This window comes from Corythoichthys intestinalis, chromosome 1, assembly GCF_030265065.1.
Source record: "Corythoichthys intestinalis isolate RoL2023-P3 chromosome 1, ASM3026506v1, whole genome shotgun sequence".
Taxonomy (NCBI): Eukaryota; Metazoa; Chordata; class Actinopteri; order Syngnathiformes; family Syngnathidae; genus Corythoichthys; species Corythoichthys intestinalis.
In genome coordinates this window covers 83,134,121-83,422,478 of record NC_080395.1, presented here as the reverse complement: position 1 = coordinate 83,422,478, position 288,358 = coordinate 83,134,121, and the positions used below count along the sequence as shown (strand labels likewise).

The 288,358-nt window shown below is 41.0% G+C and overlaps 1 protein-coding gene across 4 annotated transcripts; it reads right to left on the bottom strand.

Annotated features, from left to right (window-relative positions):
- Positions 1–90,594: 90,594 nt before the first annotated feature.
- LOC130921088 (adenylate kinase 7-like) lies at positions 90,595–257,842 on the bottom strand. Of its 4 annotated transcripts, XM_057844733.1 has the most exons (18): positions 257,694–257,842; positions 257,492–257,611; positions 257,190–257,298; positions 214,311–214,405; positions 206,119–206,229; positions 203,140–203,223; positions 196,115–196,203; positions 173,848–173,938; positions 152,462–152,539; positions 146,559–146,708; positions 137,205–137,333; positions 127,487–127,598; positions 122,564–122,692; positions 122,388–122,453; positions 96,738–96,935; positions 93,621–93,823; positions 90,795–90,953; positions 90,595–90,717 (listed from the first exon to the last, which is right to left on the bottom strand). In XM_057844733.1, the coding sequence occupies exons 1-18, from the start codon at positions 257,769–257,771 to the stop codon at positions 90,688–90,690; spliced, it is 2,031 nt and encodes a 676-aa protein (XP_057700716.1). In that variant the 5' UTR covers positions 257,772–257,842; the 3' UTR covers positions 90,595–90,687. The 4 variants fall into 4 exon arrangements, with proteins under 4 accessions (XP_057700716.1, XP_057700725.1, XP_057700743.1 ...); XM_057844742.1 differs by lacking the exon at positions 203,140–203,223; XM_057844760.1 differs by lacking the exon at positions 257,190–257,298 and having other exon boundaries at positions 257,694–257,706.
- Between the last annotated feature and the right edge of the window lie 30,516 nt (positions 257,843–288,358).

The window sequence follows — 288,358 nt, the reverse complement described above, 5'->3', positions numbered from 1 at the left end:
AGGACATTTGGTTTGAGCGCAATCCTCAAACTTAGTTTAAAAAAAGCCATTTAAGCCGTTTGACAATGAGATCTACGCGATTCGGCTGAGAAATGTAATTTTGATGTTAACTCCCAAACCGCTGCGCAGAAGTCAACCAAACTTCACCCAATAGTGTATTGTATCACAATCTAGTAGTTACATTTGGAAATTTGATTCTAGGACATTTGGTTTGAGCGGAATCCTCAAACGTAGTTAAAAAAAAGCCATTTAAGCCTTTTTACAGTGAGATCTACGCGATTCGGCCGAGAAATGTAATTTTGATGTTAACTCCCAAACCGCTGCGCAGAAGTCAACCAAACTTCACCCAATAGTGTATTGTATCACAATCTAGTAGTTACATTTGGAAATTTGATTCTAGAACATTTGGTTTGAGCGCAATCCTCAAACTTAGTTTAAAAAAAAGCCATTTAAGCCTTTTGACAGTGAGATCTACGCGATTCGGCCGAGAAATGTAATTTTGATGTTAAATCCCAAACCGCTGCGCAGAGGTCAACCAAACTTCACCCAATAGTGTATTGTATCACAATCTAGTAGTTACATTTGGAAATTTGATGCTAGGACATTTGGTTTGAGCGCAATCCTCAAACTTAGTTTAAAAAAAGCCATTTAAGCCTTTTGACAATGAGATCTACGCGATTCGGCTGAGAAATGTAATTTTGATGTTAACTCCCAAACCGCTGCGCAGAAGTCAACCAAACTTCACCCAATAGTGTATTGTATCACAATCTAGTAGTTACATTTAAAAATTTGATTCTAGGACATTTGGTTTGAGCGCAATCCTCAAACTTAGTTAAAAAAAAAGCCATTTAAGCCTTTTGACAGTGAGATCTACGCGATTCGGCCGAGAAATGCAATTTTGATGTTAACTCCCAAACCGCTGCGCAGAAGTCAACCAAACTTCACCCAATAGTGTATTGTATCACAATCTAGTAGTTACATTTGGAAATTTGGTTCTAGGACATTTGGTTTGAGCGCAATCCTCAAACTTAGTTAAAAAAAAGCCATTTAAGCCTTTTGACAATGAGATCTACGCGATTCGGCTGAGAAATGTAATTTTGATGTTAACTCCCAAACCGCTGCGCAGAAGTCAACCAAACTTCACCCAATAGTGTATTGTATCACAATCTAGTAGTTACATTTGGAAATTTGGTTCTAGGACATTTGGTTAAAGCGCAATCCTCAAACTTAGTTAAAAAAAGCCATTTAAGCCTTTTTACAGTGAGAACTGCGCGATTCGGCCGAGAAATGTAATTTTGATGTTAACTCCCAAACCGCTGTGCAGAAGTCAACCAAACTTCACCCAATAGTGTATTGTATCACAATCTAGTAGTTACATTTGGAAATTTGGTTCTAGGACATTTGGTTTGAGCGCAATCCTAAAACTTAGTTAAAAAAAGCCATTTAAGCCTTTTGACAGTGAGATCTATGCGATTCGGCTTAGAAATGTAATTTTGATGTTAACTCCCAAACCGCTGCGCAGAAGTCAACCAAACTTCACCCAATAGTGTATTGTATCACAATCTAGTAGTTACATTTGGAAATTTGGTTCTAGGACATTTGGTTTGAGCGCAATCCTCAAACTTAGTTAAAAAAAAAAGCCATTTAAGCCTTTTGACAGTGAGATCTACGCGATTCGGCCGAGAAATGTAATTTTGATGTTAACTCCCAAACCGATGCGCAGAAGTCAACCAAACTTCACCCAATAGTGTATTGTATCACAATCTAGTAGTTACATTTAAAAATTTGATTCTAGGACATTTGGTTTGAGCGCAATCCTCAAACTTAGTTTAAAAAAAAGCCATTTAAGCCTTTTGACAGTGAGATCTACGCGATTCGGCTGAGAAATGTAATTTTGATGTTAACTCCCAAACCGCTGCGCAGAGGTCAACTAAACTTCACCCAATAGTGTATTGTATCACAATCTAGTAGTTACATTTGGAAATTTGGTTCTAGGATATTTGGTTTGAGCGCAATCCTCAAACTTAGTTAAAAAAAGCCATTTAAGCCTTTTTACAGTGAGATCTACGCGATTCGGCCGAGAAATGTAATTTTTATGTTAACTCCCAAACCGCTGCGCAGAAGTCAACCAAACTTCACCCAATAGTGTATTGTATCACAATCTAGTAGTTACATATGGAAATTTGATTCTAGGACATTTGGTTTGAGCGGAATCCTCAAACTTAGTTAAAAAAAAGCCATTTAAGCCTTTTTACAGTGAGATATACGCGATTCGGCCGAGAAATGTAATTTTGATGTTAACTCCCAAACCGCTGCGCAGAATTCAACCAAACTTCACCCAATAATGTATTGTATCACAATCTAGTAGTTACATTTGGAAATTTGATTCTAGAACATTTGGTTTGAGCGCAATCCTCAAACTTAGTTTAAAAAAAAGCCATTTAAGCCTTTTGACAGTGAGATCTACGCGATTCGGCTGAGAAATGTAATTTTGATGTTAACTCCCAAACTGCTGCGCAGAAGTAAACCAAACTTCACCCAATAGTGTATTGTATCACAATCTAGTAGTTACATTTGAAAATTTGATTCTAGGACATTTGGTTTGAGCGCAATCCTCAAAATTAGTTAAAAAAAACCATTTAAGCCTTTTTAAAATGAGATATACGCGATTCGGCCGAGAAATGTAATTTTGATGTTAACTCCCAAAGCGCTGCGCAGAAGTCAACCAAACTTCACCCAATAGTGTATTGTATCACAATCTAGTAGTTACATTTGGAAATTTGATTCTAGAACATTTGGTTTGAGCGCAATCCTCAAACTTAGTTTAAAAAAAAGCCATTTAAGCCTTTTGACAGTGAGATCTACGCGATTCGGCTGAGAAATGTAATTTTGATGTTAACTCCCAAACCGCTGCGCAGAGGTCAACTAAACTTCACCCAATAGTGTATTGTATCACAATCTAGTAGTTACATTTGGAAATTTGGTTCTAGGACATTTGGTTTGAGCGCAATCCTCAAACTTAGTTAAAAAAAGCCATTTAAGCCTTTTTACAGTGAGATCTACGCGATTCGGCCGAGAAATGTAATTTTGATGTTAACTCCCAAACCGCTGCGCAGAAGTCAACCAAACTTCACCCAATAGTGTATTGTATCACAATCTAGTAGTTACATTTGGAAATTTGATTCTAGAACATTTGGTCTGAGCGCAATCCTCAAACTTAGTTTAAAAAAAAGCCATTTAAGCCTTTTGACAGTGAGATCTACGCGATTCGGCCGAGAAATGTAATTTTGATGTTAACTCCCAAACCGCTGCGCAGAGGTCAACCAAACTTCACCCAATAGTGTATTGTATCACAATCTAGTAGTTACATTTGGAAATTTGATTCTAGGACATTTGGTTTGAGCGCAATCCTCAAACTTAGTTTAAAAAAAGCCATTTAAGCCTTTTGACAATGAGATCTACGCGATTCGGCTGAGAAATGTAATTTTGATGTTAACTCCCAAACCGCTGCGCAGAAGTCAACCAAACTTCACCCAATAGTGTATTGTATCACAATCTAGTAGTTACATTTAAAAATTTGATTCTAGGACATTTGGTTTGAGCGCAATCCTCAAACTTAGTTAAAAAAAAAGCCATTTAAGCCTTTTGACAGTGAGATCTACGCGATTCGGCCGAGAAATGCAATTTTGATGTTAACTCCCAAACCGCTGCGCAGAAGTCAACCAAACTTCACCCAATAGTGTATTGTATCACAATCTAGTAGTTACATTTGGAAATTTGGTTCTAGGACATTTGGTTTGAGCGCAATCCTCAAACTTAGTTAAAAAAAAGCCATTTAAGCCTTTTGACAATGAGATCTACGCGATTCGGCTGAGAAATGTAATTTTGATGTTAACTCCCAAACCGCTGCGCAGAAGTCAACCAAACTTCACCCAATAGTGTATTGTATCACAATCTAGTAGTTACATTTGGAAATTTGGTTCTAGGACATTTGGTTAAAGCGCAATCCTCAAACTTAGTTAAAAAAAGCCATTTAAGCCTTTTTACAGTGAGAACTGCGCGATTCGGCCGAGAAATGTAATTTTGATGTTAACTCCCAAACCGCTGTGCAGAAGTCAACCAAACTTCACCCAATAGTGTATTGTATCACAATCTAGTAGTTACATTTGGAAATTTGGTTCTAGGACATTTGGTTTGAGCGCAATCCTCAAACTTAGTTAAAAAAAAAGCCATTTAAGCCTTTTGACAGTGAGATCTACGCGATTCGGCCGAGAAATGTAATTTTGATGTTAACTCCCAAACCGATGCGCAGAAGTCAACCAAACTTCACCCAATAGTGTATTGTATCACAATCTAGTAGTTACATTTAAAAATTTGATTCTAGGACATTTGGTTTGAGCGCAATCCTCAAACATAGTTAAAAAAAAGCCATTTAAGCCTTTTGACAGTGAGATCTACGCGATTCGGCGGAGAAATGTAATTTTGATGTTAACTCCCAAACCGCTGCGCAGAAGTCAACCAAACTTCACCCAATAGTGTATTGTATCACAATATAGTAGTTACATTTATAAATTTGTTTCTAGGACATTTGGTTAGAGCGCAATCCTCAAACTTAGTTAAAAAAAGCCAATTAAGCCTTTTGAATGTGAGATCTACGCGTTTCGGCTGAAAAATGTAATTTTGATGTTAACTCCCAAACCACTGCGCAGAAGTCAACCAAACTTCACCCAATAGTGTATTGTATAACAATCTAGTAGTTACATTTGGAAATTTGATTCTAGAACATTTGGTTTGAGCGCAATCCTCAAACTTAGTTTAAAAAAAAGCCATTTAAGCCTTTTGACAATGAGATCTACGCGATTCGGCCGAGAAATGTAATTTTGATGTTAACTCCCAAACCGCTGCGCAGAGGTCAACCAAACTTCACCCAATAGTGTATTGTATCACAATCTAGTAGTTACATTTGGAAATTTGGTTCTAGGATATTTGGTTTGAGCGCAATCCTCAAACTTAGTTAAAAAAAGCCATTTAAGCCTTTTTACAGTGAGATCTACGCGATTCGGCCGAGAAATGTAATTTTTATGTTAACTCCGAAACCGCTGCGCAGAAGTCAACCAAACTTCACCCAATAGTGTATTGTATCACAATCTAGTAGTTACATTTGAAAATTTGATTCTAGGACATTTGGTTTGAGCGCAATCCTCAAAATTAGTTAAAAAAAAACATTTAAGCCTTTTTAAAGTGAGATATACGCGATTCGGCCGAGAAATGTAATTTTGATGTTAACTCCCAAAGCGCTGCGCAGAAGTCAACCAAACTTCACCCAATAGTGTATTGTATCACAATCTAGTAGTTACATTTGGAAATTTGATTGTAGGACATTTGGTTTGAGCGCAATCCTCAAACTTAGTTAAAAAAAAAACATTTAAGCCGTTTGACAATGAGATCTACGCGATTCGGCTGAGAAATGTCATTTTGATGTTAACTCCCAAACCGCTGCGCAGAAGTCAACCAAACTTCACCCAATAGTGTATTGTATCACAATCTAGTAGTTACATTTAAAAATTTGATTCTAGGACATTTGGTTTGAGCGCAATCCTCAAACTTAGTTAAAAAAAAAAGCCATTTAAGCCTTTTGACAGTGAGATCTACGCGATTCGGCCGAGAAATGCAATTTTGATGTTAACTCCCAAACCGCTGCGCAGAAGTCAACCAAACTTCACCCAATAGTGTATTGTATCACAATCTAGTAGTTACATTTGGAAATTTGATTCTAGGACATTTGGTTTGAGCGGAATCCTCAAACTTAGTTAAAAAAAAAAGCCATTTAAGGCTTTTTACAGTGAGATCTACGCGATTCGGCCGAGAAATGTAATTTTGATGTTAACTCCCAAACCGCTGCGCAGAAGTCAACCAAACTTCACCCAATTATGTATTGTATCACAATCTAGTAGTTACATTTGGAAATTTGATTCTAGAACATTTGGTTTGAGCGCAATCCTCAAACTTAGTTTAAAAAAAAGCCATTTAAGCCTTTTGACAGTGAGATCTACGCGATTCGGCTGAGAAATGTAATTTTGATGTTAACTCCCAAACCGCTGCGCAGAAGTAAACCAAACTTCACCCAATAGTGTATTGTATCACAATCTAGTAGTTACATTTGAAAATTTGATTCTAGGACATTTGGTTTGAGCGCAATCCTCAAAATTAGTTAAAAAAAGCCATTTAAGCCTTTTTAAAGTGAGATCTAAGCGATTCGGCTGAGAAATGTAATTTTGATGTTAACTCCCAAAGCGCTGCGCAGAAGTCAACCAAACTTCACCCAATAGTGTATTGTATCACAATCTAGTAGTTACATTTGGAAATTTGATTCTAGGACATTTGGTTTGAGCGCAATCCTCAAACTTAGTTAAAAAAAAGCCATTTAAGCCTTTTGACAATGAGATCTACGCGATTCGGCTGAGAAATGTAATTTTGATGTTAACTCCCAAACCGCTGCGCAGAAGTCAACCAAACTTCACCCAATAGTGTATTGTATCACAATCTAGTAGTTACATTTGGAAATTTGATTCTAGAACATTTGGTTTGAGCGCAATCCTCAAACTTAGTTTAAAAAAAAGCCATTTAAGCCTTTTGACAGTGAGATCTACGCGATTCGGCCGAGAAATGTAATTTTGATGTTAATTCCCAAACCGCTGCGCAGAGGTCAACCAAACTTCACCCAATAGTGTATTGTGTCACAATCTAGTAGATACATTTGGAAATTTGGTTCTAGGACATTTGGTTTGAGCGCAATCCTCAAACTCAGTTAAAAAAAGCCATTTAAGCCTTTTTACAGTGAGATCTACGCGATTCGGCCGAGAAATGTAATTTTGATGTTAACTCCCAAACCGCTGCGCAGAAGTCAACCAAACTTCACCCAATAGTGTATTGTATCACAATCTAGTAGTTACATTTGGAAATTTGGTTCTAGGACATTTGGTTAAAGCGCAATCCTCAAACTTAGTTAAAAAAAGCCATTTAAGCCTTTTTACAGTGAGATCTGCGCGATTCGGCCGAGAAATGTAATTTTGATGTTAACTCCCAAACCGCTGCGCAGAAGTCAACCAAACTTCACCCAATAGTGTATTGTATCACAATCTAGTAGTTACATTTGGAAATTTGGTTCTAGGACATTTGGTTTGAGCGCAATCCTCAAACTTAGTTTAAAAAAAAGCCATTTAAGCCTTTTGACAGTGAGATCTACGCGATTCGGCCGAGAAATGTAATTTTGATATTAACTCCCAAATCGCTGCGCAGAAGTCAACCAAACTTCACCTAATAGTGTATTGTATCACAATCTAGTAGTTACATTTGGAAATTTGGTTCTAGGACATTTGGTTTGAGCGCAATCCTCAAACTTAGTTAAAAAAAAGCCATTTAAGCCTTTTGACAGTGAGATCTACGCGATTCGGCTTAGAAATGTAATTTTGATGTTAACTCCCAAACCGCTGCGCAGAAGTCAACCAAACTTCACCCAATAGTGTATTGTATCACAATCTAGTAGTTACATTTGGAAATTTGATTCTAGGACATTTGGTTTGAGCGGAATCCTCAAACTTAGTTAAAAAAAAAGCCATTTAAGCCTTTTTACAGTGAGATCTACGCGATTCGGCCGAGAAATGTAATTTTGATGTTAACTCCCAAACCGCTGCGCAGAAGTCAACCAAACTTCACCCAATAGTGTATTGTATCACAATCTAGTAGTTACATTTGGAAATTTGATTCTAGAACATTTGGTTTGAGCGCAATCCTCAAACTTAGTTTAAAAAAAAGCCATTTAAGCCTTTTGACAGTGAGATCTACGCGATTCGGCTGAGAAATGTAATTTTGATGTTAACTCCCAAACCGCTGCGCAGAGGTCAACTAAAATTCACCCAATAGTGTATTGTATCACAATCTAGTAGTTACATTTGGAAATTTAGTTTTAGGACATTTGGTTTGAGCGCAATCCTCAAACTTTGTTAAAAAAAGCCATTTAAGCCTTTTTACAGTGAGATCTACGCGATTCGGCCGAGAAATGTAATTTTGATGTTAACTCCCAAACCGCTGCGCAGAAGTCAACCAAACTTCACCCAATAGTGTATTGTATCACAATCTAGTAGTTACATTTGGAAATTTGATTCTAGGACATTTGGTTTGAGCGCAATCCTCAAACTTAGTTAAAAAAAAGCCATTTAAGCCTTTTGACAATGAGATCTACGCGATTCGGCTGAGAAATGTAATTTTGATGTTAACTCCCAAACCGCTGCGCAGAAGTCAACCAAACTTCACCCAATAGTGTATTGTATCACAATCTAGTAGTTACAATTGGAAATTTGGTTCTAGGACATTTGGTTAAAGCGCAATCCTCAAACTTAGTTAAAAAAAGCCATTTAAGCCTTTTTACAGTGAGAACTGCGCGATTCGGCCGAGAAATGTAATTTTGATGTTAACTCCCAAACCGCTGTGCAGAAGTCAACCAAACTTCACTCAATAGTGTATTGTATCACAATCTAGTAGTTACATTTGGAAATTTGGTTCTAGGACATTTGGTTTGAGCGCAATCCTCAAACTTAGTTAAAAAAAGCCATTTAAGCCTTTTGACAGTGAGATCTATGCGATTCGGCTTAGAAATGTAATTTTGATGTTAACTCCCAAACCGCTGCGCAGAAGTCAACCAAACTTCACCCAATAGTGTATTGTATCACAATCTAGTAGTTACATTTGGAAATTTGGTTCTAGGACATTTGGTTTGAGCGCAATCCTCAAACTTAGTTAAAAAAAAAGCCATTTAAGCCTTTTGACAGTGAGATCTACGCGATTCGGCCGAGAAATGTAATTTTGATGTTAACTCCCAAACCGATGCGCAGAAGTCAACCAAACTTCACCCAATAGTGTATTGTATCACAATCTAGTAGTTACATTTAAAAATTTGATTCTAGGACATTTGGTTTGAGCGCAATCCTCAAACATAGTTAAAAAAAAGCCATTTAAGCCTTTTGACAGTGAGATCTACGCGATTCGGCGGAGAAATGTAATTTTGATGTTAACTCCCAAACCGCTGCGCAGAAGTCAACCAAATTTCACCCAATAGTGTATTGTATGACAATATAGTAGTTACATTTATAAATTTGTTTCTAGGACATTTGGTTAGAGCGCAATCCTCAAACTTAGTTAAAAAAAGCCAATTAAGCCTTTTGAATGTGAGATCTACGCGTTTCGGCTGAGAAATGTAATTTTGATGTTAACTCCCAAACCACTGCGCAGAAGTCAACCAAACTTCACCCAATAGTGTATAGTATAACAATCTAGTAGTTACATTTGGAAATTTGATTCTAGAACATTTGGTTTGAGCGCAATCCTCAAACTTAGTTTAAAAAAAAGCCATTTAAGACTTTTGACAGTGAGATCTATGCGATTCGGCCGAGAAATGTAATTTTGATGTTAACTCCCAAACCGCTGCGCAGAGGTCAACCAAACTTCACCCAATAGTGTATTGTATCACAATCTAGTAGTTACATTTGGAAATTTGATTCTAGGACATTTGGTTTGAGCGCAATCCTCAAACTAAGTTTAAAAAAAGCCATTTAAGCCTTTTGACAATGAGATCTACGCGATTCGGCTGAGAAATGTAATTTTGATGTTAACTCCCAAACCGCTGCGCAGAAGTCAACCAAACTTCACCCAATAGTGTATTGTATCACAATCTAGTAGTTACATTTAAAAATTTGATTCTAGGACATTTGGTTTGAGCGCAATCCTCAAACTTAGTTAAAAAAAAAGCCATTTAAGCCTTTTGACAGTGAGATCTACGCGATTCGGCCGAGAAATGCAATTTTGATGTTAACTCCCAAACCGCTGCGCAGAAGTCAACCAAACTTCACCCAATAGTGTATTGTATCACAATCTAGTAGTTACATTTGGAAATTTGGTTCTAGGACATTTGGTTTGAGCGCAATCCTCAAACTTAGTTAAAAAAAAGCCATTTAAGCCTTTTGACAATGAGATCTACGCGATTCGGCTGAGAAATGTAATTTTGATGTTACCTCCCAAACCGCTGCGCAGAAGTCAACCAAACTTCACCCAATAGTGTATTGTTTCACAATCTAGTAGTTACATTTGGAAATTTGGTTCTAGGACATTTGGTTAAAGCGCAATCCTCAAACTTAGTTAAAAAAAGCCATTTAAGCCTTTTTACAGTGAGAACTGCGCGATTCGGCCGAGAAATGTAATTTTGATGTTAACTCCCAAACCGCTGTGCAGAAGTCAACCAAACTTCACCCAATAGTGTATTGTATCACAATCTAGTAGTTACATTTGGAAATTTGGTTCTAGGACATTTGGTTTGAGCGCAATCCTCAAACTTAGTTAAAAAAAGCCATTTAAGCCTTTTGACAGTGAGATCTATGCGATTCGGCTTAGAAATGTAATTTTGATGTTAACTCCCAAACCGCTGCGCAGAAGTCAACCAAACTTCACCCAATAGTGTATTGTATCACAATCTAGTAGTTACATTTGGAAATTTGGTTCTAGGACATTTGGTTTGAGCGCAATCCTCAAACTTAGTTAAAAAAAAAGCCATTTAAGCCTTTTGACAGTGAGATCTACGCGATTCGGCCGAGAAATGTAATTTTGATGTTAACTCCCAAACCGATGCGCAGAAGTCAACCAAACTTCACCCAATAGTGTATTGTATCACAATCTAGTAGTTACATTTAAAAATTTGATTCTAGGACATTTGGTTTGAGCGCAATCCTCAAACATAGTTAAAAAAAAGCCATTTAAGCCTTTTGACAGTGAGATCTACGCGATTCGGCGGAGAAATGTAATTTTGATGTTAACTCCCAAACCGCTGCGCAGAAGTCAACCAAACTTCACCCAATAGTGTATTGTATCACAATCTAGTAGTTACATTTGAAAATTTGATTCTAGGACATTTGGTTTGAGCGCAATCCTCAAAATTAATTAAAAAAAAACATTTAAGCCTTTTTAAAGTGAGATATACGCGATTCGGCCGAGAAATGTAATTTTGATGTTAACTCCCAAAGCGCTGCGCAGAAGTCAACCAAACTTCACCCAATAGTGTATTGTATCACAATCTAGTAGTTACATTTGGAAATTTGATTGTAGGACATTTGGTTTGAGCGCAATCCTCAAACGTAGTTAAAAAAAAACCATTTAAGCCGTTTGACAATGAGATCTACGCGATTCGGCTGAGAAATGTAATTTTGATGTTAACTCCCAAACCGCTGCGCAGAAGTCAACCAAACTTCACCCAATAGTGTATTGTATCACAATCTAGTAGTTACATTTAAAAATTTGATTCTAGGACATTTGGTTTGAGCGCAATCCTCAAACTTAGTTAAAAAAAAAAGCCATTTAAGCCTTTTGACAGTGAGATCTACGCGATTCGGCCGAGAAATGCAATTTTGATGTTAACTCCCAAACCGCTGCGCAGAAGTCAACCAAACTTCACCCAATAGTGTATTGTATCACAATCTAGTAGTTACATTTGGAAATTTGATTCTAGGACATTTGGTTTGAGCGGAATCCTCAAACTTAGTTAAAAAAAAAAAGCCATTTAAGGCTTTTTACAGTGAGATCTACGCGATTTGGCCGAGAAATGTAATTTTGATGTTAACTCCCAAACCGCTGCGCAGAAGTAAACCAAACTTCACCCAATAGTGTATTGTATCACAATCTAGTAGTTACATTTGAAAATTTGATTCTAGGACATTTGGTTTGAGCGCAATCCTCAAACTTAGTTAAAAAAAAAAGCCATTTAAGCCTTTTGACAGTGAGATCTACGCGATTCGGCCGAGAAATGCAATTTTGATGTTAACTCCCAAACCGCTGCGCAGAAGTCAACCAAACTTCACCCAATTATGTATTGTATCACAATCTAGTAGTTACATTTGGATATTTGATTCTAGAACATTTGGTTTGAGCGCAATCCTCAAACTTAGTTTAAAAAAAAGCCATTTAAGCCTTTTGACAGTGAGATCTACGCGATTCGGCTGAGAAATGTAATTTTGATGTTAACTCCCAAATCGCTGCGCAGAAGTCAACCAAACTTCACCTAATAGTGTATTGTATCACAATCTAGTAGTTACATTTGGAAATTTGGTTCTAGGACATTTGGTTAAAGCGCAATCCTCAAACTTAGTTAAAAAAAGCCATTTAAGCCTTTTTACAGTGAGAACTGCGCGATTCGGCCGAGAAATGTAATTTTGATGTTAACTCCCAAACCGCTGCGCAGAAGTCAACCAAACTTCACCCAATAGTGTATTGTATCACAATCTAGTAGTTACATTTGGAAATTTGGTTCTAGGACATTTGGTTAAAGCGCAATCCTCAAACTTAGTTAAAAAAAGCCATTTAAGCCTTTTTACAGTGAGAACTGCGCGATTCGGCCGAGAAATGTAATTTTGATGTTAACTCCCAAACCGCTGCGCAGAAGTAAACCAAACTTCACCCAATAGTGTATTGTATCACAATCTAGTAGTTACATTTGAAAATTTGATTCTAGGACATTTGGTTTGAGCGCAATCCTCAAACTTAGTTAAAAAAAAAAGCCATTTAAGCCTTTTGACAGTGAGATCTACGCGATTCGGCCGAGAAATGCAATTTTGATGTTAACTCCCAAACCGCTGCGCAGAAGTCAACCAAACTTCACCCAATTATGTATTGTATCACAATCTAGTAGTTACATTTGGATATTTGATTCTAGAACATTTGGTTTGAGCGCAATCCTCAAACTTAGTTTAAAAAAAAGCCATTTAAGCCTTTTGACAGTGAGATCTACGCGATTCGGCTGAGAAATGTAATTTTGATGTTAACTCCCAAATCGCTGCGCAGAAGTCAACCAAACTTCACCTAATAGTGTATTGTATCACAATCTAGTAGTTACATTTGGAAATTTGGTTCTAGGACATTTGGTTAAAGCGCAATCCTCAAACTTAGTTAAAAAAAGCCATTTAAGCCTTTTTACAGTGAGAACTGCGCGATTCGGCCGAGAAATGTAATTTTGATGTTAACTCCCAAACCGCTGCGCAGAAGTCAACCAAACTTCACCCAATAGTGTATTGTATCACAATCTAGTAGTTACATTTGGAAATTTGTTTCTAGGACATTTGGTTTGAGCGGAATCCTCAAACTTAGTTAAAAAAAAGCCATTTAAGCCTTTTGACAGTGAGATCTACGCGATTCGGCCGAGAAATGCAATTTTGATGTTAACTCCCAAACCGCTGTGCAGAAGTCAACCAAACTTCACCCAATAGTGTATTGTATCACAATCTAGTAGTTACATTTGGAAATTTGATTCTAGGACATTTGGTTTGAGCGCAATCCTCAAACTTAGTTTAAAAAAAAGCCATTTAAGCCTTTTGACAGTGAGATCTACGCGATTCGGCCGAGAAATGTAATTTTGATATTAACTCCCAAATCGCTGCGCAGAAGTCAACCAAACTTCACCTAATAGTGTATTGTATCACAATCTAGTAGTTACATTTGGAAATTTGGTTCTAGGACATTTGGTTAAAGCGCAATCCTCAAACTTAGTTAAAAAAAGCCATTTAAGCCTTTTTACAGTGAGAACTGCGCGATTCGGCCGAGAAATGTAATTTTGATGTTAACTCCCAAACCGCTGCGCAGAAGTCAACCAAACTTCACCCAATAGTGTATTGTATCACAATCTAGTAGTTACATTTGGAAATTTGTTTCTAGGACATTTGGTTTGAGCGCAATCCTCAAACTTAGTTAAAAAAAAGCCATTTAAGCCTTTTGACAGTGAGATCTACGCGATTCGGCCGAGAAATGCAATTTTGATGTTAACTCCCAAACCGCTGCGCAGAAGTCAACCAAACTTCACCCAATAGTGTATTGTATCACAATCTAGTAGTTACATTTGGAAATTTGGTTCTAGGACATTTGGTTTGAGCGCAATCCTCAAACTTAGTTAAAAAAAGCCATTTAAGCCTTTTTACAGTGAGATCTACGCGATTCGGCCGAGAAATGTAATTTTGATGTTAACTCCCAAACCGCTGCGCAGAAGTCAACCAAACTTCACCCAATAGTGTATTGTATCACAATCTAGTAGTTACATTTGGAAATTTGATTCTAGGACATTTGGTTTGAGCGCAATCCTCAAACTTAGTTAAAAAAAAGCCATTTAAGCCTTTTGACAATGAGATCTACGCGATTCGGCTGAGAAATGTAATTTTGATATTAACTCCCAAATCGCTGCGCAGAAGTCAACCAAACTTCACCTAATAGTGTATTGTATCACAATCTAGTAGTTACATTTGGAAATTTGGTTCTAGGACATTTGGTTAAAGCGCAATCCTCAAACTTAGTTAAAAAAAGCCATTTAAGCCTTTTTACAGTGAGAACTGCGCGATTCGGCCGAGAAATGTAATTTTGATGTTAACTCCCAAACCGCTGCGCAGAAGTCAACCAAACTTCACCCAATAGTGTATTGTATCACAATCTAGTAGTTACATTTGGAAATTTGGTTCTAGGACATTTGGTTTGAGCGCAATCCTCAAACTTAGTTAAAAAAAAGCCATTTAAGCCTTTTGACAGTGAGATCTACGCGATTCGGCTTAGAAATGTAATTTTGATGTTAACTCCCAAACCGCTGCGCAGAAGTCAACCAAACTTCACCCAATAGTGTATTGTATCACAATCTAGTAGTTACATTTGGAAATTTGATTCTAGGACATTTGGTTTGAGCGGAATCCTCAAACTTAGTTTAAAAAAAAGCCATTTAAGCCTTTTGACAGTGAGATCTACGCGATTCGGCTGAGAAATGTAATTTTGATGTTAACTCCCAAACCGCTGCGCAGAGGTCAACTAAACTTCACCCAATAGTGTATTGTATCACAATCTAGTAGTTACATTTGGAAATTTGGTTCTAGGACATTTGGTTTGAGCGCAATCCTCAAACTTAGTTAAAAAAAGCCATTTAAGCCTTTTGACAGTGAGATCTACGCGATTCGGCTGAGAAATGTAATTTTGATGTTAACTCCCAAATCGCTGCGCAGAAGTCAACCAAACTTCACCTAATAGTGTATTGTATCACAATCTAGTAGTTACATTTGGAAATTTGGTTCTAGGACATTTGGTTAAAGCGCAATCCTCAAACTTAGTTAAAAAAAGCCATTTAAGCCTTTTTACAGTGAGAACTGCGCGATTCGGCCGAGAAATGTAATTTTGATGTTAACTCCCAAACCGCTGCGCAGAAGTCAACCAAACTTCACCCAATAGTGTATTGTATCACAATCTAGTAGTTACATTTGGAAATTTGTTTCTAGGACATTTGGTTTGAGCGCAATCCTCAAACTTAGTTAAAAAAAAGCCATTTAAGCATTTTGACAGTGAGATCTACGCAATTCGGCTGAGAAATGCAATTTTGATGTTAACTCCCAAACCGCTGCGCAGAAGTCAACCAATCTTCACCCAATAGTGTATTGTATCACAATCTAGTAGTTACATTTGGAAATTTGGTTCTAGGACATTTGGTTTGAGCGCAATCCTCAAACTTAGTTAAAAAAAGCCATTTAAGCCTTTTTACAGTGAGATCTACGCGATTCGGCCGAGAAATGTAATTTTGATGTTAACTCCCAAACCGCTGCGCAGAAGTCAACCAAACTTCACCCAATAGTGTATTGTATCACAATCTAGTAGTTACATTTGGAAATTTGATTCTAGGACATTTGGTTTGAGCGCAATCCTCAAACTTAGTTAAAAAAAAGCCATTTAAGCCTTTTGACAATGAGATCTACGCGATTCGGCTGAGAAATGTAATTTTGATATTAACTCCCAAATCGCTGCGCAGAAGTCAACCAAACTTCACCTAATAGTGTATTGTATCACAATCTAGTAGTTACATTTGGAAATTTGGTTCTAGGACATTTGGTTAAAGCGCAATCCTCAAACTTAGTTAAAAAAAGCCATTTAAGCCTTTTTACAGTGAGAACTGCGCGATTCGGCCGAGAAATGTAATTTTGATGTTAACTCCCAAACCGCTGCGCAGAAGTCAACCAAACTTCACCCAATAGTGTATTGTATCACAATCTAGTAGTTACATTTGGAAATTTGGTTCTAGGACATTTGGTTTGAGCGCAATCCTCAAACTTAGTTAAAAAAAAGCCATTTAAGCCTTTTGACAGTGAGATCTACGCGATTCGGCTTAGAAATGTAATTTTGATGTTAACTCCCAAACCGCTGCGCAGAAGTCAACCAAACTTCACCCAATAGTGTATTGTATCACAATCCAGTAGTTACATTTGGAAATTTGATTCTAGGACATTTGGTTTGAGCGGAATCCTCAAACTTAGTTAAAAAAAAGCCATTTAAGCCTTTTTACAGTGAGATCTACGCGATTCGGCCGAGAAATGTAATTTTGATGTTAACTCCCAAACCGCTGCGCAGAAGTCAACCAAACTTCACCCAATAGTGTATTGTATCACAATCTAGTAGTTACATTTGGAAATTTGATTCTAGAACATTTGGTTTGAGCGCAATCCTCAAACTTAGTTTAAAAAAAAGCCATTTAAGCCTTTTGACAGTGAGATCTACGCGATTCGGCTGAGAAATGTAATTTTGATGTTAACTCCCAAACCGCTGCGCAGAGGTCAACTAAACTTCACCCAATAGTGTATTGTATCACAATCTAGTAGTTACATTTGGAAATTTGGTTCTAGGACATTTGGTTTGAGCGCAATCCTCAAACTTAGTTAAAAAAAGCCATTTAAGCCTTTTTACAGTGAGATCTACGCGATTCGGCCGAGAAATGTAATTTTGATGTTAACTCCCAAACCGCTGCGCAGAGGTCAACCAAACTTCACCCAATAGTGTATTGTATCACAATCTAGTAGTTACATTTGGAAATTTGATTCTAGGACATTTGGTTTGAGCGCAATCCTCAAACTTAGTTTAAAAAAAGCCATTTAAGCCTTTTGACAATGAGATCTACGCGATTCGGCTGAGAAATGTAATTTTGATGTTAACTCCCAAACCGCTGCGCAGAAGTCAACCAAACTTCACCCAATAGTGTATTGTATCACAATCTAGTAGTTACATTTAAAAATTTGATTCTAGGACATTTGGTTTGAGCGCAATCCTCAAACTTAGTTTAAAAAAAAAGCCATTTAAGCCTTTTGACAGTGAGATCTACGCGATTCGGCCGAGAAATGTAATTTTGATGTTAACTCCCAAACCGCTGCGCAGAGGTCAACCAAACTTCACCCAATAGTGTATTGTGTCACAATCTAGTAGATACATTTGGAAATTTGGTTCTAGGACATTTGGTTTGAGCGCAATCCTCAAACTCAGTTAAAAAAAGCCATTTAAGCCTTTTTACAGTGAGATCTACGCGATTCGGCCGAGAAATGTAATTTTGATGTTAACTCCCAAACCGCTGCGCAGAAGTCAACCAATCTTCACCCAATAGTGTATTGTATCACAATCTAGTAGTTACATTTGGAAATTTGGTTCTAGGACATTTGGTTAAAGCACAATCCTCAAACTTAGTTAAAAAAAGCCATTTAAGCCTTTTTACAGTGAGATCTGCGCGATTCGGCCGAGAAATGTAATTTTGATGTTAACTCCCAAACCGCTGCGCAGAAGTCAACCAAACTTCACCCAATAGTGTATTGTATCACAATCTAGTAGTTACATTTGGAAATTTGGTTCTAGGACATTTGGTTTGAGCGCAATCCTCAAACTTAGTTTAAAAAAAAGCCATTTAAGCCTTTTGACAGTGAGATCTACGCGATTCGGCCGAGAAATGTAATTTTGATATTAACTCCCAAATCGCTGCGCAGAAGTCAACCAAACTTCACCTAATAGTGTATTGTATCACAATCTAGTAGTTACATTTGGAAATTTGGTTCTAGGACATTTGGTTAAAGCGCAATCCTCAAACTTAGTTAAAAAAAGCCATTTAAGCCTTTTTACAGTGAGAACTGCGCGATTCGGCCGAGAAATGTAATTTTGATGTTAACTCCCAAACCGCTGCGCAGAAGTCAACCAAACTTCACCCAATAGTGTATTGTATCACAATCTAGTAGTTACATTTGGAAATTTGTTTCTAGGACATTTGGTTTGAGCGCAATCCTCAAACTTAGTTAAAAAAAAGCCATTTAAGCCTTTTGACAGTGAGATCTACGCGATTCGGCCGAGAAATGCAATTTTGATGTTAACTCCCAAACCGCTGCGCAGAAGTCAACCAAACTTCACCCAATAGTGTATTGTATCACAATCTAGTAGTTACATTTGGAAATTTGGTTCTAGGACATTTGGTTTGAGCGCAATCCTCAAACTTAGTTAAAAAAAGCCATTTAAGCCTTTTTACAGTGAGATCTACGCGATTCGGCCGAGAAATGTAATTTTGATGTTAACTCCCAAACCGCTGCGCAGAAGTCAACCAAACTTCACCCAATAGTGTATTGTATCACAATCTAGTAGTTACATTTGGAAATTTGATTCTAGGACATTTGGTTTGAGCGCAATCCTCAAACTTAGTTAAAAAAAAGCCATTTAAGCCTTTTGACAATGAGATCTACGCGATTCGGCTGAGAAATGTAATTTTGATATTAACTCCCAAATCGCTGCGCAGAAGTCAACCAAACTTCACCTAATAGTGTATTGTATCACAATCTAGTAGTTACATTTGGAAATTTGGTTCTAGGACATTTGGTTAAAGCGCAATCCTCAAACTTAGTTAAAAAAAGCCATTTAAGCCTTTTTACAGTGAGAACTGCGCGATTCGGCCGAGAAATGTAATTTTGATGTTAACTCCCAAACCGCTGCGCAGAAGTCAACCAAACTTCACCCAATAGTGTATTGTATCACAATCTAGTAGTTACATTTGGAAATTTGGTTCTAGGACATTTGGTTTGAGCGCAATCCTCAAACTTAGTTAAAAAAAAGCCATTTAAGCCTTTTGACAGTGAGATCTACGCGATTCGGCTTAGAAATGTAATTTTGATGTTAACTCCCAAACCGCTGCGCAGAAGTCAACCAAACTTCACCCAATAGTGTATTGTATCACAATCTAGTAGTTACATTTGGAAATTTGATTCTAGGACATTTGGTTTGAGCGGAATCCTCAAACTTAGTTTAAAAAAAAGCCATTTAAGCCTTTTGACAGTGAGATCTACGCGATTCGGCTGAGAAATGTAATTTTGATGTTAACTCCCAAACCGCTGCGCAGAGGTCAACTAAACTTCACCCAATAGTGTATTGTATCACAATCTAGTAGTTACATTTGGAAATTTGGTTCTAGGACATTTGGTTTGAGCGCAATCCTCAAACTTAGTTAAAAAAAGCCATTTAAGCCTTTTTACAGTGAGATCTACGCGATTCGGCCGAGAAATGTAATTTTGATGTTAACTCCCAAACCGCTGCGCAGAGGTCAACCAAACTTCACCCAATAGTGTATTGTATCACAATCTAGTAGTTACATTTGGAAATTTGATTCTAGGACATTTGGTTTGAGCGCAATCCTCAAACTTAGTTTAAAAAAAGCCATTTAAGCCTTTTGACAATGAGATCTACGCGATTCGGCTGAGAAATGTAATTTTGATGTTAACTCCCAAACCGCTGCGCAGAAGTCAACCAAACTTCACCCAATAGTGTATTGTATCACAATCTAGTAGTTACATTTAAAAATTTGATTCTAGGACATTTGGTTTGAGCGCAATCCTCAAACTTAGTTTAAAAAAAAAGCCATTTAAGCCTTTTGACAGTGAGATCTACGCGATTCGGCCGAGAAATGTAATTTTGATGTTAACTCCCAAACCGCTGCGCAGAGGTCAACCAAACTTCACCCAATAGTGTATTGTGTCACAATCTAGTAGATACATTTGGAAATTTGGTTCTAGGACATTTGGTTTGAGCGCAATCCTCAAACTCAGTTAAAAAAAGCCATTTAAGCCTTTTTACAGTGAGATCTGCGCGATTCGGCCGAGAAATGTAATTTTGATGTTAACTCCCAAACCGCTGCGCAGAAGTCAACCAAACTTCACCCAATAGTGTATTGTATCACAATCTAGTAGTTACATTTGGAAATTTGGTTCTAGGACATTTGGTTTGAGCGCAATCCTCAAACTTAGTTTAAAAAAAAGCCATTTAAGCCTTTTGACAGTGAGATCTACGCGATTCGGCCGAGAAATGTAATTTTGATATTAACTCCCAAATCGCTGCGCAGAAGTCAACCAAACTTCACCTAATAGTGTATTGTATCACAATCTAGTAGTTACATTTGGAAATTTGGTTCTAGGACATTTGGTTAAAGCGCAATCCTCAAACTTAGTTAAAAAAAGCCATTTAAGCCTTTTTACAGTGAGAACTGCGCGATTTGGCCGAGAAACGTAATTTTGATGTTAACTCCCAAACCGCTGCGCAGAAGTCAACCAAACTTCACCCAATAGTGTATTGTATCACAATCTAGTAGTTACATTTGGAAATTTGTTTCTAGGACATTTGGTTTGAGCGCAATCCTCAAACTTAGTTAAAAAAAAGCCATTTAAGCCTTTTGACAGTGAGATCTACGCGATTCGGCTTAGAAATGTAATTTTGATGTTAACTCCCAAACCGCTGCGCAGAAGTCAACCAAACTTCACCCAATAGTGTATTGTATCACAATCTAGTAGTTACATTTGGAAATTTGATTCTAGGACATTTGGTTTGAGCGGAATCCTCAAACTTAGTTAAAAAAAAGCCATTTAAGCCTTTTTACAGTGAGATCTACGCGATTCGGCCGAGAAATGTAATTTTGATGTTAACTCCCAAACCGCTGCGCAGAAGTCAACCAAACTTCACCCAATAGTGTATTGTATTACAATCTAGTAGTTACATTTGGAAATTTGATTCTAGAACATTTGGTTTGAGCGCAATCCTCAAACTTAGTTTAAAAAAAAGCCATTTAAGCCTTTTGACAGTGAGATCTACGCGATTCGGCTGAGAAATGTAATTTTGATGTTAACTCCCAAACCGCTGCGCAGAGGTCAACTAAACTTCACCCAATAGTGTATTGTATCACAATCTAGTAGTTACATTTGGAAATTTGGTTCTAGGACATTTGGTTTGAGCGCAATCCTCAAACTTAGTTAAAAAAAGCCATTTAAGCCTTTTTACAGTGAGATCTACGCGATTCGGCCGAGAAATGTAATTTTGATGTTAACTCCCAAACCGCTGCGCAGAGGTCAACCAAACTTCACCCAATAGTGTATTGTATCACAATCTAGTAGTTACATTTGGAAATTTGATTCTAGGACATTTGGTTTGAGCGCAATCCTCAAACTTAGTTTAAAAAAAGCCATTTAAGCCTTTTGACAATGAGATCTACGCGATTCGGCTGAGAAATGTAATTTTGATGTTAACTCCCAAACCGCTGCGCAGAAGTCAACCAAACTTCACCCAATAGTGTATTGTATCACAATCTAGTAGTTACATTCAAAAATTTGATTCTAGGACATTTGGTTTGAGCGCAATCCTCAAACTTAGTTAAAAAAAAAGCCATTTAAGCCTTTTGACAGTGAGATCTACGCGATTCGGCCGAGAAATGCAATTTTGATGTTAACTCCCAAACCGCTGCGCAGAAGTCAACCAAACTTCACCCAATAGTGTATTGTATCACAATCTAGTAGTTACATTTGGAAATTTGGTTCTAGGACATTTGGTTTGAGCGCAATCCTCAAACTTAGTTAAAAAAAGCCATTTAAGCCTTTTTACAGTGAGATCTACGCGATTCGGCCGAGAAATGTAATTTTGATGTTAACTCCCAAACCGCTGCGCAGAAGTCAACCAAACTTCACCCAATAGTGTATTGTATCACAATCTAGTAGTTACATTTGGAAATTTGATTCTAGGACATTTGGTTTGAGCGCAATCCTCAAACTTAGTTAAAAAAAAGCCATTTAAGCCTTTTGACAATGAGATCTACGCGATTCGGCTGAGAAATGTAATTTTGATGTTAACTCCCAAACCGCTGCGCAGAAGTCAACCAAACTTCACCCAATAGTGTATTGTATCACAATCTAGTAGTTACATTTGGAAATTTGGTTCTAGGACATTTGGTTAAAGCGCAATCCTCAAACTTAGTTAAAAAAAGCCATTTAAGCCTTTTTACAGTGAGAACTGCGCGATTCGGCCGAGAAATGTAATTTTGATGTTAACTCCCAAACCGCTGTGCAGAAGTCAACCAAACTTCACCCAATAGTGTATTGTATCACAATCTAGTAGTTACATTTGGAAATTTTGTTCTAGGACATTTGGTTTGAGCGCAATCCTCAAACTTAGTTAAAAAAAGCCATTTAAGCCTTTTGACAGTGAGATCTATGCGATTCGGCTTAGAAATGTAATTTTGATGTTAACTCCCAAACCGCTGCGCAGAAGTCAACCAAACTTCACCCAATAGTGTATTGTATCACAATCTAGTAGTTACATTTGGAAATTTGGTTCTAGGACATTTGGTTTGAGCGCAATCCTCAAACTTAGTTAAAAAAAAAGCCATTTAAGCCTTTTGACAGTGAGATCTACGCGATTCGGCCGAGAAATGTAATTTTGATGTTAACTCCCAAACCGATGCGCAGAAGTCAACCAAACTTCACCCAATAGTGTATTGTATCACAATCTAGTAGTTACATTTAAAAATTTGATTCTAGGACATTTGGTTTGAGCGCAATCCTCAAACATAGTTAAAAAAAGCCATTTAAGCCTTTTGACAGTGAGATCTACGCGATTCGGCGGAGAAATGTAATTTTGATGTTAACTCCCAAACCGCTGCGCAGAAGTCAACCAAATTTCACCCAATAGTGTATTGTATGACAATATAGTAGTTACATTTATAAATTTGTTTCTAGGACATTTGGTTAGAGCGCAATCCTCAAACTTAGTTAAAAAAAGCCAATTAAGCCTTTTGAATGTGAGATCTACGCGTTTCGGCTGAGAAATGTAATTTTGATGTTAACTCCCAAACCACTGCGCAGAAGTCAACCAAACTTCACCCAATAGTGTATTGTATAACAATCTAGTAGTTACATTTGGAAATTTGATTCTAGAACATTTGGTTTGAGCGCAATCCTCAAACTTAGTTTAAAAAAAAGCCATTTAAGCCTTTTGACAGTGAGATCTACGCGATTCGGCCGAGAAATGTAATTTTGATGTTAACTCCCAAACCGCTGCGCAGAAGTCAACCAAACTTCACCTAATAGTGTATTGTATCACAATCTAGTAGTTACATTTGGAAATTTGGTTCTAGGACATTTGGTTAAAGCGCAATCCTCAAACTTAGTTAAAAAAAGCCATTTAAGCCTTTTTACAGTGAGAACTGCGCGATTCGGCCGAGAAATGTAATTTTGATGTTAACTCCCAAACCGCTGCGCAGAAGTCAACCAAACTTCACCCAATAGTGTATTGTATCACAATCTAGTAGTTACATTTGGAAATTTGGTTCTAGGACATTTGGTTTGAGCGCAATCCTCAAACTTAGTTAAAAAAAAGCCATTTAAGCCTTTTGACAGTGAGATCTACGCGATTCGGCTTAGAAATGTAATTTTGATGTTAACTCCCAAACCGCTGCGCAGAAGTCAACCAAACTTCACCCAATAGTGTATTGTATCACAATCCAGTAGTTACATTTGGAAATTTGATTCTAGGACATTTGGTTTGAGCGGAATCCTCAAACTTAGTTAAAAAAAAAGCCATTTAAGCCTTTTTACAGTGAGATCTACGCGATTCGGCCGAGAAATGTAATTTTGATGTTAACTCCCAAACCGCTGCGCAGAAGTCAACCAAACTTCACCCAATAGTGTATTGTATCACAATCTAGTAGTTACATTTGGAAATTTGATTCTAGAACATTTGGTTTGAGCGCAATCCTCAAACTTAGTTTAAAAAAAAGCCATTTAAGCCTTTTGACAGTGAGATCTACGCGATTCGGCTGAGAAATGTAATTTTGATGTTAACTCCCAAACCGCTGCGCAGAGGTCAACTAAACTTCACCCAATAGTGTATTGTATCACAATCTAGTAGTTACATTTGGAAATTTGGTTCTAGGACATTTGGTTTGAGCGCAATCCTCAAACTTAGTTAAAAAAAGCCATTTAAGCCTTTTTACAGTGAGAACTGCGCGATTCGGCCGAGAAATGTAATTTTGATGTTAACTCCCAAACCGCTGCGCAGAGGTCAACCAAACTTCACCCAATAGTGTATTGTATCACAATCTAGTAGTTACATTTGGAAATTTGATTCTAGGACATTTGGTTTGAGCGCAATCCTCAAACTTAGTTTAAAAAAAGCCATTTAAGCCTTTTGACAATGAGATCTACGCGATTCGGCTGAGAAATGTAATTTTGATGTTAACTCCCAAACCGCTGCGCAGAAGTCAAACAAACTTCACCCAATAGTGTATTGTATCACAATCTAGTAGTTACATTTAAAAATTTGATTCTAGGACATTTGGTTTGAGCGCAATCCTCAAACTTAGTTAAAAAAAAAGCCATTTAAGCCTTTTGACAGTGAGATCTATGCGATTCGGCCGAGAAATGCAATTTTGATGTTAACTCCCAAACCGCTGCGCAGAAGTCAACCAAACTTCACCCAATAGTGTATTGTATCACAATCTAGAAGTTACATTTGGAAATTTGGTTCTAGGACATTTGGTTTGAGCGCAATCCTCAAACTTAGTTAAAAAAAGCCATTTAAGCCTTTTGACAGTGAGATCTACGCGATTCGGCCGAGAAATGCAATTTTGATGTTAACTCCCAAACCGCTGCGCAGAAGTCAACCAAACTTCACCCAATAGTGTATTGTATCACAATCTAGTAGTTACATTTGGAAATTTGATTCTAGGACATTTGGTTTGAGCGCAATCCTCAAACTTAGTTAAAAAAAAGCCATTTAAGCCTTTTGACAATGAGATCTACGCGATTCGGCTGAGAAATGTAATTTTGATGTTAACTCCCAAACCGCTGCGCAGAAGTCAACCAAACTTCACCCAATAGTGTATTGTATCACAATCTAGTAGTTACATTTGGAAATTTGGTTCTAGGACATTTGGTTAAAGCGCAATCCTCAAACTTAGTTAAAAAAAGCCATTTAAGCCTTTTTACAGTGAGAACTGCGCGATTCGGCCGAGAAATGTAATTTTGATGTTAACTCCCAAACCGCTGTGCAGAAGTCAACCAAACTTCACCCAATAGTGTATTGTATCACAATCTAGTAGTTACATTTGGAAATTTGGTTCTAGGACATTTGGTTTGAGCGCAATCCTCAAACTTAGTTAAAAAAAGCCATTTAAGCCTTTTGACAGTGAGATCTATGCGATTCGGCTTAGAAATGTAATTTTGATGTTAACTCCCAAACCGCTGCGCAGAAGTCAACCAAACTTCACCCAATAGTGTATTGTATCACAATCTAGTAGTTACATTTGGAAATTTGGTTCTAGGACATTTGGTTTGAGCGCAATCCTCAAACTTAGTTAAAAAAAAAGCCATTTAAGCCTTTTGACAGTGAGATCTACGCGATTCGGCCGAGAAATGTAATTTTGATGTTAACTCCCAAACCGATGCGCAGAAGTCAACCAAACTTCACCCAATAGTGTATTGTATCACAATCTAGTAGTTACATTTAAAAATTTGATTCTAGGACATTTGGTTTGAGCGCAATCCTCAAACATAGTTAAAAAAAAGCCATTTAAGCCTTTTGACAGTGAGATCTACGCGATTCGGCGGAGAAATGTAATTTTGATGTTAACTCCCAAACCGCTGTGCAGAAGTCAACCAAATTTCACCCAATAGTGTATTGTATGACAATATAGTAGTTACATTTATAAATTTGTTTCTAGGACATTTGGTTAGAGCGCAATCTTCAAACTTAGTTAAAAAAAGCCAATTAAGCCTTTTGAATGTGAGATCTACGCGTTTCGGCTGAGAAATGTAATTTTGATGTTAACTCCCAAACCACTGCGCAGAAGTCAACCAAACTTCACCCAATAGTGTATTGTATAACAATCTAGTAGTTACATTTGGAAATTTGATTCTAGAACATTTGGTTTGAGCGCAATCCTCAAACTTAGTTTAAAAAAAAGCCATTTAAGCCTTTTGACAGTGAGATCTACGCGATTCGGCCGAGAAATGTAATTTTGATGTTAACTCCCAAACCGCTGCGCAGAGGTCAACCAAACTTCACCCAATAGTGTATTGTATCACAATCTAGTAGTTACATTTGGAAATTTGGTTCTAGGATATTTGGTTTGAGCGCAATCCTCAAACTTAGTTAAAAAAAGCCATTTAAGCCTTTTTACAGTGAGATCTACGCGATTCGGCCGAGAAATGTAATTTTGATGTTAACTCCCAAACCGCTGCGCAGAAGTCAACCAAACTTCACCCAATAGTGTATTGTATCACAATCTAGTAGTTACATTTGGAAATTTGGTTCTAGGACATTTGGTTAAAGCGCAATCCTCAAACTTAGTTAAAAAAAGCCATTTAAGCCTTTTTACAGTGAGAACTGCGCGATTCGGCCGAGAAATGTAATTTTGATGTTAACTCCCAAACCGCTGTGCAGAAGTCAACCAAACTTCACCCAATAGTGTATTGTATCACAATCTAGTAGTTACATTTGGAAATTTGGTTCTAGGACATTTGGTTTGAGCGCAATCCTCAAACTTAGTTAAAAAAAGCCATTTAAGCCTTTTGACAGTGAGATCTATGCGATTCGGCTTAGAAATGTAATTTTGATGTTAACTCCCAAACCGCTGCGCAGAAGTCAACCAAACTTCACCCAATAGTGTATTGTATCACAATCTAGTAGTTACATTTGGAAATTTGGTTCTAGGACATTTGGTTTGAGCGCAATCCTCAAACTTAGTTAAAAAAAAAGCCATTTAAGCCTTTTGACAGTGAGATCTACGCGATTCGGCCGAGAAATGTAATTTTGATGTTAACTCCCAAACCGATGCGCAGAAGTCAACCAAACTTCACCCAATAGTGTATTGTATCACAATCTAGTAGTTACATTTAAAAATTTGATTCTAGGACATTTGGTTTGAGCGCAATCCTCAAACATAGTTAAAAAAAAGCCATTTAAGCCTTTTGACAGTGAGATCTACGCGATTCGGCGGAGAAATGTAATTTTGATGTTAACTCCCAAACCGCTGTGCAGAAGTCAACCAAATTTCACCCAATAGTGTATTGTATGACAATATAGTAGTTACATTTATAAATTTGTTTCTAGGACATTTGGTTAGAGCGCAATCCTCAAACTTAGTTAAAAAAAGCCAATTAAGCCTTTTGAATGTGAGATCTACGCGTTTCGGCTGAGAAATGTAATTTTGATGTTAACTCCCAAACCACTGCGCAGAAGTCAACCAAACTTCACCCAATAGTGTATTGTATAACAATCTAGTAGTTACATTTGGAAATTTGATTCTAGAACATTTGGTTTGAGCGCAATCCTCAAACTTAGTTTAAAAAAAAGCCATTTAAGCCTTTTGACAGTGAGATCTACGCGATTCGGCCGAGAAATGTAATTTTGATGTTAACTCCCAAACCGCTGCGCAGAGGTCAACCAAACTTCACCCAATAGTGTATTGTATCACAATCTAGTAGTTACATTTGGAAATTTGGTTCTAGGATATTTGGTTTGAGCGCAATCCTCAAACTTAGTTAAAAAAAGCCATTTAAGCCTTTTTACAGTGAGATCTACGCGATTCGGCCGAGAAATGTAATTTTTATGTTAACTCCCAAACCGCTGCGCAGAAGTCAACCAAACTTCACCCAATAGTGTATTGTATCACAATCTAGTAGTTACATTTGGAAATTTGATTCTAGGACATTTGGTTTGAGCGGAATCCTCAAACTTAGTTTAAAAAAAGCCATTTAAGCCTTTTTACAGTGAGATATACGCGATTCGGCCGAGAAATGTAATTTTGATGTTAACTCCCAAACCGCTGCGCAGAAGTCAACCAAACTTCACCCAATAATGTATTGTATCACAATCTAGTAGTTACATTTGGAAATTTGATTCTAGAACATTTGGTTTGAGCGCAATCCTCAAACTTAGTTTAAAAAAAAGCCATTTAAGCCTTTTGACAGTGAGATCTACGCGATTCGGCTGAGAAATGTAATTTTGATGTTAACTCCCAAACCGCTGCGCAGAAGTAAACCAAACTTCACCCAATACTGTATTGTATCACAATCTAGTAGTTACATTTGAAAATTTGATTCTAGGACATTTGGTTTGAGCGCAATCCTCAAAATTAGTTTAAAAAAACCATTTAAGCCTTTTTAAAGTGAGATATACGCGATTCGGCCGAGAAATGTAATTTTGATGTTAACTCCCAAACCGCTGCGCAGAAGTCAACCAAACGTCACCCAATAGTGTATTGTATCACAATCTAGTAGTTACATTTGGAAATTTGGTTCTAGGACATTTGGTTAGAGCGCAATCCTCAAACTTAGTTAAAAAAAGCCAATTAAGCCTTTTGAATGTGAGATCTACGCGTTTCGGCTGAGAAATGTAATTTTGATGTTAACTCCCAAACCACTGCGCAGAAGTCAACCAAACTTCACCCAATAGTGTATTGTATAACAATCTAGTAGTTACATTTGGAAATTTGATTCTAGAACATTTGGTTTGAGCGCAATCCTCAAACTTAGTTTAAAAAAAAGCCATTTAAGCCTTTTGACAGTGAGATCTACGCGATTCGGCCGAGAAATGTAATTTTGATGTTAACTCCCAAACCGCTGCGCAGAGGTCAACCAAACTTCACCCAATAGTGTATTGTATCACAATCTAGTAGTTACATTTGGAAATTTGGTTCTAGGATATTTGGTTTGAGCGCAATCCTCAAACTTAGTTAAAAAAAGCCATTTAAGCCTTTTTACAGTGAGATCTACGCGATTCGGCCGAGAAATGTAATTTTTATGTTAACTCCCAAACCGCTGCGCAGAAGTCAACCAAACTTCACCCAATAGTGTATTGTATCACAATCTAGTAGTTACATTTGGAAATTTGATTCTAGGACATTTGGTTTGAGCGGAATCCTCAAACTTAGTTAAAAAAAAGCCATTTAAGCCTTTTTACAGTGAGATATACGCGATTCGGCCGAGAAATGTAATTTTGATGTTAACTCCCAAACCGCTGCGCAGAAGTCAACCAAACTTCACCCAATAATGTATTGTATCACAATCTAGTAGTTACATTTGGAAATTTGATTCTAGAACATTTGGTTTGAGCGCAATCCTCAAACTTAGTTTAAAAAAAAGCCATTTAAGCCTTTTGACAGTGAGATCTACGCGATTCGGCTGAGAAATGTAATTTTGATGTTAACTCCCAAACCGCTGCGCAGAAGTAAACCAAACTTCACCCAATACTGTATTGTATCACAATCTAGTAGTTACATTTGAAAATTTGATTCTAGGACATTTGGTTTGAGCGCAATCCTCAAAATTAGTTTAAAAAAACCATTTAAGCCTTTTTAAAGTGAGATATACGCGATTCGGCCGAGAAATGTAATTTTGATGTTAACTCCCAAAGCGCTGCGCAGAAGTCAACCAAACTTCACCCAATAGTGTATTGTATCACAATCTAGTAGTTACATTTGGAAATTTGATTGTAGGACATTTGGTTTGAGCGCAATCCTCAAACTTAGTTAAAAAAAAGCCATTTAAGCCGTTTGACAATGAGATCTACGCGATTCGGCTGAGAAATGTAATTTTGATGTTAACTCCCAAACCGCTGCGCAGAAGTCAACCAAACTTCACCCAATAGTGTATTGTATCACAATCTAGTAGTTACATTTAAAAATTTGATTCTAGGACATTTAGTTTGAGCGCAATCCTCAAACTTAGTTAAAAAAAAGAAGCCATTTAAGCCTTTTGACAGTGAGATCTACGCGATTCGGCCGAGAAATGCAATTTTGATGTTAACTCCCAAACCGCTGCGCAGAAGTCAACCAAACTTCACCCAATAGTGTATTGTATCACAATCTAGTAGTTACATTTGAAAATTTGATTCTAGGACATTTGGTTTGAGCGCAATCCTCAAAATTAGTTAAAAAAAGCCATTTAAGCCTTTTTAAAGTGAGATCTACGCGATTCGGCCGAGAAATGTAATTTTGATGTTAACTCCCAAAGCGCTGCGCAGAAGTCAACCAAACTTCACCCAATCGTGTATTGTATCACAATCTAGTAGTTACATTTGGAAATTTGATTCTAGGACATTTGGTTTGAGCGCAATCCTCAAACTTAGTTAAAAAAAAGCCATTTAAGCCTTTTGACAATGAGATCTACGCGATTCGGCTGAGAAATGTAATTTTGATGTTAACTCCCAAACCGCTGCGCAGAAGTCAACCAAACTTCACCCAATAGTGTATTGTATCACAATCTAGTAGTTACATTTGGAAATTTGATTCTAGAACATTTGGTTTGAGCGCAATAATCAAACTTAATTAAAAAAAAAGCCGTTTAAGCCTTTTGACAGTGAGATCTACGCGATTCGGCCGAGAAATGTAATTTTGATGTTAACTCCCAAACCGCTGCGCAGAAGTCAACCAAACTTCACCCAATAGTGTATTGTATCACAATCTAGTAGTTACATTTGAAAATTTGATTCTAGGACATTTGGTTTGAGCGCAATCCTCAAAATTAGTTAAAAAAAGCCATTTAAGCCTTTTTAAAGTGAGATATACGCGATTCGGCCGAGAAATGTAATTTTGATGTTAACTCCCAAAGCGCTGCGCAGAAGTCAACCAAACTTCACCCAATAGTGTATTGTATCACAATCTAGTAGTTACATTTGGAAATTTGATTGTAGGACATTTGGTTTGAGCGCAATCCTAAAACTTAGTTAAAAAAAAGCCATTTAAGCCTTTTGACAATGAGATCTACGCGATTCGGCCGAGAAATGTAATTTTGATGTTAACTCCCAAACCGATGCGCAGAAGTCAACCAAACTTCACCCAATAGTGTATTGTATCACAATCTAGTAGTTACATTTAAAAATTTGATTCTAGGACATTTGGTTTGAGCGCAATCCTCAAACATAGTTAAAAAAAAGCCATTTAAGCCTTTTGACAGTGAGATCTACGCGATTCGGCGGAGAAATGTAATTTTGATGTTAACTCCCAAACCGCTGTGCAGAAGTCAACCAAATTTCACCCAATAGTGTATTGTATGACAATATAGTAGTTACATTTATAAATTTGTTTCTAGGACATTTGGTTAGAGCGCAATCTTCAAACTTAGTTAAAAAAAGCCAATTAAGCCTTTTGAATGTGAGATCTACGCGTTTCGGCTGAGAAATGTAATTTTGATGTTAACTCCCAAACCACTGCGCAGAAGTCAACCAAACTTCACCCAATAGTGTATTGTATAACAATCTAGTAGTTACATTTGGAAATTTGATTCTAGAACATTTGGTTTGAGCGCAATCCTCAAACTTAGTTTAAAAAAAAGCCATTTAAGCCTTTTGACAGTGAGATCTACGCGATTCGGCCGAGAAATGTAATTTTGATGTTAACTCCCAAACCGCTGCGCAGAGGTCAACCAAACTTCACCCAATAGTGTATTGTATCACAATCTAGTAGTTACATTTGGAAATTTGGTTCTAGGATATTTGGTTTGAGCGCAATCCTCAAACTTAGTTAAAAAAAGCCATTTAAGCCTTTTTACAGTGAGATCTACGCGATTCGGCCGAGAAATGTAATTTTGATGTTAACTCCCAAACCGCTGCGCAGAAGTCAACCAAACTTCACCCAATAGTGTATTGTATCACAATCTAGTAGTTACATTTGGAAATTTGGTTCTAGGACATTTGGTTAAAGCGCAATCCTCAAACTTAGTTAAAAAAAGCCATTTAAGCCTTTTTACAGTGAGAACTGCGCGATTCGGCCGAGAAATGTAATTTTGATGTTAACTCCCAAACCGCTGTGCAGAAGTCAACCAAACTTCACCCAATAGTGTATTGTATCACAATCTAGTAGTTACATTTGGAAATTTGGTTCTAGGACATTTGGTTTGAGCGCAATCCTCAAACTTAGTTAAAAAAAGCCATTTAAGCCTTTTGACAGTGAGATCTATGCGATTCGGCTTAGAAATGTAATTTTGATGTTAACTCCCAAACCGCTGCGCAGAAGTCAACCAAACTTCACCCAATAGTGTATTGTATCACAATCTAGTAGTTACATTTGGAAATTTGGTTCTAGGACATTTGGTTTGAGCGCAATCCTCAAACTTAGTTAAAAAAAAAGCCATTTAAGCCTTTTGACAGTGAGATCTACGCGATTCGGCCGAGAAATGTAATTTTGATGTTAACTCCCAAACCGATGCGCAGAAGTCAACCAAACTTCACCCAATAGTGTATTGTATCACAATCTAGTAGTTACATTTAAAAATTTGATTCTAGGACATTTGGTTTGAGCGCAATCCTCAAACATAGTTAAAAAAAAGCCATTTAAGCCTTTTGACAGTGAGATCTACGCGATTCGGCGGAGAAATGTAATTTTGATGTTAACTCCCAAACCGCTGTGCAGAAGTCAACCAAATTTCACCCAATAGTGTATTGTATGACAATATAGTAGTTACATTTATAAATTTGTTTCTAGGACATTTGGTTAGAGCGCAATCCTCAAACTTAGTTAAAAAAAGCCAATTAAGCCTTTTGAATGTGAGATCTACGCGTTTCGGCTGAGAAATGTAATTTTGATGTTAACTCCCAAACCACTGCGCAGAAGTCAACCAAACTTCACCCAATAGTGTATTGTATAACAATCTAGTAGTTACATTTGGAAATTTGATTCTAGAACATTTGGTTTGAGCGCAATCCTCAAACTTAGTTTAAAAAAAAGCCATTTAAGCCTTTTGACAGTGAGATCTACGCGATTCGGCCGAGAAATGTAATTTTGATGTTAACTCCCAAACCGCTGCGCAGAGGTCAACCAAACTTCACCCAATAGTGTATTGTATCACAATCTAGTAGTTACATTTGGAAATTTGGTTCTAGGATATTTGGTTTGAGCGCAATCCTCAAACTTAGTTAAAAAAAGCCATTTAAGCCTTTTTACAGTGAGATCTACGCGATTCGGCCGAGAAATGTAATTTTTATGTTAACTCCCAAACCGCTGCGCAGAAGTCAACCAAACTTCACCCAATAGTGTATTGTATCACAATCTAGTAGTTACATTTGGAAATTTGATTCTAGGACATTTGGTTTGAGCGGAATCCTCAAACTTAGTTTAAAAAAAGCCATTTAAGCCTTTTTACAGTGAGATATACGCGATTCGGCCGAGAAATGTAATTTTGATGTTAACTCCCAAACCGCTGCGCAGAAGTCAACCAAACTTCACCCAATAATGTATTGTATCACAATCTAGTAGTTACATTTGGAAATTTGATTCTAGAACATTTGGTTTGAGCGCAATCCTCAAACTTAGTTTAAAAAAAAGCCATTTAAGCCTTTTGACAGTGAGATCTACGCGATTCGGCTGAGAAATGTAATTTTGATGTTAACTCCCAAACCGCTGCGCAGAAGTAAACCAAACTTCACCCAATACTGTATTGTATCACAATCTAGTAGTTACATTTGAAAATTTGATTCTAGGACATTTGGTTTGAGCGCAATCCTCAAAATTAGTTTAAAAAAACCATTTAAGCCTTTTTAAAGTGAGATATACGCGATTCGGCCGAGAAATGTAATTTTGATGTTAACTCCCAAACCGCTGCGCAGAAGTCAACCAAACGTCACCCAATAGTGTATTGTATCACAATCTAGTAGTTACATTTGGAAATTTGGTTCTAGGACATTTGGTTAGAGCGCAATCCTCAAACTTAGTTAAAAAAAGCCAATTAAGCCTTTTGAATGTGAGATCTACGCGTTTCGGCTGAGAAATGTAATTTTGATGTTAACTCCCAAACCACTGCGCAGAAGTCAACCAAACTTCACCCAATAGTGTATTGTATAACAATCTAGTAGTTACATTTGGAAATTTGATTCTAGAACATTTGGTTTGAGCGCAATCCTCAAACTTAGTTTAAAAAAAAGCCATTTAAGCCTTTTGACAGTGAGATCTACGCGATTCGGCCGAGAAATGTAATTTTGATGTTAACTCCCAAACCGCTGCGCAGAGGTCAACCAAACTTCACCCAATAGTGTATTGTATCACAATCTAGTAGTTACATTTGGAAATTTGGTTCTAGGATATTTGGTTTGAGCGCAATCCTCAAACTTAGTTAAAAAAAGCCATTTAAGCCTTTTTACAGTGAGATCTACGCGATTCGGCCGAGAAATGTAATTTTTATGTTAACTCCCAAACCGCTGCGCAGAAGTCAACCAAACTTCACCCAATAGTGTATTGTATCACAATCTAGTAGTTACATTTGGAAATTTGATTCTAGGACATTTGGTTTGAGCGGAATCCTCAAACTTAGTTAAAAAAAAGCCATTTAAGCCTTTTTACAGTGAGATATACGCGATTCGGCCGAGAAATGTAATTTTGATGTTAACTCCCAAACCGCTGCGCAGAAGTCAACCAAACTTCACCCAATAATGTATTGTATCACAATCTAGTAGTTACATTTGGAAATTTGATTCTAGAACATTTGGTTTGAGCGCAATCCTCAAACTTAGTTTAAAAAAAAGCCATTTAAGCCTTTTGACAGTGAGATCTACGCGATTCGGCTGAGAAATGTAATTTTGATGTTAACTCCCAAACCGCTGCGCAGAAGTAAACCAAACTTCACCCAATACTGTATTGTATCACAATCTAGTAGTTACATTTGAAAATTTGATTCTAGGACATTTGGTTTGAGCGCAATCCTCAAAATTAGTTTAAAAAAACCATTTAAGCCTTTTTAAAGTGAGATATACGCGATTCGGCCGAGAAATGTAATTTTGATGTTAACTCCCAAAGCGCTGCGCAGAAGTCAACCAAACTTCACCCAATAGTGTATTGTATCACAATCTAGTAGTTACATTTGGAAATTTGATTGTAGGACATTTGGTTTGAGCGCAATCCTCAAACTTAGTTAAAAAAAAGCCATTTAAGCCGTTTGACAATGAGATCTACGCGATTCGGCTGAGAAATGTAATTTTGATGTTAACTCCCAAACCGCTGCGCAGAAGTCAACCAAACTTCACCCAATAGTGTATTGTATCACAATCTAGTAGTTACATTTAAAAATTTGATTCTAGGACATTTAGTTTGAGCGCAATCCTCAAACTTAGTTAAAAAAAAGAAGCCATTTAAGCCTTTTGACAGTGAGATCTACGCGATTCGGCCGAGAAATGCAATTTTGATGTTAACTCCCAAACCGCTGCGCAGAAGTCAACCAAACTTCACCCAATAGTGTATTGTATCACAATCTAGTAGTTACATTTGAAAATTTGATTCTAGGACATTTGGTTTGAGCGCAATCCTCAAAATTAGTTAAAAAAAGCCATTTAAGCCTTTTTAAAGTGAGATCTACGCGATTCGGCCGAGAAATGTAATTTTGATGTTAACTCCCAAAGCGCTGCGCAGAAGTCAACCAAACTTCACCCAATCGTGTATTGTATCACAATCTAGTAGTTACATTTGGAAATTTGATTCTAGGACATTTGGTTTGAGCGCAATCCTCAAACTTAGTTAAAAAAAAGCCATTTAAGCCTTTTGACAATGAGATCTACGCGATTCGGCTGAGAAATGTAATTTTGATGTTAACTCCCAAACCGCTGCGCAGAAGTCAACCAAACTTCACCCAATAGTGTATTGTATCACAATCTAGTAGTTACATTTGGAAATTTGATTCTAGAACATTTGGTTTGAGCGCAATAATCAAACTTAATTAAAAAAAAAGCCGTTTAAGCCTTTTGACAGTGAGATCTACGCGATTCGGCCGAGAAATGTAATTTTGATGTTAACTCCCAAACCGCTGCGCAGAAGTCAACCAAACTTCACCCAATAGTGTATTGTATCACAATCTAGTAGTTACATTTGAAAATTTGATTCTAGGACATTTGGTTTGAGCGCAATCCTCAAAATTAGTTAAAAAAAGCCATTTAAGCCTTTTTAAAGTGAGATATACGCGATTCGGCCGAGAAATGTAATTTTGATGTTAACTCCCAAAGCGCTGCGCAGAAGTCAACCAAACTTCACCCAATAGTGTATTGTATCACAATCTAGTAGTTACATTTGGAAATTTGATTGTAGGACATTTGGTTTGAGCGCAATCCTAAAACTTAGTTAAAAAAAAGCCATTTAAGCCTTTTGACAATGAGATCTACGCGATTCGGCTGAGAAATGTAATTTTGATGTTAACTCCCAAACCGCTGCGCAGAAGTCAACCAAACTTCACCCAATAGTGTATTGTATCACAATCTAGTAGTTACATTTAAAAATTTGATTCTAGGACATTTGGTTTGAGCGCAATCCTCAAACTTAGTTAAAAAAAGCCATTTAAGCCTTTTGACAGTGAGATCTACGCGATTCGGCCGAGAAATGCAATTTTGATGTTAACTCCCAAACCGCTGCGCAGAAGTCAACCAAACTTCACCCAATAGTGTATTGTATCACAATCTAGTAGTTACATTTGAAAATTTGATTCTAGGACATTTGGTTTGAGCGCAATCCTCAAAATTAGGTAAAAAAAAGCCATTTAAGCCTTTTTACAGTGAGATCTACGCGATTCGGCCGAGAAATGTAATTTTGATGTTAACTCCCAAACCGCTGCGCAGAAGTCAACCAAACTTCACCCAATAGTGTATTGTATCACAATCTAGTAGTTACATTTGGAAATTTGGTTCTAGGACATTTGGTTAAAGCGCAATCCTCAAACTTAGTTAAAAAAAGCCATTTAAGCCTTTTTACAGTGAGATCTGCGCGATTCGGCCGAGAAATGTAATTTTGATGTTAACTCCCAAACCGCTGCGCAGAAGTCAACCAAACTTCACCCAATAGTGTATTGTATCACAATCTAGTAGTTACATTTGGAAATTTGGTTCTAGGACATTTGGTTTGAGCGCAATCCTCAAACTTAGTTAAAAAAAGCCATTTAAGCCTTTTGACAGTGAGATCTACGCGATTCGGCTTAGAAATGTAATTTTGATGTTAACTCCCAAACCGCTGCGCAGAAGTCAACCAAACTTCACCCAATAGTGTATTGTATCACAATCTAGTAGTTACATTTAAAAATTTGATTCTAGGACATTTGGTTTGAGCGCAATCCTCAAACATAGTTAAAAAAAAGCCATTTAAGCCTTTTGACAGTGAGATCTACGCGATTCGGCGGAGAAATGTAATTTTGATGTTAACTCCCAAACCGCTGCGCAGAAGTCAACCAAACTTCACCCAATAGTGTATTGTATCACAATATAGTAGTTACATTTATAAATTTGTTTCTAGGACATTTGGTTAGAGCGCAATCCTCAAACTTAGTTAAAAAAAGCCAATTAAGCCTTTTGAATGTGAGATCTACGCGTTTCGGCTGAGAAATGTAATTTTGATGTTAACTCCCAAACCACTGCGCAGAAGTCAACCAAACTTCACCCAATAGTGTATTGTATAACAATCTAGTAGTTACATTTGGAAATTTGATTCTAGAACATTTGGTTTGAGCGCAATCCTCAAACTTAGTTTAAAAAAAAGCCATTTAAGCCTTTTGACAGTGAGATCTACGCGATTCGGCCGAGAAATGTAATTTTGATGTTAACTCCCAAACCGCTGCTCAGAAGTCAACCAAACTTCACCCAATAGTGTATTGTATCACAATCTAGTAGTTACATTTGGAAATTTGGTTCTAGGACATTTGGTTAAAGCGCAATCCTCAAACTTAGTTAAAAAAAGCCATTTAAGCCTTTTTACAGTGAGATCTGCGCGATTCGGACGAGAAATGTAATTTTGATGTTAACTCCCAAACCGCTGCGCAGAAGTCAACCAAACTTCACCCAATAGTGTATTGTATCAGAATCTAGTAGTTACATTTGGAAATTTGGTTCTAGGACATTTGGTTTGAGCGCAATCCTCAAACTTAGTTAAAAAAAGCCATTTAAGCCTTTTGACAGTGAGATCTACGCGATTCGGCTTAGAAATGTAATTTTGATGTTAACTCCCAAACCGCTGCGCAGAAGTCAACCAAACTTCACCCAATAGTGTATTGTATCACAATCTAGTAGTTACATTTGAAAATTTGATTCTAGGACATTTGGTTTGAGCGCAATCCTCAAAATTAGGTAAAAAAAAGCCATTTAAGCCTTTTTACAGTGAGATCTACGCGATTCGGCCGAGAAATGTAATTTTGATGTTAACTCCCAAACCGCTGCGCAGAAGTCAACCAAACTTCACCCAATAGTGTATTGTATCACAATCTAGTAGTTACATTTGGAAATTTGGTTCTAGGACATTTGGTTAAAGCGCAATCCTCAAACTTAGTTAAAAAAAGCCATTTGAGCCTTTTTACAGTGAGATCTGCGCGATTCGGCTGAGAAATGTAATTTTGATGTTAACTCCCAAACCGCTGCGCAGAAGTCAACCAAACTTCACCCAATAGTGTATTGTATCACAATCTAGTAGTTACATTTGGAAATTTGGTTCTAGGACATTTGGTTTGAGCGCAATCCTCAAACTTAGTTAAAAAAAGCCATTTAAGCCTTTTGACAGTGAGATCTACGCGATTCGGCTTAGAAATGTAATTTTGATGTTAACTCCCAAACCGCTGCGCAGAAGTCAACCAAACTTCACCCAATAGTGTATTGTATCACAATCTAGTAGTTACATTTAAAAATTTGATTCTAGGACATTTGGTTTGAGCGCAATCCTCAAACATAGTTAAAAAAAAGCCATTTAAGCCTTTTGACAGTGAGATCTACGCGATTCGGCGGAGAAATGTAATTTTGATGTTAACTCCCAAACCGCTGCGCAGAAGTCAACCAAACTTCACCCAATAGTGTATTGTATCACAATATAGTAGTTACATTTATAAATTTGTTTCTAGGACATTTGGTTAGAGCGCAATCCTCAAACTTAGTTAAAAAAAGCCAATTAAGCCTTTTGAATGTGAGATCTAGGCGTTTCGGCTGAGAAATGTAATTTTGATGTTAACTCCCAAACCACTGCGCAGAAGTCAACCAAACTTCACCCAATAGTGTATTGTATAACAATCTAGTAGTTACATTTGGAAATTTGATTCTAGAACATTTGGTTTGAGCGCAATCCTCAAACTTAGTTTAAAAAAAAGCCATTTAAGCCTTTTGACAGTGAGATCTACGCGATTCGGCCGAGAAATGTAATTTTGATGTTAACTCCCAAACCGCTGCGCAGAAGTCAACCAAACTTCACCCAATAGTGTATTGTATCACAATCTAGTAGTTACATTTGGAAATTTGGTTCTAGGACATTTGGTTAAAGCGCAATCCTCAAACTTAGTTAAAAAAAGCCATTTAAGCCTTTTTACAGTGAGATCTGCGCGATTCGGACGAGAAATGTAATTTTGATGTTAACTCCCAAACCGCTGCGCAGAAGTCAACCAAACTTCACCCAATAGTGTATTGTATCAGAATCTAGTAGTTAAATTTGGAAATTTGGTTCTAGGACATTTGGTTTGAGCGCAATCCTCAAACTTAGTTAAAAAAAGCCATTTAAGCCTTTTGACAGTGAGATCTATGCGATTCGGCTTAGAAATGTAATTTTGATGTTAACTCCCAAACCGCTGCGCAGAAGTCAACCAAACTTCACCCAATAGTGTATTGTATCACAATCTAGTAGTTACATTTGGAAATTTGATTCTAGGACATTTGGTTTGAGCGGAATCCTCAAACTTAGTTAAAAAAAAAGCCATTTAAGCCTTTTTACAGTGAGATCTACGCGATTCGGCCGAGAAATGTAATTTTGATGTTAACTCCCAAACCGCTGCGCAGAAGTCAACCAAACTTCACCCAATAGTGTATTGTATCACAATCTAGTAGTTACATTTGGAAATTTGATTCTAGAACATTTGGTTTGAGCGCAATCCTCAAACTTAGTTTAAAAAAAAGCCATTTAAGCCTTTTGACAGTGAGATCTACGCGATTCGGCTGAGAAATGTAATTTTGATGTTAACTCCCAAACCGCTGCGCAGAAGTCAACCAAACGTCACCCAATAGTGTATTGTATCACAATCTAGTAGTTACATTTGGAAATTTGGTTCTAGGACATTTGGTTAGAGCGCAATCCTCAAACTTAGTTAAAAAAAGCCAATTAAGCCTTTTGAATGTGAGATCTACGCGTTTCGGCTGAGAAATGTAATTTTGATGTTAACTCCCAAACCACTGCGCAGAAGTCAACCAAACTTCACCCAATAGTGTATTGTATAACAATCTAGTAGTTACATTTGGAAATTTGATTCTAGAACATTTGGTTTGAGCGCAATCCTCAAACTTAGTTTAAAAAAAAGCCATTTAAGCCTTTTGACAGTGAGATCTACGCGATTCGGCCGAGAAATGTAATTTTGATGTTAACTCCCAAACCGCTGCGCAGAGGTCAACCAAACTTCACCCAATAGTGTATTGTATCACAATCTAGTAGTTACATTTGGAAATTTGGTTCTAGGATATTTGGTTTGAGCGCAATCCTCAAACTTAGTTAAAAAAAGCCATTTAAGCCTTTTTACAGTGAGATCTACGCGATTCGGCCGAGAAATGTAATTTTTATGTTAACTCCCAAACCGCTGCGCAGAAGTCAACCAAACTTCACCCAATAGTGTATTGTATCACAATCTAGTAGTTACATTTGGAAATTTGATTCTAGGACATTTGGTTTGAGCGGAATCCTCAAACTTAGTTAAAAAAAAGCCATTTAAGCCTTTTTACAGTGAGATATACGCGATTCGGCCGAGAAATGTAATTTTGATGTTAACTCCCAAACCGCTGCGCAGAAGTCAACCAAACTTCACCCAATAATGTATTGTATCACAATCTAGTAGTTACATTTGGAAATTTGATTCTAGAACATTTGGTTTGAGCGCAATCCTCAAACTTAGTTTAAAAAAAAGCCATTTAAGCCTTTTGACAGTGAGATCTACGCGATTCGGCTGAGAAATGTAATTTTGATGTTAACTCCCAAACCGCTGCGCAGAAGTAAACCAAACTTCACCCAATACTGTATTGTATCACAATCTAGTAGTTACATTTGAAAATTTGATTCTAGGACATTTGGTTTGAGCGCAATCCTCAAAATTAGTTTAAAAAAACCATTTAAGCCTTTTTAAAGTGAGATATACGCGATTCGGCCGAGAAATGTAATTTTGATGTTAACTCCCAAAGCGCTGCGCAGAAGTCAACCAAACTTCACCCAATAGTGTATTGTATCACAATCTAGTAGTTACATTTGGAAATTTGATTGTAGGACATTTGGTTTGAGCGCAATCCTCAAACTTAGTTAAAAAAAAGCCATTTAAGCCGTTTGACAATGAGATCTACGCGATTCGGCTGAGAAATGTAATTTTGATGTTAACTCCCAAACCGCTGCGCAGAAGTCAACCAAACTTCACCCAATAGTGTATTGTATCACAATCTAGTAGTTACATTTAAAAATTTGATTCTAGGACATTTGGTTTGAGCGCAATCCTCAAACTTAGTTAAAAAAAAGAAGCCATTTAAGCCTTTTGACAGTGAGATCTACGCGATTCGGCCGAGAAATGCAATTTTGATGTTAACTCCCAAACCGCTGCGCAGAAGTCAACCAAACTTCACCCAATAGTGTATTGTATCACAATCTAGTAGTTACATTTGAAAATTTGATTCTAGGACATTTGGTTTGAGCGCAATCCTCAAAATTAGTTAAAAAAAGCCATTTAAGCCTTTTTAAAGTGAGATCTACGCGATTCGGCCGAGAAATGTAATTTTGATGTTAACTCCCAAAGCGCTGCGCAGAAGTCAACCAAACTTCACCCAATCGTGTATTGTATCACAATCTAGTAGTTACATTTGGAAATTTGATTCTAGGACATTTGGTTTGAGCGCAATCCTCAAACTTAGTTAAAAAAAAGCCATTTAAGCCTTTTGACAATGAGATCTACGCGATTCGGCTGAGAAATGTAATTTTGATGTTAACTCCCAAACCGCTGCGCAGAAGTCAACCAAACTTCACCCAATAGTGTATTGTATCACAATCTAGTAGTTACATTTGGAAATTTGATTCTAGAACATTTGGTTTGAGCGCAATAATCAAACCTAATTAAAAAAAAAGCCGTTTAAGCCTTTTGACAGTGAGATCTACGCGATTCGGCCGAGAAATGTAATTTTGATGTTAACTCCCAAACCGCTGCGCAGAAGTCAACCAAACTTCACCCAATAGTGTATTGTATCACAATCTAGTAGTTACATTTGAAAATTTGATTCTAGGACATTTGGTTTGAGCGCAATCCTCAAAATTAGTTAAAAAAAGCCATTTAAGCCTTTTTAAAGTGAGATATACGCGATTCGGCCGAGAAATGTAATTTTGATGTTAACTCCCAAAGCGCTGCGCAGAAGTCAACCAAACTTCACCCAATAGTGTATTGTATCACAATCTAGTAGTTACATTTGGAAATTTGATTGTAGGACATTTGGTTTGAGCGCAATCCTAAAACTTAGTTAAAAAAAAGCCATTTAAGCCTTTTGACAATGAGATCTACGCGATTCGGCTGAGAAATGTAATTTTGATGTTAACTCCCAAACCGCTGCGCAGAAGTCAACCAAACTTCACCCAATAGTGTATTGTATCACAATCTAGTAGTTACATTTAAAAATTTGATTCTAGGACATTTGGTTTGAGCGCAATCCTCAAACTTAGTTAAAAAAAGCCATTTAAGCCTTTTGACAGTGAGATCTACGCGATTCGGCCGAGAAATGCAATTTTGATGTTAACTCCCAAACCGCTGCGCAGAAGTCAACCAAACTTCACCCAATAGTGTATTGTATCACAATCTAGTAGTTACATTTGAAAATTTGATTCTAGGACATTTGGTTTGAGCGCAATCCTCAAAATTAGGTAAAAAAAAGCCATTTAAGCCTTTTTACAGTGAGATCTACGCGATTCGGCCGAGAAATGTAATTTTGATGTTAACTCCCAAACCGCTGCGCAGAAGTCAACCAAACTTCACCCAATAGTGTATTGTATCACAATCTAGTAGTTACATTTGGAAATTTGGTTCTAGGACATTTGGTTAAAGCGCAATCCTCAAACTTAGTTAAAAAAAGCCATTTGAGCCTTTTTACAGTGAGATCTGCGCGATTCGGCTGAGAAATGTAATTTTGATGTTAACTCCCAAACCGCTGCGCAGAAGTCAACCAAACTTCACCCAATAGTGTATTGTATCACAATCTAGTAGTTACATTTGGAAATTTGGTTCTAGGACATTTGGTTTGAGCGCAATCCTCAAACTTAGTTAAAAAAAGCCATTTAAGCCTTTTGACAGTGAGATCTACGCGATTCGGCTTAGAAATGTAATTTTGATGTTAACTCCCAAACCGCTGCGCAGAAGTCAACCAAACTTCACCCAATAGTGTATTGTATCACAATCTAGTAGTTACATTTAAAATTTTGATTCTAGGACATTTGGTTTGAGCGCAATCCTCAAACATAGTTAAAAAAAAGCCATTTAAGCCTTTTGACAGTGAGATCTACGCGATTCGGCGGAGAAATGTAATTTTGATGTTAACTCCCAAACCGCTGCGCAGAAGTCAACCAAACTTCACCCAATAGTGTATTGTATCACAATATAGTAGTTACATTTATAAATTTGTTTCTAGGACATTTGGTTAGAGCGCAATCCTCAAACTTAGTTAAAAAAAGCCAATTAAGCCTTTTGAATGTGAGATCTAGGCGTTTCGGCTGAGAAATGTAATTTTGATGTTAACTCCCAAACCACTGCGCAGAAGTCAACCAAACTTCACCCAATAGTGTATTGTATAACAATCTAGTAGTTACATTTGGAAATTTGATTCTAGAACATTTGGTTTGAGCGCAATCCTCAAACTTAGTTTAAAAAAAAGCCATTTAAGCCTTTTGACAGTGAGATCTACGCGATTCGGCCGAGAAATGTAATTTTGATGTTAACTCCCAAAGCGCTGCGCAGAGGTCAACCAAACTTCATCCAATAGTGTATTGTATCACAATCTAGTAGTTACATTTGGAAATTTGGTTCTAGGACATTTGGTTTGAGCGCAATCCTCAAACTTAGTTAAAAAAAGCCATTTAAGCCTTTTTACAGTGAGATCTACGCGATTCGGCCGAGAAATGTAATTTTGATGTTAACTCCCAAAGCGCTGCGCAGAAGTGAACCAAACTTCACCCAATAGTGTATTGTATCACAATGTAGTAGTTACATTTAAAAATTTGATTCTAGGACATTTGGTTTGAGCGCAATCCTCAAACTTAGTTAAAAAAAAGCCATTTAAGCCTTTTGAATGTGAGATCTACGCGATTCGGCTGAGAAATGTAATTTTGATGTTAACTCCCAAACCACTGCGCAGAAGTCAACCAAACTTCACCCAATAGTGTATTGTATCACAATCTAGTAGTTACATTTGGAAATTTGATTCTAGAACATTTGGTTTGAGCGCAATCCTCAAACTTAGTTTAAAAAAAAGCCATTTAAGCCTTTTGACAGTGAGATCTACGCGATTCGGCCGAGAAATGTAATTTTGATGTTAACTCCCAAACCGCTGCGCAGAGGTCAACCAAACTTCACCCAATAGTGTATTGTATCACAATCTAGTAGTTACATTTGGAAATTTGGTTCTAGGACATTTGGTTTGAGCGCAATCCTCAAACTTAGTTAAAAAAAGCCATTTAAGCCTTTTTACAGTGAGATCTACGCGATTCGGCCGAGAAATGTAATTTTGATGTTAACTCCCAAACCGCTGCGCAGAAGTCAACCAAACTTCACCCAATAGTGTATTGTATCACAATCTAGTAGTTACATTTGGAAATTTGATTCTAGGACATTTGGTTTGAGCGGAATCCTCAAACTTATTTAAAAAAAAGCCATTTAAGCCTTTTTACAGTGAGATCTACGCGATTCGGCCGAGAAATGTAATTTTGATGTTAACTCCCAAACCGCTGCGCAGAAGTCAACCAAACTTCACCCAATAATGTATTGTATCACAATCTAGTAGTTACATTTGGAAATTTGATTCTAGAACATTTGGTTTGAGCGCAATCCTCAAACTTAGTTTAAAAAAAAGCCATTTAAGCCTTTTGACAGTGAGATCTACGCGATTCGGCTGAGAAATGTAATTTTGATGTTAACTCCCAAACCGCTGCGCAGAAGTAAACCAAACTTCACCCAATAGTGTATTGTATCACAATCTAGTAGTTACATTTGAAAATTTGATTCTATGACATTTGGTTTGAGCGCAATCCTCAAAATTAGTTAAAAAAAGCCATTTAAGCCTTTTTAAAGTGAGTTCTACGCGATTCGGCTGAGAAATGTAATTTTGATGTTAACTCCCAAAGCGCTGCGCAGAAGTCAACCAAACTTCACCCAATAGTGTATTGTATCACAATCTAGTAGTTACATTTGGAAATTTGATTCTAGGACATTTGGTTTGAGCGCAATCCTCAAACTTAGTTAAAAAAAAGCCATTTAAGCCTTTTGACAGTGAGATCTACGCGATTCGGCCGAGAAATGTAATTTTGATGTTAACTCCCAAACCGCTGCGCAGAAGTCAACCAAACTTCACCCAATAGTGTATTGTATCACAATCTAGTAGTTACATTTGAAAATTTGATTTTAGGACATTTGGTTTGAGCGCAATCCTCAAAATTAGTTAAAAAAAGCCATTTAAGCCTTTTTAAAGTGAGATCTACGCGATTCGGCTGAGAAATGTAATTTTGATGTTAACTCCCAAAGCGCTGCGCAGAGGTCAACCAAACTTCATCCAATAGTGTATTGTATCACAATCTAGTAGTTACATTTGGAAATTTGGTTCTAGGACATTTGGTTTGAGCGCAATCCTCAAACTTAGTTAAAAAAAGCCATTTAAGCCTTTTTACAGTGAGATCTACGCGATTCGGCCGAGAAATGTAATTTTGATGTTAACTCCCAAAGCGCTGCGCAGAAGTGAACCAAACTTCACCCAATAGTGTTTTGTATCACAATCTAGTAGTTACATTTGGAAATTTGGTTCTAGGACATTTGGTTTGAGCGCAATCCTCAAACTTAGTTAAAAAAAGCCATTTAAGCCTTTTTACAGTGAGATCTACGCGATTCGGCCGAGAAATGTAATTTTGATGTTAACTCCCAAACCGCTGCGCAGAAGTCAACCAAACTTTACCCAATAGTGTATTGTATCACAATCTAGTAGTTACATTTGGAAATTTGATTCTAGGACATTTGGTTTGAGCGGAATCCTCAAACTCAGTTAAAAAAAAGCCATTTATGCCTTTTTACAGTGAGATCTACGCGATTCGGCCGAGAAATGTAATTTTGATGTTAACTCCCAAACCGCTGCGCAGAAGTCAACCAAACTTCACCCAATAATGTATTGTATCACAATCTAGTAGTTACATTTGGAAATTTGATTCTAGAACATTTGGTTTGAGCGCAATCCTCAAACTTAGTTTAAAAAAAAGCCATTTAAGCCTTTTGACAGTGAGATCTACGCGATTCGGCTGAGAAATGTAATTTTGATGTTAACTCCCAAACCGCTGCGCAGAAGTAAACCAAACTTCACCCAATAGTGTATTGTATCACAATCTAGTAGTTACATTTGAAAATTTGATTCTAGGACATTTGGTTTGAGCGCAATCCTCAAAATTAGTTAAAAAAAGCCATTTAAGCCTTTTTAAAGTGAGATCTACGCGATTCGGCTGAGAAATGTAATTTTGATAACTCCCAAACCGCTGCGCAGAAGTCAACCAAACTTCACCCAATAGTGTATTGTGTCACAATCTAGTAGTTACATTTGGAAATTTGATTCTAGGACATTTGGGTTGAGCGCAATCCTCAAACTTCGTTAAAAAAAGACATTTAAGCCTTTTGACAGTGAGATCCACGCGATTCGGCTCAGAAATGTAATTTTGATGTTAACTCCCAAACCGCTGCGCAGAAGTCAACCAAACTTGACCCAATAGTCTATTATATCACAATCTAGTAGTTACATTTGGAAATTTGATTCTAGGACATTTGGTTTGAGCGCAATCCTCAAACTTAGTTAAAAAAAGCCATTTAAGCCTTTTGACAGTGAGATCTACGCGATTCGGCCGAGAAATGTAATTTTGATGTTAACTCCCAAACCGCTGCGCAGAAGTCAACCAAACTTCACCCAATAGTGTATTGTATCACAATCTAGTAGTTACATTTAAAAATTTGTTTCTAGGACATTTGGTTTGAGCGCAATCCTTAAACTTAGTTAAAAAAAGCCATTTAAGCCTTTTGACAGTGAGATCTACGCGATTCGGCTGAGAAATGTAATTTTCATGTTAACTCCCAAACTGTTGCGCAGAAGTCAACCAAACTTCACCCAATAGTGTATTGTATCACAATCTAGTAGTTACATTTAAAAATTTGTTTCTAGGACATTTGGTTTAGCGCAATCCTTAAACTTAGTTAAAAAAAAGCCATTTAAGCCTTTTGACAGTGAGATCTACGCGATTCGGCCGAGAAATGTAATTTTGATAACTCCCAAACCGCTGCGCAGAAGTCAACCAAACTTCACCCAATAGTGTATTGTATCACAATCTAGTAGTTACATTTGGAAATTTGATTATAGGACATTTGGTTTGAGCGGAATCCTCAAACTTAGTTAAAAAAAAGCCATTTAAGCCTTTTTACAGTGAGATATACGCGATTCGGCCGAGAAATGTAATTTTGATGTTAACTCCCAAACCGCTGCGCAGAAGTCAACCAAACTTCACCCAATAATGTATTGTATCACAATCTAGTAGTTACATTTGGAAATTTGATTCTAGAACATTTGGTTTGAGCGCAATCCTCAAACTTAGTTTAAAAAAAAGCCATTTAAGCCTTTTGACAGTGAGATCTACGCGATTTGGCTGAGAAATGTAATTTTGATGTTAACTCCCAAACCGCTGCGCAGAAGTAAACCAAACTTCACCCAATACTGTATTGTATCACAATCTAGTAGTTACATTTGAAAATTTGATTCTAGGACATTTGGTTTGAGCGCAATCCTCAAAATTAGTTTAAAAAAACCATTTAAGCCTTTTTAAAGTGAGATATACGCGATTCGGCCGAGAAATGTAATTTTGATGTTAACTCCCAAAGCGCTGCGCAGAAGTCAACCAAACTTCACCCAATAGTGTATTGTATCACAATCTAGTAGTTACATTTGGAAATTTGATTGTAGGACATTTGGTTTGAGCGCAATCCTCAAACTTAGTTAAAAAAAAGCCATTTAAGCCGTTTGACAATGAGATCTACGCGATTCGGCTGAGAAATGTAATTTTGATGTTAACTCCCAAACCGCTGCGCAGAAGTCAACCAAACTTCACCCAATAGTGTATTGTATCACAATCTAGTAGTTACATTTAAAAATTTGATTCTAGGACATTTGGTTTGAGCGCAATCCTCAAACTTAGTTAAAAAAAAAAGCCATTTAAGCCTTTTGACAGTGAGATCTACGCGATTCGGCCGAGAAATGCAATTTTGATGTTAACTCCCAAACCGCTGCGCAGAAGTCAACCAAACTTCACCCAATAGTGTATTGTATCACAATCTAGTAGTTACATTTGAAAATTTGATTCTAGGACATTTGGTTTGAGCGCAATCCTCAAAATTAGTTAAAAAAAGCCATTTAAGCCTTTTTAAAGTGAGATCTACGCGATTCGGCCGAGAAATGTAATTTTGATGTTAACTCCCAAAGCGCTGCGCAGAAGTCAACCAAACTTCACCCAATCGTGTATTGTATCACAATCTAGTAGTTACATTTGGAAATTTGATTCTAGGACATTTGGTTTGAGCGCAATCCTCAAACTTAGTTAAAAAAAAGCCATTTAAGCCTTTTGACAATGAGATCTACGCGATTCGGCTGAGAAATGTAATTTTGATGTTAACTCCCAAACCGCTGCGCAGAAGTCAACCCAACTTCACCCAATAGTGTATTGTATCACAATCTAGTAGTTACATTTGGAAATTTGATTCTAGAACATTTGGTTTGAGCGCAATAATCAAACTTAATTAAAAAAAAAGCCATTTAAGCCTTTTGACAGTGAGATCTACGCGATTCGGCCGAGAAATGTAATTTTGATGTTAACTCCCAAACCGCTGCGCAGAAGTCAACCAAACTTCACCCAATAGTGTATTGTATCACAATCTAGTAGTTACATTTGAAAATTTGATTCTAGGACATTTGGTTTGAGCGCAATCCTCAAAATTAGTTAAAAAAAGCCATTTAAGCCTTTTTAAAGTGAGATATACGCGATTCGGCCGAGAAATGTAATTTTGATGTTAACTCCCAAAGCGCTGCGCAGAAGTCAACCAAACTTCACCCAATAGTGTATTGTATCACAATCTAGTAGTTACATTTGGAAATTTGATTGTAGGACATTTGGTTTGAGCGCAATCCTAAAACTTAGTTAAAAAAAAGCCATTTAAGCCTTTTGACAATGAGATCTACGCGATTCGGCTGAGAAATGTAATTTTGATGTTAACTCCCAAACCGCTGCGCAGAAGTCAACCAAACTTCACCCAATAGTGTATTGTATCACAATCTAGTAGTTACATTTAAAAATTTGATTCTAGGACATTTGGTTTGAGCGCAATCCTCAAACTTAGTTAAAAAAAGCCATTTAAGCCTTTTGACAGTGAGATCTACGCGATTCGGCCGAGAAATGCAATTTTGATGTTAACTCCCAAACCGCTGCGCAGAAGTCAACCAAACTTCACCCAATAGTGTATTGTATCACAATCTAGTAGTTACATTTGAAAATTTGATTCTAGGACATTTGGTTTGAGCGCAATCCTCAAAATTAGGTAAAAAAAAGCCATTTAAGCCTTTTTACAGTGAGATCTACGCGATTCGGCCGAGAAATGTAATTTTGATGTTAACTCCCAAACCGCTGCGCAGAAGTCAACCAAACTTCACCCAATAGTGTATTGTATCACAATCTAGTAGTTACATTTGGAAATTTGGTTCTAGGACATTTGGTTAAAGCGCAATCCTCAAACTTAGTTAAAAAAAGCCATTTAAGCCTTTTTACAGTGAGATCTGCGCGATTCGGACGAGAAATGTAATTTTGATGTTAACTCCCAAACCGCTGCGCAGAAGTCAACCAAACTTCACCCAATAGTGTATTGTATCACAATCTAGTAGTTACATTTGGAAATTTGGTTCTAGGACATTTGGTTTGAGCGCAATCCTCAAACTTAGTTAAAAAAAGCCATTTAAGCCTTTTGACAGTGAGATCTACGCGATTCGGCTTAGAAATGTAATTTTGATGTTAACTCCCAAACCGCTGCGCAGAAGTCAACCAAACTTCACCCAATAGTGTATTGTATCACAATCTAGTAGTTACATTTAAAAATTTGATTCTAGGACATTTGGTTTGAGCGCAATCCTCAAACATAGTTAAAAAAAAGCCATTTAAGCCTTTTGACAGTGAGATCTACGCGATTCGGCGGAGAAATGTAATTTTGATGTTAACTCCCAAACCGCTGCGCAGAAGTCAACCAAACTTCACCCAATAGTGTATTGTATCACAATATAGTAGTTACATTTATAAATTTGTTTCTAGGACATTTGGTTAGAGCGCAATCCTCAAACTTAGTTAAAAAAAGCCAATTAAGCCTTTTGAATGTGAGATCTACGCGTTTCGGCTGAGAAATGTAATTTTGATGTTAACTCCCAAACCACTGCGCAGAAGTCAACCAAACTTCACCCAATAGTGTATTGTATAACAATCTAGTAGTTACATTTGGAAATTTGATTCTAGAACATTTGGTTTGAGCGCAATCCTCAAACTTAGTTTAAAAAAAAGCCATTTAAGCCTTTTTACAGTGAGATCTGCGCGATTCGGACGAGAAATGTAATTTTGATGTTAACTCCCAAACCGCTGCGCAGAAGTCAACCAAACTTCACCCAATAGTGTATTGTATCAGAATCTAGTAGTTACATTTGGAAATTTGGTTCTAGGACATTTGGTTTGAGCGCAATCCTCAAACTTAGTTAAAAAAAGCCATTTAAGCCTTTTGACAGTGAGATCTACGCGATTCGGCTTAGAAATGTAATTTTGATGTTAACTCCCAAACCGCTGCGCAGAAGTCAACCAAACTTCACCCAATAGTGTATTGTATCACAATCTAGTAGTTACATTTGAAAATTTGATTCTAGGACATTTGGTTTGAGCGCAATCCTCAAAATTAGGTAAAAAAAAGCCATTTAAGCCTTTTTACAGTGAGATCTACGCGATTCGGCCGAGAAATGTAATTTTGATGTTAACTCCCAAACCGCTGCGCAGAAGTCAACCAAACTTCACCCAATAGTGTATTGTATCACAATCTAGTAGTTACATTTGGAAATTTGGTTCTAGGACATTTGGTTAAAGCGCAATCCTCAAACTTAGTTAAAAAAAGCCATTTAAGCCTTTTTACAGTGAGATCTGCGCGATTCGGCCGAGAAATGTAATTTTGATGTTAACTCCCAAACCGCTGCGCAGAAGTCAACCAAACTTCACCCAATAGTGTATTGTATCACAATCTAGTAGTTACATTTGGAAATTTGATTCTAGGACATTTGGTTTGAGCGGAATCCTCAAACTTATTTAAAAAAAAGCCATTTAAGCCTTTTTACAGTGAGATCTACGCGATTCGGCCGAGAAATGTAATTTTGATGTTAACTCCCAAACCGCTGCGCAGAAGTCAACCAAACTTCACCCAATAATGTATTGTATCACAATCTAGTAGTTACATTTGGAAATTTGATTCTAGAACATTTGGTTTGAGCGCAATCCTCAAACTTAGTTTAAAAAAAAGCCATTTAAGCCTTTTGACAGTGAGATCTACGCGATTCGGCTGAGAAATGTAATTTTGATGTTAACTCCCAAACCGCTGCGCAGAAGTAAACCAAACTTCACCCAATAGTGTATTGTATCACAATCTAGTAGTTACATTTGAAAATTTGATTCTATGACATTTGGTTTGAGCGCAATCCTCAAAATTAGTTAAAAAAAGCCATTTAAGCCTTTTTAAAGTGAGTTCTACGCGATTCGGCTGAGAAATGTAATTTTGATGTTAACTCCCAAAGCGCTGCGCAGAAGTCAACCAAACTTCACCCAATAGTGTATTGTATCACAATCTAGTAGTTACATTTGGAAATTTGATTCTAGGACATTTGGTTTGAGCGCAATCCTCAAACTTAGTTAAAAAAAAGCCATTTAAGCCTTTTGACAGTGAGATCTACGCGATTCGGCCGAGAAATGTAATTTTGATGTTAACTCCCAAACCGCTGCGCAGAAGTCAACCAAACTTCACCCAATAGTGTATTGTATCACAATCTAGTAGTTACATTTGAAAATTTGATTTTAGGACATTTGGTTTGAGCGCAATCCTCAAAATTAGTTAAAAAAAGCCATTTAAGCCTTTTTAAAGTGAGATCTACGCGATTCGGCTGAGAAATGTAATTTTGATGTTAACTCCCAAAGCGCTGCGCAGAGGTCAACCAAACTTCATCCAATAGTGTATTGTATCACAATCTAGTAGTTACATTTGGAAATTTGGTTCTAGGACATTTGGTTTGAGCGCAATCCTCAAACTTAGTTAAAAAAAGCCATTTAAGCCTTTTTACAGTGAGATCTACGCGATTCGGCCGAGAAATGTAATTTTGATGTTAACTCCCAAAGCGCTGCGCAGAAGTGAACCAAACTTCACCCAATAGTGTTTTGTATCACAATCTAGTAGTTACATTTGGAAATTTGGTTCTAGGACATTTGGTTTGAGCGCAATCCTCAAACTTAGTTAAAAAAAGCCATTTAAGCCTTTTTACAGTGAGATCTACGCGATTCGGCCGAGAAATGTAATTTTGATGTTAACTCCCAAACCGCTGCGCAGAAGTCAACCAAACTTTACCCAATAGTGTATTGTATCACAATCTAGTAGTTACATTTGGAAATTTGATTCTAGGACATTTGGTTTGAGCGGAATCCTCAAACTCAGTTAAAAAAAAGCCATTTATGCCTTTTTACAGTGAGATCTACGCGATTCCGCCGAGAAATGTAATTTTGATGTTAACTCCCAAACCGCTGCGCAGAAGTCAACCAAACTTCACCCAATAATGTATTGTATCACAATCTAGTAGTTACATTTGGAAATTTGATTCTAGAACATTTGGTTTGAGCGCAATCCTCAAACTTAGTTTAAAAAAAAGCCATTTAAGCCTTTTGACAGTGAGATCTACGCGATTCGGCTGAGAAATGTAATTTTGATGTTAACTCCCAAACCGCTGCGCAGAAGTAAACCAAACTTCACCCAATAGTGTATTGTATCACAATCTAGTAGTTACATTTGAAAATTTGATTCTAGGACATTTGGTTTGAGCGCAATCCTCAAAATTAGTTAAAAAAAGCCATTTAAGCCTTTTTAAAGTGAGATCTACGCGATTCGGCTGAGAAATGTAATTTTGATAACTCCCAAACCGCTGCGCAGAAGTCAACCAAACTTCACCCAATAGTGTATTGTGTCACAATCTAGTAGTTACATTTGGAAATTTGATTCTAGGACATTTGGGTTGAGCGCAATCCTCAAACTTCGTTAAAAAAAGTCATTTAAGCCTTTTGACAGTGAGATCCACGCGATTCGGCTCAGAAATGTAATTTTGATGTTAACTCCCAAACCGCTGCGCAGAAGTCAACCAAACTTGACCCAATAGTCTATTATATCACAATCTAGTAGTTACATTTGGAAATTTGATTCTAGGACATTTGGTTTGAGCGCAATCCTCAAACTTAGTTAAAAAAAGCCATTTAAGCCTTTTGACAGTGAGATCTACGCGATTCGGCCAAGAAATGTAATTTTGATGTTAACTCCCAAACCGCTGCGCAGAAGTCAACCAAACTTCACCCAATAGTGTATTGTATCACAATCTAGTAGTTACATTTAAAAATTTGTTTCTAGGACATTTGGTTTGAGCGCAATCCTTAAACTTAGTTAAAAAAAGCCATTTAAGCCTTTTGACAGTGAGATCTACGCGATTCGGCTGAGAAATGTAATTTTCATGTTAACTCCCAAACTGTTGCGCAGAAGTCAACCAAACTTCACCCAATAGTGTATTGTATCACAATCTAGTAGTTACATTTAAAAATTTGTTTCTAGGACATTTGGTTTAGCGCAATCCTTAAACTTAGTTAAAAAAAAGCCATTTAAGCCTTTTGACAGTGAGATCTACGCGATTCGGCCGAGAAATTTAATTTTGATAACTCCCAAACCGCTGCGCAGAAGTCAACCAAACTTCACCCAATAGTGTATTGTGTCACAATCTAGTAGTTACATTTGGAAATAATATTATAGGACATTTGGTTTGAGCGCAATCCTCAAACTTAGTTTAAAAAAGCCATTTAAGCCTTTTGACAGTGAGATCTACGCGATTCGGCCGAGAAATGTAATTTTGATGTTAACTCCCAAACCGCTGCGCAGAAGTCAACCAAACTTCACCCAATAGTGTATTGTATCACAATCTAGTAGTTACATTTAAAAATGTGTTTCTAGGACATTTGGTTTGAGCGCAATCCTCAAACTTAATTAAAAAAAGCCATTTAAGCCTTTTGACAGTGAGATCTACGCGATTCGGCTGAGAAATGTAATTTTCATGTTAACTCCCAAACCGCTGCGCAGAAGTCAACCAAACTTCACCCAATAGTGTATTGTATCACAATCTAGTAGTTACATTTGGAAATTTGATTCTAGGACATATGGTTTGAGCGCAATCCTCAAAATTAGTTAAAAAAAGCCATTTAAGCCTTTTTAAAGTGAGATCTACGCGATTCGGCTGAGAAATGTAATTTTGATGTTAACTCCCAAAGCGCTGCGCAGAGGTCAACCAAACTTCATCCAATAGTGTATTGTATCACAATCTAGTAGTTACATTTGGAAATTTGGTTCTAGGACATTTGGTTTGAGCGCAATCCTCAAACTTAGTTAAAAAAAGCCATTTAAGCATTTTTACAGTGAGATCTACGCGATTCGGCCGAGAAATGTAATTTTGATGTTAACTCCCAAAGCGCTGCGCAGAAGTGAACCAAACTTCACCCAATAGTGTTTTGTATCACAATCTAGTAGTTACATTTGGAAATTTGGTTCTAGGACATTTGGTTTGAGCGCAATCCTCAAACTTAGTTAAAAAAAGCCATTTAAGCCTTTTTACAGTGAGATCTACGCGATTCGGCCGAGAAATGTAATTTTGATGTTAACTCCCAAACCGCTGCGCAGAAGTCAACCAAACTTCACCCAATAGTGTATTGTATCACAATCTAGTAGTTACATTTGGAAATTTGATTCTAGGACATTTGGTTTGAGCGCAATCCTCAAACTTAGTTTAAAAAAAAGCCATTTAAGCCTTTTGACAGTGAGATCTACGCGATTCGGCTGAGAAATGTAATTTTGATGTTAACTCCCAAACCGCTGCGCAGAAGTAAACCAAACTTCACCCAATAGTGTATTGTATCACAATCTAGTAGTTACATTTGAAAATGTGATTCTAGGACATTTGGTTTGAGCGCAATCCTCAAAATTAGTTAAAAAAAGCCATTTAAGCCTTTTTAAAGTGAGATCTACGCGATTCGGCTGAGAAATGTAATTTTGATAACTCCCAAACCGCTGCGCAGAAGTCAACCAAACTTCACCCAATAGTGTATTGTGTCACAATCTAGTAGTTACATTTGGAAATTTGATTCTAGGACATTTGGGTTGAGCGCAATCCTCAAACTTCGTTAAAAAAAGTCATTTAAGCCTTTTGACAGTGAGATCCACGCGATTCGGCTCAGAAATGTAATTTTGATGTTAACTCCCAAACCGCTGCGCAGAAGTAAACCAAACTTCACCCAATAGTGTATTATATCACAATCTAGTAGTTACATTTGGAAATTTGATTCTAGGACATTTGGTTTGAGCGCAATCCTCAAAATTAGTTAAAAAAAGCCATTTAAGCCTTTTTAAAGTGAGATCTACGCGATTCGGCTGAGAAATGTAATTTTGATAACTCCCAAACCGCTGCGCAGAAGTCAACCAAACTTCACCCAATAGTGTATTGTGTCACAATCTAGTAGTTACATTTGGAAATTTGATTCTAGGACATTTGGGTTGAGCGCAATCCTCAAACTTCGTTAAAAAAAGTCATTTAAGCCTTTTGACAGTGAGATCCACGCGATTCGGCTCAGAAATGTAATTTTGATGTTAACTCCCAAACCGCTGCGCAGAAGTCAACCAAACTTGACCCAATAGTCTATTATATCACAATCTAGTAGTTACATTTGGAAATTTGATTCTAGGACATTTGGTTTGAGCGCAATCCTCAAACTTAGTTAAAAAAAGCCATTTAAGCCTTTTGACAGTGAGATCTACGCGATTCGGCCAAGAAATGTAATTTTGATGTTAACTCCCAAACCGCTGCGCAGAAGTCAACCAAACTTCACCCAATAGTGTATTGTATCACAATCTAGTAGTTACATTTAAAAATTTGTTTCTAGGACATTTGGTTTGAGCGCAATCCTTAAACTTAGTTAAAAAAAGCCATTTAAGCCTTTTGACAGTGAGATCTACGCGATTCGGCTGAGAAATGTAATTTTCATGTTAACTCCCAAACTGTTGCGCAGAAGTCAACCAAACTTCACCCAATAGTGTATTGTATCACAATCTAGTAGTTACATTTAAAAATTTGTTTCTAGGACATTTGGTTTAGCGCAATCCTTAAACTTAGTTAAAAAAAAGCCATTTAAGCCTTTTGACAGTGAGATCTACGCGATTCGGCCGAGAAATTTAATTTTGATAACTCCCAAACCGCTGCGCAGAAGTCAACCAAACTTCACCCAATAGTGTATTGTGTCACAATCTAGTAGTTACATTTGGAAATATGATTATAGGACATTTGGTTTGAGCGCAATCCTCAAACTTAGTTTAAAAAAGCCATTTAAGCCTTTTGACAGTGAGATCTACGCGATTCGGCCGAGAAATGTAATTTTGATGTTAACTCCCAAACCGCTGCGCAGAAGTCAACCAAACTTCACCCAATAGTGTATTGTATCACAATCTAGTAGTTACATTTAAAAATGTGTTTCTAGGACATTTGGTTTGAGCGCAATCCTCAAACTTAATTAAAAAAAGCCATTTAAGCCTTTTGACAGTGAGATCTACGCGATTCGGCTGAGAAATGTAATTTTCATGTTAACTCCCAAACCGCTGCGCAGAAGTCAACCAAACTTCACCCAATAGTGTATTGTATCACAATCTAGTAGTTACATTTGGAAATTTGATTCTAGGACATATGGTTTGAGCGCAATCCTCAAAATTAGTTAAAAAAAGCCATTTAAGCCTTTTTAAAGTGAGATCTACGCGATTCGGCTGAGAAATGTAATTTTGATGTTAACTCCCAAAGCGCTGCGCAGAGGTCAACCAAACTTCATCCAATAGTGTATTGTATCACAATCTAGTAGTTACATTTGGAAATTTGGTTCTAGGACATTTGGTTTGAGCGCAATCCTCAAACTTAGTTAAAAAAAGCCATTTAAGCATTTTTACAGTGAGATCTACGCGATTCGGCCGAGAAATGTAATTTTGATGTTAACTCCCAAAGCGCTGCGCAGAAGTGAACCAAACTTCACCCAATAGTGTTTTGTATCACAATCTAGTAGTTACATTTGGAAATTTGGTTCTAGGACATTTGGTTTGAGCGCAATCCTCAAACTTAGTTAAAAAAAGCCATTTAAGCCTTTTTACAGTGAGATCTACGCGATTCGGCCGAGAAATGTAATTTTGATGTTAACTCCCAAACCGCTGCGCAGAAGTCAACCAAACTTCACCCAATAGTGTATTGTATCACAATCTAGTAGTTACATTTGGAAATTTGATTCTAGGACATTTGGTTTGAGCGCAATCCTCAAACTTAGTTTAAAAAAAAGCCATTTAAGCCTTTTGACAGTGAGATCTACGCGATTCGGCTGAGAAATGTAATTTTGATGTTAACTCCCAAACCGCTGCGCAGAAGTAAACCAAACTTCACCCAATAGTGTATTGTATCACAATCTAGTAGTTACATTTGAAAATGTGATTCTAGGACATTTGGTTTGAGCGCAATCCTCAAAATTAGTTAAAAAAAGCCATTTAAGCCTTTTTAAAGTGAGATCTACGCGATTCGGCTGAGAAATGTAATTTTGATAACTCCCAAACCGCTGCGCAGAAGTCAACCAAACTTCACCCAATAGTGTATTGTGTCACAATCTAGTAGTTACATTTGGAAATTTGATTCTAGGACATTTGGGTTGAGCGCAATCCTCAAACTTCGTTAAAAAAAGTCATTTAAGCCTTTTGACAGTGAGATCCACGCGATTCGGCTCAGAAATGTAATTTTGATGTTAACTCCCAAACCGCTGCGCAGAAGTCAACCAAACTTCACCCAATAGTGTATTATATCACAATCTAGTAGTTACATTTGGAAATTTGATTCTAGGACATTTGGTTTGAGCGCAATCCTCAAACTTAGTTAAAAAAAGCCATTTAAGCCTTTTGACAGTGAGATCTACGCGATTCGGCCGAGAAATGTAATTTTGATGTTAACTCCCAAACCGCTGCGCAGAAGTCAACCAAACTTCACCCAATAGTGTATTGTATCACAATCTAGTAGTTACATTTAAAAATTTGATTCTAGGACATTTGGTTTGAGCGCAATCCTCAAACTTAGTTAAAAAAAAAGCCATTTAAGCCTTTTGACAGTGAGATCTACGCGATTCGGCCGAGAAATGTAATTTTGATGTTAACTCCCAAACCGCTGCGCAGAAGTCAACCAAACTTCACCCAATAGTGTATTGTATCACAATCTAGTAGTTACATTTGAAAATTTGATTTTAGGACATTTGGTTTGAGCGCAATCCTCAAAATTAGTTAAAAAAAGCCATTTAAGCCTTTTTAAAGTGAGATCTACGCGATTCGGCTGAGAAATGTAATTTTGATGTTAACTCCCAAAGCGCTGCGCAGAGGTCAACCAAACTTCATCCAATAGTGTATTGTATCACAATCTAGTAGTTACATTTGGAAATTTGGTTCTAGGACATTTGGTTTGAGCGCAATCCTCAAACTTAGTTAAAAAAAGCCATTTAAGCCTTTTTACAGTGAGATCTACGCGATTCGGCCGAGAAATGTAATTTTGATGTTAACTCCCAAAGCGCTGCGCAGAAGTGAACCAAACTTCACCCAATAGTGTTTTGTATCACAATCTAGTAGTTACATTTGGAAATTTGGTTCTAGGACATTTGGTTTGAGCGCAATCCTCAAACTTAGTTAAAAAAAGCCATTTAAGCCTTTTTACAGTGAGATCTACGCGATTCGGCCGAGAAATGTAATTTTGATGTTAACTCCCAAACCGCTGCGCAGAAGTCAACCAAACTTTACCCAATAGTGTATTGTATCACAATCTAGTAGTTACATTTGGAAATTTGATTCTAGGACATTTGGTTTGAGCGGAATCCTCAAACTCAGTTAAAAAAAAGCCATTTAAGCCTTTTTACAGTGAGATCTACGCGATTCGGCCGAGAAATGTAATTTTGATGTTAACTCCCAAACCGCTGCGCAGAAGTCAACCAAACTTCACCCAATAATGTATTGTATCACAATCTAGTAGTTACATTTGGAAATTTGATTCTAGAACATTTGGTTTGAGCGCAATCCTCAAACTTAGTTTAAAAAAAAGCCATTTAAGCCTTTTGACAGTGAGATCTACGCGATTCGGCTGAGAAATGTAATTTTGATGTTAACTCCCAAACCGCTGCGCAGAAGTAAACCAAACTTCACCCAATAGTGTATTGTATCACAATCTAGTAGTTACATTTGAAAATTTGATTCTAGGACATTTGGTTTGAGCGCAATCCTCAAAATTAGTTAAAAAAAGCCATTTAAGCCTTTTTAAAGTGAGATCTACGCGATTCGGCTGAGAAATGTAATTTTGATAACTCCCAAACCGCTGCGCAGAAGTCAACCAAACTTCACCCAATAGTGTATTGTGTCACAATCTAGTAGTTACATTTGGAAATTTGATTCTAGGACATTTGGGTTGAGCGCAATCCTCAAACTTCGTTAAAAAAAGTCATTTAAGCCTTTTGACAGTGAGATCCACGCGATTCGGCTCAGAAATGTAATTTTGATGTTAACTCCCAAACCGCTGCGCAGAAGTCAACCAAACTTGACCCAATAGTGTATTATATCACAATCTAGTAGTTACATTTGGAAATTTGATTCTAGGACATTTGGTTTGAGCGCAATCCTCAAACTTAGTTAAAAAAAGCCATTTAAGCCTTTTGACAGTGAGATCTACGCGATTCGGCCGAGAAATGTAATTTTGATGTTAACTCCCAAACCGCTGCGCAGAAGTGAACCAAACTTCACCCAATAGTGTTTTGTATCACAATCTAGTAGTTACATTTGGAAATTTGGTTCTAGGACATTTGGTTTGAGCGCAATCCTCAAACTTAGTTAAAAAAAGCCATTTAAGCCTTTTTACAGTGAGATCTACGCGATTCGGCCGAGAAATGTAATTTTGATGTTAACTCCCAAACCGCTGCGCAGAAGTCAACCAAACTTTACCCAATAGTGTATTGTATCACAATCTAGTAGTTACATTTGGAAATTTGATTCTAGGACATTTGGTTTGAGCGGAATCCTCAAACTCAGTTAAAAAAAAGCCATTTATGCCTTTTTACAGTGAGATCTACGCGATTCGGCCGAGAAATGTAATTTTGATGTTAACTCCCAAACCGCTGCGCAGAAGTCAACCAAACTTCACCCAATAATGTATTGTATCACAATCTAGTAGTTACATTTGGAAATTTGATTCTAGAACATTTGGTTTGAGCGCAATCCTCAAACTTAGTTTAAAAAAAAGCCATTTAAGCCTTTTGACAGTGAGATCTACGCGATTCGGCTGAGAAATGTAATTTTGATGTTAACTCCCAAACCGCTGCGCAGAAGTAAACCAAACTTCACCCAATAGTGTATTGTATCACAATCTAGTAGTTACATTTGAAAATTTGATTCTAGGACATTTGGTTTGAGCGCAATCCTCAAAATTAGTTAAAAAAAGCCATTTAAGCCTTTTTAAAGTGAGATCTACGCGATTCGGCTGAGAAATGTAATTTTGATAACTCCCAAACCGCTGCGCAGAAGTCAACCAAACTTCACCCAATAGTGTATTGTGTCACAATCTAGTAGTTACATTTGGAAATTTGATTCTAGGACATTTGGGTTGAGCGCAATCCTCAAACTTCGTTAAAAAAAGTCATTTAAGCCTTTTGACAGTGAGATCCACGCGATTCGGCTCAGAAATGTAATTTTGATGTTAACTCCCAAACCGCTGCGCAGAAGTCAACCAAACTTGACCCAATAGTCTATTATATCACAATCTAGTAGTTACATTTGGAAATTTGATTCTAGGACATTTGGTTTGAGCGCAATCCTCAAACTTAGTTAAAAAAAGCCATTTAAGCCTTTTGACAGTGAGATCTACGCGATTCGGCCGAGAAATGTAATTTTGATGTTAACTCCCAAACCGCTGCGCAGAAGTCAACCAAACCTCACCCAATAGTGTATTGTATCACAATCTAGTAGTTACATTTAAAAATTTGTTTCTAGGACATTTGGTTTGAGCGCAATCCTTAAACTTAGTTAAAAAAAGCCATTTAAGCCTTTTGACAGTGAGATCTACGCGATTCGGCTGAGAAATGTAATTTTCATGTTAACTCCCAAACTGTTGCGCAGAAGTCAACCAAACTTCACCCAATAGTGTATTGTATCACAATCTAGTAGTTACATTTAAAAATTTGTTTCTAGGACATTTGGTTTAGCGCAATCCTTAAACTTAGTTAAAAAAAAGCCATTTAAGCCTTTTGACAGTGAGATCTACGCGATTCGGCCGAGAAATGTAATTTTGATAACTCCCAAACCGCTGCGCAGAAGTCAACCAAACTTCACCCAATAGTGTATTGTGTCACAATCTAGTAGTTACATTTGGAAATATGATTATAGGACATTTGGTTTGAGCGCAATCCTCAAACTTAGTTTAAAAAAAAGCCATTTAAGCCTTTTGACAGTGAGATCTACGCGATTCGGCCGAGAAATGTAATTTTGATGTTAACTCCCAAACCGCTGCGCAGAAGTCAACCAAACTTCACCCAATAGTGTATTGTATCACAATCTAGGAGTTACATTTAAAAATGTGTTTCTAGGACATTTGGTTTGAGCGCAATCCTCAAACTTAATTAAAAAAAGCCATTTAAGCCTTTTGACAGTGAGATCTACGCGATTCGGCTGAGAAATGTAATTTTCATGTTAACTCCCAAACCGCTGCGCAGAAGTCAACCAAACTTCACCCAATAGTGTATTGTATCACAATCTAGTAGTTACATTTGGAAATTTGATTCTAGGACATATGGTTTGAGCGCAATCCTCAAAATTAGTTAAAAAAAGCCATTTAAGCCTTTTTAAAGTGAGATCTACGCGATTCGGCTGAGAAATGTAATTTTGATGTTAACTCCCAAAGCGCTGCGCAGAGGTCAACCAAACTTCATCCAATAGTGTATTGTATCACAATCTAGTAGTTACATTTGGAAATTTGGTTCTAGGACATTTGGTTTGAGCGCAATCCTCAAACTTAGTTAAAAAAAGCCATTTAAGCATTTTTACAGTGAGATCTACGCGATTCGGCCGAGAAATGTAATTTTGATGTTAACTCCCAAAGCGCTGCGCAGAAGTGAACCAAACTTCACCCAATAGTGTTTTGTATCACAATCTAGTAGTTACATTTGGAAATTTGGTTCTAGGACATTTGGTTTGAGCGCAATCCTCAAACTTAGTTAAAAAAAGCCATTTAAGCCTTTTTACAGTGAGATCTACGCGATTCGGCCGAGAAATGTAATTTTGATGTTAACTCCCAAACCGCTGCGCAGAAGTCAACCAAACTTCACCCAATAGTGTATTGTATCACAATCTAGTAGTTACATTTGGAAATTTGATTCTAGGACATTTGGTTTGAGCGCAATCCTCAAACTTAGTTTAAAAAAAAGCCATTTAAGCCTTTTGACAGTGAGATCTACGCGATTCGGCTGAGAAATGTAATTTTGATGTTAACTCCCAAACCGCTGCGCAGAAGTAAACCAAACTTCACCCAATAGTGTATTGTATCACAATCTAGTAGTTACATTTGAAAATTTGATTCTAGGACATTTGGTTTGAGCGCAATCCTCAAAATTAGTTAAAAAAAGCCATTTAAGCCTTTTTAAAGTGAGATCTACGCGATTCGGCTGAGAAATGTAATTTTGATAACTCCCAAACCGCTGCGCAGAAGTCAACCAAACTTCACCCAATAGTGTATTGTGTCACAATCTAGTAGTTACATTTGGAAATTTGATTCTAGGACATTTGGGTTGAGCGCAATCCTCAAACTTCGTTAAAAAAAGTCATTTAAGCCTTTTGACAGTGAGATCCACGCGATTCGGCTCAGAAATGTAATTTTGATGTTAACTCCCAAACCGCTGCGCAGAAGTCAACCAAACTTCACCCAATAGTGTATTATATCACAATCTAGTAGTTACATTTGGAAATTTGATTCTAGGACATTTGGTTTGAGCGCAATCCTCAAACTTAGTTAAAAAAAGCCATTTAAGCCTTTTGACAGTGAGATCTACGCGATTCGGCCGAGAAATGTAATTTTGATGTTAACTCCCAAACCGCTGCGCAGAAGTCAACCAAACTTCACCCAATAGTGTATTGTATCACAATCTAGTAGTTACATTTAAAAATTTGATTCTAGGACATTTGGTTTGAGCGCAATCCTCAAACTTAGTTAAAAAAAAAGCCATTTAAGCCTTTTGACAGTGAGATCTACGCGATTCGGCCGAGAAATGTAATTTTGATGTTAACTCCCAAAGCGCTGCGCAGAGGTCAACCAAACTTCATCCAATAGTGTATTGTATCACAATCTAGTAGTTACATTTGGAAATTTGGTTCTAGGACATTTGGTTTGAGCGCAATCCTCAAAATTAGTTAAAAAAAGCCATTTAAGCCTTTTTAAAGTGAGATCTACGCGATTCGGCTGAGAAATGTAATTTTGATGTTAACTCCCAAAGCGCTGCGCAGAGGTCAACCAAACTTCATCCAATAGTGTATTGTATCACAATCTAGTAGTTACATTTGGAAATTTGGTTCTAGGACATTTGGTTTGAGCGCAATCCTCAAACTTAGTTAAAAAAAGCCATTTAAGCCTTTTTACAGTGAGATCTACGCGATTCGGCCGAGAAATGTAATTTTGATGTTAACTCCCAAAGCGCTGCGCAGAAGTGAACCAAACTTCACCCAATAGTGTTTTGTATCACAATCTAGTAGTTACATTTGGAAATTTGGTTCTAGGACATTTGGTTTGAGCGCAATCCTCAAACTTAGTTAAAAAAAGCCATTTAAGCCTTTTTACAGTGAGATCTACGCGATTCGGCCGAGAAATGTAATTTTGATGTTAACTCCCAAACCGCTGCGCAGAAGTCAACCAAACTTTACCCAATAGTGTATTGTATCACAATCTAGTAGTTACATTTGGAAATTTGATTCTAGGACATTTGGTTTGAGCGGAATCCTCAAACTCAGTTAAAAAAAAGCCATTTAAGCCTTTTTACAGTGAGATCTACGCGATTCGGCCGAGAAATGTAATTTTGATGTTAACTCCCAAACCGCTGCGCAGAAGTCAACCAAACTTCACCCAATAATGTATTGTATCACAATCTAGTAGTTACATTTGGAAATTTGATTCTAGAACATTTGGTTTGAGCGCAATCCTCAAACTTAGTTTAAAAAAAAGCCATTTAAGCCTTTTGACAGTGAGATCTACGCGATTCGGCTGAGAAATGTAATTTTGATGTTAACTCTCAAACCGCTGCGCAGAAGTAAACCAAACTTCACCCAATAGTGTATTGTATCACAATCTAGTAGTTACATTTGAAAATTTGATTCTAGGACATTTGGTTTGAGCGCAATCCTCAAAATTAGTTAAAAAAAGCCATTTAAGCCTTTTTAAAGTGAGATCTACGCGATTCGGCTGAGAAATGTAATTTTGATAACTCCCAAACCGCTGCGCAGAAGTCAACCAAACTTCACCCAATAGTGTATTGTGTCACAATCTAGTAGTTACATTTGGAAATTTGATTCTAGGACATTTGGGTTGAGCGCAATCCTCAAACTTCGTTAAAAAAAGTCATTTAAGCCTTTTGACAGTGAGATCCACGCGATTCGGCTCAGAAATGTAATTTTGATGTTAACTCCCAAACCGCTGCGCAGAAGTCAACCAAACTTGACCCAATAGTGTATTATATCACAATCTAGTAGTTACATTTGGAAATTTGATTCTAGGACATTTGGTTTGAGCGCAATCCTCAAACTTAGTTAAAAAAAGCCATTTAAGCCTTTTGACAGTGAGATCTACGCGATTCGGCCGAGAAATGTAATTTTGATGTTATATCCCAAACCGCTGCGCAGAAGTCAACCAAACTTCACCCAATAGTGTATTGTATCACAATCTAGTAGTTACATTTAAAAATTTGTTTCTAGGACATTTGGTTTGAGCGCAATCCTTAAACTTAGTTAAAAAAAGCCATTTAAGCCTTTTGAGAGTGAGATCTACGCGATTCGGCTGAGAAATGTAATTTTCATGTTAACTCCCACACCGCTGCGCAGAAGTCAACCAAACTTCACCCAATAGTGTATTGTATCACAATCTAGTAGTTACATTTGGAAATTTGATTCTAGGACATTTGGTTTGAGCGCAATCCTCAAAATTAGTTAAAAAAAAGCCATTTAAGCCTTTTTACAGTGAGATCTACGCGATTCGGCCGAGAAATGTAATTTTGATGTTAACTCCCAAAGCGCTGCGCAGAAGTCAACCAAACTTCACCCAATAGTGTATTGTATCACAATCTAGTAGTTACATTTAGAAATTTGGTTCTAGGACATTTGGTTTGAGCGCAATCCTAAACTTAGTTAAAAAAAGTCATTTAAGCCTTTTGACAGTGAGATCTACGCGATTCGGCTGAGAAATGCAATTTTGATGTTAACTCCCAAACCGCTGCGCAGAAGTCAACCAAACTTCTCCCAATAGTGTATTGTATCACAATCTAGTAGTTACATTTGGAAATGTGATTCTAGGACATTTGGTTTGAGCGCAATCCTCAAACTTAGTTAAAAAAAGCCATTTAAGCCTTTTGACAGTGAGATCTACGCGATTCGGCCGAGAAATGTAATTTTGATGTTAACTCCCAAACTGCTGCGCAGAAGTCAACCAAACTTCACCCAATAGTGTATTGTATCACAATCTAGTAGTTACATTTAAAAATTTGTTTCTAGGACATTTGGTTTGAGCGCAATCCTCAAACTTAGTTCAAAAAAGCCATTTAAGCCTTTTGACAGTGAGATCTACGCGATTTGGCCGAGAAATGTAATTTTGATGTTAACTCCCAAACCGCTGCGCAGAAGTCAACCAAACTTCACCCAATAGTGTATTGTATCACAATCTAGTAGTTACATTTAAAAATTTGTTTCTAGGACATTTGGTTTGAGCGCAATCCTCAACCTTAGTTAAAAAAAGCCATTTAAGCCTTTTGACAGTGAGATCTACGCGATTCGGCTGAGAAATGTAATTATCATGTTAACTCCCAAACCGCTGCGCAGAAGTCAACCAAACTTCACCCAATAGTGTATTGTATCACAATCTAGTAGTTACATTTGGAAATTTGATTCTAGGACATTTGTTTTGAGCGCAATCCTCAAACTTAGTTAAAAAAAGCCATTTAAGCCTTTTTACAGTGAGATCTACGCGATTCGGCCGAGAAATGTAATTTTGATGTTAACTCCCAAAGCGCTGCGCAGAGCTCAACCAAACTTCACCCAATAGTGTATTGTATCACAATCTAGTAGTTACATTTGGAAATTTGGTTCTAGGACATTTGGTTTGAGCGCAATCCTTAAACTTAGTTAAAAAAAGCCATTTAAGCCTTTTGACAGTGAGATCTACCCGATTCGGCTGAGAAATGTAATTTTCATGTTAACTCCCAAACCGTTGCGCAGAAGTCAACCAAACTTCACCCAATAGTGTATTGTATCACAATCTAGTAGTTACATTTAAAAATTTGTTTCTAGGACATTTGGTTTAGCGCAATCCTTAAACTTAGTTAAAAAAAGCCATTTAAGCCTTTTGACAGTGAGATCTACGCGATTCGGCCGAGAAATGTAATTTTGATAACTCCTAAACTGCTGCGCAGAAGTGAACCAAACTTCACCCAATAGTGTATTGTATCACAATCTCGGAGTTACATTTGTAAATTTGGTTTGTAGGACATTTGGTTTGAGCGCAATCCTCAAACTGAGTTCAAAAAAGCCGTTCTCACCTTTTGACAGTGAGCTCTACCCAATTCGGTCGAGAAATGTAATTTTGATGTTAACTCCCAAACCGCTGCGCAGAAGTGAACCAAACTTCCCCCAATAGTGTATTGTAGCACAATCTAGTAGTTACATTTGGAAATTTGGTTCTAGGACATTTGGTTTGAGCGCAATCCTCAAACTGAGTTTAAGAAAGCCGTTCTCACCTTTTGACAGTGAGCTCTACTCAATTTGGCCGTGAAATGTAATTTTGATGTTAACTCCCAAACCGCTGCGCAGAAGTGAACCAAACTTCACCCAATAGTGTATTGTATCACAATCTAGTAGTTACATTTGGAAATTTGGTTCTAGGACATTTGGTTTGAGCGCATTCCTCAAACTGAGTTAAAAAAAGCCGTTCTCACCTTTTGACAGTGAGATCTATTCACTTCGGCCGAGAAATATAATTTTGATGATAACTCCCAAACTGATGCGCAGAAGTGAACCAAACTTCACCCAATAGTGTATTGTATCACAATCTAGTAGTTACATTTGGAAATTTGGTTCGAGGACATTTGGTTTGAGCGCAATCCTCTTACGTAGTTAAAAAAAGCCATTTACGCATTTTGACAGTGAGCTCTACTCAATTCGGCCAAGAAATGTAATTTTGATGTTAACTCCCAAACCGCTGCGCAGAAGTGAACCAAACTTCACCCAATAGTGTATTGTATCACAATCTAGTAGTTACATTTGGAAATTTGGTTCTAGGACATTTGGTTTGAGCGCAATCCTCAAACTTAGTTCAAAAAAGCCGTTCTCACCTTTTGACAGTGAGATCTATTCACTTCAGCCGAGAAATGTAATTTTGATGTTAACTCCCAAACCGCTGCGCAGAAGTAAACCAAACTTCACCCAAAAGTGTATTGTATCACAATCTAGTAGTTACATTTGGAAATTTGGTTCTAGGACATTTGGTTTGAGCGCAATCCTCAAACTTAGTTCAAAAAAGCCGTTCTCACCTTTTGACAGTGAGATCTATTCACTTCAGCCGAGAAATGTAATTTTGATGTTAACTCCCAAACCGCTGCGCAGAAGTAAACCAAACTTCACCCAAAAGTGTATTGTATCACAATCTAGTAGTTACATTTGGAAATTTGGTTCGAGGACATTTGGTTTGAGCGCAATCCTCTTACGTAGTTAAAAAAAGCCATTTACGCATTTTGACAGTGAGCTCTACTCAATTCGGCCAAGAAATGTAATTTTGATGTTAACTCCCAAACCGCTGCGCAGAAGTGAACCAAACTTCACCCAATAGTGTATTGTATCACAATCTAGTAGTTACATTTGGAAATTTGGTTCTAGGACATTTGGTTTGAGCGCAATCCTCAAACTTAGTTCAAAAAAGCCGTTCTCACCTTTTGACAGTGAGATCTATTCACTTCAGCCGAGAAATGTAATTTTGATGTTAACTCCCAAACCGCTGCGCAGAAGTAAACCAAACTTCACCCAAAAGTGTATTGTATCACAATCTAGCAGTTACATTTGGAAATTTGGTTCTAGGACATTTGGTTTGAGCACAATCCTCAAACTGAGTTCAAAAAAGCCGTTCTCACCTTTTGACAGTGAGCTCTACCCAATTCGGCCGAGAAATGTAATTTTGATATTACCTCCCAAACCGCTGCGCAGAAGTGAACCAAACTTCACCCAATAGTGTATTGTATCACAATCTAGTAGTTACATTTGGAAATTTGGTTCTAGGATATTTGGTTTGAGCGCACTCCTCAAACTGAGATCAAAAAAGAGATTGTCGCCTTTTAAAAGTGAAATGTATTCACTTCAGCCGAGAAATGTAATATTGATGATAACTCCTAAACTGCTGCGCAGAAGTGAACCAAACTTCACCCAATAGTGTATTGTATCACAATCTCGGAGTTACATTTGTAAATTTGGTTTGTAGGACATTTGGTTTGAGCGCAATCCTCAAACTGAGTTCAAAAAAGCCGTTCTCACCTGTTGACAGTGAGCTCTACCCAATTCGGTCGAGAAATGTAATTTTGATGTTAACTCCCAAACCGTTGCGCAGAAGTGAACCAAACTTCACCCAATAGTGTATTGTATCACAATCTAGTAGTTACATTTGGAAATTTGGTTCTAGGACATTTGGTTTGAGCGCAATCCTCATACTTAGTTCAAAAAAGCCATTTACGCATTTTGACAGTGAGCTCTACTCAATTCGGCCAAGAAATGTAATATTGATGATAACACCTAAACCGCTGCGCAGAAGTCAAACAACCTTCACCCAGTAGTGTATTGTGTGACATTCTAGTAGTTACATTTGGAAATTTGGTTCTAGGACATTTGGTCTGAGCGCAATCCTCAAACTGTGTTAAAAAAAGCCATGCTTACCTTTCAAAAGTGAGATCTATTCACTTCGGCTGAGAATTGTAATATTGATGATAACTCCCAAACCGCTGCGCAGAAGTGAACCAAACTTCCCCCAATAGTGTATTGTATCACAATCTAGTAGTTACATTTGGAAATTTGGTTCTAGGACATTTGGTTTGAGCGCAATCCTCAAACTGAGTTTAAGAAAGCCGTTCTCACCTTTTGACAGTGAGCTCTACTCAATTTGGCCGTGAAATGTAATTTTGATGTTAACTCCCAAACCGCTGCGCAGAAGTGAACCAAACTTCACCCAATAGTGTATTGTATCACAATCTAGTAGTTACATTTGGAAATTTGGTTCTAGGACATTTGGTTTGAGCGCATTCCTCAAACTGAGTTAAAAAAAGCCGTTCTCACCTTTTGACAGTGAGCTCTACTCAATTCGGCCGAGAAATGTAATTTTGATGTTAACTCCCAAAAAGCTGCGCAGAAGTCAATCAAACTTCACCCAATAGTGTATTGTATCACAATCTGGTAGTTATATTTGGAAATTTGGTTCTAGGACATTTGGTTTGAGTGCAATCCTCAAACTGAGTTAAAAAAAAGCCGTTCTCACCTTTTGACAGTGAGATCTATTCACTTCGGCCGAGAAATATAATTTTGATGATAACTCCCAAACTGATGCGCAGAAGTGAACCAAACTTCACCCAATAGTGTATTGTATCACAATCTAGTAGTTACATTTGGAAATTTGGTTCGAGGACATTTGGTTTGAGCGCAATCCTCTTACGTAGTTAAAAAAAGCCATTTACGCATTTTGACAGTGAGCTCTACTCAATTCGGCCAAGAAATGTAATTTTGATGTTAACTCCCAAACCGCTGCGCAGAAGTGAACCAAACTTCACCCAATAGTGTATTGTATCACAATCTAGTAGTTACATTTGGAAATTTGGTTCTAGGACATTTGGTTTGAGCGCAATCCTCAAACTTAGTTCAAAAAAGCCGTTCTCACCTTTTGACAGTGAGATCTATTCACTTCACCTTTTGACAGTGAGATCTATTCACTTCAGCCGAGAAATGTAATTTTGATGTTAACTCCCAAACCGCTGCGCAGAAGTAAACCAAACTTCACCCAAAAGTGTATTGAATCACAATCTAGTAGTTACATTTGGAAATTTGGTTCTAGGACATTTGGTTTGAGCGCAATCCTCAAACTTAGTTCAAAAAAGCCGTTCTCACCTTTTGACAGTGAGATCTATTCACTTCAGCCGAGAAATGTAATTTTGATGTTAACTCCCAAACCGCTGCGCAGAAGTAAACCAAACTTCACCCAAAAGTGTATTGTATCACAATCTAGTAGTTACATTTGGAAATTTGGTTCGAGGACATTTGGTTTGAGCGCAATCCTCTTACATAGTTAAAAAAAGCCATTTACGCATTTTGACAGTGAGCTCTACTCAATTCGGCCAAGAAATGTAATTTTGATGTTAACTCCCAAACCGCTGCGCAGAAGTGAACCAAACTTCACCCAATAGTGTATTGTATCACAATCTAGTAGTTACATTTGGAAATTTGGTTCTAGGACATTTGGTTTGAGCGCAATCCTCAAACTTAGTTCAAAAAAGCCGTTCTCACCTTTTGACAGTGAGATCTATTCACTTCAGCCGAGAAATGTAATTTTGATGTTAACTCCCAAACCGCTGCGCAGAAGTAAACCAAACTTCACCCAAAAGTGTATTGTATCACAATCTAGTAGTTACATTTGGAAATTTGGTTCCAGGACATTTGGTTTGAGCGCAATCCTCAAACTGAGTTCAAAAAAGCCGTTCTCACCTTTTGACAGTGAGCTCTACCCAATTCGGCCGAGAAATGTAATTTTGATATTACCTCCCAAACCGCTGCGCAGAAGTGAACCAAACTTCACCCAATAGTGTATTGTATCACAATCTAGTAGTTACATTTGGAAATTTGGTTCTAGGATATTTGGTTTGAGCGCACTCCTCAAACTGAGATCAAAAAAGAGATTGTCGCCTTTTAAAAGTGAAATGTATTCACTTCAGCCGAGAAATGTAATATTGATGATAACTCCTAAACTGCTGCGCAGAAGTGAACCAAACTTCACCCAATAGTGTATTGTATCACAATCTCGGAGTTACATTTGGAAATTTGGTTTGTAGGACATTTGGTTTGAGCGCAATCCTCAAACTGAGTTTAAAAAAGCCATTCTCACCTTTTGACAGTGAGCTCTACTCAATTCGGCCAAGAAATGTAATTTTGATGTTAACTCCCAAACCGCTGCGCAGAAGTGAACCAAACTTCACCCAATAGTGTATTGTATCACAATCTAGTAGTTATATTTGGAAATTTGGTTCTAGGACATTTGGTTTGAGCGCAATCCTCAAACTGAGGTCAAAAATGCCGTTCTCACCTTTTGACAGTGAGCTCTACTCAATTTGGCCGAGAAATGTAATTTTGATGTTAACTCCCTAACCGCTGCGCAGAAGTGAACCAAACTTCACCCAATAGTGTATTGTATCACAATCTAGTAATTACATTTGGAAATTTGGTTATTGGACATTTGGTTTGAGTGCAATCCTCAAACTTATTTCAAAAAAGCCATTTACGCCTTTTGACTGTGAGATCTATTCACTTCGGCCGAGAAATGTAATTTTGATGTTAACTCCCAAACCGCTGCGCAGAAGTGAACCAAACTTCACCCAATTGTGTACTGTATCACAATCTAGTAGTTACATTTGGAAATTTGGTTCTAGGACATTTGGTTTTAGCGCAATCCTCAAACTGAGTTCAAAAAAGCCGTTCTCACCTTTTGACAGTAAGCTCTACTCAATTCGGCCGAGAAATGTAATTTTGATGTTAACTCCCAAACCGCTGCGCTGAACTCAACCAAACTTCACCCAATAGTGTATTGTATCACAATCTAGTAGTTACTTTTGGAAATTTGGTTCTAGGACATTTGGTTTGAGCGCACTATTCAAACTGAGTTCAAAAAAGCCATTGTCGCCTTTTGAAAGTGAAATGTATTCACTTCGGCCGAGAAATGTAATATTGATGATAACTCCTAAACCGCTGCGCAGAAGTGAACCAACCTTCACCCAATAGTGTATTGTGTGACATTCTAGTAGTTACATTTGGAAATTTGGTTGTAGGACATTTGGTCTGAGCGCAATCCTCAAACTGTGTTAAAAAAAGCCATGCTTACCTTTCAAAAGTGAGATCTATTCACTTCGGCTGAGAATTGTAATATTGATGATAACTCCCAAACCGCTGCGCAGAAGTGAACCAAACTTCCCCCAATAGTGTATTGTATCACAATCTAGTAGTTACATTTGGAAATTTGGTTCTAGGACATTTGGTTTGAGCGCAATCCTCAAACTGAGTTTAAGAAAGCCGTTCTCACCTTTTGACAGTGAGCTCTACTCAATTTGGCCGTGAAATGTAATTTTGATGTTAACTCCCAAACCGCTGCGCAGAAGTGAACCAAACTTCACCCAATAGTGTATTGTATCACAATCTAGTAGTTACATTTGGAAATTTGGTTCTAGGACATTTGGTTTGAGCGCAATCCTCAAACTTAGTTCAAAAAAGCCGTTCTCACCTTTTGACAGTGAGATCTATTCACTTCAGCCGAGAAATGTAATTTTGATGTTAACTCCCAAACCGCTGCGCAGAAGTAAACCAAACTTAACCCAAAAGTGTATTGTATCACAATCTAGTAGTTACATTTGGAAATTTGGTTCCAGGACATTTGGTTTGAGCGCAATCCTCAAACTGAGTTCAAAAAAGCCGTTCTCACCTTTTGACAGTGAGCTCTACCCAATTCGGCCGAGAAATGTAATTTTGATATTACCTCCCAAACCGCTGCGCAGAAGTGAACCAAACTTCACCCAATAGTGTATTGTATCACAATCTAGTAGTTACATTTGGAAATTTGGTTCTAGGATATTTGGTTTGAGCGCACTCCTCAAACTGAGATCAAAAAAGAGATTGTCGCCTTTTAAAAGTGAAATGTATTCACTTCAGCCGAGAAATGTAATATTGATGATAACTCCTAAACTGCTGCGCAGAAGTGAACCAAACTTCACCCAATAGTGTATTGTATCACAATCTCGGAGTTACATTTGTAAATTTGGTTTGTAGGACATTTGGTTTGAGCGCAATCCTCAAACTGAGTTTAAAAAAGCCATTCTCACCTTTTGACAGTGAGCTCTACTCAATTCGGCCAAGAAATGTAATTTTGATGTTAACTCCCAAACCGCTGCGCAGAAGTGAACCAAACTTCACCCAATAGTGTATTGTATCACAATCTAGTAGTTATATTTGGAAATTTGGTTCTAGGACATTTGGTTTGAGCGCAATCCTCAAACTGAGGTCAAAAATGCCGTTCTCACCTTTTGACAGTGAGCTCTACTCAATTTGGCCGAGAAATGTAATTTTGATGTTAACTCCCTAACCGCTGCGCAGAAGTGAACCAAACTTCACCCAATAGTGTATTGTATCACAATCTAGTAATTACATTTGGAAATTTGGTTATTGGACATTTGGTTTGAGTGCAATCCTCAAACTTATTTCAAAAAAGCCATTTACGCCTTTTGACTGTGAGATCTATTCACTTCGGCCGAGAAATGTAATTTTGATGTTAACTCCCAAACCGCTGCGCAGAAGTGAACCAAACTTCACCCAATTGTGTACTGTATCACAATCTAGTAGTTACATTTGGAAATTTGGTTCTAGGACATTTGGTTTTAGCGCAATCCTCAAACTGAGTTCAAAAAAGCCGTTCTCACCTTTTGACAGTAAGCTCTACTCAATTCGGCCGAGAAATGTAATTTTGATGTTAACTCCCAAACCGCTGCGCTGAACTCAACCAAACTTCACCCAATAGTGTATTGTATCACAATCTAGTAGTTACTTTTGGAAATTTGGTTCTAGGACATTTGGTTTGAGCGCACTATTCAAACTGAGTTCAAAAAAGCCATTGTCGCCTTTTGAAAGTGAAATGTATTCACTTCGGCCGAGAAATGTAATATTGATGATAACTCCTAAACCGCTGCGCAGAAGTGAACCAACCTTCACCCAATAGTGTATTGTGTGACATTCTAGTAGTTACATTTGGAAATTTGGTTGTAGGACATTTGGTCTGAGCGCAATCCTCAAACTGTGTTAAAAAAAGCCATGCTTACCTTTCAAAAGTGAGATCTATTCACTTCGGCTGAGAATTGTAATATTGATGATAACTCCCAAACCGCTGCGCAGAAGTGAACCAAACTTCCCCCAATAGTGTATTGTATCACAATCTAGTAGTTACATTTGGAAATTTGGTTCTAGGACATTTGGTTTGAGCGCAATCCTCAAACTGAGTTTAAGAAAGCCGTTCTCACCTTTTGACAGTGAGCTCTACTCAATTTGGCCGTGAAATGTAATTTTGATGTTAACTCCCAAACCGCTGCGCAGAAGTGAACCAAACTTCCCCCAATAGTGTATTGTATCACAATCTAGTAGTTACATTTGGAAATTTGGTTCTAGGACATTTGGTTTGAGCGCAATCCTCAAACTGAGTTTAAGAAAGCCGTTCTCACCTTTTGACAGTGAGCTCTACTCAATTTGGCCGTGAAATGTAATTTTGATGTTAACTCCCAAACCGCTGCGCAGAAGTGAACCAAACTTCACCCAATAGTGTATTGTATCACAATCTAGTAGTTACATTTGGAAATTTGGTTCTAGGACATTTGGTTTGAGCGCATTCCTCAAACTGAGTTAAAAAAAGCCGTTCTCACCTTTTGACAGTGAGCTCTACTCAATTCGGCCGAGAAATGTAATTTTGATGTTAACTCCCAAAAAGCTGCGCAGAAGTCAATCAAACTTCACCCAATAGTGTATTGTATCACAATCTGGTAGTTATATTTGGAAATTTGGTTCTAGGACATTTGGTTTGAGTGCAATCCTCAAACTGAGTTAAAAAAAAGCCGTTCTCACCTTTTGACAGTGAGATCTATTCACTTCGGCCGAGAAATATAATTTTGATGATAACTCCCAAACTGATGCGCAGAAGTGAACCAAACTTCACCCAATAGTGTATTGTATCACAATCTAGTAGTTACATTTGGAAATTTGGTTCGAGGACATTTGGTTTGAGCGCAATCCTCTTACGTAGTTAAAAAAAGCCATTTACGCATTTTGACAGTGAGCTCTACTCAATTCGGCCAAGAAATGTAATTTTGATGTTAACTCCCAAACCGCTGCGCAGAAGTGAACCAAACTTCACCCAATAGTGTATTGTATCACAATCTAGTAGTTACATTTGGAAATTTGGTTCTAGGACATTTGGTTTGAGCGCAATCCTCAAACTTAGTTCAAAAAAGCCGTTCTCACCTTTTGACAGTGAGATCTATTCACTTCAGCCGAGAAATGTAATTTTGATGTTAACTCCCAAACCGCTGCGCAGAAGTAAACCAAACTTCACCCGAAAGTGTATTGAATCACAATCTAGTAGTTACATTTGGAAATTTGGTTCGAGGACATTTGGTTTGAGCGCAATCCTCTTACATAGTTAAAAAAAGCCATTTACGCATTTTGACAGTGAGCTCTACTCAATTCGGCCAAGAAATGTAATTTTGATGTTAACTCCCAAACCGCTGCGCAGAAGTGAACCAAACTTCACCCAATAGTGTATTGTATCACAATCTAGTAGTTACATTTGGAAATTTGGTTCTAGGATATTTGGTTTGAGCGCACTCCTCAAACTGAGATCAAAAAAGAGATTGTCGCCTTTTAAAAGTGAAATGTATTCACTTCAGCCGAGAAATGTAATATTGATGATAACTCCTAAACTGCTGCGCAGAAGTGAACCAAACTTCACCCAATAGTGTATTGTATCACAATCTCGGAGTTACATTTGGAAATTTGGTTTGTAGGACATTTGGTTTGAGCGCAATCCTCAAACTGAGTTTAAAAAAGCCATTCTCACCTTTTGACAGTGAGCTCTACTCAATTCGGCCAAGAAATGTAATTTTGATGTTAACTCCCAAACCGCTGCGCAGAAGTGAACCAAACTTCACCCAATAGTGTATTGTATCACAATCTAGTAGTTACATTTGGAAATTTGGTTCTAGGACATTTGGTTTGAGCGCAATCCTCAAACTGAGGTCAAAAATGCCGTTCTCACCTTTTGACAGTGAGCTCTACTCAATTTGGCCGAGAAATGTAATTTTGATGTTAACTCCCTAACCGCTGCGCAGAAGTGAACCAAACTTCACCCAATAGTGTATTGTATCACAATCTAGTAATTACATTTGGAAATTTGGTTATTGGACATTTGGTTTGAGTGCAATCCTCAAACTTTTTTCAAAAAAGCCATTTACGCCTTTTGACTGTGAGATCTATTCACTTCGGCCGAGAAATGTAATTTTGATGTTAACTTCCAAACCGCTGCGCAGAAGTGAACCAAACTTCACCCAATTGTGTACTGTATCACAATCTAGTAGTTACATTTGGAAATTTGGTTCTAGGACATTTGGTTTTAGCGCAATCCTCAAACTGAGTTCAAAAAAGCCGTTCTCACCTTTTGACAGTAAGCTCTACTCAATTCGGCCGAGAAATGTAATTTTGATGTTAACTCCCAAACCGCTGCGCTGAAGTCAACCAAACTTCACCCAATAGTGTATTGTATCACAATCTAGTAGTTACTTTTGGAAATTTGGTTCTAGGACATTTGGTTTGAGCGCACTATTCAAACTGAGTTCAAAAAAGCCATTGTCGCCTTTTGAAAGTGAAATGTATTCACTTCGGCCGAGAAATGTAATATTGATGATAACTCCTAAACCGCTGCGCAGAAGTGAACCAACCTTCACCCAATAGTGTATTGTGTGACATTCTAGTAGTTACATTTGGAAATTTGGTTGTAGGACATTTGGTCTGAGCGCAATCCTCAAACTGTGTTAAAAAAAGCCATGCTTACCTTTCAAAAGTGAGATCTATTCACTTCGGCTGAGAATTGTAATATTGATGATAACTCCCAAACCGCTGCGCAGAAGTGAACAAAACTTCACCCAATAGTGTATTGTGTCACATTCTAGTAGTTACATTTGGAAATTTGGTTCTAGGACATTTGGTTTGAGCGCAATCCTCAAACTGAGTTCAAAAAAGCCATTTTCACCTTTTGAAAGTGAGATCTATTCACTTCGGCCGAGAAATGTAATATTGATGATCACTCCCACACCGCTGCGCAGAAGTGAAGTTAACTTCACCCAATAGTGTATTGCATCACATTCTAGTAGTTACATTTGGGAATTTGGTTCTAGGACATTTGGTTTGAGCGCAATCCTCAAACTGAATTCAAAAAAGCCATTCTCACCTTTTGAAAGTGAGATCTATTCACTTCGGCCGAGAAATGTAATATTGATGATAACTCCCAAACAGCTGCTCAGAAGTCAACCAAACTTCACCCAATAGTGTATTGTGTCACATTCTAGTAGTTTCATTTGGAAATTTGATTCTAGGACAATTGGTTTGAGCGCAATCCTCAATCTGAGTTCAAAAAAGCCATTCTCACCTTTTGAAAGTGAGATGTATTCACTTCGGCCGAGAAATGTAATATTGATTATAACTCCCAAACCGCTCCGCAGAAGTGAACCAAACTTCACCCAATAGTGCATTGTATCACAATCTAGTAGTCACATTTAGAAATTTGGTTCTAGGACATTTGGTTTGAGCGGGTGTGGCTCGTTGCCCGGGTGGGTGGCGGGGGTTAGGTGTAGGCGTTGGGTTGGTGGTACGTCCCTCCATCCATCCCTGAAGGCCAGTTGATGGGTGCGCGGGTGTCGCGGGGGACCACCATGGATCCCCGGGGGGGGGGGGGGGGGGACGATGGCTCCTTTGCTGGGCTGCGGGAGGAGGGATGGGCTGCGCTTGAGCCACCCCCCTGGGCTGGCTTGGTGGGGGCTGTGGCCCTGGGTTGATGCCCGTTGTCTCCGCTCGTCTGCGTGGCTGTCGCACGCCCCATGGGATTCGCGTGCGGCTGGCTGTGATAGGGCACGCTCTGGTGGGGGGTTCCGGTGCCGTGATTGGCGATGGGGCGGCGTAGGGTTGGTCGCCAACGTGCTTACACTAACAAGAGATTCACACGATTACTGGGATCTAGTTCACAGAGCTGATTTGTGTACACTCTACCCCTTTCAATCATTTAGCTTATAGACTCCCCCACCCTCGTCCTCCTCTTTCCCTGGTCAATAGGCTTCCCACATGGTGTCAACTGAAAATACATCTAGCTGACGATAGCACCAACATATTAGTAATTGGTCTAGATGTTCAATGTATTTGTTGTTGTAGTTTGTGTTTTTCTTTCTTCCCTGTGTTTCTTTTCTTCTGTTCCCCAATAACCCCTTCTTATTCGGGTTAGGGTTGCTTTGTCATAATAAACGAGGTATGTATTGTTGAATGATCACAATGGGAGCATGTCAGACTCTCAATGTGAAAGATTAAAACTGTTCAGACTATCCGGGCACTAAGACCTCCATTCTCTGTGTCAAACAGCTGAACAGGACAGGTTAAGAAAAAAAAAAAGAGATGGCAATAACACTAAATCAGCAAGAAATTTGTTCCGAGTATTCCTACATGGTCTCAAAATTTGTATACATACATACTGGTGAAAATATCGTTTCCATATTGTTCGTAAGAAAAATAATTACCATTTATATCGAAGGAGGAAAAAAATATATTCAGGGTCTATATCAATATCTTGAGCTGCTGTGTTGTACTTATTATATGTTTCCAGTTCTATTTGTTTCTGATGGAATATAGACTTCAACCTCTCCATGTTATATCATTGATATTGTTGGTGCATGCTGTTGGTTGTACTTGTCCAGATCCTCCATGTTCTTCACTATCAGTACCTTTGCTTCCTCTGGTGTCCCTTCAGCTTAATGTAGATCTTACAGTTTGTTACCCATGTGTGTTGTATATGCCTTGCGTTTTCAATTGTCTTGCCTTCCTCGCGATGCCTGCGTTCCTTTGAGTTAAATGTTAGTTAATGAAGACGTCGCTGCCTTTTAGTTTGTGTCCTTTTCTCAACAATGCTACCTTATTTTTTCGATTAATGAATCTTATAATGACGGCTGGTGGTCCTTCGTTATGCCTGGGCGGAGGATGACACACCTAAATGTGCTCCAGGTCCATTTCTAGCCCCTTCGATTGGAGGAAGGATGCCACCTGTAGATGAACCACTGAACGTGTCTCCTGGACGCTAGGCTCCCCGGTGATCGCGTATGAGCGCGGCCTGATTTTGACGCAAGTGATGACCACATCATTCATTCGTATGTACTATTTCAAGTCTTTCACTCTCTGCTCGAGATCCACAATATGTTTGTCTTTCACGGCATTCTGGAGGTGTAGTTGTTTCACTTCCTCCAGAAGCCACAGCATCTGCTCCAGCTGCACTCTGACAACAGTCACTTCTTCAACCAGAGAGTTGAGGGAGTTTTTAATAACCTCAACTTCCTCCGAAGCCTGTGTCGGGCCTCTCATGGGTGGCATGCTGGCGTGTATGCACCCAGAGTCGACGAAAAGTCTGCAGCTGTGGCGCAAACAAGCGTGACCTTGCTAGTAGCTAGCGCGTGTTCGTTGTAACAAACACGAAGCATGGCAATCGGGTCCACAAATTCGCCCTGTCATCGTTCGTGCCTTTCTTAACTTCACTTTAGAGCTTCCTTGTACTTTGGTAAAGTTTAATCATCGTAGTCTCCCCGCAACATGCAACCTGCCGGCTCAAACAGGAAGCAGAAATGTTTTGGACTTTGTTTTATAACCCCAAGAACTTTGTTTTTCTGCTACCTGGCCAATAGAATGTAGGGCGGCCCCCACACCTCAAGTGGTAGAGGTGGCCTTACTGTGCAGCCAAAAGTGACTTGAAGATGAGTCATGGCTGGAACTTCTAAAATGATAATGATCGGACCACACTGCCAAGCTGACCAAGGAGTGGCTGTTTAAAAGCATATCAAGGCTCTGGAGTGGCCTAGCCAGTCTCCAGATCTCAATCCAATAGAAAATATTTGGATTGAGCTGAAACTTTGTTTTTCTCAATGACATCCCCTAAACCTGATAGCACTTGAGAAGATTTGCATGTGTGGGAATACTTATTGCCTCCCAAATCACCGCCTGTACATTGGGGTTCAACGAGAGGGTAGCCTCCCTCCACCTTCGGGTGGTCCTAACTGTTGTTTGAGCTTATGCACTATACAGCAGTTCAGAGTACTCACCCTTTTTGAGTCCTTGGAGGGGTTACTGAAGAGAGGTCTTTCTGGGGACTCCCTCGTTCTGCTGGGGGACTTCAATGCTCACATGGGCAATGACAGTGAGACCTGGAGGGGCGTGATTGGGAAGAACGGCCCCCGGCATCAGAACCCGAGTGGTTTCTATTGTTGGAGTTCCGCGCCTGTCGCGAATTGTTAATAATGAACAACATGTTCAAGCATTAGGGTGTCCATATGTGCACTTGGCACCAGGACCCCTAGGCTGAAGTTCAATGATTGTCTTTGTAGTCATGTCATCAGACTTGCGGCCGCATGTCTCGGACACTCGAGTGTAGAAATGGGCGGACCTGTCAACCCACAGACTTCAGAATTAATTCACAGGACACTTCCCCCAGAAATTGCGCCACACCTTCTCGAAGGAGGCCGGCCCACACCGGGAGAGCAGTTATCCTCAAAACACATGCTGCATTCTCAAATGAAGAATTTAGGTTGAAACAGTACGAAACTTGTACCGCATACAAGCAGAAGGATTGTCTCAAGTGATTTGATCGAGGATTCAAGGTAATTATTATATTTTTCGCACTATGCATGCTTTTTGAAAAGTGAATAAAATGGGAAATATTAGCGTCTATGGCCGCCACATTGGATTTCTTACTTGCCTTATTCTTCAAAATATTTACGTAAAATGAATGATAACTGCCAGGGATATTTTTTATTTTTTTGCTTTTAACCAAGAATCTAGACTGTTTTACGTTCATATCTATAAGAAATGCAGGTATTCACAAATGTATTCACATTTCATTTTCAACTTAAAGAGCTCTTTGTTTTGCACGGCCTTCATGTTGTATTACAGACAAATGTCATACCTCGACAGTATGTAACTACGCCGGCTACCTGGCCAGGAAGGTTCAGGCGAAGCAGGAACTTGCCCAGCAGGAGAACATGGAGATCGCCGTGGAGTCGAGAGGGGTGACTCGCCCTCTTTGATGTTCGACGTCCTGGTCGAGCTGGTGGACAGGGGGAGAACTGGAGATGGCTGTCCTCAAGCAGCCATCTCTCCCCCTGACCCATAGTGAGATCGGAATTCAATAAAAAGTTGTGATTGTATATAGAATTAATAATTTATTTGAATATTAGCTGTCTGTTTTGGTTTTAGGTTGGTAGCAGCTTTTGGTTTTGAAAATATTTGAATTTTAAGTTTTTTTTTTAAATAGGCCTCCTATGAATCGGCCCATATCCCGTGTCCCGGCAATTAATAGTGAAGTCTATGCTCAACCGATCACCACCTGGTGGTGAGTTGGATCCAATGGTCAGGGAAGATGCCTGTCCGGCCCGGTAGACCCAAACGTTTTGTGAGGGATCCCTGGGAACGTCTGGCGGAGTCCCCTGTCCGGAGGTGTTTTGAACTCCCATCTCTGGCAGAGCTTCTCCCATGTCCAGGGAGAGGCGAGAGACATTGAGTTCGAATGGACCATGTTTCGGGCCTTTATTGCTGAAGTGGCTGACTGAAGCTGCGGCCGCAAGTTGGTCGATGACTTTCGTGGCAGCAATACCAGAACCGGCTGGTGGACACCATAGTGAGGGATGCCGTTAAGCTGAAGAAGGAGTCTTATGGTGCATTTTTGGCCTGCGGGATTCCAGAGGCAGTTGGCCAAGCAGCACATGGCTCGGGTGGTCACCGAGGCGAATACCATGGAATGGGGGGAGTTAGGTGAGGCCATGGAGAACGACTTACGAATGGCTTCAAAGAAATTTTGGTCCACCATCAGGTGTCTCAGGAGAGGAAAGCAGTGCACCACCAACATGGTGTATAGTGTGGATGGGGCGCTGCTGACCTCGACCTGGGATGTTGTATGCCAGTGGACCGAATACTTTGAAGACCTCCTCAATTCCAACAACACACCTTCCCATGAGGAAGCAGAGCCTGGGGACTCCGAGGCGGGTCCTCCTATCTCTGGGTTGAAGTGAACAAGGTGGTTAAAAAGCTCCTCAGTGGCAGAGCTGCAGGAGTGGATGAGATCCGTCCGGAGTTTCTAAAGGCTTTGGATGTTGTGGGGACATGGATTGGCAGACTGGGGTGATGGTCCTTCTTTTTAAAAAGGGGGACCAGACGGAGGACTTCCGGGTTGCGCATGGAGTAGACGCGGTTTTTGCGAGCTCCCATCAACCGTTCCATATTTTCTTTTCTTGAGCCTCATCTACACTTTTTTGAGGTAAAACCGGACAATTCCCTGACTGTTTGCTGATACCAGCCTAAAAGATTTAAAATATGGCAACAAAAGCGACCCGAAAGAAGGGTGACATATCGGCTCAAGCCGTATCCGAGGACGGAATGGAGGCTCTGACCAAACTACTCGAAGAGCATAAGACTGCACTTTCTGCAGAGTTTAAATCTGCCATCGCACCACTGGAGGCAAAATTAGACGTCGTGCAGGCGACGATTATTGATCACGGGCACCGCATCGCCTCACTTGAGGCGAATACTGAAGAGCTCACCGACAGAATGGCGGCGCTTGAAGCCAAGTGCGCGGCTATGGATGACAGCTACAACAAGCTAAGAGCAAGAACAATCGACCTCGAGTCACGTAGCCGCCGCAATAATCTACGTATAGTTGGCGTCCCCGAATCAATTGAAGGTACGCAGCCCGCGGTGTTTTTTTCTGAGCTATTGAAGGAAATCTTTGGCGAAGAGGTTCTCTTCGATGCCCCGGAGCTCGACCGAGCTCACAGACTTCTGGTAGCCAAGCCAGCTCTGGGATCCAAGCCCAGAGCGGTGATAGCACGCGTCCACCACTACCAGACGAAGGCACTGATCATACGGGAAGCCCGAAACAGGAGAGGCAAGCTTTCCTACCGTGGAACACCGGTCGCCATCTACGACGACTATTGCCCTGAAGTGGTGGAACAACGCCGGGCCTACAGGGAAGTGATGTCGAGGCTTTATCAACAAGGCTACAAACCAGCGCTCCTGTATCCAGCCAGGCTACGGATCTTCACCAAGGACGGGAAGAAAAAGTTCTTCACTTCTGTGGAGGACGCCACGATCTTCTTGAAGGCACACCGTGACGATGTGGCAGGACACTCGGCTGGAGAGTAGTGGTAACGTTATCATTCCAGTTGATCTTGTTGACAATTGACTACCTCCAGAGGTTGCATTAGCATAAGGAGCTAACGTTGATAGCCACAGTGTCGACTGTGGTCGTTTTTGTTTGCTTCCTCCTTTTTTCCTCCCTTTTTTTTTTCTCTCTCATATTGGCACAGCACAACTGACTGATAGTTTATTCTAGTTACTTTGCCCATGTTTTCGCGTTGGCTACTGGACGGATGATTTATATGCTGTGATGCTAACAGCTAGGCTGATGCTTGTATTTCTATTAATTTTTTATCACTCATTTCCCCTCAGCCTTTCATGCTGGGTGGAATAATTGGTTATGTGGGGACTACTAATGTAGGGGTACTGTTACATATATGGGAGCAGGACTGAGATTAGGTGGATAGGAAGTATATGTACAGTATAGGGAAAGTTAGGGAGAGCTTGCAACTTACTGTTGCTTTCTGTAAAAAGGTTTTTTGGAAGTTTATTTTGTTTTATTTTTTTGTGTTTTCTTATTTCTTTAAACGGGCTGGGAAATGGGGAGGGAGAAGCAGTTCTTCTTGCTTAAATTTAGGCACTCTAAGGGCTATTTTCTTTGAGAGAATGTGGCAGTGCTATCATAAAGGGTTTACACGATGTTATGTCAGTACCAACATACTCTGTAGATCGGATGATACATGAATGGGGATCTTAATGTTGTAAGCTGGAATGTCAAGGGCCTAAATCATCCAATTAAAAGAAAGAAGGTATTTAATCACTTAAAGCAGTTTAAACCGGACATTGTCTTCTTACAAGAGACACATATACGGGCTTCTGAGCACCCCAGGCTTATGGTGGGCTGGCCAGGGCAGCACTTTCACTCTGCATTTGAGGCCAAGGCAAGGGGGGTCTCTATATTGGTTGCCAAACATATACATTTCGAACCAGACAATGTCACAGCTGACCCAAATGGGAGATTCATAATCGTTACCGGGAAACTTTTTAATACAAAAATTATACTTGCTAATGTTTACGCTCCGAACACCGATGATGTCTGCTTTTTTGACAATTTTTTCCCCCTACTTAATGGGTTAGATACACATCACTTAGTGCTGGGGGGGACTTCAATTGCTGGCTGGACCCGAGTCTTGACTGCTCCTCTAGCAGATCAGGAGTAGTAAGTAGATCCGCATCGCGCATTCGGTCATTCATCACTGAATTCGGGATTTCGGATATATGGCGGTTTCTTAACCCTACAGAAAAACAATTCTCTTTTTTTTCCAGTGTCCATCACACTTACACAAGAATCGATTATTTTTTCATTGATAGCAGACTTATCCCTCTGGTCAACTCCTGCACGTACCAAAGTATTGTCATATCTGACCACGCCCCTATTGTGGTGTCGATGTCATTTCCCAATGTTCCCCGGCCTATGAGGCACTGGCGTTTCAACCCTGTTTTACTTTCAAACCCTCAGTTCGTCAATTACATAAAAGAACATATTATCCTTTTTTTTTAAATGAACTGCACACCTGGTGTATCCTCGCTTCTGGTCTGGGACACATTTAAAGCATATATAAGAGGGCAAATTATTGCATTTACTGCAAGTCTGAAGAGACAGTCGCAAAAGGACCAATCAAATTTGATATCAAAAATTCAGGAGATTGATCGTCAGTACGCTCGTGATCAAACCCCTGAGCTATTTAACCAACGTGTAGAATTGAAAACAAAGCTTGACCTCCTCACCACATACCAAACAGAAAACCTTCTGTTAAAAAGTAAAAGTGTGTACTACGAGAACAGTGAAAAGACTGGGAAATTACTAGCTAATCAACTAAAAGGCCAAAAAGTTAAACAATTTATAACACGCATTCAAACAGACAATGGCGATATTACTCTTGATCCCACTGAAATAAATGATACATTTAAAAGTTTTTACTCACAGCTGTATACCTCACAATTTGACAAGAATGATGATGATGATGCTACTATTTCGGCCTTTCTTGATCCCTTGCCTATCCCAACAGTTCCACCAACATTACAGGGGAAAATGGAGGGTCCTGTGTCCCAGGTGGAGATAACCCGGGCTATCGCATCCATGCAATCTGCGAAGACGCCGGGTCCTGATGGCCTATCGTTGGATTTCTATAAGACATTTTCAGCACTACTTTCGCCACACCTTGTCACGGTCTTCTCTGAATCCCTTAGGCTTGGTTCACTCCCCCAGTCTATGAACGAGGCTCGTATAACTCTAATTGCAAAAAAGGGCAAGGATCCCACTCTCTGTGCCTCATACAGGCCAATCTCTTTGTTGAATACAGATGCAAAAATTTTTGCCAAAGCAATGGCACACCGGTTAGAGGAAGTTGCTCCTTTAATAATAGCGAAGGATCAGACTGGCTTCATTAAAAATCGACACTCCTTCTTTAATACTCGGCGGCTATTTAATATCTTATACTCAAGCCCGAGTAATACTCCTGAATGTGTAGTTTCACTTGATGCCGAAAAGGCGTTTGACCGGGTTGAGTGGAAGTATTTGTTTAAGGTCCTGGAAAAGTTTGGACTCGGTCCGATACTTGTTGCAATGATAAAATTGCTATACGCTTCTCCCATGGCAAGAGTTCAAACAAATAATATAACTTCTCAGCTCTTTGCATTGGGTCGTGGAACCCGCCAGGGATGCCCACTAAGTCCCATCCTTTTTGACTTGGCAATCGAACCACTTGCAATTGCACTTCGGAATAATCAGGATATTTCGGGTATTTGGAGAGGGGGTAGGGAGCATAAGGTGTCCCTGTATGCAGATGATCTTCTCCTGTATGTGTCCGATCCCAATACCTCTCTTCCAGCTGCTCTTTCATTGCTGGAGCAATTTAGCTCAGTGTCCGGATATAAGATTAATATATCTAAGAGTCAATTATTCCCAGTTAATAGAGAAGCGTCGGACTTGGACCATAGCAGCACCCCGTTCCAGATTGAAGAGGGAAAGTTTTCGTATCTAGGAGTGGTCGTTACACGGCAATTTAGGAATCTACTAAAAGATAATTTTACTGTTCTGTTAGATCAGGTTAGAACATCATTATCACAGTGGTCTCCCTTAACATTAACGCTTGCTGGACGCATAAATTCAATAAAAATGAACATACTCCCAAAATTTACATATTTATTCCAGAATGTACCAGTACTTATTCCTAAATCCTTTTTTGTCTCTTTAGATTCTGTTATTTCCTCTTACATATGGCAAGGCAAAAGGCCTCGGGTCAGTAAAGCCATACTACAGAGACCAAGGAAGGATGGAGGTATGGGGCTCCCAGACTTTCGCCACTACTACTGGGCGGCAAATATTCGGTATATTGCCTTCTGGACTCACTTTTTTCTCCAACTGGATGGTCCGGGTTGGACATCTCTGGAGCTAGACTCCTGTGAAAACATCTCTCTTCCCGCACTTCTTGCTGCACCTCCTGACTGTCATATACCAACCTCTCTTAACCCAGTGATACGTCATACCCTTCGGATATGGGTCCAGTTCAGGAGATCCTTTAACTATAGTTTATTCTCTCTTTTGAGTCCTATTGCCTCTAACCACCTTTTCACTCCCTCTTCCTTTGACTATAACTTCCGAATATGGCATGATAAGGGAATCAAATCCTTTGCCGATATGTTTGAAGATGGAAATTTTGTTTCATTTACTCAACTGACCGAGAAATATAATCTGCCCAAAACGCATTTTTTTCGTTACCTGCAAGTCAGGCATTATGTGCGCTCGAATGTGCCCGAATTCCCTTTAGCACCCAGTATTAATCCTATTGACTGCTTTCTTTCCTTTGATCCAGTCCCCAAAGGGGCGCTGTCGAAGCTGTATAATTATATTTCATTGTCAATGGGATCAGCAACTGATAAGATAAGGGCAGCTTGGGAACAGGACGTAGGGCACCTCCCTGACAAACTGTGGGATTCCATACTCTCATCAATACATAAGGCATCAATCTGTGCTAGGCACTGCCTCCTCCAGTTTAAAGTAGTGCACAGAGCTCATATATCAAAAGCTAAGCTGTCCAGTTTTTACCCGAACATATCCTCCACCTGCGATAAATGCAAATTAGGGGATGCTACATTGATTCATATGTACTGGCTGTGCCCCAAATTGCAGAAATTCTGGCACGACGTTTTCCAAACTCTGTCCACGGTACTAAACAAGAATACTGGCATCAACCCTATCCTCGCGCTGTTTGGTATTTTTGGTGAAGATAATGGTCACTTGTCTACTACAGAACACTGTTTGGTCAGTTTTGCCCTGCTCTTAGCTAGACGTGCAATTTTACTAAAATGGAAGGGGATCGCCCTTCCCACTCTTGACCAGTGGCTTCGAGATCTAATGTCCTGTCTCAAATTAGAAATGTTGCGCCTCTCTATGAATAAGTCAAGGGGAAAGTTTCATAAGATGTGGGACCCTTTTTTGACTTATTTCCACAACACTCAAACAAAGCCATGAGAAAAACATATACAGTATGAATATAAATATGACAGCCTTGACTCTGTGATGCACTGCTAATACCTCATCATTGTTATATAGGGTTTGCCTATATAATAAAACCATTCAGGACAGTTGGGGTTGTGGGTGGGTGGGTGGGCTGTTTTGTGTTTTTTTTGTTGTTTTTTTTTGTTTTGTTTTGTTTTGTTTGTTTTTTTTTTTTTTTTTTTTTTTGTTTTGTTTTCCTTTTAGCCCTCTGTTCACTTTTATGATTATTTTGTGATCTTTCATTTGTATATGTACATTAAAAAATTGAATAAAACATATCTGAAAGTAAAAAAAAGGGGGACCAAAGGGTGATTTCCAACTATAGGACAATCACACTCCTTAGCCTCCCTGGGAAGGTCTACTCAGGCGTACTGGAGAGGAGAGTCCGTCGGGAAGTAGAATCTTGGATTCAAGAGGAGCAGTGTGGTTTTTGTCGGGGCCGCGGAACAGTGGATCAGCTCTATACCCTCAGCAGGGTTCTCGGGGGTCATGGGAGATGCCAAACCAGTCTATATGTGTTTTGTGGACTCGGAGAAGGTGTTTGACCATGTCCCCCGGGGAGTCTGTACGTATGTATGGGGTATCGGCATTCCTGATACGGGGTATCCGGTCCCTGTATGACCGGTGTCCATGTAGCCGGTTGTAAGCCGGTTTTAAGTCGGATCCGTTTCCAGTGAGTGTTGGACTCCGTCAAGGCTGCCCTAAGTCTCCTTTATGGACAGAATATCTAGGCACAGCCAAGGCACTGAGGGGGTCCGGTTTGGTGGCATCAATATTGCATTGCTGCCTTTTGCGGATGATGTGGTGTTGTTGACTTCACTGGCATGTGACCCTCAGCTCTCACTGGAGCGGTTCGCAGTCGAGTGTGAAGTGTTCGGGATGAGAATCAGCGCCTCTAAATCCGGGACTATGGTCCTCAGTCGTGAAAAGGTGGAATGCCCTCTCCGCATCACGAATGAGGTCCTTCCCCAAGTGAAGGAGCTCAAGTATCTCAGGGTGTTATTCACGAGTGGCGGAAAATTCAGTGATGCGGACGCATCGGACCGTCTTGGTGTAGAGGGAGCTAAGCCGAAAGGCGAAGCTCTTTATTTACCGGTTGATTTACGTTCCTACCCTCACCTATGGTCACGAGCTGTGGGTCGTGACCATAGGTGAGGGTTAGAACAAGATCACTGATACAAGCGGGTGAGTTTCCTCCGTAGGGTGTCCGGGCTCTCCCTTAGAGATAAGATGAGAAGCTCAGTCATCTGCAAAGGGCTCGGTGTAGCCGCTGCTCCTCCACATCGAGAGGAGCCAGATGCGGTGGCTCGAGCATCTGATCAGGGCTCCCTGGTGAGGTGTTACGGGCACATCCCACGGGGGGGGGGCCGACCCAGGATGCGCTGTAGAGACTCTCCCGGCTGGCCTGGGAACGTCTTGGGATTCCCCAAAAAGAGCTGGATGAAGTGGCTGGGGAGAGCGAAGTCTGGGCTTCCCTTCTGTAACTGCTACCCCCACAATCCGACCTCAGATAAGTGGGAAAAAATGGATTGACGGATTGAAATTTTAGACCTCTACCTATTTTCAAAGTGGGTGAACTTGCAAAATCACAACGGGTGCAAATACTTCTGCTTCTCCCTGTATATACGCTGCACATGGTGCCCCCCCCCCTTAACAAGTAGAGTTAATTTTTTAATTTTAGTATGAAAAAATAATGTCAGCCTGTATCTTGCCTCTGTTTTAAAGCATGAGATGCGACAATGCTGTATTGTTTTTATTGTATTTCACAAACAGAAAAGCCAACTCCCATTTAACAAAACATCAACAGCTTCTTCATCATTGTTGACAGTGGAGGATCAGGGTTTTTTTTTAATATTCATGTGATCACAGAATGTGTCACGGATGGTTCTTTATCAAATATTCTGCCTGAAATGAAACAACCAAAATAAATTAACATTCTACAACAAAAATAGTGGAAAACAAACTCATTATGGATGTATCACCAGGAAATCTAGTGGATCTTCTGGCCATGCTGACCCACAGGCCACCAAGCCCTGAGACACAGTTGTTATGATGTGCTCTGTCAAGTACGTCTTCATTGGAATGGACAGAACCTCCAATTGTTGCACTTCCCATTGCCTCTTCTCCTCTAAAGTCTTAGTCTTTCACAAACACAAATTCAAAACAAAGGGGAAAAAAATCACAATCGAATGTAGTAGCGTCTAGTTGAGAAATTGTACAGAAAACAGTCTGTTAACTCAAAGCTGGCTGGAATTTTTTTGTCTTGTGCTCAGATTACGTGTTTCAATGCATAAACAACCACATGGAAAAAAAAAAATCCTCAGAAGATTAACGTCCTGTAATTATAACATTTTTAGAACAGTCCAGAACATTTGACATCTCAGTCATTTAGTGCTGTGCCAAACGGTCGATTTTCTTTTTTCATTTTTTATAGGCAGAAGACCTGTCAAGTTGCCACTCAGGTTCTTGTGGAATTTAAATGTGATTGTTCTTGCTGATTAATAATTTTGCAGCTATAACTAAGAGTTACCCCGGAATCCCACAGGGTCCGACGCGCTACGCTAAGCTACATTCTGAATGATGCAGCGAATAGGTTTGTATTGTAGTCAGTACGTGGTGGTCCACATGATCCACTCAGCTCCGATCTGGATCCGCCTGAGTCCGGCCTCTTCGCTCCGTCAAAACTAAAATACGGACGAGGTCTATTTTCTGCTCCGTTAACCTACGGCCGTATCAAGCCCTGCCGTTTAGCCAGCACCAAAGAGGAAATAGAAAGGCAGCAATATTCAGTCTTTCAAAGTAAATCATGTTGATAATGTATTGTGCATCTAATTTTAACTATATTATGTAAAGATTTATACGAAACAAAATGTATAGAGGTCATTTGCATGGGATGTAAAGTGCTTGTGTATCTCCAAACAAGATAATATATTTTATGACGAAAGGAAATGACATTTTTTCTAGAACTGTAGCGTCACTAGGATGCGTTGCAATAATGCATCAGCGCCGCCCTCCTACTGGTGTGTTTGATGCGGCCTTTGTTTTGTAAATGGGGCCATTATGCACCGAGGAAGGACACTTTGGCCGCATCCCATTTCTATTTTTCTACCCCTAACCCTTGGCCCTTCAAACGGAGCAATAAGGTGTAGGGCTTGAAATGTCAGCCCTACGAATTGGACACCCCTTCACACACGTACGTCATAAGTCCATTCGGCCAGTTGTTACGTAACCAAAAGTGATGATAAAAAATGTACTTGTGCGTTTAGCAAAACTGAAAACCAAAACAAACATTACAAATGAAGAAACAAAATAACAATGAACTAACATTACAATTAGTGGTGTCCTTTTTTTATTTATTGTGATTAATCTTTTTTAACTATTACTTTTCTGACTGAAGAAAACACATTCAGAGTAGATAATACTGGTCATCAGCTGTTAGAATATTATTTGGATGTATCAAGCTCGTTTCATTTAATTTAAGCAAATCAAACAAAACAAACACTTGTAACTAACGGAAGGGTCCATAAAACATGCACATAGATGTGGAGCACTTGGTCAGTTTAATTTAACTTGGTTTCAAATTAAATGTAATATTTTCACAATTGTATGAAACCTAAATGATAGTTTGTTTCTGAACTAAGAGTGATATTTACTAATCTTGCATATTTTTTTCCAGCAATTTCATGTGAGGTGCTTTTCTTTTTACTACTGTTGCTTGGTGTGCTTAGTTGTAGTATTTCTAAATATCTATGTATATCAATGTATATCCACAGCAAATTCTTAATTGATCTTTTCTAAAATGTTTTTTAACATGTAGAAGGTATTCAAACAAATACATCCGAATAAATTAGAATTATTAAAATACTATTATTAAAATATCCTCAGACGTTTAGCAGTTTAGTGTCAAGTAAGAAGTAACAGTGTCTGAAAGTAGCCTGACTCATGAACACCTAATAGCAGGGTGGGTGTAAGACAATACCAGGAAAAGAATACATGGAACGCCATAACCAAGTAGCCGCCATAGTGTACAGAAATATCTGTGCCGAGTATGGACTGGAGACCCCAAGATCGTAATGGGAAACACCTCCTAAGGCGGTTGAAAATGAGAAGGCTAATTCTGTGTGACTTCCGGATACAGAATGATAAAATGGTCGTGGCCAACCAACCGGACATCGTGATCATGGATAAACAGCAGAGGACAGCCACTGTGATCGATGTAGCCACCCCTAACGATAGCAATATCAGGAAAAAGGTGCACAAGAAACTAGAGAAATACCAAGGGCTCAAGAAAGCACTTGAGAGATCCTGGAAGGTGACAGCAACAGTGGTGTCCATGGTCATAGGAGAATTGGGGGCCGTGTCACCCACACTGGAAAAGCGGCTCCAGCATATACCTGGAGAAACGTCAGACATCTCCGTCCAGAAGAGCTCAGTCCTAGGAACAGCAAAGATACTGCGCAGGACCCTCAACAGTTCCCAGGCCTCTGGTAGATAACCCGAGCTTGAGATAAACAGCTACCCACCCAACCAGGAGAGATGGGGGGGAGGAAGAGGGAAGTTTTTTTTTTAATGTGCATTTATATATACTGTATTATACAGTATATATTTGGTGCAGACACAAGGCATTATTGCATTATATTTTGAAAAAAGATATATAATTCTAAGCAAACGATAATCTAACCACAAATGAAATGCTACAACTATTCTATCAGACTTCCATGCTACTCCACATCGTACCCCAAAAAATCACCCACAAAAAGGGTCATGGGGGTGAATTGTAGATGCAAATTTAAAGGAAATCCTCATACCCACATCTCCCAGTGTGCAGATCTCTGCTTGGCTTCCTCCATCTCTTTCTGCTCCTTATCTGCCTTTTTCACACTCTCTGTCAGCATCATCACCTCTTCCTGTACTTTCTGGTTGCTCTCGCCATAGTTTCTTGGTTTACCCACTCTCTCACAGATTGAATGCATCAGCAATTGGCTGTCAGGTGTATTGAGGCTGGTAATCTCTGTACAGATTGAGAAAGACCACAAAAAAATGGCATTGGGAGGAAATTTCTGATTATTAATGTTTCTTTCACTTTGAAACCACATGAGAAGTGGAGTTTCCCCTCAATTCCACTGTTTTCTGTGAAGTTTGAGAGGACTTTAGAATCAGAATCAGCTAAGTGGCAAGGTATGTCATAAACACACATTGTATTTGTATTCTCAGTTAAACCCAACCAAGGAACATACAGCGGCTCACAAATAAGATCAGTTATCCTGTTCATCTCCCCAATACCTTGTGGGAGAAAAAGGGAAAAAAGAGGGTGGAGGGATTCCCCCCCCCCCCCCCCAACTATGCTCCTACGGTTTGGGTTATAGTTATGGCATAGACTTCACTATCAATTGACGGGACATGGGGCTTGGCCAATCCATAGCGGGCCTATTTTTAAAAATTTAAAATTCAAATATTTTCAAAACCAAAGCAGCTAGCAACCTAAAACCAAAACGGGCACCTCTCTTGGGCATATACAGTGGGGAAAATAAGTATTTAGTCAACCACTAATTGTGCAAGTTCTTCCACTTGAAAATATTAGAGAGGCCTGTAATTGTCAACATGGGTAAACCTCAACCGTGAGAGACAGAATGTGGAAAAAAACAGAAAATCACATTGTTTGATTTTTAAAGAATTTATTTGCAAATCATGATGGAAAATAAGTATTTGGTCAATACCAAAAATTCATCGCAATACTTTGTTCTGTACCCTTTGTTGGCAATAACGGAGGCCAAACGTTTTCCGTAACTCTTCACAAGCTTTTCACACACTGTTGCTCGTATTTTGGCCCATTCCTTCATGCAGATCTCATCTCCTGAGGAGTGATGTTTTGGGGCTGTCGTTGGGCAACACAGACTTTCAACTCCCTCCACAGATTTTCTATGGGGTTGAGATCTGGAGACTGGCTAGGCCACTCCAGGACCTTGAAATGCTTCTTACAAACCCACTCCTTTTTTGCCCTAGCTGTGTGTTTGGGATCATTGTCATGCTGAAAGACCCAGCCACGCCTCATCTTCAATGCCCTTGCTGATGGAAGGAGATTTTCACTCAAAATCTCTCGATACATAGCCCCATTCATTCTTTCCTTTACACCAGGGGTGTCCAAACTTTTTGCAAAGGGGGCCAGATTTGGCGTGGTAAAAATATGGGGGGCTGACCTTGGCTGTTACGTAGAACAATATATTTAAGCAAAATTTAGCAAGCCATTTGTCACATTTGCTTTATTATTTTTTTAATGAATAATTTCAAAATCTCGCAACTAGCCTTTGTGGCGTTCTTTTTCGAATCTCGGGTTCTTGCGAAATACTACTGCTTTGAAATTAAACTAGCTTCAAGTTGCTTCAATTTCTCGCTGCGTATCTTCTTTGTAATCTTGTCATACATGTCAGCGCGTCTTGTTTGGTAATATCGCCTCACATTTAAATCTTCAAAAACAGCGACTGTCTCTTTGCAAATGAAGCAAGACACAGTTGTTGTGTATTTTAGTGAAGAAATAGTCCAATTTCCACCTATCCTTGAAGCATCGGCTGTCACAGTCCACTTTTTTTTTGTTGATTGTCGCCATTTTAGAAAATTGGAAGTAGAGGGTCACACGGAGTAATGTTGCTTAGCCCTTAAATGATTGCAACATGAAGCAATTATCAGAGAATCCCAAAATTTGAAAAATAAGGTCCTAATGAAACCTTTTTTTTTCAAATTTGTGAAAAGTCAAAATGAATATGTGTAATCAGCCCTCTAATATCTATAATCCATGCTAAATGATGTTTTTTTCTTATGGAACCTGCAGATGCATGTGTTGACTTGCCTCCATCATCCCCCCCCCCCCCCCCCCAAAAAAAATAAAAATTCTAAATTAGTCTGAAAATCATGAAATTTTAGGTTTATCAAATGTGATACATTTGGCAATAAAGGGTTAAAGTGCTGCTGCCTTTTAGTGGGTAAATGAGGAGCAGCATTTCGTCTGTAAGCTACATTATATGCTGGTTGCAGTATTGCTGACCAATTTATTAGTCTGTGTGCGGGCCAGATGTTATTGATTTTATGACAGAGGCTGGGGGCCGTATGAAATTTGTCCACGGGCCGCATTTGGCCCCCGGGCCGGACTTTGGACATGGTCTGGTCTAGGGTATTGAAACCTGTTATACGGGTGGTCCGGTTCTCGTATGACTGATGCGCTGTAAGTTGGATCCGTTTCCAGTGAAGGTTAGACTCCGCCAAGACTGCCATATATCACCAGTTCTGTTCAAGTTTATGCCCAGAATATCTAGGCACAGCTGAGGCGTTAAGAGTGTCGGCCTAAGAGTGGTGGCCTCATCATTGCACCTTTGATTTTTGCAAATGATGTTGTTCTGTTGCGATCTTCAACTCTCACTACAGCGGCCAAGAAAAGCAATCGAGATGAGAACAATCAGGATGAGACCCAGCACCTCCAAATATGAGACCATGGCCATCAGTCAAAATAAGGTGGAATGCCCTTTCAGGGTTGAGGTCCTGCCTCAAGTGGAGGAAATTAAGTATCTTGGGGTGTTGTTCACGAGTGAGGGAAGAATGGAGCAAGAGATCAACAGATGCAGCATCTGCAGTGATACAGACTCTTCATCATTCTGTTGTGGTAAAGGAACTGAGCCAAAAAGCAAAGCTCTCTATTTACCGGTGGCTCTAGGTACCTAACCTGACCAAAGGTAACGAGCCGTGGGTTGTGACCAAAAGAACAAGATCCTGCATACAATCAATGCATACAATCAACTGGAATGTGTGTGTGTGTGTGTGTGGGGGGGGGGGTAGTAGGAAGGATGACCAGTGACAAGAATATGACAGCTAATCAGGGAGTAGCTAGAAAACTACAAAAAGTGAAATGAGATGGTATTGAATAGGAAAGCTCTTACCAATTAATATTGGATGTATATCCAAGTCTTCAAAGTAATTGATGATGCTTTCTTCTTCCATGATTTTCTCTCTGTATTTGGCTAAAACTTGCAGGAAGTGTTCCTGCTCATATTTTTTTTCCTGCACCAACTTCTCAGAGAGGTTGATCACCTGATCTTTTAGAAACGAATCTGATGCATCAAGGCATATAACAAATTCTGCAAGACACACACACATTAGTGATTATACAGTAAATGGTGGCAGAGATTTGCTATTTGTGCAATTCTTGTGAGTATGCAATGAGCAGTTCACTTAGCTGTTTATTTTTAAGTTTCTGTATATACTCAAAAGTAGAATAGTATACAAAGAGTGATATAGAAAATATTGACAAAAACAAAGAACAGCCCTATTATTATAGACTATGCTAGTATGACTATGCTAGTATACGCCAACGTGAAACCTAAGACGCTACAAGTTTTTTTTTTTTTTTTTGCCAGTACAAACATCACAGGTTTTGGAAAATGGTGACTTGATCTGCACTAAGTTGCAATTAACATTTCTGGGACACAAGGGACACATTTAACATGCCACTTTAGATGGGGTCGGGTTTAGCACACGGTAGACAACTGGTCTAATCAATTTCAATGAGCTTGTTCTCAAGTTGCAGGAAGACAGATGCAGAGCTTCACTGACATGAGGTGGACATCAATATGTTGTAAATTTGTGAACAATACGGACCTTATGAACCATTAATTTGAAATCAAATTTTTGAAAAGACCATTGTTATTATCTTTTGCTCCTAAAATCATTCTCCTGGCTCCAAGATGGGCGTTTAGGTGGAGAGAGTGATCTAATGTAAGTGGAACTGCATACTGAAGGGAAATTGTATTTTTGCAAACATGCTAATCGATAATCATTGACATTCCTGCTTCTACTGTTTAAGTACAAAAACAAATATTACAACAATAAAATACATCTAAAGTATGAGTGCATGATAAATGATGTTTTTGTGGGCAGACAAAAGAGCCTTTTCAATACGAGAAATGATTCACTAAATGATAAGAACAGGCCTGTATGCGGGTTGTTGATAATCCACGTCACACCCTCGCAATATGATAATGGACATAGTTATAGTTCTAAGCTGACGTCGTGCGCAAAGTCAGCCCACTCCTGGCTGATGCTGACATAAGATAATCAGACGACGAGATGGATGGAGGAGCTTGCAAAACATTACTAACTCCATGGGCGGTGAGGTTACACCAGGAGATCTAAGTGAATCCCTAAGTGAGGAATTGAATTGCTTATTTACTCATTTTGATACACCATATCGTCACTTATCCTTTTCAGTCCAGTCACCATCGCCCTCGGGACCCTGCATCCCACCACTCACCCTAAAGGAGACAGAGATGAGGTGTGTCCTCCAGACAATTAACTCGCGGAAGGCTTCTGGCCCAGACGGGATACCTCCTAAAGTCCTTAAAGCTTGTGCAAAGCAGCTTTCCCACATCTTCCGCAAGATCATCAACCTGTCCTTATCCCAAACGGTGGTACCAACCTGCCACAAATGAACAATTTTCATCCTAGTTGCCAAGAAGACTCCCATATGCGGCCCTAGTGACTACCACCTGGGCACCCTCACCCCAGTTATTATGTAGTGCCACTCCCAGCCCATAGCTGCTCGCATCCGCACTGACCACAGTGCCAGTGCTATTGCAAGCATAACCTTTGCCATGTCGAACGAATGCTGTTGAGGTTTTACACAAACCCATGCGCTCTTTTTTGACCAGGCAAGTAATTAGGTCCAGTTTTGTTGACAATCCTGGCAGAAATTTGCCAACATAATTTATTAGACACAGCACCTGTTAGAGTTGGTCCACGTTTGTTGGACTCGGCATTTGTATTATGGCTTCGGCTTTCTCGTTGTCCGGCTTTATGCCATCTGCACTGATGATGTGTCCAAAGAACTGTAGCTCAGTCTTCCCAAAGTGGCACTTTGCTCAAATGAGCTTGAGGCCTGACACTCTAATGGCTTGCAGTACTGTGTCCAAACATTGGTAATGTTCCTCTTCACTTTTTCTGAAGACAAGAATGTCGTCCACGATGATGACTACTCATCCTGACCCCTCAGTAAATTGCTCATTAGTTGCTAAAAAATTTCAGGTGCTGACGTTATTCCAAAAGGAAGTCATTTGAAACAAAATCTACCCATTGAAGTCACTTGAAACAAAACATACCCATTGGAGTAAAAAACGTCAATTTCCAGCAGCTTAGGTCTAGCGGAATTTGCCAGAAACCACTAGATGCGTCGAGAGTGGAGAGGAATTTGCCACCTGAAACCTTGGGTCCATCTTGTGTACATTGTATATGCTGCCTTTAGGCAATATCATCAGAAAACATAGCATTACTTTCCTTGTTATGCTTACGACACACAATTTTACAATGTGAGTGTAGTCTCTAGCACCACAGTTAAAAACCTAGGATTTCTATTTGACCCAGACCTATCATTTCAAGCTCATATTAAACAAACCTGCAAAACGCCTTTTTTTCACCTGCGTAACATAGCCAAAATTAGAAATATTCTATCTAAAAACGATGCAGAAAAAGTAATTCACGCGTTTGTTACATCTAGATTGGATTACTGTAACTCCTTACTTACTACTTACTCCTTACTCCTTGTCCTAAAAGGAAGGCAGCAGCAGCAAGACTTTTAACAGGAACTAATAGTCCAGTTTAGAATTAAATTTAAAATCCTCCTTCTTACATTTAAGACCATTAATGGTGTTGGGCCATCTTATCTCACAGACGCTCTGGTTCCATTCCGCTCCAGGAGAACACTTCGGTCTCAGAATGCTGGTCTACTTGTGGTTCCCAGGGTCTCTAAAGTACAGTAGGAGCTAGAGCCTTTCGTTAACAAGCTCCAGTCATAGGGAATCAGCTTCTAGCTAATATTAAAGAGGCCGACACAGTCTGTACATTTAAGATTAGACTAAAAATATTCCTATTTGACAAAGTTTATGTTCAGGCTACTTGAAAACAGACTGGACTCATAGTTCAGTCTAAGCTGCCCTCGGAGCTATAATACTGGGGGAAGTACAGCCACTGAGTCCTATCCCCTGTTTTTTACTATATCTACCACTTGTCTTTATTTTATTTCTCCTTTCTAATTCTAATATCTAGCTGACAATATTCTCTTCATCACTAGTCACCCGGTGTCCCCTTTCCCCCCTCCCCTCTGGGGGAGGGGCTATTTTTTCAGCCGCAGCCGCCTGACTATCCTGACCCCTGGTTGGTTGGACGTCCTCGTTTCCCCCATCCCGTCTCATCTAGCTAGATGGACCCCCTCATGTTCCCTCACCCCATTGCATCTCTACAAACTGTAACTTCTTCTGCTAATATACATCATCAGTCCTGGTGCATCTATAGCCTGTCCGTCCTGGGAGTGGATCTCTCCTGACTGTGGTTCTCCTCAAGGTTTCTCTTTTCCCTCTGGGTTTTTGGAGTTTTTCCTTGCCGCCATGCAGGGTCTAAGGATGGGGGATGCCCAGGACATGACCTCATCTTGTTCATTTACGGTATCTGACTGTGTATCGAATTGACTCTTTAAAGCCCTCTGAGACAACCATGTTGTTATATAGGGCTATACAAATAAAATTGAATTGAAAATTGAATTATATCATTCAATGTGGGCAGCATGTTCCTAGACATGTGACTTTGCCCCCTGGGTTATACACTGTCGGCCAGAACAGTTCAGCTTCGGTCTGCTTTGTAACTTACGGTAGGTTCATTCTGCTATAAGTGGTGTCCGCCCCACTATCACTTTTAAAATCTACTGGGCTGCCATTACCATGTAGCTCTGCATTCCAGTCAGTATCTGAGACTGGCTCTTCTATCACTGAAGGGTTTTCTTCAACGACTTCATCTAAAAATAGTCCACCAATGAAAAATGTATCATCATCAACGTGTCTCTTGTTCATTTTCCATCCTGACTTCTAGAAATTTTGCTACGACACACAACTGCATAATGTCCAATTTTATTACATTTATTGCATTTCTTGTTACTGGCTGGGCATGACTCACTTTTCCCATGGCTTCGGTTGCATCTTGGGGAACTACGTCTTTCCTGGTTCCAAGTATGTGACTGCTGAGCCCTGCTGTGACTGCGTGCACCATCATTGCTTCCCTTTGCTCTGTTGTTATATTGCTTATGTCTGACCTCGTTCAGTCCACTTCCATCGCGCTCAGCGCTCTGCTGCTTGATTTGCTCATTTTGACGTGCAACATATACGTCCCATTACAACATTAAGTCCGGCTCAAGTTTCAGTTTTCCCAACACATGCTTGTCCCTTATTCCGATGACAATCCTGTCCCGAATCTGCTCGTCCTTGGTATTTCCAAACTCAGTGTTTTGCAAGCTCGTACAGGCTCTGCACAAAAGTCTCTAACATCTCTCACGCTGTCTGTGTTTTTCTGTGAAAACATGCGCGGTTATGAATGACGTTCCACAACGGTCATACAGTCAAATTCCGGGTGTGTTTCCTGTGTGGTGGCAGGAAATAAGAATGAGGCGTATATACAGTAGGCTCCGCGTTTCTTCCCATAGCGTAAAGAAGCGTATTATCTTGCACGTCACCGCTTTCCCCGTCGAGCTTTGACTCAACGCGGAAGCGGGAAACCGCTGCCGCCATACCTGCCACTCCTCTGGCTCGGCAAAATTAAATGACTCAGCAGGCCCAAACTTTGCCAGCCTGCCGTTACAGTCGCCGTATATTCTGTAGTTGTGAAGCGATCCCACTTGTGACACCATGTCAAAAGGTTCCCCTGTTGAAGCCAGTGCATGTGAAGGTCGTCTGAAGTTTGCCAGGGACCATCTGAATGATGCCGGGGGGTCATGGGAGAAAGTTGTGGTCAGATGAGACCAAAGTAGAACTTTTTGGTGCAAACTTTACCGTTGTGTGTGGAGGAAAAAAGGATGAGTACAATCCAAAGAACACGATACTCACCGTGATGTAAAGGGGTGGAAACTTCATGCTTTGGGGAAGCTTTTCGGCAATGGTATACTGTAATGCAGAGGATGAATGGTGAAATGTATCATCACATTTTGAGCCACAACCTCCTTCCTTCCGTCAGAGACTTGAAGATGAGTCGTGGCTGGATATCCCAACATGACAATGATCCGAAGCACACAGCCAGGCTGACCATGGAGTGGCTCCGTAAAAAGCATATCAAGGTTCTGGAGTAGCCTAACCAGCCTCTAGACCTCAATCAAATAGAAAATCTTTGGATGGAGCTGAAACTTCATGTTTCTCAACGACAGCCCCTAAACCTGAAAGCGTAGATTTGCGTGAAGGAATGGGCCAAAATCCCTGTTTCCATATGTAAAAACCTGGTGAAGACAGAAAATGTCTGACCTCTGCAAATAATGGCCTCTGCACTAAATATTAGCACTGATTTTCTCAGGGGTGCATATACAGTACTTATGAACCCCAGCAAAATTACAAATAAATTATTGAAAAATCTTACAATGTGAGTACTTTTTTTTTTTTTTTTTTTTTTTTTAGATTATGTCTCTATTAGTGGAAATGCATCTCTGATTGAAATGTCACACCAGTACCTATTTTGTAAGTGGGTGAACTTGCAAAATCACAAGGGGTGCAAATTGTTCTGCTCCTCACTGTTTATCCAACTCTTGTATTTACTCATAAGTCACATCAACATCTGCTTTGCTTACGGCAAGTTAGACTGAACACCAAATCAATCTCATTACAACCAACGTATTAGAAAATACATATACAGTAGTTGAGAGATGGGCTGGCATGAAGGCAAAGTGTGTTAAAATCTAAGTCAAAATTGGTCCGTCCAATAATAGGCCAAATGAAAAAGATTGACTTTCAATGTCAACCTTTGAATGTATAAAATTAAATATGTTAATATTTTGTACTCTACATTTTGTATATCTTGTCCTTCCGATAGGCTGTCCATGCTGGGGTGTTTGAGTGTGTGGCAGCCAAAATCAGATTTTTTTGCCCATCCAGATTGAAACTGGATGGCTCTTTTGGTAGTCTGAAAAGTCACAAGCACAGAAATCTTTTTTTTTTTGTATACATCTTTTTATTTGAGCTTTTGTATATATTGACATGATTTAATAATTCGCAGCCACATTAAAAATAACAAATCAATTAGTCTTTTTAATGGCACATTTGGTATGAGTGGGAAAAAGAAAGAAAGAAAAAAAGGTTTATAACAACACTTAGTCTTTGCCATAATTCCGAGGAATAAACAGTTTAGTTTGGCTGTATCATGAACAAGTCCTCGTCTATTTTGCATGAACCACACACATGCACACACACCCTACACAAGATAATAATAGTAGTGAAAATTTAAAAATAAAAAAATGAAATTCAAAGAAAACAAAAAACACATTTCAAGCATACCGTAAGTATGCACAGTAGGTATGCATGAATGCTATGATAAACAAAACTCGAAATTAAGGGGGTGGGGGGGGGCATCTGGTTGCTATTCAGTGGAAATTAATAATCCATCCAAGTAGTCGCTGAAGGGCTGCCAGGTTTTGTGAAAGATATTTTCCCGACCAGAAAGCGAGAGTCTTATCTTTTCTAACTTCAAGTGAGTCAGAACCTCTTTGAGCCAACTGTTGTATGATGCATGTTTCCACTTAAGCAAAATAAGACGTCTCGCTAATAGGGTCGTGGAAGCGATATATGGCGTGTTGGCGCCGACAGAGCGGGTGATAGGGGAGGGCAGCCAAAAAGTTAAATGCATGGATCGTTCGCCAAGTTTGTGCCAGTCACATTTTCCAGAGTATCAAAAGTCTGGTGCCAAAAACCAGCAAGGTTAGGACATGTCCAGAACATATGCAAATGGTTGGCAGGTGATTGTTTGCATCTATTACAGCTGTCAATGGTAGTGGGATACATTTTTGCGAGATGAGCGTTGGTGTAATGTACTCTGAAAACTACCTTGCACTGCAATAGACCATGCCTGGCACAAATTGAAGAAAAATTGAGTTTGCATATCTGCTTCCACCGATTGTCCGATAGAATGGTCCCGGTCTCACTCATCCTCCCACTTTTGCTTTAAAGAACGAATATGCTGAGGGCTCGGACAATCTAAAGAATTAAAAATAAACGAGATAGTTCACCTGCGGGCCAGGTCTAAGTTAAGCACTGACTCGATCAAGGTTTTTGGTGGCAGATTGGGAAAATCTGGATATGTAGTTTGAATAAAGGGGCTCATTTGTAAAAAAAAAAACGGTAAAAGTGAGATTGAGGAAGGCTGAAGTGTTTCACTAGCTCCTCGAAGTTCATGAGGCGGCCATCATCATACAGATGGTGGTCTGGTGGGTCCTTCAACTCTTGCACAAATAGCGGAAAAACATTTATTTCCTCCACCAACCTTGACCCCACCTTTTGACTTGGCACATTGTAGGCCTGGTACATACAGTGGGGCAAATAAGTATTTAGTCAACCACCAATTGTCCAAGTTCTCCTACTTGAAAAGATTAGAGAGGCCTGTAATTGTCAACATGAGTGAACCTCAACCATGAGAGACAGAATGTGGGAAAAAAAACAGAAAATCACATTGTTTGATTTTTAAAGAATTTATTTCCAAATTAGAGTGGAAAATAAGTATTTGGTCACCTACAAGCAAGCAAGATTGCTGGCTGTCAAAGAGGTCTAACTTCTACTAACGAGGTCTAACGAGGCTCCACTCGTTACCTGTATTAATGTTACCTGTTTTAACTCATTATCGGTATAAAAGAGACCTGTCCACAATCTCAGTCAGTCACACTCTAAACTCCACTCTGGCCAAGACCAAAGAGCTGTCGAAGGACACCAGAGACAAAATTGTACATCTGCACCAGGCTGGGAAGACTGAATCTGCAATGGGTAAAACGCTTGGTGTGAAGAAATCAACTGTTGGAGCAATTATTTGAAAATGGAAGACATACAAGACCACTGATAATCTCCCTCGATCTGGGGCTCCATGCAAGATCTCACCCCGTGGCGTCAAAATGATAACAAGAACGGTGAGCAAAAACCCAAAACCACACAGGGGGATCTAATGAATGACCTACAGAGAGCTGGGACCACAGTAACAAAGGCTACTATCAGTAACACAATGCACCGCCAGGGACTCAAATCCTGCACTGCCAGATGTGTCCCCCTGCTGAAGCCAGTACACGTCCAGACCCGTCTGCGTTTCGCTAGAGAGCATTTGGATGATCCAGAAGAGGACTGGGAGAATGTGTTATGGTCAGATGAAACCAAAATAGAACTTTTTGGAAGAAGCACAGGTTCTCGTGTTTGGATGAGAAAGAATACTGAATTGCATCCGAAGAACACCATACCCACTGTGAAGCATGGGGGTGGAAACATTATGCTTTGGGGCTGTTTTTCTGCAAAGGGACCAGGACAACTGATCTGTGTAAAGGAAAGAATGAATGGGGTCATGTATCGAGAAATTTTAAGTGAAAATCTCCTTCCATCAGCAAGGACATTAAAGATGATACGTGGCTGGGTCTTTCAGCATGACAATGATCCCAAACACACAACCAGGGCAAAAAAGGAGTGGCTTCATAAGAAGCATTTCAAGGTCCTGGAGTGGCCCAGCCAGTCTCTAGATCTCAACCCCATAATCTGTGGAGGGAGTTGAAAGTCCATGTTGCTTAACGACAGACCCAAAACATCACTGCTCTAGAGGAGATCTGCATGGAGGAATGGGCCAAAATACCAGCAACAGTGTGTGAAAAGCTTGTGAAGAGTTACAGAAAACATTTGGCCTCCGTTATTGCCAACAAAGGGTACATAACAAAGTATTGAGATGAAATTTTGGTATTGACCAACTACTTATTTTCCACCATGATTTGCAAATAAATTCTTTAAAAATCAAACAATGTGATTTTCTGTTTTTTTTGTTGTTGTTTTTTTTTTTTTACACATTCTGCCTCTCATGGTTGAGGTTTACATGTTGACATTTACAGGCCTCTATAATATTTTCAAGAGGGAGAACTTGCACAATTAGTGGTTGACTAAATACTTATTTGCCCCACTGTATGTACCAGGCCTACATTGTGCCAAGTCAAAAGGTGGGGTAAAGGTTGGATGGAGGAAATAAATGTTTTTCTGCTATTTGTGCAAGAGTTGAAGGACCCACCAGACCATAGTTTTTACGAAAGTGAATCAAAATTTTTAATGAGTTGATGGCGACAGTATTTTGGGAGAGATGATGAATCTTTAGAGGAAGCTTTGCAGTTAGGAGAGACTTCAACGACAACCTTGAGGATCTTAGCTCAATCCAGGCCAATGAGGGAAATAAGTCAGTGTCTCCAAAAAGCCAATTATTGATTTTTACAATATTGCATGCCCAGTAATAAAGAACAAAATTCGGAAGAGCCAGGCTTCCCTGGTTCTTAGGCAGTGTTGTTTTATTAATACTTGCTTATTAAGCCATAAAAATGCAGAAATTATTTCATCTAGGTGATGAATAAAGGATTTTGTTAGAAAGATCTGGATGTGCTAAAACAGGTAAAGAAATTTAGGAAGTATGACTATTTTGACCAAATTAACTCTGCCAGTCAATTCGAGTGGGAGCACTGACCAGCGTGTCATATCAACCTAACATTTGTCAATTAACGGACAAAAATTGTACTTGAAAAGGTCATCAAACGAAGAAGGGATAAAAATGCCCAAGTATCGAAATCCCTCAGCTGCGACTTTAAATGGAAACGAGGACACAGGGTATCATTATTGATGAAGAGTTAATAGGCTGAAGTTCACTTTTTCCAAAATTTAATTTATATCCAAAGTATTTGCCAAACTGAGTTAAAATGTCAGTAACAATCGGGATAGACTAAACCGGAATTGACATATACGATAACAAATTGTCTGCATTAAGAGATAACTTATGGGCGACGTCGTTCCTTGTAATGCCCACTACTCGTGTCTCTTCACGAAGCCATATAGCCAGTGGTTCCACTGCTTGGGTAAACAGAAGGGGAGAGAGGGGGCAAGCCTGCCTGGTGTTCCGCTGAAGGGAAAATGAAACTGACCATACCCCCATTTGTAAGAACCTGATCAGTAAGAGAATGATAGAGCATTTTGATCCATTGAATAAAATCATTGCTATAACCAAACTTTGCTAGAGTGTAAAACAAGTACTTCCATTCCACCATATCAAATGCATTTTCCGCATCTAATGAGATCACCACTTCAGGTACCTCAGAGCTAGGAGAACCAATAATGTTAATAAGTCTCCTGGTGTTAAACGACGAGTCTCGACCGGCCATAAAGCCTGTCTGGTGGGCAGCGATGAGAGTAGGCAGGGTTTGCTGTAGACGCGTCACAAGGAACTTGGCAAGGATCTTCTGATCAACAATTAAAAGGCTAATTGTCCAATAACTTCCACATTCATTGGGTTCCTTTTCCTTCTTTAATAAAAGAAAAAGGTTGGACTCAGAAAGTTGAGGGTAGTTTACCAAGAGAAAAGGCATCGTTGTAGACGTTGACCAGGTGTGGACAGATTGCATCTGAGTAGGCTTTAGAAACTTCCACGCCAAAACCGTCAGGCCTCAGTGATCTACCATTCTGTAGGTGACTAAGTGCTTCTTGCACTTCCGTTAACAAAATCGGGCCTCGCATTCTGCAAGCCAACTCAGCATTGACTCTTGGGTACCTGAGTCTCTCCAGCGGATTATCCCCGTCCCAGAGCTCTGGCGAGGAATCACACGTGTACAAATATGAGTAAAATTGTAAAAAGTTCTATTTACTAGGTTAAGATCCGACACTACTGCCGCCGAGATTGATTTTATTCTTGGTATCAGTCTTGAAAGGGCAGCGGATCTTGCTTGGTGAGCGAAAAGTTTACCTGCCTTGTCACCCTACTCAAAAACACACAGTGTGTAGCAATTTAATTTCAACCTTTGATGTGGACAATAAATTATACTGAGCCTGCAGTTTTAAACGTTCATCGTACGTCGACCTTTAATATCTGATTAGCGAGCCAAGTCATCCTTGCCGCGTCTGCCTTTTTCTGGTAAGATGCAAACGAAATAGCTTGTCCCCTCAAATACGCTTTTCAAGCTTTCCACAGATTGCCTCTGGAGACCTCAGGGGTGTCATTAATCTGAAAGAACGTTATTTCTTGCTGAAAAAAATGTTTGAATTCTGAGTTTTTCATCAAAAAGTATGATAGTTTCTATTGGATGCATGGAGGTTTATAATTAGGAAAATGTACATATATCCAGTGAAACAGGTTAGGCTGTATTGGCACCATGGAAAAAGTGCTTAGAAAATGGATTTCGTTCCACTGAAATGGATCTACATGACTTCTGCATTGTAATTTACATACGTTGCTAATTACTACCAAAAAAAAAAGTTCTACTCACGGTTTCCAGTCATTTTTTAGTAATTAGCGTTTTTGTGTCGGTCTTTTTTTCCCCCGTGGCGCAGTGATATTGATACGGCGGAGTCGTATCGTCAGTGTGTGAAGCCATTTTAGGTCACGTGCACCAATAGAAGACGAGGATTGTTGCTATGCATTTCTCAAACAAACAACATGGCGGCGACCGTGTCAAGCTACGACACGAACGAAGATGAACAAAAGATAAGAAAACCGCATTTGAAATTTAGTCAAAAGGCATCGAAACGATGCTATCATCTAAGCCCGCGTGGTTGCGTCAGACAATGGCGTTCTCTCCAGGCTCCGTCAAAAGATCTTGCTGAAAATGCTTCGACTGGGATTTTTAACGACATTGACTACAGGTAAGCCACACACACGCCTTTTGTTGTGAATAACTATGGGAGTTGGGGGGCTTCTGATCAGATCACATATGAAGTTAAGAGTTGCAATGTGAGTTCTGGGCTGTAGCGTTCATGTTTATGATGTTAGATTGTTAACTTTGAGCAAAAAGTTTAGATTGACAAATAACATAGTATTTAGTTTGTTTAACTGTAGTTCCAAAAACCTATTTGATAATTTTACTCAGGAAAAAATGGCAGAATAGACAAGCCTGTATAATTTGGATTGGAAGATTATGTAAATATGATATGGATGAAACAGTTCTCACATGGTTTATGTGTATGTGTGTGTGCGTGTTTTTCAGAACTGAAACACCCTTCACTGACAGCTACAACTTCTTCTGTGAGACCGTCGTCCATTAAAAGATTAGGGTTGACCAGGAAGTGCTGCGAATGGACAAGCTTGTGGAAATATGGCTTTATTGGGACCATGGAAAAAGTGCTTAGAAAATGGATTTCATTCCACTACGCTGGATCTATGCGTTCAATGCATTTTTTCAAAGCAATACCCTCCTAACTTAGTCACCAGCCAGAAATGTATCTTGATGTGAATACACAAAAATACAGATCCAGTGTTGCTGTTTTTGCTTGTTTTAAGTGTTATATTAATTCTGGCAACACAAAATCTTTATCAAATGTCATAAACACATCTACCAAACATTTGAAACAAGTATTGGTGCCTTAGTATACACATAGGTGAATTCAGAATGAGAAATGTAGCTAATTTCTTGAAGGAAAAAATTCAACAATAATGATTTGCACCCAGCACAATGAAATATATATTAAGCTAAAGGCTTATGTGTCATATTAAAAATATCACAACCTACTATGCAATGAAATATATAAAATAAAAAATGCACGCCATGGTCATAAATAGCTGAAAATCAACCGAATTGCTACCACACCCTCCTAAATGTGAATCATGGCAAAAATGGAATAAGACAAAAAAAATACAGGGTGATCAAAAAAATAATTTGCCAAAATCATAAGGTGATACTTAAAAAATGAAAGACATCACAAAAGAAGTGATGGACACGTGTTGAAGATAACTTCCAAGTTTTATTTTATGTTTCACAAGTGCTCAAATGTGAGCACACCCAGCAGCACGGACAATATCAAGCCACGATGAGAATTCCTCTCAAACGTGTGCATGTCGCAGTTATTGTCTTGATTGCAACTGTTGTTCGATATTTCACATCATCAGTACTTGCTGGACGTGTTGGTATGTTAAAGACAAAGTTCATTATCCATCTTCATGGCACATAACGTATGTTATACACTAAGTGTATGTTCCACCACTTCCAGCAAATATTGATGACATGAAAGATCGAATAACAGACGCAATCAACGCGGGAGGGAGGAATTCTCATGTCAACTTGATGTTGTCCATGCTGCTGGTGATGGCCATATTTGAGTACTATGAAAACATTGAAATTAAACTTAGTTACTTCCTACATCTGTCCAAGGTAGAGTTTTTTTTTTTTTTTTTTTTTTTTTTTAATGTTTTTCGTTTTTGACATGGCATTATGATTTTGGCACAGCCTTTTTTAATCACACTGTATAGACACAAAAGGTTGGAATCATTCAAGTATGGTACTGTTGGTACAGAACATTTATTTAAACATGGAAGTGTCTCATACTATAAAAATACACATTACACATACAAATATTGAAAAACGAATTTAAAAAAAATATAAATAGAAATAAAAAAATTGTAAAACTGTACATGACAACATTACTCCTCAAAATCGCTTTCATCAAAGTCATCATCCCATCCAAGTGTCTTCTGTTTCTTTGGAAACATTCTCACATGCCTGGCACCGATATAAATCAGTACAAGTTTTGCAGACATACAGGAACATCTTCCCGTGTCACAATTGGTTGCCTTTCAACTACAGTTGACTACTTGCAAAACAGTATCAGGGGCAGGATTTTTAGTCATCCATGTCACTGCCAACTGCCCATCCTCAATGTCCCACCCATTCCCAATGGGTGAAGGGGCACACATTTTACCTGTCAGACAATGTTTCATAATTGCCGCTTGATAGTTTGCTGTCCTGCAATGTTGGTACAGAGCATCAGTTTTGGGGGGAATAGAATGTTCTGGCAAGACTGACGAGGCCATACAGAAAGATCTGCATTTGGCATCATTTTTGGCACATGACTGGCCAAACAGGTGGCACACGTATTTACACAACGTGTTAAATGTTTGTTGGTCAAGTTTAAAACTGCTGCCCTGTTAGGTTTTGTGTTTGTTTTCTCCTAGTGTGACTTGTCCCTGTGATTGCCCATTGCTCTCACCTGTGTGTGTTCTCCCAGTGTATCCTGCAATCTGCATCCACCTGTGTTACCCAGCTGTTCCTCATCTCGTTACCCCTTGTCTGCGTGTGTGTATATAATGACCCAGTTTCTTGTCACTCCTTGTTGCGTCATTGTCAATGTCAGTGTCTATGCCTGTGTCAAAGCCACGATCCTGTATCAGTCCCTCCGATTTAAGTAAGTTTTGTTTGAATCTTGCCCTTTTGATCCAAGTGCTTTTGGTTGTACTTTGTGTTTTTGTTAGATATCATTAAAACGTTTTTTGAGTTCACTACCACCTGCCTTGCCGCTTTTTGTTTCCCTGCAATTGGGTCCACACAACCTACCTGCCTGCCCCAAATACCTGGCAGAATGACGCAACCAATTGTGGACCCAGCGGGAAAGATCCGGCACCAGTGTGCACGCTGACGACCATCCGCCCGTTCCCCTGATTATGTTTTTCCTCGACATATTTTTTTGGATTCTGATTTTTCTGATTTTGAGGAAGACCACAATTTATATGATCTTCTTTCGGACTCTGACTCTGATTTTGATTTCATGCCCTCTGTCTCCCCTGAGTATTTTTCTTTCCACCCTCCGCTCTCTGCGTCCCGTTCGGAGATCCGAGGTAAAGGCTCCTTCCTGGGATCCCGTTGGCTCCCCCAGGCTCAAGGCGGCCTAATGAGGCTGTTCTGCCGCCCCTGCCACCTGACGGCGCTCACCAAAGGCCTCGGCGTGGACGTCAACGCCAACAGCGTGCGGCGGTGCCTCCCGCACCGGCTCCCCGCAGTCAAGTGCCTCCCGTGCCGGCTCCCCGCAGTCAAGTGCCTCCCGCTCCGGCTCCCCCCAGTCAAGTGCCTCCCGCTCCGGCTCCCCCCAGTCAAGTGCCTCCTGCTCCGGCTCCCCGCAGTCAAGTACCTCCCGCGCCGACGTCCAAGCTGCCCGAGGTGCCCGTCCCAGCGCCTCGTCGCCTAGTCCCTGTCCCGGCCCCTCGCCATCTGGCCTCCGTTCCAGTGCCCGCGCCGACTCCCCGCAGTCAAGTGCCCGCGCCGACTCCCCGCAGTCTTGTGCCCGTGCCGACCGCTCCTGTTTTCTCCTGCGACTCCGCTGCTGTCCCGCAGTCTTGTGCCCGCGCCGACCGCTACTGTTTTCTCCTGCGACTCCGCTGCTGTCCGGCCAGCAGACTCCTGCCACTCCGCTGCTGTCCCGCCAGCAGACGACTCCGCTGCTGTCCCGCCAGCAGACGACCCCGACTCCGCTGCTGTCCCGCCAGCAGACGACCCCGACTCTGTTCCTGGTCCGCACGACGACCCCGACTCTGTTCCGGTCCGCACGACGACCCCGACTCTGTTCCTGGTCCGCACGATGACTCCGACTCTGTTCCTGGTCCGCACGACGACTCCGACTCTGTTCCTGGTCCGCACGACGACTCCGACTCTGTTTCTGGTCCGCACGATGACTCAGGCTCTGTTCCGGACCCTCGCCCCGACGATGCTGCGCTTCCCGCTTCCTGCCACGACGTGGCGGTATGGACGACCGAGCACTACCTCGTCTGGGACGCCCGCCTGATCTGCCCGTGCGGTCACCCAACGTCTGGCGCCCTCCCGATCGACCCGTGCGATCGGCCCACGTCTGGCGTCCTGGACGCCCGCCTGACTAGCCCTGACGGGCTAATGTTGCTCCCTCCTTCTGCATCCTTCTTATCGCCGTATTTGGGACTTTGTTTTCGTCGGGACGTCTGGGATCCGTCCCTTGAGGGGGGGGTACTGTTAGGTTTTGTGTTTGTTTTCTCCTAGTGTGACTTGTCCCTGTGATTGCCCATTGCTCTCACCTGTGTGTGTTCTCTCAGTGTATCCTGCAATCTGCATCCACCTGTGTTACCCAGCTGTTCCTCGTCTCGTTACCCCTTGTCTGCGTGTGTGTATATAATGACCCAGTTTCTTGTCACTCCTTGTTGCGTCATTGTCAATGTCAGTGTCTATGCCTGTGTCAAAGCCACGATCCTGTCCAAGCCCTCGTGTATCAGTCCCTCCGATTTAAGTAAGTTTTGTTTGAATCTTGCCCTTTTGATCCACAGTGCTTTTGGTTGTACTTTGTGTTTTTGTTAGATATCATTAAAACGTTTTTTGAGTTCACTACCACCTGCCTTGCCGCTTTTTGTTTCCGTGCAATTGGGTCCACACAACCTACCTGCCTGCCCCGAATACCTGACACTGCCCAGCTTTGCAAACCCAGTCAGGTATTCTTTTTTATGTCGTGCAAAAGAAAATGTTTTTTTGCCTTTGCCATGAAAGGCACAAGCAGAGTCACAACCTGTGAATGTATGGATGCCAAGGAGTGCTGAACACACTAGTGCCAGGAGCTGCAAAGACCTTAGAGACGTCAGTCCTCGTTCTGTTGCCTCCTCCTGTGAAAAAAAAAATGCAATTTAAACTGTAAATCTATCTGCAGACTTACAGCAATCACTGCCACGTCAGTATCAGGGCTTTTATTAACTACAGCTTGATGTTCTTGAGCCAAAAGGTTTATTTAACCATTGTCACCCATAACAGGTATGCAATAAAAAGTTCTACTGGATTCAATTTCAACACACTGTACCCTATATACATTTTATAACAAAGTGGTATTGATATCTGGGCTAAAAAATGGTATCGTTACAACACTAGTTTAAATAAGAATTTTTTTTAGCATAAGTTAATAACAATTAACCTTGTAGTAAAGGCGTGCGTGTGGCTTACCTGTAGTGAATGTCGTTAAAAATCCCAGTCGACGCATTTTCAGCAAGATCCTTCGACAGAGCCTGGGGAGAAAGCCATTGTCTGACGCAACCACGCGGGCTCTGCACGTTTTTTCCAAATTCATGCCCCTTTTCGCCCTTGGACAGTTGGGAGATGCATATAGCATCGTTTCGATGCCTTTTGACTACATTTTGAATGGGGTTTTCTTATCTTTTGTTCATCTTCGCTCGTGTCGTAGCTTGACATGGTCGCCGCCATATTGTTTTAGAAGCGCATAGCAACAATCCTCGTCTCCTATTGGTGCATGTGACCTAAAATGGCTTCACACACTGACGATACGACTCCGCCGTATCAATATCACTGCGCCACGGGGAAAAAAAGACCGACACGAAAATGCTAATTACTAAAAAATGACTGGAAACCGTGAGTAGAACTTTTTTTTTGGTAGTAATTAGCAACGTATGTAAATTACAATACAGAGGTCATGTAGATCCACTTTAGTGGAACGAACCAACACAATTTTCGCTCAGCCAATACAGCCTAGGTGTGTGATCTTAGACAACTATGCTGTTATATTCACTTTGAGTTAACCATTCTAAAAATCTATTGACTATTAATAAAAAGTCAATCCTTGAATACCGTAATTTCCAGACAATTGAGCGCCCCTGAGAACAAGCCTCACCCAGTACATTTTTAAAGGAAAAACCATTTTGTACATACATAAGCCTCCCCTGTTTATAAGCCGCGTGTGCCCACATCGTAACATGACATATTTATGAAGAAATATAGAGAGTTTGAGTTTTAATAATATACTTTAACGAATCATGTTATAATGTAGCACGTGACTTACGGGAGTAAGGGGGGTGCGGAAGAGTGTGAGACGTGCCTTCCTGTTATTGTGGGATGTGTGCATCGGCTGCTGCAGACAGCAGTCGTGTGCTGTTCCACGAGTTTCCAAAATAATGTATTGCAACCTAACTAAGCGGGTGACTCTTTGTCAACGTTACAATACCTTAACTTTTCTTTCCAAACAGCGCCAGCAACACGGCACTTAGCTGACTCCTCAAGCTCACTCCTGAGCGTGTGTCGTCGTCTTCGTCGCGCAGTAGACCGGCTTTTCGAAACCCGTTGGTGATGGTGGATTTTTTTTTTTTTACACTGCTCCACGCTGTCAGACTTATGCAAAAGTTGCTCTTCGCGTGCGGCCAGTTTTGGGTAAATGATCTCTCGACACTGGTCATCCAAGTCTTCAATTCAACTCAGCACGTCATATCCATTTATTCTAGCATTTTCCATGATGCGGGTCTGCTAGTTTTACTAATGCGCGAAGATAAGGGTGTGCTACTTTTACTGGTGTACAAAGCACAAAGTTAAAATGTGGGTAAGATTGCAAACTAGCATCTTCCTCCACACATATATTCCACATGTCTTACGCTTACATTTTACCCTCGAGTACTCCTGGCGATAAATTGGCCGCATCATTGGATACGCCTCAGGATTCAAAATGGGGGAAAAAAGTAGCGGCTTGTAGTCCGGGAATTACGACAAGTATGATGGACATGGGAGAAAAATGGAAAAAAAAAATGCTGGATTGATTAAGATGTCCAACTGATCCGCAAAAGCTCTAAGTGTATTAGCAGAGTTAGATAAAGTGGAGGATTTGGATGAGGACCTGTCCAAGACCGGATCCTGGATAAGGTTGAAATCACCACCTATAATAGGATAGCAACACTCTATATCAGGCAAGGAGGAAAACATGCAATAAACGGGGCATCATCCCATACTGGGGCATAAACACTCGCTCAAGGCCGAGTTATGCTTCTGCGTCAGACCTGCGCCGTCAAGGAAGACCCGATTTACGACCCTGCGCTGTAGCCTCTCTGGCTCCTCCTTTTTTTTCTGACTTCGCGTCGCGTCAACGCGTGTGACATGGAGGAAATGGACTATGATTGGTCCGCTCAGACTGTTGTTTCCAGTTCAGCATGAAATCACCGTCATTCTCAAACATTAATTTTCTACACGCAAAAATGGACAAAGCCGACGAGAGTATCAACGAAGAGCAAGTACGACAACTTCTACAATGACTCGTCAAGACATTATGAAGATTGTCAAATGGCAAGCAATGTGTGGGAGGAGACTGCTGAAAATACAGGCCTGGAGGTCAGCCAGCGATTGAATTTAAAAAAAAAAAAAAAAAAAAAAAAAAAGGAAGAACCACCGAGACAAATATGTGTGTTCGGAATTGAATGGCCACACGAAGCGGTGACCCAGTTGGCCAAAAACTACCAGCTTTTTATCACTTTGTCATATTTTTGGTTGGTGCACTTCATCATTTATTGTGTACATATGTTTGCTGTGAGTCTGACTTATGTACGTGTCACACTTCAAGAGTATGATGAATAAAGCACTGGTATGGTGTCAAAAGAGTTGTTTTGATGTTTAATCACTGATTGAGAGTGCCTCGGTGCTTTCATGATAACGTTAACATCAAGGCTTCCAACGCAGTTTGGGAAGTTCAATAGATGCCGGAAATCTGCTATGGCTTCCCACTGGCTGGTTGTAGGACACGGCAAACAAATCGGGCCGGAGGGCTTTGCAGACCTCGGACAAATCGCTGGATGCAGTGCTCGACGCCAGTTTGAAGCTAGCCGCTACAGCTGGCTGGTTTGCACCCGCGGCTAGAACTGTCTCACAGACCGCCTCAAAACAGTCTTCTGCGTCGCCTGCGCATTAACATTTGTATGATCAACATTTATTCAATGTTGATGAGCTGAAGATCCACATTCAAGCGTTCCATCTTGCATTGTTTATTTTTTTCTCCGTTAAACTAGAGAAGAGGAAGTCAACAAGCATGCCCCAAAACCATACAAACATAACGCCCCACCCCTCTAGTGGCTTGGCGGTGAATTACAGAGCAACACGTCACCTGGACGGAGAACCATCGAATGTCAAATGACGCCGTAGTCGCTGCGCCGTCACCACAACGCGGGAGCATAACTCAGGTTTAAGACTACTGGGATATCAAATAATCTGCCCGAAACAGTGACAAATTGACCATTTGGATCTTCAATGGATTTTGTTGGCTCAAAGGTTATATTTATACCTATGATAATGGCTACACCTCTTCACCTCGCCTAAAACTTTGAGTGATACACATGCTTCATCCAGGGTTTCTCAGATGTTTTAAGATGAGTTTCTTGTATAAAATAAATATCTCCATTCAGCTGTTTTAGATGTGAAAGGCTTTTGCCGCTTTTAATTATATCATGAACTCCTCTAACGTTCCAAGATACAAACCTGCAGCCTTTACTTTTATCTGTAGGAATGATGGACATACTAATGTGTTATAAAAGTAAACATAGCAACAATGCCCTGCACAATTGGCAAAGGAAGGGAAAAACACACAAAACTAACGAAAAAAACAAAAACAAAAACAAACAAATAACAAAAAAACTAAAGCAAAAAACAAAACAGAACATAACCAACAAAAACATAACTACCACAACAAACTTCAAACATACATCTATATAGCCTCCAGTTTCTACCATACCTATTAATTCCCATACCATTCTCATACCAATGTCGCTCCCACCGGACATGACTTTAACCCAGCCTCTTAACACAGAATGCTCCCTCTGTGAGAATTTTAGCAGAAATGTACTTTTTTTTTTTTCCCCCTTCTTTTTCAAACGGTGAGAAAGTAGTGTTGTATCGGTCGCGAACGATTCGTTCTTTTTTAACGAATTGTTTGGGTGAACGAGACCGAACTAATCACCATCTGCAGTGATTCGTTCTATGAAGTTGGTGCTTGTTCGCTGGGTGGGAGGGCGTTGAGCAAGCGGCAGCGTCTTCTGACATCGCACACGACCAATCAGACGCCAGCCTCAGCGCGGGCAGGGGAGGGAGCGGAAACAGAATCAGGGCGTCTGTCACTCACTTCCACGTGTAGCCAATAAGCAGCCAGCGTGCAGGCAGGAGGGCAAGACTGAGTTATGTCACTTCCCGTTCAGTGACTCGGTCCTCCGGAGGCTCCGGTTCCTGACCTAGCTTGCTGCTAACTTGACTTTGCAGTAATGCGGTGAACGAGTCAAAAAATGAAAGGAAATGACTTTGTCACATTTTTGTTAATGTGGAGCCTATCAAATGCTGCTCAAACAGACAAAAACACCACACAAACCTAGCGAGCATGGTTTAGCGTACTACTTTTCTCAACAGACTCGGGACTACATATAATGACATACTATCAAATTTACAGTAGTTTAAAAGACTACGAGGCAAGCAAAAGCTGAGCTGGGGTCGCGTGACGGCAGTGCGGGGGGAGAGAACTGTCATTGTATGGAGGCTTCGTGGCAGCGATATTTACCTCATGTGCACAGAAAAAAAAGAATATTTAGTATGATCACCATAATGCTGATTTGCAATTAAACTATACATACATGTCAATTTTTTCCGACTGTTTTATTTTCTTTCGTGTCAGAGCGTGTCGGGTGTTGGTTGGTTTGACAAATTATGTCCATCCGTCCATCATGTGCTACTCAAGCGCCCAAAAACAACGCACGCGGACACGGGAGATGTTGCAATATGTCTACATTTTTCTAACCGACTAATGCAGTACTTCTCAAATGGTGGGGCGCGCCCCCCCAGGGGGGCGCAGAGCGATGCCAGGGGGGGCGCGAGTGAACTCGGGGAACATGCTTTTTTTTTTTTTTTTTTTTTTTTGCCGTACTAGAATAAAGTGTACTTGCACATCCACTCCGTGGGTGGCAGTGGCGCTCTCATTTTCAAAGTGCGTGCAGTATTTTTGAAGTAAGCAAGAGCACACGGAAGAGACTCATGCAGAGCTGGACTCACGCAGCGACCCACTGTCTTTCTCACGTGTCCGGCCGAGAAGTGCTGTTTTCGGCTTGGGATCGTCACGACCACCGCCCTCACCTACGGTTCTCCCTCGGCCGCCGAGAATGCGCTTTTTTCGGGCCGTTTGCCTTTGACTTTTAATATAGTGGGAAATGAGGAAAGACCACTGTTTACTGAGTCTAAAAATGATTATAGCGGAGAAGCCAAATCAGTTAAGACGCCACGTTTTTCAGCGAAAATGTGCCGAATATTGCCAATTGTCACAATCGTCCCGCTTTGTCAGTGTTATATCAGTAAACCAGTGAGCACTGTGGTGAATCAGCGAAAATAAAAACTTTCCTTCTGTCCAGAGACCTTTTTCCCCCCTTCTATTCAGTTTTGTTTTTTTTCGGTCAAATTTTTTGGCATGTTGTCCTGAAGAGTAAATGTTTCTAATCAATTTGAATTTGTTATTATTTACTGATTTTATTACATTTTATTTTTCAGTATCAAATGGTCAAAAATGTACCTTGAGTGTATTTTTACAGTTTGGATGTGACTTTTTTTTTTTTTTTTTTTTTTTTAACTTCAGGCAAATTGATGCGCATTAAGTCTTTTCTGTTACAAGCAACACAATGTTAAAAAAGTTATACTTTATTGTAAGTTGATCTATGTTACTTTTTTTTCTTTAATAGAAAAAAAAGGACACAATGTTAGGCTGAGGCGTACTTATAATAGTAATATAGACGAATGATACTATTTACAGTGGCGGCAGAGAGTTGGGGGGGGGGGCGCGAAACATTTACGTCTTCCTTGGGGGGGCGTAACAGAAAATAATTGAGAAGCACTGGACTAATGAGAGTAGAAAGGCAACTTAGTAAAGAGCAAACAATTATTTCTCGTCAGCATTTGACGATCTGAGATGAGGGGACGACAGGGGAGCTGACCGGATTATTTTATTTGTTAATAACAGTGCAAAAATTCAATACGATCATCTTAATACTGATTTGCAATTAAACTGTCAAATATCCAAATGTAGTATTATTTTTATTTCAGAGCAGCACATTTGACAACTAGCTATTTACACTTTAGTTTTAACAATAGTGACCAAAAAATAATAGTGATGAGCATAAAAACTAAAATACAACAGAGCGAGAGGTAAATATGATGTGTTGGTCGTTCCATATTTAGAAATTAAACTTTCAATTTATTTTTATTTTCGTGACAGCAAGCATGCCGCGTTGGCTGGTAGCAGCGTGCATGCGCATGCGCCCCCGAACCCAAACCCCCACTCCCCCCACAAACGGAAAATGTTTAACCGTGTCCTAAATCGAAATGCAAGCACGAGCCATGACTTTGATCCCATTGAACTAGGACAGACGACGCGGAAGTTCTCCCTCGCTTTTGCAGCAGCGGGAGACGAGGCTGTTTGTGAAAGCAGAATGATATCACTCATTTCTGAAACTACGACGAGTGGTCAATGAGGAGCCTGTGTGCAAGAGAGGGAGGGACCAAGCAATGTCACTTCCCGTTCAGTTATACTGCGAAGCGGTCTTTGGTGATTCGTTCGGCAACGTCTCTTCCCGTTCACTGTCCGAACGATTCATTTGGGCGGGGAGGGATATGAGGGGGGCGAACGATTCATTAAACGATTTGTTTGAACGAATCTTGTTACTGAACAAACCGGAATGGATTCGTTTACTCAAGTGAACGGCAGATCCCGTCACTAAAGGAGAAAAATAAAAGGCAAAGAATTATAAATAAGTAATCATAGTAATAAACTAATAAATAAATCCCACATAACAAAAGCCACTATACAAAAAAGAAAGGAAAAGAAGGGGGGAGGCATGTGAAACCATTAAATCACACAAAAAACTGATATGAGAGAATCCGTTTGGTTCCTTTGCAATTAAGGGGGTTAAAGAAAGAGGGGGGGAAATAAATAAATAAAGAAAGAAATAAATAATAACGCATAAAAAAAGCGTAAAAAAAAAAAGAGTAATAATAAACAAAAACAAGTCCATGAATGTTGAATCATCCACAAAATTTCACAAATCAACAAAAACACTATAGTCACTTCCTATGATGTGTAAAAATAATAAAACAAAAAAACTGAGTGTAAAGAACTCTTAGTGGTTAACCACATTGTTCCAAATTACTAGCCGCCAGTACAATTAAAGCACATCCCTAGCAGTCCAAACTCAACAAAATAGAGGCCATCCTGGCGAAAAGCGGAGAAATAAAAGATTTTAAAATATTTAGGCAGAAGACTGAGAGTGCAGAAAGGAGGTAGCCTCCTCGAGAGAGAAAAATCGTTGTCTATTACCGTCTTTCTTGGTAATCTGAAGCTTCGCCTGATACAGCAGAGCATACCTAAGACCCAAATCGTATAGTTTTGCCATTATTTCACCATAGGCTGAACGCTGCTCCAAGACGTCAGGCGAAAATCGTCATAGATCCGAATCAACGAGTCACGGTACTTCAACACATTCCTCCGTCGGCGGGCATCTCAAATGATGAGCTCCTTCGTCTGGTATTGATGGAAGCACAAGATCACTGGTCTCTTTCTGTCCACCTATTTTGGCTTGTCAGCGAGGCTGCGGTGAGCCCGGTCCAATTCCGGTGGGGACGGCTGCAGCTAAGCACCAAAAATCTCCTTCAGTGCCCCCGTGAAGAAATCTGTGGGTCTTGGATCTTTCACCTACTCTCTGGCAGACCGATGATATGGATATTATTTCGCCGGCCTCGCCCCTCCAAGTCTGCATTTCGAGCTTTAAGATCCATGCAGGTTTCAGTTAGCGAAGCGCACCAAGCTTCCAGGGTGTGTATGCACTCCTCAGCTATGACAAAATTGGTCTCCAGGCTCATAAGTCGCTCGCCAAAGTCGCTCACAGTGGTCTGTAAAGAGTGCAACTTGACTTTGAGGGAGGAAAACGCGGATTTAAGTTCCACCGACATCGCAGCGGCGATTGATTGGCGATGTTCCTTGAGCAAGCTAGTCAAAGCTGACATGCTAATGTGACTAGCGGTGGAAGGATCCTCCTTCCTGGCATCTTTTCCCCTCGCCTGTCTGGTCCCAGATGCCATCAGTTAAGTCAGAAAATGAGAGCTACTGATTACTCTGTGTATGAGCAGGCACGGGTTGCAAAGGTTATTGAAATATCAGGTCAGAAGAGCAAGAGCGTTCAACGCCTACGTCCTACTCCATTCGCCTCTCCACCGGAAGTCAGAAATTAAATTTTTGTCAGACAGATTGAAACCACATACAGGTGGTAGCTTTGATTCCCACATGGACAACATGCTTCTCAGTGAACAGTTCAGATAGAATTTGACTGTCGGTGACGTCACTCTGCGTGATGGAAAACTCAATGCGGCAGAGCGCACCAAAATGAAGGGAGTACGCTGCTGAAAACAGCAGTATACACCAGTACAACAACAAAAGTAGGGCAGGGCAAAATAAGTGCTGGTTTTATGTATAATTAGACCGCATTCATAGGGACAAACCCAGAAATCGCTCACTGCTTGTGCTCTACGGCACTGCACCTCGTAAGGACTGCAAGGAGGGGCATATGAATAAGGGCAATGCAGGTATGTAATGTCAGTGTTTGTTAGTTTAGTGTAATGGTATAGTAACGTTGGTTCCCAATCTTGTAGATACTTTCTTACATGTTGCATGTTTGTTGCTACTGACGAAATTTTATGACATCAAACAGTACACGCACTGGATGACGCCTTTGTTGCCACAGCGGCAACAGGCCCAATTCGGATTTGCACACTTGCTTAGAAAAAAACAAAAACGTAAATAGCTAGCTCTGAAAATCGGATTTGAGGAAAAAAACAGATTGGAATCAGATATGCCTGCACCCTGCAGTCTGAACGCAGCCTGTCAGTGAAAACCCTGTCACAGTGAACATCCACCAAGACTGGTGATTCCATCATTTTTGCCAGGGGTTGTACATCATGGAAAACTTCCTGATAGTCAAACCTGGCAATATCTTCTTGTTGCAATAGGAAATCAAATATGATTTCTCCTCTGATTCATGGTCCTCAACTAAAAACAAAAACACACAGTTATATATTTAGTTTAACAACTAGGACACTAATGCAATGTGAGCTGTGTGTTGATGGTGATCTTAAAATATGCAAGAATGTTTGATTTACCATGGAAAAGCTCTTTAGCTTGTTCATATGTCTTTGGAAATCCATCAAGAACAAAGCCCTGGTTTTTGCAAGGGTTGGACATGAGCTTATCCATCATCACCTTCACCAATACCTGGTCATCCAAAAAACCTAGGAGACAAACGTGTCATTTACAAAGTGAAAATTTAACTATAAATCTTAGGAGGAAAGTTTTATGTCTAAATAAAAGTTAACCCAAAGGGGGGGATTCTTTGACTGTACGGAAACAGTGGTTTCAGATCAAGCAGCAGAAATTAGTTGGGCAATTAAAATGGCGTGCTCCAGGACATCACATATCCCCCCGTTTCTCCTACCTTTAGCAAATCGTGATTACTTCTTTCAATCAAATTGAGGTGTTACAAATTATTTTCCCATCATGTGTTGATTGGTAGTGGCACAATTTTTTATTAAGATTTATATGACAACATTTGGACTCTGGACCCCATTTTACCCAGGAAAATTAGGCTTGAAAACCCAGAGGTTTAAAGAAAGACTTTTGTTCACTAAGCATCTGGGTTCAGTATTTCAAAAATCACCCTTCACTTTAACCTACCTCCCCAAAAGAAAATTCAAAAATCCTAGTCAGCCACCCTTGTTTAAATGTCGTGTCCTTGTTATATACTACCGCTACACCCCCCACACTGATCAGCCAGCACCACTTTGGTCTATAGACAGCAAGGGCGAGCGAAAGGGTCCGTCTGAGTCACAGTAGTGGGCCGCCCGTCTAGCTCCGGTGGGTAAGGGGGATGAGTGACTCGGCCGTGGCTTCCAAGTCAAAGTGCTACGGAATACAGCGCCTCGTTGTCGTTGGGCCGTATTGTACACTGCAGATTTCAAACTTCTCAATCAGATAATTTTTCTCAAATTTGGTCAAATAATTTTCTGAATCTTGTTTTCTGTGTTAAAGACTTGTCAAGAGATTAATGTGTCGGATTAGTCCACTTACTTTAGGCAAATATTACTATTTGGTCTTATTAAGTCCGTACATCTAAAATATGGTCATTATTCACCTAAATCAAGAAAAATTCTCTTTCAAATAATGTTTTGAACAATATTTTTTCTTGAATTAAGAACATTTCTGACAAACAAGCTTTTTTCAAGATTAAATATATCAATTTACTGCTTACAATAAGTTTCATTCCCATTTATGCTATTTATTTTTTTATTTTTTCTTATTTCAAGTAATCCAAATGAGTAAAATTTACTTGAAGCACTGGCCAATGATTTCACTTATTTCTAGTAGATTTAAGCTGAAAAGGGAATTTAAATAGTCTTTAGGAGGTGTGTTTTTGCAGTGTAGCAATGCTAGAAACGCTTGTGCACGTTGCTGGCTCGCTGCTAACAACGAAGTGCTCCGCCCCCGCCTTTTTTGTAGTAATTTTCGGCATGCAGAACTGCACAAAAATTTCTTCTGGCATATTGTACCGCAACCGAAAATACTTTGAAGAAGAGTAGTTCGCTACTGCTGACAACATGCACAGTATATAGGTACCGATTCTTTTAGCAGAAAGCTCATTGGTTGAACTGTCTGTGCTGGATCTGTTGGAGGAACAAAGACCAGGACCCACTGCGGCCCTTTGTGGAATCAGTTTGACACCTCTGTTCTAGATCGACAAAGACACAGTCTAGTTCCTTCTACACCTGTTCTGTACTTCTCTAACATTCTCTGGCATCTGTGGTCTTAATCGGCATTAAACCATACTGTTGCGCATAAATTCACCCTTCTGTCCTAATTCCAGCTTCGCCACTCATTTGAACAACTCGACACATCTCCTTTTTTCTCAAAAATGGGCCCTAAAACAGTTTCAGTTCCATTTCCTGGGCATCTTCTCAACTGTATAATTCTGCTGAACAACTTGGTCAAAAACTCCATAGAAACCTGATTCCATACCTCAACAGGAATTTCATTTCCTGACCAACTGCCTTCCTCTTTTCCATCCTTTATATTGGCGCTGCTACTTCCTGATCAACCACATTCACATCTTCTACTCTAACTTTTCTTCCAGTTCCCTCATTTGTCAATTCTTTAAAGTATTACGTCCATCTAGCCAGCACCGTGCCTAACACTTGTTCATACATTTAGTCAAATCTTTTTAATGGTTTTATCACAACAAAGCAAAATATACCAACATGTATATGAACAAACAAAAATAGAATATTAATGCTATCCAAAAATCGACATGGAAGCAGCAGTCAGTGTGCACACACTCAATGACACAAAAAAAAAAAAATTAAAAAAAAATAGACAAACCATACACAAGTACATAGTCTGGGGAGGAAAATACAGCTACTAAGTTTAGTTTGCACTCCAAAGACTCAGAGGGAACACAGGCTCTATGGGTAGGTAAGTCGGCAAAACTGGACAGCACCTGAGCATATTTCATGGGGGGTATATAGATTCAGCATTATTTTCAAACCAATATACGGGAATCTGATTGAATTAAAATTTAAGATAAAGGGGAAGGAGGCTTATAGAATAGATAAAGAAGCGAGGCTGTAACAGCTTGGATGGTCGTTAGAGCTATGTTTTAAATTCAGTCTGAAAAAATATTATAAATGGCTGCCAAGTTTTTTCATAGGTCTGGAGAGAACCATTAGCAACATGTCTTACATGGTCCAATTATAGATTGGCCATTACGTCTTCAATCAACCTCTTAAAATATGGAGGCTCAGTTTTTTTTCCAATTAAATAAAATCATGCGCCTAGCGAGTAAAGTAATAAAAGCTACTGCATTGGCCTGGTGAAATGAAACTAAAATATTTGATAGGACGATCCCAAACAACACTGTTGTACAGTTCGGCTCAATATTCTTGTTACATAAGGAGGACAGTGCAGTGAAAATCTCTCTCCAGAATGTATAAAGCTTGGGACACAATCAAAACATATGGCTCAAATTAGCTGGGGTGAGGCCACATCTTGGATCGGCACCTGTATACAATTTTGAAATTTTACTTGGTGGCCAGTGTAACCTATGAAGAACTGTATTAGTCCATGTCTTATACATAAAGAAGATGAATGAATTGACCTAATAGCAGCTTGCCAGGTGTTGTCAGTGAACTGCTCGCCCAGCTCTTCCTCCCATTTGTGTTTCAAATTATTTAATGATGGAGATGCCACACTTTGAATCCTATCCTAAATAAATGAAACGACACCTCTGATGGAGGGGTCCAATTCTAGACAGTCGTCAAGCCATGTTTTAGGTGGCAAGATAAGTGAACATTTTTTTCACATAACTGCAAACTTGAACATATCTAAAGAAATCTGATTGTGACAGGCCGAAATCTTGTCTTAGCTGGTTAAAAGCAACAAATTTGTCATTTCTAAAGAGATATTTTATGCATGATAGACCTCCCATTTGTTCATACATTCCCAACTATGTCACTGCTAGATGTCCTTCTCACCTCAACCAGCCTGTAAAGAGCTTTGGCTCCCTCTAAAGGTGTCCGTCCTGCCATACATGTCATCAAATGCCTCTCGTTTGGCCTTTCCCACCTGCACTTTGGCTCTCCAACTCATCTCAATCTATTCTCATCTACTGTCATCGATTCTCTCGGTGTTGCGCTTCTTTTCTGCTAGCCTTTTTCCTTGCTGCTTTCATTTACTTTAGGCTTCTTGTACAAGACACTAAATCCTGATTTATTTATATACAAAATAAAGTCTCTTTGAGTCTAGAAAATCCAATCCATTCCAATGCATTCTAATGAACACAAACTTCTTCTAAAATAAGCCCTCTATTTCTCTTGCCATCAACAGCAAATTCATTTGCATCATGCTTCTGAACTTCTAGACTTACTCCCAATTACTTGATCACCAGCACTCACAGTAAATCTATCTTCTTCATGATCATATTGTCCTGCTGAAAGGTCCAGGAACGCGGTTATGTTCATTCTGCAGGTGAATGGCCACAGGTTCATACAAAAAATTTCGACATACATTCATTGATCCTTCAAAGACATGAAGTTTGCTACTGCCGTGAGGTGAGAAAAAAACCCGTGACGTGATGCTTCCCCCTTCAAACCTCACTGTTGGGAAAGTGTTTTCTGGGTGATGTGCAAAATAATAGCAGAAAAGTTCAACTTCGATCTCGTCTGGCCAGACGAAATTCTCCTAGTACTCTACAGGCTTATTAAGATGGTTTTTAGCTTTGAATGAGCCTCAACATGCTTTTTCTTGAGTCATGCAGGCTGAGCGCCCATTGAGGACAAGGCAGGAGTGCATCACATTTTTTTTTTTCTCTGTAACTATTGTACCTGCTGCCACCTAGTCTTTCTTTCAGATTGGTCCTTGGCTTGTTGAGTACTCTTCTTACCATTTTTTGTACTTCCCAGTCAGAAAGGAGCTCCTGAGTGTGGCCTGTTCATGGTAAGCAGGTGCTACTTCCACTTCTTTGATATGAGCTCCAATGGTGGTGACCGAAATATTCAGGTGCTTTGATATAAGTTTGTAGCCAGTTCCATTCTGATGCTGAGCAACAAATGGTCAAATTGGAGGCATTGTGTTCAACCTAACGCGTGTTGTCGGTCGCGACGCCACCTGTCACTGTTCCACACATGATTACATTTTCTTTGTAAAATTCATAATACCATCGCAAGATGAAAAAAAAAATACAGCCTGTCTGAATGCAGCTTTACAGTTATCTACATTAGGGCTGGTTTTGAAGTTTATATGTTTGCTTTTGGTTTGAAAATGTATTTGCTTTGTATTGCATACAGGTTAAAAATTATTTGCAAATCTGGGATTTTTGTTTGTTTGTTTTTGTGTGTTGCATTGTGTAATATTCCCCATAAATTATATGGCCTTCCCAAAACCAACCCAAATTCCAATTCAAATGAAGCTCGGAAGTTTGTCTAACATAGTCCGGTAAAATTCATAAATTGAAGCACCCAACACCAAGAAATGTGTACCTCCATTCTGCTCTATATGGTCCTTGAAAATATTCAGCAGGTCCTGAGCTTCTATAGCTGATGTTGAGTCCTCATTCTCTGCATCTGAAAGAGTGTTCCTCACAAAGTATTCCTGGATAAGGAGACAAACCATTTGCATCATTAAACACAATAATAAAAAATGTAATTAAGTGATCCCTCGCAAGTTCGCGTTTCACATTTCGCAGATTCAGTGCAATGCATGTTTTAAAAAAGTATTCTTAATGGGTGAATCTTGCCTAATTTTTCAGCCATATGATCAACACTTAGATATAAATTGAACTTTGTGTGTTGGTGGGTGTCTGTGTGTGTTGGTTCCCTATGGACTCCGAAGGGGCTCGACCGATTTTCTTGAAAATTTACACATAGGTACTTTTGTTATTAGATTGGTTTGAGCATCATGCCATTCCAATGTGCTGCAAGCTTTTGTTGTTACACTGGGGAGATTGGTGTGCGCCTTGTTGGGTTTCCAAAAAAATCATGTTAGCCGCGAAGAATGGGCAAAACAAGTAAGATAATCAAGGGACCATTGGACGGACGTGGAAGTGAATATGGTAAGAGTTTCGCAGACCTTGCATTTTTAAATTTCCTATTCCATTTAGCACAAGACTGTTATTTGTCATGAAAATAAATTTATATTGCAGTCAGGAAATAGGATGACGGCCACATCAATACTTATGTACACTGTTCCACGGCCGGGACAAAAACCACACTGCTCCTCCTGAATCCGAGATTCGACTTCCGGACAGACCCTCCTTTCCAGTACCCCAGAATTGACTTTACCGGGGAGGCTGAGGAGAGTGAGCCCTCTATAATTGAAAAACACCCTCCGGTCCCCCTTCTTAAAAAGGGGGAACCACCACCCCGGTCGGCCAATCCAGAGGCACTGTCTTCGATGTCCACGCGATGTTGTAGAGGCGTGTCAGCCACGACAACCCCACAACATCCAGAGCCTTCAGGAACTCCAGGCGGATCTCATCGACCCCCGGCGCCTTACCACCGAGGAGCTTTCCAACCACCTCAGTGACTTCAAACCCAGAGATAGGAGAGCCCACCTCGGAGTCCCCAGACTATGCTCCCTCAAAGGAAGGCGTGTCGGTGGAATTGAAGGGGTCTTCGAAGTATTCTCCCCACCGACTCACGACGTCCCGAGTCGAGGTCAGCAGCGCCCCATCTTCACTATACACAGTGTTAATGGTGCACTGCTTTCCTCTCCTCAGACGCCGGATGGTGGACCAGAATTTCCTCGAAGCCGTCGTGAAGTCGCTTTCCATGGCCTCGCCAAACTCCTCCCATGTAAGAATTTTTGCCTCAGTGACCGCCGAAGCTGCAGTCCGCTTGGCCAGCTGGTACATGTCAGCTGCCTCCAGGCCAAAAAGGCCCTGTAGGCCTCCTTCTTCAGCTTGACAGCATCCCTTACTGCTGCCAGCGGGTTCGGGGATTGCCGCCACGACAGGCACCAACTACAGTAACTTATGGCCACAGCTCCGATCGGCCGCCTCAACAATGGAGGTGCGGAACATGGTCCACTCGGACTCAATGTCCCCCAACTCCGGGACAAGGGAGAAGTTCTGACGGAGGTGGGTGTTGAAGCGCTTTCTGACTGAGGATTCAGCCAGACGTTCCCAGCAGACCAGGTCTGGCCAGCATCTTCCCCCGTCTTTGGAGCCAACACACCACCAGGTGGTGATCAGTTGACAGCTCCGCTCCTCTCTTCACCCGAGTGTCCAAAATATGCGGCCGCAAATCCGATAACACAATGACAAAGTCGATCATCGAACTGTGGCCTAGGGTGTCCTGGTGCCAAGTGCACATATGGACACCCCTATGCTTGAACATGATGTTCGTTATGAACAAACCGTGACGAGCACAGAACTCCAATACCAGAACACCACTTGGGTTCTGATCGGGGGGGCTGTTCCTCCCAACCACGCCTCTCCAGGTCTCACTGTCATTGCCCAGGTGAGCGTTGAAGTCCCCCAGGAGAACGAGGGAGTCCCCAGAGGGAGCGCTCTCCAGCACACCCTCCAAGGACTCCAAAAAGGGTGGGTACTCTGAGCTGCTGTTCGGTGCATAAGCACAAACAACAGTCAGAACCCGTCCCCCCACCCGAAGGCGGAGAGAGGCTACCCTCTCGTCTACCGAGGTAAATCCCGATGTACAGGCGCCTCTCACCGTGGGCAACTCCAGAGTGGAAGAGAGTCCAACCCCTCTCGAGAGGATTGGTACCAGAACCCAAGCTGTGTGTGGAGGAGAGTCCAACTATATCTAGTCGGAACTTCTCTGCCTCACACACCAGCTCGGGCTACTTCCCAGCCAGAGAGGTGATATTCCATGTTCCCAGAGTTAGCTTCTGCAGCTGGGGGTCGGACCGCCAAGGCCCCAGCCTCTGGCTGCCGCCCAACTCTCTACGCACCCGACCCCTTTGGCCCCTCAGGTGGTGAGCCCATGGGAAGGGGAACCCACGTTGCCTTTTTTGGCTGTGCCCGGCCTGGCCCCATTGGGACAGGCCTGGCCACCAGACGCTTGCCTTCAAGCCCCACCTCCAGGCCTGGCTCCAGAGGGGGGCCCCGGTAACCCGTGTCCGGGCAAGGGAAACCTGAGTCCATTTATTTTTCTCATCATAAGATTATAGACGGTAGATTATGGATGGGTGGATAGAATGATTGGCAATAGTCAATGGCAGAGCAGCTATAAGTATGTAACGTTCAGTCAACTCTGGAGCTGTGAGTACCAGCCATACTGTATTTTTGCCTTTCTTATCCTGAAATTTAGTTTTTAACAAGAGGCAATATTTTTCCATTGAAGTGTGTCTTAACCTGAAAGTTCTGTATGTAGAGATGTTCTTAAGTAAAAGTATCACTGTTGATATATGAGCAGTGTTGTCAGTAATGCATTACTAAGTAACGCGTTACTGTAATTTGATTACTTTCATTCAGTAATGAGTAATCTAACGCATTCATTTTTTGAAGCCAGTAATCTGATTAAAGTTTGTTTCCTTAGTGTCTGTGCGTTACTGTTTTGTTTTTGCCTCATGATGTATGTAGAATAAAGAATACTGTATTCATGTACGAAGAGAATCTGAATAGAAAATGCTGCTCTTGAGTTTAGCAGAGACATCGGATGTCACGTTTTCTCATCGGGGGAAAAAAACGGTCACGTGTATTACCATGCTATGAGCGCTGTTGGCGGCCAACAAACAACATTGCCTGGCTACCTCTCAGGATACTAACAGTGGAAGACGTAGGAGAAGAACCACAAACGGCTGCATTTGCTTATTGGACATACAGCCATGACTTCACATTTCTCTCCAATAAAGATGACAAAAAATACTTTGTGTGTGTGTGTGTGTGTGTGGATGGGGGGTGCATGTGTGTGTTTGTGTGAGGGAGGGTGAGGGGGGGACAAAAGAGCGGGTCAAAAGTTTGGAGACGCCTTATCATTTGTGCGTTTTATATATTTTCACTACTATTGTAAATTCTCACTGAAAATATCAAAACTATGAATGAACATGAGGAAATATGTACTTGAAAACAGGTTTTATATTCTACATTCATCAAAGTATCCACCCTTGAAGTGTCTCCAAACTTTTGGCATATACTGCATGCATTATTATGAAATACTTGTAGGATTCTTGTTCATTTTATTTGTTCTTGTTGTTTGTTTTATTGCTTTACAACTTTCATAGGCAACATTTTAACGGCTAGGTCTTTATTTTAAAGGGGAAGTTCAAAATTTTTGACATTAGGCTTATTCTTCGAGTTAGCGGGGGTTTAATTAGACGTTGGAGTTGTTTGGAACAAATTCCGTGCAGTTTGTCAGTTATTTGTTAGTTTCAGGGTTCCGGAGTGGCTGATCTAGCGCAAGTCAATGGTGGTTGAAATTAACTCCATTGACTTATTAAACCCCTGCTAACTCGAAGATAACGCCTTATCTGAAAAATTCAATTACATGCGATGAAATACTGGGAAAAGTAACTGACAAATTACTTTTAAAGTAACTTAGTAACTTTGATAATAAAGTAATCAGTAAAGTAACTAGATTACTTTTTTGAGGAGTAATCAGTAATTAAATTACTTTTTCAAGTAATCTGTGACAACATTGTATATAAGTAATGCAAATAAAGTTGCTTAAAAGTTGGTGGGCTAAGTAGCACACAATCATCTGTATACTTAGATCAGTGTTATTCAACCTTTTTCGACTCACGGCACGTTTTTACATTAGAAAAAAATCTCGCGGCACACCACAAACCAAAAATGTTCCAAAATTATTTTCTGTACAGTATATTTAATTATAAAATAATTTCTCAGTATGTATACCTACTCAGTGTGAAACTTAAGCCTGTTTAGATGAACACAAACTCGATATCCTTATTCTTCAAGAGCTCTCAGTCTTCCTCTGTTTTTATTATTATTTTTTTTATAGCAGTTAGGCTTGAAAAAGATCAGAATTATCAGACGGGGGACTTGAGCAATGTCTTTAACCACATTAGGGCCGAGCATCTCGCAGACAGTGGCTTTGCAAGCAGGTAGTATTAATTAATGTCTGTCACGGTGTGAGACTTTTTGGATTTAGCAATAACGTAACTGACTTTGAGGGATTTCTCATTTACCGTCGTAGTTTTTATCAAAAAATTTGCCTGTTTCTCTGTGTTTTTCACAGAGGCGAACAAAATAGTCCATCGACTTGTTTTGAAGCGGCGGGTGTTGCGTTTGGAGATGACGTTTAAGCTTGCTTGGAACAATGGCGCTGTTGGAATGGATCGAGGCTCGTGTCGCGTTTAAGAACTTCTCGGATTTTTAGCCGTTCGTCCCCTTGCTGCTCCCAACAATGTATTGGATTAAAACACAAGGGGAGGATTGACGGTCGTCACATCTGGATAAAAAAGAAAGGACACTTTCGAGTATATCGACATATGACGGGTCTAACAAATGATGTGCAGTAGACGTGCTGGGGTGCACATTGTCGTGGACAGCAAGGTCGTTGATGGCTAAAAGTCCGAGCAGTTTTTGAATGCGACACATGCAATGCTTCGCTCATTTACACACGACCGAGAACTTTCTACCTACTCCTTTCTTCCGTCCTACTGCAACTCTGCCTGATGACGTAAAGAAATATATTGTAATAGCCCGAATGGGGAAATAGAAAGGAGAGGAGTGGTTGATGAATTTCCCACTTTATTGTGGCAACAATGGAAAATAATAAACAAAATAACAGCGGCATCTGCAACATACGACCGCTAACTTCGCTTACACACCGTTTTCCCTCCCTCTTTGCTTGCTTCCCGCTACGTCACCACTCTGCAGTCTGATGACCCCTTCAAGGGCCCATACACAGTTACGGACATTACAATATATATATTTTATATATATAAATGTGACATTAGATAATTTCTCACGGCACACCTGACGATCTCTCACTAGTGTGCCGCGGCACACCGGTTGAAAAACACTGCATTAGATGGTTCACTACCAACCCACCAACCATGCAGCCAGTTTTACAGTATTGGGGCCATGGAAAGTGCTTAGAAAATGGATTTCTTTCCACTCAAGTGGATCTACTGGACATGAACTCTGCTTTACAATATACATACATTGCTAACTAGTTCCCAAAAAAGTTTCAACTCACGGTTTGCAGTCATTTTTTTAATAATTACGTTTTTGTGTCGGGTCTTTTTTTTTTTTTACTGTGGCGCAGAGATATTTATTCGGCGGAGTAGCATAGTCAGTGTGTTAAGCTGTTTTAGGTCACGTGCACCAATAGGAGACGAGGATTGTTGCCATGGTTTCAAAAACACACAACATTGCGTTGACCGCGTCCAGCTCCGACACAAGCGAATATGAACAAGAGATAAGGAAACTGCATTCCAAATTTAGTCAACAGTGGCCTGTACTACGAAGCCGGTTTTCTGGCTGAGCAGGATAACTTCAAGAGTAACTTCATCACGCGCAGCCTAACTTCCCGGCTTACCGGGACTGCGAAAGATGGATATGTTGAAACCCAGGAATGTTGCCATGGCAACTCATGTCACACGTCAAAGCTGCTCGTCTCAGAGTTAGATCTTGCTTAACCCCAGCTTTCCGATTATCCACGCTCTATTTAAACAGCACTCCTCCGCGGACGTGTCCTCTTGACAATGACAGGGTACCTGGACGACCCGTACGACATTGGCACTCGGATTGTGAGGGGTTCTCTTCAGATGGGCGCGGGTATTTAGAGCCCCTGACAATATTCTCCATGAAAGATACAGATTTTCAGCAGAGGGAATTCGTTACCTGTGCCAGCTGATTAAGGCCGACGTTTCTAACGTAACCCGCTGAAGTCAGGCCCTCACAATCAAGCAGAATGTGTGCCTGTTCTTTCGCCAGCGGACAATATATGTATCCCATCGGTAATGCTGAATAACTGAGTAAGAACACAGTATGCCGTGCGATTCGGAAAGTGGTTGGAGCGGGGTATGGAAAGGCTTTAAACTGATTGTTGAAAATGCTATACAGAAACCTGTGTCAGCTTCGCTGAATGTAAACGAATGTGGAGCTTTGCCCTCATACGAGAAATATATTTAACAAACATTTCCAGTGTCATTTCGTTGTGTGTGTGTGTGATTGACCACAAACTAGGTAACCAGGTTTTGTCAAATCCGGTTACTTGCTGGTAAGCAGGATTACTTCTAGGGAGGTTGAACTCCGTTCGTAGTATAGGCCACAGGCATCGAAACAATGCATCTCTTCTTTGTTCAGTGCGAAGACGTGTAGGAATTTTCGCAAAAACGGTGGGAAACTTGCAGAGCATGCATCAGACGATGGCTTTCTCTGCAGGGTCCATCCAACAATGAAGTGGAAAATAATAAACATCGAATCGACGTGGCTTTTTCACATGATTGACATTGACTACAAATAAGCCACATACACGCTTTTTGTTGTGAATAATAATGGGGCTTAGGGGCTTGGAGCTTTCTAGTCAGATCACATATGAAGTTAAGACTTACAATGTGAATTCTGGGGTGTAACTGATGGTCATTTAAAGAAGTCATTATTATGTGAGATTGTTTTACCTTGAGCAAAAAGTTTAATTTGAGACTTGTATAGCATTGCCATTAAATAACTGGGGGTGGGGTCTTTTATAACTATTATGGTCATTTTAAGAAGTCAACATTATTATGTTAGATGGTTTTACATTGAGCAAAAAGTTTAGTTTGAGACTTGCATAGCATTGCCATTAAATAACTAGGAGGGGGTTGGTACAACATATATAAAAATGAGGTATTGACAAACAACATAGTCTTTAGTTTGTTTACAACACCTTGTTTAAACACATCAACAAAACATTTGAAACAAGTAATGGTGCCTCAGTAAAAATAAACATAGGTGAATTTCGAGTGAGAAATGTAGCTAATTTCTTGAAGAAAACGCTTCAACATAAGTGATTTTCACCCAGCATAATGAAGTATGTATTAATTTTAGCTAAAAGCTTATGTGTCTTTTATTAAAAATATCACAACCTACTATGCAATGAAAGACTAATAATTAAAATTGCACACAATGATCATAAATGGTTGAAAATCAACCGAATTGCTACCATGCCCTCCTACGTGTATCTGAATCATGGCAAAAATTGAATAAGACAAAAAATATAGGCAATACAGAAAGAACTCAAAGCCTTTTGCAAATAAACCGAGTGTAGCATGTTTTATGAAAACCGGCGTCCTCAGGAGCATTGTCAAAATCGACATCGATGCTATGTCTATAATTTATCGCAACTTCGTTGGACGGACCCTGCAAGAAAGCCATCGTCTGACACAGGCTCTGTAAGTTTCCCACCGTTGTCATCTAAATTTCTAAACGTGTTCACCATATACAGATTAGTGATGCATATAGCATCGTTTCAATCCCTTTTGACTAAATTTGGAATGCGGTTTCCTTATCTTTTGTTCATATTCGCTCGCGTCGGAGCTGGACGTGGTTAACGGCATGTTGTGTGTTTTTGAAACCATGGCAACAATCTTCGTCTCCTATTGGTGCACGTGACCTACTTCACACACTGACTTTGATACTCCGCCGTATCAATATCACTGCGCCACAGTAAAAAAAAAAGACCAACACAAAAATTATAATTATTGGAAACCGTGAGTGCAAACTTTTTTGGGGTACTAATTAGCAACGTAGCCTATATATCTTATAAAGCAGAGTTAATGTAGATCCATTTAAGTGAAACGAACCAACACGATCTCGCTCAGCCAATACAGCCTAACAGTTCTGACAGTTCGTTCAATTAAAAATTGAATAAAATTGAAGATGGGATGCTCCCCTGTCTGACCCCATTGCTAACTTGGAAGGGGGCAGATCGTTCCGCTTCACCTGCATAGTTTGATGATTATACCAAGATAAAAGAATTAGAACAAATTTATGTGGATTTATCTCATGAGCTTATTGGGTGTGCACCACAGCAGCCTCGCCTATGGTGTGGGACAAACCATGGAACAAATGAAAGCGAATTTATCTCGTGAATTGATTAGCTACGCATACTGCAGCCTTGCCTGGCCTTTTACCTTATATTGTAATTTTCACCATTTGTACCCACTTTGAGCGCAACCAAAACCAGCTACAAACCTAAAACATGTCTAGGAGAATTTTATAACTTATTTTTTTTCCCTGCAAATGAAGCATCATCCCCGCTGCTCGCTTGTTTTGCCCACGATGGACCTACATGAGATTCAGATGTGCCAAGTTCCTCTCACGTATCACGCAAAAGATGTAAAAGGTATTGTAATTACTGTAAAAATATTTAAATACTCTACCGTAAATTATAAAATATGTGTAAATTAGAGCAGTCAAACGATTAAAATTTTTAATCGAGTGAATCACAGCTTAAAAATTAATTAATCGTAATTAATCGCAATTTAAACCATCTATAAAATATGCCATATTTTTCTGTAAATTATTGTCGGAATGGAAAGATAAGACACAACACGGATATACACATTCAACATACTGCACATAAGTACTGTATTTGTTTATCATAACAATAAATCAACAAGATGGCATTAACATTATTAACATTTTGTTAAAGTGATCCATGGATAGAAAGACTTGTAGTTCTTAAAAGATAAATGTTAGTACAAGTTATAGAAATTTTATATTAAAACCCCTCTTAATGTTTTCGTTTTAATAAAATTTGTAAAATTTTCAATCAAAAAATTAACTAGTAGCTCGCCATTGTTGATGTCAATAATTACACAATGCTCATGGTGCTGAAACCCATAAAATCAGTCGCTCCGAAGCACCAACAGAGGGTGAAAAATCACCAAAAAACACAAGTAACAAGTGGACATGACACTGTGCTGTCATTTTAATCTGTTTGAGCGGGGCATATGCGCTAAATGCATCAAATATTTTAACGTGATTAATTTAAAAAAAAATTAATTAACGCCCTTTAACGTGAGTTTGACTGCCCTAGTGTAAATACATGTTAATAAGTACTGTTTATGTCAATCAATTTTATTTTTTATTTTTTTTGGAGGGGGGGGGGGGGCAGGCAATTTCTACTTTGTGGTGATGCACTTTTTGCAGGGGGTTCTCGTACTGATTAACTGTGAAAAACGAGATATTTTTTTCTTGCCTAAATAAATATTTTGTAACATCTTAAATCAATTGGGAAACATAATGAAAGTATTTTGCACATGCTTCTCAGCGACTCTTACCAGGTTTGAGATGGTCTCAGAGATTGTCTCATTCAGCCTGATATGATGGAGCTTGTAGTGGTCACATATTTGCATACACACTCTGCTTTTCCCGACTGCAGGAGGACCCAAAACACACATACGAATGGGCTAGAAAGAACACAGAATACATGGATTCAGACTTATTGTGAAAATAACAAATACATGCAAAACGGAGGTGAGTAAATGGACAGTGCATATATAGCGCATTTATCTACATCGTTACCATGCCCAATGCGCTTTACATTAGCACACATTCATCCTTTTACACACACATTCATACACCAATGGTGCTGCTGCCATGCAAGGCGCTGCCAACCCATTGAGGGCAAATTATGGTTGAGTGCCTTGCCCAAGGACCCTTCGGCTGTGGGCAATCGTAGCCGTAATCAAACCGCTGACCCTTCTGTTCCAGGACAACTCCAGCTACCAACTGCAACACGGCCGCCAAGTAAGCTGCAGTGGTTACTTGAAGTTCTACAGTGCTGGCAAAAAGTATTGGCACCCCTGCAGTTCTGTCAGATAATGCTCAATTTCTCTCAGAAAATGATTGCAATTACAAATGCTTTGATAGTAATATCGTCATTTATTTTGCTTGAAATGAAAAAACACAAAAGAGAATGAAAATTAAATCATTATAATTTTACACAAAACTCCAAAAATGGGCCGGACAAAAGTATTGGCACCCTGAGCCGAGTACTTGGTAGCACAACCTTTAGACAAAATAACTGCGAACAACCGCTTCCAGTATCCATCAATAAGATTCTTACAATGCTCTGCTGGAATTATTGACCATTATTCTTTGGTCAACTGCTCCAGGTCTCTGAGATTTGAAGGGTGCCTTCTCTAAACTGCCATTTTCAGATTTCTAATTTGGAAATAAATTATTTAAAAATCAAACAATGTGATTTTTTTTTCTCCACATTCTGTCTCTCATGGTTGAGGTTTACCCATGTTGACAATTACAGGCCTCTCTAATCTTTTCAAGTAGGAGAACTTGCACAATTGGTGGTTGACTAAATACTTATTTGCCCCATTGTATATACTATTTAATTACCATTCAGTATTATGGTGATCATACGAAATATTCATTTTCCATACAGTGACAGTTCTCTCCCCCCCGCACTGCCGTGACTGCCGTCACGCGACCGCAGCTCAGCTTTTGCGTGTCTTATAGCTACCTGCGAAAGTGTTTTAAACTACTGTAAATTTGATAGTATGTCGTCATATGTAGTCCCGAGTCTGTTGAGAAAAGCAGTACACTAAACCATGCTCGCTAGGTTTGTGTGGTGTTTTTGTCTGTTTGAGCAGCATATGAAAGGCTCCACATTAACAAATATGTGACAAAGTCATTTCCTTTCATTTTTTGACTCGTTCACCGCTTGACGAGAAAGTCAAGTTAGCAGCAAGCTCGGTCAGGAGCCGGAGGACCATGTAAGTGAATGGGAAGTGACATAACTTAGTCTTGCCCCCTGCCTGCATGCTGGCTGCTTATTGGCCACACGTGGAAGTGAGTGACAGACGCTCTGATTCTGTTTCCGCTTCCTCCCCTGCCCGCGATGAGGCTGGCGTCTAATTGGTCGCACACAGTGTCAAGACTCTGCTGCTTGCTCAACACCCTCCCACGCAACAAGCAAGCCCCAGCTTCCTAGAACTAATCAGTGCAAAAGGTGATTAGTTCAGTCTCATTCACCCAAACAATTCATTCAAAAAGAACGAATCGTTCACAACACTACTGGGTTCTACATTATGCTGCAATATGTGTTGGTAGTCTTCAGACTTCATAATGCCATGCACACAGTCAAGCAGTCCCGTGCCAGAGGCAGCAAAGCAACCCTAAAACATCAGGGAACCTCCACCACTTTTGACTGTGGGAACCGTGATCTTTTCTTTGAAGGCCTCATTTTTTTCCTGTAAATTCTATGTTGATGCCTTTTCCCAAAGGCCAGAGATCATTCTTCAAAAATGTTTTTGGCATTCTCAGGTAAGTTTTGGCAAACTCCAGCCTGGCTTTTTTATGTCTCTGGGTCAGAAGTTGGGTCTTCTTGGGTATACTACCATTGAGTCCCTTTTCATTCCGACGCCGACGGCTAGTAAGGGTTGACACTGCTGTACCCTCTGCTGGACAGCTTGAACTTGTTTGGATGTTAGTCGAGGTTCTTTATCCACCATCGGCACTATCTTTTGCTGAAACCTCTCTCAATTTTTCTTTTCCATCCACATCTAGGTAGGTTTGCTACAGTGCCATGAGCTTTACACTTATTGATGACACTGAGCAAGGCAGACACAGGAAAATTCAGGTCATTGGAGATGGACTTGTAGCCTTGAGATTGTCAATGCTTCCACACAAGTTTGCTTCTCATGTCCTCAGACTTTGGTCTTCTTTCTTTTCTCCATGCTCAATGTGGTGCTCACAAGGACACAGGCCAGAGGTTGAGTCAACTTTAATCCATTTTAATTGGTTGCAAGTGTGATGTAGTTATTGCCACCACCTGTTCCGTGCCACAGGTAAGTAACAGGTGGTGTTAATTACACAAATTAGCGAAGCATCAACTGATTTTTTTTTCAAAGGGTGCCAATACTTTTGTCCGGCCCATTTCTGGAGTTTTGTGTAAAATTATAATGATTTAGTTTTTTTTCCATCTGTGTTTTTTTTATTGCAAGCAAAATAAATGAATATATTACTACCAAAGCATTTGTAATTGCAATTATTTTCTGGGAGGAATTGAGCTTTACCTGACAGAATTGCAGGGGTGCCAATACTTTTGGCCAGCACTGTAACTGTGCATCAATGTTTTGATGATTCAAAATGGTACTAGTCCATATTGTCATCACAAGCGGGAAGTGATGCAGCTCAGTAGCCCTTGGGTTACATATTACATACTACACTATTTTAAATTCATATCATGTGCAGTTTCTTTTTTATTTAAAAAAATAAAATAAAATAATTTATTTTAATAAAAATAACCCAGGGTTATAAAAGCACCCAGGGAATCAAATAATTGATCTCATATGTTTTATTTGCATCATCTTTATTTTTATTTTTTGCATTACATTAGTGGTTTCATAGTTTTATAATCAATGATGTGTGTAAATCTTCAGATGAAATGAAAGACATGCAGCCAAAGCTTTTGAAGTTGCAATTAGCACAAGCTAGAAAAATAGTCACAGAAATAGAAAAATGAAGACAAATAAAAAAAGGCAGAGACAGAGAATCAAATATGGATGGCACAGGCATCCCACCAACAGGGGCAGGGGAGGCATTGTCAACAACCATGAGACCAAGCGTGCTTCACTTGTAGTCAATATGGACATTGGTACCGACAATGTACTGAGCAGAGGAGGACGTAGCCCAGCACCCTGAAATAGTGTTGTATCGGTCGCGAACGATTCGTTCTTTTTGAACGAATTGTTTGGGTGAACGAGACCGAACTAATCACCATCTGCACTGATTCGTTCTATGAAGTTGGTGCTTGTTCACTGCGTGGGAGGGCGTTGAGCAAGCGGCAGCGTCTTCTGACATCGCACACGACAAATCAGACGCCAGCCTCATCGCGGGCAGGGGAGGGACCGGAAACAGAATCAGGGTGTATGTCACTCACTTCCACGTGTAGCCAATAAGCAGCCAGCGTGCAGGCAGGGGGGCAAGACTGAGTTTTGTCACTTCCCGTTCAGTGACTCAGTCCTCCGGTTCCTGACCTAGCTTGCTGCTAACTTGACTTTCCAGTAATGACTGTGCGGTGAACGAATCAAAAAATTAAAGGAAAGGACTTTGTCACATATTTGTTAACGTGGAGCCTATCAAATGCAGCTCAAAAAGACAAAAACACCACACAAATCTAGCGAGCATGGTTTAGTGTACTACTTTTCTCAACAGACTCGGGACTACCTATTACGACATACTATCAAATTTACAGTAATTTAAAACACGGGTAGCTACGAGGCAAGCAAAAGCTGAGTTGCGGTCGCGTGACGGCAATGAAGGGGGCAAAGAACTGTCACTATATGGAGGCTTCATGGCAGCGATATTTACCTCATATGTGCACAGAAAAAAATAATATTTAGTATGATCACCATAATACTGATTTGCAATGAATTGGTATATACATGTCCATTTTTTCCAAGTGTTTCATTTTTTGTTTTTGTGTCAGGTGTTGGTTGGTTTGAAAAATTATGTCAATCCGTCCATCATGTGCTACTCAAGCGCCCCAAAACAACGCACATGGACACGGGAGATGTCGCAATATGTCTACATTTTTCTTAACAGACTAATGAGAGTAAAAAGGCGATATCGTAAAGAGCAAACAATTATTTCTCGTCAGCATTTGACGATCTGAGATGCGGGGACTACAGGGGAGCTGACTGGATTATTTTATTTATTAATACCAGTGCAAAAATTCCATACGATCACCATAATACTGATTTGCAATGAAACGGTACATACATGTCCATTTTTTCCTAGTGTTTTATTTTTTTTTTTCGTGTCAGATGTTGGTTGGTTTGACAAATTATGTCAATCCGTCCATCATGCACTACTCAAGCGCCCCAAAACAACGCACGCGGACACGGGAAATATCGCAATATGTCTACATTTTTCTTAACAGACTAATGAGGGTAGAAAGGCGACATCGTAAAGAGCAAACAATCATTTCTCGTCAGCATTTGACGATCTGAGATGCAGGGACGACAGGGGAGCTGACCGGATTATTTTATTTATTAATACCAGTTGCAAAAATTCAATACGATCATCTTAATACTGATTTGCAATTAAACTGTCAAATATCAAAATGTAGTATTGTCTTTATTTCAGAGCAGCACATTCGACAACTAGCTATTTACACTTATAGTTTTAACAATAGTGAGTAAAAATAATAGTGATGAGCATAAAAACAAAAATACAACAGAGCGAGAGGTAAATATGATGTGTTGGTCGTTCCATATTTAGAAATTAAACTTTTGATTTATTTTTATTTTCGTGACAGCAAGCATGCTGCGTTGGCTGGTAGCAGGCTAGCAGCAGCATTGTATATGTGATCAAGAACATGCTAAAGAAAGTCCGTGCGCCCCCGACCCCAAACCCCCACTCCCCCCACAAAAGGAAAATGTTTAACCGTGACCTAAATCGAAATGCAAGCACGAGCCATGACTTTGAGCCCATAGAACTAGGACAGACGACGCGGAAGTTCTCCCTCGCTTTTGCAGCAGCGGGAGGGAGACAAAGCTGTCTGTGAAAGCAGAATGATATCGCCTGTCACTCATTACTGAAACTACGATGAGCGGTCAATGAGGAGCCTGTATGCAAGAGAGAGGGAGGGACCAAGAATGTCACTTCCCGTTCAGTTATACTGCGAAGCGGTCTTTGGTGATTCGTTCGGCAACGTCATTTCCCCTTCACTAACCAAACGATTCATTTGGACGGGGAGGGAGATGAGGGGGGCGAACGATTCGTTGAACGATTTGTTTGAACGAATCTTTTTACTGAACGATCTGGAATGGATTCGTTTACTCAAGTGAATGACAGATCCCGTCACTACCCTGAAAACAACGGCAGCAGGCACCACAATAACAATAGCCTGTTTTACTCTGATGAGAACTGTTCTGACTACCTATAAGGGTGCTCACAACGGCCTGGGGATGGAGGCAAGACAAAGCATCTAAGCCCGTGAAGGTGGACAATATGGACATTTGCATGCTAGTGCTGCTGATTTCCACACCATGAAAGACTGAAATTGCTGGACAGAGGCTCGAACATGATTTTGTTTTAACAAAAGGCAGAACCTCTGTGAACTTTTCAAATGTAAAGTGCGTTATAAATAAAATGTATTATTATTAGGGCCCGAGCACTAAGCGTGCGAAGGCCCTATTGTTTTGCAGAGGTTTTTTTTTTTTTTTTTTTTTTTTTTTTTTTTTTATGGCAAATGAAAACGGCCAATTTGGAGGCCTGAACATGCACAAAAAGTCACCAAAATTTGCACATACGTGCGGAAAATTGTAAATTTCGATAATTTTGCAACGTTGCAAAAAAATGTAACAAAATGGCTCAGTGGCGCCCCCTTGAACTTTTAAAATTGGCCTATAACATTAGGGTCTGTCAGCGTAGAGCGATGAAATTTGGGGACTTTTTACCTTGTCCAAAACCGCTCCCCAAAAATATTTTTACCCATATTCCAAACCCAACAGGAAATCGGTTATTTTGGATCGAATATGAAATTCATATCGATTTACCGGGTGCACATTTGAGACCTTTTCGCCGAGGGAGTTTGTTAGATCATCTTCAAAATTGGTGCGATTGTTCAGGAGACATATGAAATCTTAAGTTTTTAAAATGGTGCGTTTTCATTCACGGGTCTGACCTGGGCGTGGTGCCAAAGTCGGCCATTTTTTCAGCAAAATGACAAATTCAGTAAATGACTAATAGTTCCTTGACACAACGTTCAATCTTTTTCATATGTGGCATGTATGTGTAGTATCCCACCCTTAACACGAGTGCATTGAAATATTACCCATTAGGCCTAGCGCCTCCTAGTGAGAACAGGAAATGCCTTTTTTTACGAGACAGGTTCCTCCTCCAAGGGAAAAAAAATCTGTTGACCTCAAACCTGCATCAGGGGAGCCTTAAGACCCGTGTTCAGGTGCCTGATGAAAAATATTGAGGTTTCGTTGAAGCGGAGGGGACCAAACAGGAAAGTGAAAATGACCGTCAAAAATGTGTCTCACAAAAAACTTTGAACAGTCATAACTCAGCAGATATACAACATATCTGCGCCAAACTTCCCGTGCTTGTTGAGAGTCATACCTTGAAGGGCCTTGTAAGGGTCATTTGCATCAACTCTACAGTGCCAACTAGTGGCAACAGAAAGGAGTTTTAAAACAGGCCTTTCCTATTGGGTTTTTTCAACGTAGAGCAATGAAATTTGGGGAGTCCATACTCTATGCAAAACTGTTCCAAAAAGTCTCTTGCACCCATTTTCCAAATCCAACAGAAAATCGGGTATTTTGGATCGAATGTGAAAATTTTATCCATTTGTAGTATAGTTTACATTTGGAGGCCTGAATATGCACGAAAACTCACCAAATTTTGCACATACATGCGGCTTCGCGTGGATTTCGATAATCTTGCGACGTTACAAAAAAAATGTAACAAAATGGCTCAGTGGCGCCCCCTTGAATTTTTCAAAAAGGCGTTTCCTATTAGGTTTTTTTTTAATCGTAGAGCAATGAAATTTGGGGAGTCGATACCTTGTGCAAAACTGCTCCAAAAAGTCTCTTGAACCCATATTCCAAACCCAACAGGAAATCGGGTATTTTGGATCGAATATGAAATTTTTATCAATTAACAGGGTGCACGTTTGAGACTTTATCACAGACGGAGTTAGTTGGATCATCTTCAAAATTGGTTAGACTATTCAGGAGACATAGGAGATCTAAAATTTTCAAAATGGTGCGTTTTCATCCATGGGTCTGACCTGGGCTTTGTGCCAAAGTCGGCCATTTTTTCGGCAAAATGACAAATTCAGTAAAAGACTAATAGCTGCTTGACACAACGTTCAATCTTTTTCATATCTGGCATGTATGTGCGGGATCCCACCCTTAACACGAGTGCATTGAAACATTACCCATTAGGCCTAGCGCCCCCTAGTGGGAACAGGAAATGCCTTTTTTTTACTAAACAGGCTCCTCCTCCAAGTAAAAAAATATATTCACCTGAAACCTGCATCAGGGGAGCCATAAGACATGTGTTCAGGTGCCTGATGAAAAATACTGAGGTTTGGTTGAAGCAGAAGAGTCCAACAGGAGAAGTGAAAATGACTGAAGCCATTTCGTCTCACCACAAGTTTTGAACAGTCATAACTTCTACAACATATCTGCGCCAAACATCTCGTGATTGTTGAGTCATACTCTGAAGGGTCCTGTAGGGGTCATTTGCCACAGCGCCAACTAGTGGCAATAGAAAGTCACTCATTTTTCTAATATATGTCCAGTTCTTTTCAGGTTGGTCATTGTAGTTTCAAGCCCTTTTGAAATACTTATTTTACGGCCCATGTCCACATGTCTCTTTCTGTTGCAGTGACGACCCTTTATTTGCTCCTTTTTTGTAGTACTCTCTCCAATAGGGGTTTTTATCTCTTAGGTGTGTGAATGTAAAGAGGCGACTTTCGAGCATGTTAGGTTCTAATGAGATGATTAGAGAGGACGATCTGCCACCACCCTGACCTGCACACTGTCCGAGTTGCGTGAGGTCCGAGTTGCGCTAGATTGCGTGGGCCTGTTCAGTCCTGCTTGCAGGCCTAGTTATTATTATTATTACTTGTTGCCTAAATGAGAACAACAATCCAACCAGGAACAGAATGTGTGTTACATGGTGAGTGTAAAATCTTATCCATATATTTCACTCACATAAGACACTAACTTAGGGGTTGGGACTCACTGTGAGACAATGCCATTAACATACCGAATTTGCACCTGGTACGAGAGCTGCACTGCCACAGACATGGAGGGGCTTCAGAGGACAGTCAAAGGAGCACAGGAGATCTTTGGCTGTCCTCTCCCCTCCCTGATGGACATCTACTCCTCCTGGTGCCTCAGCAGAGCTCTAAACATCCTCAAGGACAGCTCACATCCGGGTTTCCAGCTGTTTGAACTGCTCCCCTCCAGGAGACACCATAGGAGTTTAAAAGCAAGACCAAACAGACTGAGGAAGAGTTTCATTGCAAAAGCCATCTCCACCCTCCATATGTAATACATCAACCAATGTCCAAAATTCATTTACATGCAGTATTCTATGCGCAATACTTACACACATACAATATTCAACGACTTCATTGTCAAACTGCTGCTACTTAACTTCTATTCACACATATTCTATGTGCAATACTTACTGATGCGCAATATTAACATGCAATATTCAATACCATCAATGTCAAACTGCTGCTACTTCACTTTGATTATCTGCACTGCCTGAACATAGGACAATCTCATACACATTTTTTATTCATTTACATTTTATACTTGCAAGTCACTTTTGAGATTTTAACTTATCCTGCACTGTAAAGGGAGATGCTCCAAAATTTCATTCAACTGTATAATGACAATAAAGGGCTATTCTATTCAAGTTAAAGGAAAACCGTGTCACAGCTTTGTCATTAAACATCCTTTTAAAATGTGAATTGAAATTTCTCTTATAAATCACTATCAATTTGATCAATAACATATTTTATAATGACTGCAATGTAGTAAAAAAAGTACTTAAGATATAAGTTACCTATGTGATTTTTTTTTCTTTTTTTTTTTTTTCCTGTAACCTGCCAAATACATGCCACTCTTGCGGATACATACCAGCAGTCCCCTGTTTTGGCGGTACTCTTCCACCACAAGCTCTATGTTCTCCACTAGGCCAAACTCACATAACCACTGGACACAGAACAGTTCCTTGAGATGGCCTCCTTCCATGCAAAGATTGACTTGCAACAAATCAATGTCCATGATCTGTTAGGAATATCACAGACAGTATTAGAATGTTTGAGCAACTAACAATGACACTCATTTATTTTCTATGCCGTTTATCCTGTTCAAGGTGTGAAGCTGGAGCATATCCCAGCAATAATAACAATATCAGTAATAATAATGCAGTTTTTTTGTGTTTTGGGTTTCCAGTACTTTGTATTCTATTAATTTCTTACTGCAAAATGTTCTGCTTTGTATATTAACCCTTACGAGTCCTATGATCAAGCCTGCATGATCAATCCTGTGGTGTCTTTAAAGCATCGTGGAAAATGTGCGAAGCACTTTGATTAGACATAGAGCAGCATTAATGTCTCAGCAAAATATAATTTCTTCCTAGAAGTTTTTTTTAATGAGTCAAGACTGTCCTCTGGTGGTTGGCAGATTACACTCCAGGTGTAATTTGACAAAATGAAGCACGAAATCGTAGTCCTCACACCCTGAAAGGAATGTAGGCGGAATATAGGCTCTTCTTGCGGAACGTAAATACGGTGCACCATTTTACTACACAACCTTGCAGCATAAACAAAATAGGGACTTCAGTTGCAAAAAAGTTATTATTATTATATTGAGCTGCAAATTAGTTTAAAATCTTGTATATTATAGATTACCGTAATTTCCCGAATATACCGCGTACTTTTTTCCCCAAAATCAAATAAAATTATGGTGCGCATTATAAACGGGTACATGGATGGAGACAGAAATATATATATATATATAAACAATTTTTTTATTCACACGGCCATGTTGTGTTGAAGAAACGTATGCGGCGATCCGTTGCCGACCATTACCGTACGTGACGTCACCATTTTGTTTCGGTAATACTTCACTATGATCGGCCGAAAGATTTCGTCTGTGTTAAATTCTGCTTTTTTCACTCTTCATAAAGCACAGAATTTAGTTTCTTGAACTCAGTTGAGTCAACGTTTATTGCAGCTCCGCAACTTGGACCATAACAAATGTAACAACACAGACTTCCTGTGTCTGTCAACTATATCTGTCCCTCGGAAAACTCTAACCCATATAACAATAGTTCCTATTTTTACTGTCGTGTCGACAGCGATGAGCTCTCTCGGATTTCCGACTTACGTTCTCACTTTCATTTTACCGTATCAATCCATGGAGGAAACATTTATTCATCATGCAAGTTATACAGCAGCCTTTAAAAGAAAAGTCACATCTGTTTTGTTTTCTCCTGGATTCTGGTAAGTTCAAGAAGTTATCAGATCATATTATTACCGTACATATGGTCAGTTTACGGTAATGTTTTGAACTACCAAAGTGCTATGCTTGTGCTGTGTTTCACCAGTCAGTAAAATGATATTTCTGTATCTATACACGAGCTCTGTTTTCTTGTATTCTTCTATTTAGTGGTGCTAAAATTAGGGTGCGCATTATACACGGGTACAATAATTTTCCCTAGATTTTACAAGTAAATTTGGGGTGCGCGTTATACACGGATGCGCCTTATATTCGGGAAATTATGGTAGTTACTAACATTCAAATAAAGCATACAAAACCAACATGTCATTTAATAAGGGTTCCTTTTAGGTTTCTGCCTAGACATCTAAATACTTGACATCAAAACTCCTTCATTTACTGCGCCCCGCCTGCCTGGAAGGAGTTGTGTGACTCAGCTTCATTTATTAGAAGTCGGTGGGAGTGAAAGCCAGATTTACATTTGAAAAGTACGAAAGCTGGACCGCATACTAACCAGAAGGATTGTCTCAGGCTGATTTGTTCGAGGATCTAAGGTAATTATTATAGTTTTCGTACCATGCATGCATTTTGAAACGTTGAGGAAAAAAACAATGGGAGGAATTAGCAGCCACAGCGTTGGCATTGTACCTCGCAATATTTTATTTTTTTTTGCTTTAAACCAAGAATCGAGACCGTTTTACATCCATATCTATAAAGACGAAGAGAATTTTCAATGGAAAAAGCTTTCTTTACACATGGAGGGGGATAATTTTCGTAAATGACTAATTCGTAATATTTACGCAAAATAAATGCTACCTGCACGATTTTTTGCTTTTCACGTAGGAATCGGGAATGTTTTACGTCCATATCTATTAAGAATTCAGGGATTTAAGCATTTATTCACAAAAAATTCAATGTGAAAAGCCCTTTGTTGTTGACTTGTGGTAAGGCGGTGCCACAGTGAACTTAAATATGGCGAACGTGCGGCTCATCTTTAAGTAAAATATATGCTTGTCTTTTGCTTTTAACCAAGCCTCGAGACTTATGTATGTATCTATAAAGAATTCAGGGATTTATGCATTTGTTCTCAAGAATTTCAATGTAAAAAGCTCTTTGTTGTAGTAAGGCGGCGCCACAGTGAACTTAGACAAGCCGCACATTCGACATATTTACGCAAAATAAATGTTACCTGCACTGTTTTTTTTTTTTTTGCTTAATTCAGGGATTTAAGCATTTATTCTCAAGAATTTCAACGTAAAAAGCTCTTTCTTGTAGTAAGGCGGTGCCACAGTGAACTTAAAGTGCATGTGACACGAAAAAGCATGTTTATTTCATAATACACGTAGTATCTTATGCTCCTGAATGATATGGACCGCTTGGATTTGTGTGGAAGCGATCGCTATATTTATTTAGTTTTTTAAATCCCGCGTCATGAAAATGACTGACTTCCGGCTTCGGTCTTGCATTGAGGAGGAGGGCGCTGTGACGTGTACGGTAGAAGGCGTCCTCTTCACTATACAGTTGTGTATGAGGACGAAGGATTCAGCTGATTTTGCGGATTAATACGTTTATATTTCGTATCACGCAAGCCAAACGGCTGCAGAAAAATAATTCTGTATGAGGGAGAGGAGTATGCGCCTTTTTGGAGTTTCAAAAGGTTCCCATTCACCGTGGATATTGGCCTAAACAAGCCCAACTACTGTGGGACCATTGGACTTACAAGGAAGTGAGTAAACATCTTGTTTAGTATTATGACAAATATTAATACAGTTATTACAAAGTAAACACGACAAACTTTCTTTAAATAAAAGACTACTTACGTTTGATCATTGATAGGCATGTAAAACGCTCTCCTCATGCACATTAGCAGGACGTTAGCTGCTCAACAACTGCAGCAACCCTCCTCTGGGGAACGAACTGTAAATTGCTCTCCGCCGGGCGGTTTGCCGATCCGCGAAGACAATCGGCAAGCCAGCCGTCATGTCAAATAATCCAAGCTAGTTATGTGTGATTTTTCGCATGGAAGACTTTGAAACATCACTCGGTTCGGGTTAGCATGTCGGCTAGCTTTCACGCCTTTTGGTTTGTTTATATTCTCCGAAGCCAGGGAAGGGAAATGACATATGTCCGATTTAGGTGTCATAAAATATCGTTCGGGAGGTGCGACAGTAAAGGTGAAGTCGACAGTTTTGACCATTATGGAGTAATTTTGCCATGTCGTCCTGAATAAATGCGTTTTTATGATTTCATATTCCATTTAGCACAAGACTGTTATTTGTCATGACGATGCCATTTATTTAGCAGTTGGGGAAAATGCTTGGATAAAAAGAAAATGCTGTAAAAATATTGAAGTAAAGAGACAGAAACAATGACATTTTGCAGCTCTCTTCGTCGCGTTTTCCTCGTTGTGAATAGTTCCCCCTCAATGGGCTGAATAGTACAACCGATGAGCCCAGTCTACCGCTGACGTCATCCACCTGTTGGGGACGATAAAGCCCTATAATGGTAGGCGTGGCCAGCCGGCAGATTAAAAGACTAATTTCTCGTCATCTGCGCTTTGCTAAATTGTTGTATATAGTAGAATTGTCTCAAAATATGATTCTAATTCACATAATAATGGCATTTAAGACTTTTTTTCTCATGTCGTGTGCTCTTTAAAGACAAGCCGCACATTCAACATATTTACGCAAAATAAATGTTACCTGCACTTTTTTTTTTTTTTGCTTAATTCAGGGATTTAAGCATTCATTCACAAGAATTTTCAATCGAAAAACCTCATTGTTTTGCTATAGGGGCCATGTTGGAAACAATCAGCTTTTACGTGTTTTATTTTATGTAATATTTCAATCGAATAACGTTCAGTGAAACACCATGGTCCTACACCGACCCCTACGCCAACGGCAACAAGCAGATCTTTGTCTACTTTGACCCCGTGCACCTTCGGAAGGTCATCTAAAGTAGCTTCCACAACAACTGCTGTATGGTGCCGCCCAGGTGTCCTGGGGCTGAAGTAAGTGGTCAACCTTATTCACTTCATAAAAAAGATTAATCAAAACACCTATCTTTCCAAAACAAACCTGTTTATTAGGAGCTGAGAGGATGAGGACGGCCCGACTCTCAAGCCGGAAGGTGCTGGCCAGGTGGGAGAACTACAAGTCTGTCAAGGCCGGCTACAAATTGACCCAGAAGGTGCTGGCGCGCTCTTTGATCGAAAAGCAGAGCGTCTGGCTTATTATGGCGGTCGTCATCCTCAAGACAGTCACACAGGCAAGGAGGATCACAGGGACACACAGGGTCGACATCCTGGAGATGTTTCAAGGGACAAGGGGGACCTGGAGACAGGCCGGATGGTCCTTAAGCGGCCATCTCTCCCCATAGCCCACATGGCGTCCTTCGGAATGTCGCTGTAGGACTCCCTGATGTGCAGGAAGCCCAAGAGCACCTGCTGGAGTTCCTGGCGGTCCCTCTTCAACTGTTTTGGTGCGAACTTCTCCAAGGATGTTAATTCAGAAGTGAGGAAGAACAAGGCCTTGGAGTGGCAGGCCAGCAGGAAAAGGAGCAGAGTCGAGGAGGGCGGAAAGGAGATGGCGAGGAACAGGGACTTGCACAAGTCGAGGAAGCTGACCAGAAAACGCAAGGCATAGAAAAAGGCAATGTGATTGTTGAAAGACGAGGATCACATCCCGGTGACACCATATTGATTATTTGCACTGCCGAAATTATAGGACTATTTCATACGCATTTTAGATTTATGTTTATTTAGATTTCATACATGCACGTCACTTTTGAGATTTTAACTTATACTGCACTGTAAAGGGATGCTCCACAATTTCATTGTATAACTGTATAATGATAACAAAGGGCTATTCTAGTCAATAATAAGTTGTGATTGTATATAGAATTTACGAATAATCCATTTACATATTATTTATAATTGATTCTGCATGTTCTCCTCAAGTATTAAGTTTCTGATGTTAAATTGAGTGATTTATTAGCTGTTGAAAACTTGCAGTAATTTTTTTTTTTTTGTTATACTTATATATAAAAAAATAATCGGGATTTAATAAGGGAACGACTTTGAATTATTTATGCCGCTGCTCATGGAGACCCATATATGGCTAAGGTAGGTGACTGTTTTGGTTATAGGTAGGTAGCATCCTTGGTTTTGAAAATATTTGAATTTGTTTTTAAAAATACGCCCCCTATGGATCGGCCCGTTTCCCATGTCATGTCAAGTAGTATGAAGTCTTTGGTTTCTGTTTTAAAAAAAAAAAAAAAAAAAAAAAACAGCTTTAATATCGTGCACATCCCCAAATGTTCATGACATTTGGCAACTTTAAATGTGTGTATACATAAATTTTAGCAAGAACCACAGAGATTTACACATATGATGTCCTTTTGCAAGCTGAACTAAATGATGTCGTGGCCAATTTAATTTGACACATTTAAAATATAATTTTCTGTCATTCTATTATTGTGAGTGTACAACTGTGTCTTTTGAAGTCTTCGGAAAACAAAATGTTTCGGTTGCAACCTACACTCAGGTCTTGTTTTAGAAAGGCCTCTTCAAATGGCTTTCTCCGGATCTTCCCCAATCCAAGTGCGCATGCAATGGTCTGATTAAAACAAAATCAAATGTGAATTCACATCCCTACAAAGACAGCATTTACAACCTGAAACATGAACATAAAAGTACACTCATTTCACATCTCCAAAATTACTGGCATTGAAAAAAAGCTTGTCATTCTCATAGTCTCACTTGATGATTCTTAAAATGACTGAAATCCGTGTTTTTCATGGGGTAGGTTGGCTTGTAAAAGATTTGAACCAACAATCCCAACAGTTCCAGTCAATACTAATTTCTGCCTTTGGACATTTTGTCCAATGAACAGATTTGTCAGAGAAAATGTAATCATCTAACATCATTGTTTAAATATAATTTCAGGAAGGAATAGGCAATTGACAAGATCTACAATAAAATCCATACACGCAAGTGATTCATGATCATTTAACAAGTTAAAAAAAGGAAAAACAGGGTAAAAGAAAAAAAAAAAAAATAACCTTGACAATGGTCAATAGAAGGGAGGGCATATAACTGATTTAAGCAACATAAAAACTAACATTCAACTAACACTCTGTCCAAAGAGACGAATTAATGAGATTTCAAAAGCTAGTAATGTATTAGGGGAACAATAGTTTTGAATCATGTTGTTTTGATTTCTTTAAATCTTGTGCATGCATTGTCAACTTCTCATGTTTTGTTTCTTGTATTCCTTGTCGTTGCAGACAGCATAGCTTTCCTTTTTTTCTCCCGATTTGAATAGGTTGTCGGGGAAGGAGCAAAAAAAGGGAAGTGCAGGCTTCACTGTTCACAGCCTTTCTCCAGTTACAGTGGGGCAAATAAGTATTTAGTCAACAACTACTTGTGCAAGTTCTCCCACTCGAAAATATTAGAGAGGCCTGTAATTGTCAACATGGGTGAAACCTCAACCATGAGAGACAGAATGTGGGAATAAAACCAAAAAATCACATTTTTTTTATTTTTAAAGAATTTATTTGCAAATCATGGTGGAAAATAAGTATTTGGTCAATACCAAAAGTTCATCTCAATACTTTGTTATGTACCCTTTGTTGTCAATAACGGAGGCCAAACGTTTTCTGTAACTCTTCACAAGTTTTTCACACACTGTTGCTGGTATTTTGGCCCATTCCTCCATGCAGATCTCCTCTAGAGCAGTGATGTTTTGGGGCTGTCATTGGGCAAAACGGACTTTCAACTCCCTCCACAGATTTTCTACAGGGTTGAGATCTGGAGACTGGCTAGGCCACTCCAGGACTTTGAAATGCTTCTTACGAAGCCACTCCTTTGCTGCCCTAGCTGTGTGTTTGGGATCATTGTCATGCTGAAAGACCCAGCCATGTCTCATCTTCAATGCCCTTGCTGATGGAAGGAGATTTTCACCCAAAATCTCTCGATACATTCCATTCATTATTTCATTTACACAGATCAGTCGTCCCTTTGCAGAAAAACAGCCCCAAAGCATGGTGTTCCTGTATGGTGTTCTTCGGATCCAATTCAGTATTCTTTCTCCCCCAAACACCAGAACATGTGTTTCTACCAAAAAGTTATATTTTGGCTTCATCTAACCATAACACATTCTCCCAGTCCTCTTCTGGATCATCCAAATGCTCTCTCGCGAACCGCAGACGGGCCTGGACGTGTACTGGTTTCAGCAGGGGGACACGTCTGGCAGTGCAGGAATTGAGTCCCTGGCGGCGCATTGTGTTACTGATAGTAGCCTTTGTTACTGTGGTCCCAGCTCGCTGTAGGTCATTCACTAGGTCCCCCCGTGTGGTTCTGGGATTTTTGCTCACAGTTCTTGTTATCATTTTGACCCCACGGGGTGAGATCTTGCATGGAGCCCCAGATCGAGGGAGATTATCAGTGGTCTTGTATGTCTTCCATTTTCTAATAATTGCTCCCACAGTTCTTTACACCAAGCGTTTTACCTTTTGCAGATTCAGTTTTCCCAGCCTGGTGCAGGTCTACAATTTTGTCTCTGGTGTCCTTCGACAGCTCTTTGGTCTTGGCCATAGTGGAGTTTGGAGTGTGACTGACTGAGGTTGTTGACAGGTGACTTTTATACCGATAATGAGGTAAAACAGGTGCCATTAATACAGGTAACAAGTGGAGCCTCGTTAGACCTCGTTAGAAGAAGTTAGACCTCTTTGACAGCCAGAAATCTTGCTTGTTTGTGGGTGACCAAATACTTTTTTTCCACTGTAATTTGGGGGTTAACATTCTTTAAAAATCAGACAATGTGATTTTCTGTTTTTTTTTTCACATTCTGTCTCTCATGGTTGAGGTTTCACCCATGTTGACAATTACAGGCCTCTCTAATATTTTCAAGTGGGAGAACTTGCACAAGTATAGGTTGACTAAATACTTATTCGCCCCACTGTAACTGGAGAAAGGCTGTGAACAGTGAAGCCTGCACTTCCCTTTTTTTGCTCCTTCCCCAACAACCTTTTCAAAGAATAGAAAAGGAGAAAAAAAGGAAAGCTATGTGTAATCAGTTAAACTTTGACAGGTGCTGCTTGTTTCAGCAGCAAGTTCATTGGGTAAACTCTCTGCACGTTATCGGTTGGAACAAAATCCAGCACCCTCTTGGCCCTTTCTGGAATCGGTTTGACACCTGTGGTCTAAGGGGGTTCAGCAAAGGGAAAGAAACGCAGAGATCTACTTTCATTCGCTGACTAAATCTAGGCAAGGTGGCTTTTTAGCATAAGCGGAGTTTAAGGGGGGGCAGCCCCCCCCCCGGTTGCCGAAAAGTGTCATTTCATGTAATTGACTTTCCTATATATATATATATATATATATATATATATATATATATATATATATATTTATATATACAGTGCCTTGCAAAAGTATTCGGCCCCCTTGAACCTTGCAACCTTTCGCCACATTTCAGGCTTCAAACATAAAGATATAAAATTTTAATTTTTTGTCAAGAATCAACAACAAGTGGGACACAATCGTGAAGTGGAACAAAATTTATTGGATAATTTAAACTTTTTTAACAAATAAAAAACTGAAAACTGGGGCGTGCAATATTATTCGGCCCCCTTGCGTTAATACTTTGTAGCGCCACCTTTTGCTCCAATTACAGCTGCAAGTCGCTTGGAGTATGTTTCTGTCAGTTTTGCACATCGAGAGACTGACATTCTTGCCCATTCTTCTTTGCAAAACAGCTCGAGCTCAGTGAGGTTGGATGGAGAGTGTTTGTGAACAGCAGTCTTCAGCTCTTTCCACAAATTCTCGATTGGATTCAGGTCTGGACTTTGACTTGGCCATTCTAACACCTGGATACGTTTATTTTTGAACCATTCCATTGTAGATTTGGCTTTATGTTTTGGATCATTGTCCTGTTGGAAGATAAATCTCCGTCCCAGTCTCAGGTCTTGTGCAGATACCAACAGGTTTTCTTCCAGAATGTTCCTGTATTTGGCTGCATCCATCGTCCCGTCAATTTTAAACATCTTCCCTGTCCCTGCTGAAGAAAAGCAGGCCCAAACCATGATGCTGCCACCACCATGTTTGACAGTGGGGATGGTGTGTTCAGGGTGATGAGCTGTGTTGCTTTTACGCCAAACATATCATTTTGCATTGTGGCCAAAAAGTTCAATTTTGGTTTCATCTGACCAGAGCACCTTCTTCCACATGTTTGGTGTGTCTCCCAGGTGGATGGTGGCAAACTTTAAACGAGACTTTTTATGGATATCTTTGAGAAATGGCTTTCTTCTTGCCACTCTTCCATAAAGGCCAGATTTGTGCAGTGTATGACTGATTGTTGTCCTGTGGACAGACTCTCCCACCTCAGCTGTAGATCTCTGCAGTTCATCCAGAGTGATCATGGGCCTCTTGGCTGCATCTCTGATCAGTTTTCTCCTTGTTTGAGAAGAAAGTTTGGAAGGACGGCCGGGTCTTGGTAGATTTGCAGTGGTCTGATGCTCCTTCCATTTCAATATGATGGCTTGCACAGTGCTCCTTGAGATGTTTAAAGCTTGGGAAATCTTTTTGTATCCAAATCCGGCTTTAAACTTCTCCACAACAGTATCTCGGACCTGCCTGGTGTGTTCCTTGGTTTTCATAATGCTCTTTGCACTTTAAACAGAACCCTGAGACTATCACAGAGCAGGTGCATTTATACGGAGACTTGATTACACACAGGTGGATTCTATTTATCATCATCGGTCATTTAGGACAACATTGGATCATTCAGAGATCCTCACTGAACTTCTGGAGTGAGTTTGCTGCACTGAAAGTAAAGGGGCCGAATAATATTGCACGCCCCACTTTTCAGTTTTTTATGTGTTAAAAAAGTTTAAATTATCCAATAAATGTTGTTCCACTTCACGATTGTGTCCCACCTGTTGTTGATTCTTGACAAAAAAATTAAATTTCATATATTTATGTTTGAAGCCTGAAATGTGGCGAAAGGTTGCAAGATTCAAGGGGGCCGAATACTTTGGAAGGCACTGTATATACATATACGTATACATATATATATATATGTATATATAAATTGTAAAGCAATAAAACAAACAATAAAAATGAATGAACAAAAAAGATGTTTTTATAATGGGTATTATTTCGAACAGATCATGTAATCACCTGATCTGTTAGAAAAATGATGACGGTGACGATGACGATGATGAGGACATGATGACGGTCATTTGCTTTGCATATTATTTTCAACAACAACAAGAATTAGGGGAGGGATATTTGATTTTTCTAATGATTTTTTTCTTTGTTTAAAAATATTTTATTGAAGCAACTTTTGGGGGGATTCAATGATTTAGACACAAATGTCACACAAAAAGGATTGCTAAAATCAAAGAAAATTTTTTAAATGAAAAATTAAGTGTTCAAATACAAATTTTTGAGTCTCAAAAATTTGTTCGCATTCAAAACCTTTTTTCTATGATTGAATTTTTCTTTTTTTTTTTTTGATTGAAGTGATTTTTCTTTTGAAAATATATTTTTTTGTTTGAAGCAACTTATTTTTTGATTGAATAATAAAGACACAAATGTGTTAGTCAAAATGTGGCCCAAACGCAAAACATTACTTCAATCAAAAAAAAAATTACAAAAAAAAAAAAAAAAAAAAAAAAAATCCAAAGAAAAATAGCTTTCAAATGTGTTTTTTTGAGTTTCAAATTTAACTTTTTTTTTCTTTTTTTTTTTTTGAAAAAATATATTTTGATTGAACCTTTTTTGATTGAAGCAACTTTTTTTGAGATCGAATAATGAAGACACAAATCTACCTCCATATGGCTCCACCCAGGTGATACAATTTTTGACTGGGGTAACTATATTGGCACGACACCGGCGGGCGTACCATATTCAATGGATGATGATCTTGGCGAAAAGTATAGCCTAAGCAGTCTGATTTGGAATTCCCCTCAAGAATGATGGGAAACAAAATAAAATGCTCATGTTCAACTTATTGTTATATATATTCTTGTAAGTTAATTTTATTGCTGACACTGCGTTTTGGGGTCATCAAGATGTTGTGCCCCCCCTGCCCCAAAAGTCAAACTCCGCCTATGCTTTTTAGACTAGGTTTTGGACTGATTTGCTCCCAATTTACAGGCTTACTCCATTTTTTTTAACTGCTAGTCCTCGATCTGATTGGAGGAACTGGTTTGCTCAGTGGAAGGTTTACTTGCACTTGGTATGAGGGAATTCAACAGACCAATGGGCACCACGGTCTCAATTATGACCTGTTTATAAAACATGCTGTCAAATTAGGAATTTTTAACGGGAATTTGCTAAATTATTCGCTTGCTTGCTTACATGTATCGATTTTGATTTTGAAAAAAATGCATTATTATCTAATTCCGAAAGTTTCGGTGAATCCTCATGGAAAACGTGTGGGGTTTGGTACCCTTATCAAGGATAAGAACCACTCCTCCAGTGGGAGGAAGGGGCGGTCTCAGTTGTCTGCTCTACCATTTGCTTCATATGGTTCCTGTGAACTCCCGGAACTCCTACAAAAGGCCCTGCCCGAGATCAGAACCTTAAAGTGTTCTTAGAGCAATGCAGTTCCTTTTTTGTGGAAACAAGACTTTCACAGTTCTAGCAACTAAACTGTCCTATGAACTGCTAAAGGTTCCTGCAGTGCAAAAGGGTCTTTAGTCCAGGAAGCTACCTTATTCAGCTCCGATCTTTGCAGAGGAGCATCAGCTCAATTCTGAAAAATTCTCACCCTACCTGGGAGAGTTCTGCAAGATCTGCGAAGCAAACTCATTCCTGCCATTTGCTATTACTCATGTATCCTGTTCTTCATAGATGAGTAAATGAGAGTAAACGTTACAATGTAGTCAATCAATTCATGCTTTACATTTTGGTCCAAATATGATGTTGTTTACGTGCATATTTGCTTTATATTGGGTTGTTGTCTAAGGGGAATGATGAGCGTAAAATGGTGCTCCCTTTTTTAATGTGTAACTGTCAGTTTAACTGTGGGCATCACATAACCTCCATTTACTAATACAACTTGCTTTGATAATATTTACACTGTGTTTTCGTGTAGGTAAAATATGTTTTGTAGACTTAGAACAAAAACTAGAAATGTAAATGTTTATAACTGTTGCTGCTTGAGTCGCCAATATTTGATTGAAATGTACTAAAAATGCACTTTGATGGTGGTTAATGAGCTAAAATTGATTTGGGGAAAAATGGTGGCTGAAGTTAGGATAATTGATGTTGTGTGTTGTGTGAAAATACTGCTTGTATTTAGGAGAGCCAACAATTGTGTTGGGAAGAATTGACTGTTTAAATTGACAATAGTGTGTACTGAATAAGGCAAATGAGACAAAGCGGACAGTATTTATATTAATGTTATGTTAAGTTTTCAAATGTGTGAATAAAGATTCCTGAAGAACACTGGCGAGCTGGCGTCATCATGTCCTACTGTTACTCATGTAACCTGTTCTTTATAGGATTCATACAATTGTGAATGGTGGCAAATTCTGGGGCCTCTGAGGCTACGGTCATACTATAGGTATTAATGTATGAATCAGATTTTTTCGTGTTTTTCTGACTTGAGTGAGGCGTTAACTTGACAGTCTGAACGTGACAAGACGCATAGAACTGGACCATTTCAAGTCCGATGTGGGTCCCTTTCGTATATGGTTCAAATCCGATCTGGGCCACATTTTTCCAGAATGTCACGGCGGTCTGTACTGTCAAGTCTCCCAAATCGGAATTCATGCAGCAATTACGTCTTTAAAGAGCGAGAGAGATGCTACAGTAGCGGTGCAGCTGTGTGTTATTAGCGCCTAGCTTGCATTGAACACGGCTTTTGGGGAAGGCTTGACAATAGTCGTAAAAAATAAAAATGGGTCGAGGATAAGCCTGAGAATGATTGGTTTTCTCTCTATTCTATATGAAAAATATTTCAACATTGCTTACACGGCCCAGAGTCGGGGAAAACTGCCCCTATGTGTGTGTGACTCACATGTACAGTGCGTGCATGCTATCGATCCATATAAACTTTGAATATAAGCCTAAACGGGGAGTATTTATGTTTGTTATTTGTGTCCTCTTTTTGAAAAGCAAAATATGATATCCCTGGAATGACGGATGACAGCCAGCATGTGTTTTGCAAATTGCAGTCATTTGTTTTGATGCTTCTGCGCATGCGGGTCTTCTTGCTCAGCGCGTGTCGGACTGCAAATTAGTGTGCATGCGTAGTACTTGAATGGTCTCAATGGGTTTGTGCATTAAGACCTGTAGTATGAACCTAGCCTCACACTTCTAGTTGCAAATTTAACCATTGAAAAACCCACATGAAGTCGGCGTCGTCCTTGTAGATGGTACAATTTGTGTTATTCTATTCATTCGAAATTGTTGGAAACACTTTTTTTTTTTTTAACTAAAACATTTGAATTTTTACAGACAAAAACATTTTGAGTATTGGTTGACTTAAACTACATTTTTTTCCCTGCGGGGTGGTACTTTTTCCACAAAAACTAGACATCACCTGACACTAATATGACGTCTACCGTAGGACGGATAATGGCCTTAAACATATAATTAGTTGGACTATACGGCATGTCGGCTACACTACTATGCCTATTATAGTTGCTGGACGAATAATGTAGGCGGGTAATGTTACCCACCGCTAATATGGACTCTAATATGGACTGCTGTCTCCGTACAACATTTGGACACTCAGGAAGTGATGTCATGGCGTCGCTATTTTAAGTGCGGCATGACAGCATTGTAAACAATTAAGGCGGACGATCACTACGTGGCATTCCTGTTCCTCTTTTCTTTTCCAGACATTTTTCTTGAACCTTCAAACTACATCTCAATAAAATACTTCAATTCAGTGCCCATTTGGGGTCCTCCCATCGTGGATCAGGTGACGATAACAGTTTTTTACAGAGCTCGTCTCCTGAGTTGTCTCCGATCAGCCAGCTGCAGGGCTGGCCCCTCCCAACTCAATGCCGACCGAACATGAGTAGTGTATATGTGTATATGCGTGTATATGCGTCCGAGATATAAACACCTGGATGAGCAATAACTATCTTCTACTTAATCCTGAAAAGACAGAAGTCCTTATAATAGGCCCGAAAAGTGTGAGAGACTCTTTAACTGCCCAGATAGTCACTCTGGACAATGTAAGTGTAGCCTCCAGCACCACAGTTAAAAACCTAGGAGTTTTATTCGACCATGACTTATCGTTTAAAGCTCACATTAAACAAACCTGCAGAACGGCCTTCTTTCACCTGCGCAACATAGCCAAAATTAGAAATATTTTATCTAAAAGCGATGCTGAAAAATTAATTCACCCGTTCGTTACATCGAGATTGGATTACTGTAACTCCCTACTTGCAGCTTGTCCTGAAAGTTCCCTAAAATGTCTTCAGTTTGTCCAAAACGCAGCAGCAAGACTTTTAACAGGAACCAATAGAAGAGAGCACATCACCCCTGTGCTCCAGGCCCTTCACTGGCTTCCAGTAGAGTTTAGAATTAAATTTAAAATCCTCCTTCCTTACATTTAAGACCATTAATGGGTTGGGGCCATCTTATCTCTCCAATGCTCTGGTTCCATACCGCCCCAACAGAACACTCCGCTCTCAGAATGCAGGTCTACTGGTAGTTCCCAGGCTTTCTAAAAGTACTGTCGGAGCTAGAGCCTTTAGCCACCAAGCCCCTGTTTTATGGAATCAGCTTCCAGCTAATATTAAAGAAGCCGAGACAGTCTGCACATTTAAGATTAGATTAAAACGTTCCTATTCAGCAAAGCTTATGGTCAGGCTAGTTGAAGTCGGAGTAGACTCAAAGTTTACTCTAAGCTGCACTATAAGCTATAAAGCTGGGGGAAGTACAGCCACTGAGTTCTATCTCCTTTTTTCTCACTCTACCTAGCACTTATCTTACTTTATTTCTATTATCTAATGTTAATATCTAGTTGTCTAGTCTCTTCATCACTAGTCACCCGGTGTCCCCTTTCCCCCCTCCCTCTGGGGAGGGGCTATTTTTCAGCTGCAGCCTCCTGACTGTCCGGACCCCAAGCTGGAAGGACGTCCTCGTTGCTAGCCCCGTCACATCTGGCTAGATGGACCTCTTCTTGTTCCTTTACACCACCGCATTTTTTACGGACTGCAACTTCGCCTGCTAATTCCCATTAGCGGTCCTGGGGCTTCCTGTCTATCCGTCCTGGGAGTGGATCTCTCCTGACTGTGGTACTCCCCAAGGTTTCTCGTTTTCTCCCGAAGACTCTGGAGTTTTTGGAGTTTTTCCTTGCCGACATGGAGGGTCTAAGGATGGGGGATACCCAGGACTTGAATTTATTTATTCATCTTTGTTGCTTTGTTTGCTGTTTCTGATTTTGTATCATATTGCCTCTGCAAAGCCCTTTGAGACAACATTTTTGTGATCTAGGGCTATACAAATAAAATTGAATTGAATTCATTCATTCATTTTCCATGCCGCTTTTCCTCACGAGGGTCGCGGAGGTGCTGGAGCCTATCCCAGCTAACTCGGGGCAGTAGGCAGGGGACACCCTGAACTGGTTGCCAGCCAATTGCAGGGCACAAGGAGACATACAACCATTCACGCACCCACTCATACCTACGGACAATTTAGAGTGTTCAATCAGCCTACCATGCATGTTTTTGGGATGTGGGAGGAAACCGGAGTTCCCGGAGGAAACCCACGCAGGCACGGGGAGAACATGCAAACTCCACACAGGAAGGCCGAAGCCCGGGATTGAACCCTTGATATTAGAACTGTGAGGCAGACGTGCTAACCACTCAGCCACCGTGCCGCCAAATTGAATTGAATTGAATATAAAAATGGGTAGAGGAAAATTCAGGAAAATTAATAACCCCGAAAGTTGACCTGCGTCGTACCCCCTGTCAAAGAGGCTCGCGATCGTTTTTTTTTTCCAAGACATTTGGCCAAAAGGCCCCCTATGGATCGGCCCCGTTTCCCATGTCCTGTCAAGTATTATGATGTCTATGCTAAAGCAAACTTCATTTCAGGTGTTGCTTCTCCTTTGTATTTATCCTATCCACAAAGTTTTCCCATTTGATTGCAGCCAACCACTTTTAACGTCATGCATTCTCTTTCGGCACCTGGAAAATGTGCTTATTTTTTTATATATCATTCTGACCATTTGTGCCGTCAAATGCTAGCATATCAAAATTGAAAAGTAGAAAGCTGTGGCCAGCTAAAACATAGCCTTGCAAAGCTACAGTGCGTGTTCAAGCTTTAAGGTCCAAAGTGGGTGTACACCATTTGGCCGGAAGCACAGTGACGTAACATGACTAAACCTCTATAGCAGGGGTCAGCAGCCCTTTTGGTGTTGAGTGCCACTTTCAAATTTTCTTGTCAATCAGTGTGCCACACCAAGATTAATGACACGCATCAGAATTTTTATATTCAACAGAGCTGTCATTTTACTCCAAACAAAAAAACATGGACATACATTAAAATCGTATAACTACCATTCTTCTTTATCAATTAACTAAAAAATAAATGTGTATTGTACAAAATATAAAAACTTGAAAATAAGTGCAACAGGAATAACAGCAATACAGCAGCATCCGCTTATGTAAACATATTAGACACACGCACACACACACCCTCCCCAGAAGGAAAGGGGCAACAGGTGTGATTCTCAGTGCAGGTCTCTTACACAGTACAGAGCGGGCTTTTTTAACCTTCAAAGTCAGAACAGACGACTCTTACATTTTGTCTTGTTCACTAGCAACTTAAACTGTGAATTATATGCACAATTTTAGATTTTATATTACAAATAAAAAAATGCCTACATTAATATGATCCCTGGCCCTGTTTTCCATGAATTTTCATGTTTTGTCTCCTAGTGGCATTAGACACTTGTGCGACACACAACGCACAAACAAAGCTACTGGAAGTAACCAGCCAACCAGTTGTTACCGGCATCCCCAAGGGGCCGCTATCCCCTACAAAAGTGTTTTTCAACCTTTTTTGACCCAAGGCACGTTTTTACATTGGAAAAAATTTCGCGGCACATCACAAACAAAAAATATTCCAAAATTATTTTCTGCGCAGTATATTTAATGATTAAATAATTTCTCAACATGTATACTTACTTAGTGTGAAACTTGAGCCTGTTTAGATGAACACAGAGACGATATCCTTATTCTTCAACCGCTCTCAGTCTCTGTTTTTATTATTATTATTATTTTTAATAGCAGTTAGGCTTGAAAAAGCTCAGAATTATCAGAAAGGGGGACTTGAGCAATGTCTTGAACCACATTCAATTAAATTCAATTTATTTGTATAGCGCTAAATCACTACAAGGTTGTCTCAAAGGGCTTTGCGGAGGCAATATGATACACAATCAGAAACAGCAAATGAAGCAAACAAAGATGAATTAATAAAGTTCAAGTCCTGGGCATCCCCCATCCCTCCATATCGGCAAGGAAGAGCTCCAAAAACTCCAGAGTCTTTGTGAGAAAATGAGAAACCTTGGGGAGTACCACAGTCAGGAGAGATCCACTCCCAGGACGGATAGACAGGAAGCACTAGGACTGCTAATGGGAATTAGCCGGCAAAGTTACAGTTCGTAAAGATGCAGTGGAGTAAAGGAACAAGAAGAGGTCCATCTAGCCAGATGAGACGGCGGTAGCAACGAGGACGTCCATCCAGCCAAGGGTCCGGACAGTCAGGAGGCTGCAGCTGAAAAATAGCCCCTCTCCAGAGGGGAGGGGGGGAAGGGGACACCGGGTGACTAGTGATGATGAGACTAGACGACTAGATATTAACATTGGAAAATAGAAATAAAAAAAGACAAGTGGTAGGTAGAGTGAGAAAAAGGAGATAGAACTCAGTGGCTGTACTTCCCCCAGAATTATAGCTTCTAGTGCAGCTTAGACTAAACTGTGAGTCTACTCCGACTTCAACTAGCCTGACCATAAGCTTTGTCGAATAGGAACGTTTTTAATCTAATCTTAAATGTGAAGACTGTCTCGGCTTATTTCATATTAGCTGGACGCTGATTCCATAAAACTGGGGCTTGGTGGCTAAAGGCTCTAGCTCCGACAGTACTTTTAGAAACCCTGGGAACTACCAGTAGACCTGCATTCTGAGAGCGGAGTGTTCTGTTGGAGCGGTATGGAAACAGAGCATCGTTGAGATTGTTAGGTTTTGTGTTTCTCCTTGTGTGACTTGTCCCTGTGATTACCCATTGCTCTCACCTGTGTGTGTTTTCCCAGTGTATCCTGCAATCTGCATCCACCTGTGTTACCCAGCTGTTCCTCGTCTCGTTACCCCTTGTCTGCGTATATAATGACCCAGTTTCTTGTCACTCCTTGTTGCGTCATTGTCTATGTCTATGTCCGTCTTCACCAAAGTCAAGTCCGTTCCACGCCCTCGTGTACCAGTCCCTCTGCTTAAGTAAGTTTTGTTTGAACATTGCCTTTTGAGCCATAGCCCTTTTGTTTGTACTTTGTGATTTTGTTAGTTATCATTAAAAGGTTTTTTTTTAGTTCACTGCCACCTGCCTCGCTGCATTTTTTGTTTCCCTGCATTTGGGTCCATACAACCTGCCTGCCTGCTCATTCCTGACAGAATGACGCAACCAATCCTGGACCCAGCGGGAAAGATTAATTTTCGGCCACCGCGCCGACACCCTCAAACCACCCACAGACCACAACACATTTTTTTGGATTCTGATTTTTCTGACTTTGAGGAGGATCACAATTTATATGACCTCCTCTATTCTGATTCTGACTCCAACCCAGATTTTTTTTCCATGCCCTTTTCTTCACCCTCTCAGTTTTTTTCAGGCCTCCCTCATTCCATACCACCCAGTCTGTCCAAGAACCCTGTCCAAAAGCCTCGGCGATCTCGTCCACGCCGACGTCGTGGGCACGTCTTGACGGCTCGGCTTCCCGAGGCTCCCCGCAGTCAAGTTCCTCCCGCGCTGGTTCCCCGCAGTCAAGTTCCTCCCGCGCCGGCTCCCCGCAGACAAGTTCCTCCCGCGCCGGCTCCCCGCAGTCAAGTGCCTCCCGCGCCGGCTCCCCGCAGTCAAGTGCCTCCCGCGCCGGCTCCCCGCAGTCAAGTGCCTCCCGCGCCGGCTCCCCGCAGTCAAGTGCCTCCCGCGCCGGCTCCACGCATTCAAGTGCCTCCCGCGCCGGCTCCACGCATTCAAGTGCCTCCCGCGCCGACTCCACGCAGTCAAGTGCCCGCGCCGACTCCACGCAGTCAAGTGCCCGCGCCGACTCCACGCAGTCAAGTGCCCGCGCCGACTCCACGCAGTCAAGTGCCCGCGCCGACTCCACGCAGTCCTGTGCCCGCGCCGACTCCACGCAGTCCTGTGCCCGGGCCGACTGCACCAACAGACTCCTGCGACCAAGCTGCTGTCCCGCCAGCAGATTCCTGCGACCAAGCTGCTGTCCCGCCAGCAGATTCCTGCAACCAAGCTGCTGTCCCGCCAGCAGACGACCAAGCTGCTGTCCCGCCAGCAGACGACCAAGCTGCTGTCCCGCCAGCAGACGACCACGCTGCTGTCCCGCCAGCAGATTCCTGCGACCAAGCTGCTGTCCCGCCAGCAGATTCCTGCGACCACGCTGCTGTTCCGCCAGCAGACTCCTGCGACTCCGCTGCTGTTCCGCCGGCGGACTCCTGCGACTCCGCTGCTGTTCCGCCGGCGGTCTCCTGCGACTCCGCTGCTGTTCCGCCAGCGGTCTCCTGCGACTCCGCTGCTGTCCCGCCAGCGGACTCCTGCGACTCCGCTGCTGTCCCGCCAGCAGACTCCTGTGACTCCGCTGCTGTCCCGCCAGCAGACTCCTGCGACTGTTCCGCCAGCAGTCTCCTGCGACTCCGCTGCTGTTCCGCCAGCAGTCTCCTGCGACTCCGCTGCTGTTCCGCCAGCAGTCTCATGCGACTCCGCTGCTGTCCCGCCAGCAGTCTCCTGCGACTCCGCTGCTGTCAGGCCAGCAGACGACGGCGACTCCGCTGCTGTCACGCCAGCAGACGACCCAAAAGCTGTCACGCCAGCAGACGACCCAAAAGCTGTCCCGCCAGCAGACGACCCAAAAGCTGTTCCGCCAGCAGACGACCCAAAAGCTGTTCCGCCAGCAGACTACTCCGACTCTGTTCCTGGTCCGCACGACGACCCCGACTCCGTTCCTTGTTCGCACAACGATTCCGACTCTGTTCCTGACCCTCGCCCCGACGATGCTGCTCCCCGTTTCCTGCCACAACGTGGCGGTATGGACGACCGAGCACTACCTCGTCTGGGACGCCCGCCTGATCTGCCCGTGCGGTCACCCAATGTCTGGCGCCCCGGGCGCCCTCCCGATCGACCCGTGCGATCGGCCCACGTCTGGCGTCCTGGACGCCCGCCTGACTGGCCGTGACGGGCTGGTGTTGCTCCCTCCTCCGAGCAACCTTCTGACTTGTTGTTTCCTCGGGACGTCTGGGATCCGTCCCTTGAGGGGGGGGGGGGTACTGTTAGGTTTTGTGTTTGGTTTCTCCTTGTGTGACTTGTCCCTGTGATTACCCATTGCTCTCACCTGTGTGTGTTTTCCCAGTGTATCCTGCAATCTGCATCCACCTGTGTTACCCAGCTGTTCCTCGTCTCGTTACCCCTTGTCTGCGAATATAATGACCCAGTTTCTTGTCACTCCTTGTTGCGTCATTGTCTATGTCTATGTCCGTCTTCACCAAAGTCAAGTCCGTTTCACGCCCTCGTGTACCAGTCCCTCTGCTTAAGTAAGTTTTGTTTGAACATTGCCTTTTGAGCCATAGCCCTTTTGTTTGTACTTTGTGATTTTGTTAGTTATCATTAAAAGGTTTTTTTTTAGTTCACTGCCACCTGCCTCGCTGCATTTTTTGTTTCCCTGCATTTGGGTCCATACAACCTGCCTGCCTGCTCATTCCTGACAGAGATAAGATTGCCCCAACCCAATAATGGTCTTAAATGTAAGAAGGAGGATTTTAAATTTAATTCTAAACTTGACTGGAAGCCAGTGAAGGGCCTGGAGCACAGGGGTAATGTGCTCTCTTCTATTGGTTCCTGTGAAAAGGCTTGCTGCTGTGTTTTTGAGTAGCTGAAGACCTTTTAGAGAACTTTTAGGACAAGCTGCAAGTAGGGAGTTACAGTAGTCCATCTCGATGTAACGATCGCGTGAATTAATTTTTCTGCATCGTTTTCAGATGAAATATTTCTAATTTTGGCTATGTTGCGCGGGTGAAAGAAGGCCATTCTGCAGGTTTGTTTAATGTGAGCTTTAAACGATAAGTCAGGGTCGAATAGAACTCCTAGGTTTTTAACTGTGGTGCTGGAGGCTACACTTACATTGTCCAGAGTGACTTTCTGGGAAGCTAAAGAGTCCCTCACACTTTTCGGGCCTATTATATGGACTTCTGTCTTTTCAGGGTTAAGTAGAAGATAGTGCTCATCCAGGTAATTATATCTCGGACGCAGGTGCTTAGTTTGTCTGCTTGCCTGATCTGCTCAGGTTTAATTGATAAATACAGCTGTGTGTCGTCAGCGTAACAATGAAAGTTAATGCTATGTTTTCTGATGATATTACCTAGAGGAAGCATATACACCGTAAACAAGATGGGCCCGAGGACCGATCCTTGCAGCACACCATAACTTCTGATGATATTACCTAAAGGAAGCATATACAGCGTAAACAAGATGGGCCCGAGGACCGATCCTTGCGGCACACCATAACTCTAGAGTACGGTGATGATTGCTGGTTTACATTGACAAACTGGTACCTATTAGATAAATATGATTTAAACCAGCAGAGGGCTGCTCCTCTAACGCCTATGTCACATTCTAGTCTCTGCAATAAGATATCATGGTCGATTGTGTCAAAGGCTGCACTCAGGTAACACAGAACCAGGATCGAGACTAATCCAACGTCAGCGGCTAGTAACAAGTCATTAGTTACTTTGACTAATGCAGTTTCAGTGCTATGATAAGCTCAAAAGCCAGACTGGAAATGTTCAAATAAACTATTGTCCTGCAGGTGCTGACAGAGCTGTTTAATTACCACTCTTTCAAGGACTTTGGAGAGAAATGGTAGATTAGAGACATAATATAATTGGCCAAGATATCAGGATCAAGAGTAGGTTTTTTCAAAAGGGGTTCAATAACTGCATATTTAAAGGACTGCGGCACGTGGCCAGTAACTAATGTGGTATTTATTATATTTAGGATAATATCAATAGTTAGAGGCAGGGTCTCTTTAAAAAGTTTGGTTGGGATCGGGTCTAGGAGGCACGTTGATGGTTTGGAGGACATTATAATTGAAATCACATCGATTTGGTCGACAGTGGTAAAGTTATTTAAAATTTTAGAGGGGTTTATAGGAGATTCTGACTTTTTAGTCTGCACTTTATCAGACCTAATAGTTGGAAGTAATTCATTTATTTTATTTCTAATAGTTGCGATTTTATTGTTAAAAATTTTTAGGAAGTCATCACAGCTAAGGGTGGTTGGGATATAAGGTTCTATTGAGCTGTGACTGTTTGTCAGCCTTGCTACAGTGCTGAAAAGAAACCTAGGATTATTTTTGTTTTCATCTATTAAGGATGAGTAATATCTGGTTTTAGTCATACGCAAGGCCTGTTTATAGGTCACGAATCTATGTTTCCAGGCAGAGAGAGTGTGCTCTGTGTTGGAACGGCGCCAAAGTATTTCTAATTTATGTGTCGATTGTGTAAGAGAGCGTGTTTCAGCATAATACCAGGGAGAGGCTCGTCTCGGCTTGACAAACTTTAATTTGGGGGGAGCGACAACATCGAGAGCAGTTCGGAGAGTAAACATAACACTATCAACAAACTTGTCATTAACAGCAAGGCCGGACATTATTCCTTCATAATCAGATGACATGGAGGCAAAAATTGGCTGTTTATACTCTGAAACAGAGCAATCACATGATGTCCTTTTCATCTGAGTTGTAGTCACTAGTGAAGGATTATCTTGAAGCACAAACTGAAAGGTAATTAGAAAATGATCAGACAGTACAGGGTTGTGGGGATGGACACTAAGATCACTAATCTCCGTACCGTAGGTTAAAATCAGGTCCAGGGTGCGGTTGTGACTATGAGTTGGTTTATTTACATTTTTAAATGAAGCCAGTCCCATCTAGTAGGTCATTAAAAGCCTTACCAAGAGAGTCGCCGTCATCATCAACATGTATATTAAAATCCCCTACAATTATAATTCTATCCCAGTTTAGCAAAATACTGGATAAAAAGTCAGAGAAATCTAACAAAAACTGTGAGTAGGGACCAGGGGGACGGTAAACCACTATGAAAAGAACCGGTTTTTGGTTATTCCAGTTAGCATCTATAATTGATAGTACTAGACTTTCAAATGAGTTATAAATGTGATTAGCTTTACTTTTTGGGCTAATACCTAAACAAAAGTGTGATATTACTGTCATGTGACTTGGGGTTGTGGATTCATTAAGTCTAACAAAGTCATCCTGCTGAAGCCAAGTTTCAGTCAGGGCCAAAATATGAATATTATACTCCCCAATTAAGTCATTAACTAACAGAGATTTGGGCGAGATTGGCCGGATGTTTAATAATCCGCATTTTATATATTTATTAAGAGTTATTTTATTTTCACTGCTATCAGAGGCTATATGTTATCAGGGGCTATATGTATTAAATTCTTTGGTCTCGTTCCTATAGTACTATGTTTTCTACTCTTCACTATACGAGGCACGGACACAGTCTCTATCTTCTGTCCTGAATGTTGGATTTGTGACAGCTCGGAAAGAGGCGAGTGATCATCACTAACACAGTTGTGTTTTACACTACAACACTGCGCCCAGGCCCCCACTCTGGAGTGTCACTTTGGGAGACTAAGTTTGGCGGCCATGTTTCGAGTTAAGAGAGCAGCACCATCCCAAGTCGGATGATTGCCGTCTCTGCGTACGAGGCCGGGCTTCCCCCAGAACGCATGCCAGTTATCAATAAAGACTATGTCGTTTTTTGGGCACCTTCTAGACAACCAGCGGTTAAATGATGAGAACCTAGAGTACATCTCGTCATTGACCAAATTAGGCAGAGGACCAGAGAATGCTACGGTTTCCGCCATCGACTTAGCAAGCTTACACACCGAGGCTACTTTTAATTTAAGCACCTTAGACTGTCTCCGCTGGGCGTCGTTACCGCCTGCGTGAATCACGATATGGCGGAACCTCTTTCTACTCTGCTTTAAGAGCCTGAGGTTTCCTTCGATGTCACAGACTCTGGCCCCTGGGTAACACCTGACAGACACCTCCGGGTGTTTCACGTCTCTAACTATGGAACCTTCAATCTAGAGAGTGTCTGGTTCAGCCGGTGTGTCGCTGAGGGGGTCAAACCTATTGCTGACGTGAAAGTGCTGGTGCACTAAGGTTGTGCGTTTACCACTACGCTTCCCCCGTACAGTCACAAATCTGTCCTTAATTTCCCCCGGCTGCACGGGGCTCGCTGAGGGGCCAACTGCGCTAGCATTCCTACTACTGCAAGCAAGACCTGCGGGCCCTGCTACTACCTGGCTATAGCTCAGGTTAGCTTTCGTCTCTAGAGTGCAGAGCCGTGCTTCTAGCTCAGAAACCCTGGTCTTCAGCCCTGAGACTAAGCTACACTTCCTACAGCTACTACTGACCTCGACGAAGCAGCCAGGGTGCTCGGTATACATACAGCACAATAAGTAGAAAAGACGGGAGGGAGAAGGCAGAGGGCTAGCCATGGCTCGGATAAGCTAGGCTAGCAAGACAAAGTTAAAGAGGAAAGGAGAGTATTTTTAATCCACGAGCAGGCGTTTACGCTGTTAAATCGTGGGATAAAACAAATTGAGGAGCACTAGGAGAGCCGAACCTGTCTAGGATCGCTTCTCTGATGTGTCCGTGGGATAAAAAAAATTGAGGAGCACTAGGAGATTAGCGACTAGTAGCAGTGCTAACAAACAAACAATACACTCACCGGATGTGACGTCAGATGTGATGTCAGGGCCGAGCATCTCGCAAACAATAGCTTTGCAGGCAGGTAGTATGAAATGTTTTTGTCACGGTGTGGGACTTTTTGGATTTAGCAACAAGGTAACTGGCTTTGAGGGCTTTCTAATTTACCTTTGTAGTTTTTATCAAAAAGTTGTCACAAAAAGGCAAAAACTAGTTTCTCTGTGTTTTCACGAAGGCAAACAAAATAGTCCATCGACTTGTTTTGAACCGGCAGGTGTTTCGTTTGGAGATGACGTTTAAACTTGCTTGGCGCCATTGCGCTGATTTTGGATTGCTACTTGTGTCGCGTTCATGAACTGCTCGGATTTTTAGCCATTAGCCACCTTGCTGTTCTCAACAATGTGTTGGAATACAACACGGGGAGGATTGACGGTCGTCACATATGGATATAATAGAAAGGAAACTTTGGAGTACATCGACACATGACGAGTCTAACCAAATGATGTGCAGGAGATGTGCTGGGGTTCACATTGTCGTGGACAGCAAGGTCGTTGATGGCTAGAAATCCGAGCAGTTTTTGAACGCGACACGAGCGTCTGCACACGACCGAGAACTCTCGAACTTTCTTCCTACTCCTTCCTCCCTTCTACTGCAGCTCCGCCCAACGACGTAAAAAACAATATCATAATCGCCCTGAATGGGGAAATAGAAAGGAGAGGAGTCAGTGATGACTTTATCACTTTATTGTGGCAACAATGGAAAATAATAAACAAAATAGCAGCGGCATCCGCAACATGCGACCGCGAACTTAGCTCTCACGCCGTTCTCCCTGAGACTCCCTCCCTCCTTGCTTGCTTCCCGCTACGTCACCACACTGCAGTCTGATGGCCCCTTCAATGGCCCGTACACAGTTATGGACATTACAAATTTATATATTATATATATATATATAAATGCGACATTAGATAATTTCTCGCGGCACACTAGTGTGCGGCGGCACACTGGTTGAAAAACACTGCCCTACAATATTACCGGCTTACTAGTTAAGCGTAGAAAAAGAAGTGGGCGTCCGGGCGAGGAAAAGAGAGAGAGCAAAGCAAAGTGTTGTGAGGGAGCTGCGCCGAGAGTGCCGTAAAAAGTGGTTGTGTCCCCCGCTGGTTTTTGTTTTGTTGATGAAAAGTCTTCAGGAAAAAGCCATTCAACACGTCACTGTATTTTTATACACATCGCCACCTCTCCGAAGTAAGCACCGGACGAATGGGCGACAACGAGCTATGTTAATTACCGGTCCACTCCACACTATGGTGCCGAGATGAAAGCACCGCGATCACCAAAAGTGCAGATTGGTAACAAAGTGTACTTCAGCCAGCTCTCCGATTGATTTGTTTCGTGACCCGTTAGTAGCCTGTGCTGAATTGAGCACGTAGAGAAAAAAAAGAAACCCCGACGAGCGTATAATTGAGGAAGAGCTGGAGGTGTGCTCAAAATCCATTATTACGCTCATATAACGCCATAGGCAGAGGGGGTGGGGAGGGGCGCTCCCGTAAAGCCCTTAAGTAACAGGGCGCGCAACTGAAAATGTCATATTATTTATTTATTTATTTCAGGTAAAAGGGCGCTTTTTTTTTTTTTTTTTTGACATGCGCTCGCGTGTCACTGGTTAACCCTTCGCGTGCCAGTGCTGACACGCGTGTCATAGGTTGCCGACCCCTGCTCTATAGTATACAGTGCATCAAATAAAAGCCAAATATAAATCAGTATACCAAGAATGATGGTCTTCATTAGACCTTACCGGAGAGGCTGTTGAGTGTGTGAATACATGGCGAGCACAAAAGTACAATAACAGGACAAGAGTTTTGATCAGGAGCGCCATTCCTCCCAATCACTTAGTATTGATGAAACAGTAAGATTTTATATGTACTATACTCACCTTAACAATGTCCTCCATGGTGTTGTTGGAATAGTCCACAGCTACCAAGTAATAGGGCTTGGGCTGATGCTCAATTATTTTTTTAATGACACTACAAAAAAGCAAAACAAAAAATTGCTTAAGTAAATGGATGAGGAACATTTTCTTGCTCACATGCATTAATGCAACTACGGAGAGAAGTACTCTGACTATTGGGATTACAAATGGGCAGTGGCGATTAGGCCGTTAAAGAGTAGTAGCCACCCATTTGCATACCAAGGGCATAGGTTTGGTCTCAACAGCATAACCTGCATGTACACTTTTTGCCGGGGACGGGACATTAATAAGACCAAACAGATTGGTTGAACGATGGTCAGGGCTACATCTCTCACAAATAACAACCTAATTAATTGGTAGGCTAAATGATTAATGCAAAATAAATCTATATTTAATTGTTCTAACTTCATCAAAAGCATCAAAAACTACTAAAGAAAGACTGGCGAGCAGTGGTTGGGGTTGTGTTATACATCCACTAGATGGTGCTGCGCTAAAGGGAATGCCATTCCATGATGAACCAATACTGAGCCAAATACAGCATAAGGCGCACTGTCTGCTTTTGAGAAAATTGAAGGCCTTTAGGTGCAGCTTATAGCGCGGAAAATATGGTAGTTTTTAAACAAAATGAAATGGAAATAAATGCACGGTTTATTAAAATTATTTTGTTGTTATGACACGTAGTAACACGTATGTTAAAAGTTTGCATTTTTCCAAGCCTGGAAGCTCATTCTCTCTCTACTGATTGATTTTCCTAAAAGTATTACAATGGTAATATATTTTCGCAATTACAGTAATCCCTCACTACTTTGCTGTTTGACTATCGTGGTTTCTCGAATTCGCGGGCTAAATGTACATACATACATATGGCGGAAAACACAGACAAGACTGAAAAAGAAGATTCTGCTTTTGCACCCCTCTTTACAATAATCTGCTGTGTTTTAAGCCAAAACAACTGTTGTGTTTGATAGAACAATATGTCTATATGCTGCCATAGCAGATTCATGGCGCATTAAGCCCCCAAACTATTTTTAATTTGTCCATTTTACCCTGAAAATTTACAGATGTCGCGCAACCGCTTTTGTTTCAACCCAGCCATAAAACTCAAAGTAATTATATTTATTGTTCAAAATTTGTCGTTTTTAGCCTAGAATCATTAATTGATGTCTCATATTTCATTTAAAAAAAAATTACTTATAAAAATTATTCACTCACATATTTTAAACTTTTAAACAGATTTTGTCACAATGAAAAAATGGCGTCTGTAAAAAAGTCACCGTATCTACCTCACAACTATCGCTTAGTTTTTTTTTTTTGTTTTTTTTTTTTGTTACTGTCACATTTTCTCCGATACGTTAGATAATAAATAAACGATCCAAACAAAGAAAAATTGAAGAAAAAAAAAACATTTAAAAGGTAAAATATATGAAAAAGGAAATCTCGACCACTCCTTGATGTCTGCGATTTCTGCATCGCGACCCTTGTAATATTACCATGTTTCACCCATAAAATCCCCCAAAAATCCAGGTGTGGCCATTCACAGCTGTGTCTTGACACTCGGTGATACATGCTACATGGAGTTTTTGGACCGAAACAAGGTGAATACGCGATATCTCGTTAAAGTCATGGCGTCTGCAACTCTGCTCTCGCATGCTCTCACCTCCAGATTGGGTTTTGCTGTTTAAAAAAACAATATATTTTTTTTAAATGCCCCCCTGTTCAAAATGTTTTCTTCCCCCAGAAAATTGAGATTTTAAGCTTTCCAATGTATATCATATCTTCAACATACACAATAAATACACACTTGTTAATAATGTCCTAACTATCCAGGAATGTAAAAAATAAACATTTGTCTCAAGAGAGCTCAACATTGTCCGTCTAAATAAAGAAATTACATAGAACTGAAAAAAGTATTAGTCAAGGTATAACAAAAATAAATAAAAATGGAGCATTCCTTCAGGTAAAACACTACTGCTTTTGTCCACAAGCACAGCCAAACTCAACAAAATACAACAACTTTTTACCTCAAGATATGATTAATGCAAGTTCCGGCCCAACTTCGTAAAACTGATCCCCCCCAGTGTCTCTTTGAACAATGGCCCAAACTATGTAATATATAAGCCCATTCCCGCCACTGAAAAAAAAGTATGAAAACTTTTTTTTCCCCCAGCAAAACAAGAAGCCTATTTCCGCCAGTGGATGTTTTTTACTTGCTGGTGCCTTTTTCTGCCAGTGGAGGAAAATAGATATATATATTGTAGTGCCAGGAAGGAGTCGGAGGCAGAGTACCGTGGTCAAAACTTGAAAACATTTATTTCTCAACAGAGCAGAACTTGCACACCAAAGCACGAGGCACCAGGCTAACAGAGCTGAGTGGAACACCTTTAAGGGTCCGGGAGGAACTCACTCACTACACGTTCCTCTGAGTGAATTATATAAACAGTAACGCCAGACAAACCCCCCAAGAATTCACTTATACACAAAATCCCTAAACTTGGGGGGTACGATCGCCCGTCCCTAACGTGTACGCTGGAGAGGAGCGGCAGGGCCAGAAACAGAGGGGGAAAGGGTGCCTCAAGCGTCCAGGACAGAGGAACAAAAATTCTTAAAGGGCCGTCATACGGGAGGCGCAGCGGACTGCGATGCGCACCATGTCTGACAAAGATGAATTTCGCGGAACTTAACGAGGACGGAATACGTACCTCGGGCACACAGTGCTGTGAGGTCGGAACCGGGGCAAATCTGCGGGCAAAATCTAGCAAGTGCCCTTTGACCTAAGACAGACCACGGGGCAGTCACATCAGGAAGAAAATCAGCGGGAACACGCAAAACCTGGCCATAAATCAACTCTGCAGAAGAAGCGTGCAGGTCTTCCTTGGGCGCACACCGAAGACCAAGCAACACCCAAAGAAGCCTATCCACCCAGTCCCCATCACTCAAACAAGCGCAAAGGGAGGCCTTCATGGAGCGGTGAGAACATTCACAAAGACCATTTGCTTGCAGGTGATACGCGGTGGTGCGGTGCAGCTGAACCCCCAAGCTGTCGCCGATCGCACCCCACAACTCGGACGTGAACTGCACCCCACAGTCAGAAGAAATATCAGACGAAGTCCCAAAACGTGCGACCCACGTCCCTATAAATGCACGAGCCACATCAGCAGTGGACGTGGATGACAAAGGAACCGCCTCAGGCCAACGTGTGGTCCTATCGACCATGGTGAGCACGTGCGTGAACCCATAGGAAACCGGAAGAGGCCCCACCAAGTCCACATTGATGTGGTCGAAACGCCGTTCAGTGACGACGAAAGTTTCAGAGGCGTTTGACACTGAACTTTAGCCCATTGACAAGCGATGCAGGAATCGGCCCACGCCAGCACATCTTTCTTAAGGCCCCGCCACACAAATTTTTGCGAGACCAGCTTAGCAGACGGTTTCCGACCGGGATGAGAGAGGCTGTGTACTGCGTTGCATACCTTACGCCGCCAGCGCGCCAGAACAAAGGGGCGGGCAATACCGGTAGAGACGTCGCACCACAAGGATACGCCAGTGTCGCCCACTGGAACACGTTGTAAGTGCAGGTCCGAAGCAGTAGACTTGAGCGTACAAACACTCTCGTCGTGCTCCTGGTCAAATGCCATGGCAGCGAAATCCAAACCGAGCTGAACTGCGCCGGCGAACGACCGGAACAAACAGTCAGCTACCAAGTTGGCTTTCACCGATACATGTCTGATGTCGGTGGTGCACTTGGAAATATAAGAAAGCTGGCGCTGCTGATGTTCAGACCATGGTTCGGTCATGCGAGACATTAAAAACATGAGGGTTTGTGGTCGGTTTACGGGTCGGCCCTCCAGGAGAAAATGGAAATGGCGCACCGCTAACAGAGGGCCCTGTCAAAAGCACTATACTTGTGCTCGCGAGGAACCAATTGGCGACTGAAAAAGGCGAGCGGTTGCCAGGCACCGTTAACCCATTGCTCATAAACTGCTCCCACCGCAAAATCGGACGCATCGGTGGTAAGGCCAACGGGGGCATTAGGCAGGGGGTGCGCCAGCAACGTTGCCTGACCAAGCACAGCCTTGGTAGCTTCGAATGCAGCTAACCATTTTCCAGATCAATCCATGACGTGCTTGGGGGATGTACCTTTGAGCGCCTCGTATAGCGGGCGCATGACGTGAGCCGCATGACGCACGAAGCGGTGGTAGTAAGCCACCATCCCCAAAAATTCTCTCAGCTCGCGAGCCAACCACGGATGGCCTCAACCTTGGAGGGAAGTGGGACCACGCCATCCTTGTTCACGAGATGGCCGAGAAATTGTATGGATGGAATGCGAAAAACGCATTTTGCAGGATTAACAAAGAGACCGTGCGCCACCAGCCTGGTGAAGAACTCCCGGAGGTGTCGCACGTGGTCCTCAACGCTTTTGCTTGCAATAAAAATGTCGTCCAAGTAAACAAACACGAACGGCATATCGCGCAAAAAAAAGAGTCCATTAAACGTTGGAACGACTGAGCAGCGTTTTTCAAACCAAAAGGCATTCTAAAAAATTTGAACAGCCCGAACGGTGTAACTACAGCCGTTTTGGGGACATCTGTGGGGTGGACGGGCAGCTAATGATAGCCGCGCACCAGGTCAACCTTAGAGAAAACCACGCAACCAGCAAGGAGGGCAGAAAAATCCTGCACGTGAGGCACCGGGTACCGATCGGGCACGGTAATGTTATTGAGTCGACGATAGTCCCCGCACGGCCTCCAACCCCCGTCATGTTTGGGAACAATGTGAAGTGAGACGACCACAGGCTGTTAGAGCGGCTAACAATCCGTTCCATGTTATCAAATTCAGCCATAGCAGCAGACAGTTTAGCAGGATCTAGGCGGCGTGCGTGGACCGGAGCGCCCGTTGTCGCGATGCGATGCTCAACACCATGCTTAGAAAAGACCGCAGAGAAGGTGGGATGCATGAGGCTCGGGTACTCACTCAGAAGTCAGCAAAACACATTGTCCTCCGCAAGAGAGCTAGAAAAACAGACGGGCTCACCCCTACTCCTGACACCTAGAATGGAAAAGAAAGTCTGAGAGTCCACCAAGCGTCCATGCAAAACGTCCACCAACAAGTTGTGTGCGCAGAGAAAGTCTGCCCCTAACAGGAGAAAGGCTACATCCGCGACTAGAAACTCCCACAGGAACCGCTGGGTAACAAAACGCAAGTTCAAAGTCTTCAGCCCGAACGTCCGTATGGGCTTGTCATCTGCCGAACGCAGTGCCGGACCGGTGGTATCCACAGACGCTTCTCCGGGGACCACTGGAAATACACTCCTCTGAGCGCCGGTGTCACACAGAAACTTGTGACCGCAGAGCGTATCCACCACGAAAAGCAGCTGGTTTGGAGCGCCCACTGCCCCGGCCACTACAGGGGGCGGGCTCCGCCGTTTCCCGCGTCGTAAGTGCAAGGCACGAAGTGGGCATGATAAAAACACCAGCCGTCACGTTGGTAGCGTTCCTGCCGGTTCCCACGCCGGTTGGCCGGCTTCCGCTGGTCGAACGTCGGGGCCAGGAAATTGGGCGAGGCCTGCACCGGCGCCAAGTGCTCGTGAGCTGCCCGCGGCGTCGCGGTGAAGTATCTCTTGGCCTCCTCAGCGAGAGCGCGTGGGTCGGAGACGTCCGAATTGCCGAGAGCGGTGTGCACGTGAGCCGGTAGTTGACGCAGGAACAGCATCAAGAACAGCGAATTAGGCGCCTCGTTGCCCAACAGGTTCAGCATGACATCCATGACTTGTGTCGGAGTGCGCTCGCCAAGCCCGTTGATCTCCAGCAGCCAACGCGCACGCTCGAGTCGGGACAGTCCATACACCCTCAAAAGGTAGTCCTTCAGCGCGTTATACTTATTCCTGGCCGGAGGGGAGGTGACTAAACGGGTCACCTGGGACGCTACCCTGTTGCTCAGTGCCGTGAAGACATGCCAGAACTTTCTTTCGTCATCTTCAATACAATGAAGACCGAATAGCGCCTCGGCCTGTGCAAACCAGGTTTTGGGCGCCGACTCCCAGAACTCAGGCAATTTAAGCACGACGTTCGCAGCCATCATGTTCGTCGTGGTCCTGGAGACTGCAGGTCCACTGTCGGGGTCACCAGAGGCGGAGTATCGTTGTCCAAACTTGAAAACATTTATTTCTCAATAGAGCAGAACTTGCACACCAAAGCACGAGGCACCAGGCTAACAGAGCTGAGTGTAGCACCTTTAAGGGTCCGGGTGGAACTCACTCACTACACGGTCCTCTGAGTGAATTATGTGAATAGTAACGCCACTATATATATATATATATATATCTTTATTTATTATTATTTTTTCTATTTTATTTTTTATTTTTTTTACTTGTCGGAGTCTTTACGTACAAGCTATGCTACTTGTAGGTTCTAGCCGATAAATACTGTAGATGTTGCACTCAACAGTAACCTTATCCATGACTTTGTGAAGGTACCATAAACTTTCTCTCGACAAAATGAAGTAAATCATGTGTATCATATAGTTTTATTCACCCAACCATTGTGTACAGGTGCCGTGTCGCACTACGGTTGGCAGGGGGCAATAGACCTCATAGAAGTGTGTCACTAACCGTCAAATTATAGTTGTTTTGGAGGAATCTCCCAATATGAAAATGAGCCTCGAGACCTTGGAGAGAATGCTGAAGAAGATACAATTGTGGTGGAGATGAAATAATTTATTATTATAATTATGATGCTCTAACACATGCTATTTAGGCTCGAAGTACTCAGTACGTCTGTTTGTGTAGGATAGTACAATTATGTTCTATTTGACTACCAAATTATGTGTTTTGCGTCACAGCTAAGATATCATTAACTTTGCTAAAAATAGTTATATAACAAAGAAATGGAAAACACTCATCTACTACAGGTTTACATGAGCTTTTTACCCTAAATAATAAATGCAAGTGTTGCAAGTTTTTTGTTCGTTTACAGGTCAAAAAACGCTGTTAGGCACGCAACAACACTTAGTGTACGTTGATGGACATATATCAAGACTACATGCAATCTACTTTTTACACATGCTGCCTAAAGTTGTGGATGACTTTGATGATGGAAAGCTCGAGTTATGCTCCACCTTCGTTAATGTTTTTCTAATAACTTTATAATTGTGACTTGTTTTGCACATGCACCACTTCTTATATATAAAACAAGAAATTGGATCATGTTGTCTAAAAGTTTTTTTGTGATCAATATCTGCAATGAAAAAGAATTACATATTACTTGTGTTTACATGGGACATGGATGATGAGCTCATAATAATACTCTAACTGTAATCCAACCAGATTAAAAATACCCTCTAGTATTTCCTTGTACCATCAAAATCCGTTGCAGCACTGCATTCGGCAACTGTACATAGCATTATTGTAGCACAGAAAGTCACAGAGCTTCATCTACGTCATGCTGGATCCATTTGGAGATTCCGTGGCTTCCTCTGGTTTGATTTTGCATTTTAATTTTGTTTACACACGACTTACTTCAGTCGCACTTCATGTTGTTCTGTCTAAACCGGAAGTCCGTAGCCAGAAGTGTATAAAAAAATTAAAAATTCCACTGGCGGAAACAGGCACCAGCACTTTTTTTTTCCACTAGCGGAAACAGGCAGCAGCAAATAAATTAAGAGAAAAATATATAAATAAACTTTTTTCCACAAGCGGAAATAGACTTCTTGTTTTGTTAAGAGTGGTTTTGTTTTGTTAGTGATGGGAATGGGCTTCCATACAGTAAGGACTTAGATAGAAAAATATAAGTGGAGTGGACATGGGCCAGATGTACAGCAAATTCCGGTCCAACTTCGTAAAACGGATCCGCCCCAGTGTCTTTTTGAACAATGGCACAAACTCAGGAAGGAGTCACAAACCGGATCAGCAATATGTTTTGTGACAGGAGTAGTCCAAAGTAGCAGAGTTAATTTGGTGAAGCAGATTTGCTTGTCAGCTCTCGCCTGACAGGTGAAGAAGACGAAAAGACGCCTCCATCAGCTCTTCTGGGGGCCAACCATGGACAGTCCAGAATAATGGCGTGACATCATGTCTTGCACAAGGAACGCCTGATAATTCCATGACTGTGAATTTAAAGCGCTGAGGCTGACAAAAATCTTCAACTCTGGTTGGCTCGGTCACAGTGATGCACAAACTACGCAGACCAATCTGCAAACAGACAATTACCCTAAACAACACCCAAACACACCCTTCTTCCGGCCTCCCCTGCCGTAGCCTTCAAAAAACTGAATGCTTAGCTAACAGCTGTCGCTTCTCAGCAACATTCTTGTTTGCACGTTGTTTGTTGACCCTGGATCCAGTTTGCCTCAATGTCTGGGACCTATTTGCCTTGCCGTTTGATTATCAACTTGCATAAATTGTCAACTGGTTCTTGGCGAGCCTTCTTTAAGCTTTTAAACATAAGAGTTGCGCCAGTGTGACTCCAGCTGGTTGGCGGCGTGGTTCCGGTGATTTGGCTGGAAGGTCAGATTCCAACAAACCACAGATAAAAAAGTTTTTGAACTAAAAAAAAATATAATTAAAAATTTGCATTTGAACATTTAATTTTTCATTGAAAATGTTTTCTTTGATTGAAGCAATCCATTTTGAGTTTGGGCCATATTGTGGGTAGGAAATGTAATTGAATATTATTGAAGTTATTTTTCCTTTGAAATTATTCATGTTTGAAGCAGCTCATTTTTCAATGAATGATAAATACACAAATGTCCCACCCAAAATGTGGTCCAAATTATTTAATCAAAATAACCTTCACTTCAATCAAAAACAAAACTTTTTTGTTTTTGTTACGTTTCTGGGTGAGTGGGGGACCCAAATGCAGAGAGGAGACGCAAGGTAGCAGTGATAACAATTGTTTATTGCGGAATATGAAAGAATTCTCTGTCCAAAAGATCAGGCAGCAGTTGGTGAATGACCAGGTGAGTTCTCAAGGCAGGCGAGCAATGTAGGATCTGTAAACAAAAGCAACGTGGGCAGAATAGAGGCTATACAGTACTTGGAACAAAGCGAACGCTGAGTCACAAGCTCGTCGAGTAAAGTAGTTGATCTAGCGATGAAGTGAGGCCAGGGACTGGCTTTAGTAGGCCGTTAACGATGATCGACTGCACCTGGTCCCAGGCTCACTCATCTGTCCAATCTTGCAATCAAGACACACACACACAAAAGAAGGAGGAGGAGCAGGGCTCAGGGGCTCTAACAGTACTATCCCTCCTACGAGCGCCGCTTGGTGCATGAGCCAGATGACCAGGGTGCTAACGGTGAAAGTTTTGGATAAGGGACCGACACAACACATGGCGGGCGGGGACTCAGCTGTGGTCCTCAGGCCCGTAACCCTCCCAGTCCCACCAAGTACTAGAGACCCCGACCTCGCCAGCGGTCATCCAGCAGCCTCCGGAAAGTGAAGGCGGGATGTCCACGATGTGGAGGTGTTGGCACAGGAGGAGACAGCGGACTGGATGAGACAGCCTTTATTTGGGACACATGGAATGTTGGGTGGACCCGAAGAGAGACCGGGAGCTTGAAGCGAACAGCGCTTGGGTTTACGATTGTCACGATCTTGTAGGCACCCACAAACCATGGCGACACTTTTTTGGACTCAAACTTGAAAGCGATGATATGGGTGGTGAGCCAGACCCGCTGTCCGATGATGTAAGTGGACGCAGGGGTGTGGCGGCGATCAGCTTGCGCCTTGGAGCTTGAGGCCATGCAGAGCAGGGCAGTGCGAGCTGTCTTCCAGACCCTAGCACACTTACGCATGTGGGCTTTCACCAACAGAACAGCACATTCTGTCTCCTGTGACGGAAACGGGGGAGGTTGGTAACCCAACAAGCATTGACAAACCTGAGGAAGCGCTGGGTGTTGTGCGCATATTCGACACAGGCAACATGAGACCACTAGGAAGAGGGATGCGTGGTGGATTACAATGCAGGGCTGGGGATCTCGGTCAGACACAATATCAACTGGGATTCCATGAAGACAAAACACATAGTGGACCAGCAGATGAGCTCTCTCCTTAGCAGATGGGTAGCGCAAAGAAGCGAGCAGTTTTTGAGAAACAGTCTATGGCTGTGAGGACGAATGTGTTACCCTTGGAAGGTGGGAGACCAGTGAAAAAGTCCAGGGCAATGTGCAACCATGGGCGTCCAGGACCTGAAAGTGGCTGAAGAAGACTGGGCTTGGTGGAGGTTTTATTCCGGGCGCAAACTGTACAAGCAGTCATAAAGGCTCTTGCGTCTCCTTCAATGGAGGGCCACCAAAATCGCCGTCTAATAAAGGTCAGTCTTCTACGCACGCCAGGGTGGCATGTCAGGGCTGTGGAATGCCCCCACTCCGGCACCTGGGCTCGGACATATTGAGGCACGAACAAAGGGTTCCTGGGGCCTCCTGGGTCTGCTTGAATTCGCTTGGGCCCGCTTGACCACCGACTCAATCACCCAGTTGAGACTGGCCACAAAACAGGTTAGGGATAGTATGGGTTTGGGGTCTGGTCTGTCACTGTTGGGTGCAACCTGGCGGGACAGAGCGTCTGGCTTGGTGTTCTGCGATTCTGGGTGGTAAGACAGAGTAAAGGAGAAGTGGTCGAAGAAGAGAGCCCCCCCTTGCCTGCCTTGAGTTCAACCTCTTGGCCGACCGAATGTACTCAAGGTTCCGATGGTCAGTCCAGATGACAAATGGGTGCCCCGCCCCTTCCAGGAGGTGGTGCCGTCCCTTCAATGCAAGCTTCACCGCCGAGCGCTCCTTGTCACCAATCCTGTAATCACGCTCTGCCACTGAGATCCTGCGGGAAAAGAAGGCGCATGGGTGTACCTTGCCACCCTCCGAGTGCTGGGAGAGCACGGCTCCCACTCCTAGATCCAAAGATCGACAATAAACTGGCGTGTTAGGTCAGGGTGACAAAGGACAGGTGCGGAACTGAATCGCTTCTGGGATCGCTGAATGCCAATTTAGCTGCGCTCGTCCACTTGTATGGTGCAGACGGGGAGCTGAGGCCTGTGAGGGGAGAAGCAACCCAGCTGTAGTTCTGATCAACCGCTGGGAGAAGCTTGTGAATCCCAAGAGGTGCCTGGGCCAAGAGGTGCCTGGCCCAATCAATGACAACAGTCGCCTTGGCAGGGTCCATTTTCAACACTCCCTTAGTGACAACAAAGCCAAGGAATGTGTTATGAGTAGGGATGGGAATTGATACGATTTTTACGATTCCGATTCCATTATCGATATTGCTTAACGATTCGATTCTTTATCAATTCTCTCATCGATTCTAATTTCGGGAAAAAGAAGAACAAACATTTTGATTGGCATCGAGTTTGTTTAATCAGAAGTCACAACCTTACAAACTCACAACGAGGTCAAAAGAGGCCCAAAGCCTCAATATTAACTGTGGCAATAAGTGGCAAATGCACAAGAATGTGTAACATTTTACTGATACATTTTTCTAATAGAAATAAAAAATATTGGTATATATTGGCATATAGGTCGTTGTTCTACCTTTGGCAATATGTGTTAAAGCAGCGGTCCCCAAACTTTTTCCTGTGAGGGCCACATAACTTTTCCCTTCTCTGATGAGAGGCCGGGGTCACTTTGTAACAGAAAAAGTGTGATGATTGCAGGAGTGCATAAATGTAAAAAAAATATTGTTTTTCAGAAAGCCACAATCAAATATCCCTCTGTGGATTCTTCACGGAACAAAAGTAAATAAAATAAAATAAAATAAAAATAATAATATAATATAATAATAATAAATAATAATAGCACTATTAATTAAATAGATAATAACCAAATAACCCTCTCTGAGTTATTCACTGAAAAAGGCCAGCAAATAAATAACACTACTGAGGGAGAAAAAATTAAAAAAATTCAAAATGCTCTCTGGAATTGTTCAGGGGGCCGGACCAAATATGGAGTCGCGGGCCGTAGTTTGGGGACCCCTGTTTTTATTTACCAGTATACTGAAATGCATGCCTTTTAATTTTTATGGTGCTTTCACACTCAAGTGGTGGCGCCCTTGCGCTTCCTCACGCGAATAAGAACGCGCTCACGTGAAGAAGAGCGCACTTACACGGCGAAGAAGAAATGCCGCATCCAAGCAAGTGAGCGAGTTAGTGAAAAAGGGAAACACTGCCACGAGCCTACGTTCTTTTTAATGTTTGTAAAATACCTACAGAGGCAACGCCTGTATGTATCATCTTCTGTGTTGTTGTTGTGTGTTTCACTCGCGATCGGACACTTAAATCCAGTTGTGTAGTGGTTTAAACGATGTGCTAATGCTAGTGAACGCATGCTAACTGTTTGTTATTACTGTGTTAGCAGCTAATCATTGCTGATTTACGTTGAGGCAAACCTGTTTTTTTATTGGGGACGAAATTGATTTGTTTCATTTCTATTTTTAGTTTCAAGTGATGGTTGAATAAAGTCAGCAAATTATACCAACGTCCTCTGCATCGTCCTTTGGGAGTTTAGCTAGCTGTATAGCCAGGACTGAGCCTGAGCGTCTCGGTGAGGACAGTGCAGTCTATTACCTCCCGATGCAGTTATCTCCATCTTGCAATGACTGCAAGTCGCTTTGTTGTAATTTTTCCTCCTGAAGTGAAGACACACTTTCGAGCGTTCCAACCTACGTGCTGTCATTGTTATGTTTACGGCAGCAATGCTCGTGCTAAACTATCGTAACCTTTCCTTTTTCCTGGTGAAGTGTGGCCAAACTTTTTTTTTTTTTTTTTTTTTTAAAACCTGTCCTGTTCAGCTGTTTGACACAGAGGATGGAAGTCTAAGTGCCCGGATTCTGAACAGTTTTAATGTTTCACATGGAGAGTCTGACATACTCCCATTGTGATCATTCAAAATACCTTTTTATTATGACAAAGCAGCGAACAGGAAGGGATTATGGGGGGACAGAAGAAAAGAAATACAAGAGAAGAAAGAAAAGAAACACATACACAAACAACAACAAGAAATACATTGAACATCTAAACTAGTTACTAATATGCTGGTGCTATCGTCAGCGAGATGTATTTCCGGTTTACACCATGTGGGGGCCAATTGGCCAGTGAAAGAGGAGAATGGGGGTGGGGGTGTCTATAAGACTATAAGCTAAGTGATTGAAAGGGGTAGAGTGTACACAAATCAGTTCCGTGATCTAGAACCCAGTAATCGTGTGAATCTCTTATGAGTGTAAGCCCGTTGGCGACCAACCCTACGCCGCCGCATCGCCAATCCCGGCACCGGAACCCCCAACCCGAGCATGCCCTACCGCATCCAGCAGCACGCAAGCCCCACCGGGCGCGCGACAGCCTCGCAGACGGGCGGAGAGACCGCGCGGGCGCCAACCCAGGGCCACGGCCCCCACCCAGCCAGCCCGGGGAGGGAGGGCGGGCGGGGGGGTGGTGGGGCCATGCGCAGCCCATCCCTCCTCCCGCCGCCCAGCAAAGGAGCCACCGTCCCCCCCCCGGGACCCAGGGTGGTCCCCCGGGCCACCCGCGCGCCCATCAACCGGCCTTCAGGGATGGCAGGAGGGGACGCATCACCAACCCCACGCCTACACCCACCCCCGCCCGCCCACCCGGGCCACGAGCCACAGCCACAGCCCCCCAACCGGCACGGCACGCCACGGGACCCCCAGCGGCCCACCAAGCCCCAGGCAAGGCAGGGTCCCCCGCCGGTGCAGGCGACACCCCGCTGATACACCGGCGCCCAGCCAGCGACCCGCAACGGAGCGCAGGGCGGATGCCCAGCCAGAGAAGAGAGGGGAAGGCGGAGGCAGGAGAACGCCCAGGAACTGCCACGGGGCGATGCAAGATCGGAGACCCGACCCCCCAACCCACTCCCGCGGCCGGCAGCCGAGGCAGAGGGGAGGCCACACCCCGGGAGCCACGCCATATAGAAAAAGTGTGGGACCCACCTACCACCCTATTACTGTGGCTGCCAGGTTCCCGACTGGCAGCCATCACCCAGCACCGTGATGGGGGTGTGAGGGGAGGGTAGTGCAATGTATGCATTAAAATAGGAGAGCTTGGCTTGGGGCAGTGGGACCGCAGCATGGAGTTTCTGTCCAGCCGCCCGTCCCACCGCCCTTTGCCGGAGCTCTCCTGTGGAGTATGATGTGTGTGGTGCATTTAAAAAAGGTGCAGGGATGGCGGGGCCTGTGGTGAGGAGGCAGCCGTGAGGCCCCCCCCCCCCCCCAACAGGTCCCAACCATCCCACAGCCTTGGTGTGTGGTGCATTAAAAACAGGGGGGAGTCGGGCTGGGACTGTAAAGCCCCGTCCCAACTCTCCCCGGAGAAATGTATGAGCATGTAAGTGCCAGGGTGAAAAATATTTACAGTGCCGAAGTGAGAAGTGCGTGAGTTAAGAGGCAGGCTCCCGCGGGCGTGGCCCCGTCCACCAGAACCACCGGCCCCAGGGCGGAAGAAGCGTCAGGGCCCCGATCAATCCCCGCCCCAGACCACCCACGGCGCCTCCGCGACCGCCCACCCCCCTCCCACCCACCGAGCACCCACCCCGCACCCCGACCAGGCGCCACACCAAGCGCCGGCGACCAGGGGGCGTTCACCCCACCGGCAAGGGACAGCGAGCCTCACCCTAGGCCCCGCGGGCCCCAAGAGGCCCCGCCAACGACCCCACCGGCCGGGGGGCAGCCGCGGCCGCCGCGGCCTAGAGAGGCGGACAGGGCCGGAAACAGACCAAGGGGAGGGAAGCGCACCCCCCACAACCCACCCCCGGGCCAAGAGGGGCGCGCGGTATGGCACCAGAGGGCACCTCCCCAGCACCCGGTACAGGGAGACGCGGCTCTGGCCGGGCGGACCTGGGAGGGAACCATGGCTGCCGCATACACCCCCCGGCCCCCACCCCAACTCCACCCCACCCCGGCCGGCCGGGGAAGGGCCGCGGCCCCGGACCGGCACCCGCGCGGCCCCCGCACCCGCCCACGACACCAGCGCGCGCCCGACGGGACCCCCCGCACAGCCAGACGCAACCAGACAAGCCCGGCCGAAAATCCCGGGGGCCAAGACCGGCGGCGGCGGGACGGCCCAGGGCAGGACGCCAACAAACTCCACCTGTAAAGCTGATAAAAGAAGAGGTTTATCAAACACCATTAGATGTATGCCAAGGACCAGTGAAGTGTATTATTTACGCATAGTTCCTTAATTGTTCCAAGTCTGATAAGTAATATATAGGGTGTTCCAAAAAAAAGTTGCATATGATCCCCAGTAGCTGGAAACCAAATTGTCTATGAGTATCCTTGTAAAATAAGCCCATTGACCGACTAAACTGTGAAGGAAGAAAAATTATTTATTACATGCTGTTGGGAGTGTATAAAACAGTTCGGATTTAAACATGTCCAGTTTCCAATTGCAGAAGGATGCATACAACTTCCCTGGACACCCCGCATACATCCATTTATGTATACATTTCTATTATTTTTGTGGCATTCCTTCGCAGGTGAGAGAGAATCCTTATTCTATGTTCATCATTCTTGCGACCGTTTCCCACTGTTGTTCGTATTTGTCCATTTTATTTGTCTGTTTGGCAGATATTTTCTCTAATGTTATATATTCAATGATTAGATTTAGCCATTGGTTAATGCTAATGTTTTGTTTGTTTTTCCAATTCAACAATATTGTTTTTTTGGCTATCGTTAGACTTGCTAGTAGTGGACGGGTTTGATGGATAGAGATATTCACTGTATTCAGATCGCCAAGCAGACAAAGAGTTGGAGACAATGGAATCCTGCAGTTCAATAGGAAAGAGAGTTTCTTCGTTACCTGTGCCCAGAAATCTTGTATTGGTTTACATTGCCAAAGAGCATGAAAGTATGTATCTGAAGTATCTTCGTTGCAGCTTGTACATTTATCGGATTGGGAGAACCCCATTTTGTGCATTTTAGATTGCGTAATATGCCATCTGTGCAGTATTTTGAACTGTATAAGCTGAAGGTTCTTATTCTTTGTCATTATAAATGCATTTTTACAGATGTTGGACCAATAGTTATTATCTAATGTTACCGAAAGTTCGTTATTCCATTTTTCGATTGGTAGGCAAGTAGAGTTGTTACATGAGAGGGCTTTATATACTTTTGAAAGTATTTTTTTTTGTTGAGGATGTATATTTATTATTTTATTTACGAAAGGTGGTGGGTCTAACGTACCCGTTAGTGATGGAAATTTGCTTCTGATGGCTGCCCTGATTTTATTGTATTGAAGGAAATTGACCCCTTTGATCTGGAAATCTTGTAATATTTTTTCATATGACATGAATGTATTATCTTTAAACAAATGCTGTAACTGGTTTATTCCCGTATCATCCCATGTGCTGAAATAAATAGGAATTTTATTAACTCCAAAGTCTGGGTTGTGCCAGATTGGTGAGAATTTACACGGGGCTTGTTGTGATTGCGTAATTTCCATACCTCTCCACCAGGCTTTCAAGGTACATGCTATCATTGGGTTTTTGAAGCAGCTATGGTGCTTAATACTAGAACTAATAAAGGGGAGGTTTGCCAATTGTATTTGGTTGCAGTCTGTTTGCTCTAATTCTAGCCATGACTGTTGTTCAGTGTTAAGGTATAACCACCTAATAAGATATTGTATTTGATTTGCTATATAATAGTGTTGGAAATTAGGGGCCTCTAGACCCCCCTCTGGTTTATTTCTTTGCAATTTGGCAAGGCTAATTCTGTTTTTCTTGTTTTTAAAGTAGAATTTTGTGACGGCTGAGTCTAGGTCTTGAAACCATTTTTGAGTGGGTTTAAAGGGGATCATTGAGAACAAATAGTTTATTTGTGGTAATACTTTCATTTTGACTGTTGCTATCCGGCCCAAAAGTGAGATGGGTAGATTATTCCAGTGTGTCAAATCTTCACATATTTTTGCTAGGAAGGGTGTATGGTTTAGTTTAGTTAATTCTGTAAGTTTTGGTGAAATGTTGATTCCAAGATACTTTATATTCCCTATTGGAATATTGTGATTTTGATTTGCAGGATTCCATGAGTTTGTTGATAAGGGCATTATAATTGATTTTGACCAATTTATAGCATAATCTGATATTTGTGAAAATGTCTTTATTAGTTCAAAAGTCTCATGTAGGGAGGATTCTGGTTTTTCTAGATATAAAAGTATATCGTCTGCGTATAAGTTAATTTTGTGTTCCGATGTGCGCGAGCAGATCCCTTTGATATTAGCGTTTTGTCTTATTGCAATTGCTAATGGTTCAATAAATAGAGCGAATAATAGGGGTGAGAGTGGACAGCCTTGTCGAGTTCCCCTTTGAAGACAGAAACTTTGTGAAATGACCCCGTTTGTGTTTACAGTGGCTTTTGGGGCGTTGTAGAATATTTTTATCCAGCGGATAAATGGCTCACCGAAGCCAAATTTTTCCAAAACTTTGAAGAGAAAAAACCAGTTGACTTTGTCAAATGCTTTTTCTGCGTCCAAAGAGAGGATAATTGCTTTCTGTTTATAATTCTGTGCAATATTAATAAGATTTAACAAGTGTCTTATATTGTTTGTAGAGTTACGTCCTTTAATAAAGCCGGTCTGGTCTTTATGAATTATAGTGGGAAGAGTTTGTTCTAATCTAGTAGCTAAAGCCTTTGCAATAATTTTAATATCTGTATTCATTAAGGATATTGGTCTATAGTTTGCTGGTTGGGTTAGGTCTTTCCCTTCTTTTGGCAGTAGTTTGATTACTGCAGTGTTCATATTGTCTCTAATTTGACCCTTGGCACTGATTTCTTGAACCATTCTATAGAAAAGTGGTGCCAGCATATTCCAAAAGTGTTTAAAATATGATGTCGAGAACCCATCGGGCCCCGGTGCGCGACCTTTTGGCATGTCCTTTACGGCATTCCATAATTCAGCGAGGGTAAGTGGGGTATCTAGCAATTGTTGGCTTTCTTCAGTTATTTGGGGGATGTCAAGATTATTAACGAATAGGTCAATGTCTTCATTATGATCGTTTGTCCCCGAGTATAAGTTTTTGTAGTAGCTATAGAAAGTTTCGTTAATTTTTTCTGGTGATTGTGTTATTATGCCGGCTGAATCTTGTATTGTTGTAATTAATGTTTTTTCTTTGTTACGTTCAAGTTGGTTTGCTAAATATTTCCCGGATTTGTTATTATGCTCAAAATTGGTATATCGTAGTTGTTGTAACAGAAACTGAGTTTTTCTAGACAGAATACTATTGAGCCGTTCTTTGGCGCTGAAAAGTTCTTTTGTGGTATTGTCTGTGGGATTATTGGCGAATTCCTCCGTCAGTTGTTTGATTTTCATTTCTAATTCGTTTTCCAGCTTCTGTTCTTGTTTTTTTTTATATGATGAATATGAGATAATCTTGCCTCGAATTACGCATTTTCCTGTTTTCCAAAGCAATGACGGTGAGATGTTTGGGGAATCGTTAAGTTCCATAAAGTCTTTCCATTCTTTCTTAACGAATGTATCAAATGCTGGGTCATCTAATAAGGAATCATTACAGCGCCAGGTTGCGTGGGGTATCGTGCGGGAGTCAGTTTTAAGGGCTAAAGAAATTGGTGCATGATCACTGATGATTATTGGATGTATTCTTGGCGAAATATTATTAATAGCGGAATTATTCGCTAGAAAAAAATCGATTCTTGAGCACGAACCATGGGCTAGGGATTGAAAGGTATATTCCCTTTTTGTTAAATGTTTTGCTCTCCAGACGTCACTTAAGCCAAAATCGTCCATATATTTCCTAATGGTTCTTGCAGTTTGTGACTGTTTAGTGAGTTTATAATTGGAGCTATCTATACTTGGATCAAGTGTAGTGTTAAAGTCCCCTCCTATAATAATTGTTGAGTTCACTGACATGTCACTCAGTTTACCAAAGATATTGTGGAAGAACTGTGTATCCTCGTTGTTTGGGGCATATATGTACACTAATGTGAACAGTTTATTACTTATGGTAGCTTGTACTATTATGAATCTACCTTCCGGGTCTGCAATTGCACTATTTAATGTGTATGAGATTCTTTTATTTATTAATATTGATACTCCTCTTTGTCTGCTGTTATAGCTGGCTGAATACATCAAGTTAAAATTTGAGTGTTTAAGATATTTCTCTTCGGATTTGGCTAGATGTGATTCTTGCATGAAGAAGAGGTCTGCCTTTAATTTGGTGATGTGTTCCATAATTTTAGTTCTCTTTGCCTGCGATCGGAAGCCTTAAATGAAACAAAATTTATATATGTCATATGCGGATATTTCTAAGTATCTTAAGGAAAGTAATGATCTCAGGATGTGTGTTATAATATTTGGTCCTGAGTGTCATCAACCATTCACATTCATTGGAAGCCATACGAGTATGTAATAAATCAAATTCTAATAGAAATGAATGCAATTTTTTGTAAACCGCTTGGCATAATTCACACGACATTAAGACGTTGTTAGAAGGATTAAATACATGGGTAGCATCATCACTAAACATTACAATTTTAAAGTGTGTACTTAGTGTGTGTTTGAAAACAGCGGTGTGGAAAAGGTGAGACAAATAACCCAGAAAAAGAAAAGATATGAGCGCCAGTACAGAAATGTGTAGTGTGAGACATGCGTGACTCTTAAAGACTAAGTGATTATCATGCAACCCTGATCGGTACGTGTGCATTGTTGAAATAAAATCGACTTAATACAGCATTGTGTACATATTGGAAGTGCTTAGGAAGTACAGACAAAGTGATTATAATGCAATCCTAATCTACACATGTGCCTTGCTCAAACAAAAAAAACACTTAATTCAGCATTATATACGAACTGGAAGTGTTTCGAAGGTACAGACAAATAGTTATCATGCAGCCCTAATCTCCATATGTGCCTTAATCAACCCAAAACAATTTAATTCAGCATTATATGCATACTGGAAGTGTTTAGGAATAGCAAACTAAGTATTAAGCATCCCTAATCTATACATATGTCTTGCTTAAATCAAGACAGTTACATTCAGCATTGTATGCATAATAGAAATATTTAGGCATTACTTATCGGTCAGAATAGCCATGGGGTGAGCACTTGGTCTCGGTATAGTTGACCATCAATGAAAAGTTTGTCAAGTGTGATAATTGCACGTTTGCCCTCTGCTCTGGACCGCTTCAGAATTGGATAGAGGATTTTCCGTCTTTCGTTGATCTCGCGCGGGAAATGATCATTCATACCGAATCTTGTTCCTTGTAATTCTCTTCCTTTGGATTTCACCAGTACTTTCTGCTGGTAGAGCTCGAACTTGGCGATTATTGGACGCGGACCGCTTCCTCTTGGCTTCCCAAGACGGTGTACCCTCGCAAACTTGATCGAATCCACCATTTCCTTGGGCAGCTTGAGAGATGTTGCCATAAATGACTTAACGAGGGCTTCTGGTTTGTCTACTGTATTTTCTTCGATGCCAGAGAAAATTAAATTGTCCCTCATGCTCCTTGATTGAAGGTCCAAAATAGATTCTTTCATTATCTTGTTCTCTTTTTTCAGGGATTGTAATAGACCTGTCGTCGACTCGAAGGCGCCTTTAAGGATATCGTTTTGCGACTTGAGATATACTACCTCCTGCTGAGTAGACACGAGGCTTTCTTTTAACTCTTTAATCTCGGCTTGAAGGATTTCTAATGCTATCGATATTTTCTTATCGATTGATCCAATTCCCTCGCTAAGTGACTTTGTGTATTCGGGTGGGCTTGCTAACAACAGATCGTCGGTCGATGTAGCCGAATCAATAGAATCTGCCTTTTTACGCTTCGCCGGGAGATCACTGCGTTGACTGGATGTTGCCATGGCGTTTCCTTGATGTGTGGCGGAGTCGGAGAAAAAAGGTAAATCACGATCGTGAAAATTTTTAGGGAAAAATTAGTTTAAGTCTTCTTGAGCAAAGTTACTTGCTAGCCTAGCCAGTTGATTGCGTCATGCGTCTACGGAGTCTCGCGAGAGTAACGACGTCACAGCATGCTCTCTTTTTCCTGGTGAAGTGTGGCCAAACTTTGGAGCGAGTGGTTCTTGGCGCCATGCTAGTTTGATGCATCTGGACAACATGACACGTCACGACGCAATATGCGTCTTTAGGGATTGTTAAAGGGATGGTTAAGGCTTTTTCATTGTGATGCTGTGGCCTCGAAACACTCGGAACTGGTTCGGAATTGGAATTGGATTTCGATTCCCATCCCTAGCTATGAGCGACATGGAATTTGCACTTCTTGGGTTTGACATTGAGCTGGTTCTCAAGCAGTCTTTGAAGCATCTGTCGAACGTGACGTATATGTGCTATAAGGAAATCAGAAAAAACAAGAATTTCGTCCAGGAATACGAACACAAATGTGCCTATCATATACCGCAGGACATCGTTGACAAGTCACTGGAAGGTGACAGGTGCATTAGTCAAAACCAAAGGGCATCATCACATACACATAGTGGCCCCAATGAGTGTTGAAATCCCTCTTCCATTTGTCGCCCTCGCAAATGCAGACCAGATGGTTGGTATGGCGCAGATCGAGCTTTGTGAAGATGGTGACTCCATGAAGGAGAGCAAAGGTAGCGTCAATAAGAGGGAGTGGGTACCTGTTCTTGATTGTTATGCTGTTCTTAGTGCATTTGCTTTTTTTGCCTCACTTGCTAGCTTTTAGCCACATATTATGCAGAATGGACTTGGTTGTAGGCTCCTCTTCTGGCTCAGCAGGTGGCGTTTTCCCCGGAAAAAAAAAAAGCTTTCCAAAGACGTTGCAGCCCCAAGCACACAGGCATCAGCAGCTAACCTGACTGATTACATTGAACTCTTGTAGCAGCCCAGCGTCAGTCAAACACCTGAATAATGGCGGCCAATTACTAGAGGGCAATTTACACAAATCTCTACTCGGATTATTCGATAGGTGTGTAAAAACCCCAGCAATGGCGGCCAACCACTAGAGGGCAAATACACAACTCTACTCAGATTAGTCAAGAGGCACGGGCAAGATTGCGGTGATTAACAAATTCCCCGTGGCCCGTTGCAAATGCGCCATGGACTGGTACTGGTCCCCGGCCCAGTGGTAGGCAATCCCTGGTTTAGAAAAAACTGGCCTAGGTTTAACCGCTTGTCAAAACTTCATGTCCTTTTTTATTTGTATTTTTTTTAAAAAAGAGTTTTCATAAAACTCTTTCTACCAATAGGGATTTAAAAAAAAAAAAAAAAAGCATATTTAGTGTAGTGCAGTGTATTGTTCTTGTGTCTAACCTTGCAAGGTCACTAACGTGAATCGTGGGGACAATGTTAGTGCCATCTCCAAACACTGGTATTTCATTTTCCTGGCCCAGCCATGACATCTGTGAAACCAAAGGACATGGGGATGTCAAAATTATAAACCTTTTGTAAATGGTAATGAATGTCCAACCAGCATTTTGTATAACCACCAGTGTTGTCACGGATTACTTAAAAAAGTAATTTAATTACTGATTACTGATTACACCTCAAAAAAGTAATCTAGTTACTTTACTGATTACTTCATTATCAAAGTAACTAAGTTACTTTAAAAGTAACTTAGTTACTTTTTACCATTTTTTTTCCTTTTGCTGCCTCAACATAAAAATAAAAGAAAAATGTCATCGCGTTTAATTTTTTCACAAAAGGCTTAATCTTTGAGTTAGCGGGGGTTTAATTAGTCGACTACCATTGACTCGCCCTTGCTTAGCCATTCCGGAGCCCTAAAACTAACAACTAACTGACAAACTGCACAAAATTTGTTGAAATCAACTCCAACGACTAATTAAACCCCCGCTGACTCCAAGATAAAGCCTAATGTAAAAAATTCTGAACTTCCCCTTTGAAATAAAGACCTAGCCGTTAAAATGTTTGTAAAAGTTGTAAATCAATAAAACAAACAACAAAAATTAATGAAATGAACAAAAATCCTACAACGTAAAGTTTTCATAATGGGTCCAAATCATTTTTCGAACAGATCACGTGACTTGCACCTTGGAGACTATCCTTTGCTTTGCTTAGCCAAAACTATACCAGAGGAGGCAAGATGGATATTTAGAATTTCTTTAAACCTAAGCTTTCAAACGCCGCCAACAACAACTTGAACAGTTGATTGAACTTGAACAGTGTCAGGATGTGTGTATATATATATATATATATATATATATACAATATTGGCCAAAAGTTTGGGACACCTCAAAGGTGGATACTTTGAAGAATGTAGAAAACAAAACCTGTTTTCAGTTATTTCACTTTTTTTTTTGCCATTCCACATGTTCGTTCATAGTTTTGATGTCTTCAGTGAGAATATAGAATAGTAGTGAAAATATATAAAACGCAAAATGTGTGTCCAAACTTTTGACTTTCGTTTCAGTCTTCAACATGCTTCTCCCCCCAGTCCCACAAATGTAAAACTCTGCCTATGATTACAAACTCTAACTATAAAATGTACATAATTACACATATTATAAAGGCTGGTTACAAACTGTAGAAGAGCTGGCTGTCTCTTTACCTGTCGGCTTTTTTTTTTTTCGCAATGCGTTGAGCTGTAATTCCAAGTGCTTCCTTGTTGAATTGGATGTCGAGTATATAGCGGTCGACAGTCTTTCTGAGCCAGCGCAGAGTTTGCAACGCACGGAGATATTTTTGTCATCTTTACTGGACGGATATGTGAAGTAATGGCTGTATCTCCAGTGAGCAAATGCAGCCGTTTGTTGTATCTCTCCGGCTCCTTTACGGTTAGCATCCTGATAGCTAGCAGGCCATGTTGTTGACCGCCGTGGCAGACGGCGCGCGCACAGGCAGCATGGTATTACACGTGACCCGTTTTTTCCCCCCGATGAGAAAACGTGAGATGTGATGTCACTCCCAAACTCAAGCGCAGTATTTTCTTTTCAAATGCTCTGCGTACATTACTACAATATTCTTCATTCTACATACATTATGAGGCAACAAAAAAATAGTAATGCACAGGCAGCGAGGAAACTAACTTTAATCAGATTACTGGCCTGGAAAAATGAACGCGTTAGATTACTCGTTACTGAAAGAAAGTAATCAGATTATAGTACTGACAACACTGATGACCACACATTCCCAAAATATATGGAAATGCTTGGCTCTACTACTGCTGCATCTACAACATGCATCTCCCATCCCTTGATAGTTTTTCTAGACCGGTGTAACAAAAAACGTCACTGTGTTCTTCCAACAAAATTCCCGCCAGCTGTTTGACCCAGTCGTAATCTATTGTATGTTACATATATCTGCCCATTATTCTTCTGTAATAATAACAATAAAGAAATGGAAAACAAACACTTATCTGCGACAAGTCATACACAGGCTTTTTACCCTAAATGCATAAATTCAAGTGTTACACATTTTTTGTTCATTTGTTAACAGGTGGAAAAAGCTGTAAGGTAAAGGAAGACAACTTGATGTGCCTCACACCCCGTTGGTGTTTGTGGATGGACACATATTAAAACACATACTACCTTGATGATGGAATGCTCAATCTTCTTTAATATTTTTCCAATATTTTTTTGCAGCAATTGTTTTAAATAAAACAAGAAATGGAATCATGTTGTCCAAAAGCTCTATTGCGCTCAATATCTGCAATGAAAAAGAACGACATACTATTTGTGTTTATATGTGCATGTGTGATGAGCTCATAACTATAATCTAACCAGATGAAAATTACTTTCAATTACTTCTTTGTGAGAACATACAGTATTCCGTGTCTGCCCTTCTGCATTCGACAACTGTAATATTGTTTGTAATTTCGCCTGATTTTTGTCACTCACTTGGCCGGCGTATCAATCTAGACCCAATGTTTACACAGGCTGCACAGATTGGTAGAATTTTGTCCAGGAACGATCACCGAAGTGATAAGAACAAACAAGCAATACACAAACACGCACAGCACAGAAAAGCACAGTCTCATCTACGTCGTGCTGAATCTATTTTTTGAAGATTCCGTGGGTTCCTCTGGTTTGATTTGGCAGTTTAAAACTTTGTCTACTTCAACCGCAATTCATGGTCTTCTGGCTAAACCGGATGTCCGTAGCAGAAAATATCAAGATGGCGCTGCCCAAGGAAAGGAAACTTGTCTATAGAATCTTCAGACAGAGTGTTTTGTGACAGGCAAATTACTGTGTGCGGGAGGGGACAAGGGGGGGTAATGCCATTGCAAACGCAATGAGGATCGGCTAGGTGGCTCGGAGCATTAGCATAGCATTCACATTCTTGTCAGAATTAGCATTTACTGTAGCGTGGCGAGCGTCATCTTAAACTCTCGGGCAACTTTTGATTACGTACAGTTTGTGACGTGCAAGTGGCTACAAGTAATTGAAAAATTGTACTATTTTCCTGGTGAATGTGCATTATCCTCGCCAAGTTGGCGTTGTCTTTGTAGACGCTACAATTTATTCATTATAATTTGTTTTATTTATTTTTTGTTACCATAAATATTCACTTGCTAAACTTTTCTTGAATGACTGCTTATATGTTTATTGAATAATGATTTTGGCTTTAATATTGTCAAAAATTAAAGTTGAAATTGATTCCGTAATAGATGACACTCGGCGTGGATTTATGAGGAACTTGACTCCAAGGTCTCCAGTCCGTACTCGGCACAGATGTTCCTGTACACTATGCCTGCTACCTGGTTATGTTGTTCCATGTATGTCTTGCCTGCCAGCATCTTACACCCTGCTGTGACATGCTGGACTGTCTCAGGGGCCTCTTTGCTTAGCCTGCACCTGGGGTCCTGTTTGGTGTGATAGGCCCCTGCCTCTATTGATCTTGTGTTTAGGGCCTGTTCTTGTGTTGCCATTATCAGCGCCTCCGTGCTGTCTTTCAGTCCGGCCTTTTTCAGCGACTGGTATGTTTTTCCCATGTCAGCTACCCCCTCAATTTTTCGGTGGTACATACCATGCAAGGGCTTGTCCTTCCATGATATCTCCTCAGGGTCCTCCTCCTTACTAGGCTTCTGTTGCCTGAGGCATTCACCGAGCAGGTCATCACTGGGGGCCATCTTCATGATGTACTCTTGGATGGATATAATTTCCTCCTGGATAGTGGCTCTGATGCTCACTAGTCCTCGGCCTCCCTCTTTCCGCTTTGTGTAGAGCCTCAGGATGCTGGACTTAGGGTGAAACCCTCCGTGCATTGTAAGGAGCTTTCTTGGCTTGATGTCGGTAGCCTGCATTGCATCTCTTCCAGTGGCCAGGATATGATGCCGGCAGGGTATCTGATTACTGGTAGGGCATAGCTGTTAATGGCCTAGATCTTATTCTTGCCATTCAGCTAACTCTTGAGGACCTGCCTCACCCTCTGTAAGTATTTGGTTGTGGCTTCCATAATTCAGCGAGGGTAAGTGGGGTATCTAGCAATTGTTGGCTTTCTAAAGTTATTTGGGGGAAGTCAAGATTACTAACGGATCAGTCTATGTCTTCTTCGTTATGATCATTTAACACCGAGTGTACGTTTTTGTAGTAGCAATAAAAAGTTTCGTTAATTTTTTCTGGTGATTGTGTTATTATGCCGGTTGAGTCTTGTATTGTTGTAATTAATGTTTTTTCTTTGTTGCGTTAAAGTTGGTTTGCTAAATATTTACTGGATTTGTTATTATGCTTATAGTTGGTATATCGCAGTTGTTGAAACAGAAAAAAGAGTTTTTTTGGACAGAATGCCATTGAGCCGTTCTTTGGCGTTGAAAAGTTCTTTTGTGGTAGTGTCTGTGGGATTCTTGGCGAATTCCTCCGTCAGTTGTTTGATTTTTATTTCTAACTCGTTTTCCAACTTCTGTTGTTGTTGTTTTTTATATGATGAATATGAGATAATCTTGCCTCGAATTACGCATTTCCCTGTTTCCTAAAGCAATGATGGTGAAATGTTTCGGGAGTCGTTAAGTTCCATAAAGTCTTACCATTCTTTCTTAACGAATGTATCAAATACTGGGTCATCTAAAAAGGAATCATTACAGCGCCAGGTTGCATGGGGTGTCGTGCGGTAGTCAATTCTAAGGGCTAAAGAGATTGGTGCATGATCACTGATGATTATTGGATGTATTTTTGGCGAAATATTGTTCATAGTGGAGTTATTAGCTAGAAAAAAAAATCAAGCACGAACCATGAGCTAGGGATTGAAAGGTATATTCCCTTTTTGTTAAATGTTTTGCTCTCCAAACGTTACTTAAGCCAAAATCATCCATATATTTCTTCCAGTTTGTGACTGTTTAGTGAGTTTAAAATTAGAACTGTCTATACTGGGATCAAGTGTTGTGTTAAAGTCTCCTCCTATAATAATTATTGAGTTCACTGACATGTCACTCGATTTACCAAAGATATTGTGGAAGAATTGTGTATCCTCGTTGTTTGGGGCATATATGTTCACTAATGTGAACAGTTTATTACTTATGGTAGCTTGTACTATTATGAATCTACCCTCAGGGTCTGCAATTGCATTATTTAATGTGAATAAGATTCTTTTATGTACTTGTATAGCTACTCCTCTTTGTCTGCTGTTATAGCTGGCTGAATACATCAAGTTAAAATTGGAGTTACTAAGATATTTCTCTTCGGTTTTGGCAAGATGTGATTCTTGCATAAAGAAGAGATCTGCCTTTAATTTTGTAATGTATTCCATAATTTTAGTTCTCTTTGCCTGCGATCGGAAGCCATTCACATTAAATGAAACAAAATTTATATATGTCATATGCAGATATTCATAAGTATCTTAAAGAAATTAATGATCTCAGGAAGTGTATTTTAATATTCGGTCCTGAATGTCATCACTCATTCATATTCATTACAAGTCACACGAATATGTAGCAAATCAAATTCTAATATAACTGAATGCAATTTTTTCTTGTAAACTGCTTGGTGTAGTTCACACGACATTAAAACGTTGTTAGAAGGATTAAATACATGGGAAGCAACAACAATGAGCATCAATGTTTTAAAACGTGTACTTAGTGTGTGTTTGAAAATTGCAGTTCGGAGAGAGAGGTGAGACAGATAACCCAGAAAAAGAAGACAAGATATGAGTGCCAGTACAGGAAATTGTAGTGTGAGGCATGCATGACCCTTATAATGCGGTGCGGCCTATATATGAAAAGTTTTAAAATAGGCCATTCATTGAAGATAGGCCTTTTACTCCGATGTGCACGATAGTGACGAAAATAGTTTTTTTCTCGATGTATCATAGGCCTATATGTACCACTGCACCTATAATTTCTATACTTCCATGATTATAGTTTAACTGAAAGTTTTCCAACGCATATGTTTTTTTCTACCCATACAGTATTTACTAAAGATATTGTATGTGCAATTCTTGGCTTCCAGCTAATGTTAAAGAAGCCGCGACAGTCTGCACATTTAAAATTAGATTAAAAACGTTCCTATTCGACAAAGCTTATGGTCAGGCTAGTTGAAGTCGGATTAGACTCACAGTTCAGTCTAAATTGCACTAGAAGCTATCATGCTGGGGGAAGTACAGCCACTGAGTTCTCCTTTTTCTCACTTACCTACCACTTGTCTTACTTTATTTCTATTTTCCAATGTTAATATCTAGTTAACTAGTCTCTTCATCACTAGTCACCCGGTGTCCCCTTTCCCGCTCCCCTCTGGGGAGGGGCTATTTTTCAGCTGCAGCCTCTTGACTATCCGGACCCCTGGCTGGATGGACGTCCTCGTTGCCACCCCCGTCTCATCTGGCTAGATGGACCTCTTCTTGTTCCTTTACTCTACTGCATCTTTACAGACTGTAACCACGTCTGCTAATTCCCATTAGCAGTCCTGGTGCATCCTGTGTATCCATCCTGGGAGTGGATCTCTCCTGACTGTGGTACTCCCCAAGGTTTCTCATTTTCTCCAAAAGAGCTTGGAGTTTTTGGAATTTTTCATTACCAAAATGGAGGGTCCAAGGATGGGGGATGCCCAGGACTTGAACTTTATTTATTCATCTTTGTTTACTTCATTTACTGTTTCTGACTGTATATCATAATGCCTCTGCAAAGCCCTTTGAGACAACCTTGTTGTGATTTAGGGCTATACATTGTTTAAAAGTTCCCAAAATATATACAAATGTTCATGTTGTACAAATTTACTAAGGATTGTATCTGTGGTTTGTGTGGTTTACACGCTTTTAGCTCTCCCAAAGCTCGCCACAATCCTGCAACAATTCTAGAGGAATTTCAACAACTTGTCCGAGCAATTGTGCCCCCTTAACACCTCCAGGACCCCTGCGGGAATATTCTAACAAAATAATGTATGAACTCTCACCTTGAAAAAGAGATGGAAGGCTTGCTCTCCCATTCCATATTGAAGACCTGACACCACAACATAAGTGGAAAACAACATTCTGTCCTAAAGGCAAAGCAAAAAGATACAGTGCCTTGCAAAAGTATTCGGCCCCCTTGAACCTTGCAACCTTTCGCCACATTTCAGGCTTCAAACATAAAGATATAAAATTTTAATTTTTTGTCAAGAATCAACAACAAGTGGGACACAATCGTGAAGTGGAACAAAATTTATTGGATAATTTAAACTTTTTTAACAAATAAAAAACTGAAAAGTGGGGCGTGCAATACTTTGTAGCGCCACCTTTTGCTCCAATTACAGCTGCAAGTTGCTTGAGGTATGTTTCTATCAGTTTTGCACATCGAGAGACTGACATTCTTGCCCATTCTTCCTTGCAAAACAGCTCGAGCTCAGTGAGGTTGGATGGAGAGTGTTTGTGAACAGCAGTCTTCAGCTCTTTCCACAGATTCTCGATTGGATTCAGGTCAGGACTTTGACTTGGCCATTCTAACACCTGGATACGTTTATTTTTGAACCATTCCATTGTAGATTTGGCTTTTTGTTTTGGATCATTGTCCTGTTGGAAGATAAATCTCCGTCCCAGTCTCAGGTCTTGTGCAGATACCAACAGGTTTTCTTCCAGAATGTTCCTGTATTTGGCTGCATCCATCTTCCCGTCAATTTTAACCATCTTCCCTGTCCCTGCTGAAGAAAGCAGGCCCAAACCATGATGCTGCCACCACCATGTTTGACAGTGGGGATGGTGTGTTCAGCGTGATGAGCTGTGTTGCTTTTACGCCAAACATATCGTTTTGCATTGTGGCCAAAAAGTTCAATTTTGGTTTCATCTGACCAGAGCACCTTCTTCCACATGTTTGGTGTGTCTCCCAGGTGGCTTGTGGCAAACTTTAAACGAGACTTTTTATGGATATCTTTGAGAAATGGCTTTCTTCTTTCCACTCTTCCATAAAGGCCAGATTTGTGCAGTGTACGACTGATTGTTGTCCTATGGACAGACTCTCCCACCTCAGCTGTAGATCTGTGCAGTTCATCCAGAGTGATCATGGGCCTCTTGGCTGCATCTCTGATCAGTTTTCTCCTTGTTTGAGAAGAAAGTTTGGAAGGACGGCCGGGTCTTGGTAGATTTGCAGTGGTCTGATGCTCCTTCCATTTCAATATGATGGCTTGCACAGTGCTCCTTGAGATGTTTAAAGCTTGGGAAATCATTTTGTATCCAAATCCAGCTTTAAATTTCTCCACAACAGTATCTCGGACCTGCCTGGTGTGTTCCTTGGTTTTCATAATGCTCTCTGCACTTTAAACAGAACCCTGAGACTATCACAGAGCAGGTGCATTTATACGGAGACTTGATTACACACAGGTGGATTCTATTTATCATCATCGGTCATTTAGGACAACAATGGATCATTCAGAGATCCTCACTGAACTTCTGGAGTGAGTTTGTTGCACTGAAAGTAAAGGGGCCGAATAATATTGCACGCCCCACTTTTCAGTTTTTTATTTGTTAAAAAAGTTTAAATTATCCAATAAATGTTGTTCCACTTCACGATTGTGTCCCACTTGTTGTTGATTCTTGACCAAAAAATTAAATTTCATATCTTTATGTTTGAAGCCTGAAATGTAGCGAAAGGTTGCAAGATTCAAGGGGGCAGAATACTTTTGCAAGGCACTGTATATGTGGTATAAGTACAGTTTTGCATTTACCCTCCCATAACTGGCTGCTGAGCTGCATTCAGCAATACACAATGACATTCAAAGTAACAATATGTTTAATGTGAATCCAAACACACACACAGTTGTACCTCGACATACGATCGTTTTGACACACGATCTTCTTGACATCAGACGTAAAATTTGACTCGCTATTGGTTTCTGCATCCGACGACACGCTATAAATACAACAATTTATGACAGCGCCACAGTCTCTTTGTTTTCCTGCAAGAAGGACGCACGGCAGATTATCTTGCACGAAAAATCAACATGGGTTCCAACAACGTTAATGCAGGTGATGAAAAAAGGAAAAAGTTGAGGCTTGCCATTGAAATGAAGAAGAAATGATGGAAAAATATGAGCCTGGTGTGCGCGTCCGTGAACTAGCTCCACAATACGACCATAGAATATCTCTGATCTCGGTGGTCCTCCTCTGTTCAGCAGTCTTTATAAGTTAAGGTGAGAATTATTATTGTGTTAAAATCAACAAAGAAATCGCCAGCTTTGTCAGATTTTGAATCATTTCTTTCAGAACTTGTGCAACACAACATGCCTACTGTCTGCCGCAGCTAACGCCTTCAACAGAACATGAAAAGATGAAGTAAAAAGTCCTCTCTTCTCTGTCAAGTCAGCCACGCGGTGCGTTCAGGTACAAAATACACGCAAAATGCAACCGCCACATTAGAACCTGATTCGTTTCATTATTACAGGTGTTATTATTATTATAATTAATATTTTATTTTGATTTTTATTCATATTTTATTTGTTTTGCTCCGTGTAATTGCTATTTGCAATAGTACCAGCAGTATTCATTAAGAATTTAGTGTAAGTTTTTAGGCTGTGGAACAAATTAGTAGAAATAAAATGTATTCTTATGTGAAAATCCTGCTCGACATACGACCATTTCGACTTACAAACAAGGTTCTGGAACGAATAAACTTCTTATGTATGTAGAGGTACCACTGTATTACCATTTAAAGATGGATTTTTGCATATATGCTGATTTTTTTTTTTCTGACAACGGATTTCTGTGAATACTAAATTTTGTTTGTCAGATTTTTTTTAATCTATTGATCTCAATCACAAGAACCTGCCATTTGAACAACTGAAATGTGTTGACCCCAACCCTGTTATTGTATATATGGGTTTTTGTATCGGTTGTATGTTAATAAATGATGTTATTTTTAGATAAAAGTTGAAACAAAGAAATTAAAGACATGTGAAACACACCGTCTTCCCCATTTTGGCAACCATTTTCTCCAGTTCAAGGTGTTTTTTAAAGTTTGGATGAGCTTTTCTTCTTCTAAAATCCTCATCAGTAAAAGGGAGCTCCACTTCTTCCTATAACAGAAAATAAAAGGGAGGTCACATTAAAATGGGGACTTTGAATTATCTCTTTATCTGCCAGAATCATGATTCAAATATTTTTAATGGTCCAGTATGTACAAAACTATCAGGAAATTGTCCCAGTTCAACCAAGCCACGAGTACAAAAAGTAGGCTACATGTGGGACATAACACTCAAAAGTCTAACAAATAAACTCAGAGCGAAACGTGGTGTGGACGCAGACACGGTCGAGAACAAGACGTATACGTAGACTGACATGAACAATGTCACAACAAGGACTGAACAAAATAGGGGAACTTATAAACACAGGCAAGGGGCAACGAGGCAATGAGAAATAGGTGGGTGACATGAGAGGTTGCAGATTGGTGGAGCAGGCACAACAGGTGAAATAAATGGACAGTCACAGGGACAAATGTCGCTAGGAGGAAACAAACGCAAATCCTAACAATTCATAGTCCTATATCATCCCCAAAAAACATTAAAAAAAAAGATCCCAAAAGGGGAAGGCACTAACGCAACAGTCCATAAATGAAAGCAGAGCTGAAATGAATACACGAGCAACTCGAGTAACTCGAGTTTAAAAACTGATCCAAGTAATTTTATTCACCTCGAGGAATCGTTTAATTTTGCTCTAAGCATCACGCTTTGTCTGGACTACTTTTTAATGTGGGACAGCTGACAGCCGCTACAAACTATGCAGACGTTGCAAAAAACTAGCCCACATGATGCTACGCAGAGCATGCTACGGTGGTAGCAGGTAGCGGCTGAATCGTCTCATAGATATCACGTGTATGTTGAACTAGATGTGAAATGACAGAGTCAGCGGCGTTAGTAAACAGCCGCCATCTTAAAGCAGTAGACCTCTCAGCGCTAATAAATATGATTAACGTTACTGTCACTCCCTTTTTAAAAAGGGGGACTGAAGGGTGTGTTCCAATTATAGAGGGATCACACTCCTCAGCCTCCCCGGTAAAGTCTATTCAGGGGTGCTGGAGAGGAGGGTCCGTCGGGAAGTCGAATCTCGGATTCAGGAGGAGCAGTGTGGTTTTCGTCCCGGCCGTGGAACAGTGGACCAGCTCTACACCCTCGGCAGGGTCCTCGAGGGTGCATGGGAGTTCGCCCAACCAGTCTACATGTGTTTTGTGGATTTGGAGAAGGCGTTCGACCATGTGCCTAGGGGAGTCCTGTGGAGAGTGCTCCGGGAGTACGGGGTGTCGAGCCCCTTGGTAAGGGCTGTTCGGTCCCTGTACGACCGGTGTCAGAGTCTGGTCCGCATTGCCGGCAGTAAGTCGATTTCGTTCCCAGTAAGGATTGGACTCCGCCAAGGCTGCCCTATGTCACCGATTCTGTTCATAATTTTTATGGACAGAATTTTTAGGCTCAGCCGAAGCGTTGAGGGTGTCTGGTTTGGTTGCTTCAGCATTGCATCTCTGCTTTTTGCAGATGATGTGGTGCTGTTGGCTTCATCAAGCCGTGACCTCCAACTCTCACTGGGGCTTTTCGCAGCCGAGTGTGAAGCGGTTGGGATGAAGATCAGCACCTCCAAATCTGAGACAATGGTCCTCAGCCGGAAAAGGGTGGCATGCCCCCTCCGGGTCGGGGATGAGATCCTGCCCCAAGTGGAGGAGTTCAAGTATCTTGGGGTCTTGTTCACGAGTGAAGGTAGGAGGGAGCGGGAGATTGACAGGTGGATCGGTGCAGCGTCTGCAGTGATGTGGACTCTGCACTGGTCCGTTGTGGTGAAGAAGGAGCTGAGCCAAAAGGCGAAGCTCTCGATTTACCGGTCGATCTATGTTCCTACCCTCACCTATGGTCACGAGCTGTGGGTCGTGACCGAAAGAACAAGATCCCGGATACAAGCGGCCGAAATGAGTTTCCTCCGCAGGGCTCTCTCTTAGGGATAGGGTGAGAAGCTCGGTCATCCGGGAGGGGCTTGGTGTCGAGCCGCTACTCCTCCGTGTTGAGAGGAGCCAGTTGAGGTGGCCCGGGCATCTGGTTCGGATGCCTCCTGGACGCCTCCCTGGAGAGGTGGTCCGGGCATGTCCCACCGGCGGGAGGCCCCAGGGTCGACCCAGGACACGCTGGAGAGACTACGTCGCCCAGCTGGCCTGGGAACGCCTTGGAATCCCGCCGGAGGAGTTGGCTGAAGTGGCTGGGGAGAGGGAAGTCTGGGCTTCCCTGCTAAAGCTGCTACCCCCGCGACCCGACCCCGGACTAAGCGGAAGATAATGGATGGATGGATGGGTTACTGTCACTCGCTCACGTAACGCTAGCCCAGCGGAGGGCTAGGTTTCTATTAGTTTTGACCACTGTCGATGCGTGGCTAACGTGTCTTACATACAGGCTTTATTTATTCTGTGAAAAAATAGCGCTGTAGAGTGAGGAGGGTGTAAAATAAAAACTTAATGCTAACTGTCAATTTTAGCTCAGTAGACATTGCTGGATAAAACACCAAGAAGCACTGGTCCCTAATGTGCTCCAATTAAGCAGGTATCATACTGTAATGTTGACAAAGAGTCACCCGCTTCGTTAGGTTGCATTTATTTATTTTTTGGGGAACTTGTGGAACAGCCAACACACGACTGCTGTCTGCGCAGCCGACGCACGCTCAACTGCCAGAGGGACAACAACATGAAGACACGTTTCTCGCTCTCCCGCACCTCCCTCACCTCCGCACGTCATGCCGTGCATTCAGGAACACATGCAAATATCCCCACCATATTATAACCTGATATGTTACAATACATTTATTTTGAACGCTGCAAAAACTCAAAATCCTATTAGGACTTACAGTTTAGACTAACTTAAAACTCAAATAGAACTTAAAAATAGCTTGACACAAATGGAAATTCAATTGAAACACGTGGGAAAAACACCAAACTTTTAAGGGATGTGTGTTATCAAGCGTAATGGCATTTTTAGGTAAGAAATGTATATATATGTTTTAGAGTCTCCCTCAATCTGGGGCTCCATACAAGATCTCCTGACGTCCCATCCGGTGAGTGTATTGTTTGTTTGTAAGCACTGCTACAAGTCGCTAATCTCCTAGTGCTCCTCAATTTGTTTTATCCCACGGAAACATCGGCGAATCTATCCTAGGCAGGTTCGGCTCTCCTAGTGCTCCTCAATTTATTTTATCCCACGATTTAACAGCGTAAACGCCTGCTTGTGGATTAAAACTACTCTACTCTCCTCTTTAGCTCTATCTTGCTAGCCTAGCTTATCTGAGCCATGGCTAGCCCTCTGCCTTCTCCCTCCCGTCTTTTCTGCTCAGTGTGCTGTATGTATAGCGAGCACTCTGGCTCCTTTGTCGAGGACAGTAGTAGCTGTAGGAAGTGTAGCTTAGTCTCAGGGCTGGAGACCAGGGTTTCTGAGCTAGAAGCTCGGCTCTGCACTCTAGAGACGAAAGCTAATCCGAGCTATAGCCAGGTAGTAGCAGGGCCCACAGGTTGTGCTTGCAGTAGTAGGAATGCTAGCGCAGTTAGCCTCCCAGCGAGCCCCGTGCAGCCGGGGGAAATTAAGGACGGATTTGTGACTGTACGGGGGAAGCGTAGTGGTAAACGCACAACATTAGTGCACCAGCAGCTTCACGTCAGCAATAGGTTTGACCCTGTCAGTGACACACCGGCTGAACCAGACACTCTCGTAATTGGAAGCTCCATAGTTAGAGACGTGAAGCACCCGGAGGTGTCTGTCAGGTGTTACCCAGGGGCCAGAGTCGGTGACATCGAAGGAAACCTCAGGCTCTTAAAGCAGAATAGGAAGAGGTTCAGCCGTATCGTGATTTCACGCAGGCGGTAACGACGCCCGGCGGAGACAGTCTGAGGTGGTTAAGTTAAACGTAGCCTCGGTGTGTAAGCTTGCTTAGTCGATGGCGGACACCGTAGCATTCTCTGGTCCTCTGCTTAATTTGATCAATGATGCGATGTACTCTAGGTTCTCATCATTTAACCGCTGGTTGTCTAGATGGTGCCCAGAAAACGACATAGTCTTTATTGATAACTGGCATGCGTTCTTGGGGAAGCCCGGCCTCGTACGCAGAGACGGCATTCATCTGACATGGGACAGTGCTGCTCTCTTAACTCGAAACATGGCCGCCAAACTTAGTCTCCCAAAGTGACACTCCAGAGTGGGGGCCCGCGCGCAGTGTTGTAGTGTAAAACACAACTCTATTAGTAGGGATCACTCGCCTCTTTCCGAGCTGTCAGAAATCAAACATTCAGGACAGAAGATAGAGACTGTGTCCGTGCCTCGTATAGTGAAGAGTAGAAAACATAGTACTATAGGAACGAGATCAAAGAATTTAATACATATAGCCCCTGATAACATATAGCCCCTGATAGCAGTGAAAATAAAATAACTCTTAATAAACATATAAAATGCGGATTATTAAACATCAGGTCAATCTCGCCCAAATCTCTGATAGTTAATGGCTTAATTGGGGATTATAATATTCATATTTTGGCCCTGACTGAAACTTGGCTTGAGCAGGATGACTTTGTTAGACTTAATGAATCCACACCCCCAAGTCACGTGAATTTTCACACAGCTAGAAGCACGGGCCGCGGCGGGGGGGTGGCAGTAATATCACACTCTTGTTTAGGTATGAGGCCAAAAAGTAATGCTAATTACATTTATAACTCCTTTTATGGTCTAGTACTATCAATTATAGATGCTAACTGGAAGAACCAAAAACCAGTTCTTTTCATAGTGCTTTACCGTCCCGCTGGTCCCTACTCACAGTTTTTGTTAGATTTCTCTGACTTTTTATCCAGTATTTTGCTAAGCTGGGATAGAATTATGTATTTTAATATACATGTTAATATAATATAATAATATACATGTTGATGATGACGGTGACTCTCTTGGTAAGGCTTTTAATGACCTACTAGATGGGACTGGCTTCATTCAAAATGTAAATAAACCAACTCATAGTCACAAGCACACCCTGGACCTGATTTTAACCTACGGTACGGAGATTAGTGATCTTAGTGTCCATCCCCACAACCCCGTACTCTCTGATCATTTTCTAATTACCTTTCAGTTTGTGCTTCAAGATAATCCGTCACTAGTGACTAGAACTCAGATGAAAAGGACATTATGTGATCGCTCTGTTTCAGAGTACAAACAGATAATTTAGCCAATATTTGCCTCCATGTCATCTGATTATGAAGGAATAATGTCCGGCCTTGCTGTTAATGACGAGTTTGTTGATAGGGTTATGTTTACTCTACGTACTACTCTCGATGTTGTCGCTCCCCCCAAATTAAAGTTTGTCAAGCCGAGACGAGGCTCTCCCTGGTATTATGCTGAAACACGCTCTCTTACACAATCGACACAAAAATTAGAAATACTTTGGCGCCGTTCCAACACAGAGCACACTCTCTCTGCCTGGAAATATAGATTCGTGACCTATAAACAGGCCTTGCGTACGACTAAAACCAGATATTACTCATCCTTAATAGATGAAAACAAAAATAATCCTAGGTTTCTGTTCAGCACTGTAGCAAGGCTGACAAACAGTCACAGCTCAATAGAACCTTATATCCCAACCACCCTTAGCTGTGATGACTTCCTAAAAAATTTTAACAATAAAATTGCAACTATTAGAAATAAAATAAATGAATTACTTCCAACTATTAGGTCTGATCAAGTGCAGACTAAAAAGTCAGAATCTCCTATAAACCCCTCTAAAATATTAAATAACTTTACCACTGTAGACCAAATCGATGTAATTTCAATTATGACGTCCTCCAAACCATCAACGTGCCTCCTAGACCCGATCCCAACCAACTTTTTAAAGAGACACTGCCTCTAACTATTGATATTATCGTGAGTATAATAAATACCTCATTAGTTACTGGCCACGTGCCGCAGTCCTTTAAATATGCAGTTATTAAACCGCTTTTGAAAAAAACTACTCTTGATCCTGATATCTTGGCCAATTATAGACCTATCTCTAATTTACCATTTCTCTCCAAAGTCCTTGAAAGAGTGGTAATCAAACAGCTCTGTCAGCACCTACAGGACAATAGTTTATTTGAACATTTCCAGTCTGGCTTTCGAGCTCATCATAGCACTGAAACTGCATTAATCAAAGTAACTAATGACTTGTTACTCGCCGCTGACGTTGGATTAGTCTTGATCCTGGTTCTGTTGGACCTGAGTTCAGTCTTTGACACAATCGACCATAATATCTTATTGCAGAGACTAGAATGTGACATAGGCGTTAGAGGAGCAGCCCTCTGCTGGTTTAAATGATATTTATCTAATAGGTACCAGTTTGTCAATGTAAACCAGCAATCATCACAGTACTCTAGAGGTAGTTATGGTGTGCCGCAAGGATCGGTCCTCGGGCCCATCTTGTTTACGCTGTATATGCTTCCTCTTGGTAATATCATCAGAAAACATAGCATTAACTTTCATTGTTATGCTACGACACACAACTGTATTTATCAGTCAAACCTGAGCAGATCAAGCAAGTGTGTCCGAGATATAAATACCTGATGAGCACTAACTATCTTCTACTTAACCCTGAAAAGACAGAAGTCCTTATAATAGGCCCGGAAACTGTGAGAGACTCTTTAGCTGCCCAGATTGTCACTCTGGACAATGTAAGTGTAGCACCAAACCTAACCTAACCAGCACCACAGTTAAAAACCTAGGAGTTTTATGTTTTTAAGTCTCCTGACTTATCGTTTAAAGCTCACATTAAACAAACCTGCAGAACAGCCATCTTTCACTTGCGCAACTTAGCCAAAATTAGAAATATTTTATCCAAAAGCGATGCAGAAAAATTAATTCACCCGTTCGTTACATCGAGATTGGATTACTGTAACTCCCTACTTGCAGCTTGTCCTAAAAGTTCTCTAAAAGGTCTTCAGTTTGTCCAAAACGCAGCAGCAAGACTTTTAACAGGAACCAATAGAAGAGAGCACATCACCCCTGTGCTCCAGGCCCTTCATTGGCTTACAGTCGAGTTTAGAATTAAATTTAAAATCCTCCTTCTTACATTTAAGACCATTAATGGGTTGGGGCCATCTTATCTCACCGATGCTCTGGTTCCATACCGCCCCAACAGAACACTCCGCTCTCAGAATGCAGGTCTACTGGCAGTTCCCAGGGTTTCTAAAAGTACTGTCGGAGCTAGAGCCTTTAGCCACTAAGCCTGTTTTATGGAATCAGCTTCCAGCTAATATTAAAGAAGCCGAGGCAGTCTGCACATTTAAGATTAGATTAAAAACGTTCCTATTTGACAAAGCTTATGGTCAGGCTAGTTGAAGTCGGAGTAGACTCATAGCCATCTAATCTGGCTAGCTGGACCTCTTCTTGTTCCTTTATTCCACTGCATCTTTACGGACTGTAACTTCGCCTGCTAATTCCCATTAGCAGTCCTGGGGCTTCCCGTCTATCCGTCCTGGAATTGGATCTCTCCTGACTGTGGTACTCCCCAAGGTTTCTCATTTTCTCCCAATGACTCTGGAGTTTTTGGAGTTTTTCCTTCTTGACATGGAGGGTCTAAGGATGGGGGATACCCAGGACTGAACTTTATTTATTCATCTTTGTTGCTTCATTTGCTGTTTCTGATTGTGTATCATATTGCCTCTGCAAAGCCCTTTGAGACAACCTTGTTGTGATTCAGGGCTATACAAATAAAATTGAATTGAATTGAATTGAATTATAAGATCTAAACGTTTTATGAGTGAAAACAGTGAATTAGTCTTTTTTTAAATGTTTTATTCTAGTCAGAGCTGAGATGCAATTGTTGGCTGTTTTTAACAATGTACATCGAAAATAAAGACATTGATTGACTGAAAGTGGTTCAATGTTAGATGAAATGTCTTGTTTTCTCATGTATATTTATAATTGCTCTTTACCTAAAAAAAAAAAAAAAATGTTATATCCGATTACTTGATGAAACAATCGAATTTTCAGTCGATTACTCGAAAACTAAAATATTTGATAGCTGCAGCCCCAAATGAAAGTATAAAAGAAGCTCCTCCTCTGGTGCTGCTCCAATATCTTCAAATGAGGTTTAGGACAGTGCACCTGAAAAATGTTTCCCAAATACTTACAGAATTAATTGGCTCACTGCATGCCCAAGTCATGACTGTAGAAATGAGGATGAACATCTTTGTTTGCTGAAAATTGGATTTTTTATCATGGAGGGCTGCAAATACACAAAACATAAAATTAATCAAATGTTTGAAGCAGTCAAATTTGCAGCAGAAGACAGTTTTATAACTGAGATGTCTCTTCGGTTTACTGTCGTGAAATAGTGGACCCAATTGCGGAAAGCGCGGAAAAAAGGCAGGCCAGCAGGCGTAAAATAATCGTACGTATGACAAAAACACAACACCATAGACTTCATAATGGTATTGACAGGTCACTTTGGGCACATACTGCGCCTCCCCTTCAAGCAGTGGGCTCCCCACATCAAGAGGAGCTATTCACAAACACACGTACGCAGTGATCTAACGCCGGATTTCTTGTGAAAAAGAAAGCTGTACCGCATACCAACAGGAGGGATTGTCTCAGGAGTGATTTGTTCGAGGATTCAAGGTAATTATTATATTTTTCGTACCATGCATGAATATTGAAACGTTACGAGAAATTAACTGCTACGGACTAGCATTTTCCTTTTACATATTTACGTAAAATAAATGCTACCTGCACGGATTTTTTCTTTTAACCAATAATCGAGTCTGTTTTACGTCCATATCTATAAAGAATTGAGGGATTTAAGCATTTTTTCAAAAGAATTTAAACTTAAAAAGCTCTTTGTTTTTGTAAGGCAGCGCCACAGTGCGACTTGAAGACGAGCAGCACATTCGACATTTACTTAAAGGGCAACTGAAGAGCTTTTCGGATTTCGCTCTTGCGTGTTTTACTCTGTTGAATTGTATTAAATGTATCATTTGCTGTCTCAAAAAGTCACATTAAAAATAATAATAATAATTGACCGCGTAGTTTTTGAGTCATGGCCATAGCAACACCATAGCAACGAGGGACGCGCCGCCCTGCCGACCGCTACCTGATGACGTAACTTCCAGGGAGCCTCGCCACTACTCTGAACACGGAAATATAGCACCACGCTATCCTCGCCATATATTGCAAACATTTTCTGGGTTTTACTCGTGAGATTCGTCATGCCCTCTCGATGTGTAGCGATGAATTGCTCACAGGAAGACTCGAGTCTCTATGAGTGGTCCAAAAAAACTTCTCCTGCAAAGGTTTGGACCGTTTTCAGGAGCATGCATACAGGTCCCCAATCGGCTCATTGTTTTTATCATTTCAGCTCAGCGACGACAGCTTTGAAAACCTACAACAGTGCAACCTTGGTTTTACAAAGACGTAAGTACAGACCTTTACTGGCTTTCATGATTCTAAAATTTGATGCACTTCTGTTGATAAACGAGGGGACTCCTACTGCCTGTTTGTTGAAGCGCGACATTTTTTTGTTGTTGCTCTTGCCCTGTCATAAGCAGTGTTGTTAATAACGGCGTTAGAATATAACGGCGTTACTAACTGCGTTAATTTTTTCAGTAATGAGTAATCTAATTAATTACTTTTCTCATCTTGGCAACGCCGTTACCGTGCATTACTATGTTTTACTATTAAGTTGGTTGAATAAAAAAAAAGTCTGAGAGAGACGGACTCACGGAGACGAGAGAACAGAGCAGGAGTGGGGAGGATGCCATTGCAAACGCCATGCTAGGTGGCTCCAATCGGTCTTTGTCAGTCACGTGCCCAAACTAGCGGACACGCCTCCATGCGCCATTTTGAGTGTACCACGGATGTAAGCAAACCAGAACAGGAGTAGCTCCGACGCCGCATTACTGCTTCCAACTTCATCGCTGGATATAAAATAAACTCCCTCGTTTACCTGAGTGTAGCAATAGCCTACAAACTACGCCCACATGATACGGTAGATATCACATATTATAGAACTAGATGCAAATGACAGACACGGCTGCATTGGCAACATGTTTTATGGACTACATGCGTTAGTAAACAGCCGCCATCTTAAAGCAGTAGACCTCGCAGGAAGTCTCTGATGTAGAGATCCTTCCTCGCGAACCTAAGTAACTTTTTTAAAAATGTTATTTTAAAATGCTCCTAAATCGGCAAAATCTTGACTTAAATCTATCTTTACATGATGAAACAGTTTTAAAACTTACACATGTTTATTGTTGAAAGCTGACAGAAGGGAACTAATGCAATAACGGGAGCAATTTTAAAAACTTTAACGGTTGATTCACAACTTTAAATGACTTCCACACATAGCAAAGGTTACTATCTAGTTATCGCAAGACCCTTGTGTCTAGTTGGGTGGAGGGTAAAGAATTGGGCTAAGGCCAATTGTCCCCTAAACCCTTTAAACTTCACATTGTGTGACCTTTTTTTTTTTTTTTTTTTTTTTTGAGAAAAACAAACATGGAAATTATCACTAGTTACTTTGCCAAGTAACTAATTACTCTTACATTCAGGTAACTGAGTTACTAACGCAATTACTTTTTGGGACAAGTAATTTGTAACTGTAATTAATTACTTTTTTAAAGTAAAATTAACAACACTGGTCATAAGTAGATAGGTTTGCCGACAGGTCGTCTATTCATGTGATTTTATGACTATATCAATACGTATTATGTAAATTCAAATGTTCCCAGCACCAAATAGGTCCTTGGCTCGTTGTTTTTTGGCCTGTCACAGGGTAAATATAAAGGCTATATATAAATCAATCCACCTGCCAGGCCCTAATGTATCAAAAACATCTCAATAAAACAATGACTGTTGTACTACAGCATCAACATCAAGGTCTGCCTATTTGAAGAGCATCAAATAGATGCTGCTTTGACTGGGGTATTATTATTTGATCACCAAGAAATTATTATTATAAATTATTATATCAAAATTAGGATTCATCCAATATGTTCATGCTGCTGTGATTTTTTTTTTTTCCCAGGAAGCCAAACATAAAAAATGAAGCGGCGGAAATCCTCAACACGATGAAAAAAAGTGTTGCAAGTCAGTCGCCACCCAGTTTCCCATAATCAAGAGGGAGTGGGTCAAGTCATATGAGGACCCAAGTGATGTGGCGTCCAGCGATGATGACTGAAGAGATCCTATGAGGCCTGCCAGATGCTGAATTTCTTCTGTCTGCGACATAAGTTGACGATGACTTAGGAGACATAAATGGAGCAAATTTTGATGACATGAAATCACAAACTAGTCATATATACAGTACACATTTTTAAAAGAAAAATCGGTAGGAGCTGTCCCATTACCTAATATCCAGTTTTAGCTATGTGGAGAGCATGGAAAACATATACAACCATGTAATCGCATTTTCTCAAATAGAAAAATCACGATGCTGGCTTATCACTCACTCTCCCGTTCATGAAGTGTCGAGCTGTCAATTGGTGTCATGACGACATCTGCTGTGTCAAGTAAATCGTTGTCATCTAACGCCTCAGGTTCAAACATGTAGGTATTAATTGTAGATCATCTGTCCTGGGAGCCTTTGCCATCGGTAGCGTCACCAAAGAGCGATCCTGAATGGTTACCTTTGGTGGAAATATCACTGATATAGTCATCGCTGCTATGCTAGTTGTGGATCTTCTGTTGCGTCAGGGAATTTACATCACACTTCCGGGTTTGGGAAGGGTCATTTAACGGACTGCAAAAAAACTTAAAAAAAAAACGCAAATTATCCTTGCAATTACGTTTTGATAATGTCATGGTTGTTTTGACGAACTCGTCCGAAGTTTATATTCGTAAAATTACACCAAAATCGGGAAAGCTCTTCAGTTGCCCTTTAAAATAAAATCTACCGGCTCCGTTGTTTTGCTTTTAACCAAGAATAGAGACTGTTAACGTCCATATATATAAAGAATTCTGGGCTTTAAGCATTTATTCACAACAATTTAAACGTAAAAAGCTCTTTGTTGTGGTAAGGCAGCGCCACAATGTGACTTAAACCTTGTGGTTACATAAAAAATAAAGACGAAACATACAAATATCTACCAAAATGGTAGACATGTTAGAAGTGTAATATCCAAGTCATTTCAGAATATTTTTTTTTACTTCCAACCACTCAAAATGTTCAGTGGCATCAGAGCTATCCATACATATCATTTGGCGGAAAACACAGACAAGACTGAAAAAGCAGTTTCTGCTCTTGCACTCCTCTTGAAAAGAAACTGCTGTATTTTAAGGCAAAACAACTGTTGTGTTTGAAAGAACAATATGTCCATATGCTACCATAGCAGATTAATGGCGCATTAAGCCCCCGGACGAAGTTCAATTTGTCGGTTTTACCCTGAAAACCTCCGTTTACAGACGTCGCACAACCACTTTTGTTTCAACCCAGCCATAAAATGAAGGCAGTTAATTATACAGTGGGGCAAATAAGTATTTGGTCAATTGTGCAAGTTCTCCTACTTCAAAAGATTACAGAGACCTGTAATTGTCAACATGGGTAAACATCAACCATGAGACAGAATGTGGAAGAAAAAAAAAAACCAGAAAATCACATTGTTTGATTTTTAAAGAATTTATTTCCAAATTACAGTGGAAAATAAGTATTTGGTCACCTACAAACACGCAAGATTCCTGGCTGTCAAAGAGGTCTAACTTCTACTAACGAGGTCTAACGAGGCTCCACTCGTTACCTGTATTAATTAATGGCACCTGTTTTAACTAATTATAGGTATAAAAGACATCTGTCAACAAGCTCAGTCAGTCACACTCCAAACTCCACTATGGCCTGACCAAAGAGCTGTCAAAGGACACCAGAGACAAAATTGTAGACCTGCACCAGGCTGGGAAGACTGCATCTGCAATAGGTGACTTTTTTACAGACATCATTTTTTTCATTGTGGCGTCATTTGTTTAAAAGTTTAAAATATGCGAGTGAATAATTAAATGATTCCAAGCTAAAAAAAATGACATTTTAGATAATAAATACAGTGGGACAAATAAGTATTTAGTCAACCACTAACTGTGCAAGTTCTCCCACTTGATAATATTAGAGAGGCCTGTAATTGTCAACATGGGTAAACCTCAACCATGAGAGACAGAATGTGGGGCAAAAAAAAAACAGGAAATCACATTGTTTGATTTTTAAAGAATTTATTTGCAAATCATGGTGGAAAATAAGTATTTGGTCAATACCAATAACGGAGGCAAAATGTTTTCAGTAACTCTTCACAAGCTTTTCACACACTGTTGCTGGTATTTTGGCCCATTCCTCCATGCAGATCTCCTCTAGAGCAGTGGTGTTTTGGAGCTGTCGTTGGGCAACACGGACTTTCAACTCCCTCCACAGATTTTCTATGGGGTTGAGATTTGTAGACTGGTTGGGCCACCTTAGGACATTGAAATGCTTCTAACGAAGCCACTCTTTTGTTGCCCTGACTGTGTGTTTGGGATCATTGTCATGCTGAAAGACCAAGCCACGGCTCATCTTCAATGCCCTTGCTGATGGAAGGAGATTTTCACTCAAAATCTCTCGATACATGGCCCCATTCATTCTTTTCTTTACACAGATCAGTCGTCCTGGTTCCTTTGCAGAAAAACAGGCCCAAAGCATGATGTTTCCACCCCCATGCTTCACAGTGAGTATGGCGTTCTTCGGATGCAATTCAGTATTCTTTCTCATCCAAACATGAGAACTTGTGTTTCTACCAAAAAGTTCTATTTTGGTTTCATCTGACCATAACACATTCTCCCAGTCCTCTTCTGGATCATCCAAATGCTCTCTAGGGAACCGCAGATGGGCCTGGACGTGTACTGGCTTCAGCAGGGGGACACGTCTGGCAGTGCAGGATTTGAGTCCCTGGCGGCCCATTGTTTTACTGATAGTAGCCTTTGTTACTGTGGTCCCAGCTCTCTGTAGGTCATTCACTAGGTCCCCCTGTGTGGTTCTGGGATTTTTGCTCACCGTTCTTGTTATCATTTTAACGCCACGGGGTGAGATCTTGCATGGAGCCCTAGAATGAGGGAGATTATCAGTCTTGTATGTCTTCCATTTTCTAATAATTGCTCCCACAGTTGATTTCTTTACACCAAGTGTTTTACCTATTGCAGATTCAGTCTTCCCAGCCTGGTGCAGGTCAACAATTTTGTCTCTGGTGTCCTTCGACAGCTCTTTGGTCTTGGCCAATCGTGGAGTTTGGAGTGTGACTGACTGAGCTTGTGGACAGGTGTCTTTTATACCGATAATGAGTTAACACAGGTGCCATTACTGTAGGTAACGAGCCTCGTTAGACCTCTTTGAGAGCCAGAAATCTTGCTTGTTTGTAGGTGACCAAATACTTATTTTCCACTCTAATTTGGAAATAAATTCTTTAAAAATCAAACAATGTGATTTTCTCTTTTTCCCACATTCTGTCTCTCATGGTTGAGGTTTACCCATGTTGACAATTACAGGCCTCTCTAATCTTTTCAAGTAGGAGAACTTGCACAATTGGTGGTTGACTAATTATTTGCCCCACTGTATATATATTTGAAAATGAAAAATATTATACTAAGTAATTATAACTTTGAAAAGGTCAAAAGTCACAACAACTATGAAGAATTTATAACTAACAGACTTTACGTAACAACCAAACTGAACAATACTGAAAAGGAACAACATAAACTTGAACAACAAACACTTTTCAGAATGAACAAACAAACAACAACAACATGAACATTTTAGACCTTTTTTTTCACAATTTTTGCAAATTTTTAACATGTGCTTGTGGCACATGAGTGTACCACAACTCACACAAATGTTTGAAGCAATTAGGGTCCTTGTGCCGAGTCCACACTGCTTTCTTTTGCGGGTACCTGTGGGCTGCGCTGCATCTGGCTCTGCAGTCGACATCGGTTCTGCTGGCTTCGCTGGCCTTCTTTGACTCACCTCCGGCGTGATGAGCGCCGCGCCCAGTTACTCCAGAAATAGCCGTCTCTTGTCAAGTTTATTGTTTTTCCACCCTGGGTTGATGTCAGTAAACACCACGTAGGCATTGTAGGCCGAGACGTCCAGAAGGTGGTAAAACAGGCACATCGGCCATCTTTGTGCCCGCCGGCATGTTGAATCGGGAGCCACATGCCTGCAAAAACACACACGAAACATCAGATGACGTCAGATGACATAACAGCTTTGATAAACACTGTGACAAAGACACAACTTGTGCTTACCTGGTCCAAGCGGTCCACAGCTCCTTTGGATCTATTACAAACCAAAATGATTTTTTTTTTCCCAATGTCCTCCACCTCTGTGTACAGTGCTCAGCAGACGAAAATGTTTCCCTTTTTTGGGGCTATATGACACAACAGCCAGGTCCCTTGTGAAGCAAAAGAGGCTTGAGTAGAGCGCCCTTACTGCGGTTTGAGTTATTTCTGCAGGAAGCTCCGGCTTCTTCCTCCTGATAGTCCCAACAAGGGCAATTCTCCTTGTTTTGAGTTCATTTGCCAGTGGGATTGGCGTAAAAAAGTTGTCAGTGGTGATGGAGTGACCATTCAGAGAGTCACTCAGTCCAAGCACAACGTGCATGCCCACGTTTGATACACGGGTGCCCCCTGGAGGCTTGCCTGTGTAAATCTCCAGCTTCCAGGCATATGCAGTTTTGACGTCGCAAAGGACCCAAATTTTCAGTCCGTGCTTTGCGGGCTTCAAAGTTATGTACTGTTTGTATTTCGGGGGCGTTGCGGGTTCAATCAGCTGTTCGTTCACGCAGACTTCGCGGCCGGGGTAGAACATTTTTTGCAGACGAAAGTTCCAACTGCTCCATAAGTCCGCAATGGGTGACAGCTTGTCTGGATGATGACGTCGTGGTCTTCTCAGTTTGTCATCAAACCGCAACATAGTGTTTATGTCTCAAAATCTGCGGAGGCACATGGCATCTGCAAACATTGCACGTCCGGTTTGGCCGCTCCATAAACTTTGCATTGCCTCATGCCTCGAGCGATACACTCCAGCCAATATCAAAAGTCCAATTTATGCACGTAGCTCTTGCACGGTAAGAGTACACGAATTAGTAACGGTCCGGTTCCCTTGCACGTTTGTCATTTGGACCATTTTCTCAAGCTTCTCTTGGTTGACGAACAATCCAAAAGCTGACTCGATGTCGCTTACCCTGGCTATAGCGTACATCGTAGCTCTGGGTTCAGGGATCGTAGGGGCGTCAAAATGCCCCGCCACATTGCGGCTCGAATGCCAGATCATTTTATTTTTTGAAATCCAAACCTGGTCATCGTTGCCCTGCCGCTCGCCGTCGGATTGCTGTAGATCCTCTCCATCTTTGTCCTCTTCGGAGTCGACCTCTGAGTCCGAAGACTGTTGGTCGTCATCCGGCTGGCAATATGGAGAAAACTCCCCGTAAGATTGCTCTTCTGGCGTTTCCGATTCGTATTCTCTTTCATCATCATCACTGCTATCCATCACATCATTGCTGCTGTCCAAAATTGCCGCACGGGCTTCCTCTTCACTGAACCTCTTCGCCATTGCTCCAATGTGGACTGCAGTGGGCGGTTACTCGAGAGTTATATGCCAAGTCCTTGACCAATCGGGGGATCAGAAATTCAAGTGCAAAGTATAATACTTGACGGATCAATTGAGATTCAAACAATGTGACTTATCCATCTGTTGAAAGCAGAGCCAGTGTTTCCGCCGATCTCGCATTCAAAAATAAACAGACGTGCATGCGCGCAGACTACAATTTTCAAAGGATAACTTTTTTTTTTTTTTTAAGAATTTGCCAGCAACCCCCACACATAAACACACGCCTCTAGTAGCAATCCTGACCATATTTCCTGCAGAAATATAAACCAGCTTGCAGCCCAATGCAACGGAGCACAATCATTTGTTAGTATCTAGCGACCCATAATGGTGTAGGGGTATAAACACTCTCAACACACATTTTTGCCATGCACACGTCATTCGAGCCTCAATTGAATCGATTATGTGGTAATCACGGGAAATGCATTTTTACGCATCAGGTTTACAGTATATTAAAATATACGAATTATAATGGGTGTCTATGCTGCCATTTTGGTAGATTCGCTACGTTTCAGCATCAAATTTATTAACACCCAGCAGCAAAGGGTTAGAAAGGTCAGCATGGTGTCATTTTGAAGTTCAGCATATTTTAGACACGTCCGGGGACATTTTAACCCCTAGTGTTGGTTTTTTTTTTTTTTTTTTGTAATGCTTTGCCTTTGATTTAACAAAAAAAATTGCGAAAATTTTGCGAATTGACCAAAATGGCAGACGATACCGCATAAGGTTGAAGACATGCATCGTGCTTCGAAATATTTACGTAAAATAAATGCTACCTGCATGGTTGTTTTTGCTTTTAACTAATAATTGAGACTGTTTTACATCCATATCTATAAAGATTTCAGGGATTTAAGCCTTAATTCACAAGAATTTTCAACTTGAAAAGCTGTTTATTTGTGTTTCCACTCGGTCAGCTTTGACGAAGATAGGACCCCTATTAATCGGCCCCGCACCCAAATGTCCCGTCAATACCATTATGAAGTCAATACCAAACACACTAAAAATTTGAGAGGAAGTAACATAAGTCTCACAAAGATTTGTCAAGGGAACTAAATGCAAATACTTTGTCACAAGACAACGTGGAACAGTGTTGACCTCTTTTCTACACGCACAGTCGACCAAGGTGGCCTTAATCCAGTGGAATCCTTCAGAACGAAACTGGACAAGCTTCTTAGTGCCATACCTGATGGTTCCTTCCCACTAAGCGGTCTATGGATTGCATGCACCCTAGTTACGTGATAAGCAGTTCACTTGAATAAACGAATCCATTCCGGTTCGTTCAGTAAAAAGACTCATTCAAACAAATCGTTCAACTAATCGTTCGCTCTCCTCGTCCCCCCACTCACACCCGCCCAAATGAATTGTCATTAATGAACAGGAAGTGACGTTGCCAAATGAATAATCAAAGACCGCTTAGCAATATAACTGAACGGAAAGTGACATTGCTTGGTCCCTCCCCCTCTTGCCCACAGGCACATCATTGGCTCCTCATTGGCCACTCGTAGTAGATTCCGAAGTGAGTGACAGACTGTTTTCGCTGCGTCGTCTCTCCCCAGCCGCTGCAATACCGAGGAGAACTTCCGCGTCATCTGTCATATTTCAATGGGATCAAAGGCTCGTGCTTGCATTTTGATTTAGGACACAGTTAAACATTTTCCTTTTTTTGGGGTGTGGGGGTGGTGGGGCGAACAGACTTTCTCGAGCATGATATCGATCACATATAGAGCCTACCCACGTACCACGTGCTCGCTGTATGGTTCCGCCCACTTGTCCGTCAAAACATAGTGTTAACCTGTTACGGCTACGTACATTTCTCCTATTTACGGCGTGTTTTTCTGCTCCTTAACATTAATAATCAAAATGGTGAAGGCGTGTGTGGCTGTTGGTTGCACTAACAGAGAAGATGGAAGGAGAGACTTGAAGTTTTACCGTATTCCGAGGGATCCAAAGAGCAGAGCGAAATGGACGGCTGCAATTCGACGTGAAAACTGGGCACCAAAAAATCACCACAGACTATGTAGTAGTCATTTTATATCCGGTAAGATGCATTTAAGATATACTTAGGGGGTTTTGGGCTGACAAATAACCACAATTAAGATCATTGCGAGGCTAATCGCCGACAACATACACGTATGTATGTCGTGAGAGTGCTATCGCTAAACCATATAAACATTAAAAGCCCTAGCTCCATTGACAAATGACATGAAATACATTAGACTTGACAGTGGATGTTAGCAAGAACAAAAGATTTTGAATTGAAAATTTCGTAACTCACCTTCCGAGCACAAGATTCCTGCCGAATTTTCGTGTACGAGGACCTGTTTCACCCAACCAGCAACGTAGCATTTATAAGCCTCCAAGCTCTTAAAGTTTTTCAAACTTTCGTGAGAATAGGCTGATTTTGTGTGGACAAGATAGTTGTAAATATCAAGGTCAGGCAGAGACGGCGAAGGCAGCCGGTCAAAAATCATCGATTTAGGCATCAAATATGGATCTGGCGACTGTATAGAACGAAGCTTTTCCACATAACGCCTTTTATGCAACACATCCAGTGAGTTTACGGCATCAGAAAGCACCGGGTCTTCCATGAAATGCATTTTAAATTCCTCGATCAATTGAAACCAATGCTAATACAGAGACAAAATGACGGACAAGTGGGCGGAACCATACAGCGAGCACGTGGTTTTATGACGTCGGTGGGTAGGCTCTATATAACCCCCTGCATCACTTCTGTTCACTCAGAACTTGACCTTGGCTTACTGCTTGACAAATTGCTTTGCATTCAACCTGTGCAACATCACTTGTTTAGTTGTAATAATCAACAGCCTTTTTAAAGGCTTGTATACATTTATATTTTATTATTGTGTACTATATCACATTATACGCATATCACATTACACCTTTAAAGGTTAAAAGCCTACCTTAAAAGGCTAGTGTATTTCGTGTTTAAATATAACACCTTCCGAACTTTAAGGAGTGTTGTATTGTATTTGGCCATTCTCTGGCAACTTCATTTAGTGAATTCAGCGACATTGCCTATTAGTTTTGATATGTAAACAACAGCTACTTTCTGCCTTTAAGCTTCACACTGCAACTTTTGGCCATCTTTAATAACTAAAAAGCTGATAAGCGACTTTTTCCCATTTTAATCATTTCATCATATTCTGTTCTGTCTTAGGAAGTCTTACACGGTTGAGATATTACCTTTATCTAGCTTCTGCCCTTAATCATATATCGTGTTGTCATCAAGTGACTTTTCACAGAGCCAGTGGCGACTTGGTTTTTGTTTCTCTTGTTTTTTTTGTTTGTTTTTTTTGCAACTGTCATTAATAGTAGGCCTATGGATTGCAAACAAAAAAGTGGCGCTTCAAAGCGAAGAGCCAAAAAAAACAGAGAGGCGAAACAGGCTGACATCTTAAAAAATGTGCCTTCGATTTCTGGCTTTTTTGATAAGCCAAAGGATTCCAATGTTGATACCAATGTTGATAATGTCATCAGTGGTCCGAGTTGCAGCAGTGTAGAGAACACCACTGATTTGATCATGCCGGAGCCCACACAGATCCAATCCGGTGTAGACCAGGCCTCTCAGGCTCAGGCTTCAGGGCCACACACGGAGCTCAGTTTCCACCCAGAAGCTGGGGACACCATCTCCAGTCATGGATCTTCTGCTTCATGCTCAAATACCACAGCCATTCCAGACTCGTGTACTCTTACAACATCAGACTCACTGTCAGACCAGGAGGAGTACACTGAGACCAGTATCCTATTAGCAGCTAGGACCTCAAACTCCTGGTGTGAAACCGTTAATGACCCTGCTTTGTGGCCAAATGCCATTACTGAACAGGCTAAGTCGATTCTGGTTAGTAGAGGAGCAGTTGCTTTTCAAAATCGGAGTGAAAAGTACCCTGCCTCAATTAGAGATATGACCATGGGGGGTGGCACTAGGAGTTTCACAAATTCCTTAGTCAAATGCTGTCTACCTAATGGTCAGTCTGTGGAAAGGCAAAGGCTCCTTTACTCACCTTCCTCTGGTTGCATTTATTGTTTTGCTTGCAAACTGTTCTCAAGTAAGTGCAATGCATTTGTCAATGGGTTTTCTGATTGGAAACATTCTGAGCGTATCGGTGAGCATGAGAGGAATGAGGAGCATAGGGCTTGCGTGTTAGCATTACACAGTCGTTCCAAAGACACAGGAAGAATTGATTCTGATCTTATAAAACAAATTGATGCAGAAAGGCAATACTGGCGGGACGTTTTGAAAAGAGTTGTTGCTGTAATTCAGTTTTTGGGAGAGAGGGGCCTTGCGTTCAGGGGAGATGACGAGCAGTTTGGATCACCTCACAATGGTAATTTCTTAGGCATTATCGAACTGTTGGCCAAATTTGACCCTTTTCTAGCTGACCATCTCCAAAGGTTTGGAGGCAAGGGCAAAGGCTCTGTGTCCTATCTCTCATCCACAATCTGTGGGGAATTTATCCACTTAATGGGAGAAAGAACAAAGGAAGCGATTATCAGTGAGATAAAAGAGGCCAAATACTTTTCTGTTATCGTTGACTCCACTCCCGATCTTGCACATGTGGACCAACTCACTTTTATTTTCAGATTTGTTGAAGCTGGGGGAGACGTTGTTGAGCGGTTTCTGGGTTTTGAGCCTATTGAGAATCATAGCGGGAGCAATTTGGCTGAGTGTGTTGTTGCAATGGTGGAGAACCTGGGCCTAGACATAAGTAACTGTCGTGGCCAGTCTTACGACAATGCAGGTAATATGTCAGGAAAGTACAATGGAGTTCAAGCTCATCTGAAACGTATAAACCCATTGATTTGTTATGTCCCCTGTGGTGCGCATTCATTGAATTTAGTTGGTGTCAATGCTGTTGACAGTAGCCCAGAAGCTGGGCGTTTCTTTGACTTCCTGCAATCTTTGTACACATTTTGTGCCTCTTCAACACACAGGTGGGGAAAGGTTTTCAGAAATACAAATGTGAAACTCACACTGAAGTCCTTGTCAGGCACTCGCTGGAGTGCAAGAGCTGAATCAACAAATGCTCTGTGGAAATATTATGCACAACTGAGAGATTCACTGAACAATATTTCCAAAGATCCACAGGAGAAACGTGACACTAGAAGTGAGGCCTCTGCACTTTGTGGCAAGCTGGACACCCTAGAGATAGCTGTCATGGCATACTTTTGGGATACAATACTGCAGCGGTTCCAAGCCACAAGCCTGCAGTTACAGAAGCCTAACATCAACATAAATACGGCAACACAGCTTCTCAGTTCTCTTCGTGATTTTGTGGCAGCACAGAGAGACAATTTTGCCCATTTTGAAAGATCAGCCTTAAGTGTTACTGATTCAGTCTCCCAAGACTACAGACATGATCTCCAGCGCACAAAGAAGCGCAAACATATGGCTGATGAAAGTGCAGAGCCAGATGTTAAATTAGGTGGAAAAGAAAAGTTTCGAATTGAAACGTTCAATGTTCTAATTGACAAGCTTGTGTCCTGTCTTGACCATCGGTTAACTGCATACACACACTTGACCAATGTTTTTCATGTTCTTTTCATGCCTGATAATATGTCAATCAGTGAGCTCACTTCAAGGTCCGAAGCACTTGCTGCAGCATATCCCACTGATCTAACCATGAGCCTGGCAGATGAACTTGTTCAATTCAAATCATTCATTCCAAAAGAACAAAGATGCCCAAATACAATGCTAAAGACCGTGGTAATTTTGGATTTGCATTCCACTTTTCCAAGTCTTTACATCGCACTTAGACTCTTCTTGACTCTGTCAGTTACGAACTGTGAAGGGGAACGGTCATTCTCCAGAATGGCTCGAATACAAAATGAGCTCAGGATGAAAATGACCCAAAATCGTCTGAACTCCCTCTCACTTCTTGCAATTGAATCACAGTTTGTGCAACAGCTGAACTTTGATGAGTTGGTAGATGATTTTGCACGAAGGAAGAGCAGAAAGAGACTTTTGTAGGGGAGTGTGTGTCATGGGGGGGGGGGGGGGGGTTGGGTTGGTATGGGCTCGGAGCGGGAGGGGGGGAGGGGGGGGGGCCTTGCAATCTCCTTGCCCCGGGGCCCAGACCCACCTTAATCCGGGCCTGCTTCTATGCAATTTAGTTCAACCTGCTAAACTAAGTGATAAAACCTTTGATGAGATTGTAGCCACACTAAAGGATTATTATGAGCCAAAACCGCTGGTCATCGCCGAGCGTTTCAGGTACTGCAAGTGTGTTCAGAAGAGCGGCCAGACAGCGACAGAATATGCTGCTGAGCTACGCCAACTCGCTGCTAAATGTGATTTCGGAGACAGGCTGGATGAAGCTCTACGTGATGGTTTCGTCAGCGAGGTCAGTTCTGAGGCTTGCCAACGCAAATTACTCTCGGATTACAGACCGACTTTTGCTAGAGCTGTGGAGCTCGCTGTTAATATGGAGACAGCCCACCGAGGTTTTTTTTTTTTTTTTTTTTTTTTTTCGGGGATTTTTTTTTTTTTTTTTTAAACAAACTTTATTTACACAAAAACAAATACAAACAGAGTGAACAAATCACATACAATCAACATATATACATCAACAACAACAAAACAATAAATAAAAAGGTGGGGGTCAATTTTAACACAAGCTGTACTGTTTGCAAAGTCTCTCGGTCCTTATAGCCTTGGGGTTTAAACAGGAACTTAAATCGGCCAAATATAAAGAAAACATTATCCCAAAAACTTGAAAATTTGGTCTTTGATTAACATATTTAACACAATGAATGTGAAATTTTGCTAATATTAAAATAAGATTCATCACATATCTTTTATCCATTTCTGGTTCTTCAACATTGGACAGGCCAAACAAAATATGTCTAAAAACAATTTTCAAGGATGGCTCAACTTTAGAATTAATATAATTGTTCAGGTCAACCCAAAAGATGTGGGAGTAAGTACATTCCCAAAACAAATGGGAAATACTTTCCTCTGCATTTGTACAAAACGAACATAACGTATCAATATTAATTTTAAATTTAACCATTGTTGTCTTTACAGGATAACACATGTGAAGTAATTTGAGCGTGACTTCCTTAACTTTATTTCTTAATAAATATTTTCTAGGCAAAAGCCAAGTATGTTTCCATTCAATATCTTCGTATAAATTATTCCAATAATAAATCGCTGCAGGTTTGGAAACTATCTCCCTTTGAAGAAGTCCTCTCAAACAATGGTTGGAGGCTTCAGAGCTTAATAGTGCACATTTATAACCAATAAACAGAGACTTTGGATCAAAGACTGGCACGTTACAATTTCTACCTTTAGGAGAATTCTGTAATAATCTTCGAGAGCCCTCTGGTATTGCATCAAACACAATAGAGTATTCACGAGGCGTAACAACAATACCATAAGATAAACAAAATTCTTGATAAGTGAAAAGTTGACCATCTTCGTTTAATAGTTGACTAACTAAGAAAATGTTATTTTCGGCCCATCTTTCAAAATACAAAGATCTATTTCGATACTGTATATCTTGGTTGTTCCAAATGTAATATCTATGCGGTGAAAAATTGTGTTTATATATCATTGACCATGACATAAGAAGTTGAGTGTGGAATTTGACTAATTTAACTGGTAACTTTGAAATGTTGTAATTACACCTTAACAAAAAGTCAAGACCTCCTACAGATTTAAAGATATGTGTAGTGATGAAATTCCATATTGAGTCTGGATTTTTCAAATATAATTTAACCCATTTAATTTTAAACGATGCATTCAAAGAAGTAAAATCTAAAGCGTCAAAGCCTCCCGAAGCTACAGTATTTATCATAACATTCTTTTTTATTTAATGTATTTAGTTTTTTCAAGTAAAGTTGAATAAAATACTGTAAATTTTGATACAAATATCTCTTGACACATCAAGTGCCATCGCTGCATATATCAATCTTGAAATACCTTCGACTTTAGAGACTAATGATCTACCAGTTATAGATAAATCCCTCTGTAGCCAAAGATTAAATTTCTTTTGGACTGAACCAATTAGGGGATCAAAATTTTCTGCCACCCTTGCACTTTCATCTTTTTCAATTATAATACCTAAATATTTGACTTTATGTTTTACAGTAATCCCAGATACATTCTCATCACAGCAGTCTTTAACTGGTAGAAGTTCACATTTTGCTATGTTCAATCTGAGGCCAGAAGCTTTATAACATCCATTGCTTTTTGAATTTGGAATTTATCCTTTAAAAATAGTGTAGTATCATCAGCAAGTTGAGTAATGGTCAAAGTTCTATTTGCGATAGTAATGCCTTCTACATCACTATTTCTAAAGTGAATGGATAGTATCTGCATAGGAAGAAGAAAAAGAAATGCTGAAATTGGACACCCCTGTCGGATCCCTCGATGAATGTAGAACCTTTTAGTAGTGCCAAATGGAAGTTTAATGGAGCTATTCGCATTTGCACATAAGGTTTTAATAGATCTCTTAAAATATTCCCCAAAACCAAAAACATCCAAAGTTTTAAACATAAATTGATGTTCAATAGAATCAAATGCTTTGTAAAAATCCAAAAAAAGAATGAAACTTTCTTCAATTAAATCAGAATAATCTAAGATATCCAGAACCAACCTTATATTGTTTGTTATGTGTCTGCCAGTCATGAAGCCAGACTGAGTTTCCTCAATTATATCATTGAGTGTCAACTTTAATTTTTTAGCCAAACATCGCTAAGATTTTGTAATCATTATTAAGAAGTGATATTGGCCTCCAATTGTCTAATAACAAAGTATCTTTTTGTGGTTTAGGAAGGAGAGTAATCAAACCCTGAGTTAAAGACACAGGGAGCTTTCCGCTTTCAATACTTTCTACAAATACCTTATATAAAAATGGAACCAATTCTTTAGAAAACGTTTTGAAGAACTCTGCCGTTAAACCATCTGTTCCTGGACTTTTGTTAGATTTTAATTTCTTGATAGCGTCTTCAATATCATTTACAGTTAGAGGAACATCACACATTTCTTTATTAGCGTCTCCAATATCAGCAATATTTCCCAAAGACTGAAAAAAGTGTTCCGTATCATTCGCTAAGCAGTTAGATTGATATAGTGTTTTGTAAAATGACTCACAAGCTTCCGCTATCTTTCCTGGGTCCTCTGTAATAACTCCATCTAAGCAAAGTTTGGAGACACTATTAAAGGTATTATTTCTCTTCTCCAATTTGAAAAAGTAAGAAGAGTTCTGTTCCCCCTTTTCCAGCCACTTCCTCCTAGAACGCACAAATGCTCCTTTTGCTTTGTTAATATATAATTGGTCCAATTTCAATTGCATATTTTGAAGATTGTTTTTATCGTCTTGTGATAAATTCTCAACACCTTGAGAAGAAAGGGAAATAATTTCAGAAATTAATTCAGATTCCTCTTTCCTGTTCTTTCTTGTCATTTCACTTCCAGCTTTTCTTAGGAGTTTACCTAATTCAAATTTTAATAAATCCCAATTGGTTCCATATACATTTTCAGTACACGCTCTTGTCCAACCTCTATGTATTTTAAGTTTGATCTCATTTACCAATGACTCATTCAAAAGAAGAGAATTATTTAATTTCCAATACGAGTTAACCCTTTTCGCTTGATGACTAGCAGACATACATAACTCCATAAAAATTGTCTTGTGATCCGTCAGGGGCGTTGGTAACATTTTGACATCGGTGACAAATTGAGATATGGGATCAGATAACAACCAAAAATCAATACGAGATTGTAATGATCCCGTTTTGTTTTTCCAAGTAAATTCTTTTGCTAATGGATTCTTAGTTCTCCAAATATCAATTAAATCATTTTCATGCATGAAATTTTGCATATAAGTATTATTTTCTCCAGATCTAGAAGGCCATCTATCCTGTGTATCATTCAAAGTACAATTGAAATCCCCACCCAACACTATCTTCATTTCGGCATATGAACTCACGTATGAGTCTATTTTTGACTGTAACGCATATATTAAATTAGTATTTTCTTGTTTGTTGTTATATCCATAGACATTGCCCAACAAAAATACTTGATCATTTACAGAAATAACCAAAAGAATGAAATTACCATTTGGATCAATCGTTGAGGAAATGATATTTCCATTAAATCTGTGTTTCAAAATAAGAGTTCCTGCTGAATGATGAGTCCCATGAGATGCCCACAATTCCTTTCCCCACTGAGACTTCCAAAAATTGACATCATTAGGACCAGAATGTGATTCTTGAATAAAACAAAAATTCTGCATTGAGATTACTTGCATATAAAAATACAGCTTATAAAAATACAGCTTTTCTTGTAGTATTGTCTCTTAGACCCCGAGCATTAAAAGAAATAACGGATAACGACAAAATGTAAGATCCCTAGTGAACGTACACCCTTAGAAAAATAGAAACTTTGACTATAACCCGAACTATACGGTCGCAAACTTCAAAACAGTATTATTAGCAGCTTAAGTATCATATGAAAATAAAAAAACAAAGCTACTATAAACAGTGTGATGTTCCAGTTACCCAAAAGACCTTAAAGCTCTCAAATAACAAACACACAAATACCTGCAGACAATTTTTTTCCCCCCTCCTCCTCCCTTTTTCTTCCGTCTGTGGTCCCACAAAGCAAGCAGCTTACCCCTCCTTGCACATGAGTTCCACTTGCAGCAAAGGTTGACTATTCAGCGCCGGACCCTCAGGAGTAGGTTTCTCTTGAATCCCAGTCAATTTCCTTTTCCATCGATGAAATGTCAAGGGTTCACAAAGAAATCAGCTTTCTCCTCCTTGTGTGCTTGTTCCACTCGCGTTCGAAGCTGGTTGCTTTGTTCAGGATCCTCAGTAGCAAGGTCTTCCTTGAACTGCAGTAAATACATTTTTCTCTCATCGATGAAAGTTTGAGGTCCCAAGAAAAAATCTGCTTTGCTCTCCTTCTGTACTTGTCCTATTTGCTTCCAAAGCTGGTTGCACTGCTCAGGATCCTCAGGAGCAAAGTCTTCCTTGAACTGCATTCAATGTATTTCTTTTCCATCTACGAAAGCTCGAGGTCCCACGAAGTAAGCAACTTTGCCTTCCTTGCGTGCATGTTCCACTTGCGGCCAAAGCCGGTTGCGCCGCTCACGATCCTCAGGAGTGAGGTCTTCCTTGAACTTCAGCTTCCTTGCAATCAGGAACTCCGAGCGTTTTGCCATCTTCCATACGACATCTCGAAAATGCCTCATGGTGAATTGCAGGATTATGGGTCTTGGTTGAAGAGAAGATGTACCTTTTCGTTTTGGTCCAAGCCTGTGTACTGTGTCAATAACACTGAAACTTTTCTTTCTGTTCAGGAGCAATGTTTTGACATACTTTGATTACCCTTCTGCGCACATCTTTTTCCTCTTTCTCTCCTAGGCCATGAAGTCGCAAATTCCATCTTCTCTTGTACCTCGCCAATTCCATAACTTTACTTTCCATATCTTGGATAGTTTTTTCCATTTTATTGACTCTTCCTTCCGTTTTCTTTGCCAGCACTTTGACATCTTTCATTTCTTCAGTAATGTGGTTAATAGTGTCCACCAAATCAGCAATTTTTTTGCTAATGTTAGCTCCTTGTTCCTCAATGGCCGTCTTCAGCGTCACAATAATAGTCTCCGTCTGGTGCTCTTCCATCGCTCTTTTTTTAGACGGCTGCTTCACTGGCGAGGGGTTTGGAGTAACAGAGGAACGCTTACCCGAGCACGAGGTATTCTGCATGTCAGGCTATCAAAAGTCCACCGCTCACGCCAGTATTTTTGCTGCTATTCAACTTTTTGCCAGGACCGCGTAAGTTCACGACTGTTTGCTACGCCGCCATCTTGGCTCCCAGCCCACCGAGGTGCGCAGCAGTTGCGGAAAGGTGATGACGTCACCCCTGTTCACATACTACTACAAGAATGCAAAGTGTCATAAGTGTGGCAAAGTCGGACATATACAGAAGGCATGCAGAACAGTGGGACAAACATTTAAAGGGTATTATAATGCTAAGGAGCTGTGAGATATCAATAGAACTGTTATGTGTCAAGATAACAAATATTAATGAAGTTAACAAAAAAATAAATCACATTCAGCACCAATTATCGAAAATAGATCGAAAATTACGAACGTTCCTGAAAGTATTCCGGAAACAGCCGAATGGGGCTTTAACATCACAGAAAGGAAACAAAAAGTCGAGGCAGGTGCCATCGTTGTTTATCGACGAGAGAGTTGTGTTCGTGTTCTCTCAAAAAATCGCTAAAATGGTTCAAACCTGTCATGCTATGTGGTGTACAAATAGCCATTGGTTGTAATGTAGTACCCATTATTTCACGAACATGAGAAAAGGAGCTTGACTACGCAGACAATGAGTAAAGTTTGTCCGTGCTAAGAGGGCTCATTTTGGAGGAGTCAGCATTATCTCAGAAAAAGTGTATGAGCAGTCGTTTTCACATGTGCCTCTAGAGGGCAGCAGCGTCACTCTGAAAGGCTATTCAGGAGAAATCATTCCAGTAAAAGGACAGTTCATGGTTTTTGTGTCATATGAAAATCAGACTTTCAATCTACCACTGATAGTAGTGGCTGGCGGAGGTCCTTCACTGTGTGGACGAGAATGGCTGGATCAAGTCAAGCTCAACTGGAAGATGATTAAAAAAGTTACACAATGCACAGCAAAGCTCAAGTCAATCCAAGATGTGCTCCAAGATGTGCTGGATAAATATAATGATGTTTTCAAATATGAGCTGGGAACATTAAAAGACATTAAAGCAACAATTTCAGTGAAGCCTGACGCTGTACCAAAGTTCCATAGAGCCCGTGTCCTGCCTTTTGCAATGGAAGAAAAGGTAGAAAAAGAACTGGAGCGCCTGGAAAAAGAAGGTGTCATCAGCCCTTTGAAGCACAGTGAGTGGGCGGCTCCAGTAGTGCCCATTTCCAAGCGAGATGGTGGACTTCGCTTGTGCGGCGACTACAAATTCACCGTAAACCCAACTACAAACACTGAAACATACCCATTACCACGCATTGAAGAGGTTCTGGCAGCATTATGTGGAGGAAAGATCTTCTCTAAAATAGACTTGGTAGCCGCTTACCAACAAGTTCTTCTGGATTATGAGTCAAAAAGTATACAACTGTGAACTTTCATAAAGGACTGTTTGTGTACAACTGGCTATGCTTTGGCATTAATTCGGCCGTCAGTATTTTCCAAAGAAAAATGGAGAATGTGATGAAAGACCTCAACGCCGTGGTCTACTTGGATGACCTACTTGTGATGGTAAAGATGAAACTGAGCATCTGATGAACCTGGACAGAGTTCTACAGAGGTTACAGGAAAATGGCCTGAGAGTGAAAGAGTCAAAATGTGACTTTGGTAAAACACAAATCGAGTACGTAGGTCACGTTTTGGATGGAAAAGGAGATTATCCTTCAAAAGACAAGGTCAGAGCAGTGCATGATGCTCCAACTCCTACAAACGTTAAAGAGCTCGGAGCGTTCTTGGGATTAGTCAACTACTATGGAAAGGCTAAGTGAAATGGAAGTGGAGTAAAGCAGAACGGAGCGCTTTTGACAAATGTAAAGAAATGCTAACCAGTGACAAAGTGCTAGCTCACTATAATCCGAGACTGCCACTTTCTCTTGCGTGTGATGCTTCAGCCTATGGAATAGGAGTTGTTATCCAACACACAACACCTGACGGACAAGAACATCCAGTGGCTTATGCCTCTCGCACGCTATCACCCGCCGAAAGAAACTACTCACAGATAGAGAAGGAGGCCCTCAGCCTGGTCTATGGAGTGAAGAAATTTCCCCAATATCTGTGGGGGAGGAAGTTTAATTTGGTCACTGACCAAAAACCGCTCCTCACGCTGTTTGGAGAAAATAAAAGACTTCCAACAATGGCAGCTGCACGAATACAGAGATGGGCTATTATGCTATCTGCTTATGATTATCACAAAATCTACCGCCAGTCAGAAAAACATGGCAATGCAGATGGTTTGTCTCGTGTCCCTCTTCCTGAGATCACGGACACAGGAACAGGGACAATGACTGCATATTTCAATGCGCTAATCTGTGAACACCTGGAAGATGTGCCACTGTGTGCAAAACAGATCGCCAGGGCAACGAGCAAGGATGCATGGCTATCAAAGCTACACAGGTACATAATGGATGGAGGGCCTAAAGAAATATCAGAAGAGCTGAAAGTGTACCACAAAAAGACGGTGGAGCTGTCTGTTGAGCAGGGTTGTGTTCTGTGGGGGACGAGAGTACTGGTACATTCAAAACTGAGAAGAACAGTGCTTAACGAGATCCACAGTGGACACCCTGGTAAAGTAAAAATGAAGATGATCGCAAGACAATATGTTTGGTGGCCGAATATAGACATCGATGTTGAAAAGACCTGTAAGCAGTGTGACAGATGCCAGATGGAGCAGCGTATGCCACGCCCAGTCTCTCTTCACCCCTGGGAGTTTGCTGGAGAGACATGGAAGAGACTTCACATTGACTTTGCGGGTCCGTTCATAGGTCACATGTTCATGATTGTGGTAGATGCCTACTCAAAATGGCTGGAGGTTTTTAAGATGGCACAAATAACATCCTCCGCAACCATTACACGACTTCGCAGTAGTGACGGGATCTGTCGTTCACTTGAGTAAACGAATCTATTCCGGATCGTTCAGTAAAAAGATTCGTTCAAACGAATCTTTCAAACGAATCGTTCAAGGAATCGTTCGCCCCCCTCATCTCCCTCCCCGCCCAAATGAATCGTTCGGTTAGTGAACGGGAAGTGACGTTGCCGAACGAATCACCAAAGACCGCTTCGCAGTATAACTGAACGGGAAGTGACATTCTTGGTCCCTCCCTCTCTCTTGCACACAGGCTCCTCATTGACCGCTAGTTTCAGTAATGAGTGACAGGCAATATCATTCTGCTTTCACAGACAGCCTCGTCTCCCTCCCGCTGCTGCAAAAGCGAGGGAGAACTTCCGCGTCGTCTGTCCAAGTTCTATGGGCTCAAAGTCATGGCTCGTGCTTGCATTTCGATTGAGGACACGGTTAAACATTTTCCTTTTGTGGGGGGAGCGGGGGGTCGGGGGCGCACAGACTTTCTTTAGCATGTTCTTGATCACATTTACAATGCTTGCTGTCACGAAAATAAAAATAAATCGAAAGTTTAATTTCAAAATATGGAAAGACCAACACATCATATTTACCTCTCGCTCTGTTGTATTTTTGTTTTTATGCTCATCACTATTATTTTTAGTTACTATTGTTAAAACTATAAGTGTAAATAGCTAGTTGTCGAATGTGCTGCTCTGAAATAAAGACAATACTACATTTTGATATTTGACAGTTTATTTGCAAATCAGTATTAAGATGATCGTATTGAATTTTTGCACTGGTATTAATAAATAAAATAATCCGGTCAACTCCCCTGTCGTCCCCGCATCTCAGATCGTCAAATGCTGACGAGAAATGATTGCTTGCTCTTTACGATATCGCCTTTCTACTCTCATTAGTCTGTTAAGAAAAATGTAGACATATTGCGACATCTCCCGTGTCTGCGTGCGTTGTTTTGGGGCGCTTGAGTAGCGCATGATGGACGGATCGACATAATTTGTCAAACCAACCAACACCTGACACAAAAAAAAATAATAATAAATAATAAACACTTGGAAAAAATGGACATGTATATACCGTTTCATTGCAAATCAGTATTATGGTGATCATACTAAATATTTTTTTCTGTGCACATATGAGGTAAATATCGCTGCCATGAAGCCTCCTTATAGTGACAGTTCTTTGCCCCCTTCATTGCCGTCACGCGACCGCAGCTCAGCTTTTGCTTGCCTCGTAGCTACCCGTGTTTTAAATTACTGTAAATTTGATAGTATGTGGTAATAGGTAGTCGCGAGTCTGTTGAGAAAAGTAGTACACTAAACCATGCTCGCTAGATTTGTGTGGTGTTTTTGTCTTTTTGAGCTGCATTTGATAGGCTCCACGTTAACAAATATGTGACAAAGTCCTTTCCTTTCATTTTTTGATTCGTTCACCGCATATTCATTACTGGAAAGTCAAGTTAGCAGCAAGCTAGGTCAGGAACCGGAGGACCGAGTCACTGAACGGGAAGTGACAAAACTCAGTCTTGCCCCCCTGCCTGCACGCTGGCTGCTCATTGGCCACACGTGGAAGTGAGTGACATTCTGTTTCCGGTCCCTCCCCTGCCCGCGATGAGGCTGGCGTCTGATTGGTCGTGTGCGATGTCAGAAGACGCTGCCGCTTGCTCAACGCCCTCCCACGCAGTGAACAAGCACCAACTTCATAGAACGAATCAGTGCAGATGGTGATTAGTTCGGTCTCGTTCACCCAAACAATTCGTTCAAAAAGAACGAATCGTTCGCGACCGATACAACACTACTTCGCAGACTTTTTGCATCATACAGATTGCCGGAGCAGATCGTCACAGACAATGCCACAACATTCACATCAGATGAGTTCCAGCTGTTCGTTAAAGGCAACGGTATTCTTCACACTACTGGCGCGCCGAGGCATCCATCTACATATGGCTTGGCTGAACGTTATGTTGCCACATTCAAACCAGGCATGAAGAAGCTGAGTGGAGAGAACTTGAGTGTTGAGGACAAAGTGTCGCATTTCCTACTGCGAACTCCAAATAGTGCGACTGGAGAGTCACCTGCAGATTTACACCTGAAGAGACATGTGCTTACATGATTGGACTTTCTTAAGCCAAACATCGCCATGAAAGTCAGGAAGAGGCTAAATCTACAGAAGGAGGAACATGACAATCGGGCTGGCGAGAGACATTTTGGTGTTGATGATCCAGTGTATCTTCGAAATACCACAGGAGAAAAACCCAAGTGGATTCCAGGAGTAGTTACTCAGCAGACTGGTCGAGTGTCCCACCGGGTGCAGGGAAAATCAACTGACCAAGTCTACAGACGTCATGGGGACTAGTTGAGACCTCGATACCCTCTGGGTAATTCTGAGATGAAACCTCAAGCAGTGTTGTCACAGATTACTTAAAAAAAATAATTTAATTACTGATTACACCTCAAAAAAGTAATCAAGTTACTTTACCGATTACTTTATTATCAAAGTAACTAAGTTAATTTAAAAGTAACTTATCAGTTACTTTTTAACAATTTTTCTCCTTTGGCTACCTCAACATAAAAATGACAATAACAAAATGTCATCAAATGTAATTGAATTCCGCCCCGGGGGCCAAATGCGGCCCGTGGTCAAATTTCATCCGGCCCCCAGCCTCTGTCATAAAATCAATAACGTCTGGCCCACACACAGACTTAATGAATTGGTCACTAGTACTGCTACCTGCATATGAAGTATCTTACATACTAAATGCTGCTCCTCATTCACCCACGAAAAGGCAGCAGCACTCTAAGCAACATTACCCCATGCAACCCTTTACTCCCAATTTTCTAAAATGGCGACAATCAACAAAAAAGGAAAGTTGACTGCGACGGCTGGCGCTTCAAGGATGGGTGGAAATTGGACTATTTCTTCACTAAAATATGCAACAACTGTCTGCCTCATTTGCAAAGAGACATTCGCTGTTTTTAAATAGTCCAATGTGAGGCGATATTACCAAACGAGACACGCTGTCATGTACGACAAGATTACAGGGAAGATACGTAGCGAGAAATTGAAGCAACTTGAAGCTAGTTTAATTTCACAGCAGCAGTATTTTGCAAGAGCCCGAGAGTCGAAAGAGAACGGCACAAAGGCTAGTTGCGGGATTGTTGAAATTATTAATAAAAAAATAATAAAGCAATTGTGACGCACAGAATGGCTTGCTAAAATTTATATTGTTCTACATAAAAGACGTCAGCCAAGGTCGGCCCCCCACATTTTTACCACACCAAATCTGGCCCCCATTGCAAAAAGTTTGGACACCCCTGACGTAAAGCTTAATCTTTGAGTTAGCGGGGTTTAATTAGTAGATGTAGTTGATTTCAACCACCATTTACTCGCGCTACCTTAGCCACCCCGGAGCCCTGAAACTAACAGATAACTGACAAACTGCACGGAATTTGTTCAAATCTACTTCAACGACTAAATAAACCCCCGTTAACGCCAAGATAAAGCCTAATGTCAAAAATTCTGAACTTCCCCTTTAAAATAAAGACCTAGCTGTTAAAATGTTGTCTATAAAAGTTGTAAAGCAATAAAACAAACAACAAAAATTAATGAAGAATTTAGAGATGATGTAATCACGTAATGGCGGATAAGTTCCTGCCTGTATTGTTCCCTCGTGTTATTTTGCTCACTCCCAGATAAAGTTTGCTAAACGTGTGCCCCTGCCTCGTTATTAAGTACACCACAGTATGTACAGTAAGGCAAATAAGTATTTAGTCAACCACTAATTGTGCAAGTTCTCTCACTTGAAAATATTAGAGAGGCCGGTAATTGTCAACATGGGTAAACCTCAACCATGAGAGACAGAATGTGGAATAAAAACCCAGAAAATCACATTGTTTGATTTTTAAAGAATGTATTTGCAAATCATGATGGAAAGTAAGTATTTGGGCAATACCAAAAGTTCATCTCAGTACTTTGTTATGTACCCTTTGTTGGCATTAATGGAGGCCAAACGTTTTCTGTAACTCTTCGCAAGCTTTTCACACACTGTTGCTTGTATTTTGGCCCATTCCTCCATGCAGATCTCCTCTAGAGCAGTGATGTTTTGGGGCTGTCGTTGGGCAACACGGACTTTCAACTCCCTCCTGACCCCGTGGCATCAAAATGAGAACAAGAACGGGTAGCAAAAATCTCAGAACCACACGGGGGGACCTAGTGAATGACCTACAGAGAGTTGGGACCACAGTAACAAAGGCTACTATCAGTAACACAGTGCGCCGCCAGGGACTCAAATCCTGAACTGCCAGACGTGTCCCCCCTGCTGAAAGTACTCGTCCAGGCCCATCTGCGGTTCGCTAGAGAGCATTTGGATGATCCAGAAGAGAACTGGGATAATGTGTTATGGTCAGATGAAACCAAAATAGAACTTTCTGGTAGAAACACAGGTTCTCTTGTTTGAAGGAAAAAGAATACTGAATTGCACCATATCCACTGTGAAACATGGGGGTGGAAACATTATGCTTTGGGGCTGTTTTTTCTGCAAAGGGACCAGGACGACTGATCTGTGTAAAGGAAAGAATGAATGGGGCCATGTATCGAGATATTTTGAGTGAAAATCTCCTTCCATCAGCAAGGGCATTGAAGATGAGACATGGCTGGGTCTTTCAGCATGACAACGATCCCAAACACACAGCCAGAGCAACAAAGGAGTGGCTTCGTAAGAAGCATTTCAAGGTCTTGGAGTGGCTTAGCCAGTTTCCAGGTCTCAACTCCATAGAAAATCTGCAGAGGAAGTTGAAAGTCTGTGTTGCCCAACGACAGCCCCAAAACATCACTGCTCTAGAGGAAATTTGCATAGAGGAATGGGCCTAAATACCAGCAACAGTGTGTGAAAAGCTGGTGAAGAGTTACAGAAAACGTTTTGCCTCCGTTATTGCCAACAAAGGGTACATAACAAAGTATTGAGATGAACTTTTGGTATTGACCAAATACTTATTTTCCACCATGATTTGCAAATAAATTCTTTAAAAATCAAACAATGTGATTTTCTGTTCTTTTTTTTCCACATTCTGTCTCTCATGGTTGAGGTTTACCCATGTTGACAATTACAGGCCTCTCTAATATTTTAAAGTGGGAGAACTCGCACAATTAGTGGTTGACTAAATACTTATTTGCCCCACTGTATGTCACGTGATTCAGAAGCGTCCCATGTTGCTTGTTGCCTGGGGCCCCCGGGGACCCTTGCTTCGCCTCTGCATTTATGCACTGGTATTGATAATCAAGTCAGCTTCCCTGTCGTCCCCTCATCTCAGATAGTCAAATGCTGACGAGAAATAATTGTTTGCTCTTTGCAATGTCACGTTCCCACTCTCATTGGTCTGTTTAGAAAATGGAGACATATGGCTACATCTCCCGTGCCCAGAGGCATAGCAAGGGTCCCCGGGGGCCCCAGGCAACAAGCAACATGGGGCCCTTCGAGCGAGTGCAAGTAAGGGGGACAGTTGGACTTGGAGCAAGTATAATAACGCCCAGGTCTCATAGAGCACTTTTTAGGACACTCAAAGTACCTGGCTTCTACTAGATTAGAACATAAAACTACAGTTACATAGTACACTCACCGGGCGCTTGAGTAGCATAGGATGGACAGATGGATTCCACATTAATTTGTCAAACCAACAACACCTGACACGCTCTGACACACACACACCCACACGCACAAAATAATAAAACATTCGAAAACCAATTGACATGTGTATGCTGTTTCATTTCAATTCAGTATTATGGTGATCATACTAAATAGTCATTTTTCCTGTCCACAAATGAGGTAAATATCACTGCCGTGAAGTCTCCATAGACTGACAATAATAATAATTGTCACCTTAACTAGCAAACTGAGGTCGGAGGAGGTATGTCGAAATCGTAGACATATTCCAGCCTGTATTGTAAAGTCAATTCACTGATGTGCACACCACACTCATATTTTTCTATCATTTCCATCTTAATTTCAATGGTAAGCTTTTCCTTTTTTTCACCACCTGCACTAATTTTCTTGGGTCCCATGTTGATTTCTCTCACAAGAACATCCACCTTGCTGCCAATTTGTGGGAAAACAAGGAAATTGTGATGCTGTTGTTTTATGGCCGTATTTTTAGCATGTTGTCATATGTCGATACAAGTGACGTGTCAGATTTTACGTTTGATGTCCAAAGGATCGTATTTTGAGGCGTTCGTATGTCAAGGTAACACTGTAGTTTTTCTTGCTAAGCCACAAAATCTTGACAGTATTTTGTTTTGAGTCAAATCTTGCTTAAAACAAGCCATATTTTTTTTTATCTGTCACATTTTCAAGCTTTTGAGTCATTTGTAAAAGAGGATTCATCTTGTTTTAAGCTACTTTTAGAATTTGTTGTCCATTTTTAGGTATTTTGTAGCCCAAATTTAAACAGTATTATATTTTTGCTTTTGCTAATGATCAAACAGTTTATGTTGACCTACAAATAATATAAAAATGACTTTACGTTATTTTTTCAATAGGAATCTCACTCTTCAAGAAGAGGCAAGAGGTGGTTCTGCTTCAAGAAAAGCTGAACTAGCTGACTGGAAAGCTATCCATGAGCAATGAAGCCAGTAGCCAGATTTGCACTCTCTGTCTCCCTTTCCACCCTCCTCCACTTAAGTTTGTGTTACGGGGAGACCAGAAATATGGTAAACTGTGAAGTTGATAATGTTTCCTTTATTAATTGAGATCTGACCCCGGTGATACACCAGGCACGTCTAGGGCGCGTCATTGTTGCCGCCACGTCAACGCAGTGAAACGCGGCAGTTAAAGTCAAGGAGCGAGTGTAAACCAGTCCCAGTGCGGCCACGTCTTGGACACATCCCAGAAGCGGTTCAACGTGTCACACTCGAAACAAAGGCAGAGTTTATTATTTGACGCGACCCTCTTGCGTCAATACAACTAGGTAGGATCGGGCAGACCGGATGTCACTCGTGTCAAAATTAGGTGGATCCAGTCGATTTTAAAGATAATATGCAATTAAAGCGTGATGCAGATATTAATAAATTTAACTTGAGAAAATCCATCAATAAAGCTTTTGAAAACTGTTCCTTAGAAAACAAAAAAAGACTCATTCAGGCTTTTCATTTGTAAAATACAATTCTAAGTTATTGTGATTGTTTTTCTCTTTAGCAGAGGACTTTTTTCTTCTTTCTTTCAGACAAAAAGCTGACCAATACGCAGGTTCTGAAAGGAAAATGATTGTTGTAATATTATCTTTACATACCCGCTACTGACTGACTGACCATTCCTTTTGTTGAAAGCAAAATAAAAAAGACAAGCGAAATAGTGAAGTTAATGAAAAAATTGTCATTGTTTTTCCTGATGTGATTTTTAATGACAAAAGTGAAAGTCTAACAAAATACCCTTTTTATATTTTCATTTATTTATTTATTCATTTATTTCTCTTTATATTTATTTTAGGGCTGTCAAACGATTAAAATTTTAATCGAGTTAATCACAGTTTAAAACTTAATTAATCGTAATTAATCGCAATTCAAACCATCTCTAAAATATGCCATATTTTTCTGTAAATTATTGTTGGAATGGAAAGATAAGACGGGTGTATACATTCAACATACTCTACATAAGTACTGTATTTGTTTGTTGTAACAATAAATCCACAAGATGGCATTAATATTATAAACATTCTTACTGTGAAAGGTATCCACGGATAGAAAGACTTGTACTCACGTTTATCTTTTAAGAATTACAAGTTATAGTAATTTTGATAGTTTATATATTGTGACTAAATATTGCCATATAGTGTATTTGTTGAGCTAAAGAAATGTTTAAATAGAGTTTGACCAAACTGAGTATTATTTTGCATAGCTATTTGGAATGCCAGTTCTCTTTGCAAAGAGCGCTTTTCTTTTTGTGAACATTATTTTTTTTTTGACAGATCGGAATATTATTTTGTTGTGCTTTCACCAAATGATACTGTAGCGCAGGGGTCTCCAAACCAGTCCTCAAGGGCCGCTGTGGGTCCTGGTTTTTGTTCCTACCGATCGAGCACAGACAGTTGAACCAATTAGGTTCCTGCTAAAACAAGCAGCACCTGGATGCAATCAATTACACTTGTAAAACACCAGATTGGTGCAAAGGTGTCGTCTTGTTTTGTTGGAACAAAATCCTGCACCCACTGCGGCCCTATGTGGAATAGTTTGGAGACCACTGCTGTAGCGACTTAATTGTTCTTAACTGCCCATGCATGATGGGAAGTTGAACATGCAACCATGACTGTCAGTGGTGGCAGTAAATGGTATATCTTCTCTGCATTGTGATCAATACATGGTGTCAAGAAAAAGCTGCTACCCGCGTTGCTTGACACAACAGTTATAATTGTTGGGGAAAGGATGCCAAAGCTTATATCTCTAATAGCGCGGCTCCAATGAATGCTTGTGTCCTCTCCACTCGCTTTTCTCTGCCTCTTACCTCTTATACATAATACGGCACCATTGTAGTCTGTTCGCAGCAATGCGTGAGTGGGTCGTTCCGCGCATGCGATAAATGTGTTAAATATTTTAACGTGATTAATTTAAAAAATTAATTATCGCCTGTTAACGCGATAATTTTTGCAGCCCTAATTTATTTATTCCTTTTTTTTTTAGAACAACTATGATGAATTGTACAATTCCAAAGGCAATTTGGTATAACATTCAAACGCCATGCTGGCTCCATGATTTATTTTCTTCTTCTTTGGTAGTAAATGGACAGCAGCCAACGAGTTTGAGCTTCATTATCACCACCGCATGGACAACAATCAGTCGTACACTGCACAAATCTGGCCTTTATGGAAGAGTGGAAAGAAGAAAGCCATTTCTCAAAGATATCCATAAAAAGTCTCGTTTAAAGTTTGCCACAAGCCACCTGGGAGACACACCAAACATGTAGAAGAAGGTGCTCTGGTCAGATGAAACCAAAATTGAACTTTTTGGCCACAATGCAAAACGATATGTTTGGCGTAAAAGCAACACAGCTCATCACCCTGAACACACCATCCCCACTGTCAAACATGGTGGTGGCAGCATCATGGTTTGGGCCTGCTTTTCTTCAGCAGGGACAGGGAAGATGGTTAAAATTGACGGGAAGATGGATGCAGCCAAATACAGGAACATTCTGGAAGAAAACCTGTTGGTATCTGCACAAGACCTGAGACTGGGACGGAGATTTATCTTCCAACAGGACAATGATCCAAAACATAAAGCCAAATCTACAGTGGAATGGTTAAAAAATAAACGTATCCAGGTGTTAGAATGGCCAAGTCATAGTCCAGACCTGAATCCAATCGAGAATCTGTGGAAGACTGCTGTTCACAAACACTCTCCATCCAACCTCACTGAGCTCGAGCTGTTTTGCAAGGAAGAATGGGCAAGAATGTCGGTCTCTCGATGTGCAAAACTGATAGAAACATACCCCAAGCGACTTGCAGCTGTAATTGGAGCAAAAGGTGGCGCTACAAAGTATTAACGCAAGGGGGCCGAATAATATTGCACGCCCCACTTTTCAGTTTTTTATTTGTTAACAAAGTTTAAATTATCCAATAAATTTTGTTCCACTTCACGATTGTGTCCCACTTGTTGTTGATTCTTGACAAAAAAATTTAAATTTTATATCTTTATGTTTGAAGCCTGAAATGTGGCGAAAGGTTGCAAGGTTCAAGGGGGCCGAATACTTCTGCAAGGCACTGTATCTTTTCCCCTTCAACTTCAAATACTGTATAATGTGAACAAGTATTTTGATGAGGCCTCAAACAATTTGTCAGCTTTATGATTATTATTATTTCAACATTTTAACATGAACGGCTCAAGGCTAGGGAGTTAAAGTGCGACACGAGAAAAAAAACTCTTAAATAGGATTATTATGTGAATTACAATCATATTTTGAGACGATTCGACTATATACAACAATTTAGCAAAGCGCAGATGACGACAAAAATGAAGTCTTTTAATCTGCCGATTAGCCACGCCTACTATTATAGGGCTCTAGCGTCCCCAACAGATGGATGACGTCAGCGGGAGAATGGGCTCATCGGTTTTACTATTCAGCCCATTGAGGAGGAATTATTCAGACGAGGAAAATTCGCCGAAGTGAGACACAAAATGTCATTGTCTCTACTCCAATATTTTTACAGGATATTCTTTTTATCCAAGTATTTTTTCCCAATAGCTAAATAAATGGCTTGAGAAGGACCAGTCAGCCCGTCGAGAGGGAATTATTCACAACGAGGAAAACGCGACGAAGAGAGCTGCAAAATGTCATTGTTTCTGTCTCTTTACTTCAATATTTTTACAGGATATTCTTTTTATCCAAGTATTTTTCCCAATTACTAAATAAATGGCATGTCATGACAAATAACAGTTTTGTGCTAAATGGAATATGAAATAATAAAAATGCACTTATTCAGGACGACATGGCAAAATTACTTCATAATGGTCAAAACTGTCAACTTCACCTTTACTGTCGCACCTCCCGAACATTTTATGACACCTAAATCGGGCTTCTGTCATTTCCCTTCCCCGGCTTCGGAGAATGTAAACAAACCAAGAGGCATGACAGCTAGCCGACATGCAAATCCGAACCGAGTGATGTTTCAAAGTCTTCGAAGCGGAAAATCACACATAACTAGCCCGGAACACTTCACATGACGACTGGACTGTCGATTGTCTTCGCCGATCGGCAAACCGCCCGGCGGAGAGCAATTTACAGCTCGTTCGCCGGAGGAGGGCTGCTGCAGTGGTTGTGCAGCTAACGTGCAGCTAATGTGCATGAGGAGAGCTTTTTACATGCCTATCAATGATCAAACGTAAGTAGTCCTATATTTAAAGAGAGTTTGTAGTGTTTACTTTGTAATCGTAGTCGCAGCTATTCTTAACACAAATTTGCAATTTCTGATCGGTCGGAAAATTTGACAGAACACCGGGCAGATAAAGAGGGCAGTAAGCCGAGTAGCCTATAGTGCTCTCCCGGCGGGGGGATGTGCGACAAGCCGCCGGTCATCGGCCGAGGGGACAAGGAGCATGTCAGCCATTAAATGCAAGCCACCTACATATTAAATTATCTCAGTATTTGACATAATACAAAAAACGATGTTTACTCACTTCTTCGTAAGTCCCATGGTCCCACAGTAGTAGGGCTTATTTTGGCCAATATCCACCGGTGAACCTTTTGAAACCCAAAAAAACCACACACGTTTCTCCCTCGTACAGCAAGTTTTCTGCAGCCGTTTGGCTGGTGTGATGCGAAAAATAAAAGTATTAATCCACAAAATCAGCTGAATCCTTAGACCTTCTCATACAACAGTACGGCTGTATAGTGAAGAGGACTCCTTCTACCGTACACGTCACAGAGCCGTCTTTCTCAACTCGAGACTGTTGCCGGAAGTCACTCATTTTCATGGCGCGGATTCAAAAATCTAATTATAGCAATCTCTTCCACACACATCCAAGCAGTCCATATCATTCAGAAGCATAAAATACCGCGTGTATTATGAAATAAACATGCTTTTTCGTGTCACAGGCACTTTAAGTTGTTTGATGTGTATTTTTTCTTATATTGCATGAAATTGGGGCTGTGTCGCTTTATAGTCAGGTGCATGATACAGTGCAGAAATGTTTTTTGTAGGCTACTTATTGGTTTATTGTGATGAATAATGAAGCACGTTACTGAGGCTTTCTTGCGTGCATAGTACTGTGTTTACAGTACCGTATTTTTCGGACTATGAGTCGCACCTGAGTATAAGTCGAACCAGCCATAAAATGCCCAACGAAGAGGAAAAAAAACATGTATAAGTCGCACCGGGGTATAAATCGCATTTTTGGGGGAAATTTACTTGAGATAATCCAATACATAGAACAGATATGTCATCTTGAAAGGCAATTTAATATAAAAATACAATAGAGAACAACATGCTGAATAAATGGACAGTGTACAGTGCATGAACAACGAAATGCGAGTATACAGTCCTTACCAGGATGCTACGGCTCGGGTCTGGCTATAGACCCTACCCACCGACGTCACAAAATCACGTGATCGCTGTATTGTTCCGCCCCCTTGTCCGTCATTTTGTGTCTGTATTATCAATGGTCTCAATTGATCGAGCAATTTATAATGCATTTCATGGAAGACCCGGTGCTTTCGGATGCCGTAAACTCACTTGATGCGTTGCATAAAAGGCGTTGTGGAATGTGGAAAAGCTTCAGTTTATCCATTCGCCAGATCCATATTCGATGCCTAAATCGATGTTTTTCGACCCGCTGTCTTCGCCGTATTTGCCTGACATCTGCTAGCGACCCTGATATTTACAACTATCTTGTCCACACAAAATCAGCCTATTCTCACGAAAGTTTGAAAAACTTTAAGAGCTTGGAGGCTTATAAATACTTCGTTGCTGGTTGGGTGAAACAGGTCCTCGTCCACGAAAATTCGGCAGGAATCTATCTTGTGCTTGGAAAGGTGAGTTACGGAATTTTCAATTCAAAATCTTTTGTTCTTGCTAACATCCACTGTCAAGTCTAATGTATTTCATGTCATTTGTGTGGTTGTCCTAGCCCACACTCCCCTCTACTGGCTTTTATTGTTGTTACACTTCCTGTTTTATGTGGCATGAGCTCAACCTTGGCAGACCTGGGAGTGCACCTGCAGCTCATCACAATCAACTCTGCTTTTAAGGAGCGGCCTGGGCAGCAAGCAGGTGCCAGATGATTCTGCCAGTCACCATTGGTACATCGGCCAACTAAGCTTGTAGTTTTTGACTCTGGTCTTTGAACTTTTTACTAATTCTGTTTTTTGCCATCAGGACACCCACCCATCAAAGCCCTCGCAGCCACAGCCATTGATCATTCAACCCACCAGCCGCTCAACACTTTGTCCTTGTACAATCAATACCACTTCACACTTCATCTGTTTCCGGCTCGCATTTTGGTCCAAATCAACTTTGCCTACCTTGCCTTAACATAATCATCTGGCCACTAAAAATGGACCAAGCGACCGCTGACACCTTCCAGGAGGCCCTCGGACACCAGGGAATCGTGCTGGGCAAGCATGAGCAGGTGCTATGTGGCCTTGGGGAAACACTCAGGACAATTGCCATGGACTTGCAGCAGGTCAAGACACAGCTCTCCCCCCCATCCAGGGCTGGTTCTACTGAATCCGTGAGTAGTCCGACAGGTGGCCTACCGAGCCCCCCTCAGCCGAACGTATTCATTCCAACCCCTGAATGTTATTCGGGGGAGTTGGGCTCTTGCAGTCGTTTTTTACTCAATTGCAATCTAGTGTTTAATATGCAGCCTTCTAGTTATGCTTCTGATGCCGCCAGGGTTGCTTTTTTTATTAATCTGTTAAGGGGAAAGGCTGGTCAGTGGGCAACGGCACTTTGGGAGAGAAACTCGCCTATGTTAAATACTTTTGAGGCCTTCTCCAGGGAACTCCGCAGGGTATTTGATCACCCTGTTCGTGGGAGAGAGGCCAGAAACCGCCTCTTCTCCCTCCAGCCGGGTTCTAAATCAGTGGCAGACTTTTCAGTCGCGTTTCGTATTTTGGCCGCAGAAAGTGGCTGGGACGAGCTTGCCTTGGTCTCAATTTTCTCACGCAATTTGGCAGAAAATATCAAGGACGTACTAGCAAGACAGGATGAACCTTCCACCCTAGAAGAGCTAATTACCCTAGCTATAAAAATAGATAATCGCCTCAGGGAACGTAGGAGGGAGAAAGCAAACAAATCATGTCCATTCCCGCCACTCGCGTCACCATCGGCTGGTGCAGTCAACCCAACCCCTGATGCTACTCCGACACTGACACTCCCTTCTCCTTTGGGGGAGCCCACGCACCTTGGGCGAACCCAGTTAGCTCCGGACTAGCGCCGCCAAGATAACCCTTGCTCTTACTGCAGACAAACCAGACACTATGCGATCTCCTGCTCAGCACGGCCACAAGACAGGGCTCACCAGGGAAAGAGCCCGCTAGTATGCCAAAAGTCCTCAGATCCTCGCCTTCTGTCACGACTCGTACTCCCTGCTAGCATCTCCCATGATTTGAACGCTAAGCCACTTCAGGTTCTCATTGATTCTGGTGCTGACGACAGTTTCATGGACGAAAGCTTTGCAAACAAAGCCAAAATCCCTCTCGAACCCCTCAGTGCCCCGAAAGTAGTAGAAGCCGTGGACGGTAGAAAGCTGTTTTCGGTAACCCATCGCACCATCCCTCTCATGCTCAAGGTCTCGGGAAATCATCATGAACTAATACAATTTTTTATTATCTCCTCACCAGTAGCACGTCATCCTTGGTCTCCCCTGGCTAAAACACCACAACCCAAACATCAACTGGACGGAGGGAAAGATTGTGGGATGGAGCAATCGCTGCCACTTGGAATGTCTTGGCTCGGCGCACCCACTTGGTAGACCGGTAAGAAAGCCAACCTGTCTGCCAGTGCCTCCTGACCTCACCAATGTGCCCCCTGAATACCATGACCTGGCTACAGTGTTCAGCAAGGACCTTGCCCACACTGCCTCCCCATCGCCCCTATGACTGTGCAATTGATCTCCTGCCAGGGGCTCCCCTTCCATCGAGCAGACTCTACAACATATCCGGTCCTGAAAGAGCAGCCATGGAAGAATACATCAGAGACTCATTGGCTTCTGGTATCATACGCCCCTCTTCCTCTCCAGTCGGTGCCGGTTTTTTCTTTGTGGAGAAAAAGGATTCCACTCTCCGCCCCTGCATTGATTACCACAGCCTAAACCAAATAACAATATAGGATAAGTACCCTTTGCCTCTAATTGACCCTTCTTTTGAGCCCTTCAGTCATGCCAGGTTCTTTACCAAGCTGGATCTCCGAACTGCATATCACCTCGTCCGAATCCATGAGGGGGACGAATGGAAGATTGTGTTCAACACTCCCCTAGGTCATTTTGAATACCTAGTAATGCCCTTTGGTCTAACAAATGCCCCCGCTGTATTTCAAAGACTCATGAACGACCTGTTCAGAGACGTTCTGAATCGCTTTGTGTTTATTTACCTTGACGATATACTTGTGTTTTCCCGTTCCCTAGAGGACCATCACCATCACGTCAAGATGGTCCTGCAGCGACTTTTGGAGAACCGGATTTTCGTTAAACTGGTGAAGTGCGAGTTCCACTTGTCATCAGTGAGCTTTTTGGGCTACATCATCGCCCAGGGCCAACTCCAACCAGACCCGATAAAGATAAAGGCAGTCGTTGACTGGCCTACTCCCATTACCCGCAAAGAGCTAGAGATTCTTGGGTTTTGCCAATTTCAATCGTCGCTTCATTAGGGACTACAGCAAGGTGGCACTCCCTCTGACCCAACTCACTTCCACCAAACACCCCTTTGCCTGGTCTGAAGCCGCAGGTAACGCCTTTTCACGTTTAAAGTCCCTCTTCACCTCTGCCCCTATCCTCAAACACCCAGACACCTCACGCCAATTTGTGGTGGAAGTGGATGCATCCAACGCTGGGGTAGGGGTTATTTTGTTCCAGAGGGATCCCACTACCCAGAAATTGCATCCATGTGCCTTTTTTTTCCCGGCGGCTGAGCCCTGCCGAGAGAAATTATGATGTGGGAAACCGCGAATTGCTGGCGGTTGTTTTGGCCCTGCAAGAATGGCGTCACTGGCTGGAAGGTGCTAAGATCCCATTCTTAATCTGGACAGATCACAAGAACCTCTCATACATCCAATCCGCACAGCGTCTAAACCCCCGACAAGCCCGCTGGTCACTGTTTCTTGCCCGGTTCAGTTTTACACTTTCATACCGCCCAGGTTCACGCTATGGTAAAGCTGATGCACTATCACGGTTACATTCTCCAAATCTGGACACAGAAGACCCTGGGCCCATTCTCCCCTCGGCCTGCGTGGTCGGTGCAGCTAGATGGGAGATCACATCACTGGTCAGGGAAGCTCAAAAGGCTGATCCGGATCCAGGAAACGGTCCCCCAAACCGCCTATATGTCCCATCTGGCGTTCGGTCTCAAGTCCTGGAATGGGGCCATTCCTCCAAGCTAACCTGCCACCCTGGTATCCATAGGACCCTCTGTTTCCTCCAACAATCGTTCTGGTGGCCTGGTATGGCCAAAGATACCCGCAACTTTGTCAATGCCTGCACTGTCTGTGCTCGAGGGAAGGCCTCCCATCAGCCACCCACTGGTCTGTTACGCCCTCTCCCTGTTCCCAGTCGACCTTGGTCCCACATCGCAGTTGATTTTGTAACCGGTCTGCCTCCCTCTGAAGGTAACACAGTTATACTTACCGTTATCGATCGTTTTTCCAAGTCCGTTCACTATGTTCCCCTTCCCAAACTACCCTCTGCTCTTGAAACTGCAAATCTCTTGGTCAAGCATGTTTTCAGGCTTCATGGCATCCCCTTAGACATCGTTTCAGACCGTGGTCCCCAGTTTTCCTCGGTGGTGTGGAAGGAGTTCTGCAAGGCGGTGGGGGCGACAGCCAGTCTCTCTTCGGGATACCATCCCCAGACCAACGGCAAGACAGAAAGGGCAAACCAGGACCTAGAAGCTGCTCTGCGTTGTATTACCGCCCACCATCCGGTCTCCTGGAGGACTTTTCTTCCTTAGGTCGAGTATGCCCATAATTCGCTCATCTGCTCGGCCACTGGTATGTCCCCTTTCATGGCTTGTAATGGATTTGAGCCTCCATTGTTCCCAGAGCAGGAAAAGGAGATAGCCGTTCCTGCTGTGAAGGACCACGTCAGCAGGATTAGGGAAATCTGGAAGACTGTAAGGGCTGCCCTCGCTCGCACCGCTGAGAAAAACAAGAGACTGGCTGATCTCCATCGTTCACCAGCCCCAGAATACAAGGTGGGACAGGAGGTCTGGCTGTCTGCCCGGGACCTCCCCCTGCAGGTAGTCACGCAAACTGGCCCCCCGCTTCGTGGGCCCGTACAAAATAGCAAAGATCATCAACCCATCTGCCGTTCGGTTGGACCTCCCGGCATCCATGAATGTCCACCCCACCTTTCACGTTTCCCTTCTCAAGCCAGTTTCCTCCAGTGACCTGTGTCCTCCTGCCGTTGCACCTCCCCCGCCCCTTCTCATTGATGGCCACCCCGCTTTTGCAGTCTCCAGGATTCTTGATGTCCGGCCTCGCGGCCGTGGATTCCAGTTCCTGGTGGACTGGGTGGGCTATGGCCCTGAGGAGAGGTCATGGATTTCCCGTAGCCTCATTCTGGACCCGTCCCTCTTGCGGGACTTCTATGCCGCCAACCCTGGAAATGCCGGGCAGGCCGCCCGGTGGCGTCCGTTGAGGGGGGGGGGTACTGTGGTGGTCCTAGCCCACACTCCCCTCTACTGGCTTTTATTGTTATTACACTTCCAGTTTTATGTGGCATGAGCTCAACCTTGGCAGACCTGGGAGTGCACCTGCAGCTCATCACAATCAACTCTGCTTTTAAGGAGCGGCCTGGGCAGCAAGCAGGTGCCAGATGATTCTACCAGTCACCATTGGTACATCGGCGAACTAAGCTTGTAGTTTGTGACTCTGGTCTTTGAACTTTTTACTAATTCTGTTTTTTGCCATCAGGACACCCACTCATCAAAGCCCTCGCAGCCACAGCCATTGATCATTCAACCCACCAGCCGCTCAACACTTTGTCCTTGTACAATAAATACCACTTCACACTTCATCTGTTTCCGGCTCGCATTTTGGTCCAAATCAACTTTGCCTACCTTGCCTTAACAATTTGTCAATGGAGCTAGGGCTTTTAATATTTATATGGTTTAGCGATAGCACTCTCACTACATACATACGTGTATGTTGTCGGCGATTAGCCTAGCAATGATCTTAATTGTGGTTGTCAGCCCCAAACCCTCTAAATATACATTAAATGCATCTTACCAGATATAAAATGACTACTACATAATCTGTGGTAATCGTTTGGAGCCCAGTTTTCTCGTCGAATTGCAGCAGCCCATCTCGCTCTCTCCTCTCCGGGTCTCGGGATCCGGTAGAACTTCATCTCTCCGTCTATCTTCTCTGTTATTGCAACCGACCGCCACACACGCCTTCACCATTTTGATTATTAATGTTAACGAGCAGAAAAACACGCGGTAAATAGGAGGAATGTACGTAGCCGTAACAGGTAAAGACGATGTGTTGACGGACAATTGGGTGGCACCAGTCAGGAGGGCGGAGTTGTGACGTCATGTGGGTAGGGTCTATACAGCGAACTCCCAAATGACGATGCTGGATGTCTGTATAATTTGCTGAATCAATTTGGTCCTCGATAGTCGATACCATACAGGTTCACATCAACGTAAATAAATGATAATTAGGTGCTATTACTGCAATGACATAAACGGTTAGCATGCGTTCGCTAGCATTAGCACATCATTCAAACAACCACACAACTGGCTCTAAGTGTCCGCTCGCGGGTGGAAAACACACAACAACAGAAAAGATGATACACACATACTTTGCCTCTGTAGAGATATTTTAAAAGCATAAACAATGAACGTAGGTTCGCAGCCTTGTTTCTCTCTCGCTAACTCGCCCACTCACTAGTGATGTGTCGGTCGCAAACGAGCCGGTACAAAGTGAACGATGAGAGCCTCCCTCCCTCTGTCATTTTCTCTCTCTCTTCCTCTCTCCCTCTCGATGTCGCTCTCTCTTTTTCATGTGTCTGAAGCGAGGTTTGGCAGCATGGCAGTTAGGGCATATCTTGAGGAACCACACATTTCAAGGGCATCTGATCCACTGAGCTGGTGGAAATACCGAGCTTCCGTCTACCCCCGTTTGATCAAAGTAATGGAGAGTAAATTGTGCATTGTAGCAACATCTGTACCGTCAGAGAGGGTGTTCTCAAAGACTGGACAAATAATTACTGAGAGAAGGAGCCATATCAGCCCATCCAAGTTGAAGTATTTAGTTTTCTTGAATGCAAATTTAAAATAAAGCAAGGAGTAGTTTGTTTGTTTTGTTTGCTGCTGCTGTTGCAGTTTCTACTCACTTTTTTTGTTGTAATGCAGCATGTTTGATTGTTGTTGGTTGAAATTTAATTTTGTTGCTTGTTTATTGTTTGGAGCTTTTCTAATGTTCAATAAGTAAAAACCCTTTTATTAATTATAATAATTGTTGATAATTGTTGCCATTTGCAGTCAGTAGAGTGCAATGATTAGTTCAAGTCATTAATCAAAATGTATGCTAAATTTGTCATAAATATTTAAAAGACAAGCTAAAGTTAAAAGAGCCGTTTGAGAGGCAAAAAGAGCCTGCTCTTTTCACTGAGCCGATCCAAATGAACCGGATCACCGAAAAAAGCCGAAAATCCCATCACTACCACTCACTCAGAGCTACGTAGCTGTCCATCTTCTTCTGGCTTGTGAGCGCTCTTCCTCACGTAAACCAGTGCGAGTGCGCCCCCACGTGGGCGTGAAAGCACCACAAAGTAAAAGCATGCTTTTCAATATAAAAAAGTCAATAATACAATTGAACACACGTTGACAAAGGCAGAACGCAAACGTGGCCATAGATATTAAGAGTTATTCAGATAACTATAGCATAAAAACATGCTAACAAGTTTACCAAACCATCAGTGTCACTCCAAAACACAAAAATAACATGTGAAATGATATCATAATGTGTTAATAATTTCACACATAAGTCGATCCTGAGTATAAGTCGCACCCCAAGCCAAAATATGAAAAAAAAAAACGCGACTTATAGTCCGAATACGGTATATATCATTTCCATTCAACGTGCATTCCAAATGCCTACCTGTAACTGCCCAGCGAGCTTCTTCTACCTGGTCCGGATGCTGAGTGATGTTGTATATGATAATGTCACATTCCATCAATTTTTGAAGAATTTTTTCCCTTTTTGGCCGCTTGCATTCAAGAAAGCAATCAAAAATCAAGAAAGCAATCAAAAAGTCACTTTGCGGGTTTATTTTTTTTTCCTTTTTATCAATTAAATACTGTTTGATAAAATTGACGTACTGTCATTGTTCTTTGCATCCATTATGTGGGTTTATTATTTTGTATTGTATTGTATGGTATTGATCTTGTGACGATACTTACAATGTAGGCTTCGACCAAGTATGGTCTGTGCTCTTCTGAGTCAGATGAAGTCGTCCCTACAACCCTGTAATTGTGCGGCCAAACGGTGCCGTCAGCTTCGAGCGTATTTTTAGAGAGAAGCTGTAGACAAAAACCACCGTTTCTTTTACGACACACATTTCACAGCGACTAATGCCAAATTAAAATAATAATATGGATTTACCTTTGCAATACATTTTGACACGAAAGAGTCAATGTCGTTGATGAAAACTCGTTTATATACCTGTGTAATGCTGTCCATTTTTTTCTCAACCACAATTGAACAAGTTGCTGTGTTTGTATTGTATCTGTTGCCATGGGTTAAGTCAAACAACTGGAGATGGCATTTATGGCTCTTTAAAGGGAGATGGATCTTTTTGATCCGTTCATGACCTCATTCACTACCAACGATGTATGAACAATGGTGTTTATGATGTTCAACTGCTAAATAACGGAAAAAAACAAACTTGTTTTTAAAGATCGCCTTCCAACCAAGTGTAACACCTATGAAGTAATTACAGTCAATATGACTATGGATCCGTGCTAGTTTCAATTACTGAAGCAGTGATGGCATAACGCAAATAAATGACACGGACAAAGTAATGTATTTGATGATATACAGTGATCCCTTGTTTTTCACAGTTAATGGGTACCAGAACCCGCCGCGATAAGTAAAAAACTGTGAATTAGCGCCCCCCTCCCCCCCAAAAAATCATAATAGTAATGATATTTAGGGCCCGAGCACTGAGCGTGCGAAGGCCCTATTGTTTTGCAAAGGATTATTATTATTAGGGCCCGAGCACTGAGCGTGCGAAGGCCCTATTGTTTTGCAAAGGATTATTATTATTATTATTATTAGGGCCCGAGCACTAGGCGTGCGAAGGCCCTATTGTAATGCAAAGGATTATTATTATTATTATTATTATTATTATTATTATTATTATTATTATTATTCTTTCTTCATGGCAAATGAAAATGGCCAATTTGGAGGCCTGAACATGCACGAAAAGTCACCAAAATTTGCACATACGTGCAGATTCGCGTAAAATTTGATAATCTTGCGTCGTTTTGAAAAAAATTTCAAAAAATGGCTCAGTGGCAACCCCTTGACCCTTAAAATTTTCAAAAAGGCCTCTCCTCTCAGGTTTTCAACGTAGAGCGATGAAATTTGGGGAGTAGATACCTTATGCCTAACTGTTCAAAAAAGCCTCTTGCACCCATATTCCAAATCCGACAGGAAATCGGATATTTTGGATCAAATGTGAAATTTTTTCGGTTCACAGTTGGAGTTTACGTTTGGAGGCCTGAACATGCACGAAAACTCACCAAAATTTGCACATACATGCAACTTTGCGTAAATTTTGATAATCTACAAAAAAATTTAACAAAATCGCTCAGTGGCGCCCCCTTGAAATTTTCAAAAAGGCCTTTCCTATTAGGTTTTTTCAACGTAGAATGATGAAATTTGGTGAGTCGATACATTGCGTAAAACTGCTCCAAAAAGTCTCTTGCACCTATATTCCAAATCCAACAGGAAGTCGGAAATTTTGGATCAAATGCGAAATTTTATCGATTTACATTTGAGACCTTGTCGCTGAAGAAAATAGTTGGCTCGTCTTCAAAATTGGTCAGACTATACAGGAGACATATGAGATCTTAAGTTTTCAAAATGGTGAGTTTTCATCCAAGGGTCTGGCCTGGGCGTAGTCCCAAAGTTGGCCATTTTTGGGCAAAACACCAAATTCAGAAAATGATTAAAAACTCCGTGATACAACGTTCAATCTTTTTCATTTCTAGCAAGTATATGAGATATCCCAGCCTGAACACGACTGCATTTAAATTTTACCCATTAGGCTTGGCGCCCCCTAGTGGGAACAGGAAATGGCCTTCTTTACGAGACAGGCTCCTCCTCCAAGGGAAAAAAATCTATTGACCTCAAACCTGTTTCAGGGGAGCCTCAAGACATGTGTTCAGGTGCCTAATGAAAAATATTGAGGTTTTGTAGAAGCGGAGAGGTACAAACTGGAAGTGAAAATGACCGTCAACAATTTGTCTCGCCAAAAACTTTGAACAGTCATAACTCGGCAGATATACAACATATCTGCGCCAAACTTCCCGTGTTTGTTGAGAGTCATACCCTGAAGGTTCGTGTAGGGGTCATTTGCATCAACTCTACAGTGCCAACTAGTGGCGACAGAAAGAAGTTTTAAAAAAGGCCTTTCCTATTGGGTTTTCCAACATAGAGTGAGGAAATTTGGGGAGTTGATACCTTGTGCAAAACTGCTCCAAAAAGTCTCTTGCACCCATTTTCCAAATCCAACAGGAAATCGGGTATTTTGGATCAAATGTGAAATTTTTATCGGTTAACAGTAGGAGTTTACATTTGGAGGCTTGAACATGCACGAAAACTCACAAAAATTTCGACATACCTGCGGCTTTGCATAACGTTCAATAATCTTGCAACGTTACGAAAAAATGTAACAAAATGGCTCAGTGGCGCCCCCTTGAAGTTTTCAAAAAGGCCTCTCCATTTAGGTTTTTTCAACGTAGATGGATGAAATTCGGAGAGTCAATACCTTGTACAAAACTGCTCCAAAAAGTCTCTTGCATGCGTATTCCAAACCCAACAGGAAATCGGGTATTTTGGATTGAATGTGAATTTTTTATCGATTTACAGTGTGCACATTTTACACCTTGGCACCTAGGGAATTAGTTTGATCATTCTCAAAATTGGCGAGACTGTTCATGAGGCATATGAAATCTTAAGTTATCAAAATGGTGTGTTTTCATTCACGGGCCTGACCTGGGCGGGGTGCCAAAGTCGGCCATTTTTTCGCCAAAACACCGAATTCGGAAAATGACTGATAACTCCCTCATACAACGTTCAATCTATTTTAAATCTGCCATGTGTGTGAGGTATACCAGCCTGAGCAGGACTGGATTGAAAATTTACCATTTGTGCCTGGCGCCTCCTAGTGGGAACAGGAAATGCCCTTTTTTACGGTGACACACTCCTCCTCCAAGGGAAAAAATTAATCGACCTCAAACCTGCATAAGGGAAGCCTTAAGACCTGTCTTCAGGTGCCTGATGAAAAATATTGAAGTTTCGTTGAAGCGGAGGGGTCCAAACAGGAAAGTGAAAATGACTGTCAATAATTTTTCTCTCCAAAAATTTTGAACAGTCATAACTCGGCAGATATACAACATATCTGCGGCAAACTTCCCGTGCTTGTTGAGAGTCATACCCTGAAGGGCCTTGTAGGGGTCATTTGCATCAAACCTACAGCGCCAACTAGTGGCAATAGAAAGTCACTCGTTTTTCCAATACATGTTCAGTTCTTTTCAGGTTGGTCATTGTAGTTTCAAGACCTATTAAAATACTTTTTTACGGCCCATGTCCACGTGTCTCTGTCTGTTGCCGTGACGACCCTTTGTTCGCCATTTAAAGGAAATATTTTTTTTCAGAGACTCAGGCAGCTTATAGAGCCACAGTATTTGGCACACTTGGTCGAATTGGCCGAGTTAGAAGATTAATTTTGGGTTTTGAATAAGGGCTTGGCTGCACAGCTCAGTAGTGGCTCCTTTTTTGTAGTACTCTCTCCAATAGGGGTTTTTATCTCTTGGGTGTGGGAATGTAAATAGGCGACTTTCGAGCATGTTAGGTTCTAATGAGATGATTAGAGAGGAGGATCTGCCACCACCCTGACCTGCACACAGTCCGAGTTGCGTGACGTCCGAGTTGCGCTAGATTGCGAGGGCCCGTTCAGTCCTGCTTGCAGGCCTAGTTATTATTATTATTATTATTCTTTTTTCATGGCAAATGAAAATGGCCAATTTGGAGGCCTGAACATGCACGAAAAGTCACCAAAATTTGCACATACGTGCAGATTCGCGTAAAATTTGATAATCTTGCGTCGTTTTGAAAAAATTTCAAAAAATGGCTCAGTGGCGCCCCCTTGACCCTTAAAATTTTCAAAAAGGCCTCTCCTCTCAGGTTTTCAACGTAGAGCGATGAAATTTGGGGAGTAGATACCTTATGCCTAACTGTTCAAAAAAGCCTCTTGCACCCATATTCCAAATTCGACAGGAAATCGGGTATTTTGGATCGAATGTGAAATTTTTTCGGTTCACAGTTGGAGTTTACGTTTGGAGGCTTGAACATGCACGAAAACTCACCAAAATTTGCACATACATTCAACTTTGCGTAAATTTTGATAATCTACAAAAAAATTTAACAAAATGGCTCAGTGGCGCCCCCTTGAAATTTTCAAAAAGGCCTCTCCAATTAGGTTTTTTCAACGTAGAACAATGAAATTTAGTGAGTCGATACATTGTACAAAACTGCTCCAAAAAGTCTCTTGCACCCATATTCCAAACCCAACAGGAAGCCGGAAATTTTGGGTCAAATGCGAAATTTTATCGATTTACATTTGAGACCTTGTCGCTGAAGGATAAAGTTGGATCGTCTTCAAAATTGGTCAGACTATTCAGGAGACCTATGAGATCTTAAGTTTTCAAAATGGTGTGTTTTCATTCAAGGGTCTGGCCTGGGCGTGGTCCCAAAGTAGGCCATTTTTAGGCAAAATACCAAATTCAGAAAATGATTAAAAACTCCGTGATCCAACGTTCAATCTTTTTCATTTTTAGCATGTTTATGAGATATCCCAGCCTGAACATGACTGCATTGAAATATTACCCATTAGGCCTGGCGCCCCTAGTGGAAACAGGAAATGGCCTTCTTTACGAGACAGGCTCCTCCTCCAAGGGAAAAAAATCTAATGACCTCAAACCTGTTTCAGGGGAGCCTCAAGACATGTGTTCAGGTGCCTGATGAAAAATATTGAGGTTTCGTTGAAGCGGAGAGGTCCAAACTGGAAGTGAAAATGACCGTCAACAATTTGTCTCGCCAAAAACTTTGAACAGTCATAACTCGGCAGATATGCAACATATCTGCGCCAAACTTTCCGTGTTTGTTGAGAGTCATACCCTGAAGGTTCTTGTAGGGGTCATTTGCATCAACTCTACAGTGCCAACTAGTGGCGACAGAAAGTAGTTTTAAAAAAGGCCTTTCCTATTGGGTTTTTTCAACATAGAGCGAGGAAATTTGGGGAGTAGATACCTTATGCAAAACTGCTCCAAAAAGTCTCTTGCACCCATATTCCAAATCCAACAGGAAATCGGGTATTTTGGATCGAATGTGAAATTTTCATGGGTTCACAGTAAGAGTTTACATTTTGAGGCTTGAATATGCATAAAAACTCACCAAAATTTGCACATACATGCGGCTTTGCATAACGTTCGATAATCTTGCAACGTTACGAAAACATGTAACAAAATGGCTCAGTGGCGCCCCCTTGAAATTTTCAAAAAGGCCTCTCCATTTAGGTTTTTTCAACGTAGAGGGATGAAATTCGGAGAGTCGATACCTTGTACAAAACTGCTCAAAAAAGTCTCTTGCATGCGTATTCCAAACCCAACAGGAAATCGGGTATTTTGGATTGAATGTGAAATTTTTATCGATTTACAGTGTGCACATTTTACACCTTGGCACCTAGGGAATTAGTTTGATCATTCTCAAAATTGGCGAGACTGTTCATGAGGCATATGAAATCTTAAGTTATCAAAATGGTGTGTTTTCATTCACTGGCCTGACCTGGGCGGGGTGCCAAAGTCGGCCATTTTTTCGCCAAAACACCAAATTCGGAAAATGACTGATAACTCCCTCATACAACGTTCAATCTATTTTAAATCTGGCATGTGTGTGAGGTATACCAGCCTGAGCAGGACTGGATTGAATATTTACCATTTGTGCCTGGCGCCTCCTAGTGGGAACAGGAAATGCCCTTTTTTACGGGACACACTCCTCCTCTAAAAGGAAAAAATCAATCTACCTCAAACCTGCATAAGGGGAGCCTTAAGACCTGTCTTCAGGTGCCTGATGAAAAATATTGAAGTTTCGTTGAAGCGGAAGGGTCCAAACAGGAAAGTGAAAATGACTGTTAACAATTTTTCTCTCCAAAAACTTTGAACAGTCATAACTTGGCAGATATACAACATATCTGCGCCAAACTTCCCGTGCTTGTTGAGAGTCATACCCTGAAGGGCCTTGTAGGGGTCATTTGCATCAACCCTACAGCGCCAACTAGTGGCAATAGAAAGTCACTCGTTTTTCCAATACATGTCCAGCTCTTTTCAGGTTGGTCATTGTAGTTTCAAGACCTATTAAAATACTTTTTTACGGCCCATGTCCACGTGTCTCTGTCTGTTGCCATGACGACCCTTTGTTCGCCATTTAAAGGAAATATTTTTTTTCAGAGACTCAGGGAGCTTATAGAGCCACAATAGTTGGCACACTTGGTCGAATTGGCCCAGTTAGAAGATTAATTTTGGTTTTGAATAAGGGCTTTGCTGCACAGCTCAGTAGTGGCTCCTTTTTTGTAGTACTCTCTCCAATAGGGGTTTTTATCTCTTGGGTGTGGGAATGTAAATAGGCGACTTTCGAGCATGTTAGGTTCTAATGAGATGATTAGAGAGGAGGATCTGCCACCACCCTGACCTGCACACAGTCCGAGTTGCGTGACGTCCGAGTTGCGCTAGATTGCGAGGGCCCGTTCAGTCCTGCTTGCAGGCCTAGTTATTATTATTATTATTTTTTTTTTTTTTCAGGGCAAATGAAAACGGCCTATTTGGAGACCTCAACATGCACGAAAAGTCACCAAAATTTGCACATACGTCCGGAAAATTGTAAATTTCGATAATTTTGCAACGTTCCAAAAAAATATAACAAAATGGCTCAGTGGCGCCCCCTTGAAATTTTAAAATTGGCCTATAACATTAGGGTCTGTCAGCGTAGAGCAATGAAATTTGGGGGGTCTATACCTTGTCCAAAACCGCTCCAAAAAAGCATTTACACGCATATTCCAAAGCCAACAGGAAATCGGTTATTTTGGATCAAATATGAAATTTTTATCGATTTACAGGGTGCACATTTGAGACCTTTTCGCCGAGGGAGTTAGTTGGATCATCTTCAAAATTGGTGAGACTGTTCAGGAGACATATGAAATCTTAAGTTTTGAAAATGGTGCGTTTTCATTCACGGGTCTGACCTGGGCGTGGTGCCAAAGTCGACCATTTTTTCGGCAAAATGACAAATTCAGTAAATGACTTATAGTTCCTTGACACAACGTTCAATCTTTTTCATATTTGGCATGTATGTGTGGTATCCCACCCTTAACACGAGTGCATTGAAATATTACCCATTAGGTCTAGCGCCCCCTAGTGAGAACAGGAAATGCCTTTTTTTACGAGACAGGTTCCTCCTCCAAGGGAAAAAAATCTGTTGACCTCAAACCTGCATCAGGGGAGCCTTAAGACCTGTCTTCAGGTGCCTGATGAAAAATATTGAAGTTTCGTTGAAGCGGAGGGGTCCAAACAGGAAAGTGAAAATGACTGTCAACAATTTTTCTCTCCAAAAACTTTGAACAGTCATAACTCGGCAGATATACAACATATCTGCGCCAAACTTCCCGTGCTTGTTGAGAGTCATACCCTGAAGGGCCTTGTAGGGGTCATTTGCATCAACCCTACAGCGCCAACTAGTGGCAATAGAAAGTCACTCGTTTTTCCAATACATGTCCAGTTCTTTTCAGGTTGGTCATTGTAGTTTCAAGACCTATTAAAATACTTATTTACGGCCCATGTCCACGTGTCTCTGTCTGTTGCCGTGACGACCCTTTGTTCGCCATTTAAAGGAAATATTTTTTTTCAGAGACTCAGGCAGCTTATAGAGCCACAATCGTTGGCACACTTGGTCGAATTGGCCCAGTTAGAAGATTAATTTTAGTTTTGAATAAGGGCTTGGCTGCACAGCTCAGTAGTGGCTCCTTTTTTGTAGTGCTCTCTCCAATAGGGGTTTTTATCTCTTGGGTGTGGGAATGTAAATAGGCGACTTTCGAGCATGTTAGGTTCTAATGAGCTGATTAGAGAGGAGGATCTGCCACCGCCCTGACCTGCACACAGTCCGAGTTGCGTGACGTCCGAGTTGCGCTAGATTGCGAGGGCCCGTTCAGTCCTGCTTGCAGGCCTAGTTAGGGCCCGAGCACTAGACGTGCGAAGGCCCTATTGTTTTGCAAAGGATTATTATTATTATTATTATTATTAGGGCCCGAGCACTAAGCGTGCGAAGGCCCTATTGTTTTGCAAAGGATTATTTTTTTTATTTTTTATTTTTTTCAGGGCAAATGAAAACGGCCAATTTGGAGGCCTGAACATGCATGAAAAGTCACCAAAATTTGCACATACATCCGGAAAATTGTAAATTTCGATAATTTTGCAACGTTGCAAAAAATTATAACAAAATGGCTCAGTGGCGCCCCCTTGAAATTTTAAAATTGGCCTATAACATTAGGGTCTGTCAGCGTACAGCAATGAAATTTGGGGGGTCTATACCTTGTCCAAAACCGCTCCAAAAAAGCATTTACACGCATATTCCATACCCAACAGGAAATCGGTTATTTTGGATCAAATATGAAATTTTTATCGATTTACAGGGTGCACATTTGAGAGCTTTTCGCCGAGGGAGTTAGTTGGATCATCTTCAAAATTGGTGAGACTGTTCAGGAGACATATGAAATCTTAAGTTTTGAAAATGGTGCGTTTTCATTCACGGGTCTGACCTGGGCGTGGTGCCAAAGTCGACCATTTTTTCGGCAAAATGACAAATTCAGTAAATGACTAATAGTTCCTTGACACAACGTTCAATCTTTTTCATATTTGGCATGTATGTGTGGTATCCCACCCTTAACACGAGTGCTTTGAAATATTACCCATTAGGTCTAGCGCCCCCTAGTGAGAACAGGAAATGCCTTTTTTTACGAGACAGGTTCCTCCTCCAAGGGAAAAAAATCTGTTGACCTCAAACCTGCATCAGGGGAGCCTTAAGACCTGTGTTCAGGTGCCTGATGAAAAATATTGAGGTTTCGTTGAGGCGGAGGGGTCCAAACAGGAAAGTGAAAATGAACGTCAACAATTTGTCACGCAAAAAACTTTGAACAGTCATAACTCGGCAGATATACAACATATCTGCGCCAAACTACCCGTGTTTGTTGAGAGTCATACCCTGAAGGTTCTTGTAGGGGTCCTTTGCATCAACTCTACAGTGCCAACTAGTGGCGACAGAAAGAAGTTTTAAAAAAGGCCTTTCCTATTGGGTTTTTTCAACATAGAGCAAGGAAATTTGGGGAGTAGATACCTTATGCAAAACTGCTCCAAAAAGTCTCTTGCACCCGTATTCCAAATCCAACAGGAAATCGGGTATTTTGGATCGAATGTGAAATTTTCATGGGTTCACAGTACGAGTTTACATTTGCAGGCTTGAATATGCACAAAAACTCGTAAAAATTTGCACATACATGCGGCTTTGGATAACGTTCGATAATCTTGCAGTGTTACAAAAAAATGTGACAAAATGCCTCAGTGGCGCCCCCTTGAATTTTTCAAAAAGGCGTTTCCTATTAGGTTTTTTTAACATAGAGTGATGAAATTTGGGGAGTCGATACCTTGTGCAAAACTGCTCCAAAAAGTCTCTTGCACCCATATTCCAAATCCAACAGGAAATCGGGTATTTTGGATCGAATGTGAAATTTTTATCGGTTCACTGTAGGAGTTTACATTTGGAGGCTTGAACATGCACGAAAACTCACAAAAATTTGGACATACATGCGGCTTTAAATAACGTTTGATAATCTTGCAATGTTACGAAAAAATGTAACAAAATGGCTCAGTGGCGCCCCCTTGAATTTTTCAAAAAGGCCTCTCCATTTAGGTTTTTTCAACGTAGAGGGATGAAATTAAGAGAGTCGATACCTTGTACAAAACTGCTCCAAAAAGTCTCTTGCATGCGTATTCCAAACCCAACAGGAAATCGGGTATTTTGGATTGAATGTGCAATTTTTATCGATTTACAGTGTGCACATTTAAGACCTTGGCACCTGGGGAATTAGTTTGATCATCCTCAAAATTGGCGAGACTGTTCATGAGGCATATGAAATCTTAAGTAATCAAAATGGTGTGTTTTCGTTCACGGGCCTGACCTGGGCGGGGTGCCAAAGTCGGCCATTTTTTCGTCAAAACACCAAATTCGGAAAATGACTGATAACTCCCTCATACAACGTTCAATCTATTTTAAATCTGGCATGTGTGTGAGGGATACCAGCCTGAGCAGGACTGGATTGAAAATTTACCATTTGTGCCTGGCGCCTCCTAGTGGGAAAAGGAAATGCCCTTTTTTACGGGACACACTCCTCCTCTAAAGGGAAAAAATCAATCTACCTCAAACCTGCATAAGGCAAGCCTTAAGACCTGTCTTCAGGTGCCTGATGAAAAATATTGAAGTTTCGTTGAAGCGGAGGGGTCCAAACAGGAAAGTGAAAATGACTGTCAACAATTTTTCTCTCCAAAAACTTTGAACAGTCATAACACGGCAGATATACAAAATATCTGCGCCAAACTTCCCGTGCTTGTTGAGAGTCATACCCTGAAGGGCCTTGTAGGGGTCATTTGCTTCAACCCTACAGCGCCAACTAGTGGCAATAGAAAGTCACTCGTTTTTCCAAAACATGTCCAGTTCTTTTCAGGTTGGTCATTGTAGTTTCAAGACCTATTAAAATACTTTTTTACGGCCCATGTCCACGTGTCTCTGTCTGTTGCCGTGACGACCCTTTTTTCGCCATTTAAAGGAAATTTTTTTTTTTCAGAGACTCAGGGAGCTTATAGAGCCACAATATTTGGCACACTTGGTCGAATTGGCCCAGTTAGAAGATTCATTTTGGTTTTGAATAAGGGCTTGGCTGCACAGCTCAGTAGTGGCTCCTTTTTTGTAGTACTCTCTCCAATAGGGGTTTTTATCTCTTGGGTGTGGGAATGTAAATAGGCGACTTTCGAGCATGTTAGGTTCTAATGAGATGATTAGAGAGGAGGACCTGACACCACCCTGACCTGCACACAGTCCGAGTTGCGTGACGTCCGAGTTGCGCTAGATTGCGAGGGCCCGTTCAGTCCTGCTTGCAGGCCTAGTTATTATTATTAGGGCCCGAGCACTAGACGTGCGAAGGCCCTATTGTAATGCAAAGGATTATTATTATTATTATTATTATTATTATTATTATTATTATTATTCTTTCTTCATGGCAAATGAAAATGGCCAATTTGGAGGCCTGAACATGCACGAAAAGTCACCAAAATTTGCACATACGTGCAGATTCGCGTAAATTTCGATAATCTTGCGTCGTTTTGAAAAAATGTCAAAAAATGGCTCAGTGGCGCCCCCTTGACCCTTAAAATTTTCAAAAAGGCCTCTCCTCTCAGGTTTTCAACGTAGAGCAATGAAATTTGGGGAGTAGATACCTTATGCCTAACTGTTCAAAAAAGCCTCTTGCACCCATATTCCAAATCCAACAGGAAATCGGGTATTTTGGATCGAATGTGAAATTTTTTCGGTTCACAGTTGGAGTTTACGTTTGGAGGCTTGAACATGCACGAAAACTCACCAAAATTTGCACATACATTCAACTTTGCGTAAATTTTGATAATCTACAAAAAAATTTAACAAAATGGCTCAGTGGCGCCCCCTTGAAATTTTCAAAAAGGCCTCTCCTATTAGGTTTTTTCAACGTAGAACAATGAAATTTAGTGAGTCGATACATTGTACAAAACTGCTCCAAAAAGTCTCTTGCACCCATATTCCAAACCCAACAGGAAGCTGGAAATTTTGGGTCAAATGCGAAATTTTATCGATTTACATTTGAGACCTTGTCGCTGAAGGATAAAGTTGGATCGTCTTCAAAATTGGTCAGACTATTCAGGAGACCTATGAGATCTTAAGTTTTCAAAATGGTGTGTTTTCATTCAAGGGTCTGGCCTGGGCGTGGTCCCAAAGTCGGCCATTTTTAGGCAAAATACCAAATTCAGAAAATGATTAAAAACTCCGTGATCCAACGTTCAATCTTTTTCATTTTTAGCATGTTTATGAGATATCCCAGCCTGAACACGACTGCATTGAAATATTACCCATTAGGCCTGGCGCCCCTAGTGGAAACAGGAAATGGCCTTCTTTACGAGACAGGCTCCTCCTCCAAGGGAAAAAAATCTATTGACCTCAAACCTGTTTCAGGGGAGCCTCAAGACATGTGTTCAGGTGCCTGATGAAAAATATTGAGGTTTCGTTGAAGCGGAGAGGTCCAAACTGGAAGTGAAAATGACCGTCAACAATTTGTCTCGCCAAAAACTTTGAACAGTCATAACTCGGCAGATATGCAACATATCTGCGCCAAACTTTCCGTGTTTGTTGAGAGTCATACCCTGAAGGTTCTTGTAGGGGTCATTTGCATCAACTCTACAGTGCCAACTAGTGGCGACAGAAAGAAGTTTTAAAAAAGGCCTTTCCTGTTGGGTTTTTTCAACATAGAGCAAGGAAATTTGGGAAGTAGATACCTTATGCCTAACTGCTCAAAAAAGCCTCTTGCACCCATATTCCAAATCCAACAGAAAATCGGGTATTTTGGATCAAATGTGAAATTTCTGTCCATTTCTAGTACAGTTTACATTTGGAGGCCTGGACATGCACGAAAACTCACCAAATTTTGCACATACATGCGGCTTTGTGTGGATTTCGATAATCTCTCAACGTTACAAAAAAATGTAACAAAATGGCTCAGTGGCGCCCCCTTGAATTTTTCAAAAAGGCGTTTCCTATTAGGTTTTTTTAACGTAGAGCAATGAAATTTGGGGAGTCGATACCTTGTGCAAAACTGCTCCAAAAAGTCTCTTGCACCCATATTCCAAACCCAACAGGAAATCGGGTATTTTGGATCGAATGTGAAATTTTTATCAATTAACAGGGTGCACATTTGAGACCTTGTCACAGAGGGAATCAATTGGATCATCTTCAAAATTGGTTAGACAATTCAGGAGACCTATGAAATCTAAACTTTTCAAAATGGTGTGTTTTCATTCATGGGTCTGACCTGGGCGTGGTGCCAAAGTCGGCCATTTTTTCGGCAAAATGACAAATTCAGTAAAGGACTAATAGCTCCTTGAAACAACGTTCAATCTTTTTCATATCTGGCATGTATGTGCGGGATCCCACCCTGAACACGAGTGCATTGAAATATTACTCATTAGGCCTAGCGCCCCCTAGTGGGAACAGGAAATGCCTTTTTTACGAAACAGGCTCCTCCTCCAAGGAAAAAAAAATCTATTCACCTCAAACCTGCATCAGGGGAGCCTGAAGACATGTGTTCAGGTGCCTGATGAAAAATACTGAGGTTTGGTTGAAGCAGAAGGGTCCAACAGGAGAAGTAAAAATGACTGAAGCCATTTCGTCTCACCACAAGTTTTGAACAGTCATAACTTCTACAACATATCTGCGCCAAACATATCGTGCTTGTTGAGTCATAGTCTGAAGGGTCCTGTAGGGGTCATTTGCATCAACCCTACAGCGCCAACTAGTGGCAATAGAAAGTCACTCATTTTTTTAAATATATGTCCAGTTCTTTTCAGGTTGGTCATTGTAGTTTCAAGACCTTTTAAAATACTTATTTTACGGCCCATGTCCACATGTCTCTGTCTGTTGCTGTGATGACCCTTTATTCGCTCCTTTTTTGTAGTCCTCTGTCCAATAGGGGTTTTTATCTCTTAGGTGTGTGAATGTAAAGAGGCAACTTTCGCGCATGTTAGGTTCTAATGAGATGATTAGAGAGGACGATCTGCCACCACCCTGACCTGCACACTGTCCGAGTTGCGTGACGTCCGAGTTGCGCTAGATTGCGAGGGCCCGTTCAGTCCTGCTTGCAGGCCTAGTTATTATTATTATTATTATTCTTTTTTCAGGGCAAATGAAAATGGCCAATTTGGAGGCCTGAACATGCACGAAAAGTCACCAAAATTTGCACATACGTGCGGCTTTGCGTAAAATTCGATAATCTTGTGTCGTTTTGAAAAAATGTCAAAAAATGGCTCAGTGGCGCCCCCTTGACCCTTAAAATTTTCAAAAAGGCCTCTCCTCTCAGGTTTTCAACGTAGAGCAATGAAATTTGGGGAGTAGATACCTTATGCCTAACTGTTCAAAAAAGCCTCTTGCACCCATATTCCAAATCCAACAGGAAATCGGATATTTTGGATCAAATGTTAAATTTTTATCGGTTCACAGTTGGAGTTTACATTTGGAGGCCTGAACATGCACGAAAACTCACCAAAATTTGCACATACATGTAACTTTGCGTAAATTTTGATAATCTACAAAAAAATTTAACAAAATGGCTCAGTGGCGCCCCCTTGAAATTTTCAAAAAGGCCTTTCCTATTAGGTTTTTTCAACGTAGAACAATGAAATTTGGCGAGTCGATACATTGTGCAAAACTGCTCCAAAAAGTCTCTTGCACCCATATTCCAAACCCAACAGGAAGCCGGAAATTTTGGATCAAATGTGAAATTTTATCGATTTACATTTGAGACCTTGTCGCTGAAGAAAATAGTTGGATCGTCTTCAAAATTGGTCAGACTATTCAGGAGACATATGAGATCTTAAGTTTTCAAAATGGTGAGTTTTCACTCAAGGGTCTGACCTGGGCGTGGTCCCAAAGTCGGCCATTTTTGGGCAAAATACCAAATTCAGAAAATGATTAAAAACTCCGTGATACAACGTTCAATCTTTTTCATTTCTAGCATGTATGTGAGATATCCCAGCCTGAACACGACTGCATTGAAATATTACCCATTAGGCCTGGCGCCCCCTAGTGGGAACAGGAAATGGCCTTCTTTACGAGACAGGCTCCTCCTCCAAGGGAAAAAAATCTATTGACCTCAAACCTGTTTCAGGGGAGCCTCAAGACATGTGTTCAGGTCCCTGATGAAAAATATTGAGGTTTCGTTGAAGCGGAGAGGTCCAAACTGGAAGTGAAAATGACCGTCAACAATTTGTCTCGCCAAAAATTTTGAACAGTCATAACTCGGCAGATATGCAACATATCTGCGCCAAACTTTCCGTGTTTGTTGAGAGTCATACCCTGAAGGGTCTTGTAGGGGTCATTTGCATCAACTCTACAGTGCCAACTAGTGGCGACAGAAAGAAGTTTTAAAAAAGGCCTTTCCTATTGGGTTTTTTCAACATAGAGCAAGGAAATTTGGGGAGTAGATACCTTATGCAAAACTGCTCCAAAAAGTCTCTTGCACCCATATTCCAAATCCAACAGGAAATCGGGTATTTTGGATCGAATGTGAAATTTTCATGGGTTCACAGTAAGAGTTTACATTTGGAGGCTTGAATATGCATAAAAACTCACCAAAATTTGCACATACATGCGGCTTTGGATAACGTTCGATAATCTTGCAACGTTACGAAACAATTTAACAAAATGGCTCAGTGGCGCCCCCTTGAAATTTTCAAAAAGGCCTCTCCATTTAGGTTTTTCTAACATAGAGTGATGAAATTTGGAGAGTCAAAACTTTGTGCAAAACTGCTCCAAAAAGTCTCTTGCACACACATTCCAAATCCTACAGGAAATCGGGTATTTTGGATTGAATGTGAACTTTTTATCGATTTACAGTGTGCACATTTTACACCTTGGCACCTAGGGAATTAGTTTGATCATTCTCAAAATTGGTGAGACTGTTCATGAGGCATATGAAATCTTGAGTTATAAAAATGGTGTGTTTTCATTCACGGGCCTGACCTGGGCGGGGCGCCAAATTCTTCCATTTTTTCGGCAAAACACCGAATTCGGAAAATGACTGATAACTCCCTCATACAACCTTCAATCTATTTTAAATCTGGCATGTGTGTGAGGTATACCAGCCTGAGCAGGACTGGATTGAAAATTTACCATTTGTGCCTGGCGCCTCCTAGTGGGAACAGGAAATGCCCTTTTTTACGGGACACACTCCTCCTCTAAAGGGAAAAAATCAATCTACCTCAAACCTGTATAAGGGAAACCTTAAGACCTGTCTTCAGGTGCCTGATGAAAAATATTGAAGTTTCGTTGAAGCGGAGGGGTCCAAACAGGAAAGTGAAAATGACTGTCAACAATTTTTCTCTCCAAAAACTTTGAACAGTCATAACTCGGCAGATATACAAGATATCTGCGCCAAACTTCCCGTGCTTGTTGAGAGTCATACCCTGAAGGGCCTTGTAGGGGTCATTTGCATCAACCCTACAGCGCCAACTAGTGGCGATAGAAAGTCACTCGTTTTTCCAAAACATGTCCAGTTCTTTTCATGTTGGTCATTGTAGTTTCAAGACCTATTAAAATACTTTTTTAGGGCCCATGTCCACGTGTCTCTGTCTGTTGCCGTGACGACCCTTTGTTCGCCATTTAAAGGAAATATTTTTTTTCAGAGACTCAGGGAGCTTATAGAGCCACAATAGTTGGCACACTTGGTCGAATTGGCCCAGTTAGAAGATTAATTTTGGTTTTGAATAAGGGCTTGGCTGCACAGCTCAGTAGTGGCTCCTTTTTTGTAGTACTCTCTCCAATAGGGGTTTTTATCTCTTGGGTGTGGGAATGTAAATAGGCGACTTTCGAGCATGTTAGGTTCTAATGAGATGATTAGAGAGGAGGATCTGCCACCACCCTGACCTGCACACAGTCCGAGTTGCGTGACGTCCGAGTTGCGCTAGATTGCGAGGGCCCGTTCAGTCCTGCTTGCAGGCCTAGTTTGTTATTGTATTTGTGTGTGTTAAATTTATTTATTCAAATTTAGCATTGGAAAGAGATACATATAAAACATGTTTTTTCCCTTTTTTCCCCCCAAAGTATAAAAAAAAAAAAAAAAAAAAAAAAAAAAAAAAACTATGTCCTCCGGACTTCGGTTTCCTCCCACATCCCAAAAACATGCGTAGCAGGCTGATTGAACACTCTAAATTTGTTTGTAGGTATGAGTGTGTGCTTGAATGGTTGTATGTCTCATTGTGCCCTGTGATTGGCTGGCAACCAATTCAGGGCGTACCCCGCCTCCTGCCCGGAGTTAGCTGGGATAGGCTCCAGCACCCCCACGACCCTCGTAAGGAGAAGCGACATGAAAAATAAATGAATGAATGAAAACTTATGTATATGTAAATTTTATGAAATGTTTTTTAAGCACTTCAAGTGTAATAATTATATGTTTTAAACATGTTAATGTCCTACAGAATTATTTTTAAACAAGAATAAAGTATAAAAATGTTTGTCCACTAAATTCTGCTCCATCTCCTCACTTAAACACAATGAGTTGCCACAGCAACTGTTTAACAAATTAAACTATGATTGACTCATGCAGCAGGTTGATGCTGAGGTTTCCAGGGATCTGTTGCAAGATCAAACAAAAGTCGTCTATCAATCATCGTTAACTTTAATGAGCAACTCAAGTCCATAGCTTGAACAACAAAGAGCAGGGAGAGGGAGGGAGAGGGAGGGAGAGTGAGACTACGCGATCGGCTCGGGACAGCTCATCTGTATTTTTTTTTTAAATCGAAAAAAAAAAATCCACGATGGACTGAGGGAGCGAAGCATGAAGCGGGAAGTAGCGAGGGATCACTGTACAGTAAACACACACACACAATAGACATACAATTAACAGACAAAATAGAAAATGATAAATTTCAAAAAAGGAAAATTCCCGTATTGGTAATGGTTAAATTTCTCTTTGAACTCTTCCGACTTATCTTTTAGGTTTTTGATTTGTATGATATATTTATCAACTCCGGTTGTTGTTTTTAAGATTTTTTTAATTTTTAATCAATCATTTTTATTAATTTAATTATATAACTTAACATTTGGTTTCTATTTTGAGTTTCAATATTCAATTTTTTTCCATCAAATGTTTTTTGTTGATCAAAGTTTTAGTTCAATAACACAATAAAGTATTAAAGACAGATGCAAAAAAATAAATAAATGAAAATGACAAAAATAGTTGACTCAAAACAATTCAGCAAGAGCTGAATGGCTCCCATGGATAGGTCTGGTCGCTGTATCAATGTCTTATTTCCAGTCTTTCTGTTTTTTTCTGGTGCTCCAGATTAAGCAAAAAAAAAAAAAAATCCTCTGCAGGGTAACAAAAAATATGGTGGACCCTACCAGGTTGACAGATTTGCAACAGAAGTCGCGGATGTGTCTCGCTCCTGCGTGAGACACAGTTCATTAGGTTGTCTGTGGGTGGCTCGCCATGTTGATTCTTGAAAGTTTTCACTCCATCAAATTTTCAGACATTTCTGAATCAAGCTTTAATAGCTAAGTCCCTTTCAGCAAAGCGGTTTGTCACAACAATGAACAAAGCTTGGGAACAATCGAAAACACACGGCTTTGCTTCTTCAATCAGGTATACACAACACAACAGTTGTACACATTTTACCAGTGTCCATGTTACAGCATTTCGTCAATTGAGATTTTCAAAATAAACGTCTCGTGGAAAATTCAAACTTTTTATTCTTTTCAACTAAAGAATTATTAGGATACTGATTTTATCAGGTTTTAAATATTTTCCATCCATTTTCACTATACGCAGTGTTAATGGTGCACTGCCTTTCTCTCCTGAGACGCCTGATGATGGACCAAAATTTCCTCGGCCTCGCCGAACTCCTCCCATGAGTTTTTGATTCAGCGACCACCAAAGCTCCATTCTGCTTTGACAGCCGGTACATGTCAGCTTCCTCTGGAGTACCACAGGTCAGAAAGGCCTGGTAGGCTTCTTTATATAGTTTGACAAAAAAAAAAAAAAAAATATATATATATATATGTATATATATGTATATATATATATATATATATATATATATACATACATCCTTACGGCTGGTGTCCACCAGCAGGTTTTCGGATTGCCGCTACGACAGACACCACCCATAGCAAAAATTTGCTACTCATCTGTTGCTTAATCTCGTCTCGTGAGACGAATTTGATCATCTCAAATTTATCTCATTCTCTGCTTATTTGTTTCTGAGTTTGTGCTCCTAAGGGTACCCTTAGGAGCAAGTGATGAGTCAAATTGAGCAAAGACATCATTGAGACAAAGGAGGTTGATTTGAGAAAGCCAGGTTTGAGCAATATTTGAGAAGAGAAATTCTCTTAATTAAAAAGGGAGTTATAATCCTCATATAACTGCTGGTGACGCAACAACGTGGGGTTCAGTGTCTTGCTCAATGATACTTAGATGAATTCAACTGGACAGAGAGCTGAACTCACAACCTCTGGGTTGGGGAATGACTTCTCTACCACTGAGCCACACTGCTCGATGTGACGTGGCACATAAATGGAAAGCAACTTTAGAAACAGCGTGTAGCAGCGATGAAGAAAATTTATTATATTTTTGTTCATTTAATAACTTATATTTCTTTCATATTTCAAAAAAACCCTTCCAAATCGCAGACATGTTGCCTGTGAGCCAGTAGTTTTAGCGAGACTTTGTCAGCCAGCGTGTTGCCTGTTTTGATGATGTCATCAAAAAGAGGATGAAGGTTCTTTTTGTTTTTTTGTTTTTTTGTGGTAAACTTTCAGTCTTCGAAATCAAAAACAGATAATGCATTTGTAGCGGCTGATAGTTTTCGGCGCCGAATTTTTGGTCACATCTCTAATTTTTACATTGAACAAGAAGAACCAAATGAACCAGATGTTGTTTAATTATTTGACCGATTATAATATTTTCTCAGAGTTTGGCATGAGATGAAATAAGATGTGATTGGACATGTCAGAGCAGACACTACTCTTTCTTACAATGAAAGAATCTTGAAAACCCAAAATGAGCAATTGCAGACTAAAAGATCAAATTGAGAAATATTTGTAACTGGCATATGTCTATTAAGGGCTGCTTGGCATGATCAGGAAAGGAGGCAGCTTTGAGACAAGTTTAAGAAATAAAATACTTTGCTCATCTATATCTTTCACTGAGAGATGACTGAGATCCTGAGTACAAGTAAGGGAGATCAAATTGAGACGCGTTTGAGATCAACACAAGAGCTCATAGTTGTCTCTTGGTGAGATATTGAAAGGAGACAGCTGTAAGAAATTATTGAGAAATCGTGCCACTGGAATTATTTCTCAAAACCTTCTCACGCAATGCTCACTATGAGACTTATTTCTCACGAGACAAATTTGAGAAAACTGAGAAAACTTCTGGTCTCAATCGTTGCTCGATTGATACTTATTCACTTCTCGGAGATGTAAATGAGACATGAACGAGATCTCATCGTCAATTTTGCTTTGCTATGGGCAACCACCTTTCGGCCACAGCTCCTCTACAATGGAAGTGCGGAACTTGGCTGACTCTGACTCAATGTCTCCCACCTCCCCTGGGACAAGGAAGAAGTTCTGCCGGAGGTGGGGGTGTTGAAGCTCATTCTGACAGGGGATTCTGCCAAATGTTCCCAGCAGACCCTCATTCTGCGTTCACATTGGCCACAATTTGTCGCGTGATATCACGTCACTCTGCTATGCCCATCGCCAAATGTTGTTTTGTATTCACAGCAACGTTACGTCGCTTTTAAGCAGAAGTTCGTCTTCTTCTTCTTCTTGAACCGGACGTTGTTTGGTTTCGCGGGATTCCGGTTCAAGAGGAAAAACAAGAACTTTCACTTCACCCGTTTTTTTATATCCAGTACACCCAGATGTAGAGAACAACCAAAGATGTCGACCGTGAGGATTGATGGTAGCTTTGGTTGTCCTTTATGTGTGCAGTAAACTTGTAAGTTGACAGGTGGCATGTCCAAACAGACTATCACATCACTAATACAAACTCTCAATACAATGCAATACAGTACAATCTTTATCATTGTAAAATCTACAACAAAAAGTGCCAAACCATCCAGTGCAAAAATACAAACCAAAAAAAAATCTCAAATCATAAAAACTATCAAATGCATCACAATATCCCTTGTGCAAAGAGCCACCAGAACCTATCTAACCTCAAAAACCTATTTTGCTATTCACTTGTACATAAAATGATATGGATTATTTCTTTTGTGGGGATTAACTTCATTTATTTTGATTTTTTTTTTTTTGATGAATTGAAATCTTCTCAACTTGATTTGGCATCTACATAAAAGCAAAACTATAAGTACATTTACAAGTCTTATTTTTGAAGCAACAAGGCATTAACAATACTTCCATCCATCATCTGCCGCTTAATCCAGGGTCGGGTCGCAGGGGCAGCAGGTTTAGCAGGGAAGCCCAGACTTCCCTCTTCCCAGCCACTTCAACCAGCTCCTCCGGCGGGATCCCAAGGCATTCCCAGGCCAGCTGAGCAGGGTATTAACAATTACCTCATATATAAGTTATCAATAGCTGAAGATCAGAAAAATGAAATCTAATTTTACCTTAATATTCTTCGTGCAGAACCTCTGCCACAATATGTAGAGGAATGCAAATCATTCATCTATGCTTACATAGACACTTCTTCCTTTTGTCATGTTCATTTTTTGGTCAAGGAATTTATTATTCTTCTGATTGTAGTAAAAGTAAAGTAAAAGACCAAACTGCGAAAGAGATCCAGCACTTTACTTGCCCAGTCAATCAAAAACACACATACATAGTTGAAAACATTTGGAACAGGTGAAAAAAACAACTGACAAGCATGCACTTGGCTGGGGAAAAAACAAAAAGGTATTCAGAGCTGTCTTGTGGCTGCAAAAACTCAAATGCCATTTTGTGGATTTTGAACTGTAGCTCAAGCTGCTTCGACTTTGGAAGTGTGTCCAGAATGTCTTGCAAAGTCTGCAGAAATGGACTTGGATTCGGTGTTGTTGGTGAGGAACTCTTTTTCAAGTTCATCTCCACAGTCTATCGTGTTCTCTTTTTATGTGAACCTGTAACCAAAAGAAGCAGTACCTACTTGCCATTACAACACAAAAATTGTGTGTCCAGAATTGTGAAGTTACAAAACAAACACTGCATGGTACATCACTCAATAGACTTTGTACATATGTTGACTTTGTGGCGTGCACGGGAAGTGGCAGAAGTGGGTCCTCAGCTGGCTGGGACAGGGAGCTCACTGACTGGTGTTGCACCTGTGTGAGCCATGATATGTGTGATGTCAGCCAGTCTGTTTAGACTCGCAGGAAGTGCAGCAGCTGCTGAGCCTTCTTGATTGATGGTTGATGTGGTGTTATCTGACCAGGAGACGGAGAGTCCAAATTAAGCTTCTTTGCAGGCAACTGGTTTGCACATGGTTCAAAGCTTCATTGGTTAATTGCTCTATGGCGCCATCAAGTGTTCTATAAACTCAAGTGTCAACAGTGAATTCAACAGAGAATTCTATGGTGATTTGTTTAGGAAAATTATATGAATATGCTTGTGTTACTATATGAAGACATAATGTAACCAGTGCTGTAGGGTTGTTAACTGTTATTCATTTTTATTTAAAAATAACAGCTTTCCCACGGTTTTTGCCATTAAACGTTTTTTTTTTGTTTTTTTTTTTTGAAAGTATTTCATCAGCTTTAGATTTTTTCACAGGGCACTAGTGATGGGAATTCCGGCTCTTTCGGCTCCCAAATGGCTCCTCAGTTTTTTTGTTGCTTAAATTGATTTACTACCAAAAATAATGTAAAATTATATGCAAAACAAATTACTAATATAAAAAATATACAGTATATCAAATATTTATTATTTATATGGCTTTATTCATATTCTTCTGAACATACTCAACATGGAGTGCTACAAAAAATAAATTATAAAGAACAAAAACAAAGACCCATCTCAAAACAAGGTCAACAAAAAGTTTCAATCTCTGATTGTGTATATTGATAAGCTTTTAACTTTTTACAGTAAAACAACATACGCGTTGATTACCACACAACAAGTTATAAATTAAAATTTGCACACAAAAAAAGAACAACAAAAAAAAGAAAAAAGCAGCATCCAGGTAAAAGTTTTAGCTAGTCTTTAGCAAAGATTGGCATTAAGAAAAAACATATCATAACCATATATTATCTAAGTATATTATATATATATATATATTAGTATATATCTAACCCCTCCCCCTTCTGCTCACTGCAGCGTGTGTGTGTGTAACCCTTTCCTCCCTTTTCTACCACGGATCTTGACCAATCACGTGCGGCTTTAACCAAAGGGGTGAAAAAAACAGGAAAAATAAAAAAAGTCGGCTCCCAATAGGAGCCGGCTCCCGTTGTTCACTTCATAGAGCCGGCTCTAAGAGCCTGTTCGTTCGCGAACGACACATCACTATTGGGCACAGATGAAGCTGGAGTGCAGAGAAAAGCAAATGCCAGTTTATATAAATGTGGTTGTGTGTTTTTTGGTGTCTCCCAGTACACCAACTGAGCTTTCATACTATCAATATTCTGTTTCAGGTAGGTACTTTTGGACCTCCACGGTAGCATCAGTTTGGGGTGCTGGTCATATGGACTGCGGGGTCTAAACGCTACCATAATTTGATCCCTTTCATAGACAAACAGGCTGTAAGTGACACACTTGGTGTCCGCTAATACAAGTAATGTGTATATATGTTTTACATATATTATTATTGTACTTCTGTTTAGATTGTAACACTACTTTGCCAACTTTAGTTTAGATTAGTTGCGTAGGTGGTCTTGGCAAATGAACTTTTACGCTACGTGTTGATGTTGTAACCATATCTGACTACTAGAACACTGACTTTGATCATCTGAAGTAAAGATCTAATGACGACTTTCCAAAAGATTAACAATTTAATCCAAGTCAAGAACAGTTAAAAATAACAAGAACAACAATGAAAACTTTTAGGAAAACAGAGGAAGAAAACTGGGCCCAGGGTCCTATTCTAGCAGCATGCATCCAGAAGTTTTACTTGTTTACTTTTTGATGGTGACAGATGGCGGGGGTTCAGATGGGAAGGGATGTTAGGGTGTTGTCCCACGTGTCATCAGTCTTGGATTGGGAAAAAGAGTTTACGGTCACTATTGTCGGGTTGACGCTGATTATCTTCTTTCGGCATCAGCCAGGAGCGGGCATCGTTAGTTTATAACTTTATGCCCATCCATTATTATGTATATGGCAAGGGTGTGACTTGGTTTGTCAACTGTCAGCATGGTGGTCTCTTAAGTCTTAGTCACTAATTTCTTGCATAGAAGGGCTCTTTTGTCTGCCCACACAAACATTTTTTCCCATGCACTCATATTTTAGATGTACTTTATTGTTGGTTACAATATGGTTTTAATCACTTTATTTCTAATGATGTAGTAAAACAATAGAAGCAGGCATGTCTATGATTATTTATTAGGATGTTAGCAAAAATGCTATTTCCCTTAATTGGCTAGCGCTGTGCAATTCAGAAGGCAAAGCTGACCCAGCTCCTATCGCGTCAGTCTTTGCCTCATCCAGTGTTCTTTTTTTTCCCCTTGCTCTTTATTCTGCTAGTAATGTAACTTTGCACACAATGTAGACTGTGAACACAAAAAAATAATTCTGACACACATGTACTCGGCTGAACACAGAAGGTAGAGTACTATATTAATATTTGCATTGTGTATAGCTTTGAGCAGTATAATGTGATATTTGTAACATACTGTAATATACTGTTACGAGCCCCGCTTCTGAAGACTGTGCATTCGCAGGAGATCTTAAACTGGAGTGTTTGCACTGATACGATTTAGTTTAAAAATGCATGAATCAGAAGATTAATGTTTTGTTGAGTATTGACAAATCTTGTTCATTGATAATTGGTAAGTGTCTATTCCCTGCTGCTTGTGTTTTATTCATTGAGGCATATTACAGTATTTTCTAATAGAATGCAAATATTCCTACATTTATTAAAACTTGCTTTTTAAATAGTTCTTTTGCTGATCAAAAATAAGGAATCTCAATCTTCAGACTTTTTTGCAAATATTGATTTAAAACACTTAGATTTAAAATGATTATGGAACGCATTTTGTAAACACAGTAATCGATAAGATTGGGAAATTGTTTTGCATTTCCTTAAAAAATCACTGTGAATGGCATCCTCAAAGCGCGGGTTTGGTGGAAAGAATGAACGGTACTATTAAAAATAGATTAAAGGAATGCATTGAGGAAACGAAAAAACCATGGACACAGTGTTTGGATCTTGTAAAGTTACATATTAATATTACTAGTACGTCGGGATTAACACTTTTTGAAATTCTCTTCGGGAGACCATACCGGTTACCGATTTTCTCCACTAAGTGGGAAATAGATGAAGAAGCTAATTTAGCCGATTATATGCGAAAGACATTGGAAGTGAGACAGGATTTGTGTTTGCCACAAGTTGATTCTGACTCTTCCCAGCAGAATGACCTGGTGTTCACTGGAGATTGGGTCTTGATCTGCAGCATCAAAAGAAAACACCAAGAGCTCCTCACGGCTCCTACAGCCGTAAAGATCGCAGAGAGGGAAACCGGGGTTCACCTTGCCCACTGCAAAAAGGTCATCTCAACCGAGTCCCAAGGTCGAGCAGCTATCTAACTGAAGTCTGACTGAACGGTGGGGGTGAGCTTATAGTGCTCATAAATACTGCAGGTCAGTGAAGAGAGGTATTAAGCATCAGAGGTATTAAGCAAATCCAGGGCGCTCTTCCTGTTTAGGGGAACTCGGTCGACATGACACTGCTGAGGTGGGCAAGAAATCTCTTGATCACCTATGTAGTCATCTTTTCACGCTCGCGATGCACAAAGTTACGGTCAGAAAACTACTTGGTATGTGACGGCTAAAAGGAGGGCCTGGAGGGCGCTGGTGGCGGAGGACGGTCACAAATGGGCTGATTGGACCTCCGACACCTGTGCCACTTCCATTCGCCCTCAAATCAATTTAACTTGTTTAGAGCCGGGAATTCAAATACAAATTAGGTCCGGAAAATGGAATTGTGGTAATAAACCTTGTCTTTATTTTTTCCTCTCCCCATACGAAGGATGGACTGACCCAAGAGGAGATCCTTTTCATCTCCTAATCGTCTGTGTATCCTCCTTATTGGGAGACCCAGTGGAGGCCAGGCCCTTGAGTAAAAATGTAGAGACTAAGCCGTCTGGGTTGATAGTAAAGGCAACAAATAAAGTTACTGTCGATGATAGAATGGTAGCGGTTACTGGGGTTACTCAACAAGCTAATAACTGGCTTTTGTTAACGGAAGCTGCTGGAAGAATGGTTAATTCTAGCTGTGTTGTATGTATGTTGCGCGTAGTGCCAGCTCTCCTTCCGCCACATTGCCTTCTGGAAGTTATGACTAGAACCATATTGAGTAAGGCTTGCAAGAAATGGGATGGGGTATATCCACTAACCAAAGCTGCGAAGGAAAAGCCTATATTCTCCGACAAAGTTGCAATGGCTAACTTTTCCTGTATTGAACTTTCAGGGTCATTGAGCACAGTGGGGAATCTAGATCCCTCATGGTGTAAGACGACCGTGTATCAAACGAGTCCCTTAGTGCCGCGTAGTGACGTATGGTGGTGGTGCGGTGGCAGCAGGCTCTACGACACCCTAAGGAACTCAGTGGGGGTATGTGCACTTGTGTCATTACTCTTACCAGTGTCTATTTATCCTGTTTCGGCTACAGATATCCTGGACGCAACATCAAAGTTTGACCCCTCTAAGTTGCGTGTTAATAAACGTAGTGCCCAGTGGGCAGTTGAACCAACTTACATAGATGCGATCGGAGTTCCCCGTGGTGTGCCGAGTGAGTGTAGGTTGGCTAACCCAATTGCCTCGGGTTTTGAATCTATACTCCCTTGGATCACTGTTAATAAGAATGTTGAGAGGATCAACTACATCCATTTTAATCTCCAGAGACTTAATAACAATTCAGAGATTGCCTTTACAGCCATAAAACACCTGCTGGATGCCACCTCTCTCATGGCGTTCCAAACCAGGGTGGCCGTGGACATGTTGCTAGCCGAAAAAGGCGGCGTTTGTGGTCACATCGACATTTGTTCCAAACGCTATCTCCTCTAATGAGGAGAACTTCCACAAGGCCCTCAGAGCAATCAGCTCCCCTGGTAGAACGATGTAGGGTCACTCTGGGGAGTGGACCCCCGATGTGTCCAGTTGGTGGGAAGCAACGTTCGGTAAGTATAGGTCAAAGCTGTATACTATTCTAGTCTCTGTGACAGTGTTCCTGATGGCTCTGGGATTATGTGGTTGTTGTTGCATTCCCTGCATTCGTGTTGTACTTCACCGGTTTGTTTCCGCGACTATAGATCCTCGTTTACAGGAATTATACCCCTTTTGGCCCTGGGAGAGGAGTATGACACAGGTGCCCATACGGAGTTTGTAGTTTGCGAAGTGGCTCTCAATGGTGACGATCTCCCTGACGACGGCGATGACAATGAAGGTTTCTCCATTCCGGAAACTTTCTTTCAGACCCCGCCAACGCCTCCAACTCCGGGTGGCGACAATATGCGTCGACATGTCTAATGATTCGATTGAATAAAGCCTTTTTTAGGAGGTTCTTTTTGATGATGTTTTTGTCGCAAATATTGAATAAACAGGCGGGAAATGTTAAGATAATTATCGGGGTTTGATTCATTAAATGTTTCCTTGGTTGGTTGATTGAATATTTGCTTATGCTCATATATACCTTAAATAATACATACTGCCATATTCTTCTTACTTCTAGTTATGCTTATGCTCATATATACCATAAATAATACATATTGCCATATTTTTCTTACATATATAACCAGTAAATGATCATTGCTTGCTATACCAGATTGTAGTATAATGCTTAAGTGTTACAAAGTGTAGAAAGAGGGTCGGAGTGGCTTCATGGCCGCGCCGTTGCATAACTAGACCTTCCAGACAACCCCAGCACCTGGGGTTTGGACTTTCGCCTAGCCCTTCGAGGACGATTTTCCATCCGAGGACATCTTCCAGGGCCACAGCGGTGCACAACTGGAAGTGTTTGGACTATTCTGCTGATTGTTTAACGTTGCATAACTAAAAGTGTCTGCATTATTTTGACTGCTTATATATTATTTTGACTGTTTATATGATTGTTTTGATTGTTTACATCAGGGGTTTTCAACCCAGTCCTCAAGGCACACTGTGGGTCCTGGTTTTTGTTCCAGCCGATCCAGCAGAGACAGTTGAACCAATGAGGCTTCTGCTAAAACAAGCCACACCTGACTGCAATCAACTGATTGCACTTGTAAAACAACAGATTGGGGAAAAAGTGTTGTCATCTTGTTTGGTAAGAATGAAATCCTGCACCCACAGTGTGCCTTAGTGGAATAGGTTGGGAACCCCTGGTTTACATAAGCTCTTGCTCCACACACGTGTATCACTTAAATTCCACCTACATGCACACACATAGCCAATAAAAAACCACATGGGTGTCGCTAGCTTGCTTTCCCCTCCCTCAGTGCGACGCCCATTTTGTTCAGGGAAAACCCCTAAATAAAATACCAAGGAGGGTTTTTTTTCCTTTAGATCAATCTTGGTGGCTAAAGAGCCACATGTTTGACCTCCTTGGCCAAGAAAACTGAGTGTCTTCTCTCCTTATTTTTGGGCAATTTTACAATGTCTACCTAAGGATCTAATTTTGAACTTGACAAAATATAATAATAAAAAAAAAAAAAAACAACTACCTATGTTCCTACGCTGGCAATATAACCCGAATTTCCACATAAGTCAAAATTAACCCTTTAAGCACCTCAAAATACTCCCTAAATCTCAAAATATCAATCCAAAAATATGAATTATACGTCATATTAATAAAATACAGTAAAAAAAAATCAGATACTATGAGGTACGTTGTGTTAAATACCGTTGTATTCATCGACTATTGGGGCTTTACTTGCGAGTGAGTTGCTTTGCTTGAAGAAAGTGACGCTCAACTCAAGCCCGCCCTCCGAACTAAAAAAAATGGATCGGGACTCGCAAAAGGTGTTGGCGCTGTGAGAGAAGCAGCAGCATGAGAACAAGGAAGTGGGACTTGACGCTGTCAGGAACTGCAGGACGGCGACAACGCTTGCCTGGCACGGCCACACTGTTCTCCCTGTATTTTATAAACACAGAGAGAACAGTCTGAGACCCAGGTCCACATTGGCTCCTTCAGCCAGAACGAACGTATCCGTGCAATCAGATTCATTTATTTGCGTGACATGTTCTTAACGAGCAACGTCACTCTTGCGCGTCGGAAGTCGTCTCCACAACAACATAGATCAGGGGTCCCCAAACTTTTTCCTGTGAGGCCCACACAACTTTTCCCTTTTCTAATGCGGGGCCGGGGTCAGTTTGTAACAGAAATGGTGTGACAATTGCAGGAGTGCCTAAATTTAAAAATTAAGGCTTTCAAACGATTAAAATTTTTAATCGAGTTAATTACAGCTCAAAAATTAATTAATCCTAATTAATCGAAATTCAAACAATCTCTAAAATATGTCATATTTTTCTGTAAATTATTGTTGAAATGGAAATATAAAACACAAGATGGATATATACATTCAACATACGGTACATAAGTAGTGTATTTGTTTATTATAACAATAAATCAACGAGATGGCATTAACATTATTAACATTCTGTTAAAGCGATCCATGGATAGAAAGACTTGAAAAAAATGTTTGTACAAGTTATAGAAATTTTATATTATAACCCATCTTAAGGTTTTTGTTTTAATAAAATTTGTAAAATGTTCAATCAAAAAATAAACTAGTAGCCCGCCATTGTTGATGTCAATAATTACTCAATGCTCATGGGTGCTTAAGCCCATAAAATCAGTCGCACCCAAGCGGCAGCAGAGGGTGACAAAACTCCAAAAAACACAAGTAGGAAGTTGACATTGCACTGTGCTTTCATTTTAATCTGTTTGAGCCGGGCATGTGCGTTAATTGCGCCAAATATTTTTAAATGATTAATTTAAAAAATTAATTACCGCCCGTTAACGCGATAATTTTGATAGTCCTAGTAAAAATGTATTGTTTTTCGGAAAGCTACAATCAAGTAACCCTTTCTGAATTCTTCACGGAACAAAAGTAAATAAAATAAAAATAATAATATTAGATAATAATAACACTATTAATTAAATAGAAAATAACCAAATAACCCTCTCTGGGTTCTTCACAGAAAAAGCCAGGAAATAAATAACACTATTGAAAAAAAATTTAAAAAAAAATTTTTTTTTTGTTCAGGGGGCCGGATAAGGCCCGTGGGCCATAGTTTGGGGACCCCTGACATAGATGGTGAACGGGAAGGCCGAGAATATGTTCCAATCCACTGTAAATTCAGTTTTAAATGACCAAATACACATCGAGTCGCTAAAACCCCAGCAACTTACAGCACTGGAGGCATTTCTTTTAAAAGAAGATGTGCTTCCTCGCGCTAGAGTTTCTTGTCGCTTTACCATCGTCACGTCCGCCCGTCGGTCATTGGTCCACTCCGCTGTCTGTTTGTCGTGGCTTGCTCCTCCCTGGGAATTTGATCTGCGGGACGTTTGCCAGACTCTATTGCGGTTCCAAGAAACGACAACGCACCAGGGGGTTATGAAGAACGGCAATGGGAACTAGGTAGTTTACGTGACTAAAAAAAAAAAAAAACTGGTGACAGAATGCCAGACGAGACTCAGACATCGCAAAGTTGAAATCATGTAAGTCGGGCACATCGTAACCCAGGGACTACCTGTATATAAGTATATATACGTACAGTGGGGCAAATAAGTATTTAATCAACCACCAATTGTGCAAGCTCTCCTACTTGAAAAGATTAGAGAGGCTTGTAATTGTCAACATGTGTAAACCTCAACCATGAGAGACAGAATGTGGGGAAAAAACAGAAAATCACATTGTTTGATTTTTAAAGAATTTATTTCCAAATTAGAGTGGAAAATAAGTATTTGGTCACCTGCAAACAAGCAAGATTTCTGGCTGTCAAAGAGGTCTAATTTC

Excerpts from the sequence above, each read along its gene's own strand:
- LOC130921088 (XM_057844733.1), bottom strand. The coding sequence starts at position 257,771 with ATGGACAGCATTACACAGGTATATAAACGAGTTTTCATCAACGACATT. Across the intron at positions 137,334-146,558 it reads GCCAAAACAGGGGACTGCTG|CCCATTCGTATGTGTGTTTT; the intron begins GTATGTATCCGC and ends TGTTCTTTCTAG. Across the intron at positions 90,718-90,794 it reads AAGATCCACTAGATTTCCTG|GCAGAATATTTGATAAAGAA; the intron begins GTGATACATCCA and ends GTTTCATTTCAG.